Genomic DNA, 249,948 nt, shown 5'->3' on the forward strand with positions numbered 1-249,948 from the left:
TTTAAGGACTGGTTGTCTTTGTATCAGAATCTTTTCAGAGAACTTTTTCTCACAACTCAGTTAAATTATGAATTTTGCTTCCACAAGATGTAGAAGACAAATTCATTAATGGATATGAGCCACAATTGCTATGCTCTACCTCCACTGTCAGAGGCAATACACTGTATACCAGTTGCTATGATTCCTAAGTGGGGAAGAGAGCTGTTGCTCTAAAGTTGCATGTTGCCCATAGGTATCTGACTAGTCAATTTGAGAAGAGGATGCTCAACAAGATAGACCTTTGGTCTGATCAAGCAGAGCTCTTATGTTTATTTTAGTCTCGCCTATGTTTTATTATGCTTAAGGTTAAAGGGTTTTAGTGGCAGTTAATGCTGCTGCTACTGATGCCTTTACTAGCTTTGGTTGTTGATCTTATGATGTTTTTATAATGTTGAGTTGTGCCCAAAATGATGGCATATAAAATGGTTGTTATAAATAAAAATATACAGAGGTTGATTTGTGCACCATCTTCACACATCACAGCAACTTTGGCCTGCTCTGTGTAATGACAGGCGTGCTAAACATCTGAAAGACATGCACTCCTAGTAAACTAGATTGCCCCATAAGCTGTTCGGGTGGGTGGGGGGAGCAAGACTAAAGCTTTGGAGTCCGCACATCAGTTTAGCATTAGACGTTAATTTTCTTCACCTTTTCCCTGTATCCGTGATGAATCAATGAAAAACAGTGATGAAATACGAACATAATATACGCTGGATAAGTGTCCAATAAAAGAGCCAGAAGCTGAAGGATTGTTGCATAAGGAATTAAAGAACCTTCCTCGGCAAATAAAAAATCCACAAGACCAAAGAAAAATGCCCCCCAAACCTAGCATGCATGCCTGAGCATGGTAGGTTCAAAGGCTGTGCTTCATCCTCAGCTTGTTGGTCAGAGGACAAATTCCTAGTAGTCAAGGTATCCTATGTACAGTAGGATGTACAATGTCACATAGATTTGTTTCAAGATACTCTAGCATAGTTTGGAAGTAAAAATATGATAAAGCACAATGCACAAATATTTACGGAAGTACTCACATTATTTCTTTACTTTAAATCATCAGACTTATGATTAGATGGGGAATTTGTCTTTTGACTGCATTTTTTCCCTTCCTTGGTTAAAACCAGGAAATGAAACAACAAACAAAACAGCGAAACCAGGAAGACTAGTGCCATGGAACAACTACTATCTCATCTTACAGCAAAACTTACAAGCTTGACTTTTGTTATGTCAACATGATGAATTACTCACTCTCTCTCTCCCTCTCCCCTTTATACAACATGCACATACATAAAAAATGTAGTTAATAAGAGAAAGAACCTGGTAAATTTTCTTGTATGGGTGATATTGTTCCCACACCTGTGCTGCTAGAGTTGCAAAGTTCCATATTAGCAGTTGCTTTAAAGCTGAAAGTAAGCTTGTCCTATGAATGTATGGGGCCACACAACCACAAGGATTTTTGTTTTCTTTTTTGTTTGCAGCATACCTACTTTTAAAACTGATTAAAGGAGTTGCTGGTGTTTGTTTGTTTGTTTCAGTACAAGTGGTTGTTATTTAAGGAACTAAAATCCAAAGCCCCTTTGGCTTGCAGAACCAGTTGGGTCCTTTTGTGGGTTAGTTAATTACATTAAAAGGAAACAGACCTATAGGATAAAGACAGTTTTTCAAAATTATTGTTATTTGACTTAAGAAATTACAATTAGGGGGACTATTTTTTAAAAATAATAATTGTGGGGCTTAGGTAAGTCCTTAGGCACACTACAATGCCGCTGCTGATATTGCAGATGGCCAAGGCATATTAAGCCACAAAGCACACTCCTACAGAGGCAGTTTTAGGATAGTGTGACTGGTTTGGCCGCACTGGCAAATTGTGATTTGCAAGTTTCAGTTGACAATGTAACACCAGGTTTTAACCAAATAAATCAGCTGCCACGCTAAGCAATTCTCACAAACAATACATACATACATACAAATATGAGCCACTGATCCTCTACTCTTATCCCACTGATATACTTCAGTATTCTTTTATTAGATAAGTGGTCCAAAGTTTCTATTCAAAGACATGTTACAGTGAAATATTTTACGTTGTCATGTTAAGAAAGGAAATACAGCAGTGCTGATTTCTTGCTTGTAGATTTAAGATTCTGGTACAAATAATAAATAGTATTTTTAATCAGCACAAAGTCTAAAATGATTTTAAATCCTGGGTTTTTTCCGGCCAAAATTTATCATAATACCTAGGTGTGCAAGTTACATGACAAGTTATTTTTCAGTCACTGTGAGGTTTGAAATCAGGCCCTATCAGAGGTGCCAACCCTTCATTCAATCAGTCATAGAAATGTGGTTTACTAGAAAATAATAATAATGAAAAACTGTAATTCTAAAGGCACAAAATCGCATAGCTGCTCTAACAGGAATTTGTAAACAGAGAATTGGCTGAATTTAAAAATTCATACCGAAGAGAATTTTAAAAAGGCATCTGAAGCAGGCTTTTATCTAACCAACTTCCTTAAAGACCCAAAAGGTTTTGAGGTCTACAGCATATTATGCACTAAAATACCGTATTTCAAAAAAGCAGTAAGGCAAATAGTATAATCATTATTTCAAAAACATTACAATGGTAGTGTAGGCATTTCGAGTATAACTTAGTTACAATGTGTAGTACTCCACTATATAGGCATAATTATGTCCTCCTTAGGCAATTTTAGGTTCAGTTGGACTCCAGAACAGATTACAAAATCATCCTTGTACACCATCCCAAAAGGTGTCAAGAGATACTTGAGAGTGGAGTTTGTATCTGTTGTTCATTCCATCCACAAGCTTAAAAAAATCCTTTATTTAAAGTCCAAGAATTAAGCATATTAAACACTGTCATACTTGTGAAGAGCTTCTTCTAACTTCTGTGTCACTTTTTGGAAAAAAAGTATTTGCTGTTGTAAGAAATGCTGCATTTGTGATTTGAAGTCTCTCACTCGAATTTTGTGAAAATGGTGAATTTCTGCCAGGGTGGCAAAAGAAATAATGTTACAACGATCCTGAATGCCATCGGCTTTCTGAACCTCCATCTTCCCTTCTTCTACATGCCGCTTACTTTCCTTCACTTTGGTAAGGGCTCCTGCATAATGAACAAAAAAGATATACTGGAATTAAAAGATGACTGGAACAAGTCTAATTAAAAGCTATACCATTAATTACGCTTGCTGTTCACAGTCTAAAGAATTCTGAAATCGTTCCTATATTCTATGAGATAGTAAAACCTTTGCTTAAGAGATATTCTCTCTGCAATACATCATAGTATATCCAGTGTGCGTTCTGCATATAGCACCAAAGTGCTTACCATACCTAGACATGGTTTTGAAATCTTTTTTTTTTAAAGATCAATTGTAAGCTGCCTTGGGCTGAAATATTTACCTCACCCTACAAGTCAGCTTACAATTGTTTGCTGTAAGCAAACTCCACCTAGAATATGCATTTCAGATCACCAGTGCTATGTACCATACTTACATCACTTTGCTGCAAAATACAAGAGATGACTGAACTCAAGGGTGATCATAGCTTTTCTTCTGCATGATTGCAGGTTAATAGTTGATGACATTATCCTAAGGTAACACCTTTAACATATATATTACATTTTCACATTCAAGGGTAAACCAGAAGTGAAAAGTGAAGAAGAGCTCCTGATTCAGCTCTGTTCATTTCATGAAAAGTAATAATATAAACAAGTTTAATGAAGATATGTGAATTCTGGAGTGCTCAGTGTGGCCACAGAAAGTGAGCAAGGAAGTGAGACTACTATTCCCGCAATTCTGTGTTCCTGTAAGACTTTCAGCCCAACAAGCCTGAATTTATAGCCACTGCTCAACTAAATAAGACAGATCCAATTCTACAAACTTCTAGATTCCAGTTGTAATTTCACAGCAATCTAAGTAATTAAAAGGCAAAAACAGACTTTAGAATTGTCCCCATAACTTACATACAACCCTCTTGTAAAACTTTCAGATAAAAAAGGCATAAAAGAGGTTAAATGTTCAACACATTGTAAACATATTTTTGTTTGTTGCAACGGAATTTGTACATTTCCAAATGGTGTACACTTCACAAAGTTCTGCCCAGGTGTGGCTCAAGTTTTCTTTTCAACACCGTGGGTGGGAAAAGACACAGCCAACCTCATATCAACAGTGTCCCAGAAGGTTGTATATCCTCACAGAGAACTGTGAAGAATGCTGACAGCATCAGATATGCTGAGGTCAGGGGGAGAAACCATTGTGGCAAATACCCCTTGAAATGGGGACCCTTAAGCAACTATCTACCTCTGTGGTCAAGTAAGTCCCATGCTAAAACTTTTGTTTTCTTTTTGTAAAGTAAGTAGCTACAGTAGGATTTTAACTGGCAGCTCTATACAAGGGTGATTTGGCCAGCTTGGTTCAAAAAGGATGCAGCTGCCACCAGATTGGCCTAAGCCACTTCCTGAAAACATGTGAGAACCACATGCACGCCAAATCCAGTTTTAGAGCACTTATTTTAAAGCTTTTAGAATCCTTTCCGCACCAATTTATCTGCTGAAGACCTCTTCCAAATTGCAAGGGATTCTAGAGCATGTTCTATGCACAGCGAGTTCAAAGTACATTGACAATTCTCAAGAGTGCATTTGGAAACACACTCAATACTCCCCTAGGGGTATACATAAAAGGGGGAAAACAATTATGGTGGAAAGTTGCTTTCCAGGGAACTTTGCCATTATTGATTTTCTCACTGAGAAGCCTAAACTTGGAAGGAACCCCAGGGTCCTGAGGTACCAGAACAGCCTGAAAACTACTGCCTTACTGGAATGATAGGACCAAAACATAAATATAACAAATGAATGAATGAACAAATGAAATAATGAACTGGCTAGGTCTGGCAAACAAAGAAGAGTCCTAAATCTGTAAGGTATATTCAAAAAAAAGCAAACAGACAATGGATGAATGGGTTAGATATCACTTGCATATTTTCCATTACCACTTCTGAGTCACACTGAGTCACAGAGAACTCACAGGATCTTTAGCGAGACATTACTGAGAGATGTATAATTTCAAGTCACTTGACTGCTTTAGTTGCACATTTTCAAAACAATTGTGGACCAGAACTTCAAAATCCGATTAACACAAAAGGTGAGCCATCTCCCTGAATAAAAATGTTTGTTTAACTAGTAAAACAGATTTAGGCTAAGTTTGACGTACATACAACATCTGGTTGTTGTCAGACAAAGAGTAAGCCTTGTTTGTTTTGAACCTTTTTCATTTTAAGTAGTAGACATGCCTTTCCAATTGTTTATGCACAATATGTACAAGTAATGAGAGAATATTTCAGCTAGGATAAACAATGCAAGCTTATGGCCATACGTACCCTGCACTGGCACACAAAATGAATAAAACTTAGCAACTCAAACGATGAGGATTTTATCAGAATTCTACCAACTAACTTAAGCCTGCAATAGCATTCCATCATGGATCATGGACCACCTGCTTGCAAAAAGTGAGGCTACATGATGTATACACAGCCAAGACTCAGCTATATGATCATAGTAGAGCAGCATAGGCTACAATGAAGCTTCTACATGCACAAGAAGAAATGATGCAATTGGCTAAAAATGCCTTCTCTTGGCCTCATGACATTCCCGTTTCCCCTTGGCTGTTGCAAGCAGTGTTCTGTTTTAAGTATTTCAAGATGTATTATTCTTAACAGCAGTTCTCTTTTTAAATAAATAAAAACTAACATCTTTTCTTGTTTTCTGGCTTACTTGATCCTGTAAATAATACTTCTAATATTTTTCAGACCTGGATAAGGCTTGGCTGTATTGCTGTAGGAGCTAAAAATGTTTTGGCTGGCTTTTCATCAGAAACGTAAAAACAAAAGTCCTAATAAATATACTGTAGCAGTGCCATGCCAACTGACAATGGATCTGAAGGAGGAACTGACAGAATCATTCAATGAGCTTCTGAACTTGCAAATAAAATTGCTACATTTTAAAAATACATAAATCAAGAATGTTAGTATATTGCCTGTAGGCTGGTTGAGGTGACATAACCTGGTTACCAGCACTTACAGGCTGGAGAGTACTACTTCTGTGTACTATAAACTCTCTACCAATCCCAGCAAAAACTTTCTTATGGCAGTCAAGAGTAGAAACAAGTATAAGTTCTGGCCCCAAAATGATCTGTTTCATAAATCTGATTTTAACATCACTAGATGCAAATCACAAGCTGCAGTACTCTTAATGGATTACAGAGTAGGACACTTGCCTCAAGGAACAATTTGAAGAGGACTCTGTGCAATTCTGTTTGTTCTCCATCAGGCATGGAAGTCACTGAATGTTAAAAAATATATAGTAAAGAGCTTCTCTTCCTGAATTCTAAATCAAACTATGTAAAAGCAAAATGCAGGTGCATGTGTAGGCACACCAGCTGAAGATATGTACTAATCTTACCTCAAGTTATGAATACTTACTTATTAAATTTTTTAAAACAATAATTATTTGATGGAGAACCCCCACTAGTAAGAATCTCTAATCTATATAGTGGAATAGGCTAGATACAACAGGTTATGATTTGGACCAAACAGTGTTAGGCAACCTGTGCCCCTCCAAATGTTGGATTTCATCTCCCATTTGCCCTAGTAGGCATGACTAAGGATCAAGGATGATGGGAGCTGTAGTCCAGCAACATCTGGAAAGCCACAGGTTCCTCTTCCCTGCTGTGCAGCAATTTTATATGACAAACTTTAAAATCCTAGGTCAAAGCAGGCAAAATTAGCCACCTTCATTTAGAATCTTTAAACATTCCTTTAAACCAAAGGAAGAACATTTATGGCTCTAGATTAAAAACATTGAATACTGCTATACAAATCACACACTTAATGCAGAAATACAGTTAACACAATTGGAAATGGAATCAAAGCTGTGAAGTCAAATTTTCATTTACTTAACATTAAAGGGGTTAAGATCAAAGACCAAATCACTTTGAAATCACACTTCCAGTTAGCCACTACACTGTGAAAAAAATATGCTAAAAGTGACAGTCTCTAATGGTCTACCACAGCCTTTCCCAACCTGGTCCCCTCTAGTTGTTGGGAGTACAACTTTTGTCATCTGTGACAATTTGACATTCCAGCTGGTGCTGATGGAGGTTAGAATCCAACAACATCTAGAAGGCCCATTCACCCTCACAACAATTCAGATGCTGCACTTAGTATTATTGAATAGAAAATTCTGGTGCTTCTGCAGTATCCTAGCAGCTGAATCATAAAGAGCAATAGTCCTATTGTGTTCACTGAGACTATCCATGCCAACTTACAGAACACTATGACTCATACAGGTTTTGTGGCAAGATGGTTACCTTAACTCAAAACAAGTAGGCTTATAAAAATGAAGTTGCAACTCAACATTAGCTTTTTCCTTCCTTCCATCCATCCATCCATCCATCCATCCATCCATCCTTTTTTTTTTAAAGGAATGGGAATTGGGAAGTTTCAAAAGGATATCATTAATGACAATGGGTGACACCCAACTGTGCCGGACCACTTGTGAAGCAGATTTGCTTGCACAACAGGAGTTCCCCTTCCCCACCCACTAAGTGATCTAGGTTTGGGGGACCCTGTAGAAGGGATATAGGTGGGGATGGGAGCAGCTGGGAAGGGAAGAGAGGAGTGTTAAGTCATGCTGAATCTACTCATACAATGTACTTTATCATCCTAACTTTACAGCATTTTTAGAGTCACTCATTCATAGAAGTTGAAATGGAAGTGAAAAGTCACAGAATAGTTATCAACCTCTATTTGCGACAATGTTATTTTTTCTTAGAGATTTTTATCTCCCCCCCCCCTTTAAAACACAAATACCCTTCTTTCTTATTCAGCAAATTTTAAAATATAAAAAACTCATTGCAAATACTACTATAGTGGACAGTTTAGACTGCCATGGGCATATGCAGCAGTGTAAGGGAGCTAGTTTAAAAACCCCTGTGTTTCTATTTTAACTTTTGGAACAAACACCATCCTAAATTTTTTATCCTGTCAATGCAAGTTTTTAAATGTACAAGCTTGAGAATGGAAAGCTAAAATCAGTGGAGGGTGCAGCTATTTGGGGTATCCACCAAGTTGCTTTTATTGTAGCACTTCTACTTCAAAACCCTTTCATCACAGAATTCAGAAAGTACTCCTTAAAACCCATGAGAGTTCAAAGATCAGTGTGCATATTCTGTATTTATTAAAGAATGTAGTCTGGATTGAGAATAATTTGACCAATAGTGTACACACACCAGTGGGAGTTTTTCTTTACCTCCCCCAGTACCAAATCCCCCAAAGGGCATTGTCACTGGTGTGCCTGTATACACTATCCCCACCCTTGCCCCAAGATCCCTTTTAAACTGCTCTTGTGCAATCCCCAACTGCTTTCTGAGCTTTTACAGTGCAGTTATGACATCAGTTTCTGTGTGTGCTCACTCCTCTAGATACTGGCCACCAACCTGAGCTTTCAGGCTGCAAAGAAAATAATGGTCTTTGATGTTACAAAGTAGAGGCCAGATTACTTGCTCCTTAAAGAAAGCCATTCAGTATAAGTGCTTTTGTAGTTTGTTTTGCCTCCTGGTGATTGAAATTAGTGTGGGACACATTATCTGCATAAATCTGAAGGCAGATGTAGAACAACAGCCTTGCATTAAACAAAACTCGAGTTTGCAGTCAGGTTCTGTGGATGAAAATTCAGATCAGAGGTTTCCACTTTTGTGCTGAAACCTGATCTATGAAATTCATTATCTTTCAACTCTGGCAAAATGTCACACTGGTTGAACTTTTTAAATTATCAGTTGCTTCAACATATGTTCCAGCTTTAGTAACAGACAGTTAAGAATTTGGCTGACAGGTTGTTTTTTTTTTAAACAGACATGCACTAGGAATTGTAAATGTATTTCCCAATAAAGTTGTAGGTGGTGGTTTCTGGCTGAAATAAGGAAACACTTTCATGTTACCACCTATGAAGAAACCCCTTTCCTTTACTGCAATACCATCACACATCCTAGCCCACTACTTACAAAACTACACTCCAGGCAAGAACAGGTACAAATGCTTAAGGAACCTGACTCGTAGTTACGTAGAAAGAAACAATGCCTGTGGGAAACAATCATTAGGAACTTCAGCTATTTCAAAATTGACACACAAGGCTTTCGTAGGCCCAGTAGCAGAAATGTACTTATTCAACTGGACTTGCAGCTTGTTTCACCCCAGTGAATTGTGATGGGCAACCTGTTAATCCTTTTGTGCTTTTATGCTTTCCATGTGTGGCGGTGCAAACTGAATTTACAGCCTCTCTAGTTGGCAAAGCAGAGCTGGGAAAAATTTCTGCCTAAATCCCTAGAGAGCCAGTTTGAAACCAAACACCAGTCGAAGTTAGCAGTGCTTAGTGCGAATTGATTGAAATCATTATCAAGGTACTCATCATGTTTAGATTTCCATGTTTTTCAATGTTCAAACTACTGCAATTGACTTACAAGGTGAAAACTCTAACGATTTCCCTCAATGCAAATTATTTTGGTACATAATAAAAACTCACAAAAATGAACATTTCAGGAGTTCATGTCTGCTTTAATTGACAATATGTGAGCTGCTCTGGAAGCCTTTTTGGCTCAAGAGCGAGGAATAAATGCTCTAAATAAATAATTTATTATTATTATTTATTGAATTTATATACCTCCCCACACCTGGGGGTCTCAGGGCGGTTCATTATGAGTAACTTAGGTGACAATCCAGTATTTATCATGAGAGTAACTTCACTTAACTTACTTCTGAGTACACATGCATAGTATTGTGCAGTTGAGAAGCTTACCAGACTTGGGGAAAGTGTTTCACTCCAATGCATCAAATGTTAATGGATACTTTCTTGTGAAATGTTAGAACAGTATTTTTTTTCGGCTTTTTCACTACACACAAAAGGACCAATGCATCATTCTCAAAAGTTTGTAAATTTTAGTTTAGCTTTCTAGCCAGCCATGATATATGCTTGTCAATGACCCCTGTGCTTATGTCAGAGAACAGGAGCTATGGCACAAAATCAATGAGAGCCATATTTGTGTGCCTTTTGCCTGCTACTAAATAGATGAGAGATCCATCTTCCACTCCCCACCCTCCCCTAGTTGGTAAAGAGAAGAGTAGGAGGGTCCACACATGTGGCACTGCGGATGGGAATTCATCCTTGCTGTGTGGGTATAAGGAAGGCTGCTCACTTCCATTAATAACATTGCAGGGGTGGGGTGGGGTGAGGAGTGGAATGAAAAGGAAGTTCTCAGAAATATTTTCACACAGGCAATGCATCACTTTTGGCAAGCTAAAACCCTGAGAGAATGTTTCATTGGTCTAAACTACATTACAGTGCTAAGCATGGGCTTTAAATCAACTTTAGTCTTTAATGGAGTTTGTATCTATAAGAATGGGCTACCAGGATAACTGGAAGAAAAAGTAGCACATTATCTATTGTCAGGGTTTCTGGGAGAGAGGAGGAGATGACAGAGGAGACGGAGAGCGAGTGGGAGGAGGGGCAGAAGGATGAGGAAGAAGATGACGGAATTCTGAGGGAATCCACGAGTCTGAGCAGCGAGTCAGAGGATTCTCAAAAGGGGGTTACCTTAATCAAGCAAAAGGGAGGAGAAGGGAGAAGCGGAGAGGAGCCCAGTGGAAGACAGACGCAGCAAGAGGCGTCTCAGCCGGAACGGAGTAAAGGGGGTGGAGTCGTCAGCCTCTCGGAGGGAGCAGGATTAGGAGAGAACAGAGAAAGGGGGTTGGAGCAAGGTGTTCAGCCGGAAAGGGTGGAGAGCAGAACAAGGGGTGGTGTAGCGGTCGAAAGAAAGGTCAGCAGCAACGTACGCGCGCCAAGTTCAAACGTAGAGGCGCGCGGAAGTGGAGAGAGCTCAGGGGAGGAGCCCGGCCCTAAAGCCAGAAGGAGGGGGGAAGAGGCGGCAGAGGATTCAGCCTCAGGCGAGTCACGGAGAGAGGGAACCCAGGGGGGCAGGAAGACCCTGCGGAAAAGAAAGGAGAGGAAGAGGTGGTCTAGAGCCAGGCTATTAAGTTGGTGTGGAAGAGGGGAGGAGTCAGAGGGGACTTCAGCGGTCTAACGTGACAGACGTACGGCCACGATGCTGAACTGTACGAGAAGCAGAAATCTTCAATAAACTTTTCCTGTAAATAAACTGCAACGGAGTGAGGTCTCTTGTGAGCTGGGACCCGTCCTGGGTGGCCGTGACAGTAAGTCCCCTCTCAGAAAGCAAAAAATTTTTTTTTGCGAAGCTCACGAACGGGAGCAGCCATGAGCGCTGAGGAGCAGCTGGTTGCACTGCGGGATCAGGTTACCGCTCTCACATCGGCAGTCATTGCTTCGCAGAAGAAGAATGACGACTTGGAGAGGACGTGCCAGGATTTGCAGGCAAGGTGGGAACACGCGGACAGGGCGGGGGCCCCAGGTTCCAGAGCGGAGGGCATTGCGCTTGGACGGAGGGGGGGTGCCCTGGTTCCGCATTTTAATGGCAACTTGCAAGACTATCCCAATTTCAGAGCGGACGTCGTATATGCACTGCATTTACTCCGTCACGATTTTAAAGATGAGGAGGAGAAAGTGGGGTTCATTGTTTCGCACCTGCATGGGGAGGCCAGGGCTTGGCTACGCAATCTGTGGCGCGAAGATGGACCGGCCCGTCGCAATTCAACTGCGTTCATCAAAGCGATGGATTCTTGTTTTCAATCCTCTGTGGATGTGGACATTGCGCGCCGTCAAATGCACGGGCTGAGGCAGGGGAAAGCGACTGTGCGCCAATACCACTCTAAATTTTTTGCATTGCTCACCGCCTTAGATTGGCCAAAGGACAGTAAGCCGGTCAGAGATCTTTTTTGGGAGGGATTGAGCCCCCCCATCAAGGATGAGATCGCTAGGGGGGACAGACCCCAAACCCTAGAAGACGTGGTGCAACGGGCTTTAGCTATTGGAATTCGACATGAGGGACGTCCGTGGCACGAGGAGGACGGGCCCCAAGCGCGTGCGCAAGCGAGGACTCTCCCTTTTGTGCACAGGGATTTCAGCCGTGCGCACCCCTCGCCAATGGGGAAGGACAGCGAGGAGCCAATGGAGATTGGTGGTGCTAGGGCTCAGAAGCCATCCCAGAGCCCTGTCCCTGGTGCAGCCAAAGCGAAGCCTCCTAGAGGAACCAGGAAGTGTTACATCTGTGACAGTGCGCACCATATGGCGAAAGAGTGCCCCCAGAGGCTCCAGAAGCACACTGCAGCACTGGCAACTGTAACAGCAGAGGTGCAACCAGGGGAGCAGCTTCAGGGAAACGACGGTGCCTGGCTGGAAGCAGAGCTACTGGGGCTCAGCCAGGCGGATCTGTAGACAAGCCCCCAGCATCACTGCAGAGCGTGGACCCTTTGCCTCCCAGACCGGCAGTTCTGCTCACAGCAACACTCCAGTTGCCTGATGGGAGACTCCTCGAGGTTCCAATAACGATCGATTCGGGAAGCAACGCCGACTTCGTGGGACTGCAGTTCGTTAAGCAGCACAACATGGCGCTCCTGCCTGCAACGACGCCTCTGAACGTGGTCACGGTAGACGGCAGGAAGTTGCTGGGGGGGCAAGTGGTGCAGCAAACCCCTCCCATGATGATGCAGATTGGCAACCATCGAGAACTTATTAGTTTCAATGTCACCCACTTATCGGACACACCCATCGTGTTAGGCATGAGTTGGCTGGAGAGGCACAGTCCCGCGGTTGCGTGGTACCAGCGGCAGATCACCTTTTGTTCATCGTATTGTGCTCAGCATTGCTTTCAGACCGATCAGGGAGGAGAAGCCGAGCAGCAGTTGCATCTGGGTATGGTGCAAACAGTGCCTCACAAGTACCAGGACTTCTTGGAGGTTTTCTGTGAGAAGGAAGCTGACAAGTTGCCGCCTCACAGACCTTACGACTGCGCGATTGATTTAGTGCCAGGGGCGCAACTGCCTGCTGCCAAGCTGTACTCCATGTCGGAAGACGAGATGCAAGAGCTTCGGGAGTTCATAGACCATAACCTCAAGCGAGGTTTCATCCAGGAATCTAAAGCAGCGGGTGGCAGCCCTGTGTTCTTTGTGAAGAAGAAAAACACGCCCCAAAAAAGGCTTATAGTGGATTACAGGTTCATAAACAGCTTGACTAAGCCCAAAGCTTTCCCCATGCCCAAGATTGACGACCTTTTAGCGACCGTCAGGAGGGGCAAGATTTTCACCAAGCTGGACCTACGTGGAGCTTACAATCTCATCCGCATCCGGAAAGGAGATGAGTGGAAGACCGCCATGTTCACCCCTCTGGGCACATACGAATACAGAGTCATGCCTTTCGGTCTCCAAAATGGCAGCCACGTTTTTCAAGCATTTATGCACCACGTGCTAGCAGGTCTCCTCTACAAGAAGTGTGTCTGCTTTCTCGACGATATCCTGATTTTCTCGGAATCGCCGGAGGATCACGATAAGGACGTGAGGGAGGTCCTGCAGAGGCTGAAGGACCACAGGCTGTACGCCAAGTTGGAAAAATGCCAGTTTGATGTCAGAGAGGTTGATTTCCTTGGCTACAAGTTGTCCGACGAGGGACTGGCCATGGACAGGGCTAAGGTTCAAGCGCTGTTGGACTGGAAAAGCCCTCGAAATCGGAAAGAGGTCCAGAGGTTCATCGGCTTTGCCAATTTTTACCGCAAGTTTATTAAAGGTTTTGCGAACGCGACGGCGGCTATCACTGACACCCTCAGTTCCAAGAAGAAGAAGTTCGTCTGGACCGAACAAGCGGAGCGGTCCTTCCGGACGCTTAAAGGTCTTTTCGCCTCCGAAGAGCAGCTGCTCCACGTGAATCCCGGCAGACCCATGCGGGTAGAGACCGATGCGTCAGACAGAGCGGTTGGGGCCGTTCTTTTGCAAGAGGATTCACAAGGCAACTGGAGACCGGGTGCGTTCTACTCCCGGAAGCTCAGCAAGACGGAGCGCAATTATACCATATGGGACAGGGAGTTGTTGGCCATTCATGCAGCTTTCAAAGCGTGGCGACACTTCTTAATAGGAGCCAAGCACACGGTGCAAGTCCGCACGGATCACAAGAACTTAGAGTATTGGCGGACGGCTAAGTTACAGACCCAGCGACACATGCGCTGGGCGGAGTTCTTTGCGGATTTCGACTTCAAAATAGAATACATCCCAGGAGACTCCAATGTTATTGCAGACGCGCTGTCCCGAAAGCCGCAATACTTGGAGGAAGCAGCTCCAATCGCAGCAAAGCACATTTTCGCACCGCAGGCGTGGACGTGCGCTACCATCGCAGTCGACCTGGACGCGGTGCGACGCGCGTTGCAAAGGGATCAGTTTGCACAGTCCAAGATGGAGGAGCTACGCGGAGGGTCGCGAGACAACGATGAGTTCCAATTGCAAGATGGACTTTTGACTCGTAAGGGTGCCCTTTACGTGCCCACCGACGATCTTCGAGCCAAGGTTCTGCAACAATTGCATGACGCCCCTAGTGCAGGCCATTTCGGCAAAGAGAAGACGATGGAGTTGGTGGCTAGAGACTTTTGGTGGCCCCAGATGAGAGGAGAGGTGGCGGACTACGTCGCCAGGTGTGATATCTGCCAGAGGTCCAAACCAGTGCACCAGAAGCAGGCGGGATTGCTAGAACCGCTGGAGACACCGCAGCAACCGTGGGAGAGGGTAGCGTTGGACTTTGTTACGGACCTGCCCAGCTCCAGAGGTAAGACGGCGGTGTTAGTGGTGGTGGACTTGTTCACCAAGATGGCGCATTTCATCCCTTGTGCCAAGGTGGCGACGGCAGAACAGACCGCAAAGCTCTTCATCGATCACGTCTTCAGAGTGCATGGACTTCCGCAGTCCGTCTTGTCCGACAGGGGGCGCCAGTTTGTTTCCACTTTCTGGCGAAAGCTTCTGGGCATCTTGCACGTCAAAATCAACCTGACATCGGCGAGACATCCACAAACCAACGGTCAAGCGGAGAGGGTCAACGCGATCATGCAGCAGTACCTGCGGTGCTACGCCAACCAGCGACCTGCGGCGTGGGTGGACTATCTGCCGATGGCTGAATTCGCCTACAACAACACGAAACACGCATCCACCGGGGTGACGCCTTTCTTCGCGAACAATGGCCGTCATCCCAGAACCTTCCCGAGATTTGCGGCACCAGGAGGGGGGGGGCCTCAAGATGCCGACCAGTTTGCAGCGGAGTTGCAAGAGGTGCACGAGGAGCTGCGGAGACATTTGGAGCTGGCAAAACAGGCGTATAAGGTGCAGGCCGATAAGCACAGGAGGGCGGGAGAGGACATCCAGATTGGGGACTGGGTGTGGTTAGCAGCCCACGCGATGCCGGCCAGGTCATTGGCCAAGAAGAAGTTAGGACACAGGCAGCTAGGGCCATATCAAGTTGAGGCTAAGATCAATCCGGTGGCTTTTCGTCTAGCCCTTCCGGAGGGTTCCAGGGTGCACCCGGTCTTTCATAGGTCGGTGCTCACTCCCTACAAAACCCCACACAGGTTTCAAGAGTCAGGAGCACTCCCAGAGCCACGTAGGAGGGCGCCTGAGGGGGGGGAATCGCCAAGACCAGAACCTCTTAACGAGGTCACAGAGATACTGGACTCGAGATGGGGGGAGGAGGGAGTTGAATATTTTCTAGCCAGGGAAGGCACTCCGGCCTCTGCCAATAGCTGGGTGCCGGGTTACGCGTTGGACGAACCCCTGTTGAAGGAGGAGTTCCATGCACTTTTTCCGCACAAGCCCATGCCCGAGGAGTATTTTGATGATTGGCTTTTCACGCCCACTTTGTCAGACAGCACGTTCGAGGGTTTCTCCTCACCCGAGGGCCATACGCCCGAAACAAGCCCGACCAGGGATCCGAGACTGGGGGGGGAGGAGACAGGCCCTTGTTGGTGGGTGGATCAGCCAAGGGAGGCATGGAGTCAGAGATGGATGGTAGGTCCTTGGCAGGCAGCGCCAGGAGAAGCAGTGATGGAGGAAGAGACTGTGAGGTCTGTGGGTGGGGAACCCGAGTTCGAACACACATATACGGAGATGACAGAGGAGAACGTTGAAGTGGACAACTTGTATCCTGAACCGACCCCGGAAGAACCACGTTTTCCTCAACCTGCACCCGGCGAGCGGGAGGGGGGAAGGGGGGGCTTCGAGGGGGGGATGGATGTCAGGGTTTCTGGGAGAGAGGAGGAGATGACAGAGGAGACGGAGAGCGAGTGGGAGGAGGGGCAGAAGGATGAGGAAGAAGATGACGGAATTCTGAGGGAATCCACGAGTCTGAGCAGCGAGTCAGAGGATTCTCAAAAGGGGGTTACCTTAATCAAGCAAAAGGGAGGAGAAGGGAGAAGCGGAGAGGAGCCCAGTGGAAGACAGACGCAGCAAGAGGCGTCTCAGCCGGAACGGAGTAAAGGGGGTGGAGTCGTCAGCCTCTCGGAGGGAGCAGGATTAGGAGAGAACAGAGAAAGGGGGTTGGAGCAAGGTGTTCAGCCGGAAAGGGTGGAGAGCAGAACAAGGGGTGGTGTAGCGGTCGAAAGAAAGGTCAGCAGCAACGTACGCGCGCCAAGTTCAAACGTAGAGGCGCGCGGAAGTGGAGAGAGCTCAGGGGAGGAGCCCGGCCCTAAAGCCAGAAGGAGGGGGGAAGAGGCGGCAGAGGATTCAGCCTCAGGCGAGTCACGGAGAGAGGGAACCCAGGGGGGCAGGAAGACCCTGCGGAAAAGAAAGGAGAGGAAGAGGTGGTCTAGAGCCAGGCTATTAAGTTGGTGTGGAAGAGGGGAGGAGTCAGAGGGGACTTCAGCGGTCTAACGTGACAGACGTACGGCCACGATGCTGAACTGTACGAGAAGCAGAAATCTTCAATAAACTTTTCCTGTAAATAAACTGCAACGGAGTGAGGTCTCTTGTGAGCTGGGACCCGTCCTGGGTGGCCGTGACATCTATTAACCTTTAAGATGCCTCCTATTGTGCTGTAGTCTAGTGAGCAAGCATGGCTTGCTTCTCAATTCTATACAAAATTTCATCAATGATTTGATAAACTACGCTAACTTAAAATAGATTATTATCATATTCCATTTTCAGCAACCACATAAACACTTTCACCCACACCACAGCTGGCATTTAAAAATTCATTTAAAACTTTTTACTTGCTTAACTAGCTATACTGATACACCCTGTGACCAGTCACATCTATTGCAGACATAAGTGAGGGTTGTAAATGAAGCTCCTGGACACTTGGTGTCATTTCCTTTAACCCTCACAACTTGCACAAAAAAGGTCTAGCTGTCATATCCCCTAAACTATGGACAGAGATGCTCACAGCAGCGTCTTAATGCACAGATACATATGGAGAAGGGTGATCCTTCAACCCTGCTCCTAAGTGTAAAAGGTTTCACAGGTCAAAACTTGTACAGTACTTTGAATTGCACTAGAAACAGACTGGAGTATAGCTGGCGTAGCACTGGCCTAAAATGCTCATAATGCCCAAACCGTTAGTGAGCTACCAGCCACTTTTGTACAGGCAGCAACCATTTTGCACGTGTTCAATTGGCACGCGACCACTGATGAGTGGGTCATTTTGGACTTGGAAAATGGTGTAACGGGAGTGGGGCATAACTGGGGGGGGGGGTTTATGCATGCTCTGCAGACATGCGCAAGGGCCAGGAACTCTACCCCGGTTGCCTGTACTAAGTGCAGGTTCTGTATTGTCTTCAAAGGCAGCTCCACATATGAGTAGTGCATTAGAGTAGTGCAACTTGGAGGTCACTAGAGCATGGATAACTGAGGCCAGGCTATCTCTGGACAAAGAGGGTTGCAGCTGGCATACCAGCCTAAGTTGGTAAAACTTAAAAGCAACTTGCACTTCTAATGACAAATCTGGATCAAGCAGCACCTGTAAGTGACAAACCTGTCCTTGCAGGAGACATGGGACCACATATAGCACAGGGTGAACACTGCTCCCCTATGTGGTGACTGACTCAATTCAATTGTGATGTCCTAGCCATGGTAAAAAGGTAAAGGTAAAGGTACCCCTGCCCGTACGGGCCAGTCTTGCCAGACTCTGGGGTTGTGCGCCCATCTCACTCAAGAGACCAGGGGCCAGCGCCGTCCGAAGACACTTCCGGGTCACGTGGCCAGCGTGACATCGCTGCTCTGGCGAGCCAGAGCTGCACACGGAAACGCCGTTTACCTTCCCGTTAGAAAGCGGTCCCTATTTATCTACTTGCACCCGAGGGTGCTTTCGAACTGCTAGGTTGGCAGGCGCTGGGACCGAGCAGCAGGAGCGCACCCCGCCGCGGGGATTCGAACCGCCGACCTTTCGATCGGCAAGCCCTAGGCACTGAGGCTTTAACCCACAGCGCCACCCGCGTCCCCCCTAGCCATGGTAGATGCCAGCAATTTTATCCTTCATTTGTTTTTTTTTAGGTTGTGCTAAATTTGCAAACACATCACAGTGGACCTCCAAGAGTTTAGTATCGTCAGATGGGCAGAATGCCCCACACCATCCCAAAAAACTCCAACGGACAGTAATGTGAGGATATATAACAGTGTTAGAAAATAACAGCTTCTTTGCTGTCATCACAGACACCGAGTAGACTTAATAATGAGCTCTAACACTGTAGATTCACTTCAAGTCTTCTACCATTTACACTCTAGCCATCTTCCTACTTGTTTCACTGCTCCCAGGAATACCAAGGAGCTTACTGAGTTCTGCCCAACATAAGTACTATTGCTAATAATAGTAATTATGTGGTCATGAAAGGCTCTACTGATTTTATTACAGGTTGTATTTATTTTATATTTACACACTACCCTTCTTTTAGAAGGGCACAGGGCAGTGCATATAGGTTTAATCCATTTTATCCTCACAACAACCCTGCAAGGCAGAGAGATAATGGGAGTTACTCAAAGTCAATAAGTAAACTCAAATCTGAGCAGAGACTCTCAGCCTCTCATCTCCAACTCCAGAGCATTATCCACTATATACACTCCATTTTGATAAACAGCATATGGCTTATATACTTAGCAAATGAAAGAAATATTTTTGAGAAATTGTTTAAGCTGTAGCATGCTATGTAAGGATTTGAGTGAAACACTGTAAAATGCGGACAAATTATTGAGGAAGTGGGTCAGACATGCATCATCTGTGACTCAGCAAGCCAAATGTAGGTCGCCAGTCATGTATACTAGCCTAGCAAGATCTCAGTTAACCTCCTGTTGGTTGGGAATCAAGCAGGGCCTTGTCAAACACCTGGCAGGTCACTAAGCATGGCCAGTAGGTTGTGCTTAGTTTGAAGGGGCACAAGTTATGCTGGCATAATCTAAGGTACTGCATCTTGAGATAATGTCAGCAGAAAACTCTGCAGTGGGTTTACATCTAGGCTGATTTAGGGTATTTAGGCACACAAGTAATACATGTAAGGTGGCCAAGTAACAGCTTGATAATATCTGCACTACAACTACTTCCATTTTTAACTGACTTAGTGCCTGCCAACACGAATCCATGGCACACATTAATTCTACTCAAATGGGCTGACTTACAAGCCAATCTTTTCAAGAGCTGGCAGGTATCCATTATTGCTTTTTCCTTCATAAGACAAACCCTCAGCCCTATCCATGTAAAATAACTTGCATTTAAATCAATAATCCAGCTACAAATACCGCCCCAAGCAAAAGCACTTAAATGACAGTGAAAATGTTAGTATGTTTTCATATTTTAAATGTTTTCTGAATCATGATGATCATGTGAATGAATAGCATCCACCAAGTCCTTTCTTGTAGCACGATTGTAAAGGCACACAGCAATCACATTGTCCCTGAAGGTGCAGACAGCATTTCAAATGAGTTTGAAGAATGGCACTGTAATGCAATACATAGCCTATAACCTGATGGAAGCAGGTATTCCTTCAAATGGCAATTTTGGAAAAGTTGTCTATATAAAGATTAAGAATCATTAGGAATCATGAAGCACTTGCATGTTAATGGTCCAACTTGCATTTTGCTGCAACTACTGTGAGAAATTAGTGTTCAAATGTGAAACGTAGGTTAATAGTATTCTCAGAGTGTCATTATCTTTTAGAAGTCACAATTTATCATCCATCATTTACACAATTGGAAAACCTCATACTATAATCCATTGACAAAAAAAGTCAACCTCTATTAAGGTCAACAGCATTGATTACAATGTATTTGGCATTAATATATAAATGCAACCATGAGAGCATTTATCAATACACTAACATCAAATGCTGAATAGGTTTATTAGCAATGTATTTATAGGCTCCTAGCATGTAATACTCAAGTTACAGTTGATTTCAAGAATAATTGTATATTCCTGGAAGACCTACCTCAACAGATTTGAATGTCATGTGAAAATTCCCACCTCTCTTTTCACTGTGTTTTGTTATATTAAGTTTTTCTATCTGGATGAAAATAGTCCTGACTGGAGTGATAACCACAAAGGTTGACATTTTTATCCTTGGCCCTTGATATGTGGAACACATTAACTGATTAGAGCTGCACAGAGAAATTAGACACCTAGGTGATGAACACACTGTCAAGAATGGGTACTAACTTCACAGCTGTATCTGTACAGAGGATGTCAAACCTCATCACATAGCTCTGAATTGTATTAGATTGTATTGTATTAGGTTTCATTTATGTAAACTGGCCTAAAATCTAAAATAGAGAAACATTAGATCAGTAGAAAACCAGGTGCAAGGAAACAAAGAGAATCCTACATGCCTCTGAAGAAAATCCACCTTGGAAATGTTAACTACTTATGTACTAGATAGCTGTACATCTATGACCAAATCTTACAAAGTGGTTATGGGATCAAAGCCCAAGCATCCAAATCTTACAGGGACTGAGAACCTGCAGCCCTGCAGCTGGTTGTTCAACTCCCAATTCGCATCAGCTGTACTCAGCAGGGCCAATGGTTAGGAGTGGTGCAAGTTGCAGTTGGGCAGTGTTTGGAAGGTCACAGGCTCCCCATCCCTAATGTGAACCTTAAATCCAGACAGAGCAGAGAGTGTATTTGTTTTTCTAAAAAGCTCCTTTGTGATACATTAATGTTCGTTTAATTAATGATCCAAACAAATCATATTGGCTTGAAATTAATTAAAGTGTTCTGTGGCTGACTTCGCCTTGTTAAAAAACCCTGAAGCTACTCACAAGGTAAACAGTAAGCAATGGTCTCTCTGACACAATTAAACAAGTATACTCTTTTAAAATACTGCTCAGTACTTCACTACACTCCTGTTTTACAAACAAACACAAATCCTGAGTATGATAGGCAGGTATAGTTTCCTGCTTGGGGGAGCAGGGTAGGGTAATAACATACCATTAAGGGTTCAAAACAAGCATCCTTAAATTCAGCACTTCCTTAATAACTTGAGTCCATAAATCCTATCAGAAGAGGCTAACTTCTGCGGCAGAATTGTCTCCAGTGTTTTACCAAAAATAAGCATATTGTGCCACCTTAAAGACTAACAATTTTATGCTGCCATAGTCTTTAATAACTTTATAGCCCAATCCTATAATGCTTACTCAGAAGTACTGCAACCAGTGAAGTTTATGCCCAGTAGGTGTGCAAAGGACTGTGGCCTAAAATCAAATCTAGAACCAAATTTGACATGAGGTTATCTTCAATAACTTGGTCCATTATATATGCATATTGGTATAAAGGGGAGAAAAAGGCAAACATTGGGGGGCAAAAGGCAATGTAATCCTGGTGGCAGAACTTATGACATTTCCATACAAAAGTCAAGTACAAGATTAGCACAGTGGCCATTCATTATTCGTCTTTGAGGTGCTACAGGACTGTTTAGTTTTGATGCAACAAACACGGATACTATACTCCTCTGGAACATTTTACTACAATAACTCAGAAGTCTAACTTCTATTATACAAATTTAATTGGGCGATAGAGGTAAGCTGATATAGTTAAAACTACATTACCTTTCTGGACATGGATTATGTCTGGGAAATTGGCCAGATGTCCTTGATACAGAGCTAACAAATCCATCACTGGATCGAGGTCCTGTCTGGGTTGCTCCGCAAAGAGTTCACCAATAGCATCATAAGCTTCCCCAGTGAAGGCAATGGCTTGATTGAGGCCAACTGAAAAAGCCTGCTGGTCCATCTCAAAGGCTTGGCTGAGGCCCTTGAAGGAATGTCCCACTTTCTGGTACTCCTTCTTGAAGCCAGTAACCTGCTTGCGAGCAAACTCATTGACTGTCTGGTTCAGCTGAATGGTGCTGTCATCCATCTTCTTGGTGAAGCTCTTGAAGCCATCGACTTTACTTTCCACCTCTTGCAGGTCCAGAGCAGCAGGACCACCAGCAGGCACGCTAATTGTGAGGAAGAAGTTAGCGCCCACCATCTCGTCCTTCTCAGCCTTCCGCTTGCCCTGCTTCCAGGCCTTCTCATCGGTGCTCGGGCAGGTGAGGAAATGCTGGAAGGCATCACACTGCGCAAGCACCGGATGGCTACACATATGGTCCATCCACCAGGCCAGGCCTTTGCGGCGTTTGGAGATGAAGTCCTCCTCAAAGCGCCCCGTGGCCTGCTTCTCCGGCAGATGCGGCACCGAGATGACCGGAAACTTCTCCACCAGGCGCCCGTAGAGCCAGTCAAAGTGCTTGTAGCGCCGGTGCACCTGCTGCCCAGTGTGGCTCGGCACCAGCTTGTAGGCGATGTAGCTCTTCATGCCCTTGAATTTGGTCTGCTTGGTGGGGTCTTCGATGGAGCACTGGAAAGGGTATGGGTTCTCCTGCCACTCGGGCCCGTAGGTGCCCAGCACCACACACAGCTTGTCACCATCCTTCACGAAACCAGATGCCTCTCCAAGCACGAAGGCCTCGCCGCCGGATTTCACAAAAGTGGAGAAGCGGTTCAAGTTGCGGCTCACCGTGGCCGAGCTCTTGGCGCCAGCGGCGGCCGGGTGGTGCAGGTGAGCACCGGGCTGGCTGCCCCGGGAGCTCAGCGACAGGTCGGAGCGGGTAGAGAGGCGGTACCTGCCAGAGGAGCCACCTGGGCCTCCAACCCCCATCCCTGAATTTTCGTAGTCTGGGTATGAGCTGCCCAGGACGCCCGGCTCGTCCGCCACCGTTGAGCTGTCGTCCCAGTCATCGTCCCAGTCGTCGTCGCTGCCTTGGCTGGTCTGATAGGAGGACCCTCCATAGGAGGGAGGCACAGCTTGGAAGGAAGAGAAGCCCGACGTGGCCGGTGGAGGAGGCAGCAGCTGGAAGGGCTCTGCCGGCGGAGGGAGCTGCTGGTGTTGCTGCTGCTGGTGGTGATGGTGGTGCTGCTGCTGCTGGGCCGGCGGAGGGTTGCTGAAGGCTGTGGCGGGCGACGTCGCCGCCACCACCGCCGCCAGGGGCTCGAAGCCTCCGCCGGGGACATTGGCGTAGCGGGCCGGGGCCGGCACGGGCAGAGGCGCGGGGGGCTCGGCCACGGGCGCTCGGATGACCTGCACGTAGGAGGCCGGGAAGAGGCCCCGGTCTCCGCGGCTGTTGACCCCCTCGAACCAGCCCTCGATCTCTTGGTCGCTGCACAGGCTCAGCACCTCGTGCTCCCGCAGGGAGATCTCGCCCGGGTTCTCCGACTTGAAGTCGTACAGCGCGCGGGCCCGCAGCAGCGCCATGGTCCCGCCGCCGCCGCCGCCGCCCAGCTGGGGATGGGGGACGCGGGCGGGCCGCCCCACAGCGCCGCCAACCAAACGCAGCTCACGCCCCCCGGCCCGCAGGTCCTGCCCGCCCACTCGGCTGGCGGCGCTGCTCCCTTCGCCTGGAGGCAGCAGCGTCTCCTCCGCCTCGCCCGCCGGGCCCCTTTTATTCTCCTCACGATTCGCCCCTGCGAGTTCTCTGCCTCTCTCTCCGGGACGCGGCGGGAGCGCCTCCCTTTCTTTCGCAGGCCGTGTCGGCTGCTGCCCTCCCTCAGCGACTGAAGGAGGGACGAGGCAGCCCCGTCACTGGTATCGCCAGCAGCTGGAGTCCCCGCTTCACCTCGTCCGAGTCGGCTGGCTGGGCGGAGGGGTGTGCGCGAGAAAGGCAGAGGGAGGGAGGGAGGGAGGGAGGGAGAGGAGTGCGCGCGCGCGCCCGCGTGTTTGTGTGAGTGCGTGTGTGTGTGTGTGTGTAGAAGGGGCCGGGCCCGGGGTGATTGTCCCACGTCGCCAGTTTTGCTAATCCAGAGCCGAGAGGCAAGTCCTGGGGAGCCGAGCGCAGAGCTGCCGCCCCCATCGATTGGGCCGGGGGCGAAGAGGGAGGGGGCGGGCTGCCGTTTGGGGGTTGTGCTTCCCGTGGCCCCCGCCTGCCCTCTGGCGTTTGCCTTGGGAGAAGCCGCTGCATTCGAAAGGCTTGAGGGAAAGAGAGCGCGCGAGAGAGAGGGAAGAAGGCGGGAAACTGAGGAGATATTTACTTCAGGAAAAGTGCCGAGAGACCCAAATTAGGCGGGTAGAAGAACAAAAACAACTCACCAACGTGAGCTGCGACCCTGACTAGGGAATGGCACACACGTACCCCCCCCCCCCAATCCTCCACAACATAGTTCAATTTACTTACGGGTAAATTTAGGGTTGGGTTATTTGGCTGAAATTCAGAGTTGCGCAGTCCCACTGAGCATAGTAGCAATCCCTCTACAGTAAACACTCGCAGGATTGGTTTGCAACTATTATTATTACGTATTAATATATGCAGCGTTACATTCAAACCCACATGCTTACAGTTTCACGTTGCTTTATAGAAAATTAGGACAGAAATGATTTATTTAACTAGTTACTGGAGTTATGGCAAGCTACAATTTTTGAAATAATGTTTAAAAACAAACAATTTTAATCTCCAAAACAGCAGAACCTTTACTGAGGGAGGATAATATATTACCGTAGGTTGGTCCTATAAGCTTAGTCCCCCCCCCCAGCTGCCTTCTTACTTATACGGTAACCATCTTCGTGGGTCGCCCTGTCGGATAGTTTCCTTCTCCTTGTCTCAGGTTGCCTTTCTGAAACTCAGTAGTGAGAAGAATAGGTAAAGGGACCCCTGACCATTAGGTCCAGTCGTGGCCGACTCTGGCGTTGCAGCACTCATCTTGCTTTATTGGCCGAGGGAGCCGGCGTACAGCTTCCGGGTCATATGGCCAGCATGACTAAGCCGCTTCTGGCGAACCAGAGCAGCGCACGGAAATGCCATTTACCTTCCCGCTGGAGCGGTACCTATTTATCTACTTGCAGTTTGACGTGCTTTCGAACTGCTAGGTTGGCAGGAGCAGGGACCGAGCAACGGGAGCTCACCCCGTCGCAGGGATTAGAACCGCCAACCTTCTGATCGGCAAGTCCTAGGCTCAGTGGTTTAGCCCACAGCGCCACCCGCGTCCCCTAGTGAGAAGGATAGACAGAGACAAAACTAGAATTGGCTGTGCCTTTCATGGCATCTAGCCCCACCTTCCACTGGTTTCTGTGCTTTCCATCCTCCTAGACCCAAAAGGCAGCAGCCACCACTGTGAGTAGTGGGGCATTCTGCTACAAAAAATGCCTTGACTTTCATGGCTACTGGCTACACTTCAGATGATGGGGGAAATATGCTCAAGATGAAAAGATCTGGGACGAGACAGCCCATTAGGAGACTGCAGCTCCTTTAGAGCGGTAAAGATCAAAACCAGCACTTGAACTGGGCTGAAAAACCCACTAGGAGCCAATGAAACTGACACAACGCAGTCGCGGTATGCTTGAAGTAGTAAGCTTCTGTTAATATTCTTGGTGCTGCATTCAGAACTAGTTTAGCTTGTGAATGCTTTTCAAAGGCAGTCCCCCACAGAGCACATTGAAATAGTCTGAATTGGACGTTATTAAAATGTGAGTGAAAATGCGCATATCATTGCTAACCAAGAAAAGTTTCAGCTATCATCACAGACCTAAACTGGGAAAAGACACCAGATGACCCTGTCAGTTGAATATTCACAGACAGCATTAGCGCCAAGACTACCTTCAATCTATGAACCCAAGCAGGCTGTAACCTACTCCTAGATCAGGTGATTCCCCAATCATAAACACCTCTCTTACCTATTTAAGTTTCACTCTATTTGCCACCATCCCTAAATCACTGATCACAACCTTAGTTCAAGTTACAGGTAGGTAGCAGACCAACACAACCTTAGGCTCAAGACACTAAGTGCAACCCAAGGTGTGATGGCCAGGTGTGGAACCAAGTGTAGATGACACTTTACTCCAAATTTCCTAGGTGACTTCTTAGTGGTTTCATATAGCTGCTAAACAGCATGGGGACACAATGGATATGCCCAGAATTGGGACCCACCTTTAGCCCAAACATGAGTACAGTGGTACCTCAGGTTACATAGGCTTCAGGTTACATATGCTTCAGGTTACAGACTCCGCTAACCCAGAAATAGTACCTCGGGTTAAGAACTTTGCTTCAGGATGAGAACAGAAATCGTGCTCCAGTGGCGCAGTGGCAGCAGGAGTCCCCATTAGCGAAAGTGATGCTTCAGGTTAAGAACAGTTTCAGGTTAAGAATGGACCTCCGGAACAAATTAAGTACTTAACCCGAGGTACCATTGTATGCAGTTCTTAATTGTTTACAATATATGTGTATAGTGGTAGCTGCAGAACGTTTTTGTAGTCTAAAGGCTCTGAGGCTGCCTAACCTTCAAGTACTCAGGGGGTTGTGTATCCTGACTGCTTGTTCTGTCTAGGTAAAGGTAAAGGTAAAGGTACCCCTGCCCATACGGGCCAGTCTTGACAGACTCTGGGGTTGTGCGCCCATCTCACTTAAGAGGCCAGGGGCCAGCGCTGTCCGGAGACACTTCCGGGTCACATGGCCAGCGTGACAAAGCTGCATCTGGCGAGCCAGAGCCGCACACGGAAACGCCGTTTACCTTCCCGCTGGTAAGCGGTCCCTATTTATCTACTTGCACCTGGAGGTGCTTTCGAACTGCTAGGTTGGCAGGCGCTGGGACCGAGCAGCAGGAGCGCACCCCGCCGCAGGGATTCGAACCGCTGACCTTTCGATCGGCAAGTCCTAGGCGCTGAGGCTTTAACCCACAGTGCCACCTGCGTCCCCTAGACCCTGCCTAAAGCTAAATCACCAGTTATGATATAAATTGAATACAAAAAAATCTGAAATTGTGACAAAGAAGATAGAAATTCAGACCATCAAGACTAGGAGTGGGATCTGGGGAAAATTCCAACCACATAAACCGTAATAATGGAAAAAAACTTATTTTTCCACATCTAGGCTTGTACATGGGCAAGCATAAAGCCACACTGAGCCTCCTTTCTGCATCCTACAAATGACTGAATAGGAGGGATTTCCTTCGTTGTCTTGCAAGCATGTGCTTCCCATAGGCCAACATAGGACATAACCAGGATTTCTCATGCACTTTCCCCCACTCTCCAGGCAAAACATGAACTCCCACTTCCAGGTAGGAATTCTTTTCTGTTACTTACTGAGGCTCTTCCAAAGTACAGGCAGCAACCATTTTGTGCACATACAATTGATGTTTGACCGCCAATGTGTGGGTTTTTTTAGACCAGCAAGAGGGCTGGATGGGTAGAAAATGTTTGCAGAATAGCTGAAGAATCATGTTAAAGAGATTAAAATGTCAGCAGGGCTGGAGTAAATTCAGTGGTTTAAAGTATATAAAGATATAATGAAGAGGAAGGAGAATAAAACATATGGCATAACCAGAATATGCAGTTGTAATGGGTAAAGATATAGAGCCATAGAAAGGGGGGGGGGAGTAGATGATTATGATTGTATGAGTAAATTGAATGGAATGTGAAAAAAATGAAAAAATGTGGGGGGTGGGGGTGTCAGTAACGAAACTCATGCAAAATTGTCGCTGCCTGTAGTTTTAATAGCAAAAGCTATTAATTATTTACTCTCATCACAGAAGTTAGGACACTTCTAAGTTGGAAGGCTATTTATATATGTTTCATTATTTTTCTTCAGTTATCATTGCACGGCACATTTTTTCCAGGGGTGGGGGAATTGCTTTATAGGAAAATTGTGGGGTCTGTATTATACTGCATTATACTGTATTATATGATGTTCGGGTTCATTAAAATTTCCATATGGCAGTACATTGTTCCCCACTTCAGTCCTTGAATTTTCAAGGGTTGGGAATGTGAATTGCTGGTGTTTTGCATTGTATAACACTATGTTGCCTTTAACTGACAGTTTCAGTAGCTGATTATTGGGCTTGTCTGACTCAGCAAGGATTAGGATTCATGCGCCATTATTAGTTGCATGGAATGCTGCTATCAAGAGATACTTTTTTACTGCAACATTACACTGCAACATTACAATGATGAGAAAAGCAATACATACAGAACTTTAATGTTTTTAAACTAGGGATGTGGGGTTTGAATATGAGAACTTTCTGCATCTCTAGTTTAGTGCTGTACCATTAAATCTGAAGCATAGTTGGGAGCATGCCATCATGACACTGACCTTGGTGGCATACAATATGCCACCTATATGTATTTATTTGGTTTGTATCACTCTGTTCTTCCTCCACAGGAGGTCAGGACATCTTATAAGTGCCAGCTGCTTTCAAACTACACTCTGGACTGTACTGTTACCTCTAATTACAAAATAAAAGAAAAAGGAACTAGAAAAAGTTCAGTTTCAGTTCTCTAGTGGCTTGTGGTGTTCAGGTGTTCTAAAGGATGTCTTGATTCATTCTATTTTAGTAAATCTACTGGATTGCATTCTTTAATTTCATTTTATAGATACGTTGTCTGAATAAAGCCCGCAGGTTAAGATTTTTGTACAATGGACGCTCGGGTTGCGAACGTGATCTGTGCGGGATTCACGTTCGCAACCCGCAGCATCTGCAACCCGCAGCGGTGCGTCTTCACACACGCGGGTTGCGACTCGGCACTTCTGTGCATGTGCGATCGCCAAAACCCAGAAGTAACCTGTTCAGGTACTTCTGGGTTTCGGCAGTCTGCAACCTGAAGAAACGCAACCTGAAGCATCTGTAACCCGAGGTATGAATATATTTGTTCTTTGTTTTTTTGAATGTTGAAATGTGTATATCTTTATTGTTTTAAAATAGATACATTTATGCCAGGAAAGCAAACAAACCAACATACAATCAAATAAACAAACTATAAATTGACAAACAGACAGTCGCAATATATGAAACAACACAATTCTTATAACTAACATCCTTTGTACTCCCAATGCTGTGAACGAGTGTAAAACTTGTAAAACAAGAATTTAAAAATGACTTCCAGTTAGTCTCGCTGTACTTTATCTGTTGATTATCTTATACCACACAGTTACATATTTCTTATATAGAGATTTTTGTATTTGTTTACAATTTATTTTTGTTATGCAAAAATAATTTTGACACTGTAATTAGTATAAGACATTTAATTTGTATTGTATTTTGGAATTTTTATTTTGTTCATCCTCAAAACTCTGGTCTCATATACTCTTCCATTTTTGTAGTAAGTATAACATTGGTCACTGTTTCCATATGGCAATGCGGTATGTCCAACTTCAGTCCTTGACTAAAAGGTGGGGATCAGAATGTATGCATAACCAGGATAAAAAAGGGGACAGAATGTATACATAACGAAAAACAGTAGTAGAAATTATAGAAATTTTAATTGGTTGTGGAGCACAGGAGAATATGTCTGTATTTGAGGTTGGTTACTGGCAGTAAGGCAGAAGCAACCGCTTGGTTTTACTATCAAGTCTAAGACTCTGCGGTGGGAGAGTGCTTTCTGATTTTGTGCACTTGTACGGTTCCAAGGGTGCCAATGTGGCGGTAACTCTCCTGATTTAGTCTGGATGTACACACTTATAGAGTCAGTGCAGTGAAGAGGTTAGTGATGGGTTTAGACTAGGTTCAAATCCCATATCAGCCACAAATCATGTTGAGTTACGTGAGCTAGCTACCACCTCTCATCCTAATCCACCGCAGAAGATTGTTGTGAGGATGAAATGGAGGGGACGTTGTATGCCACCCTACTTCATTAATATTGTGTTGTACTGTGTAACGGTACAACATAACAGTTTCAGAATAGAACTCTGTATGCAATAGAACTGGCTGCGTGTAGATACATAGTTATACTCTGGTTTTTCCCCCACCAATGTACCGTATTTTCCGCTCTATAAGACGCACCAGACCACAAGACGCACCTAGTTTTTGGAGGAGGAAAACAAGAAAAAAAATATTCTGAATCCCAGAAGCCAGAACAGCAAGAGGGATCGCTGCACAGCAAAAGCAGCGATCCCTCTTGTTCTGGCTTCTGGGATAGCTGCGCAGCCTGCATTCGCTCCATAAGACGCACACACATTTCCCCATACTTTTTAGGAGGGAAAAAGTGAGTCTTATAGAGCAAAAAATACAGTAAATATTGACCACCTTAGAAAAATGTTAGAGGGTTAAGCTGCAGAAATAACTTTGTGGATTGGAAGGATTGGGTTGGAAGGATACTGAAAATGGGCTTTGAGTTTGCACTCTGTCCATGATATAAATAGGCTTCACTGATATGTTAAAAAGCAACCTATTTTATTTATTTTATATACATTTTATATTGGAAAACCTCAGTAACACCAGTGATATAAACTTGATTGGTCATGTGTTTTATATGACCTTATCATGGGTATTTGCTGTTGTTGTCAGAGCACTCTCATGAGTTTTTTGTTCCAGGGGAAAAATAATTAATGGGCTGCCTGGAAACATATAAGCAAGTAGCAGGCTGAACAGGGGAACGCTTGTTAATTTTGGGAATTTTGTTCTGTGTTCAGCAGTGCTCTGAAAGTTGTGTGAGTCTCAGCAAGATATTTGGTGCAGGGAGAGCTTTAAAATTATGGAATACATACAAAATGTTTCTATGGAAGGTCTCCAGTACAGTACAGTACAGTACAGTACACCACACCACACATAAAGTTCAAAGTGTTAAAATCAACACAATATATTCCTTCTTTTTGAAATAAAAATCTTTAAGCTGCAGCTCTAAGCCTTCATACTTCGAACTATGGCATTGAAATCAGTGGAATGTAGTTCTGATAAATACTTAACATATTGCTAGGTGATTTGCGGAGCAAAGGACATTGTCCATCCTCTGCAGAGTTCATTTTAAAACACCATGTAATGAGTAAGAGGTGATAAAAGGTAGGTGCAATAGGTGAGGGAAGGCAAAGGTCAGTGCAACAACAACAAAAAATGTACAAGTGGGACCTGCAACAAAAAGTTGCACTGTGGAGTACTTCTGTTCAGTTAACCATGCTTTTTTCTAGGCTGTTCCACTCCATTTCCCTTCCCGGTTGTTTTTCTGCCCCCCACCCACCATTCCATTGAACATGCTCATTCCAGACTGGGATGTTTTTTTGTTTTCCCTCTCCCCTAAAGTTTTGTGCATTTCTGCAAATCATGGGTTCCAGCAAGTCTGCTGATAACTCCCTCTTCTGTCTGGGTGGTAGTGTTCTGCCATTCACCCCTGAGCTTCCAAAATAGCAGGACTGTTAACAAGATGATACCATAAAATATTGATTCAATTTGCGATTAGCAGTGAGATATTTAAACCTATTTCTTTTATACAGAACACAAAAGAAATGTTTTTAATGGATGTTCCCAACGAGGTGTCAAGGCCTTTGTGAGCAGATGAAATAGACATTTAGTTTTGGTAGCCAGACTCAGGGTAAATTCGGATTGTATGTTCATTGCTCAGGGTGGAACTAAACTTTATGTTATTCACATTTTTAGTTCTTGCATAGATAATAAATAACTTGGGGGCAGCAGCTGGTGATAAACCAGCAGGGGACTATAAGGAAGGGGAATTTTAACTCATTGTTTGTTCCTTAATAAAAAATTGGAGCTCCCCTCCCACCAAAAGAAACCTGTTTATAATGAGAGGAAAACTCCCGCTGTTGCTACACAGGACCATGGCAGGGGCAAAGAGTTAAAGATCCTCTTCCGCAGGACTGGCTAAATACATTTTACTGCCTGAAGCAAGGTAGCAAATGGTACCCCACCCCCGCTTCCCACCAAATCAAGGAACAGAGCATCCAAGCCAGGCTAGTTATTTGGGAATCTGAAGCAGAAAATCCAATAAACATCTCTTCCCCTCCTTGACAGCAAAAATACAGTAATAATAACGCTCCTGAGCCAAGACAGTATGATTCATTCTTTCTCTTACAAGATGGCGCTTGGTTTGTAGCCACTAGCTACACTTGTGTGCTACAGTCTCTGCTACTACTGTTACCTTTCCCCATGTTTTCTCCACTTCACATCTAGCATGTTGCTGGGAGTGTAGGAAAAACAAGGATAAATTGTTGGCTTGAAACATCACTTTATTTACCTGCTTGGAACTGCAAGAGAAATGAACAACCCAAAAGTTGTGTGTGGCTCCCAAGTCACAGGATAGCTACTACCAATCTGCTATACCTCTGAATTAATAGAATCAAATATTTCATCAAAAATATTTCAGTTTTGTGATAGGGTAATATGTTGTTGCTGGTTAATATTCTGTGATAGGCTACTGTGATAGATGGGTTGTATGTGTGTGTGTTGGACTAGATCAGTCGGGGAAACCGTGACTCTTGCGCAACTGCCTTAATTACTCACCAGTGTCCATTTTTACGGAGCTGGAGTTCCTGCCTGACTCTTATTAGTGATCTGGACATACAATTGCGGGCTGCAGGGGCACCAGATGGGGAACCATATCAAGGTCAGAGCCAGAGCTGACTGCTGAAGATAATGAGACCATTGCATCTGAGGCTGTTGGAAAGCAGCCCCCCAAAAACCTCCCAGATCACTGGGACCCATAGGGCTAGAGCCCGCCCTGCACAGGCACCTTCCCCTGCAAAGCCAGACGTCTCCCACCATATATCACCAGTCCAGCAGTTTAGGGAGTGCACCAGGAGAAAGGCTCTGATACAGGGAGAGTGCCTGTTTTCATGCAAGAGAATTGGCCCTTAAGGCTCTGGAGTTGTCTATGGGGTGGTGGAGTCTGGAGGAAGTAGTCTGGATACAAAGGCCTCAGGCTACTTCCAACCCTTGTTGGAATGAATTGCTTACTCTGAGCTATCTGTGGTTTGGGTGCTTAGTCTTGCTGCTCACCCCCATCCTTGCTGTGTTCTCTGTGCGATTTGGCATCAAACAAGTGTAAAACAGCTCATCCCTGGACTAGATGAATTCAAAGGAAGTAGTGCTACTTAAAAAGAGCATGATTTAAAGTTCCAGGAGAAACAAAGTGTACTTTCAGTACATTATGAATAGGCTTTCTTTATTTTAAATTATTTTATTTAGCTCTAATTGTATCAGTATTTCATACAGAACTTTAGAAACTAATGTACGTAATGCCACTAGGGGGCACCAAACGTTTTAGAAAATCAAACTACTAGGCTAAAAGCAGAGAAAATATATACAGTGGTACCTCAGGTTAAGTACTTAATTTGTTCCGGAGGTCTGTACTTAACCTGAAACTGTTCTTAACTTGAAGCACCACTTTAGCTAATGGGGCCTCATGCTGCTGCTGCGCCGCCAGAACACGATTTCTGTTCTCATCCTGAAGCAAAGTGCTTAACCTGAAGCACTATTTCTGGGTTAACAGAGTCTGTAACCTGAAGCGTATGTAACCTGAAGCGTATGCAACCCGAGGTACCACTGTACAGTACTGTGCCCTAATACGTGGTCTTTCAGCAATCAGTGCAAATGAATGCTGAAATATATTTGATCACCAGTAAATTTTTATCTTATATACATTTGAATAGAACTTGGATTTTGGGGTTCAGCTGAACATAAAAGTCTTGATTTTGAGAAATAGCTATAGTTATCCTTGTAACTTTTAACTTTCAGTTCTTGTGAAATTTATTCTTTGTGTAAAGAAATGGCTCTATCCTGGTGATACTGCATGTATTGGATATAGAGGCAGGGAACTCAAAACCTCGCATGCTCCTCCGCACTACTGCTATTTCTTTTTGCTTCTGCTGGCACTTGATCTTGCAGTTGTAGTGGATAGCCAGAGGAAAATGTCAATGCAGTGTGTAGCAGCTATAAAAACGGTAAATTCTATGTTAGGGATAATCAAGAAATGGATTGAAAATAAAGTTGCCAGAATTATAATGCCATTATACAGATCTGTGGTGCAACCATACTTTGAATACTGTATTCAATTCTGGTTGCAACTGGAGATGTGAAGGAGCAGAAAAAAAGAACAGAAAAACTGGGAAATTTCCCCCAATTTTTCAATTTCTTTTCCTGAGCCTTCACATGTCTAGCCACCACACCTCATAAAGGATATTGCAAGTCTTGAAAAGGTCAGCCAAAATGATCATGTGATGGGAACAACTTCCCCATAAGAAAAGGTTACAATATTTGGAGGTCTTGAGCTTAGAAAAATGGTGACTAAAATGGAACTTGATAGAGGTTTATAAAATTACTGATGGTGTGGAGAAAGTAGATCAATAGACTTTTCTCCCTCTAATAATACTAGAACAGGGGACATCTAATAAATTTGAATGTTGGAAGATTCAGACAAAAGCAAGCATTTCTTCACACAGCACATATTTAAACTATGAAATTCCCTCTTACAAGATGTAGTGATGAACACCAACTTGGATGCCAGGGAAGAGGAGTAGCACCAATCTCTCAAAACACATTTACTGTCATCAGTCCTCCTTCCTCTATTATTGAGGCAAGGACAATTCTCAAGGCTGTGAGTGACTGATTTTAATTATGGGGATGAGGGATCATCCAGCCCACTCCTGTCTGTCCCTGCAGAAGCAGGGCACCTTGCTTTCCATGGTGACATCCCACTGATACACACATGTAACATGAAGTCTAATAGTCAAGGCATGTGAGGAAGTATCGCTTTGAGATTGTTGCAAACAACTCCAACAGCCAATTTTAAGAGATTTTATTAAAAGGGTTAAGAAGGCAAAAGGGAATGGATGTATGCAGGGACGGCATGTTCCCATTTTGCCACATGAGGCCCTGCTCCCCCACTGCTGAAGCATTCCTTACCTAGGTTGTGCAGTGGTGGCATGAAGTGGTGATGATGCTGGCAGATTCTGGTGAGATCTCATGAGATCTTGCCTGAAATCAGTGCTGCTGCCAGCAGCTGTGGGCACCCCTAGCTGGGGACCCACAAGGGTGCTGCCTTGGGGGTTTCTGCTGCCCAAGGCAGCTGCTTCACCCCACCTCATGGGTGGGCTGGCACTGGGTGTATGAAAGTAAACAAACATTTCAATGCTACCTATCCTAATATTACTACTTACATACAGGGTTTCTTCATGGGCAATATAGTATCTTCGGTGGTCAAATAGAGGTTGAGGGACAAGGAAGCTCCCATTGATGCCAATGGAAATGCATCTCTAAGTTTCTTGAACCTTTTAAAAAATGCAAATAGCAGCTGCTGGGCAGGGTAGGGGCAGTCGGGCTCAGGATTACAGGGAGAGGCTCAACACTTTCCTCCTTGTTGTGGTCCCTTTGAAAAGCATTGCCCCAAAGCAATGGGAGGAGGGAAAGATGCAGTTTGCATCAGGTGCTATTTGGCCCTGAAAACCCTTGTGAGCCAGACTCATCTTTGAGGTGTCAGAAATGAAGTTATGAAACTATTCAATAAAATACATTTTTACTTCATTTCTATGGATTATAAGCCACCTTGAGTACTGTAATATGAAAAGGCAGTTTACCAGTGAAAAGCAAAGTACTATTTTGCAGACTTAGTGCTGACACACACAGAGATCATTCCTGAGTTCATTATAAATAATAACTCAAAGTATAGTTTTCACTGTATTTTATGAAAGGTGATTTGCTTTGCTCTAACCATATGCTTTAGAATTTTGAAAGAGTAACAACAGAACATTTCCCTGGAAACCAGAGTTACCGGTTCTGCAGATATTTTGAACTTGGAAAAGTAATTTCTGTTGAGAGTTGATACCATGTGTGGTTTTGAGATGAGAAGGGTTTAAAAAAGTGGGAGTACATCAGCATTTCTCATCGTACAGTTCTTCTAAGACAGAAAAGGTGAGTTGTCCGGTTATCCAGATGAAATACAGATTCTAATGTGATGTAAGAAAGAGGGTAATTTATTTGACTGAATATGAAAGTAGTCAGGGCTTATTTTCAGCTGGAACTCAGTTCTGGCACCTCTCAGGTGGGTGCCATTGCCATTATAAGAGAACAAGAGAGACGTTCATGGTGAGTTCCAGCATCTATTTTTCTTAAAAATAAAAAAGCACTGAAAGTAGTAATACAGTTAACTTTCTAGTTTAGAAATCTAAGTGAAAAGGAACTTTGTCATGGACTGGTTCGATGCAGAGGAATGATGGGAGAAACCAGCTGGGGAACCAAGAAGCAAAGAAGGCTCAGAGCTTGGCAGTGGTGGAGGAAGCCGTTTGGGTGCCTGGGGCAGCATGAGCTACCCATAGGGGCAGGGTGCACCACGGGGCCTCCAGAGTCTGCCTGCCTCCTCCCACTCAGCCGCCCTACAGCTGGGGGGGGGGAGGAAGGCAGCGGGCGGACCATTTGGGCTGTGTGGAGCCTGCGCATGCCCAAGCCACCGTGTCTCTCCCAGGACAATGGTGGTGAAACAATGATGAGTGATCATAGGGAGAAGCAGTAGAGGAGACTGGGTAGAGGAGGTGTCAGAAAGTGAAGAGGTAACAGCGCTTATAGACCTGGGAGAGTCTGTGGCAGAATCAGTCCAGAATCAGAGGCAGAAACTGAGGCAAGGAAGGAAGAAGGCCAAGAAGCAGAGATGGGTCAGACTGGTGAAGAAATATGGTTCATTTACACGTATTTACACCTGAGTTGAAGGACGGAGTACATCTATCTTGTTTTTGCCCTCATAGCTTCAGCAAGCTTGGGCCCAGAGCAGAAGACTGCCATACTCCCCAGTCTGTGTGTACAGCCTTTTCCCAGCCAGCCCCACATGGAGTTCTGTCTGCCCCCCTTTCCAAAACTCTTTTTTTAAAGGCCAGTTTTCTTACAGCCTACACCACCACCCACTGCCCACATGGAACTCTCCCTCCCAGGTTACATAATCAAACACTGAAAACCTAAACATGCCCTTTGTCTCTGCTCATCATCCCCTCATGGGAGGAGGGGCTCACACTCCTCTGCTGCCCAGCACAGGGTAACTGTTTGTGTCAATTCCCCATTACCTTCCTTGTACTACATGATGGTTTTTCTCCCCAGGCAATTCCAGGCCAGGAAACTGATTCAATCTGAATTTTTACACTGCTAAGTTGTCTTACATCTGGGTGAAGACTTCAAGTATTTAGTAATCTTATACATTTACTTAGTCTAGAAATTAAGGGGGGAGGAATCTGGTACCCAGGACTTCTAGGGGAATCTGCCCCCCAACTCACAACAATATGTTATTAAGTGCATTTCTGCACACAATGAAGTGTTATATGTGATTACATTAAAGCTAACAGTAATTTTGTGTGTTTGTGTGGGGGGAAAGTCCACCACTAATCTATAGTTTTGTTATAAACAAACCTCTGTTGGTACATCAGTTATTCCCACTAGTATTCCTTTAATATTTCTTCCTGATAAAATACAGTGGGAGAACATAGTAGTACATGTCAGAAAGGAATGGTACTATAAGGGAGGTAACACATTGTACGTATTAAATTTTTTGCTACCGCTGTTTCTAAATTGCTTCATTTGTACTGTTGCTATTAAGCAAATTCTTCTTACCACATTCTAAGATTTAAGTTGCATCAATCAATTTCTCTGGGGAACTGAGAGCAGCTGAACTTTCTTAAATGTGAACAAGGTACTGTTTAAAGCTTCTTTTTTAAAATAATGATTGTATAGCTGTGAAATATGTCAGCTGATTTACTTTCATTATCTAAGAACTACAAGCCAAAATGACTTATGAAATACATTTAAAGTCACTTCCTTTTCCATGCTAATCAGATTAATACGTGAATTTTGCAGATAACACTAACTTCAGTTCTAAGAATCAGAACTGTGAAAAGGCTTGATTTACTAAAAAAATCTGTTGTGAAGTATCTTTCAGTTCAAAGTGCTAAACTCATTGATTGAAATACTTAAGTCTTGTGTGCAAATAATTTTGTTTGATTTCTATGAATAGATGTCTACTTAAGTTAGTGGAAGATGGAGAAACAAAATGAAAAACATCTTTTTCTAAGTTATCCACCTTTAGGTTTTTATTCTACCAATGTGTCTGAGATTTTGGTGTCAGGTTCTCTTTGCCACTCTGCCCCCACTTTCTCCAAGCCAAAAAAGGCCTTCCCTTGGGGGGTAACAGATGATAGGAGGCAAGGCTCTCAACAGTTGTGAATAAAATGTGAAACTTTAATAAGGTTAGGTACACAATGTATGTCTTTTAATTTGAAGGGAAACCTCATGTGATCTACTTCATGCTGAACTAAAAATAGAAGTGCCTTGTAAACATTTTGTTCACTGGGTGGTTTTGACTATCTAATCTTGCTGTTCATAAGGTTTGAAGGACGATACTTTTGGAATGGGGAGCATTATTGTTCATTGGCCTTAAGAACTTTAAAAGAAAATATTTTCAAATTGCTTAGTATAACATGCAGAAACAATATACTGTCAGGAACAGTTTTTGTGATTGCTTATAAATATAAGCTGCTTAGGAAGTTTAATATGGCTTGATGACATCTGCTTTGCAATTTATACAATGGCATCCATCAGCCCAGGCACTTGAAGAAAGCAAACACATACTTTCAAAAGACTATCACTGTGTCAGACTGTGCCTTAAACTATGTATGTCATGCAGTGATATGGAACTCATAAAATGTCACAGTGCTGCTTATGAGCAATAGTGGTGCTTTTTACAGACCTCTCATAACTGTGTCTCATCAGATTAGAAAGTGTCACATGTACACTTATGTACAGGGACATCCAACTCTCAAGAGACTGTGATCTACTCCCAGTATTTAAAAAAAACTGGCAGTGATCTACCCATTGTCATTGGAGGGAGGAGGAGTGTGCGTGGGGTGGGTGGATTGCCCAGAGTTGTTGAGCTTTTTTCAGGAGAGGATTAAAAAAGGTAAAGGGACCCCTGACCATTAGGTCCAGTCGTGGACGACTCTGGGGTTGCGGCGCTCATCTCGCTTTATTGGCCGAGGGAGCCAGCGTCCAACTTCCGGGTCATGTGGCCAGCATGACTAGGCCGCTTCTGGCGAACCAGAGCAGCGCATGAAAATGCCGTTTAGCTTCCCGCCGGAGCGGTAATAGTAATAATAATAATTAATTATTTATACCCCGCCCATATGCCTGAGTTTCCCCAGCCACTCTGGGCGGCTCCCAATCAAATGTTAAAAACAGTACATCATTAAATATTAAAAACTTCCCTGAACAGGGCTATCTTCAGATGTCTTTTAAAGATAGGATAGCTGCTTATTTCCTTCACATCTGAAGGGAGGGTGCCTATTTATCTACTTGCATTTTGACGTGGATTGCACAGGGTTTTTTTAGCTCCCCCCCGGTAACTATTTGTACACGATAAGGATCCCATGATCTACCATGATCAGCCGGGGATCTACTGGTAGATCGTGATCTGCTGGTTGGACATTCCTGCTGTAATATATCAACCCTTGGAAATCCAGTTGCAGATATTTCATAAAATGTTTTGAGATTATCATTTAATATTGGTCCCCCCACAATGTAATGACTTATGGAAATACATAAAGAGAAACAAAGAGGGATCAAAAATGCCCACCTTGATTTAATTCAGATTTTTCCTTTCTGGAGAAGATCAAAAAGGTTTTTTTAAAGTTTGCTCCCAACAGCCCATTTGTGATCTCTCCACAACCTGTTTGCAGATTAAGCCCCTGCTTGGAAGCACTATAGTATTCTCTACTGTTTCTTGTTGTTACTCTTAAGTTACTCAGTTGCTTTCCCCATTTTGTATGGTTGCAGATACATGTTTGCCTTCATAAATTCTGAGCAATTTGCAGATCTTAAACTTAAAATTAACCTGATCCAGCTAATGATACACAAAGAAAGAGGTGTTTATATATGCATCATCCTGCTGGGAGTGTAAAAGGCTGCTGAGGTGGAGACAGAATAGAATTTCAAGGCAGCAATCAGTTTGCAACTGTGGTTCATTCCAAGCATGCTTCCAAATCAGTGACAATACTGATCACCTCATAGATATGGGGATGTAGTCTTGGGGCTGGTTTAGGCAGTCCTTTCTCCTTCCCATCCCCCCAATTAAGTCCTCCAACAGTGCATGTAGCTGATGGCAAGAGCTGATTTGGCATTCTTTTGCATCAACAGTCTTAGTCCAGGTAATGTAATGAAATTAAAAAGCATCTAGATAAATTGCAACAATATTTTATCTTTTAATGTTTCCAAATGACAGGTGCCCATAACGAGAGCCTGTATTTAGCTTGGCTCTTTCTCCTTTGAATTCCTTTACTATTCATAGCTCAGCAGTCATACTTATTTTAACTACACTTGAAAGGAACAGACTTACTTACACAGCTGCTGTTCTCCCAAAAGCAGAATGTTGAAGTATTTAGAAGAGCATATATAACAAATCTTTGCTGGAGAAAAAAAACACTTTGAAGATCAATTGTTCAATACAGTATATTAATATATCTGGGACTGAGAAGTTAATGTTCGGTTTAGAAATTGATTTACCTCTTCAGGAGTAGGAGTTGTTATAGTTGCTATAGGGCAAACTTTAAAGAGAGGTCCACCTGTCTGGTTGGTTTACTTATACACAAATTACTTCTTTGGATCATGGCCACAGTGCTAATAATGCAGCAGTTTCCAGCATGAAAATCCTATTTCAATAAAAAGTATGCTCTAGGCTTAAATCTTTTGCCTCTTGAATACAAGTGCCTTCAGATTCCAAATGCAGCTTCCTGTTTCTGCTCTTCTTTAGTAAAACCTTCCCTTTACACATTCTTTTGCATTCATCTTGTACATCTTTTCAAGCCTTCATGCTGTTCTGTCAGATAGCCTTGTTATGAATGTCCGTACATCAGCAGCTGTTGGGAGCAAATACTGTCTTTCACATCAAACAATCAAACTGGGTAAAATATGCAAAGGCTTGTCTTTATCTTCATTGTAAATGCAGTTCTGCATGCAGAGCACCACAGTACATAATTGCTTAAGCTATAGTAGGAACAATATTGTCTCACCAGTAACAAAAAGTCTATAATTCATTTCTTGCTCAGGGTCTTAGTTTCAATAACCAAAATGCCATCATGACAGAAAAGAGCATTCAGATCTTTTGTTTCAACTCTGTCTGGCAATTTGTATTGTCTAGTAAAGCTTCTGGCTATAAAGCCATGTTCATCCATCCTGGGTCCATGCTGAGCTTTGATCAGGAGCCAGCCTTCAAAGGTTTGAATGATAACATCTTCAGGACGGAACTGCACAACATCTAGTAAGACTTGAAATTTAGGCTTTTCTTCATCTGTATGGTTCTGCTCTTTTTCAGCAGTACTCTTGACTGTATGTATATTCTTTGTCTGAGTGGCTGAGGCTGGGCCTGGCAAGGCATACAGAGAGTGGTTTAGTTTGCACGCATCCAAATCTTCATCAGCAAAATGCTCCTGATAACGTATTGGCGTTTCCACCCAATGCCGTATAACTACTCCTTCCATTGCTGAAACAATGTTGATAAAGCCGCTGCTTTGTTTTGTTCAACTGGAACAGAACAGTCTTGAACAGAGTAGTGTACCCTTTCCAGTTGTACACTCACTTACAGACTAGTTTATCAGTTGAGATAGTGTATTATTTTTAGCTCCGGCAGAGCTTATTGCTTCACTGGGTGTGACTCAAATCCAGAGGCATGCTGCATCTTTTGACAAGCTGACAATTGACCCCTATTTATAGGACTTGTGCTTGAGCTGCTTTGAAGGTTGTCGTTTTCATTAGTTGGCATTTATATGGCATTATTCTACACTTTCTTTTTTGTTATGATTCAGGGTACATCAGTATACTGTATTGTGGTATATGCCCCCCCAATTTATTCTTATTTCTTTAAAAACTATACGGTTGCAGTGAATTCAAGTTATTTATGCTGTTGCATCATGAGCAAGAAGTTGATTTCTCTGGATGTTTTCTTCAAGTACAAAGCTTGAATCTGTTTATTGAATGGATGTATAACATTGCCACTGGAGGTTCAAGTGACCTTGATGATGTGGAGTGCCTCTTTCCAGCTCCATCTGGTTTGCCAGCTACACCCTCTTTTGGATAGAGGTTTCCTGGTCACTGTAATTTATCTTGTAACTTTCAGCTGGGGTATTATAACATGCTTTACATGGGGCTGCCCTTGAAGATGACTTGGAAACTTCAACTGGTCCAAAATTCAGCAGTCAGGTTATTGAGTTTCCATTTAAAACTTGCAATTCAGCAGTCAGGTTATTGAGTTTCCATTTAAAACTTGCAATTCAGCAGTCAGGTTATTGAGTTTCCATTTAAAACTTGCATAATCCCTGTTTTTTAAAAAACGATATACCAGTTGCTCTTTGCTTCTGGGCCCAATTAGTGTTATAGATAAAAAGCTAAAGGACCTCTGGATGGTTAAGTCCTATCAAAGGTTACTATGGGGTGCGGCACTCATCTTGCTTTTCCAGCTGAGGGAGCCGGCGTTTATCCACAGACAGCTTTCCAGGTCATGTGGCCAGCATGACTAAACTGGTACTGGTGCACGGAGGATCATGTTATAATCCTAAATAAAATAGGACCCAAATATCTGAAATATTGTTTCCTTCAATGCAGAATTTCGCATGTGTTAGAATTGGAAGTGGAGGCTCTCTTAGTAATTCCACCACCCTCAGAAATCTGGGGGCAGCCTGGGAGAGGAGGTTCTCTATGGCAGCCCCTAAGTTGTAGAATTTTCTCCGCACAGAGGTGCACTTGGCACCTTTGTTATATAGTTTTCATCGTATGCTTTACCCTGGCCTTTGGCAGCTGAGATATATATATTAAGATCCATATTACTTTCTTGACTGTAATTCAGTTTAACTGTTTTAACGTTCTATTTATAAATTGTTATAACCCATCAGTCCATTGGTATCAGCAGGGAAACTGGTGAGTTCTTTTAGCCCTAGGAGGTGAAGAGAAGAATCTGTAGATCCACTGAGGCTACCTGGGTCTCAAGCACTGCAGGGGAAGCCAGGGTTCCAATAATTTGGAGGTGGATAGGTTTTCACTAAATGCAAGACTAGAAATACAAAGATAATTTATTTTGCTTCTTATGGTCATTAGGCTGATGAAGAACCTGAAATCCTCCTCTTGTCCTTTTCCAGTCTTCCAGAGCCTTCTTCCTGGCTTCTGAGATTTTGCCAGGTATTTCTACTACATTGGGGGGGGGGGGGGAGAGAATAAAATAAAAAACCAAACGAAACAAACATGCTTGCTAGATTGTATCCTTGCTATCCTTACATTAAAGAACCATGCAATTTATAAAGCTGTGTTCAGGAGATAATCAGGAGATAACAGTGTGTTAATTGCATAGAGGCTTTACTCCAGCTCCTTTGCTCTCAGTACATAGATAGTTTGAACTTAAAAGGCCTGGTGAACCAAAGGAATTTTTACATTCTTATAAAGAAATGGAAAATATTTTCTGTTAACCATTATTTGTTAAATTACCCTGGAGAAGATTTTTGCCCCGTCAGTTACCTGGGCTATCAAATGTCACAATCTTATAAAAAGAAGTCCTTTTTGAAAATTTGTGTTAACATTATTACTTACATTAGCTCAGTTAACCATAGCTTCACAAAAACTGAGAGGTGCCTTTATAAACAAACTGTCTGGGAGACTGGTTTGATTCTACAGATACACTGAAATGCATGATATGATTGCTGAGTCATATCAGCAATGTATTAAATCTTATTTTACTTATTGTAGCGGCCATTTGATTAAGCAATAAATCATGTGAACTGCAATCATGAAAACCAAGATTTTCAAGGTTTGCAGGCTATAGGTTGGCTGGGCTCAGTCCATACACATAAACCATCCCACCAACAATATTGATTTGCCCCATCTAGTACTTAAAAACAAAATAAAACCAGACTTCTACATTTGTAATATATTCATTTAAAGAATAGCTTGTTTTAGAATACAAAAATTTCTGGGTTTTAAACATCAGTGGTTGCAACCACCTTCCAAAAGTGGTACTGCTCCAACTTCTCTCAACTGACTCAGGGTTGCCCACCTAAGATTTCCCCCTAACTAAGGGTATATTTTTTCAATATCACTTGGGGGGAAGAGGTCATAATTTAAGGAATATGTTAATTGTAAGTAGATAAAAGCTCTTGAACTTAAAATAAGTATTCTTTTTCAACTTAATGTTTCTAATGCACTCTTACAGTGTAACCATGTCCTTATTTTTCAAAGGTTAAGTCCCAGTGCGTTCACTGGGGCTTACTCCCTTCTAAGAGCATTTTGGAGTTCATCCCAAGAAACAATAATATATATAAATACTTAGAATTGTATCCAATATTAGTCATATTCAGAGTGACCTATTGAATAAATGGATATGACTGATTTCTGAATAAAACTCACTTGGATACAACCCTTTGGGTTTGGTGACAGGGTTATAGGTATTTTGGTGTGAGGAAAACACATGTTGTTGTTTTTTTACTCCATCCAACTGAAAATGTGACACCCCTTCCAGTGACATAGGCAATCTGCAGCTCTACTTGGCTGCTTTTTTCACTTCTTATATTTGTTGTTGAGGCAGAGACACCTTTGAAGTACAGGACAGAACTGGAACTTAACATCTGATAACAAACAGAATATGCTGCATGCTCATAGAAAACTGTAAAAATAACTCTCTCTACTTTTGGCAGTCAGCTTGCTATTTCAAATGTTTTAAAGAAAAACTGCCAACATCAGCACCATCTAGTATGTCCCACAGGCTGTCCCATTATAGGGCTTAATGGCATCTTGAATGTTTTGTCCAAATTATTTTAGCTTGAATATGACAGTGATTGCTCTAATGAACTCAAGTAGCATATCGTCTTGCTGCTCAGAAATCCTTGAGAGCAGATAGCACTCTGGAAATTATTAACGGGCAGGTCTGTGCAGGCCACAGTAAAGCAGTGAATCTGGAAGGAAAAGTATCCAGGTGCCAAATCTGTTTTGTGTGAGACATATTTCCACAAGCCAGTCATGCAAAGTATTGCAGATTTCAGAGTCTGATCATGAGTTTATGTGCCCTAAAGGATGATGTGACGTAAGTTTCAAAACAAGTTACTGGTATATTCATAGTAACAATACTTTGTACTTAAAACGTTTTATGTGCTTTGCATACATTTCAGTAATCCTTGCATAAATGCCATACTACAGTACTATTATAGCCCTATGCTGTGTGTTGTGAGAGACAGAGAAATATACAGAAGCTTAAGGCCACCTAGTAAGATATGGAAAAGTTTTAAGTTGGGACTTCTAGTTCATAGCTAGTCTCTCAACCACCATTCTCAGAAACATGAATCCTTAAATATATGAATAATGGCAGAACAATTGTGTGAATGAAGTAGCTTCATTTTACACAGCAACAAACTTGCGTTTGCTTCGGAAAATGCTGAGAGATGCAGGCCAGTCTTGATCCCTGCAATTTGTGTCCACAACAAATACTTGGAACAATGCACATATTTCAATATATCCATGTCAACTACGTGATAGGTGGTGATACACATTAAAATGTAATGCATAAAGTATATGGGTATTTCAGCTCCTTTAAAAGCTTTAAAGTCAAGTAGGTTGTTTTGAAAAGTTCTTTTGCTTGGGTCTAGCAAATTCAGTTGTTGCACTTCTAAGTCTTGCAGAAAGTAAACTGACCTCATCTGCTTTACTAATTAAGGGCTGAAGCACATACAATAACTATAGATAGGTTGCTGTAAACACCCTTCCTTCTCTTTTTTGGTGATCATTTGTTGCCAAGTAACATGGTTTTCCATGAATATGATCTTAACAGTGTGTCCGTAAGTGACTGTGGAGGCCAGTTCTGGGTCCACACATCCTTATAATAATAATAATTTATAATAATAATTTCTTATTTATACCCCACCCATCTGATTGGGTTTCTCCTTCCACATTGGGGACATAAGTTTTTGGGTGGGAGTTGATCACGGTGAGGATTTGCCAAATGTACCTTCTTCTTAGCTTGTTTCTCCCTTTTGTCCTGAGTTTATGCTTCTTCAAAGTCGATGACTCTGAATAGCTTTCGTATAAGTTATTCTTAAACTGGAGCACTTGCAGGCCAGTGTTTCCCAATTATCTGTGCTTTTATTGCATTTTAAAATATTTCTATTGAGAGCCTTTTAAACTTCTTTTGTTGTCCACTGGCATTTTGCTTCCCATTCTTAAGCTGGGAATAGAGTAGTTGCTTTGAAAGATGATAATCAGGTATCCAAACAACATGACCAGCCCAATGGAGTTGATGTTGAAGAATCATTGCTTCACTAGTGGTGATCTTTGCTTCTTCTAGTACACTGGCATTAGTTCGCCTGTTTTCCCAAGTGATATTTAAACTTTTTGGAGACACTGTTGATGGAATCATTTGAGGAGTTGGAGATGGCGTTTATAAGTGGTCCATGTTTCACAAGCGTACAGTAAAGTTGGTAATACAGTAGCTTTGTAAACAAGCATTTTGGTTTCCCTGCAAATGTCCCAGTCCTCAAACACTCTGCATTTCATTTGGGAGAAAGCTCAGGCGATGCTGGAAAGATAACTGCCCAGGTAGGAAAAGTGATCAACACTTTAAAATGTTATGCCATTAAGTTGGATTTGTGGTGCAGAGGGGTTCTTTTGTGCTTCTTGGTTCAGCACTTTGATTTTTTGGATATTAAGCACTAGGCCACTCTTCCTATGGTGAGTGAACTCCACATTAGATCTACTTGTGCTCATTAGTAGCTGCCAGGATTGTGGAGTAATTGATATGGAGATGTTCATAATGGCAGCGAGTCATGGGATAAATTGTTATGGCTGGAGCAGAGATCGTTCAGTAGAGAGGCCACTTCCATTTAGCTGAATTCCTGTCACAACCAGAAATGCCAAACTAGACATGACAGTTGCTGAATCTAGGATCTCTGATACTCAAGTTGTAAGAACAGGTGGCGTCCAAATTAAGGAGCAAAATGAGTGCACTAAAACCTTATCCCTTCCATAGCTTACCTCCTTGTAGTTCATTGCCTGAACTCCTTCTCCTCCCTCACAGGCTTCAGGACTGGAAGTGAGCCCTTGGAGAGAAAAACATCAAAGATGATAGGCTATGGAGAAATATGTTGTGGCAGGTCAGGGTTCATTTTCCCTCACCCATCCACTCATTCCTTCTGCTGTTAAGTTCTCATCCTATCCCACAACACATAACTCAGCATACCTGAGTTTTAAGCACATGAGTCTGCAGCCTTCTTATCTAGCATTAAAAGAAGATTTATGTATTCATGATTGATAAGTCCATCAGTTGCTATTGGTTGTAATGGTTATATGGTGGTTATATGGCACTTCTATGTCTCAGAATCCCAGTTGCTGGACAGCAATAGGAGGAGAAGCTATTGTCTTCATGTCCTATTCGTGGACTACCATGAAGCATCACCTTGCTTGCTTGCTGTGGGACGTAAGTGCTGGACTTAATAGAGCTCTGGTCTGACCTAGCAGGACCCTTTATGTTTTATGGATTGCAGTTTAGATGGCTAATCTGGCCCTAATATAAAGCTGAACCGATAGCTCAGATCCAATATATTGCAAAGGGATTTTCAAGGCAGTTTAAAATTAAGAATTAAGAATTTTAAACTGAGACAACAGCAATGAAATATCAATAAAACCATACTAAAAAGCGCCACCTCAAAAAGAGCAATGTAGGTGTGGTGGTCAATAGAGGCCCTTAAAGGCCAAGGAGCTTTCTAAACATAAAGGTTTTAAGTCTATATAGGGCAAAGTTGATCTCTCTGGGGAGAGAGTTCCAAAGTCTGACTGCTACACATTTCCTTAACTGAGGTTTTAAAATGTTCGCTGATATATAAGTGAATTATTTACTTATACTTTCTTGAAACATGTATCCATAGCACAAATGATCAAGCACATGCCAGAGTTTACTTTCAGTTTCAGTTGATTTCTTGTATTAGGAAGTTGCCTAAGGTATGAGGGAAGGTCAGTTAACAGTTATCCTCCTTAATAATGTGGCACCTAAGTCAGGGTGGTGAGTGCTGCAGGAATAAATAGGACATATATTTCTAAATACCACTCCAATTCTAATAATGTTTACTTAAAAGTGATTTTCATGCAATTTGGGAAAGTAAATGTGCTGAAGATTGTAACTGAATTGCGTTAAGGTTTGGGATGTAAAGAAAAATATGGTTACAAGAGAAGCACAATTTATTTGGAGAGTAGAACAGACGGACTCAATGATCCGCTGCCCCAAAATAGCTATACTAGACATAACTGGTGCTGTTTGTACCAGCTGCCTCAGGTCCCATGGGCCAAAATGTTTCTTGTCTGTCCTTATGAGTGGGATGAAATGGCCCTTGTATGGCTGTGCCATGCAGAGACTAGGGGGAAATACCAGCACACTAGACGTGTTGTAAGTTATCTCTTTATGCATTTTCCAAGAAAGTGTATTTTTGGCCTGACAACTGGTGTTATGACACACACTTATGATATACAACAGAGATGGTAAATATTTGCTTCATGGGCCAAATCTAGCCCGTCAATCCAGCCTATGGCACTCTCCCTAGGCCATATTACTTCCTCCTCACTGAAGGCTGCATTCTGCCCCCTTCACAATTGTATTAGCAAGTGAAGCTTGTATATGTATATGTGTGAATAGATCAATGAATGGATGGTTCAATGTTTATGCTTTGACCCCACCATCACTGATACACGACCCCAGTCACTTCTCTCTGAGAAAGTCTGGTCCATAAATGCAAGAAGGTTCCCCACTTCTAGTGTAGCATTAGATGAGAGACATTTACCATGTTTTCCTTGGTATAAGATGATGGTTTTTGCTAAAAAATATTATTAAAAAAATTAGGGTCTTATACATGGATGGTGAATGCACAGGGGTTCGGGATTGGGCAGGAAGTCTGGGCTCAGATTTGGGCTCAGGCTCTTGAAATATTGTAACCCTAACTTTGGGTGACCTCTGCAAAAAAAGCTCAAAGTTGTTCTGTTTGGTGTTAAAAATATTGATTTTCTAATTTTGGGTTCTAAAAAATAGCGGTTGTCTTATACATGGGAGCATCTTAAACACGGGAAAAAAACAGTAAGTGGAACTTACCCTATGAAACTAAATAATAGAATCAGACTGTTAGAAACATCTTCTCTGACCAATATTTGCTGCCTTTGATTGTTTACTGTTCTTTTGTGCCAATGGATTGTAAGTACATCACATTTTGAAAATAAAAACAAGAGGATTTAAGGCTTAAATGAGAACTGTAGTAGGGCTAGAACTGGGGACAGCAGGGAATTTGAGATAGATACACTAAAACAGATTGACATCAAATGACCTCTGTGCTTGTGTATCTCTTGGTATGTAAGCAGTATATAAATAAGTAAATAAATAAATATTACTAACAATTCTCGTCTAGTGATGTCATTCTTAAAAGGAATGTATTTTGTTCCTTTACTAAAAATAAATAAATAAATAAATAAATAATAATAATAGGCAATGCAGATTACAGTTTGGCTACTCAGCTAAATGCAGCCACAGTTCTGCTGCATTAGTGCAAGAAACCAATAGAAAAAAGACAGTCACGGAACTGAGAAATTGTACAAAACAAATGAAATACTGTGAAAATCCCTGAAACGAGAAGTAATCGACTAGAAATATTATCTTGTGGAAATCAACTAAATAATAAAAATCAAAAAGCTTAAGGAAAAAAATTAGAAAAGCCTAAGATAGAACAAAGCCTTAACAGGATGCCGGCTACAAACCTCGTTTCACTGAATTATTCAATTTCCTCAGAAGGAAATAGAAAAATCATAAACTTTAAATGACCAAAATTCAAACAAGGGTAGAACCCCAAAAATTCTGACGTATTATAATCCTAGGTCGACCTAGGTAAAGCAAAGCGCAGTAATAAAGGATTGAAGACTCAAAAGTACAGTTTCTAATACTGAATTTACTAAAAAGGTTTGAAAACCTAAATAGCAAGCATTAAACAAAGCCAAACGTGAAGAAGGCAAAGCACAATAATAAGGGGTTGAAGACTGAACTGTGAAAATTCTAGTGCTGCTTTTACAAAAAGGATTAAAAACCTAAATGGCACAAATTCAAAGAAAGGAATACAATATAAAGCTGTTTTGGGTTTTGAACAAACTCGTGAACAGGGCTGAAACGCTCCCATGGTCTAGATGTTACTGCTGATGATCCAGCACAGATTCAGTTCCTGGAATAGCCAGCCTAGCTTCCTGGTGAAGTAATGACCTAAGTATGGGTCATTGAGGTAACAAAGGAAGTGACTCTGTGCCAGAGAGCAAATGGGTGGGCCCTCTCCCTCAATTGTCTGGTACTTGGAAAGACAAAAGCCAGTGTTAAGATTTGAGCTATGTCAGCTGGAGGCTGGGCAGCTGGGAGACACAGCTATATCTGATTTCTGTTGGGAAGGCTGTGGCTATGGGAGAAGCAAGGCGCTTTTGGTGTTTCAATGCTGTGAACCCATCCATTGTAGGCTCAGGTTGTATATATGTGTAACTAAACCATATATCATAAATACACCACAGTCTCTGCTGTGCCTTATTCTGAGGAAACCAAACCCAGGGTAAGCGCCTGGAACCCTGGAATCTTGCACCACTCTGAGATTGGGATGTGTGCAGCAATATGTTGCAGTGCTCAGACATTCTTAAGATAGTAATATGCATGTCTTACTGATGTTACCCGTCAACTTAGAACAATACTACCAAGATTCCTGGATTCCAGTATATTGAAAACTTGCAGATGCAGTACTGTACTTGAAATGTAGTACAAGTTCTAAAGGGCATGTTAGGATATTTAAAAGACCTTTATAAGAAAGGATCTGTGGCATACAGAAGAGGCATGGCCTGCAAAAGGTAATAGAGTCTATTTTTACCTCTAGAGTCTGTTAATGAGTCTGTGTTGTTAAATTTTATAGCATTACATTGCTCTGCAGCCTTACTCCTTAAAAAATCAAAACAAAACTGTAAGCATAGACAATACAAGTTGAATGGCACCCTCAGATATAGAAGTTTCTTGAACATTCAGTCTGGAGAACAATTCTGTATTATTTGAAAGTTCACTCTTCGTTTTAATGTTAGTTGGCCTTTATAGAATGTAATCCCAATTTGGTATTTTGATACTGTGGGACCTGTACAGTTACCAAAAATTTGACCTGTAAATTCTAAACACATCCCCAGGAAAATGTATTATACTGACACCTTGTGGTTTGGAAAAAATACCACAGGAATACTTTAGGTTTTCAACCTTTTCGAGTCTATGGCTCCATTGACCGACTACATTCTTTCTGCAGCATCCTCCCTTGTGGAGTGTTCCCTCAACCTCCTCTCCTCTTTTTGAGAGTCCTCTGAGCAGCTGCTGCTGCTGCTGCTGTTGCTGATTCTCTGAACAGCATTGCTCCCCTGCCCCAAAGAGAGATGCCCCTTACTTACACTGCCCCACATGGGCCTGGGACTTGTCTGTCCATTCCCAGCAACAAGGGCTGGCAGACTAGCTGGCTGGGCTCCCTCTCCCACTTGCTTGCTTGCTTGCTTACTTTGATGCCACATCAGCTCCAGGCAACCAGCATCTGCTGGCCGGTTCCAGAGGCACAATTTACCTGGGGAGCTTGTAGCCAGGGCTACTGCAACAAATAGCTCTGCAAGCCTTTGGGAGGCAGAGGCACGAGAGGGCATCAGAGAAGGGAGGGAGGGAAGGGAAGAGGGACAGAGGCCAGTGTTGCCTGTGGCACCCCTGGCCATCATTCAAGACACCCCAGGGTGCCATGGCACACTGCACTTAGCTGTATCTATTAAATTTGTTTTGTATTTTGAGTTATGCACAAGGAGACACATTTTCCTGTAATAAGATTTCAGTATGGTGTAATTAGGCTGTAGAATAGTGACTTTGGGCAATTTATCTTTAAAAGACTGCTGTGGAGAACGAGGCTAGCAATATCTTGCCATTTTTGTGTGAGTTGTTGCAGCTGCTAGTCAATAATATTGCGGCAAGCCTACAGATACAATTTCATTCTTGCAATTCATTCCCCAAAGGGGGGCAGGGTCTGACAAGCACAGAATTAATTTTGCCTAATATGAGAATGGTATTGTGAAATCACAATAGCTTTGCAAAGACAACGTTTAGTTGTAGCTGACCTGCCGGTAGGCATGGAAAACTGATTAGCTTTGCCCACAGGCTTTAAAATTCCTAGTAGGTTGCAGTTAGCTTGTGGCCCCCCGTCAGATGTTAGATTCCATCAGCCCCAACCAGCATGGCTGATGATCAGGGCTGATAGGAGTTACAGCTCAGCAACATCTGTAGGAACACAGGTTCCCTACCCCTACAGTAGAGGACACAATGTTGCTACTCTTAAGCTAATTTGACGGTCTTCTTAAAATGCGGTGCTTAGAACTGGACACAGTACTTTAGATTCTGCCTGACCAGCACAGAACTGAGGGCAACTGTTACTGCTGATCTGCAATGTATGCTTCTGTTCATGCAGCCTAAGAGTGTCTGAGATTTTTTAAAAGATAGATAAAGTATAAGTAAAACAAATGCATAAAATAAACTTCATTGGGTTGGATCCTGAAAAGGTTAGCCACACCTAGGGCAGATCCATACCATATATTTAAACACATGCTACACACTTCAAAGCACGTGACTTCTCCCAAAGAATCCTGGGAACTGTACTTTGTTAAAGAGTGATGTGAATTGTAGCTGCAAGGAGGAAACTTGAGTTCCCAAGACTTTTGGGGAAAAGTCAGGTGCTTTAAATGTATGCTGTAGATCTGCCCTTAGTATGCAATCATATTCAGCAATTTTCATTTCTGCAACAAGTATAGAACTTAAACAAGTCATGAGTACAGTTGTACCTCGGAAGTTGACTTCTGAAACGTTTGACTTCCAAAGCGCAGCTTCTGATTGGCTGCAGGAAGTTCCATTATTGAATCCATTATGTTTTTTGGGTTTTTAAAGATAAATTTAGATTTATATACCACTTTCTTACAGCTAAAGATTTCCCCACTCTTTACTGCTTATGGGTTACCCTTTTCTCTCTTACTTTCTCAGACTATCACTTGGGATCCTTCCATTTCACCACTCTAGAATAGCCACACTTTTTCACTCACAGTTTGTATTCTAAGAGCGGATTGGGGTAGGACTAATATATGCCATTCCTGAGGCAAGCTTACTCTCTTGACTCCTAAATTTACCACTGTTTTCTCATTAATTTGCATCAGTCTGATTTTTGATCTGTTCATTCATTCAGAATTGCTCTTGCCCAGTTCCCAATTTATCTACTCTGTGCTAAGTCTCTTTCTCCCCCTGTTTTTCACTTCTTGAGATCTCTCTTCTGCTTTTAATTACCATGGATCATGCTCTTTTTCACCAATTGTTTGAGTTTCTGTTAATGGTTCTATGTTTCTCTTTTCTACTTTTTGTTGGTGTTCCCCAAGGTTCCATTTAAGTTCACTTCACCCTCTTGGCTTTAATACGTTTCCAACACTGAAAATCTTCAGCTCTTAATGTTCTTTGCCTGATCTCATTCCTTCCTTAACTAAAGTGTGTTATGCTTTTTCTGGAGAATAAATCAGAAATCTAATTTGTATATGACAGGTAAAAAATGGTTATGGTTAATGACATTTATACTATGATATATATTTATTTAAATTTATTATTGGCCATGGTTAAAGTCTTATATGATATATTACTGATTTTATAACTTTTGTTTCAGTTAGGAGGTTGTTCTATTCCAAATGTGGGTAAATCCAGAGTAAAAATACCTTTTCATAGAGAAAAGGAAAAATACACCAAGATGCTGAGGTCACAGTCCTGCAGCTGTAGTCCATGTTTGGAAGTGAGCTTTGCATGCACAAACATGTAATGCCCTCAGGGGCTTACTGTAATATAGGAAGGAAGACACAACATGCACACAAATTGAGAACTGCTGCGTGCATGCATACATTTTCCATAAAGAGAAAAGAAAATTCCTGAATGAGAGGGGCTCTAGTTGAGCTGTTAAACTAAATTAATATCCAGACATGACTCTTCAGAGTATTAAATTAATGAGATAATTTTCTCAATGTAGCCTTTGCTTCTGCCACAGTAGAAAGTAGTAACTTACAAAATATTGTCCCACAATTAAAAACTCCTGTTACCTTCAGAGTAGAGGAACAAACCATACTTCCTAGTTTGTTGCCTATAATTGAATGTGCTGTGCCTCGTTAACACCCAGAATTCACCTAGATGCCACAGTTATCTGCTGTTCTTGTTTTGCCTAGGGCTGTATTCTGCTTGTTGCTTTCAGAAAACACCATGAATTAAAAGGCAACAAAAATTTAAAATGTTACAGTAGTCCTTTTATCAACTAGTTTTCAAGGATTCCTTTTGTCCTTCCCCCTGACACCGACACTTAAAGTACTATAAGCTAGGAGAAAATAATTGCCCAAATGATGGGTTCTAGTGAGTGAGGTGTCACAACTGGAATGCTGACAATTTCAACTTGGTATCATGATATAGCCGATGTGTCCCAATTTCTCTTCAGTTTTTACTACTGTGTGTGTGTGTTTTGAGACCATGCCTTCCCTTCCCCTCAGCTTTTCTATTCAATTCAATAATATCTTGTGATTGAGATTAATAACAGTTAGGTACAAGTTTACTTGCATTCTAGGTTCCAGTGCTGGTGGTGGGTCGCTTTGGGGTAAGGTGAATTTGAAACCTATAAGAATACTAGGCTGGATAAATGGGACTCCACTAACTGGATGCTCCGGCAGGAATAGTCCCATACCCCCCCACCCAAATCTGCTCTGGAGGTTTGTTGGATCATCTGAGAAAGTGTGGAAGTTGGTACAGAGTACAGCAGAGGGAAGTGGGGTATTGCTGAAAATTGCTTCCTCTTCCTTCCTACTAGTGAGTCCAATAAGCAGTCTGAGAGGCTCTGCTGGATTGGAGTTTTATTTACACATGGAAAATGCCCTTCATTGACAGAGGGAGAAATATGAATACAACCCATTATCTTTGCCACAGAATTTTGACTAATGGAACAAATGTTGGCTAAAGTACTCTGATTTTACTTAATTGATATCAACTGAAGCAATATAACTCAGATAAGCAGCAATGCAAATGAGAATATTTAGACTGCAAAGTAGTGTTCCTGGAAAGGAACGATACAAAGCTAGGCTAAACAATGGAAGCTCTGTAGACTCTTGTTCCGGCTGTGTTTTAATTTAGAGTTGCTACTTAGCCTGAGAATGGATGCTGGAATTATTATATTATGTTAGAATGTTGGACTAGTTCAAATCCATCTTCAGCCCTTGTTCTCACTGTGACCATGACTGTGACCATAAGTATATCTCAGCCTGAGCAACCTTGACAGGATTGTCGTGAAGACAAAATCAGAGTGGGTAGATAAGGCAAAGGGGAGAACAAGGTATACTATCCTGAACATTCTTGGGGGAAGGGTAGAATGAACATGTTATTCATAAATAAAATAATGCAGACATTAAATATGTTAATAGCATATTCATACATTTCCGAAGCATCAATGAGGACAGAGATGAAGGTGGGAAATTGAGGAAATGGTGTTTGTGTTACTAACTGGGGAAAAAGATGCTTGGCACTATCCAGCATGGTTAAACAAATTTAAAACCCTTGAAATAAATAGGTTTAAATGTGCCTAACATGTATGCACAACAATTCAAAGAGGGCATGGATTCTGATTTCATTAATGCAATCAGTTGTGAAGAACACATTCCACACTGACCTTCTAATTTCTTCTTTTTTAAACCCTGCTTATGTGAATTGGCCATTAGGGAGGTGTCCTAAGGAACATCTACTGCAAATGAAATCTCCTTACAACACAGACATTATGAATATATCATATGCATCCAGTGTCATAGATGAGAGGAAGTTGAACAACTTGACTTGCAGCATTCTTAGCTTGACGTACAGTTGCTTAATCTGTTTTCTTTTTTTACAACATGTTGAAAATGTGTATAGGAGGCAAACTTGATGCATAAATAAATACTTTCAAATACTTTCATCAAGTGATTTGAATTTATACACTTCGTTAGGCATTTAACTACTGGAAGCAGATTTTTTGTCTCATTGTTGTTGTCTCAGATTTGCTCTCAGAGAAAACCCAGATGCCTAGATCAGGTTCAGTGTCCTGACTCCAAGGAACATTCTACAAATATTGTGCTGGCATCCATCCACCAGGGGTGAAGTGAAACCACTGGATAATCACAGCACCTGTTGTGACTGAAAAGTTTAGTAACTCATAACTGCTGTCTCCTGAATTGTTTTTGTTGCATTAGCAGCACCAAAGAGACCTTTCTGGGATGCAAGCCTGGGTAGTATGTACAGAGGTCCTGGGCTGCCCAGATGACAAGACCTCAATGATGTGGCACCAGCTAGGCTGCAGGAGTTGCCAGAAGGAAGTGTATAAGACAATATTCAACCATCTTAGGACTTCACTCTGGATTTTACTGGTATTCACTGTTGAATAGTGGGTAGACATAGCAGACGACACAGAGATTCTTCAAAACATCTCTTTATTTGTAAGCTGGAACAGAACTGAACCACAAACAGCTCAGCCGGCCTGCTTTTGTAGGCAGCCGGCTGTCAACATTGTAGCAACAACAACCCAGGGTTTCCCGTCTAAAATAACTGACGTGGACCTGAGTGAAAACTACATACACAATACTCCTGGTGGCCAGGGTGAGAACTTCAATACATAACACTCACCATGAAGTTGTTACAGTAAGTGCCACACTTTTTAATCAAAAAAGAGAGAGGTGCTGGGACTGTGTACTTTTGAGTACTCCCTGGAAAAAAGTACTAGGTTTATTCCTTAGCCTTTTCCTTTCCTGAAGATGTCCTGCAAGACAGCAGGTACAGATTTTTCTTCTGTGTTTACTCTCAAAGCCTTTCTCACAAATGAATATAGCCGCAAGGTAGTGAGGTTTAGGAACAGAATTTCTAATGTCCTGCATTTCTAATGTTTCTTCATAATATTGTTACATGCCACCCCAATCTCCATGAGGATCACAGCTGTATCTGCATTTCCAATTTCTCAGTTGAAATGGTAAACTTAAGGGTCACCAATCAAATGACCTGCTAATGATGAAGCCTGAACCAACAATTTAGAAATTCAAGGGACTAAAACTTTCCCCCAGTTTGTTGAGCAATAACAGAGTTTGATTAACTTGGCCGAGTGTGCAGACCGACTGCCCCTGGTAACTACAGCAAACAATGCAGTAATACTAGCAACTTGCACTTACTCTCTCTTAAAACACCGAGGTTCATTTGTATGAGCTGTTCTTCAATGCTAGAATTAATAATTATTCACTTGCTATGGCAGAGTATAAAATCTGAGCCTCTCATATATTTTGGCCTCTATTTATTGAACCCTGTTTTGTTTTTTACATTTCCTGCTGTTATTCTGTTATTAAAGCCAAACAATCACTCCAGGAAATGTGGACAGGGAGGAGGGTAGTTTGAAATGAAAATGCTTTCCAGCTTCCTTTTTTCCACTTTTCTGTTCCTTCCGCCATACCCTCCCTCAGATAAAAGGGGGGTGTACAAAGCCAGGAAAGTTATGTGGAGATCCTTGTGTGGATGGGATCTGTTTGATTTAGTTTGAGGCAGCATCACCAGAGCTTATCTCCCAAACATGTATTTTAAGACTAATGCTCAGCCCTGGAACATGATGATGATATGAGGCATGTATAAAATACTAATAGGTACTCCAAACCTGCCCCACACATGAAATTAAAGAGTTTCTAAAGCAGTTAAGTGATTTTAGTGCCAATTTTGGCTCTAGTACCTTTCAGAAACTGAGCATTAATTCTGAGGAGAAAAGGAGAGGTTAAGGCAGAGGGCCTTCTTGGTAGTGGCGTCCTCCCTGTGGAACGTCCTCCCTTCAGATGTCAAGGAGTTAAAAGAATTGCACAACTTTTAGAAGACATCTGAAGGCAGCCCTGTATTGGGAGGGTTTCTAATGCTTGATGTTTTTATGATATTTTTAGATATGCTGTAAATCTGTCCAGAGCGGCTGGGGAAACCCAGCCAGATGAGTGGAGTACAGTGGTACCTCAGTTTACGAACTTAATCTGTTCTGGAAGTCCGTTCTTAAACCAAATCCGTTCTTAAACCGAGGCACCCTAATGAGGCCTCCCGCTGCCGGTGCCCTTCCACCGTTCGGCTTCCGTTCATAGACCAAGGTAAAGTTTGCAAACCGGGACACTACTTCCAGTTTTGCGGAGTTTGTAAACCGAATAGTTCGTTAACAGGACTGTTCGTAAAGCGAGGTACCACTGTATACATAATAATAATGTTGTTGTTATCTTCCTGTATTTCCCCTGGTACCATGACATATTCCATTTTATGGAAATTCTTCCTTTACTATTCTTGCCTGTTAGAACACATTAAAACACACGTGTAAAGCTTTCTTTAATACTTTGCTGCTCTCAAGTATCCTAACTAATTGCTGTGGCAAGCCTGTCCAAGTTACTTCTGTAAACAACAGCTGTGGTTCAAGTGCAGTACTATGTCTTCTTGGTAGCCACACCACACCTAATATTGTGGGACTGTCTGAAGAAGGGCCTCAGCTGTAGTTCTTAGCGTATGGGCAGGCACATCTGAAGACAGTCAGTCCTCAAATTATACTACAGTACATAATTTTACACTTCTGATAATTGTTTGTTTCTTTGTGCATACACAGATTTGTAGTTGATACATGCCTTGGATGTATAAGGTTCCAGGTGTATTCTCTGGCACCTTTAGTTAAGGAGCCTGGCCAGCAGGACTGGGAAAGATCCCCACTGGAAACCCTGGAAAATGAACAATACTTGATTTTATGGACAAGTTAACAATATAAGGCAGTCTCATCTATATGAAGGGAGCCCTTCCCTGCACTTTTACAGGCCAAGTGCACATTTTAAAAAGGCAATAATGTAGAATTGCTTAACTCTGGGTGTGTGTTTTAAACAATTATGTACTTTTTGTGCTGCTATTCATGTACATTGCTGCTTTAAAAACATTGCACACTGAATAGCACTTAAAAAACAACAACAACCCACCACCACCAAGCATAATACTGACTATGCAGCAAAGGGCCAACCATGTATTCTTCCACATACCACTAAATGCAGTGTTAAAATACTCAAATTAGCAGCTGCAAATTAAGGACCTACAGAACTTGAGGCAAGCAATTAACGTCTGTGCCTATCTAATTGCTGCTGATCTTAGCAAGAGAGACCCTACTTATGCATTATGTAATTGATGGTGGAAAGTATTGTCTCCAGCCTACTTAGCAAGACTTCACTGAGAAGATGATTAAGCAGGCAGAGGGTTGCCTATTGTGACCTTGGGGCTTCTTCAGTGCCACCAGCCCTGGGCTTCTGCAAGGAGTGCTCCCCACATGAATTGTAATCCATAGCCCAGCCTTCATTTTTCAAAGAGTAACCTTCTAATGTTAGTAGAACTTGTGACATGAGACAAAATGCAGGTACTATGCAATAAATAATACAATTTTTCTTAAGGCTTTTTTTTTTTGGCGAGAAACTTTCAGAGTTTAGGAAAAGCAGATCTCACCAATTAGACCAATGAGAAGGCAAGAGTGAAACATCCAATGTGTTTTGTTTTTAAGCCTTTTCTGCTGGTCTTCCCTGGTGGAGAAGTAGAGAACAAGGTTACAATATCAATACCAGTTGCTGGGAATTGCAGATGGGCAGAGTGTTGTTGCGCTTAGGTTCACCTGGTTGGCCACTGTGAGAACAAGATGGGATTTGCTGCCAAGGAGTGTGGTGGAGTCTCCTTCTTTGGAGGTCTTTAAGCAGAGGCTTGACAACCATATGTCAGGAGTGCTCTGATGGTGTTTCCTGCTTGGCAGGAAGTTGGACTCGATGGCCCTTGTGGTCTCTTCCAACTCTATGATTCTATGACTAAATGGGCTATCCAGATCATATTCACATGTACGGAGAATAGGTAAGGTTCCATTCGCAGAGAGAGCAATACTTTATACAAAATGTATTGGTGTAAAAAAGTTACAAGAAAGACAGTTTGGATCTGCTGCAGGGATCTGCTGCCACAAGCAGGGGATTGATGACGAAAGAGTGATGAGTGCTTTTGATAGGTAATGTAATTTTGGGAGGACCCCAACAGCAGCACAGCAGGAGATTTGAGATGCAGCTTTCAGTTTTCTTGTATGTAACCCAACTGCCTTGCTTCCAATTCATCACTGTGTCGCTGTCTTTCAGCAGCTCTGGTTCCTGCCCCACCCCAAGCTGCTAAATCCCTGCGCATCTTGTGGTGGGGTGGAGAGAAGTGACAAGAAGTCAGTCTATATCACCCTCCAATGTAGTCTCTTTCAAAACAGACAAAGAAAAAAAGGGGAGAAAATACTGCTTATGATGCCGGTTAACTAGCGCAGGAATAGGATGCAGAATGTAAAACGGGTCTTCCACTTGCTATTTACTCTCCTGGTCCTCCATGCAGTGCACTGCCTAAGCATATATATATATATATATATATATATATATAGCCGTATCCCATGCACGTTCATTTCAGTGGAGCGTATTTTGGAGTAAACATGCATACGACTGGCCTCCCTCCCTCCTGTAGTCTATCATGCCTTCCTTTTCGACCAGCTTATCTCACAGCATCTTCCATCCCTTTCTAAGTTCCTCTTCCATGCCCCTCTTCCTGTTCTAAACTACTCGTGGTGTTGCAAAGTCTGTGCCAGGGATCAGGAACCTGTGGACCTCGAGATGCTGCTGGACTACAATTCCCATCAACCCTGACCACTTGCCATGTTGGCTGGGACTGATGACATCTGGGTCACAGGTTCCCCATTCCTGGTCTGTACCGGCCCAGCTTTGAAAGCTGCATCCTCCCCGACCCACTTTCCTCGCCGCTCCTATTGCATTTCAGCCCTCCCATTCATTCCTCCCCTCTGCCCTCCTGCCGCTTTTCTCGTGCCTTCCTCCCGTCGACTCCCCTTCGTCCTTTGATGCACAGCTTGCCCCCTTCGACCGCCTCCCTCCCTCCCTTGCTCCCGCCTCCCGATCTCCCCCTTCAAGTTCCCCCGCTTCTGCTATCTGCCTTGAGTTCCCCCACGCCCCAACCAAGTAGGGAGCCTGGGAAAGCATGTGTGTCCCTTTAAGAGCCTTCTTTCTTCGTCTCACGTGTATGATCAGCTGACAGTGACGCTACAGGGGGAAACTCTCCCTGTTCCTGAAACATCGGGCGCTGCAGCGGGTTGCACGGGCGCCTGGTTGGGCTGGGCTCGTGTTTTGCTTCTCAGGCGTCTGCTGGGTCTGGCTGCAAAAGCAGCGCTGCTACCGTTGCCGAGTGCTTGCTCGCTGAGACTGAGCGAAGAGGGAAGCGTGCCGGGTTCTCGCGGGCAGAGACGGTGCAGGGCGAGCAGCGGTGCATTGGCAGCCTCGGAGATCCAGTCCTTGCCCGTCCAGTTACTGAGACCGCTGACCGAGATCTCCCTGATTCCCGCCCCCCGGGAAGCTTCCTCACAGCGACGGCAACTCCATACCGTAGTCCCTGAGATTTTTCCTTCCTTAGGAGCCGCTGAGACGACAGCCACTTCTTATCAGTCTCCAGACGTTTTCACCCACCTTGAGACTGCTTGATAAGAAGCAGGCTACTCTGTGACCTATTAAACGCCTAATCCCAGTTGTTACCCTGGTTCATGGATTATCTGGTAGGTACTTGACTTAAACTGAATGAAATCGCCCTTCCCAATACATTTCTAGTTTGTTTCCAATTCTGCACGTTCCTACGTCTTGATATCTGTATGCTTTTTCATTTTAAATAATAGTTCATGGTGACAGCACATGATAAAAGGTCTCTTGGATTTAACAGAGAATTGTTTGTGCTTTTTGAATAAGTGAAACTTAGTTGTTCTGTGAAGGTCCTTTTAGCATCAGTTTCACAAACAAACCTGAGTTTCTCTCTCTATTGTTGACAGGGTAGGGTGATGGGAAGAGGCTTTCCCTATTGTGTCTTGTGAGCTCTCGATTAGGAAATTGCATTCCTCATGCTCCAGGGTTTTTTATCAGACTTAAAACTATTAAAGGCCAGTGAGCAAGAGTGGTTTTCCTAAAGAGGACTATAATCCCACTCATTTGGTTATTAGACTTCTAAACGCCTGACCTTGGTCACTAGTTTTCCTCCTAAATGTATAAACAGAGGGAACGCTTGAATGCATCAAACTGAAAATGGGCATTTGTAGTTCTTTACCTGACTAGTTTGGTATTCAGCAGTAACACTTAGCAGTCTTTAATGACTGTTGCCCTTATTTGTACAAAAAGAGATTTTATCTTGGGTGTTTGCTCCAAGGTTGAATGACTTTTCAGGTTCATGAAAACACTGGCAACTACAAATCCGAATTGCGGTTACATATGAAATAAGAACTTTACAGTAACGTGTTTGCTTGGATGATTTTTCAAATCTAAAGTAAAACAAAACAAAGTTTAGCTAACTGGTAGTAAACAAACACACATGGTTTGGTGTGCTTATGTGTTGATATACTTTCTGTTGCTGGATATATGACTGGAGTATAAAGAAGCAGTGATGTTTTTCTGTGCTTTTCAAACAACTCACTTTGCATTTCAGAATACATCTTGCCACTTAATGGTTAACACTTGCTTGCAAGTAATTGAAGTAAATTATAAGCTATTTAGTCATAAAGTGTTAGTGTTCTGATATGCTGCTGCATGGAAGAGGTGTGAGTTGCTATATCTCCTTGGTTTCAGATTCTTATAAAGTAGTTGAGAAGTAAAGGAATATATGAAGAGATGCCAACTTATGTGACCAACATCTGTGCAGACTGCACCTGTGAAACTTATAGTATAGTTTCTTGAAATTTCACTGCTTGAGTTCTCAAATTATCAAAACCTCATAGGAAAGGCCTGTGTGAATAAATTGGCCCATAAATTCTATGTGTAAGATTGGTTTAATTATCCTAACAGGAGTTAGAATTTTTTTTTACTTTTTGATATTTTGAGGTGGAATGTGCTTCCGTTTGTGAGACCAAATTTTTTTTTTGGGGTGGGTGGGGGCCTGCTTTAAATAAGAGTTACCTTTTAAGGCTAACAAATTTAGTATGGCGTAAGCTTTTGTGGACAACAGTCCATTTCACCAGAAGTGTTACGCTGAGTTACAGGTATATAGTAACATATTTGAGAGGAGGGGCAGAATTGTAATTGTGAGCTCAGAAGGAAATGAGATGTAGAAAGTGCAGATACAGCGATAATTATGTAATTAACAAAACTGTATTTGGTGAATAATATCCTGGTATTTGTATACCAATTAACACATGTAGTATGCTAATAAAAGTACAACTACTTTGTCCCAATTCAATTCACAGGAGATGGAATCCACCCAAGAGTTTGCAAAGAACTTAAATGTGAAATTGACCTTCTCACAAAAATATGTAACTTGTCTCTTACATCAGCCTCCATACCTGAGGATCAGAAAACAGCCAATGCAACACCAATTTTTTTTGAAAGGGAACCAGGGAGGTTCCTGGAAATTACAGGCCAGTTAACATCTGTCCCATTAAAACTGGTGGAAAGTATTTATAAAGATAAAATAACCAAGCATATAGAAGAGTTAAGCCTTACTGAAGCAGAACTAGCATTGCTTCTGCAAGGGAAAATCCTATCTCATGAACCTATTCAAGTTCTTTGACAGTGTCAAGAAGCATTTAGATAGAGGTTGACATAGTGTATTTTCAAAAAGCTTTCATCTTGTTCATAAACAATCTAGAGTTAGAAGTGAGCAGTGAAATTGTTCAGAGTAGTTAAAACAAAAGGAGACCACAAAGATTTCCAAAAGGACCTCTCCAAACTGAGTAGTGAAGGACTAGAAATGAGACCAGGGGTCCTTCACTGCCAGTTCAGACCCCGGCATAAGCAGATAGGTGAAATTAATGGCCCCTCCTCCCACGTGCATCTCTTTACACTTGTTTACATTGAACTGCATTTGCCATTCAGGACAGATAGACGAAAGTACTTCTTCATACAACACATAAACTATGGTGCTTGTTCCTACAGAAGCCAGTGATGATCCCCAACCTAGATAGCTTTAAAAGAGGATTAGGCAAATTCATGGAGGAGAGGGTTGTCAAAGGTTACTAGCCATGAGCTGTTAGCAGTAATGATTCTGAATACCAGTTGCTGAAAATCACATGAAGGGAGTGCCGTTTTGCTCAAATCTTCCTTGTAAGTTTCCCACGTGCATCTGGTTGATCACTGTGAGAACAGGATGCTGGGCTAGATGTGCTATCAGCCTGATCCAGGATCCTCCTCTTACGTACTTATTGTAATTTGGCACTTTCATGATCTCCTTGAAGTTTTTTGTTATGATGTTCTGTATTGTTACTAATCTACAACACATACTGGGCAATGGCAGTAACCTCTTGTAGGGCTTGCTTCCAGAGAGCTCACCAACCTAAAACAGTTATTCAGTAGTAATGGCAGTTGACAAAACAGAAATACAAACAAAGAAATTAGTCTCTATTTATTGGACAGGGTTGCCAACTGTGGCAACACTATTACAGGACATAACAATGTCATTTTACAACATTAGGGATTCATTAACCTGCTCGTCTTGCAGTATGAGGTATGCCACCCTCTGCCAGCAATGCTCTTCTTGGCAAACAAACCAGTCTCTGTACAAAGGAATAAACAGACAGAAATTTGTCATCAGAAAGACAATGTTAAGAAACCAGGGTGGGTCGGGGGTGGGGGAGACTTCGGCATCTGGAATACTCTGTAACTGACCTTAGAAGTACCAATCTTTGAACAAAGAAACTTCAAAGAGAAACTGGAATGTGAAACAGCTCATTCACAGTTCACCAGGAGTTTCAGTTCTATCAATTCTGGACTGAGCTTCTCAAAGGTGTGTGTTTTTTAAAAATTAATACTACATACTACATTTGTTGATTGGCTTACCAGTCATTGATCACCAATGACTGTTTTGTGAATGATCACAAAATTATCACTTTCAGTACTATCCCACATTTCATTTACCTCTAACCTCTCCTTCCTTCCTTCCTTCCTTCCTTCCTTCCTTCCTTCCTTCCTTCCTTCCTTCCTTCCTTTCTTTCTCACTCACACACTAAGACACACCAACCACACCTGTAACTTAGGATCTTAGTTCATGAAGTGAACTGTAGTCTGTGAAAGCTTATGTCATAATAAATTGGTTTGTGTTTAAGGTTCGGCAAGACTCTCTGTTGTTTAAAATGGGAGCAGTATTTGACCGAAATAGATTTCTATAGCTCTTTGGTTAGCCTACCTTACTGCATCTCCCTAAAATGAAAACAAAAACGAACAGTTTACTGCTGGAAAAAAAATAAAATGGTGAGGTCCGAGAGAGTTTGCAAATTATATTTATGTGTAAAGGATTCATTTGTCTCCAAAACATTTGTTGAACAGATTGTGTTCAGTCTTTATGCTGGGAAAGAAGATGTTTAACGAGATGGTATGTTTCTTTTTAAGAGCTTAGTTAATGGACCACTAGTAATGAACTTGAATGTTCCAAGAGCAAGCATGCTGCAGCTCCCTGGCAACCTGGAAATTTCTCAAGTGGTTTTCTGGAAACTTGTATCTAGATAAATCTGTCTCTCATATGTTTTTGAAGGAAACATTGAAATGCATGACTTCTGCAGAACTCTGTTGAACACTTAGTATATTTAATTGATTTTGAAATAGGCTCATGTATGTGGGAAATTTACAAAATGCTCTTAGCTGAGCTCAGACTGACCTATTTCTCAGCTTCTTGCCCTTCCCTTCTGCTGTCTTACTGCATGCAGCCTCACTGTTTGCTAATGGTGTGCGTTGTGAAAATATGACATACTTGCTTTTCTTTCTTTTAAAATGTTTTCAGCACCTGCTCTTGCTGTTCTTAAAATGTACCTGCATCAGTTATTTTTCTGCCATAACTCACACAAAGGATGGTACCCTATTATATTTATGATACCTTTTATGAAATGTGAGACTAGAATTTCAAATCCCTACTTTTTGACATGTCTAGTTGTTAGACTGCTTGATTTGCTATGTATGCAAGGAAAGACAGAATAATAGAGTTTGGAACTTTAATATGATTTCTTTTCCCACTTCTTGCCAAAAAAACAAACAAACCCTGACCTCTTAAACAAAACTAAAAACAGAACAATAATCATAACTGGTGCATGTACATATTTTTCTTAATGATACAGGTTTGCCATCTTTTTCAAAATGGCAGATTCAGCCCATTGCATGTTCAGCAGGCCGTGGCTTTGGTGGACCTAACTCCATAGAATCAGATTGCAATAATGCTAATGTTGGACGTATCTAGTGATGGATGACCAACACTTTTTAAATGTTGGTTGCCTAGGCCATGTAAATTGCCTCATTTTTGTTTTAAAAAGCTGTCTAGAAAGCTTCATGGATAAATCTGTGCTAGTAGTTGGGCTTCAAAATCAAGAAACTTATAATTGCATGAACGATTTACAGCTTCCAATATAAGTTTGTCTATAAAACTGTTTTTAGCCATGTTTGTATCTAGAATAATTTAGAGAAGTGGCTTTCAAATGGTCTCCGAAGGGAATCCGAGGTTCCCTTGGAAGCTGATCAAGTATTCTTCAGTAGGAATAACAGTAGTTGGTAACAGCAGCCAAGTATCCCTGAAACATTCCTTGCCTACTGCTGCCAATTTCTCCCTAAAATACTCAGTATTTGGGAAGTGTTGGATATGTTATAGCATATAATCTCAGCTGGCAGATGATGGTGAGGGCCAGTGTGTCACCCTGTGTGTCACAGGGTCCATCTACTTGTGATGGCAATGAAGTGATTTCTTCCCCAAATATTGCAGTTAGCTTTTGAAAGAAAACTCATATTGGGGTGTGTGTGTGTGGGGGGGGGATTTCACAAAGATTGTGACTGTAGAGCAGAGCTTTCCAAAGTGTGTGTCGTGATGTTAGTGTGTGGGCTGCAGTGTGTAGGTGTGTCATGCAAACGCTCCCCACACTCCTCCCTGGGCTGGAAAGGGGTTAGTCTAACCTCCAGTTTGCTAGTAAAACTGAATTACTGTGTCACAAAATGATGCATGTCTAAAAAGTGTGTCACCAACATGAAAAGTTTGGAAAGCTCTGCTGCAGAGGGTGAACTTTAGCATTCGTCTCCTGGATGCTGCAACCCAGATACTCCCCCACCACTGGACCTGGCTTTTAGTTGTTAAAAAGGACATGTTGTAAATGCTAATCATATTGTTAACACCAATTGGTAATTAGACCCTACAGTCGATCACTGTTTTGAGGTGGAGCACAAGGAGGAGAGTGATGCCTGAGTTCATGGCTAGTCTTGTATCCTTGTTGTGGGGGCAGATGACAGGGCAAGTGTTGATTTTGTTCCCCTGGCTATGATGGATCACTCATCGTTGTGCCTGAGGTGAGTGCAGAGCAGCCCTGGACACCAGCTCTGTCACCATGGTGATGGTGACATCTACCTCATACTGCCATCAGTTATGTTGATTTCATGGAAGAGGAAGCAAACAGCAAGATTAGAGTCATGGAGGAGAATCCCCAGAGCTCTAAAAGGCTTGTAGTTTTGGGAAGGGAAAAGGATGCTGATTGAGAAGCCCCCATCCCTACACTCACTAATGTAAATTTGATTCCTAGTCAACCCTCAATAATGCAAGAACAAAAATATATCTCTAATAAAGCCATGAAACAGAGAAAAGTGGCAAATAAAAACCAGGCTTATGACTTGCTTTAGGCCAGGGGTCAGCAAACTTTTTCAGCAGGGGTCCAGACCACTGTCCCTCAGACCTGGGGTGGGGGGCAGACTGTATTTTGGAAAAAAAATATGAACGAATTCCCAGGCCCCACAAATAACCCAAAGATGTATTTTAAATAAAAGGACACATTATACTCATGTAAAAACACACTGATTCCCAGACCATCCGCAGGCTGGATTTAGAAGGCAATTGGGCCGAATCTGGCCCCCGGGCCTTAGTTTGCCTACCCATGCTTTAGGCAGTTGGCCCTGAATCTGTTGATTTTTGTTTCTTTCTTAAATAGATCCTTCAAGGCTGAAATATTTGCTCTAGGATAGCCTTCACCTTTGTAAGCTGGTTAACATGGAAATGGTTCCATGAAAGTAGAAAGATTGAAAATAGTAAGGGATATTGATTAAATAACAGAAACTTTCTATCAAAATAACTCCTGAGAATAGGAAGAGTGGGAATTCCCTACAACAATGTAATTTTCAAATACTTCTCACACATGGCATACACTGTGCAAAGATTCTGTTAATATGGCAGAATGAATATATTCAGTGTTGATCTTAGGTTGGTATTATAGAGTGATTTAACCACAATTCAACATTGTTGACAAAGTAAGATGAAGAGCATTTTTAAGCTGCAAGTTGTGCTGATAAATGGTGTGTGATAGGTCTGGAATGTTTTACGTGCCCATACTAATGTACTACTCTTGTGATTATATAATATGCCAACAGGATACACTCCTGATAAAAGCTTCCCAGCTATCAAGTTTGGTCTTCTTGCAGGGCTCCTATGTATTTTAAAGCTTCAAAATAAATCTGCAGGCAAAGCTTTCGCCATCCTTGTTCAAATTCTTTAAAAGTACTGGTGATCTGCCTTGGGAGTGGTGGAGGGGTTGCAGCAAGCTTGCTACATGTTTGTACAGTAGTTAGGAAAATTGGACAACTGCAGATACACTTTTGATAGAGGGCTTTTCTGAAGAGTCAGTTGGCAAAACACAAGGGCAGGAGATGGGAAAATGAGAGTAGCATAGCTTGGAGGTACTCCTGGATCCATCACTGTTGCTTGAGGCTCAGGTTGCCTTGGTGGCATGGAGTGCTTTCCATCAGCTTTGGCTGGTGGCCCAGCTGCACGCTTATCTGGACAAAGATAGCCTAACTATTGTTGTCTGTGGTCTGGTAACCTTTAGGTTAGATTAACTTAACACACTATATATGTGAGGCTGCCTCCGATGACAGTTTAGAAATTTCAGCTGGTGCAGAATTTGGTGGGCAGTTTGCTTACCAGGGCCAGATGGTTTGGGCATACATCACTGTTTCTGGCCCAACTGCAATGGCTGCTGATCAGTTTCCAGGCCTAATTCAAAGTGCAGGATTTGACCTATAAAGCCTTAAATGGCTCAGGACAGCAATACCTCAAGGGCCGCCCTTCTCCATAAGAACCAAGCTAGACCCTGCAATCCCTGGAAAAGACCCTGATGTTGGGAAAGATGGAGGGCACAAGGAGAAGGGGACGACAGAGGACGAGATGGTTGGACAGTGTTCTCGAAGCTACAAACATGAGTCTGACCAAACTGCGGGAGGCAGTGGAACACAGGAGTGCCTGGCGTACTCTGGTCCATGGGGTCACGAAGAGTCGGACACGACTAAACGACTAAACAACAACAGACCCTGCAATCATAAACTGAGACCTTTCTTTGTGTGCCTCCTCCATAAGAGGTTCGGAGGGTGGTAACACAAGAACAGGCCTTTTCTGTGGTGCCCCCGCATTTGTGGAATGCTCTCCCCAAGGAGGTTTGTCTGGTGCCTTCATTGCATACCTTTAGGTAGCAGGTAAAAACATTTCTCAATTACCAGGCCTTTGACTGATTAAATAATCAATGTCCTTTTAAATATGTTTGTGGGAGGAGGGTTATTTGGTGTTTGTTGTTTTGGTTATGTATTTTGTGTGTTCCTTTTGTAGTTCTGTGTTGTGAACTATCTTGTGATCTTCAGATGAAGGGTGGCATACCAGTTTAATAAAGAAAATAATCATAATCATAAAACAGTATTGGATCATTATAATTTTTGTACAATGAGAACAAGAAAGTCCTGATTTGTAGACTGAGAGCACACCTCTTGAATATAAGACCCAGATGCATGTTTTGAAATACATCAAATCAGGAGACAATTTGACATGTGAAAGGGTAGAGCAGCTCTTCTTAATTCTGACAAACCTTCATTTTTTATAAGTCCTTGATAAACATGACAAATATGAAGAAGCAGACTCAGCAACAGCTCAGAAAATAAGATTAAATAAATTTCATGTAGTATTCATTGAGTTTCTTTGCCCCCCCCTCTTTTTCCTCAGCTCTTTTTATAGAAATGATTGGTTATGTCTGCTTCACACTGTGGAGGCTGGAAGAGACATAATAATTTTCAGAGTATCATAAATAATTTTCTTTTTATGATAACGTTGATTGATTATCCTGTTTTGGATGTCAAGGAAGAGTTCCCTGGGAAGAGATATTGATGGTTAAACAAGTCTGAGAATTGTAGGTCTGTGAACTACAGTTCAGACATTTTTTTGGGGGGTGGGGTGGGAGCCATGACTGTTTAAAGTAGTTTGATAATGCTTTAAATTTATAGTGCAGATGAGGCTTGAAAGTGTGCTGCCTTGCCAAAGGACACCCGGTGAGCTCTCAACTGGGGACCTCAGAGTCTCATTTATGTTCATTTGTTCAATATACTACTATACCAATTAACAGCTGGATTAGTTTACAGAGGATAATCAGGGTTCATTTGAAGCAGGTTGTATGTATGTTCAGTGCACCTTGGCAGTTGTCACTCTTGGTAACTCAAGCTTCTTCACATCTGTTGTTGACATGGATTATTGAGAGATCACCTGAACTGTGCAGTTTTCGTGCTTTCAGCATGGAGTTAAATGATACCTAATTTGTTTCCAACACTTAGCAGTCCTTGGTCTCTATGCTCTCACACATTTGGCTTCTGTGCCTATGCAGAGCAATGTTCAGAAACTTGTACAATTAAACCAGTAAGATATTTTTGGTGTAGAGGTCTGCCACAGAAGCTAGTGTGCATGCCTGTTAGGGCATGGCCAACATTTTTCTGAGTTTTTGGTCATTTCTGTGTATCTGTGGTGTGTATTACAACACTTTAATCATATATACTATACAGTGGTACCTCGGGTTACATATGCTTCAGGTTAAATACGCTTCAGGTTACAGACTCCGCTAACCCAGAAATAGTACCTCGGGTTAAGAACTTTGCTTCAGGATGATAACAGAAATTGTGCTCCGGCGGTGCAGCGGCAGCGGGAGGCCCCATTAGCTAAAGTGGTGCTTCAGGTTAAGAACAGTTTCAGGTTAAGAGCGGACCTCTAGAACGAATTAAGTACGTAACCAGAGGTACCACTGTAAAATGTTTTTGAGACCTGTCTGTTTTTTGTTTGTTTTTGGCTATAGCCTGCATTCAGACTCTTCTATGTCTTGCTGGAGGGAAGGTAGTAAAAGAGGATCATACTTCCACCTTTGTATTTCTTCTCATGCCTATGGCCATTTTAAGAAATGCTAAGGGTATGGGAGCAAATTCCCCTTGATGGCCAGACACAATTGATGCCTGTTTTCCCAGTGAAGAACTCTTGCCCACATTGCCAAAGTCAAATGCATACTGATACGAAAATACTGCTGCTACTTTATTACTGATATACCCCTGTGGCTGTTCTTAAATCAGTGCACACCTGTGTGATTAGGAATTGCAACAAAAAATCTTTATCTTTTATGCAAGTAAAATTAAATCAAAAGCTTATAGAGATATGTATGTATTGTATTTTTTTTTTGTTTCTGTTTTTTAAAGTGCAGCTATTTTATAATGGGATACGTTGCAAGAGGAATCTTCAGGTTGGACTTTGGAACTTAAGTAACATTATAGAACAGTAATATTTATCTACTGTTGAATCAAGCATCGGCTTCAGTTCTGTGGAGTGATAACTTAGGTTTTATGTTTGCAGGGGAAACAGTCTCTCACTGGCTCCCTGTGGATACACATTGCTTATTTATTCCTGCATGATTTCTGAGAGCATTCCTTGGTGTGGATAGTTACAATATAGCATCATGACTTAGTTCCCTGTTGCTTGTTCCAAGGCTTTGATTAAGCATCAAATGAAGGTGCCTGGCAGTCTTGAATGTTTAACTTGAAACAACTTGTGAGTGCAAATGTTTTGTTTTCTCTTTCATGCTCACCATGTAAACTCCTTGCAGAAAACTGCAGTAAACTGTAAGTAAATGAAACTTAAAAATGGCCCACCATTGAAAACTTTGGCTGGTTATTGAACCTTTTCTTAAGAAATCCTAACTTACACACAGCACAATATTCCATTTCAAAGCCTGTCTTTTTGTTTTAAGTTTAGAGCATGAAAGTCCTAAAATAAAATAAAATAAAATAAAATAAAAGTAACTGTAATCAGGAAACAGGTCTCCCATTACATATTTCCACCATCCACTGAAACTCTTGTTATTTTCTGGCTCTTTTCATTCCATGTAATCCTTAATTAGTTGAACTGCTGCTATACACAGCCCCCCACCCAGGTAACTTTAAAAATATCATAAAGGTCATAAACTTCGAGCATTTTCTGCTGCTTTCCCCAGCAGCATAGCAAGCCTGGGGCAGACCAGAGTTGTTGAACTTTTTTTTTAGCTTAGGGTGGCCAGCTATGTTTTGCCACTCCTCCCCCTTTTTATAGTTTCTTATCATCACAAGAAATTTAGGCTCTCCAGAGTAGGACACACGGCCACACTTTGTTGACTTTGTTCACATCATGGCAAGCCATGGTTAAGCAGATTGCTCCCACTTTGCTCCTCTTGTACAGCAAGTGGGAACAACAAAACACAATCCTTGGCTTAACATTATTACACCCCAAACTGGACTTTTGGTTTGTTTTTCTCCAAACAATCCACAGTTGGTGAGCCATGAGCAGACATTAGCCTTAGATTGTGGTTATTTTGGAGCCCAACAGAGTACAACACCTAGTTTGGATGTATGCCAAGGATTGTGTTTCGTTTCTTCCACCTGCTCTAGGGGAGAACTGGAGTGGGAGTAATCGGTGCATTCATGGTTAACCATTAACCATGGCTTGCCATAGCATGCAAACACACCCAATATTTTATGAATTACTATGGTTTTTCTTTGAAACCTGTTGCAACCCTTTGCTGTAGCCTGTGGCAAAGGGTTTTACTGTTTCAGGAAAACAACTTTAGAAATCTGTGTTGCATGCAAAAATACAGTATACATTTGTATGCTCCTTAATTATAATAGTGGGTAAAGGATTGCCCTGCTTACTTTTCATAACCATACATTTATCCTGCCCTTTCTCAATTTTCTCATCATAGGCTGATAGGAATTTCTTGCAATAGTTTTGATAGTCTTCACTCACTTTCTTCATAATCTGCTTAAAATACACAAACATTAAAATATAAATATCTATGGCTAAAACTGCAATTCACACCCCATTATCCACAGGAATACTTTTAGCAATAAGCATTTATTTGTATGGCTTTCAGACTACCTAAGATCTGTCCTCTGTTGGACACTGTAGATTGCTGTGGGGAATATCTCTAGAAAAGATAAGTGGCTCTTACCTAGGCTACAGTTGGAAGCTAGAGAACAGTCCATGTTGCCCTGACAGTTGGTCTGTTCTGATAGGTGAGGCCTGCCCTACATATATAGTCTGCGAAGCTGAGGTTACCATATGAGGAACATTTAAAAATATATATTTCCATAGTGTTTAATTGTTGGTACGTCTAATTGTTTCACTGATAATACCTGTGCAAATATTGCCAGCTTTCTTAATGTGTCTTTCCAAAACCGTAAGCTGCAGTGGTTCAGCATACTATTGTGAAAATTGGCCATAGCAAATCTGCCTGCTGAACAGTAAAAAAGAAATTCTTTTCTATGATAACTTCTTTTTGTTTCTTAATTAGGTTTGTGATGCGTAGTTCCCCTGCCACACACACACACACACACACACTAGCTGTTTGCTATTGCCTGTAGTTCACACTGGAAAAAAAACCCAGGGCTTTCTTATGCATTTTTACAGTATATGCATTGAGAGTGCAATCATTGAATGGATATAGTTAGATATTTCTAAGCTGTTTCAGCCACTGTGCTAATGTGTATAGCAGCCGCTTGCTGCAGATAAATTGTTAGATGGGCCTGTTCACCCATTTCATAATCTATGTAAACAGTATATCCAAAGTATTTGAAGTGGAATCTGACCCTCTGTTTCAAATCAATCTATTATTAACTGCTAAAGTAAGAGCAGATACTAAAAATACTGGTTCTTCATCAATACTTAAGAATATTACTATTATTATTTATCTTAGTAATGAATTGCTTCCTATGGGACATCTCCAGGTGATTTATAGTGCAATGTAAGGTACTTTATGTTATGCGTAGTGGTCCACTCTTCAGCTCAAAGGCTTGTTGGAGTAGATAACAATACAAATGCTTAGGACAGTAAAAACAGCATGATAAAAATGGAAAAGCAGCAAGATAAAATAGAAATGGCCCATGTCACCTGGATTAAAATTGTAGATTTAAAAAGATATCTGCTGATGTACAGTTTACCTTGGATATGTGGTTTAGACAGTGGTTTTTGCAAGTCCTACAGTTGCCAAGAGACATCTCTCCACCCCCCGCCACTACACTCAGGATTGTACCTGACATAGGACACAGGCACGCCACACTTAGCTAGTGAGCTGTGAGCTATTGAGCTATGCATGGAGAACAATGCTGTCTTGAGCAGGAAGGATTACAGATGACTGGATAGGACAGTAATGCCGCCTTAAAAGACCCCAAATGGAAGCAAAGGTGCTTGTTGACCAGAATTCAAGTGACTTTTCACTTTTGTTTTATGTTTGTCAATTATACCACTCCTCGCAGAAGTGAACATTAGTGTAGGATTCAAGTGTCTAATTGAGATGGATCAGTGTTTCCAAACTCTTTTCTCCATGGACCACTTGAAAATTGCCAAGCGTCTTGGCAGACAATGATTTTTCTGCTTGTTTTAGCAGAAAAGATAGGATAGTGACATATGTCAGATATGGAATACTTTCTATATAAGGCTGAATTCATTTCTGGAGGGGAATCACCTTTAATAATGTTTTAGCTGTGTGCCCCCCCTTTTTTTTACAAAAATGCTGCTGAAAGCAATAAACTTCTCTGGATTCAGCTATACAGCTCCAAATAAAATGTTTTAAATGTGTTGCAAAGTCCAATATACAAATGTGACACTAGATGGCGAGAGTGAGCTATGCAAAATTCAATGTACTTTTCAAAACCTGTTTTTTTTAATAAAAAAACTATTTTCATAGTGTTTTTTTATATGTGTAGATTCCACCTCAGTTTGTGTTAAGGAGTTACTATAGAGAAGCTACAGTCTTGCTTGTACTTGTTCTTTCAGCCCTCTTGTAAAACTAATTACAAACTTAACCTTTCCCTTTTGTATGTGATGGCTGAATATATTTATTACATTTTTTAGTCTTGTTATTCACAAGGTTGTACAGATACACAGTAAGTTTTATATTTAAGTTACACTCCTTTTGTATTTATATTGGTTTTGTTTGCAGCTGAAAAGCCTTATTATTGTAGCATTTGCTAAAGGTCAAAAGCAAATTAATTGTGTGCTGAATAAGAATTCAAACTGAAGTTACATAACCTTTGTTGTATGTGTTGGCTTCCCTACTAAAACAATAACTCTAAAATTCTCGTACTAATCTTCGTCATGTTGAAATTTAGCTGAAATTTCCTTGTACTGGAAAATTGAGGGCTGGGAGAAATCTCAGTATTGCATACACTTGCTACATTTTCTTTCTTAAAAGCTTGTCTAACAGAAATATGCACACCAAAAGCAAGTTGTTTTCTGTGACAGCAAACAATCCAACTAACTAAAGCAATTGCTAACAGTAGCCTTAGAACAATCTAATACAGTTACAATCTGGTTTTTTTCATTCAGAAATCAGATGCATGCTAGATACAAGTCTTTAAAGCTCAACTTTTAATTATATTTGGAAGACAGGAAAGTCATTGTCAATATACAATATAATCTAAAAGTTTGATTTTAACTTATAATTTGTAACTTTGGTTTGTTAATTATATCTTATTTAATTACACACTATCAAAGATGATGTAATAAACAAAAACGTAATTAACATCAAAATATATAGACAGAGGGAGGTAAGCTAGTATACTAGATAGGACTTTCCTGTCTTGCAAGTACTGTTTAAGTTCAGCTTTACAGTTTTGCATCTAAACCATATCTTATTCCTAAATAGAAAAAAAAACCAGAGCATAACTGTAGGTGCAACTAAGTTTTATTCAGAATGGACCAACTGAAATGGTTGAACATGACTAAGAGTCATTAATTTCAGTAGGTCTACTCTGAGTAAAGATTAGTTGCATACAACGCATTGTTCTTTAGCTAGCCAGATTGTTGTTACAGTTAACAGACAGCTTGTTTTGGTATGCATACAACTGAAAGAGATACTATTTATTGAATGATTTCAGTGCACAGGAACAGAAGAGAAGGTTAACTCCCTGCTGCAGAAGAGCTAACAATCTAAGTAGGGCTGCAACTTCAAAGGCACAAATTCGTTCTGTAATCCTCTGCTCTTGTGTACAGTACCAATATATATTTGCTCCTCCTCCTTGTCAACTGTCAGTCAGGCAAAATGGATCAAAATACTGTTCTTCCATGACCGATCCGGATAAAAAATGAACCAATCAATCAGGACCAAAAAGGAACCATTTTTGTGGCCTGCGATATCTCTCACATTTACTAAGGAAGCAATTAGTAGCACAGATCATGGACTCCCCAACACACTGTGCAGGTTTAGTGTATTGTGTGCTGTGCCACCTATCAGGCCTGCACTCATACATAAAATCTCAATGAAAGAGACAGTGGAAGAGGACTGGAAGAAATTTAAAATATATCTTTAAAATTGTTGCAAAATTGAGGAATGTTAAGATGTCAAGGGGTAAGAATTAGAGAATTACAGCTGTAACTAATAAGTCTAAGGAAATTTAATGAAAGGGAACTAATAGATAAATGGACTAAAGGGTTGCTAAAGAATTGTAAAATAAGGATACAGCGAAAGGGAGGTATGGGGAAGTCGGAGGAAAGAAGGGTTATGAAAATAAGATTATGATTCAAATGTTTTGTATGTTTTTGTCTTGTGTCTTGTTTGTTTTTTATTATGTGTTTATAAAATGAATAAAAATTATTTTTAAAAAACAAAACAAAAGGCAAAAAAAAATCTCAATGTAAAACGGTAGCTTAAACTTTCAAACTGTGAAGGAGAAAATTTTATATTTTTAAGACACCAAAGTGATTTTTATTTTTCTGCTGTCCCTGAAAATGGGACATTTCTCAAAAACAGGTCTATCTTTAAGAAATACATGGTATTGCCAAACCAGGTTATGAAAACTCGTTTATGTCTTTCTGAAATATATTGTCTCATTCATATAACCACTTGAAGCAGAGCTCTAGCAGGAGTTTGGGGGGGGGGGATGAGGCCATATAAGCAAGGAATATAGTAGCCCCTGACAGGGCTGTGCTTGAGCTTCTGATCTAAGATTCCTTTCCTTCTTCTAGGCAACTTAATGGCATATGATGTCTGCATGCGTACATATATATGTTTTTTGTTTGGGACAAACTATTCACATAACACTTCTTGGAATGAAGTGCTTTTATGAGCCTGCCTCAGTAGTGCTGTATGAAAAAATAATGTGGATAACTTATTTCTATGTCGCTTTTTCGTATTTAGGTGCTCAGGGGTTCACTGCAAAACGTAATCATATGAAAGCTAAAATATTTTTATGGGCGGTAAAAAAACCAAAACAAAGCCCTGTGATGATAAACACAGTTTTAAACTAGAATAGGCACACACACACCTTCTTTCAAAATATGGTGGTACAGTGGGAGGAATTGGAGCCTGTTATTCTGGCCAAACTTTGTGCACCATTATTAAAAAATTCCTGCAGCCTCCCAAGATTAAACTTAGGATGGGAAAAAACATGTGGCATAAACCTGTGTTTCAGAAGAAAAAAAGCACACTTTTATTTCTCATTCCGTCCCTTCCCCCAGCACTAATAATACTTGGTAATACTGTATTTCAATTTCTTTAGAGAATGTCTGGATGTATCCAGCTTTCATATGCTGTTTGTAGAGTTGGCATTTACACGGTAAGCAATATGCCATCTTTTGATGCAATGTGTGCTCGAGTCTTGCAAAGTGAATTCTAGTATTTGTGCCTTAGATCCTCTGTTGTAGCTATTCTGTATTTCCAGCCAGTGTATTGTGCTTAAATTGTGTCCTGTAGAAGTTGGCTTCATGTGGTGAAGTGTTTGGCTTTATACATTTACACAAGTTCCTTAAGGTGTTGTTGTTGTTATTATTCCATCATTACTCATGTATATTCCCTTTTTGAGGATACAAATACTTCCAAGGCAATTCACAACATTTTGACTTAAAGCTAGAAATATAAATTACACAGCTATAGTAGAGCATATCTATAAAGGTAAAGGATAAAGGGACCCCTGACCATTAGGTCCAGTCGTGACCGACTCTGGGGTTGCGGCGCTCATCTCGCTTTACTGGCCGAGGGAGCCTGTGTACAGCTTCCGGGTCATGTGGCCAGCATGACTAAGCCACTTCTGGCAAACCAGAGCAGCGCATGGAAACACCATTTACCTTCCCACCGGAGCAGTACCTATTTATCTACTTGCACTTTCTTTCGAACTGCTAGGTTGGCAGGAGCAGGGACTGAGCAACGGGAACTCACCCTGTCGCGGGGATTCGAACCGCTGACCTTCTGATCAGCAAGTCCTAGGCTCTGTGGTTTAACCCACAGCGCCACCCGCGTCCCATATACCTATAAATCATAGCAATTATATCACACCCTACAGGCATTGAGCAAAAGGCAAACTAGTGCTGCCCCAGTTATAACCCAAGACATGTCCAAACACATCACAATATTTAAGGCTCTGCCAAAAGCACTGATTGAACAGATCTTGCATGTGATTGATATGGGGGGGGGGAATTATCTGTTGAGGGGCCCAAATAGGGTTGCACTGCTTGTAGCAAGCATCCTCGCTTCTGATGACTACACCTGCAATAGGGCATTGTTAACTGAACTGAAAGCGCTGGGATGGAAATAGTGTTCCTAAGGTTTTATAGAGTCCTGGTTTTTTAAAGGTGCAAAGCAGCACTTTGAATCGATCCTGGAAAGCTAGGTGGTTACCAGTAGAGCTCTTGTAATATTATTGAATTGTATTAGCACTGGATAAAAGCTATACTACCTCAGTCTAAAGCAACTGCAGTTTTGGACTGTCTTCCAGAGCCGGTCTATGTAAAGTGCCTTACCGTAGTGAAATCGGGCATTTAAAACAGTACCAATGTCCTTATTTTCTGGATGGGGTACATTTTGGCATAGCACTTTCTATCAGAATCAAGCATCATCAACTATCTGCCACCACCATCAGCACCTGTATTTCTGGATTTCAGAAATACCTCCAAGCTGTGAACTTGTTGCTTTGGGGCAGTGTGTCTTCATTCAGGATAGAAATATCTACATCTCCAATCACCATAAGCATCTCTGTCTTCTGTGTATTCAATATCAACTGGCTCACCAACTATAGACAGACAACTGAATACTGATTCTTATATTACTGTGCAGCATGGTTGTTGCTTTCACATGAGAGTTCATGCATTTAAAATGGGGAGACCCAATGGCATGGGTATATCATACAATTACTTTCTATGCCAACATTGCCAGCTTCCTGGAAGGTGAAGCACTGCTGTAGGAAGGAACTGTTCTTGGCCCATCCCACATTCTCTCCCTATTCCATATGTTATCCATTTAGTTTGGGACCCGTCACACATAAGCAGTCAGCTTTGAGACACTGCTGTGCATTGCCTTCACCAGGAGCACTCGTCCCAATTGTGGATGTGGATATTGCCTACACATGATGGTATGCACAAATGTAGTTTGGAAGCAATGTCCACATACTCCTTGTGATTGTTCAGTTTACCTTGGCAGTATTTAGTGCTTATGACCACAGTGCACATATATAATAAAGGAACATTACAGGAAGGAGGCAGCTTATAATAATAATAAATAATAATAAATTTTTATTTATACCCTGCCCTCCCTGGCCAGAACTGGGCTCAGGGCGGCTAACACCAGTAAAATTACAATAAAAACATAATGGGGGGGACCAATTTAACATATGGGTTAAAATACAATTTAAAATGCTGCTTCATTTTAATAGTAGCCCATAGATCAAAACCATAAGGGGAGGGAAACATAAGGATCAGACTGAGTCCAAACCAAAGGCCAGGTGGAACAGCTCTGTCTTGCAAGCCCTGCAGAAAGATGTCAAATCCCGCAGGGCCCTAGTCTCTTGTGACAGAGCGTTCCACCAGGTCGGGGCCAGTACTGAAAAGGCCCTGGCCCTAGTTGAGACCAATCTAACCACCTTGCGACTTGGACCTCCAAAGTGTTGTCATTTGTGGACCTTAAGTTCCTATGTGGGGCATACCAGGAGAGGCAGTCCTGTAGGTACATGGGTCCTAGGCCGCATTGGGCTAATTTATTATTTATAATAATTATTATTATTTATACCCCGCCCATCTGGCTTGGTTTCCCCAGCCACTCTGGGCAGCTCCCAACAGAGATAATGCGTCATAAACGGTGCAGACTCATATTCTGAGGAGGAAGAGTGTAATCCTAGATTGGGCAGATGTCCAGCAATTGTGTAGGCACAGACACATTAAAGGATTACTCTAGATATTGCTGCATCTCAAATTGAGACATTGTACCTTTGTATAATAATTTTCAATGTAGATTCTCCTCCTTCCTTGAATTGTAGGCCTAAGAAGGTCAGCTTCCAACACAACTGGACATTTTGGATGTGAGCTGCTGTTGCAGGCTTATCTAATTTGGAAACCTTTAGAATTAATTTGAAAAAGATACTGCAGCTATTGACTTAAAGAACAGTTGTGGGTCCTTAATTGCACTCCAGAATCTGTCTGGTTCTATGGCTGTTTGGCAGAGGAATGCCATATCCTGTCCTCTTTATTGACTTGTCAGTTCATTTTGCTGCAGCTTTCAAACTTCTTTGGAAGTCTCCCTGCTAAATGCTAATCTAATTGGGCTGTGTTTGTCATCTAAGAATTGACAGGATTACAGCAGGGAGTTTTAAAGCCATAAGGGCAGAGCAAGCCACCTGTGTGTGTTCTCTGCCAAAGGCTGGCCCAGTAACTGTCATGGGGAAATTGATGAGGGAACATATGAGCAAAGAACTAATGGATGCTTAGGTGAAAGTGTGAATATGTGCAGCCCTTTGTCTTGGAGGAGGGTGGTGTTTGTGCTGATTAAACAGCTGGCATCTAGCATTGGAAGGAAGGGACTAGAAATATATAATATGCACTATTAAGCCAATGACTGTCATTTTAGTATTGGTACTCTGTCCAAAAATTATATTAACTCCCCTCCCCCCTGTTGCAAACATGGGATATGGCCTGGTTTTATTTAACTCTTTTTGGTTTCTATTTTAAAATGTGCATTGGAAATGAAGAAATACATTTTTAAATCCTGTTTAGTACTGTTCATGGAAAATGCAGAGTACAGAATCTTTTTTTTTTTTTTACTGAAAGGGGCTACAGTGGCACCTTATAGACTTTGCACATTGAAGAAAAAAATACAGTACATGAGCAAACAGATATTCACCAGAAATACATTATAGCCAAGATTTTAAAAAACCCAGTATATTATTGCAGGAAAGCAGAACTATTTATTTTCAGCTTGCTATTAAGTATGGTCAGTTCCGGATTTATGTATAAGCTAAAGAAACAATAGGTTAGGGCCCCACTCTCTTGCCCGCCCCCCAAAAAAATTAAAGGGAAAAAACCCGGATGTACATTTCCAAAATATAAGATAAAAAACAAATAAGATAAAACTTACATACAGCACAGTGTTTTATGTTGTGTAGGCTCCTATGATGTAAGTAATGGGCCCTGCCTGCTAGCCTGCTCCCTAAAATATCACTGGTTTGCTCATTTCTATATCCAGCCACTCCCACCTGAGGTAGAGCTGGAATTGTTGTGTAAATGTATGAGGTTCTGACTGTAGGAGGGGGGAGGGAGAACAAGAAAGTGCTATATGCTTGCATGTCTCGTGAGTGTGGTATGTGTGTACGCCTTGTATATGTATAGTGTGCCTATGCACACTAGCCATGCCAGCCACTGGCAAGTGGCCATCACAGGGGTGGCATCTACTTTAGCATCCTGTTCTCACAGGATGGCCAACCACATGCCTGTGAGATGCCTGCAAGTGGGGCATGAATGCCACAGCACTGTCCACCTGCAGTTCGCAGCCTCTGGTCGGTGATAGAATTATAATGCTTTCCTTCTAGATTCTGAGAACAGTGACAATCTACTGTAACCAACCTTGTGGATTTATTTCCCCACAACCAGTGTTTCTGTGTACTGTCACACACTGTGATGAACACAAAGACTACCCTTCTATTATAAGTAACTTGAATTTTTATTATGAAAGGGTACTTGGTTGGTGAAATTATTCACTCATTATAAGCATTCAGCTTATAACAATATATACATATTTATGTAATCAAACAGACTAATATAAAAGTGGCACTAGCACAAAATTAGCAAAAGTCAGCTTAAAAGCCATACAAAGCAGTATAAAATCAATAAAGGCACTGAAACAGCTACCACTATAAAGAGAATAGTTCTAAATGTAGTGTCAATCTTTTAAAGCCCATATAATGAAATGCTTTTGGAGTGAACTCATACAGTATGGAAAAGTCTGCATTTTGCTATTTTCCATTGCTTCCCATTGTGGGGGGAAAAGGAAAATAAAATTACAATTTATCGTAGCTTTTAGGCTATATCCTGTGCACTCCTCCCTTTCCTATTGTGTGATGGACACAAGCAGGAAAAACCCCCCCAAATGTATAATAACAGAGGAAAATCACCCCCCCATACACTTTCATATTGCATTCCACCATCCATCTGTTCGGTCGTAGTTAGCCTTGGCGTACAATGATTTGGCTGGCGATAATAGGATTTTCTCCTGCACCCTAAATTCCTGTGGTTTAACCAATGCATTAAAATTACCTATGAGAGGTAGTAAATCTCAATGGATACAGTGAGAAACTTGATAAAATCCTGTTTCTGTGTAACTGATGTGTATGCTCAATAGCAATCATTTTGCCTGTCCTTGCCAGATAATAACCCACTTCCTCATTCACAGCATTGTGTATACTGTATATGCTGGAGGCAAGGTAACATTGCAGATTCATTTTAGACCAGGAGTGCGTAACTGAAGGCCACACTTCTGGGCAACTCTCTGAGGACCACACACCAAAGGCAAATGTGCACCCACTTTAAAATGTAAAATAAATGTTACCTTTTAACAGTAGGTGAGCTTTTATAACTCTCTTGCACAGCTCTCTCTGCCCTCCATCCAGGCATGCAGGAAGTGTTGCCAGAGGACATATTCCAGCTAGATAAAAACATTGAGGAGGGTGTGAAGCAGGGCCAGTGAGGGTTGTGGCCTGGGGAGGGTTGTTTTTTTTTTTGCTTGGTAGAGTTAGCCAGATAAAGAGGTCTGGGGGACAACATTTGTTCCCAGCCCCTGTTTTAGACTCTTGTTTGAGGCTGAGGAAAAACCTTTTCTAAAAGTTATCTGAGGAACATATGGATGGACAAGAATTTGTAAATAGGTCTTTGGGTCTAAGTGCAACTGATTGTCAACTTGATCATGAAGAACAGTGGTTGAACTCTTGTGTTCCCATAAAATCTTAGCAGAAGCTCCTGGGTGTTTTAAAGGCACATTCTCCAATGAATGAAACTTCTGCTTCAGTGATCTTCATCTGGTCTCAACTTAGCATACTCAGCCAAAGAGCTCTTTCGTTTTTCTCCTTCTACCTGGCAGTAGCAACTGCAGCATTAAGTGACAAGGAGAAATGCGGTGGCTCTTCATTTTGCTGTTGCTCAGTAGTCATAGTAATGGATGAATTGCCATTGCTCTGGTAAGTGAGTGAGGTGATAACAAGGTTTTATTTTAAGTTTCTCTCTGATAAGCATAGGGGATGTAAGAGACTGATTAAAAAGGGCAGGCTAGGTTCTTCTTTCCTTTTCTTTGATGGAATCTCTATTTCATGCTTAGTTTTTATGGTAACACTGTTTGCATTTCTAATTAAAAGCTAAAAGTTTGCTTTCAGCAGGCTGAAGTCTGTTTAAGCTCTGGGTGTGGTGCTATAAACACCTGCTGTATGTATAATACAGGATTTTGATGTTGTTTTAATCCTTTCTAGGAACTTCAGGTGAAAGGCAAGTAAGAATTTATAAATAAAAGAAAACCATGGGCCAACATAGCCATCTGTGTTTGGATTCTTTTTGGGTATGGTTAGACTTTCCTTGAAGGTGTGTCTGTGGGAGTTGCCAAGATGGGTTCTTATCCTTTAGAATTGTGTAAAAATGGGGGCCTGCTGCTGTCATATGTAGTTTGGGTCTAAAATGATTTCTTGTGTATGAAAACTATGAGGAAACTATGGTTATTAATGCTTCAGTGTCTGCTTTTATTCTAACCACTAAAGTTGTATAAAAGGAGCAGACATTTGTTTTAAAAGTTTATGCATTCAAAAGACAATCTGTTTCTTGCTTGGGGTGGAAATCCGCTTTGTGGGGTGTGAATGACAGGAAGCAAGTGCTGACTGGAGGCCTCCATCAGTAAGAAATAACTCTAGTAAAGAATATACAAAAATGGCTTAAACAGGACTGGAGTCATTCTCTAAACAGGATGCAGATATAAATAATCCAATGCAAACTGAAATTGTAGGAACTTTCTCACGCACACCATAAATGTTCAAAGCATAATCCACGCATCTTCCAGCTACAGTGGCTTCTCAATGCATGATAAGGAGCACTTACTAAGCGTGTCAATTCATTGACTACATTACTGTAACCTAGTGTTTTCTTGCGTGTATTATGAAATATGAAGACTTCAAGTGCTTCAAAACTGCTTGTAATGAGGTAACATTAGTGCAAACATTGCATGGTTCTTCGGTATAGTTCTTCATGGTTTTAACATACTAGTTTCATGGTAAATGTTAACATGGAAGCAAAAGTCTCCTAGGATATGCATCTATGTGCAGCAGTTATGTATGTTTCCAGTGTATATCAGGCCCGGTCCAAATCCCATTATCATCAGGGGCAGAGCCTCTGGTTTTAGGGTAACTGAAATGAACTCCAGGCTTCTGTCAATTGAATAGAATTATTTAATGGTAATTTTGGTTTCATTGAAAGCACTTGGGTTTAGCCATATTTGTCAACACAATGTAATTCTGTAATTGAAACAAACTGAAAAATTACACCAATCAATCATACGGCATATAAGCACTTAAATTACTCCATTAAAAAGTTTGTGGAATGTGAGGAAAAATAGACTGTTAATTGGTGAAAGGAGAGAAAGTAAAGTTATATTAATTTCAAGATAAATTTACAGGACAAAAATTTGAAAAGAGGGAAAGGATTTGCTGAAATGGATAATTGACTTAGAATACAAAAAAGGGAGGTGCGAGGAGGTCAGGGAAATAAGTTAATGAAAGATCATTAATGGGAAGATTTGTTGTATTTTTTATGGATTTTTTCTTTTTTGCTTAATGGATTTCAATTCTCTGTTTTATGTTCTTTTTGATTTTTCTTTTTTTTCCTTTTTTGTATTTCATCTTTTCGTGTTTTTTTTAACTTTTCTTGTTGTATTTCCAAAAACTTTAATAAATATTTTATATATATAAAAAAAGTTTGTGGAATTTGCTTATCTTATGGTTTGCATTATAAAATCGCTTATAAAAAGCCATGCACTCAAAGGATTTTTGACATTTGTGTTTTAATTTTTTATAAAGCAGTTATCTATGTTTGTTTTTTATTAGGACAGAACATTCTTTTTAGATCTTGAGTCACTTCATGCACTTTTTTTTTACAGCATTGTTTCTTCAGCAGGGATTTTCAGCCTCTTCATATGCTAAGCCCTCTAGAGCTCCAGGAGTCCAAACTTGTTTGTTTGTACCGTGATAGGTATTTTGTCATGTTGATGCCAGCGGATCTAGTCACCAAGCCAGAAACAGGAACACCGAGTTTCTTTTTGTAAATGTAAAACAGTTATTATCATAGAAGAATTATGATTCTAGTGTCTTGCGTCCGCTTTAGTTTCTTCCAGATAGTTACAATCTTGTGCTGCTGGTGATTGCTATACACATACAACTCTCATCCCTCTTGCTATATTACTCATATCAAGAGAAAATTAACTGTGATTGAAAGGGCTTGTTTATTCATCCCATTTTTTTAGGTTTACTCAAACCAATATTGAATTGGTAAGGAAGAATATGCAGTAAAGGTAAAGGGCCCCCTGACCATTAGGTCCAGTCGTGGCCGACTCTGGGGTTGCGGCGCTCATCTCGCTTTATTGGTCGATGGAGCCAGCTTACAGCTTCTGCGTCATGTGGCCAGCGTGACTAAGCCGCTTCTGGCAAACCAGAGCAGCACACGGAAACACCATTTACCTTCCCGCAGGAGCGGTACCTATTTATGTACTTGCACTTTGATGTGCTTTCGAACTGCTAGGTTAGCAGGAGCAGGGACCGAGCAACGGACCCCGATTACTCAAACCAATATTGAATTGGTAAGGAAGAATATGCAGTACCTACATTCTAATAAAGAAAGAGAATGATGTATCTGCCTATTTTATAGGTGTCAAAAGCTTTTTACTTTGTGTATGTAATAGCAGTGGATCGAATAGTGCAGGGATGTCCAGCAGGTCGATCGGGATCGACTGACTGATCCCCAGGAGGTTCCAGTCGATCACTGTTGATCGAGCTTATTTTCCTTTGCTTTTGCCTAAGAGCATCTGGCTCCACCCCCTCGCCTGACCCTCCATTTTTGCATGATCGCTGGAACAGAAGACTGAGTTTTCGCTGTGAGGCAGATGGTTTTCATAGTGTTCTTTTGGTGAGCGACTAATCCCCTTTCCCCTTTCCTTGTGCCAGAACACTCCCAAAACGGAACTTCCCTCCCTAAAAAAAAACCTCAGCAACTTTCACCTGAACCACCCCAAAAAGGGGTAGATCACTGCCATTTTTTTTCTGTGAGTAGATCGTAGTCTCTTGGGAGTTGGACGTCCCTGGTATAGTGAAACAATGTACTTGAAATTAATTTAAAGCAGAAGTTAATGGTAAGTAATGTGTTCAAGAACTGAATAATCTTAGGTGACTCAGTGCAGACATCATGGAGCCAATTCTCACTCAATGGCTGGATGTTTCAGAGTGTCTCCATGGTTGTCTTACCCCACTCTTCCATGGTTTGGGATAGCCATAGTTTGCTATGATATGGGAATATTGTGTCTGAATTGGGCATAGCTGCCTACAAGCCAGGTACTGAAACCACACTTGGAAGTTTCCTGGTTGGTTTGGATTAAACTGTGGTGAGTAGCAAACACAGTTTGTTGTGATATCTTGATTGTGTATCTATGATTATTTCAGACTGTGAAAGAAAGGAAAGGATTGCATGAACCAGAGGAGCAGCTGTAGTCAGGGATGCTGTAGTCATGGCTTTCGTGAATTTACAGGGGTTGGAGTGAATGCTCTTTGATGCCATTTTCCGAATAATAGTTGGGAGGGGGGGTTGGCTCTGTGTTATCTGATTTCCTTTACAAAAAATAATTACTGTGCTTTGGACACACTCCATAGGTGTTTATGGGGAAGGGGAACTCATTTTGTGAATAACTTCAGAACAGTTCAGATTGTAAAAAGGAAAAGGGACCCCATACCATTTGGTCCAGTCGTGACAGACTCTGGGGTTGCGGTGCTCATCTCGCTTTATTGGCCAAGGGAGCCGGCGTACAGCTTCCGGGTCACGTGGCCAGCATGACTAAGCCGCTTCTGGCGAACCAGAGCAGCACACTGAAACGCCGTTTACCTTCCCGCCGGAGCGGTATCTATTTATCTACTTGCACTTTAACATGCTTTCAAACTGCTAGCTGGGCAGGATTCAGATTGTACACCACTACAATTCATTCTGCTGCAGTGTCCCTCCTGCCCAATGACTCGGCCATCGAGGTTTGCATTTCTCATTTAAAATTTTCAGGGAAAAGAAGAAAGAGAACAATCTCCAGGAAGCAGCAAACAAAGCTGCAATTCTTCCTGTTTTAGAACAGCAGGAAGGGCAATCTTCAAATAAACCTATTTTGAGAGCTGGGAGGTAGGCAAACCTCTCAGCATATCCTGGTTTTAATGGTCAAGTGACCTGCTTCCCAAGAGATCAAGCCTTGTAACTTCCCAGCATTCACCAAGATAGCAAATGGTTTGATTGTACATGATTATCCAATCAGAAGCCCTGCAGCTGCAGGTTGTAAGTTTAATATTTAATGCTACATTGTCTAATCAATGTGACCAAAGTTATAGTGAAGAATGAGTGAGTGAGTAAAAAGGGCATTATCAGGAAGAAGCAAGCAAGCAAGGAAGGAAATAGATACAGTACTAGTTTTCCTGGCTGTTGCTCTTTTTCTTTCCAGTAATTTGTAATGCTTTACATTTTTCAGGTGTTAAAAAGGGCAGCACACATTTGTATATTATGTACTTTGTGCTTATTTTGTTGACCTTTGTCTTTGTTATATTCAAACTGCGGTGGCCTGATGTAGTTGTCTCTCTGGGCTGTGTCTCTTCTGCATAAGCTGCTTGGGCCTATGTGCACATTTTTGCTGCTTTAGGTAAGACCAGTTGAGATCTTGATTAGAATAGCGGTGTGGAGGGAATGAAGCCAAAACAAAGGTGACAGCATAACGTATTTTTGCAGACCAGTGCTGGAGTGTGCCAGAGTTCTGCTGACAGTTGCTCACTTTCTCCCCATTTCAGCTAGATTATAGCAATTCATAGTCTACGTCTTATGTGGGCACACCAACATGAGTAGTAAAGTTAGCAGGAATTTAATGGAAAGGTCCAGCTCCTGATCCCATTACTGATCTATATATAAGGAATACTTGGTTCCTTGGAGCAGGGGTTGTAAAGTTCTCCTCCTTTCTTGCTACCTGCTATCTGCCTTGCTCAAGATGAAGACTACAAGGCCTGTCCTACTGCTCTTAATTGGTAACACTGAATTTTATTGATCTCATATGTTAGGGAACTTAGAATTGTTTCACAACTAGATGGGCTGGAGCAGGCTTCTTCATCAAACTCGGCCCTCCAGATGTTTTGAGACTACAATTCCCATCATCCCTGACCACTGGTCTTGCTAGCTAGGGATCATGGGAGTTGTAGGCCAAAAACATTTGGAAGGCCGAGTCTGCGGAAGCCTGGGCTGAAGAGAGTTAGGGGATTATATTATTTACACTGGTTGATTGTTTTGTGATTCCTACATATTATATCCAATTGCTTTGTTGCTTTAAATTCAATTCTTTGTAGATTGTTTTATTCTAAAATATTTTATCTTAAAAGTATTTTATCTTTTCTTCTATTTCTATACATTTTATTTTCTGTGTAAGTTCTATAAACATTCATAATTCCATTTCATATCATTTTCATAACATTTAATAATACTGTTTAACTTTCTATATCAATAAATTGAGTGATTTGTTGCGGTTACAATCAGGAGTCTGTGGTTTTTTTTTGCTGTGTAAACTGTGCTTCATATTCCACTGGGTTGCTACTTAGCAAAATTCAAACCTTGGTTGGAATCCAGTGCATTGGCTAGGATTTGTTATGGTGTGCACTGATATTGATTGTATATCCACATTAATACAGGCATACAGCTCTGAGCTCCAAGGATTAAGAAAAGGTATAGATGTAACAAACTAAATTGAATTTATACAAATTCCAAGGTATTCTTTAATGATGAAAAATTGTAAAAAAAGAGAGATCTAACCTCTGTCTCTAGATGTTGTGTGATTACATGGAAATAAGTCTGATTGAACTGAATCAAACTTTTATCCAAGTAAACATATTCAGGACATCAGCCTTATTTTCCGCTTACTGGGTGTGTTACAAATAAATATGTAATACATCACAATGCTGAGGAGTACTTTTTTCAAACTGCAGGAAAGAATGAACAAAGAAAGCAAAAACCTTAGGAATTATTTCCTTTGAAACGCTAACCGGAATCATGTAGACTCTAACTTTTAAAATTCAAGATGCAGTTTATTTTGAAATGTCTATCCAACAGTATTGAGTTACCTTTTAGATTTGGTTCTCTCCTAACTCCATCTGAGGTGCCTTTTACTTGGTAAGGGATTAACAACCTGAATTTCTATCAGCAAGAGAGCACCTAAAATCTTGAAACAAGGCTAGTTGCACAGCTACTTACATTTTTCAAAGTATGCATTGTACCACTAGAGGGTGCAATTTAATCTTTAATGAACTCAATGGCATGTGAATAACTTCTTGCCCAAACTGCAGTATAGTTGTTAGTTAATTGGTGTAAACAGCTCATAATACTTTGACATTATGTGAAACATAGAAGTTAGAGTATGTTCACCTGGAAAGTCCCTGATCTTCCTAAACATTACATGGATTACATGGATTGATATAGCATTGTAGGTTGCAATTGCATTCTATTTTTTCCCTTTTCTTTAAATTATCCTTTAAAAACTGCAAGTGAAATAAAATAAACAATTATGTAGCAGATACAAGATACTATAGGCTATGTGTACCCAACAAGCCTTTTAAGTAGAGATATATTATCAGATTCTGTCTCTATTGACTAGAAATTATTATTAATTTGATTTCTTGCCTGCCTTCACTGCAAGCTCCCACATTGGGTTACAATAATTAAATTTTTGTGTGTGTATATTTTAAATATTTTTATTTTTAAATTGCTTTGGGGTGTTTTATAGGAAGCTAAAATAAAATAAAATAAGACAGAATGCATGTACCGTATTTTTTGCCCTATAGGACGCACCGGCCCATAGGACGCACCTAGATTTTTTTTGGGGGGGGGAAATAAAGGGGAAAAAAATTATTCCCCCCCCCCGGCACGGGGCTGGGGCGGGGGAAGCCCGAGCTTCCCCAGACGCCAGCCCCCAGAATGGGAACCAGAGCCATGCCGAAGCTGTGTGCAGCTTTGGCATCGCTCTGGGAGCTTGCGGGGCTGGGGGAAGGGGAAGCCCTCCGCCAGCCTCCAAACCAGGTCGGTTTGGCACGCTGCGCCCCCCCGCTGTCCCCCAAGTTTGCGGGGCTGGCGACGGGGAGGAGCAGGCTTCTCCCCCCCGCCAGCCTTCTAACCAAGTCGGGGGACAGCGGGATGGCGGCGTTCCGCCTCCCTGCTGTCCCCCAAGCTTGGGCTGGCGGTGGGGCTCTCCTGAAGCCTGGAGAGCGAGAGGGGTCGGTGCGCACCGACCCCTCTCGCTCTCCAGGCTTCAGCGAAAGCCTGTATTCGCCCCATAGGACGCACACACATTTCCCCTTCATTTTTGGAGGGGAAAAAGTGCGTCCTATAGGGAGAAAAATACGGTATATATAAATAGTTAGCCAGAGCCGGGAGAGGCATGAATGTAAATCTATGGCGAGTGTCACCTGCAGTTTTTTAAAACCCTCAAAAAAATCTGCTTGCTGTTTTATCAAGCTTACTAAATGGCGTCCCTGTTTTTTTATGCAAAATGCAGATAACTATGATGGATACATTTTTTCCTGTTCATCTGATGTAAAACATAGAAAGGAAAAAAGGGGGGGACTTTTTATCATTTATGGTGGGAATGAGAACAAGCTGAGAAGTATTGAATTAAAATAATGACTTAATGAACAGTTTTGGGAAACAAGTTCCCACTAGATCCACTATTTTTTAAAAAACAAAAAACTATGGATGGCTCAGTCTATGGATGTCAGGGACAGGCAGGAGTCCAAAAGGTGGGCAGAGGAGGCAGAGGGCAGGAAGATGATCCAGTGGAAGGGGCCAGTGATTTGTCAGGATCTGTACCGCCTATGAGGCAGGGGGAAGAGGAAGAGTCTGGGCAGTCAGAGATGGGGAGAGAGGGGAAGAAGTTGCAGGAAGGCACAGAGGTGGATGAGACAGCCGCAGAGGGAGAGACAGTCCCAGAGAGAGTTGGGCCACCACCTGCACCAGTGTCTCTAGGGACAAGGAGGGTCTTAAAGCGACAGGAGCAGCTGGAGCTGCCACTCAGGAAAGTCACCAGTTGCTTGTACGCACTACGGCAGAATAGGGGGTTTAAATGTGTTGGAGGAGTGGTTGTGCTGTTGTACCAACTGTTTGGGTTAGAGCACAAGTCTGAAGAAGGAGATTCCTAGCCAGCAATTTAGCATGAGCAGTGCATGTGATTCTTGCAGTTTAGGAGCTGCTGTAATCTAGTGCTTTGTCCAGGGGTCAGCAAACTTTTTCAGCAGGGGGCTGGTCCACTGTCCCTCAGACCTTGTGGGGGGCCAGCCTCTATTTTGAAAAAAATAATAATGAATGAATTCCTATGCCCCACAAATAACCCAGAGATGCATTTTAAATAAAAAGCACACATTCTACTCATGTAAAAACACACTGATTCCCAGACCATCTGCAGGCCGAATATAGAAGGCGATTGGGTCGGATCCGGTCCCTGGGCCTTAGTTTGCTTACCCATGGCTTTGCCTTTAAAGAACTAAACTTCCAATTGCATGCCCTCACTGAGGGCTGGGTGTGCTCGGGACAATTAAGAGCTCAGATAATTAACTTCCTTTATAGTCACTATGATGTTGTTCTATGTTCCATGTTCTACCTTCAATAAAAGAATGATTAGACAGGCAAGAGGGTGTTATTAATAATTTGAATCTTTTTATTTATAAAATAATTTACTATATTCAGATATGTCATTATGATTTTCAGCATTTTGAACAAAGTTTTAATTTAGACCCATGCATTAAATGATATCATTTAACTTGAGAAACAAGTAAAGTGAAATGGACACAGATGAAATTTGATATTGTTGTTCTTTCAATGAATTTGGTAAACTGATTATAAATATTATGCTAGATAAGTCCTTTGTAATTGTATCTGAATCTAAAAAATGTAAAATAGCAAAATGCAGACTGTAGCTAGAGAAAATAAGGCGTCTCAGGTTGCTTACAGTGTTGATTTTGTCTTAATCTAACACTACTGTTACATCCCAGTAGTGATATATGGAAGTGAGAGGTGGACTATAAAGAAGGCTGATCGCCGAAGAATTGATGCTTTTGAATTATGGTGCTGGAGGAGACTCTTGAGAGTCCCATGGGCTGCAAGAAGATCAAACGCATCCATTCTTAAGGAAATTAGCCCTGAGTGCTCACTGAAAGGACAGATCGTGAAGCTGAGGCTCCAATACTTTGGCCGCCTCATGAGAAGAGAAGACTCCCTGGAAAAGACCCTGATGTGGGCAAGATTGAGGGCACAAGGAGAAAGGGGATGAGAGAGGACGAGATGGTTGGACAGTGTTCTCGAAGCTACAAACATGAGTCTGACCAAACTGCGGGAGGCAGTGGAAGACAAAAGTGCCTGGCGTGCTCTGGTCCATGGGGTCATGAAGAGTTGGACACGACTAAACGACAACAACAACTGTGTGTTTTGCTAAGTTTGCAGTAATATGTTACAAATGTGCAATGTTGCCAGGCCAGTAACTTTCTAAGGAATAAGTCTGAACATGAAAAAAGCCTCAGAGTAAACATAGAGATGGTTGTATAGATGTATGGAAGAAGGGGGAAAGGGGTTACTAATTCTTTTCCTGTGATTTACCTGAACTAGAAAGAGAAAGAGTGTGCAGAATGCGGATGGCGAGTATATGTTTTCTATCTAAGCAAGTAGATGATCGGGGATGCGGGTGGCGCTGTGGGTTAAACCACAGAGCCTAGGGCTTGCCGATCAGAAGGTCAGCGGTTCGAATCCCCATGACGGGGTGAGCTCCCGTTGCTTGGTCTCTGCTCCTGTCAACCTAGCAGTTCGAAAGCACAAAAGTGCAAGTGGATAAATAGGTACCGCTCCGGCGGGAAGGTAAATGGCGTTTCCGTGCGCTGCTCTGGTTTGCCAGAAGCGGCTTAGTCATGCTGGCTACATGACCCAGAAGCTGTACGCCGTCTCCCTCGGCCAATAAAGCGAGATGAGCGCCGCAACCCCAGAGTTGGCCACGACTGGACCTAATGGTAGGGGTCCCTTTACCTTAAGTAGATGATCATATCCAGTTAATTTCACATGTCCCCAACCTTGAGCCAGTTACACTCCTTTTCAGTTTAATCACTTCACAGCGTGGTCATGAGAATAAAACGAGGGTGATTGAGAACTGTGAACACTACCTTGAAAAGTTTAAAGAAAGTACAGTAGAAACATGCAGAATCGTAGCATCGTAGAATTCAGAACGGACCACAAGGGTCATTTAGTCCAACTCCTTGCCTGCAGTGCAGGAATCCTTTGCCCAATGTGAGGCCCATGCACTCTGAGATTAAGAATCTCATGCTGTACCGAGTACTAAATTAAAGAAATAATATGTTGGGATGGTGATCAAGGAGCCTTTTCTAATAATTCCACATGACCGCTGTCCTCAAACTACATACCTGGCAAGCCCATTTTTAAGCCAAATATTTGCAGCAGGGGACAACTATGTATTTTTTCCCCCAAACCATTCACACTGGTAGATTCCCTGCGGGCCTCCACTGTGGAAAGGCAGCTAACAATCACATTGTGGTGAAGAAGATGCTTCCATTGTCTGGCAGCAATTCAAGCATACATTTCATGGGAGAAATGCACTATGTGAACTTGTTTCACTAGACCAGGTGGAGGCTGGATTCCTGAACTGTTTTCTTTTCTTTTGGCTGATGCCTGATGGTAGACATTTTATTGTCCAAGTCATTTGAGCATCATTTGCTAAAAGTGGGAACCCAAATATATTCTTTGGAAGCAGCATATGCTGGTATATTAAAATGGTCATGCTGAAAAATGGTTCCATCTTTCCAACATCCCACCACATCTGGACGTTGGTTTTCTAAAAAGGAGGCAATTTCCTTAAGACTTACTGGAGATTAGGATCCATAAAAGAGAAATAGGGCCAAAAAGAGTTGAGATCATAATAGAAAACAAAACCTGAAGCCCTTTGTCTGCAATACGCCTGCTTATTCTAGCCTAAAGAACCTGCAGAGAAGGTTTGGTCTATTTGCATGAATGCCTTTTATCTAGCCATCAGTTTTCTTGTGAATAATGGGCTACAGCCAGGGTTGCCAAGTTGAATAAAATATTAGGGGGCCCCAGGTAAGCCCTGCTCTACATGGCATAGCACACCCACCCACCATATGAATAGCAATGCCTATAAACTTGGGGGACACTGTGCCCCTCAAATATTTTATTGGGAATGAAGGAACCTCGGCCCCTAGGAGCTTGCCTAAAATCGATGATGGTCTGGCTATGGCAGGCAGCTTTGCAAATGTTAGATGGAACAATAGGGGAAGTGTTGTACAAGGACTGGGTGTGGCTGTTTTTTTGTGGTGGTGAGGATGGAGATACCCAGGTAATGGAAAACAAAAATGGATTTCTGAGTAGAAAGGTAGTATGGGAGAACATAGCAGATAGTCCTTTCAGAAAAGCTCACACACCAAAGTAGATAGCTGATAGGGCTAGTAAAACAGGATAACGTCTTGGGAATTTGATTTCCATTCTTCACATTATTGACACAGGGAGGGGAAAAGCTACAGGCCGCCATTAGGTCACCATTTATTTTGGAGACACCCATTACCTTGAGGGGACTATTGTTTGATTAATAATGAGATTCTTGAGGTGTCTGGGGACTGAATTTGTGCTCTCTATGATTTATGGAAAATGAGTGTAACAAAGACACTACATGTGGTGTTTCTTGGCTTTGTTTATTGTTGTTTAAATTTTCAAAATTTTCAAAGAATTACAAAGGCAGTCACCCAACTCTGTGCTTCAGATGCCCCACCCTAATACTGTGAGAGGGAGAAAGGTCTCTATTATCTGTTAAAGTAATAAATATTTTTGTTGCATCCTGATGTTTCCAAGGAATGACAAATATTTGACCAATGTGCACGCACACACGCATAGACTCAGATGGAGTGGAAGGAAGCATAGTCGCTTATATTACATTATCTTATGAGTAGATAATTTCAAGATGGCTGCACTTCATGTCAACTGAATGGATTTGCTTTGGCATTGTTGTCTGCACAATTACCTTTGTCAAACATCAATAGTTGTTTTTAATGGCATTTTGAGATTTCATGGCCTCAGTGATATAGAATAACCAACCACCAAACTAATTGGGTGGCCTTAAAAAAAGCCCTGGTCTCTGGACATGGTTCATCCTGATGAGACAATAGCATTGTGTCACAGCCAGCTGGGAAGACTTGGATTTCTAGAATTGTCTTTCAGAGTCAGGCCACAATCCAGAGAGTTGCACAACCAATTCTGCACATCCAGTGGGATCTTCATGTTTTCTTTCTCTTCTTATCAGCTCTTCTCTTTCACATCTCAAGCTGTTTTGTTTTTTTTAAACTCCTGGGAACTTAAGAAGCAGTTTACAGTGAACTGCAAGGAAATTCCAGTTAGAATGAAAGCCCCACTTGGAAAAAACCTTCCATCTGTCAGGAGTAACCAATATTTCTGAGGTGAGGTGTGTGGCATCCAGAGAGAGTGAGTGCCTGGTATTGGTAGTCTTGAGAAACTCCCCACCTCCGCACCCCCCGGAGGGAATCACCTGGTGCACCTACTTTGTTATCTTCTTGGCACCAGAAGAAGACTTTTTTCTTTCCCCAGGATTTCAAAGTTTCAAGTTCTGCCTTTGAACTTACTTTTGGCTGAAGTCAAAATGTCCCAAATAAATATATATGCTGCCCATTCCAACCAGTCTGGCTACCTCTTGCAAAAAAATAGAAGTCCACAATACCTTCCTATCCTTTTCTTTCACAATCTAGTGTCAGTTGTGTTTCTCTGTACTGTATTAAGAAGCAAAATATTTTCTAGCTTCCTGCCAGTGCTCTATGCACAATAAACACATATCGCTTACCTGCTAACAATTGCTATCAGGAGCCAAAGATGGATCTTATATAAAGACCCTTGACCCTTTCATTTCTGTTGGTTGTGGGAAATAAAGAAGTACATACAGTAGGACAGCAATTAACACGGGGGGTGTTAATTGCACATAAATGCAAACCCATGCAAAATCAGAATGGTCCCCAGAACCACCTCCACTCTCGGAGGTCTTCCTGTGACAGTTTCTTCCATCCCCACCCCATCCTTGCTGACACCATAAGACCCATGAAAAGTTTGGCCTTAAGTAAAGTGCTGCAAAACGATGTCTGCTACAAATGACAATTTGGAAGAGATCAACAATTTCAATTCTTCCAAATTTCAGGAAAGGACACCTGTAATTAACTTTTATAGATGCAGTCTCCCCCTGCCCCACGATTATTTCTAATTTATTCTCTGCAGAAAGTACCTAAATCTGTCTACTTATACTATGTTTTGGTGCAATGCTACCTAGTTTAGATAACCCATGTGTATGTCACTACTCACTAAGATAACCAGACAAAGCCCTACTCCTCATACCAGCTTTTCGTGATTTAAAATCTAGTTGATTTTTTTAAAGCATGGCAGTTTTCCCCATGGTGTCCACAGAATTATGGAACTTTAACATCAGCTCCTGTTCTTCACAAAATTTTAGGAAGACTTGCTATTTAGGTTGATGCCAACTGAATAGAGACTTATAAAAGTATGTTTGATATAGAAGCTGTGTGCAATTTATTTAATAGCAAATGGCATTGATATCATTTGGAGAAAAGCAGAAATAAAGGCTGAAGGTGCAGGATACAGAATGTCCCTCTGAATTATAAACCATTTTGCAAACCTTGTGTGAATATTTCCACACATACCCGCAGAATTATGGGAGGTCAAAAGCCTTACTGAGAAATTTAGAATGTGCAGTGCAATGCAGAAAGCAAAGAGCCCACTTTTTCAGGCAAATGTGGACTGGTACTGCTGTAATTATGAATGGAGGCTATTTGGGCATGATTCAAATGTTACCAGAATGGCATTGGAGCCTCTTCTTTGACTTCTGGTCCTACACTGTTCCATTAGCATCTGTAGAAAGGAACCGTATTGGTAAGCAAAATGATTCTTCTCCATGCCAGTGTTTCCAGTAATGTATGAATCTTGCCCCAGTGTCCTTGGTTCTGTGCTATTGGCGAACTAGCAACCAGCAGTCTCTACAGGGCTCACTGGGAGTTCTTAATCCACCATTTTGGAATTGCTTGGTGTAGGAAGCTACAAAAGCTGTTGATTGTTTTGCTGTTTGCATTTGTTGTTTATGCAAGATTTATGTGCTAAGAGGAGCTGGGATTGTTTTAAGAAATGTCCAGCGGGAGCAAGGAAACACTTCTCACTAATCTGTTCCAATGCTGCATGCTAGTGGTTTCTCAACGGCAATGTTTCTCTGTAATAAGAGCTCTGCTGGGGAAAGGGAATATGTGTTTCAGTAAACCTGGTCTTATTTTTATTTGACATCTTCGTAACTATCCTCCATTTGGAGCCCACTGTCTTAAAGATGAACGTCCCATAGTGCTTTGTCTGGAACAAAATCAGTTGGACTGTAGTCTGTAAAATCCACATACGCGTTTGCCAATGTAAGATTGTAGACACTTTGTTTTTAAAGAACAAGTTGAGCAAAGTTTATTATATGGGTCAGCAATTAATGATGCCTGGGCCAAATTTTCCTCCCTCCAGTTGCAAACTCAGATGTCAAAGACTGGTTTAGACAAGCCGTGGCCTTGGCAACTGAACTTGCCAGCAGGACATGCTGAAAGGTAGCTGTTTCTGCATAGATTCTGCAACCATGTTCAACTCTATATACACTATTTGCAGATGCAATGTGCCTTCTGGGATAGCACTTGTCTACATTACAACTAGAGCATGGGTAGGCAAACTAGGCCCAGGGGCCGGATCCGGCCCAATCACCTTCTAAATCTGGGCCGTGGACGGTCCGGGAATCAGCGTGTTTTTACATGAGTAGAATGTGTCCTTTTATTTAAAATGCATCTCTGGGTTATTTATGGGGCATAGGAATTTGTTCATTATCCCCCCCCCCAAAAAAAAATATAGTCCCGCTCATCACAAGGTCTGAGGGACAGTGGATCGGCCCTCTGCTGAAAAAGTTTGCTGACCCCCGAAACTAGAGAATTATTGTTAATGTTCAAACTCTTTCAGCAGGATTCTTTTCAACTGTCTCATTAATATCTAATGAATGGGATACATAACAGAAATTCATAAAGTTATTAATGATGAAAGAAGTGGGAAGATCATTCTTCTCCCCTTCCTTCTTCACAGTACCATAATCTGGTGTCACCCAAATTAGTTTTTGAACAAAGTATTTCACACAATGCATCGTTGACTTAAGGAATGCAATGTTGCAAGATGCCTTGATGGCTCCCCGTTTAGAGGCCTTTAAAAGGGGGGAGGTAGGCCAATCTATGAAATACAGTCTGATGAGTGGCAAAATGGAAACTTCATGTGGAATGTTTCTTTGAATACCATACGCTGCCATCAGCAAGAAGGGGTAGCCGCTTTTGTGCTTTTCTGGTGGTCTTCACAAAGGCATCTCACTGGCCACTGTCAGAAACAGGATGCTGGACTTGATCCAACTGTTCTCCATGTTCTCATCATCAGAGCATTCTGTACTTGTTGACAACCTCATGTGAATAAAGAGGTCTGGAGATTACAGTGGTACCTCGGGTTAAGTACTTAATTCGGTCCGGAGGTCTGTTCTTAACCTGAAACTATTCTTAACCTGAAGCACCACTTTAGCTAATGGGGCCTCCTGCTGCCGCCGCGCTGCCAGAGCACGATTTCTGTTCTCATCCTGAAGCAAAGTTCTTAACCCGAGGTACTATTTCTGGGTTAGCGGAGTCTGTAACCTGAAGCGTCTGTAACCTGAAGTGTATGTAACCCGAGGTACCACTGTACATTCCTTTAGATTGGGGTTAGGTACACTTCAGACCTGGACACTCCATTCCTACCCCCCTTTTAACCAGAGCCCTGAGGCTCACTGGCTGGAATAAGTCACAAAATAGCCAGTTAAGGAAAGTAGAGTCCTTTGGTCAGGGCCTTTAGGAAAGGTTCATTATTGTATAAGCTTTCCATTTTTCATCCACCAGTCACTTCTATCCCTGTATTAAAGCACTGAGGTTCTGCTGTGGACTCACTGATTTGCAGGTAGTACTAGTCTCCCTCTGAAAACAGATCACCCAAGAGAGGGAGAGGACACAGACTATAGGAAGTTTCAATATTTGCAATAAATGTGGTCAAGATCAAACATATAAGAAAACCTTCAAGACAGAAATCATGTACCCATTTTGCAGGTGGGGTGTTCTGGGAGAGAACTTGACCCACCATCCTAGTGAATCCATGGCAAGAGACTCAAGCATAACCCACCCCAAAAGCTGGGCATAAGCAAAGAGCATAAGGGGCAGAAGACATGCATGAACATCTTAAAGGTAGGGCAAGAAAGTTCTGGAGGAACTGCCTGCCACTGAACTTAAGGGTCTGAGACTGAGCAGCTGCTGTTGCTTCTCTTACCTTTCCCATCAGCTTAGCTTAGTATTTTTCTTCAATCAGGGTTAGCTAAGGGGAGAATCACAAGCTCACACCATGCCATAATGTGCCAGTGAGCATATCAACATTGTGAATTCTGGGGTAGCCACAAGTTTCTGGGCCGCCTCCTTCAGTCTTTTGCTTCATGCCAGTGCATCGTGATCAGTTCCTAATGAAAAACAGTTGTTGTTGTTTAGTCGTTTAGTCGTGTCCGACTCTTCATGACCCCATGGACTAGAGCACGGCAGGCACTTCTGTCTTCCACTGCCTCCCGCAGTTTGGTCAGACTCATGTTTGTGGCTTCGAGAACACTGTCCAACCATCTCGTCTTCTGTCGCCCCCTTCTCCTTGTGCCCTCCATCTTTCTCAGTATCAGGGTCTTTTCCAGGAGTCTTCTCTTCTCATGAGGTAACCAAAGTATTGGAGCCTCAGCTTCAGGATCTCTCCTTCCAGTGAGCACTCAGGGCTGATTTCCTTAAGAATGGAGAGGTCTGATCTTCTTGCAGTCCATGGGACTCTCAAGAGTCTCCTCCAGCACCAGAATTCAAAAGCATCAATTCTTCGGCGATCAGCCTTCTTGATGGTCCAGCTCTCACTTCCATACATCACTACTGGGAAAACCATAGCTTTTACTATACAGACCTTTGTTGGCAAGGTGATGTCTCTACTTTTTAAGATGCTGTCTAGGTTTGTCATTGCTTTTCTCCCAAGAAGCAGGCGGCTTTTAATTTCGTGGCTGCTGTCACTATCTGCAGTGATCATGGAGCCCAAGGAGGTAAAATCTCTCACTGCCTCCATTTCTTCCCCTTCTATTTGCCAGGAGGTGATGGGCCCAGTGGCCATGATCTTCATTTTTTTGATGTTGAGCTTCAGACCATAGAGTGCCTACCTAATGCTGGCCTGAAAATGCTGCTAAGCAGCTTCTTCTGCCTTGGACATTACCAGAAGTTGAGAGACCAAAGAACAAAGGCCAGCAGGCTTCTCATTGCCCAATTCAAATACTGTGTGCCGCTGCTCAACCCAGCGCATCAGTAAAGCAGTAAGGGCTACAATGGTGCACAGTGAACACTAGTCCTTGTTTCTCATCACTTTGACTGTCCTCGTCAGAGCTGGGTGCAGCCCAGACTGCTGTAGCCAGCCTGACACAGATTGTGTCAGCCAATCGTGATCAATCTTCTGCCTCTCTACTTTAATTCTGTCTGTATAGCAAAGTTCCATTTGAATTGGGATGTATGTCATTAACTCTAGGTCTGAGCAAAAAACACATGGAAATTTTAATTATTCCCTGCTCTTTTGAGGGTTTTAATTGCAGAACCAGTGCTGCTGACACAATATGAACTAGTGCAAATGTATTACAGTGGTACCTTGGTTCTCAAACTTAATCCGTTCTGAAAGTCCGTTCCAAAACCAAAGCATTCCAATACCAAGGTGCGCTTTCCCATAGAAAGTAATGCAAAATGGATTAATCTGTTCCAGACTTTAAAAAATAATCCCCAAACAGCAATTTAATATGAATTTTACTATCTAATGAGACCATTGATCCATAAAATAAAAGTAATAAACAATGCATTGCAGTCAATCAATCAGTAGCTGAACTGGGTTCTGCGCAGTCACAAAAACAAAACCCCCGCAGAAACAAAAACGCAACATAAATAGCAAAAACAGACAGACCTCAGTGTAACACTCAAAACGGAGCATGTTCGGCTTCTGAAAAAAGTTCACAAACCAGAACATTTCTGGGTTTGCAGTGTTTGGGTTCCAAGTTGTTTGTACCAAGGCGTTTGAGAACCAAGGTACCATTGTATATTATTACACTGTTTGAATTGGTTGGAATTTTGCATATGGATAAGATCATAATCAAAGCACAGTATTTAAGAAGGTGCAGTGAACTTTTCTTACATTTTTAATCTGTAGTTGGTGATTGGCATATATTAAATTGGAGTTATTCAGCATTGGCATATATTAAATGGGAGTTTTTGAGCATTGACACCGCACTGACCCCAGCAAAAATATTTATTTGTTTGAAGTATCTCAGGTTGCTCTTTGAGGAAAGGGAGCCCTCCTAAGGCAGCTTCTAAATAGAAAACTACAATATATCATTTCAACAAAACAATAACTTAAAGGAGCATTTTAAGTATTTCACAATTCAGTCTTAGAAATTTATATTACTTGAACCATTCAAGAAATAGTTAGAACCAGCAATGGTATAGCTATTACAGAGTAACAAAATTGGACATTTCCCTCAAACATGTCTCTGTTAAAAGCAGCTTCGAAACAAGGCCTGTTTAAAAGCCATACAATATGAAGCAAAGGAAATACCTGTTGGCAGATAGTTCCACAGACAGGAGGCAACCACTAAGAAGCCCCTGCTGCTTGTGCTCATTATTTAAAAGACATTTCTGTACTGTTTCAGCTAGCAAACACAGTAAGAGCAATTTTGTGGCTGTATACATCCAGCTTTGAAGATATTAAGAACTAGTGTGATCCAATGATTAGATACTGAATATATACCAAAAGGACCTGGTTTCAGATCTTTCCTCTACAGTACTACTATACTTTTCTTGAGTAGCTTTGGCTAGCTTTCACCACTAAGAAAGAAGATCTCTTAATCACACAATAACATTTGTGTGTGTGTGTTTTAACCCTCAGTTTCTCACTTTTAAAGAGCTTGATTTGCATAAGTTGTGAGAATAAAACAAGTTGCAAACTTTACAGAACTGTGAACTTTTAAACAAACTTTTGCACCATTGCTTGCAATATCCCACAAAATATTAGGAACCTAGAGGTACACAGGCTCTTATTCACTTGTGATTCCTGCTTGTCCTGGGTAACTGGCATACTGCTGGAATGTAGTAGCAACAACAGTGTGTTAACTTCTTTAAATTTGTCAACATTTCCCTAGTTCAGTAACTTGAGGAACACACTACAGTACGATGATTCTCCAGTTAGGTTTATCTCAGGCGTGACTTTAAAGGTAATGATACTGAGCAGTAGATGGCGATGTTGTTCTGCTGTGCTGAAAATTCTGTAAAGTTCAGCCCTGACTTTAAACCCCACATCCTATTCTTTGCTTCTACTTAGACATAGTTGGGGTTTTATTGAGATCCAAGACCTGGTTATTCAGGAACTGACTTTACGCCACATTTTATTTCAATATGCTGTGCCATACCTGCATTTGAGACTTTTGACTCATAACCTGCATGCAGGACTAAAGTTTAGGTCTTTGTAAACTATGCTGTTTATTAAATTTCATGAATCAAAATGGGTTTCTTTCCGCTGTTTTCTTCCCACTCCCCTTGATGGGCGTATCTTTCTATGCTTAATGTCAGTTGATAGCAGCACATGGGGAATTTAAAGAGAAGTTGTTTACAATATGGTTAGAATATGTGTAGGAGAAAATACTAAAACAACTTGTTTGCACAAGTTCTGACTGGTTATGAATTATGATTTCAAACATATTTTTCTAATAGCTTGAACAAACATGGGTATTACAGTCGGTGTACTTGCATTTGGAAACAGAAAACAAGGAAACTAAAATCCTAGCAATACCCAGTAGCTTTACTATTTTATTGGATTGCAAGAATAGTTTTTCAGATGATGAAATTATAGTGCATTAAACTTCAGCTGGCTTAGAACAGTGGTTCCCACTTTCTCCCCAGCAGACCTTTTAAAAATTGCCAAGGGTCTTTGTGGACCAGTTAATGATTATTCTGCCTGTTGTTGCAATTGTAATGTACTGTGCTAATGCTGCATAGTTTTTAATTGTATTTTTTATAAACACACAGTGGACCACCTAAATTAAGCTTATATCTCACTGGTGGTTCATGGATCACAGTTTGGAAACCCCAGGTTTAGAAATAACTGTATATAGGGGAGGATATTTTACTGTTGATTTAGAATAGTCAAGACATTTTAAAAGCTTCTTGGACTGATTCACTGTGTGGAATATTACAGTAATGAAATCTTACTTCTGCATAGTATCATGAAAGTAATAGCTAAATATTAACCTTAACACAAGTTTGATACAACATATAGAATGAAACAATTCAATTGAGACATTTCTGGCATAAAACACCATATTCATCCCTTTACTTTAATAAATAACCAGTGTAACTACCCTTGTATGATGCACTGTACATGTTAAATGGTACTCATGAGTTTTGGGACTAAGGTCTACTGCAAACTGAACTACACTCCTGTAGTGACAAATTATGATAATTCTGGCCACATGCTTTCTTTGCTGTATTAAATTGCAATATACTTTGCTTTATGTTTGAAGTTGAAATTGGTATTGACAATACTGGTGGCTCAGGCCAGAATCCAAAGAATTTAGAATTTGTTTGTTGAATCCAGTGGATCTTGAGGCCTTTGCCACATGGCAAACCAGGAGAAATTTCAAAAGCTGTATGTGATATGTAAGAGATTCAGAAATGCACAGAAAACAATGCCAAATTCCTCTAGCCTACCACAATATGCTGCTTTTTTTTTTTAAAAAAAGGAAAATTCTACATTGTTCATTAGATCTTCCCCACAGCATTTGAACAGTATTACTGCCACACTTGCACATCATTTGCTAGCTCCCAAAGAAGCTTTTTATCTCACATCCTTGAACTATGTGTGTCTTCACTGAACAAGCATAATTTGTCTGTTCCTCTTGAAACTCTTCTCTGAGATTAAATATGTAAAATCAGCATAGTGGGGAACAACCGTCTGGAGGAAAGGCCATCTCATCCTAGAAATTACCTGTTAGAATCTTGTTGATGAACTGAAATAGTCAGGGCAAGGGTCTTCCGGAAAGTATGGTCCGAATATGTCTTGCAGTAATACAGACACACCATTCAAGTTGGAGGGAAGATTTTATTTTATTTTGGGGTAGGGGGTGGGAAAGAAATTGCCTCTGCAGCCAGACTTGCTCTTTACATTTGTAATACTTAAACAAGTTCAATAGGGGGCCCTTGATGCTTTGATCTAATGCCACAGTACACTTTTTAATGAGAGAAGTTTGGAATATTGTTGTAATACAGAGCAATCTAACAGCTTATTGTAATAAACAGAAGAGTTACACCTAGGAGACCCTTCTTCTCTTTCTGTGTGCTTGGTCTGAAACAGGTAATTACGAAAGGCCTCGGATCAGTTTTGTAAAGGCGGCTCCCTGATGGGTGCCATGACTGAAGTGTGACATGAGCCTTTTCCAATACAATGGGTGGCCTAACATTCCTTTAGAAGGCCAAGCTCATTAAATATTCTGTTCTCTCTCTCTCTCTTTTCCACCCCCGCCTTTCCCTCTTCATGCACTTAGCTTGAGTCTGAGCGAAGTCTGAGGTTTCTCTGCTGAGGACTTAGCAAAATTGCTTAGAGTTCTCAGATTGAATTTTTTATGTGTATGACTTCATGATGGCATTAGCATGCGCTTTGATCCATGTGTGAATGGCACTGGGTCGGCTCTTATTGCCATATCCAGATGGTGTTACGGGGAACAAACAGTTGTGTTTTAGGATTTCTCAATAGACTGTCTAGACTGGCTTTGTAGCAGACAGATACAGCCACCCATCAAATTAGCGTTTGTCAGATTTATGGTAATGGTTCACCAAAGCCTTCCTGTCACTGACATTAAGATTTACGCCGCCAAGTTATTTTGTTTTCTACAAGATATAGGGAGCCTAATTTATTTACAGAGCCCCCACCCCTTCCCAAACTCGGATTCAATAGGAACCACTTTCAGATGGATGGTTCGTGTTTTAGAAATTATTAAAAATCAGTGACTTGCAGCTGGATGGACTGAGGAAACCTTTTATTTCCCCTTTCAGATAAGACGGATGTGTGTTCTTTTAGTCAGTGTGTCCCATATGCTGCTTTTAGAAAGAAAAACATGTATGTGGATTACTGCGGCTAGAGTTTGAACTTTCATGTTACACTGAAGTAACATGAGCTGCTCCCTGTACACAGTGGGAATAACCTTTTGACAGGCACTATGTCCATTCTCAGTGGAAATGTTTTTCCAAGTCTGGCCAGAGTGCCTTTGATCATACCACCTCAAATGTAGGGGTCATAGCTACTATGCAAGGCAAGAACCATTAGCTGTTGACCAGAGCAAAAGATAAATTGGAGAGTAGGGAGCCTTTGGGCGGGGGGGGGGGGAGAGGTTGATGTGTGTGGGGAGAGAGATTTAAATGGAAACAAAACTCTCTGGGACTATCATTCCTTCCTGCTAGAAAATCAGGAGTAGATAAGTGTGTGTGTGTTTTTTAATGGCTTGTATGACTGTTTGAGAATTCTGTTCACACCAACACTGCAGGCTACTTTTATTTTTCCAGGTGACAAAGAAAGGGACTGGCTGTTGTTTTAATCCAAATATGTAATAGTAGATGGTGGATGTATCACTCTTCTCACTTTTTAAAGCACATTTAGCTTTTTTTTTAATGGAGACTACAATTTTGAAAGTATCTTTTCCTAGTTTCTCCAGTCACTGCAGTGTAAAACAGTGGGATTATTTTTTGTATTTTTCTCCCACGTAGCAATATGAAACAGAAAAGTATAGTTTATACAGAAAAGTATTGGTTTATACATGGTGTTCGGGGTTTATGAAATTAAGTGAAAGGTAACAAAGGCGTTTCCCCCTATTCTCCCATGTAGTGGATACATTTTAAATGTGACTTCTGATCCCAGGACACAGTATTCAGATGCTGATGAAACATACTCCCAATCTATACCTTGTGGAGAGAGAAGAAAAGCGTGGAAACTCAGATTTTGTCACTGGCAACAAGGTTTCACTTGCCTTATGAACCTGCTTCCTACAGTGGATTCTAGTACACCAAACCTGGTCAATGAGATCTCTCATGTTTCTTGTGCAGCCAGTGGCAAAACAAGCTAAATAAATAGTTCTCCAGAACCTGCAAGCAGATATGGACACCACCATGTTTCCATGTGGTAGTCATGTTTTTTGCACTGTTCAGTTGCAGTACCATATAGAACAAAACAGTGAGGATAAGGAGTGCTGGAGACCACCAGGAGCTACAAAGAGTCGGTGGAAAAAGGAAGGCTGGGTAATACAAGCAGTAATACAAATTGTGTAAAAGGATTCAGGTAGTACACCTGAAATGCTACACTACTTCCATAATTTATTTTCCGTTTGTTACAATAATAAACAACTATGCGGTCACTGAGCATGAGATTGGTTCAATTTGACTTTACGGTAAGGAGGAGAAAGGAGAACAAATTTGGAGGCCTGCTTGCTTTCAAAAATGTGCACAAATGGCTTTTTTAAAAAAGAAAGCTGATGAGAAAATGGGGAGAACTGAACTTTTAAGATTTCAAAATTGAGAAACCATAATTGACAACTTCAGTTATGGTTCCATGTTAAAGAATAGATAAAGTTAAGGAAACGGGTTTGAACCAAGAAATGGGTTGATAATGTGCTGTGTTCTTTGTAGGAAAAAAACGACTTGCAGAAGTAGAAACAAGAACTACTAATAAAATACAGTTAGCAGAATGGCAGTTGCCTTGCCCTTTCAACACAATTGGAAATAGTATTACTATAGTAATTAGGAGATTGGAAACATCATGGTGTTAAGCCTTACAAGAGATTGCATGAAGTCCAGAGCTAGTTAAAGATGTGGCGCTGTGGGTTAAACCACAGAGCCTAGGACTTGCCGATCAGAAGGTCGGCAGTTCGAATCCCTGCGACAGTGTGAGCTCCCGTTGTTCGGTCCCTGCTCCTGCCAACCTAACAGTTCGAAAGCACATCAAAGTGCAAGTAGATAAATAGGTACCGCTCCGGCGGGAAGGTAAACGATGTTTCCGTGCGCTGCTCTGGTTCACCAGAAGCGGCTTAGTCATGCTGGCCACATAAAGTGTACGCTGGCCCCCTTGGCCAATAAAGTGAGATGAGCACCGCAACCCCAGAGTCGGCCACGACTGGACCTAATGGTCAGGGGTCTCTTTACCTTTACATCTGTTTATATCTGTAAGTTGAGTGCTTATGGTCCATTGATTTCAGGGAAATTTAGGCTTCTCTGACTTTTCCGTTGCTGGTACCCACTATGTTCTTGTAAACAGAACAGATAACACAAAAAGGCTGGAGTGAAAAAGGTACTTGAAGAACATTCTTAAAATGACTTTAATTTATTGCCTTTCTTTCAATCATCTCCTAAAAACCATTTCCTTGTTTTGCACCTGCTTCTGATTATTGTAATATTTTGGACCCTGCTTCTGGCACTATTCATAGGTCTGAAGCACAAGTATAAGCAAGAGGTAGGTAAAAAGGTAGCATCTAGACATGAAAAAACACATATACAGATATCCTCATCAGAAAGCTGGTATTGTACACTTGGTGTCAAACCAGAGTGAGTTGTTGCAAAATGTGTGCAGCAACCCTGAATGAATGAATGAATGAATAAATAAATAAATAAAATTTTCTGAATATCATGATCTTCAGAGGCCATGCTTTGGGTGCACCTCCCTGCTTTTGGAGGGGTACACAATTAGAGATGGGAAAACGAGGCTTTGTTTTGGTATTCCAAATTTGGAATGCTGTCCCTAGGAAATGGCATTTTGAAACCAGGTGAATACTTTTAAAAATAATTCTCTCAGGCCTTTTAAATAGTTTTGCTTTTTAATTTTTGTTTTTTACTCCTTTGGTCTGGTGAGATTCCATTTTTGTGCTGCTGCTTTTAACTGATTGTATTGTTTTGTTCTTAAATATTTGCAAATTGTCCTGGAAGTCTTCAGACTGAAGGATGGGATATAAAGTGCAGTGAGTAAATAAATAAATAGCCTTGGTCTGTACAAGGAAGTTGTACAACTTCAAATGAAAGCTTTTGGGAGGCTGTTTATTTAAAATGAACTGACCAACGGCTTATCTAAACTCTGCTTGCAAATATAATAGTACATTGCATACCGAATTCGCAGCACTGAAGCCTCATTCTTGCATTTTAATAGTTTTAAACTATCATCAGGATGTCTCTTCACCCTAATCTGGACATGTCAGGTTAAGTAAAACATTGGTTTTATGACTGCCTATAATTTAATTTGGCAGGGCATAATATCTATTTTGCTCATTAGCACCCCCAAACCAATAATATAAAGCTAAATAAAAATAAAAAGGGTAGAATAAACTTTGTGCATCTGTTTCTTTGTATTTTTATAGTCCTGCATTGAACAAGATGTCTAGTCTTCTTTAGCCGCATATGATGTGGTACTTGTCTGGCTTTTAGATAACAAACGAAAGAACAGTGCCCTTTAGAAAACGACAACGTCCTGTTCCTTTCATTTACTTGTCCTAGACGTATTGGAGCTCTTGCTCTATTGCAGAGGGCACCGTGATCTGTTTTCTAAAGCCCATGCCTTTGGCAAATTGTTGTTTTTCTGCAGTCAACATACAATAGTAATCTTAATGCGCAGCACTGTGTGTGAATAAGCAAATATAAAAAACCCCAGGCTCAAGACTGTAAAAATATTGTGTGTTTTTCTAAAGACCAAGACAACAGAAAGGGCTAGTCACTGAAGTGGATAGTGGCTGTAATAGAGCGGAAAACTGGGGTCTCCTCAAAGAAGGAAGTGCTAGGATACACATGCTTTGTAACAACATTGTCTGGCTCAGTTTCTCATAAGGGTTTTTTTATTATTAACAATCTGCCCTATTGTGGACAATAGTTGTGAAACAGTCTTCTGAAATTTCAGCTCTTTCCTAATTAAGGAGAGGAATATTACAGGCACAGGTAACCTTTATTCCACCTGCAAAATTCTTGTTGGAAGACACTGGTGCAGTTAAGCAATTTTAGATTGTGCACTTCCTGGTGATATGCTGCCCACCCTTTAAATGGGGATGTGTATCACTTCACTGCTGTGTTTGGGAGCCCTCCTGCTCATTTTGTAGACTGGGACCCTAAACCTGTGCCCCAGGATCCTGTACATCACGGTACATCACTGTTTGAAGGTGATGTACCGTGATGTACAGGATACATCACTGTTTGAAGAACAGATTTAGACTTGGGTTTAGGGCTACTGTTGAAACTCCTTAATTTATATCCTAAAGAAATATCTTTAAACCAACCTATTATTCAGGTAGCTTCATGCATTAGACATTTCTAGCTTTACATCAAACCTGGTTGTATATATTATTGGCTAGAGTTTGCCACGTACATTTAAGAAAAAAGCCATTTCCTTCCAATTCTTGTGCAATAAAAACTTTGGAATAGCAGCATATAATATACGATGGAAAAGTCAAAAGATAACTCATCACCAACCTGGATATAGTTTATTTGTAGTCTTTAAAAACTGTTAATGTCGTGTGGAATCTCTCTCTTGTTTGGCTTTAGGAATATCACTTGTGACTCAAAATTTACAGGACGAAAATACAGCATTATGCTGTACAGATTGATGAATTGGATTAGAACTGAGTTCACATCACACATTCAGAGTTGGCATGGTATTTTCAGGGTTCCGTGTTCCTGCAGAAAGATTTGTGTGTTTCTCTACCTACTTTGAAAAAGTCAACTTATCCCAGTTTTAGGCTCCCCCCCAAATATATGTCTCATATCTGTGGAAGTTGTGCCTATAAAACTGGCACAAATGAAAAGATGTATAGTTTATGTACTGAGCAGTCAACATGTAGCAGTCAATAGACATTTTGCATGTGTTAGAGACAAATACAACTGAAGAATCTTGAAACTAGATCTCGCCAACTAGTCAATGCAGTGTCATCTCTGCAATCATTTCAGAGTTGTATTTACAGACACTTGGTAGAACTAATAAGAGGTTCTGGTCTTATTCTAATTCATTTTAGAAATCTTTTCTCTATGGCCTTCTTTTACACTTGCTTTTTTCTTTGCCATATCCTCATTGGAGACTGGGTCTTAATTATGTCTCCTGACATGGGTGTCAATAACAAAATACAAAAATGTATGTGCTCTACCATTTATGAAGGGCACATATATTAACAACAACAATAGTAATAGTAATAATAACTGCTACTTTCCCCTTCAAGACATGCAAACAGAGACCTAATCCTTCCTCATTGTCTGTTCACATGTGTTTTAGACATGTGCATTGTACTGGAGTATCTGCAGTTCTCAAGCTCTTCGCAGCTGCAAAGGGAAAAAGAGGGAGGGTGTGCCTGTGGCACTGGCGTCCCTTGCCTTAGGTGGTGCAGACTCTTGTGCTGTCCCTGCAAATGATGAAATATTATCATTATTCCAGAAAACAGTATCCTGATAGGCAACTAGTTATGTTTGAGAAGTACTGTGGCAAAGCACCTGGGGGTGAAAGGAAGAACCCCACTTCTTGCCCTCTCCTGTCTCAGTGAGATGCCTCTCATTCACATCCTCTCTTTGTCTTCTAGATTGATACATTTAATTCTAGATTAATACATTTAATAAGTCAGTAGTGTGGTGTAGTGGTTAAGAGCGGTGGACTCGTAATCTGGTGAACTGAGTTCGCTTCCCCACTCCTCCACATGCAGCTGTTGGGTGACCTTGGGCCAGTCACACTTCTCTGAAGTCTCTCAGCCTCACTCACCTCACAGAGTGTTTGTTGTGGGGGAGGAAGGGAAAGGAGATTGTGAGCTACTTTGAGACTCCTTAGGGTAGTGATAAAGTGGGATATCAAATCCAAACGCCGCCTCCTCTTCTTCTAAATTAATAATTTTTTTCTTCTAGATTAATAACAATCTTGCAGGGGACTATACCTTAAATAATGTAGCAAATATCCCCTTTTTCTAAACTGATACCAGTTCTTGGCAATTGAGGTGCCCCGGCAGGTGTTTGGTGATTACAGGACAAACATTGTTGGGGTAGATTAAGGAATTAAATAGCATTGACACTCAGGCTCTTCCTTAATCCATACTGAAAGAATGCCACCATTTCTTAGGCTGATTCTCACATGATAGTGGCTACATGAAATGTTTGTGTGAGTATGAAATTGGTGCTTGGCTCCTGTGTTGGCTGTGCTCACAAGAAAGGGTTTGAGTGAAATGGAATTTCACAGGCTTGGTGTATAACTGATCCTTTTACAAACAAGGTGGGATGGCAGAGGTGTCTAAATTAGTTTTAAAATACAATTAGTAGCCCTTTAAATGTTATTCAAATGCTTGGTTCTATGGTCCTATGGTTGGTTGGCATGCTTCTGTCTCGGGAGACAATGGAAGAGTGAGTGTTCAAATTAATGCTTGTTTGTAGTTGGCAGTTGTAGAATATTTATCAATACATCTATGGTACTCACAAAACAGGGCTCAGTTAGCCAAGCTTGTAGCATACTTTATTCATGAATTATATTGAAGAAGCTTTTCTAGCTTACTTGAAGATCTGTAAAAGGATGGCTTTTAGCACAGCTTTGTGCTCCAGGCTATTGTTGAATAATCTGCGCCCATCTTTCATTTTAACAGGAAATGACAAGGGGAGCTGTTTCCTCAGCTTCTCCATATTTATATTCCTCATTGGTTTCTTGTGTTTTTCCATCAGTGGTTTGTTTTCTCTCTCTTCAGTCTAAGTAATGTTGTCTCTAATGTTGCTAGTTTTGCTCGCTTCTATCTTCTCCTGAGTTTTCATTACAAGAGCTTTTGAGAATCTGTAATTGGTAATCTGGGATTTAGGGAGTATTGTAGTTTGTGTGGGATGAGGTAGCATTTAATGGTTTGTGCAACTTTCCCAGGATTCATTGCCCAATTTCTTAATACTTCAGAAAAAAAGAGGCATCAACCAGCCCAGCCCATGTACCTACTTACTGAAACCATTTTCTATAACAGGTAGGGAATGTGGGAACAGACCACATCCAGCTCTAGGAATGACATTCCTGATTTAATGAGCTATCAAAGGATGAAGCACAGCATCCACTTACAAATCTAGTGGACCCTTCTTCATCTGTTAATTTGAAATCCTAACCTTCCTTCTCTACGATTGGCTTGTGCGGAGGCAAACACTTGGAATAAGATGGTTCAGAGAGAGCCTATTAGATTGTAGAAATATGAAAACATTGAGCAACAAAATAATAATAGATGGAGACAGAACTCTAGGTAGGAACTGTCTTCTCTATGTTCTATATTAGGCAGTTTTTTCCTACACCCTTCCCTATTGTCTTTCACATTCTTTTGCTCACTTCATTTTGTACTGAAATGATGTTTGAATCCCAAAGTGATCCAGCTGACTCAGATCCTTAGCTAAATCAAAGCCTCTGCCTTACAATAATATAAATCATCCACGGCAAGCTTCCTCTGGCTACATATAGGAAGAATGGGAATAAAATTTGCTAAAATGTGTAACATTTTGTGTATCATACAACAGTGCAGATTTTGTTTGGTACTTGGGAATATTGCATGTTAACATGTACTTTGCTAAAGCAAGTGCTGAAGTATAGGGGCTTAATCACCCAAACCTTTTGCAAAGCCACATACCGTACTTTTCCATGTATTAGGCGAGGGTTTTTTTACTCCAAAATAAAGTAAAAAATGGGGGGTCATCTTATACGTGGGTAGTGCAGAGGGGGGACGAGCGATTGGTTGCATCCGTGAGTAGGATCTAGCAGTTGGGTGGGTGAATGGTGTCTGCTGCAAGGGCTGTTTTGGATTGGCTGGTGCTTTGTCAATTGTGTGTGTTATTTGTGGATGCGTAAAGGGCTGCTTTGGATTGGCAGCCGCCTCTGCAGTTTGGCTTGTTAGCGTTTGCCAGTTGGGTGAGTGATCTTCGTCGTTCCCCACCAATAATTGCTTAACAACCCCCCCAAAAAAGCTCAACAACTGGTCAATTCTCCCCCAAAAGACCTCAATACCTTTGGGCCATCTCCTCCCATTTTCTTACACGGAAAAGTGAGATGCCATTTAATATAATGATGATAAGTATAATCCTGCCACATACCTTGCAGCATGGGCTTGAGCCCACTGTACGCTACCTATCACACACTCTTTTAATAAATGTTTTGGGGGATGAAATGTAAAAATAAATAATAAATGTTTCATTGTACAGACTAATTATTAATATAAAGAAAGGAGAACCATAGAAAGAGCCTTGCTGGACCAGGCCAAGAACCCATCTAATCTAGCATTCTGTTTAGTAAGTAGCGAACTAGATGCTTATGGGAGGTCCGCAATAGCCCTCTTCTACTTATGTTAATTTCAGTCGATTGACTCTGAGCTGAACTTAGTTGGATTCAACCCATGATCTGTAACGTGGGAAGTAATCTTCAGCTTTGTTCACCAGCTGACAGGTTATATGAAGCTCTGTTCTAATGGCAAGGCCCTCTCTATATAATGAATCTAGGTAACAAGTTGAGGCGTTTAAAAAAAATGCAGTTTATTGTCCCGTAGCTATATTTACTGTCTGGTTCTAACTACAATAACAAATCAGCTGTAGTGATTAAGCTAAGAAATACTGTGTTGTATAAACACAGGTGCAGATCTGTTAAGTATGAAGGTACAACCTTTATATAACTGCATGTTTAATGTTCAGAATCTTTTCTCTAAAGCACTATAAACTCCAGCAGCAGGTTCTTGAGGTATTCTTACCACCTTTGGCTCCTGATGTGTTGAGAATTTATTTGCCTTTTGAAATCTATTAAAAAAAATTGACGTAGTCTTAGAAGGCAAAATAATAAGTCCCATAGGAAAAATGAGGTTTTGTTTTTCAGATGACCAATGACTTTTAAGATATTGCAAAGGAATAATACACACAAGTACATTGCTATTAATATAGTAATCTTTTTTTAAAAATAGTTTTTTTATTGAAAAGTGGGAAATGATATAATTTTTAAAGAAATAAAACTATATACTGAAACAACTGAAGCCTGGTAGGGAGAATACCACATCAGTACATCAACTGGAATGGTGCTGAATTATATTAAAAAACAACAACCATGCCATAAATATATCTGACCACATCTATCTATCTATCTATCTATCTATCTATCTATCTATCATCTATCATCTCAGGAAACTTTTAACCAATGGCTGATTATCAGAAATGAATAGAATGCCAGTCATCTATAAATGAGTCTGAGTCACCTTGCCCATTATAGGCACAAATTTGTTTTGTTAATGTGGCCATTAGAGTAAGGGATCATATTTTTCTATATTACTGTTCTGCTGTGGGAGAGTCTTCGCTCTTGCATTGGTGTTCTTGTTCTATTCTTGCTACCAGCAAAGTTAGGGCTCTGAACTTCGTCTCACAATATTTAATATCACTGATTTAGCTGTAGGTACAAAATTATGCATAAATGTAACTTAAGCAAAGATTTGCCTCTAGGACCTGGTGATAGTATGGAATGAACCTTCAAATAGTCCCCTTAAGTTTCAACACAGTTGTTGTTAAATGCATAAATGTAACTTAAGCAAAGATTTGCCTCTAGGACCTGGTGATAGTATGGAATGAACCTTCAAATAGTCCCCTTAAGTTTTAACACAGTTGTTGTTGTTGTTTAGTCGTTTAGTTGTGTCCGACTCTTCGTGACCCCATGGACCAGAGCACGCCAGGCACTTCCTGTCTTTCACTGCCTCCCACAGTTTGGTCAAACTCATGTTAGTAGCTTTGAGAACACTGTCCAACCATCTTGTCCTTGTCGTCCCCTTCTCCTTGTGCCCTCAATCTTTCCCAACATCAGGGTCTTTTCCAGGGAGTCTTCTCTTCTCATGAGATGGCCAAAGTATTGGAGCCTCAGCTTCAGAATATGTCCTTCCAGTGAGCACTCAGGGCTGATTTCCTCAAGAATGGATAGGTTTGATCTTCTTGCAGTCCATGGGACTCTCAGGAGTCTCCTCCAGCACTATAATTCAAAAGCATCAATTCTTCGGCGATCAGCCTTCTTTATGGTCCAGCTCTCACTTCCATACATCACTACTGGGGAAACCATAGCTTTAACTACACGGACATTTGTTGGCAAGGTGATGTCTCTGCTTTTTAATATATCAACTGGCGATTGTATCTTTACAGCAACTTTTATGCTTTCATTGTTTCTTTGAATGATGTAACGTATATCTGAGGTTTAGTGTCTTGAATTTAGCATCTTGCCTTTAATTTCTGTATAAATGGGAAATATGAAGATGGTTGATAGTTATTCTCACTTGAGACAACCATAACAAAAGATTAAAATAGGAGGGAACTAGGTCATTCAAGCCTGTTGTGTGATTTGGCATACTTGAGGAAGGAATTCAGAAGAGGCAGGAAGGGTTTCCTTCATTAAGTTGTTGGCTCTGTGAAAGGACATACAGTATAATTTATCAAATGGAGTAGTGCATTTTATGATTAGCTAGTTATGTGATATTGATTAAGTAAATGGATTACTTGTTTTCCTAGTCTAAGAAGAAATATGTTGGCTGGGCAACAAGCAATAATCCGAGTCCTCTTTAAAGAGAGTGACATATTTAAGAATGCAGTCTTATGTGTGTAGTGAAATGTAGTTGCTAAAACCCTTTTGAGAAACATACTGAAATGTACCTGGAACAATTCTTTGAATGCAATGATATGGCAAAAACAGGGTGTGCTTTAGGCCCAATTCATCTGTAGTAATCTTGATTCAACATAGTAATCCCATTGACTTTTACCAAAATTCTGTTTGTCTTCATTCTTGGACATTTTTTTTTTAAATATTAATATTAAAATTGTGTGATATTAAATATGAAATCCTCTTCTTTATGCTTTCCTCAACAGTGTTTTCGAGCACTTTGCTGCAAAGGGCCTCCACCACCACGACCAGAGTATGACTTGGTTTGCATAGGTCTCACTGGCTCTGGCAAGACTAGTCTACTGTCTCAGCTCTGCAGTGAAAACAGAGATAATATAGTATCGACAACAGGTAAACTAATGCTTTATGTAACTTCTTAAACTAGATATATCTTTCAAAATTGTGGCAAAACTATTTGGCTTATTTCAAACCAAATTAAAGTGTGTGTTTAAAGAATGCTTAACATCTTCCATTTGGGTAAATATCTGAATTGTAATTCTGTGCAAATAATATGAAAGTTGCCCATTTGAGTATTTAGTGTCTATCCATTTAGCTGCAGCTTGTTGTGTCCTTTAATAAATAATATTTCGGATGTGAAGCTGTAGTGATCAAATATATAGGCAGGGCATATTTACTGTATACCAGGAGGCCAGATCTTGTTAGACTACAACTGCCGTTATCCCAAATTATTGGCTGTGCTGGGAGTCCAGCATTTGGCTTCCTATGCTGCTTATTTTGCATTTCTCAGCATGCCCCTTAAATAACAACTCAAGGATATTATCTCCCTATTATATTTGAACTTGCTCTTCGGTGAAACATCTCTATTTCTTTGCATTAAACCTAAAATATGGATGGCCAAACTACACATCATGTGGAATTCAACATCATGCTATTACAAATGTTTCATCTGCACAAGCATATCAGCTTGCCAAGTGACTCAATCCCTGTTCGCCTCCCCCCTTGCACTGTTCTGGGGATTCTTTCTTGAAAGCTGATTTCAAGGTTCGCTGGAGGTGTACAGGTGGAGATGGGAGGAAAGCCCCATTTCACAAGCAAAAATCTTTGTGCAGGGCTTTCGTTGATGGGGTTCATTAGGTGTTTTAAATGTGAAAACAGCTGTTTGTTTTGGGGCAATAGTACAAGAGGAGAAGCTCAAATCCTTTATCTCTCTTCTTTGGTCCCAATTAAATCCTCTCCATTCCAGGTTGTGATAAGCTGTGAAGGGGGAAACCTGAGAACTTTAAGCTTTTAAGCCTTTTAATTTCCCTTCTGGAGTATATAGTTTCTTGGGGGGGTTACTTGGACTTAGCTCTGCTGTGGTCCTGATCCAGCCATGCACAAGACACTGCTGGTTTTTCAGAACGAAAGAAAGACATGGAGCTCCAACATCATGTGTAGTTTGACCCCAAGACAGATTTCATACTAAAGAAGCCCTTCAGTTAATTAGTAGCTGCTGTAGGAATTTTGGTATGTTTTCATATTGTGCTTTAAGAATGCTTATCACTGAAGAAGGTTGATGACACCCTTCTGTCTATATGATCCAGTACAAATGCAGGGGCTGCAGACTGAGTATTGTATATTTTAACCAAGCATTTAATATAGGGAGCTTACTTTACACACAGTAGGGTTTGTTTATTCACATTTGCAGAAATTGACTGGGATGGACAACTAAGATGAAACCACTGCTCATCTATGGAGGGGCTGCAAAATGGATACATAATATGTGTAATATGTTCAGTGTCCTACATATGTACAGTACAGAAAAGTATTGTGCTTATCAGAACATCTTAGACAGTGTTAGAAACTGAGATATGAAAGCTAGGAGCTGAATGGCACCTTAAACCTGGGTTCTGGCTGCCACAACGGAATGTCTACGCACACATTTTTATAAGAAGAATACAAAGCTGAAAATGAACAAACTGCAGCTAAAATCTTATATTAATTTTTCACATGGTCTAGTCCTCCTCTGAAAACTGCAAAAAACAAAGCCACACTTCCCCTGCCTGCCCCCTAATATTCTTAAGAGGGTCTCTTATGCAGTCCTAAGAGCTGGAAGTGAGGAGGCAGAAAAAGGTCTACTGCTGTTCCAGCAGTGGCAGTTTTAATCTGAAATCTTAGGCACAGTACTGCTCCCAGAGCTCAGAAACTGCTTGCATTAATGAAATCCCCTTTCGCAAAATGTGCCTAAAACAATGGGAGTTTTGAACACTGGAGCTTATGTGTACTGACATATAAATTCTGTCTTTGTTTATTTTGATTTACTTTATTAATGTTGAAAAATCAATATAAATGTTTTGGAGAAGAAGAAAATAGCCTAGGCAGGATTTGAGTCTAACCTCTGCATTCTTACCGTTTACTGTGTGAAATGTGCACTGTGGCAGTGAGGAAAAAAAATACAGTTGGTAAGTAATTGATTATGTTGCCTTGTATACTCCTACCCAGGAGAAGATGCAACTTTGGGTGCATTTGCAAACTAAAGAGATTCACTCAAAACAATTGAAATAAGTAACCAAAGCTGCTTAATTTTAATGATTTCTGGAGGGTTAGGTATGGAAGCACCAGGAGTGGGTCAAATCTATCCCATAGAATCATAGAGTTGGAAGGGACCCCAAGAGTCATCTAGTGTTACTCAGAGCCAGCAGTGAGGTCCCCTACACATCGCTGACTGCTCTCTCTTCCCATATGGGTAGTAAACTTGTCCTAAAGAAAAACTTGACTACTACAGAGGCCTGTACATGTAGTCTGCACTGCAGCTAATGGGGTGCAGGGAAACTGGGAAAGCATCGCTGTAGACGATCATTTGGCCCTGATCCTAGGTACTGGGTGGCAGGTGAATGGACTAAAGGAATGTGAGGAAGCAGTGTTTACTGGATTGTCCTCCTGCAGATACCTTTTTTAGAGAAGTCCAGCTGCTCCAGTTTAAGGAGCTGTTCCTACCTCGCCTGGAGCAGCTGTTTCTAGATTGGCACCTTTCCATCCTTTGTCTTCTGCCACACCCTTAACCCACTCACTGCTTCAGGTCTACTGAAATGTATATCCGGTTCTAATCCTAAAAAAAAACCGTTGTGCCCCAGGTGTCGCTGAAAATATGTAATGATAAATTATTTTTGAGTTTGGGAGGCTCTGAATTTTGCATTTAGATATCAGTTTGTACAATTTCTCATTACAGAGAGATTAATCTGATTTCACAGAGTGGTATGAATTGAAAGAATGTAGAGAGATAAACAGAATTGGAAAGCAACTGATAATCTTCCATCAGCCTTTTGAATCCACTGCTGTTGTACCTATTATCTGGATGGAATAAGGATAAACTTTACAATCAGCTAAAATAGAATATGGAAAACAGAATTTGGAAGCGTGTGTCTCCTCTGCTTCCTTTCCAAAAAATAAAAATATGCCCCTAATTCTGTCAAAATTATGCAAAATACTGTTACACTGTTTTATTTTATATAACTATCCTGCTTCTATGATTCATGTTTTGAAGTAATTCTACATATTTTTGGCAGCAAAATGATTCTTGGAGGAATGGAGGAAAGGGAAGGGCCTGGGATTAGGGAAGGGATTAGGGAGAAGATAACTTTTGAAACCTTGCCCAGGCACTTAAAGATCACAAGAGGTTGAAGGCTCAAAGCAGAGAGGAGTACTACTACTATTAACAAGCATACTGCTTTGGATAGTCTCTGCACTGCAAAAATTACTAACTTTTTTTGTTCTGATTTCAGGTTTTAGCATAAAAGCAGTGCCATTCCAGAATGCCATCTTGAATGTAAAAGAGCTTGGAGGTATAACACTATTAATCAACTGAATATCTGACTGGTAGTTTTCCATTTCTTGGTCTCTCTCTCTTAATGATAATAAATAATACTTTATTTAATACTTAACAAGCACCTGTGACCGCTAGATGCTAAGCATAAGCTTAAAGGAGTACAATCTAGAGCGGACATGATGCAGGATGAAAGCAAGGGAAATTCAGAATAGCAGCTGAGGTGCAGAGCTTACATTTCTACTTTGCAGTGCACAACTCCCATAATTTATGTATCTACTTAAAGGGAGGAATTCAACATAGCATTATGGCAGTTCTGTCAGTGCAAGCATTTCAGCTTGCCAGATGGAACGACCCTCTCCCTCCGCCCCCAGCATGCTATTCTGAGGGTTCTCCTAGTCAAAGCGGGGAGGAGGGGGGGATTCATGTTGTGCTAGCAGAAGACTTTCTGCTGGCTTCTGCTAGTGGGACTCATTAGTTGAACATGGCCTGCAATAGTGATCTGGCTTTTACTCCTGTCTTATGTCATGTATTGTGCAGAGATGGATTATTGCACCACTGACACTGGTTCAGAAGTAGGACTAGTAAAGCATTAAAAATAATATCCATGGGAATGTGGTATCTTGAAAGAGTGTGCACCCAGTGTAAGGAATGAGAATTTTTGAAACTTTAGCCAAGACAGATCTCTGACTAGCAAAAAACCTGAGAACCTCCTAATTCATATGAATGGTATTATCAGTTTAGGCTGCTGTATTGAAGTACACTTTGAAGAGATAGTTATTTTACTTCATTTAACAAAACACATGTACTGCTTGAGTGTAGTAAAACCTATAAGAATTAAAATGATCAATTAAAAACAATAAAAAACAATAAAAAACACTTAAACATAATTTAAAATAACAGTAAAAAAGATTAAAACATGTCAACACATATGAGTCTGGATAGGCTTACCTAAACAAAAACGTTTTAAGCACTCCAAAAGTGGTACAGTGAAGATGCCTGCCTGATGCCAATAGACAGAGAGTTCCCAAGTGTAGGTGCTACCACACGAAAACTGCAATTTGTTACAGCTGCAATTACTTACATCTACTAAGCAGATTCTAGCCAAGATACTAATCCACAGTTATTAAATCTCCATACCCTGGTACCTCAGTTGTTGAATATAATCCATTCCGGAAGACCGTTCGACTTCCGAAATGTTCGACAACTGAGGCGCAAAGGAAGGAAAGGAAGGTTTGCAAAGTCAATGGAGAAAAAAGAAAAAAAACACAGCGGAAGCTGTTCAACTTCCAAGGCGCGTTCAAAAATGGAAGCAATTACTTCTGGGTTTTTGGCATTTGGGTTCCGAAATGTTAGGCTTCTGAGACTCTTGAAAACCGAGGTACCACTGTATCCTTTTTTTTTTTTACAGAAAACAATTCTGTATGGTGATGCCTCTTTAATGGAAGTATTGCTCTTAAAAGTAGCTAATGATGAAATTCTTCCCATTTGGCGATATTGCTCAAGTGGCCAATGGCCCAGCATATTGTCTCTGACAGTGGTGGTAGAACATAATAATCATGGCCGCCAGTTGCCTCAGATAAAGGAGGAAGCTATCCAAGGCTGCTGTCTAAGTATTTATTTATTTATTTCATCCATATACTCATGGAACAACTCAAGAAAGCTTATTGGGAACCAAAGGGAAAAAAACAACGAGCTGTTTAGTTCGCCAGTAGTATCTGCCTATTCCTGAACTGAGAATCTTCTATGAACTGTGTCTGAAGTATTGGATGTGATACTGGTTCGAAATCTGGTAATTTTCCCAAGAGTTGCTTATGAATGGAAATCTGAAAGGAAACTCTAAATAGGAAGGGAGAGGCGAGTAGAATCTTGTATATTGATAGAAATCAGGACATATTACGTCTCTGGCAAAATATGTTTGCTGTATTCAATTCCAAAGCAACTTTAGTTCTGTGGCTATTACAAAAAGCAAATCTTTAAAATTTTAAACTTATTTAATATATTAAATATATTAACCTATATATTTACCTATATGAAAGTCTAGCATGTTGGTTTCTGACCACCCTATTGATCAACATGTTAATGATCTCTTTTATGTATTGAGTGTGGCTCTAGAAAATAAAAAAAACCTTTATTTTCAATTTTACATTTTGAGGAGACTCACTTCATGGGATTAAATTGGGCAGCTGCTAATCTATCTGTTAAATGCTGACATAAATTGCAGATGAAAAAGATTGCTTGAGAAACATGATTCTTCTCTTTTATCCTTTGAAGAAAAAGTTACTGTTTTATTTAAACAGAACTCTCATTTATGTAAGGCTTGCAGTCTGCTTTTATTTTTGCCGGACGCTGACAGCCTTCTATGAGGACATTGGGTTAGTGCCCAATATGGTGCTTAGCAGTTGCATAAGGGCAAAATTTCTGACTTGGAACAGACAAATTGTCCTGTCAGTTCATTATCTGAGTAACAGACAGCTGGAGATGTTTCAGGGGAAAGTAAAAATGAATGGAAAAACAAAAGGCAAATTCACTTACCCTTTTTAGTCCTAGGGTTGATAAAGTGCTATTGGATGATGATGATTTGCAAGTTCTATTCTCTCTAGACCAGCTGAAGTTCTTGCAGTCCGGATAAAAAGGGGCTCTGCAGAATAAGTAGCCTTTAAAGAAGCTGTACGAAGGGTTAAATGCCATTTGAAAAAAATATATTTCTTAAGTGGTAGGTGGCATTGGATCTGTGAAGACCTCTGGCAGGAATTAAGAGAATAGTAGTGGAGTGTCTGGTAAGGAAGTCAGGGACCACTCCAAAAGAGAGTTAAAAGCGTTAAAAAACCAATAATATTTGTAAATTGGGAAGTGAAGCCATTAAATAGAGCAGAGAGGTATTAGGATGAGTGTCCTACAGAGGAGATGAAGGTATTGTGGTGAAAGTAAAGAATTATTATTATTTACATATTTTTATCCAACTTTTAAAAAATTCGCAAACCAGGTAACAATTAAAATGGCAAAAGTAAAGCCAGAAAGCAGTAGCCATTTTGGTATTAGGAACAGAGAAGATTGGCCATGTTTTAAAGACCAAAATATGTCCCATTAAGTTGATAACACTTTACTGAGAGTGTAAAAGGTTAAAATATGAACATGAGTAGGAGCAGAGATTGACTTCGCTTATTTTTATATACAAGCTATGGAATTAGTTATTAATTATTAAATTTGCATACCACCCTTTATCTGAAGATCTCAGGGCAGTTCACAGCACAAAATAGTTAATTATTTAAATGAGTACTTAATCTTATTGTTCTTTTTGGTCTGACAACATTTCTGTTTTTGTTTTGTTTTTACTTATCATTAAAGGAGCTGACAATATTAGGAAGTACTGGAGTCGTTACTACCAAGGATCCCAAGGAGTAATATTTGTATTAGACAGTGCCTCTTCAGAAGATGATTTAGAAATTGCTAGAAATGAACTGCACTCTGCGCTTCAGCATCCACAGTTATGCACTTTGCCATTTTTAATATTGGCCAATCATCAGGACAAGCCAGCAGCTCGTTCAGTACAAGAGGTATGTTTAACACAGCAAGGTCTTACATGCTCCTAGTCATTTGCTGTGATGGGAAGTGTGTGTGTGTGTGTGTGTGTGTGTGTGTGAGAGAGAGAGAGAGAGAGAGAGAGAGAGAGAGAGAGAGTGCACACAGACACACACTCTGCACATGGACCTTTTGTGTGATGTGCAGGACCTGTAAGCGTTTGATGAATTCTCCTTTCAACGCATCTTGCTTAAGGGGAAAATGATGCTTTTAACTGACTTTACCAAAAGCTATTGAAAGTGCCTGCCTGCCTGCCTGCCTGCATTGTTTATTTGTTTGTTTTTTAATCTGGGATTTTTTTTGCTGTTAGTTTAATCTTGTTTTCATTTTTTGAACAGCCTTAGCACTCTCTGTCCTCCAATGCGTGAAGCTCCCAGCAATATACACACTTCTGTATAAAAGCTTTTCATGTTTACTCTCATGCTAATGGTTAGCGGTTAAGTTGCAGTTCCTGCTCCTAACATTTTAAAAATTTAGCACAGATTTCCAACTCCAGGAGCGTGAGGGTTAATCTTGTTTATAATATGGTTACTGTGAGGAATGGGTAAAACTGTGCATTTGTAAGTATGGTTCCATAATTTGGATCTACACTGAACGTTTGATCGTGGCCATCAGCCTGATAAATGGTAGGATTTTCAACAGGTGTTCGTTCCCAAATTGCAATGGAAGGAATATAAGTGAACCAGCTCTCTCAAGTACCCTGGAGTTAGACCTGTTTAAGGGCTTTAAAGGTGAGCTCTAGGACCTTGAATTTAGCCTGGAAACAAATGCGCAAGCAGCAAGGCTCATATAATACTTGTTTTATGCACTTCCTGCAGGTAACACCAAACATTAACCTAGCTGTCAAATTCTGGGCCAATTGAAATTTCCAAAACAAGGAACAAACTATCACAGATTAAACCTGCTCTATCATATGTGTAGCTTCATACAACTGATGAAGTGGTACTGCAGTCCATGAGAAGTTAATCTGCAACAATAAACCTGTTAGTGTTTGTACTTCCCCATTTCTTTCTTTCTTTTTTTTGTATCCTACACTAACATGGAAAGTTCACAAAAGTAAGTACATGTGTCGGTGTCATAGCTCAGTGGAAGAGCATATGCTTTGCATGCAGAAAGCCCGGAGTTAATTCTCTTACATCTCCATGTAGGGCTGGAAAAGACACTTGTCTGAATCCCTGGAGAGATACTGCCAGTTCGATGGACTAATGGTCTAACTCAATGTAAGGCACCTTCTTAGATCTCAGATTAGCTTTTTTAAAGAGTTGACTCACTGTAGACTTAATCCTTTCACAGAAGAAGAAAGACAAAAAGCTAACTCAAACAAGAGTTCTAGTAAAGAGACAAATGAAGCCTAGGTGTTCATTAGTTTCTAGCAGTAGGAAAATCAATTTTCTGTGCTTAATGCAAAACGATGCTCAGTAAATTATGCATTTATTGAAAGAGGGATTTAGTGCTGTCTTGTCAAAATATGTGGTCTTTCTTTTTGACATTTCTGATGTGTGGTGGTGGTGTTGAAGCTAGGAGAGTGCAGCTGTTGGTGGGGATATGTGAATTCAGAAGTCCCTACCTTTGCATGCACCTGAATGGGATCCTTTGGCATGCAATGCTGATTTCATTATTTAGGTAGATTCCTATTGATGAAGCAGTTCTTAAAGTATCCAGGTCCTAGGCTGATTAGGAATTTAAAGGTCAACATTATATCCTCTCTTTACTATACAGTGGTACCTCGGGTTAAGTACTTAATTCGTTCCGGAGGTCCGTTCTTAACCTGAAACTGTTCTTAACCTGAAGCACCACTTTAGCTAATGGGGCCTCCTGCTGCCGAAGCGCCGCCGGAGCACGATTTCTGTTCTCATCCTGAAGCAGAGATCTTAACCAGAAGTACTATTTCTGGGTTAGCGGAGTCTGTAACCTGAAGCGTATGTAAGCTGAAGCGTATGTAATCTGAGGTACAACTGTACAGTGGTGCCCCGCAAGACGAACGCCTCGCAAGACGAAAAACCCGCTAGACGAAAGGGTTTTCCGTTTTGGAGGCGCTTCGTAAAACGAATTCCCCTATGGGGTTGCTTCGCAAGACGAAAAAAATCTTGCATCCCCCCGCGGGTTTTTTCCGCTTTTTTCTTCCTTTTTTTAAGCTGCTAAGCCACTTATCAGCTGTTCCGCTGATAAGCCGCTTAACAGCTGATCGCTGGAAGCCGCTTGACAGCTGTAGCGCTAATCCGCTAAGCTGTCAATGGGCTTGCTTCGCAAGACGAAAAAACCGCTATATGAAGAGCCTCACGGAACGGATTAATTTCGTCTTGCGAGGCACCACTGTATATGCATGGGGTGGCCTATTTCTCAGATATGGTTACCTATCTTTAATATGGTGATAATAGTGACAGTGGTACCTTGAAGGGCAATCTTGAAGACCACAGAGCATTTTTCAATCTGAAATGTTGTATGAATGCTGATTAGTAGTTCCAAAACCCTTTTGACTAAAACTATGCAAGAGCCAAGAAGATTCTGCAACAGCTGTTAGTGATATTGACTTGTGGGAGGTATACTGTACGTTTTCCAAATTTGAAGCTTTTTAAGCAAATATTTTTCTTTATGTATGGCATTTTTAAAAATAGCATTGTACAGATTATTTATCCAACCCATTAAGAAGAAAAACACATGTAACTTAATTTGCAAACCAAGGAATCAGATCCATAATTTTTGGTAATATTACTTGCTTGTGTGAAAAGTAATGTACATGTATCCATACCCTTATAATTGTTATATATGCTTTATATATATTATAAAATGAAATAATAATGATAAACTTTACCCCCCCCCAAAAAAGGGAAGCCATAGAATGGAGAAGCTATAAAAATTCTCAAGTTTTTAACATACTTTATGTTAAAAACTTGAGAATTTTTATAGCTTCTCCATTCTATGGCTTCCCTTTTTTGGGGGGGGGGTAAAGTTTATCATTATTATTTCATTTTATAATATATATAAAGCATATATAACAATTATAACTACAGACATAAATTAAAAGATGAAAAACAAAGCTATAAAATAGGCATGTAGAACAAGTAGTTGCATATGAGTTAGAATAACAAAGTCTATGTAAAGACTGTCAACTTTATTGAATCATCAAGTATAGTTCCAATTTTGCCAGGCTTGTGAAGAAAGTTGTCTTGAAAATGATGGTCAGCTGCTTATGTCATAAAGAAATGCAAAAACATTTAAAAAGTCTCTGGAGGTTCTAGTCCTTGTCAAAATTTCAAATTAGGTGTGATTTTTTAAATTATAGGTATATTCCAGAGTGGGTGGTACCAAATGCCCAGTGTAAGATTGTGGCTTTTTTCCATTGGTTTGCATGCTGCCAAGATGATATAGAATTCCAATTCTTTTGACAGTATATTTACATTGATGACTTCCTGTTTTAACATTGAACATTATGCTTTCTTATTTGATCATCTTAACAAATTAAGTTAATGTTTAGAAATGTGCTGCTGCTTCTAAACATATGATTTATACAGTAGGCAAATCACAGAGAAAAACTCCTTTAGGGATCATATTTAATATTCAGCGAGCCAGTTTAGAGACTGAGGAAGTGGGGATTTAAAGAAGCATGACTTGCTCACTGTTTGTTACCTGTAGTTGTAATGTAATATCCTAAGCTGGAATTTCCTTGCTTATCCAGAATGATCTGCATGTTCAAAATCTCTGGAACATGATGAACTTCCTGCATTGAGAAGTCCTTCCTTCAGAGGTTAATATTAGAAACAGGACTTCAGAGATATGCTTCCAAATATGCTCTGTCCTTTGGGCCTACAAGTAAACTTTGCAAAATTTGAGGCTATGTGCTTCAACACTCCCATTCCAAAAAGAATTCACCAGCATCACAAAGAAAAAACTCTGCCGTATCCAGTAGATAGCTAGGGTACAAATAACCAGAAACCTCAACAAACTATACCACCCACAATTATAAACTCTATGGTGACAAATTCACAAAGACCTGAAGAAATGGAGTAATCCTAACTTCACTCTCTCAGCTCAAATAGCCATGATCAAAATAATCAACCTTCCAAAATTAACCTACTTATTTCAAACCCTTCCAATCTGGATTCTACCAACCCAATGCCGCAAGTGGCAGAAAAAACTACACTTGTTTATCTTCTCACACAAAAAGCCAAGAATAAGCCCCAAGCACCTGCACCTCCTCACCTCAGAAGGAGGATGGGGAATCCCCAACACTGAACTATATTACATTGCCAACCAAGTGTGCCACATAATCCCATACATTCTAGAAGATGAGACAAAATAATAGGTACACGTGGAGAGAGACATAATCGAAAACACTCCCACAACAACATACCCTTTCCTCTAAAACATCCAGAATTGGCCCTATTGAACATCTTCCAAGATAACAATGCACACTCACACTATAAAGATATCATAACCCACCTACTCTCAGCAGCCAGTAACATCATAGCCAGACACTGGAGGGACCTGTCAGAAATAAACATGGAACACTGGTATCAAGTAGTATGGGAAACAGCCTTACTAGAAAAGCTAACCAATAGACTGAAACTGAAATGGGGAGAAAGAGAAGAGGACGCCTTCACTCCAGTATGGCTCCTCTTTATCACATACACAGCCCAACAAGACAGCAACACGAACCCAACAACAGCATACAATTCAATATGGCTAACTTGACCCAACAACCCGCACCCCCCACGCACACAAACAAATCCCACTGCAGCCAACCAAAGACAATCAGCCACCCCCTAGGCCACCCCAACCTCTCTCACCAAGAAAGAAACATAAGAAGTAAATAGAAAGAGAACCTACCCAAGTGACACTGACACAAAACCCCCACGCATACACTAAGTAAAAGAACATCAGCTTTACCACCCCACTCCTCTCTCCCATCCCCACTCTTTTCTTCCCAACCGTATACTGTATATAACACCAATGTCTCACAACAAATCCAAAGATCTGCAGAAAATGCAACCTGAAGAAAGAGACAGTGCATAGGCTTCAGTAAGCGAGGAAAATCTTTAAGAAAAAAAATATTGAAAAAAGAATGTGTTCTGTCCCCATTTGTCCCAGTGTGGCTTTTCATATATGGATGTCTCCACTCTGTTGTTAGAACCCAGATGGGAGCAGCGTAAAGCCATTTTAATAATCAAGAAAGCCTTTATTTACACAAAACCCTGCTGTTCATCAGTGTATGTTGTATCTTCTCTTCAGTACATTAGGTTCCGGCTCTCAATCCTGATACATTATTGAACAAGCTGTTTTTTAAATAGATTGAGAAACCCCAGTGCTTCTTAAGGGTGACTGAGAAGCAGCAGCCTCTTGGGTCAAATCAGTTTGGCTTTGGTTTATTAATTTGGGATAAAAGAGAAAATCTTTCCAGTCTTAGCGGCAAGCCTTACCTATTTTCTTGGCATCCAAATAGATCAGCTGATGGGGCTGTATGATGAGCAAAGTGTAGGCTCTTTCCCAGTTAATTAAGCATTCTATTTTCTGCTAATTACTATAATGCTGCCTTTGTTTTGAATGGCGTCCAGGAACCTTTGTCTGAATGGTTCTATAATGCTGTCTAGGAAGCTCTTATAGATACCCATTGAAAATGTACTCCATTGAAAACCCATCTGGGCCTTGTGCTTCCCCTCTTTTTAATTGCCTGTTCAGACTTTTTTTCCTTGTCGACTCACAGTTTTGTGTGTGTGGCAAGCTTGTCCATTCTGTGGAGTTTGATTTTTATCTAGGTGTTCTCTCATGGGTTTTGTGATGGGTTTTTTTGCCTACAGAGGCTTGTTGGTTGTTGAACCTGATGATATGATTTGCTAGAGTTTGACACACACTTTTGTTAACCATTTGCCTTCTTTGTTACCCATGCATTTACCTTTTGCACATATTTGAGGATTTTCATGTGATAATAATGCAAACTAAGTCTGTTTTAGTCAACCTCTTAGTTGCATTTTGGTGTAAATAAATGTGAAGCACCATGCCTTTCCTCCATCCCAGACAACTATGTAGTGAAGAGTACAGTGGTGCCCCGCAAGACGGAAAACTTGCTAGACGAAAGAGTTTTCCGTTTTGGAGGTGCTTCGCAAAACGAATTTCCTATGGGCTTGCTTCGCAAGACGAAAATGTCTTGCGAGTTCCTGCGGTTTCCCCCCCTTCCCCCTTTTTCTAAGCCGCTAAGCCGCTTATCCGCTAAACCAATAAGCCGCTAAAAGCCGCTAATAGCGCTAATCCGATAAGCCGTCAATGGGCTTGCTTCGCAAGACGAAAAAACCGCTAGACGAAGAGACTCGCAGAACGGATTCTTTTCCTCTTGCGAGGCACCACTGTATCAGAGTAGGAAGTCAGTTACAACCCTGGTATCATCATCCTAACTCAACAGGAGTCTTAAGCCCAGTGGCAAGACTTTGAATTCCCTAGGCCAAGATAAACTACTTAGCAATTCCCTTCATTCATATTCCTTATGCAGCCCTGACTACACCCAAATGCTACACCCTTGATGTCTTGCTGGATCAGCTTACTGTGCCATGTGAGGCTTCTGGAAATCAGCAACCTTCTGTTTTAAACAAGTTGTTGGACTACTATTACAGACATTTGAATATAATACGAATTTTGGGCAGGGTGCTTCTGAAACTGTTGGTTTTAAGAGGTCATCTGTACTTACACAGTATAATATACCTTAGCAAGCTAATTTTATATCCCTTATAAAGCAAACTTAAAAACAATAAAAAGTTGGCAAAAACGATCAATTTAAGGGGGGAAATGGCAGTAATTAAAATGCATTATTTATCAAGAAGGCTATATCTTTTCCAGGGATTTCCAATTTTTATTTCCAATAGAACATTACACTATTGCCCAAAATTAATTGAAGGTTAAATATTTCAACAATGGGTGAGGGGAGATAATGAATTTTTAAAAATCATTTATAAAAGTCAAAAGGTGAAAGGGGTTAGGTTATCCCCAGTGCTATTTTTTTAGAAGGAGAGGTGCCAGAACTCATCATGAATGCCTTCTCTTATAATGGCAATGGCTCCCACTTGAGAGGTGCCGGAACTGAGTTTCAATGAGTTCCAGCTCATTGAAAAGTCCTGATTATCCCCAATATTTGTTTGTTACAAGACAGATCAGTTAACAAATACCATTAGTAAAGAAATAAAATGTTTAAAGCATGGATCAGTATAGAAAATGATAGTCAAGTTGGAATCCTTGTAGCAGCAACTTGTTGTCTTAATAAAAATCTTAAGGACCTACAAAGTCCATTCTTAAGAACTATTACAATATTCAAACCTAGATGGAAGCAACCAATTCCTATCCGGTTTTCATTTTCTTGCTTTTTATCATCCACTTTTCTATAGCTAGAATAGTGGGTTTTTTTAAAGAATTATATTGGATTAGGGATTTTTACAATAATGGCCAGCCTGAAACAGAACCTGAAATCTGAAGAATTTTAATGAAAAAGAGCATACGTTTAGGTAGATAAGTCCCTTTATTTAGTAAAGGATATTATTAAATGGTAAGTAAATGTTGGTGCTTCCAGAAAATATAAAGGTACATTTATTGTGAGAGACTTCTTCAGTGTCAGCCTTTTGGGAGATGGTGCTGCTAGAAAATGACTCAATAACTAAACAAGAATAGCATTAGCATTACTGTGGATACTGGATGAGGCAAATGAGGTTGATTTGGTTAAATAATTGATTATATCTTCCTGCTTACGCTACCTACATACCAGCATGTTTTTTTATAAGAAAATGGATATATTTAGAGGGGTTAAATAAGAATTTATTGTACAGTCAAATCTTGTCCCTAGCAATTGCCAAAAGATTAACTTAAAAATTAAGATATGCTATAGGGCAAACAAACAAAAGCTACATTTCCAACTACACGGCAAAAATCTGTTTTATATATAAATGATGCTAACAGTGTTTGGATGCATCCTGTGGCGTATGCTACTATTCGGAATTCTTAGCAACTTTTCAGCTTCAAGTGAAAAATATCATAAGACCTCGAGGACAACAACTTGATATTTATAAACAGAGCAAATCTTTAGAAAAGAAGAAAAAATGACATGTTGCCACCCCCAATATCAATAGTAAAGGTTATTTGCCCAAGGGATCCTTCTGCTTTTGTGTGTATGTTTAGTTTTAATTTTAATGCTTTTGTATTGTTTTCTCCTTATTTTAATACAGAAAGGGGGGGGAGAGAGATAGGGTATTCTTGAACACCATGGGTGACTTTGCCACACTGGAGAAGCCACTCGTGGTGAGAAGATAGCATGTTCAGCACTGCATTTTGCGATCCATTGAGACCTGAATGCAGCTGTGGCAGTTCTTCTTGCAGGCCATTTCCTCACCCTTCTCCTGTTCAGAGGGCATTTTAAAAACCGACCAGCTTTTTCTGTTAAGCAGGTTTAGCTTTTGCTGAAACAAGTTGTTTTGCATGCCTGTATTTTGGCTACAGCCATTCTATCTGAAGGCCCCCCGTGACATGGGATTCATCAGGGTGTACACAAATTCAAGAGGTATTGACGTGATCATGCAAATTCAGCATTTATGAAGTAAGGAAATAAAATTTAAAAAGCTGTTACTGCAGTCCCAGAAGGATCAAGTGCATATGTATGGGAAATATGTGGAAATTAGTTACGGAAGATTGAGGTTCAGCAATGAAATGAAATATTGCAAGAGTTCTGGCCAGGACCTGTCCTAAGGCTGTCATCCTGGCAACTTTACAAATATAGTGCATTCCACTTACACTGGAAGTGTATGTGATATAATGCTGATGCTTATCTGGGTACATTGACCATAACCTAACTGGCCATTTGTAATGAATAACAATTATTAAAGCTGATGTATTTGTGCCATTCTCCCAGCATGGTCAGCTAGGTTATATAGTGTGTTCTAGCATAATAAGAGTTTACTATATTATGTTTAAATCTAATGTAAAAAAGATACTGGTGTTGCATCTACTACTAGCTTTTAACTTGTAGAAAGAATATGTTATAATTTGTAAATGTTACTGCCAAGTGGGATGTATTGAATTTTTGAATTAAAGATAATGCTAAGGGCAATGTCTGTTCCATTATTTGTTCTGAAATGTAGTCTGTCTAGTGTATAATGGCACTTTGTTAGAGAAATAGGAAATCATTCTCCCCTCTCATTTCTACAGCAAACAATGATTCAGCAGCAGACAAGCATACACCCTCAGAGAAACGTGACATACCAGCTATCCAGAATCTAGAAACAATCTTTATACAGCTAGAAGCAGAGTAATTAATATAATTAAGTTCTTGTAATGATTATTTTGCCAGAACTGTATTCTATCATTGGTCGTCATTGAATCTGAGGACATAACTGTTTTGTTCAAACATGTTATTGGAAGTCTGTTATGTAATATAGCAATACAGTTTTATTCAGGGGAATAAGATCTGAAATACTACAGTTTTATTCAGGGGAATAAGATCTGGAATACTATTTTAGAACAAAGCAAAACTGATTTTAGCTAACTATTAAGCTTTGATATTTAATTATTTTCTGAAAGGTGTTAGAAATGTGGTAGAACATGCCTTCGACTGTGTAGTCTTCACTAGTAGCCTGGACAATGGCTGCATGGAAGCTTTGCTCTGGTATCTGGCTTCAAGCCCTGTACCTGTGACTGTGCTATATAAATACATTATTTGTCAGGTTTCCAGTTCGCCATAAATATCAAGCTTAGATCCAGACATTCAGCACTTAAAGAAGACCCATTTGAATCAGTATAGCGCTGTCCTATATCTATATTTTGAAATACTGGAAAAAGCTCTAAGTTCCAAACTAGCTTTGTAAAGCTGCATTGCATGAAAGCTGGAATACATTTGATGTTCCCAAGAGCAAGGCATTGGAAGTGGGGAATTTAAGGTGACCTTCTTGACGTTCAATCACCAGCAGTTATTAACAGAGCAATTAAAAGAAATAAAGTGATAACCACTTCAGCAGTTTTAGTTGGAAGTCATGTTCTGGTACTCTTAATTCTTCAGTCAGTGTGAGCAATGAGAAATACTGTGGAAAATACTAACTGTATACCATAGCCATCCTTTTCTTGGTCTTGGTGAAAACAAAGCCAGACCGCTCCTTTTTGCTGAATATAGTAAATATAATGAATATAGTAAAACAACAACAACAATTTTATCATTCAAAAACACAAATGTGAGATTCCAATGCAAGAATACAGGTGGCAACTGTATTTGTGTGTGTTAATTTTGTGCATGGGACACTTTGGACCCGGAAGAGTGCAGAACAGGGGGCGTAATGGGGCGGGCTTATGCGCGTTCCACAAACGCACATGGGGAGGCATGAACGCAACCCCTGTGCGAATTGGGGGTTGCCTGTAGTAGAAAACCTGCAACGAACACGCGTGTGTTTGTATTAAAGGATAATAACAGAATACAAAGACTGGGTACATGTGCATGGAAACTGAACCATTCTGTAATTTGTTCTGAAGCTTATTTGACTGCCAAAGAAACAAAACTGCTGCTTTCATTTTTAATACAGTGGTACCTTGGTTCTCTAATGGCTTAGTTGTTGGAACAAATCAGCTCCCTAATGCCATAAACCCGGAAGTAAGTATTCTGGTTTGTGAATGTTTTTTGGAAGTCAAACATTCAATGCAGCTTTTGCTTGAGTGCAGGAAGCTCCTGCAGCCAATCAGAAGCCACACCTTGGTTTTTGAATGGTTTTGGGAGCCGAACGGACTTCCAGAATGGATTGAAGTTCGAGAACCAAGGTACCACTGTAGAAGCTTGTGTCTTTTGCAGTGGGAAGTGCTGAGACAACAAATGCAGGAAATTAATCTGTGGTTCTGCATAGTTTTCTCTAGTATGTGTCTGTCTAATATGGATTCTGGACTATGTTCCTACACCTTTTATAGGGCAGTCAGATAGCATGCTGTTTGCTATTAGCTTCGCCCCCATTGTTCATAAGAATTAGTTTGTGGTTTAGCTGTTCTGCCAAGTATGTAGAAAAACACAACTTGCTTACTGTTTTCTTTGGGCAACCTCTTACTATCAAAGATTATTAAAAGCATTTCAAATGTAGAGCTGGCTGTCAATTCCATTTCTCGTGGTTACTTTTGAAGTTGCTTCCAGAATGTTAGATTACTTTTCCCCCTTTGCATAGGTGTTAAATAAGGCCACTTTAAATGTTTCTCCACAAAGTTGATTTTTTAAAGAAAAACTTTGACATTAGTTACTGGAAATCATACATTGTTTCAAAATGCTGGCTGGTCTTCATTACCTTGGCTGCCATTCAGAAAGCTATGATACAATGGCATAATAGTACTTTTCACTTAAGAAGCTGTATCTTGGAATGGAGAAATGGATGAAACCTAAATGTTAATTACTAAATAATTATGCATTATTATTTGGGTCCAAGAAATGGCATTAAAGTGTTCCATGGTGTAGTTCCATGGTTGGCAGTAAGTAGATCCAAGTTCAGCCAGTACCTTGAAAGAGACTGAGATTCTATGGGCACAGTTCTTCGGTTTCTGAAGAAAGGCCAATAGACAGATATAATAAATAATCCTTAAAGAAATGGAAAACTGGGAATGCTAAAAAAAGGAAATTGACTTTCCACATTTTGAAAGGGTGAAAAAACTTCAAATGGTTGCATATCAAAATGAATAAAAAGAGGGGAAGGTTGTGTGATTGTATTCTGATTTATGACACAGAATTTTTTGGGGGGGACTTTCCTCATCCTTTGGTCTCTTTTGATCATTGATCTGGGTGACCCCATGCTCAGTCTTTCTTTCCTTCATTTGGCATGGATGTTTTTTTGGGTTTTTTAAGAGTCACTATCATTTGGGAACTCCAGGCAGTTCCACTCCACTAATCTATGATCTAATGAGCAATAATGTAGGGTTACAGTGAACATTTTGTTTGCTCTGATGGGAGGATGGCTAGACAGAGAGTGGGAGAGAAGTAGTATCTGTGGAGAAGAGATGCAGTGTGATTGAACAGTGTGAAAAAGGCTTGTTAGACCAGAGTAGTAAGCCTGGTTTATTTCATGACAGGTCAGGGAACAGCAAAGCAAATCTACGATTCGTGTACAAGGTTTAAAACTTTTCTGCCCAAAAGAATTCTTATTTCTGATACTTATAAAAGTGATGATTGTTTGGGAATTTTTGCACAAGCACATGGTTGGCATCATAGTTCCTAAAGGTTTGGAATGTTAGCTTTATTCAATCATTTTGCTTTAAATGTAAGTATAAACAACCATGCTAATGGCTGACGGTTTTGTGTTGGTAAATAATAATTTAAGCACTAATGCTTTCATATATTAAAAAGAATATTGATAATGGTGTGCCTTTTATGACCACTTTTATTAAATTTTATTTTTTGCCTTGAAACTACATTGAAAGTAGTGTTGAACACTTGGGTGTTAAGAGAACTGAAGTGATGTGTGCATATACTTTTAAGCTGTTGCACTGATAGTCGTTGATGTGTAGCAAACATTATTTCTGGCCCAGCTGTCATTTACAAAAATGAAAGTGCAGTCTTCCAAGCTATGTTATTGTTCATTGAGGCGTTAGGAAGCCAAACAAATGGATGCTCTTAAACAGTAAGGCACACTTTGTTTTTGTATTCTCCTATAAGTTTAGATAACTAAGTCTTATGCCCACTGGATCACAAAACCAGCTCTGTGCATACTTTAGATAAGGGTTCTGAAAGTAGGATCCATGAGCTTCATTCAGGTAGTCCATGGCATGTCTGTAAAAATGCAATTAAAAATCATTTTGCATCTAGCACAGCTCATTACAATTGCTACAATGGGTAGAAAAAACATTAAGTGGTCCACCAAAACCCATAGCAATTTTCAAATTGTTCATGGGGAATTGTGCCATGGACCACCTGAATAAAGCTTGTGGATGAAAGGGTGCTAGGAACAAACCTCCTCTTTCTATGTGCAGGGGAGTTTTGAGACAGTTTTTTTCAGGAACCCCAAACCCCATCCAAACTGATGGAAGACATCTTCTCTATCAGTTTACGTAGGGGTTAATTTGAAGGGCTGCTGGGAAAAGTAAAAGTTCAGTACCCACAGGGAAGACCCTTGCCCCAAACATCCCCTGTGGGAAGGAATGTGAACTTTCAGTCCTCAACAGCACTTTTCCTACTTGCAGGCCTTGTAAAAACCAATGAAGAAGTCCTTGCCATTGAGGCATGCTGAAATACTACGCACATGGCAGGGAGATTAAGAGCTGCACCCACCTCAGTTTTTTCAACCGTTTGAGCAGGGATGTTCACCTGATTAGAACACCCCTGCTTCAAACTTTCACCCCATCCTTAAAATTTAAATCACATAAAAATGTGCAAACTGGTCTCCTTGTATTTACCAAACAGATCGTACATATTTGCTCCATTGGATTGAATGGTAAGAACGGTTCTACATTGGAACCATTTAATGGAGTGAAGGGTCTCCCACTGGAAAGCTTCAAGAGATGGCTGGACTGCCTGCTCTTGTGGATGCTTTGACACTGGGTTTGCTGCACTGATGCCTCTTTCGATTCTGTGATCTACAGTTTTCGCAATACAATATGACTGAAGGCTTTCAAATTTCATAAAAATGTTGTTGGAAAGCTGCCCCTCTCCCCAGAGCATAAATACCATACTTTTGCAGAAACATGAATGCTACCAATGACTTGGAATACCAAAGGATCACGCACGGCAGTATTTTGCAATATTTATTTGTGTACCCAATCATTGTGTTGCTGCCTACACTGCTCTTACTTGTAGTACTTCATGGAACATTTCCTACCTGGTAGCATTTAGCTGGCTATATAGGCTACTTCCAACCCACACCCATTCTCTTGGAGCTTACTATAGGCACCTGCACCATTTGCATGCTGTTGTAAGTCACTGGAAACTATCCAGTGAAAGTATGAAAGTTTAATTACAATGTTGGCCAGACATCACAGAACTGGGTGTAAGAACAGGAGGTCTATGTTCCTAGCTTCTCTGGAAAGGGGATCAATTTTTTTCCATAAGCTACCCCATATACTCCGGTAATGCCAAATTAGGATTTTATTTGTCATTTTAATTCTTAGTGAGTATGATATTTAGTTGAGATATTAATACTTTCTCTACCCACTCCTTACAGACAAAGGGTCAAAGTATTTGCATATATACACTTTGTATATCTTAATATAATAGTTTTACATTATCTCACTCTTGTGGTTTAATTAAGTGCCCGTATCTTCAGTGGTGCTTACTCGCTAGTAAGTGTGTTTAGAATTGCATCCATAGTCAAACTATCTTGTACAAAAGTTGTGTCCTTTTTAATCTAATTCTTATTAAAGACTGTGTAATGTTTGAGCAACTGAGATGTTTAATGATATTTATAGGTATTTTTAAATAGTTCACATTAGAGGCTAAATTTTGGTGAGGGAATTGACCAACCAATGGGGATTTTGAGAACTACTGAATAACAAGAATTATCTGCATGTAATCGCCTGCCAACTGGGACACAGGTGGCGCTGTGGGTTAAAGCCTCAGCGCCTAGGACTTGCTGATCGAAAGGTCGGCGGTTCGAATCCCTGCTGCGGGGTGCGCTCCCGCTGCTCGGTCCCAGCGCCTGCCAACCTAGCAGTTCGAAAGCACCTCCGGGTGCAAGTAGATAAATAGGGACCGCTTACCAGCGGGAAGGTAAACGGCGTTTCCGTGTGCAGCTCTGGCTCGCCAGAGCAGCGATGTCACACTGGCCATGTGACCCAGAAGTGTCTCCGGACAGCGCTGGCCCCTGGCCTCTTAAGTGAGATGGGCGCACAACTCCAGAGTCTGTCAAGACTGGCCCGTACGGGCAGGGGTACCTTTACCTTTACCTTTAATCGCCTGCCAAAAATAGGTAGGATGTCTGGAAATTGGCTATAGGCAAATTGGCCCATATGTGAGATTTTCTAGATAGAAATGGTTAGGCGGATGATTTCTGAGGTCAGAGGGTCTGAGAACTAATACTGAGTTCCTTAATGTGTTGTAGTCACGTTGAATTTTACTTACGCAGCTGTTTTCAGCTAGAAAATTTTTTTAGGAAGCAGCAGATGCATCTTCTTGAGGTTATCTGCCCTTCCACCATTTGCTTCACAACTGTCTGACTTTCACACTAGTTCACAATCGGAGATCTGACTTTCAAATTAGTGATACTGTGGCCCATCTCCTTAAGGCTATATTGGGCTCGTTGTAGTCATTCATGGAAATCTTAGGGTTGTATCCAATTCTGCACAAGCAGAGTTCCACTCATCCTCTCCTCTCCTCTCCCCTCCTCTCTCTGAACACCCCACCCATCTGCTTTCGAAGGTTCCCCAACCCTCCAGAGCACATTTTGAGAGTGTGTGATAGGCTGCAGAGGAGAATAGAAAGAAACTCCATTGCACAAGTGGAACAGAGGTATTTGGTGCCATCCTGTACTCTCCTACTCAGAAGTTATTCCTTCTGAGTGTTTATAGAACTGTGCCTTCTAATTCTGTTGCTAATTAAATGTAAACAGTACATTTGGCCTTAGAAAAATAAGCCTATTCCCTTGGAAAGCTCCACTTTTTACGCTTCAGGAGCCTACTGTGTTATAACAATACCTCTCTCCTTCTGAAATATTTATATGCCAAGTCTTCATGAGATATTTCAAAAGCCTCTTAGGGTAAAAAAGAACTGCTCGGAGGAGGAGCTGGCAGAACTTGTGTTCCAAGTTGGAATCTATATACTGTTTTATGTACTGTATATGCTTTTTTTGTCTTGTGCTTTTTTTGTTCTTTTGTGTTAAAGTCATTAGACATGTCTACCAGCTCACCAGTTTTATTGCTCCATAAAAGAGTGTTTAAAAAGCAATTAATGGCATAGACACATCTCGTACAACACAAGATGTAAGGTTAGCACTGGTTCCCTCAAATAATAGAAGGTTTTGTTCAGCATGTATCATAGTTACTACTTTTAAAAAGACAATGTGAAGACCACCATAGCAGCAAATTAAAGCCCCTGGGAGCAAGCTGCGTGTTACTGAAAGCTTTAGCAGAGATGTCCTTCAAACCTTGAAGCCTTGCAAAATAAGATGTGATTTACTGTAGAAGTCTGCTTTCCTGCTGTAATTTATATTGGGACACTGGCTGGAGAAAATAAACTTATTTTCCATCAGAAAAAGTTATGCTGACAATACCTAGATATATCAAATGTAAGGCACACAACATACAAGGTATGATAAGGATTACAGCTAATTATACAAATAGCTCAAATGTAGTAGTACAAAAAGTATGTTTAACTTTTAAGCTAGTAATTAATTGCTGTTCTTGTTTTAATTGTGTATGTGTGTGTCTGTGTGTTTCTGTGTACATATAGACTGTGAGCATATTTCTGGCACGTTATCAGATTAAAATTACAGAATGTTCCTGAGTGTAATCAGATGAGACATTAGTTTAAAAGTTACATTTTGCTAAGTTATCAGCAGTGCCAAGAAAATTCTACCTTGCTACTACAATGTTGTGTCACATTAAAATATATATTACTTGCTACATATTGGTATTGGGAGTGCAGGAAGCTGCTACTGAGTCGGGGCCATTGATCCATCAAGCTCAGTCTACACTGACAAAGCAGGGACTCACTCCCCAGGCTTTCTGACAGAGGACATTCCCAGCCATAACTGGAAATGCTATGAATTGAACCTGGGTTCTTATACATGCAGAGCAGGTACAGTACTCTGCTCCTGAGCTATGACACCCCCCTTATAAATTTTCCTGTGCAGACAGTTGATCCAGTGCACAGTAGGGGATTACATTGGCCGATCCTGTCTCCCTTCTAATTTTACAACTCCCAGTCCCCTCTGATGGTTGGATGTATAGGGGCATGCTTCTACATAGTGTCCAAAGAACACGGATGCTAGAGAGGTAGACCTAGCAGGCATGAATCTTGTTACTCATGGTATGTTTGATCAAATGGCTATGTAAAGTAAAGGAAGATGTTCTGTCCCATATTAGGGCAAAACCAAAGTGTGCAAGCTTTTTAGTTCTCCAGAACTCTCCATAGTAAACATAGCAAACAGAGGGTGGAAAGCAACATTGTGTTAAGAGTATTGCCCTGTTAGGCAAGTAGAATGCTTGTGCTGATGGAACAATCTCCCTTCTCCTGTCTGCTATTGGAGTTCTTCTGACCCCACAGAGCCAATTTGTGGAGGTCATGATGGGGGGAGGAGAGGGGGGGGGAACCCCATTGTGCTAGCGGCACTCATTGTGCTGACTCCCAATAGCACAACTTTTTGATTGAAACTGGCCCAGAGAAATTTGGGGGCGGGGGGGAGAGAATGAGAGGAAAAATATTTTAGCTGATATTAAACCAATGGAGTCTGCATATGGTATTAGTTTTAAGGTGAAATGGGGGAGGACATAGCTGACATTCAAATAAGGCTGCAACTAGGCTTCCTGGGAGGGTGAATCATAACAATGACTGGCTCTCCATCTCTGAAAACACAAGAACTGACTCTTACCCAGGCCTTCTTCGTCTTTAGGCAAAAGGCATAGGTTTCATGGTAGGTGGAAAATGGGAATTAACAAATAGTCTTCACCATAAAAAAGAAGACCTTTAGGGTCTCTAGTCTGTTAGAACTCAGCTGTAGATTTGCAGCAGTATATGGAAATGGCATAGCTCCTGGGGTGTAGTAGGTAGTTGGCTCTGCCTCCTGAACTACCAGTTAGTATTTGGTTCTGTCACACACACATGAACCCTGCATATAGCTACTGTTTTGTATCTGGCTCCGGTTGGTGCATTGTGGAGATTTAATAACACAAAGTAATTATTACTAAAATGCTGTCATTTGTTAATGAGGGTTTCAATATTTTCCTATCTGTTACTGAGTATTTGTTGACATTTAAATTAAAATTGGCACTTAAGATCCACAGTGTATTTATAATCAAAGCTCTAATATTTAATTTTTGAAAGCAATTTACACTTTTCATGATATACTTATGATATATGAATGCATTTCCTCAACTCTGCATTGGTTTCTAATGTTTGCTGAAGATTTGTTTGCAGGCAGTCATTTATATTATTTTTGAGTGATTGACCTTAGAAGAATTTAACTGTCTGCTAAGATATGTTTGTACATGTGCCTGGCAAGAAAATTCGTCTAGCAGTAGACCTTTAGATCTTTGCACTGCTTTCAAATTTCAACAAATGTGTTTTGCTGTAGCAGAGAGTGAGTTTGTTGCATGGGCTGAACGAACTGTGGGGATTACCTAAAGGAACATAGTAATAAAAACAAAACTTGAAATATCGCATTACATTCTTTTGAAATAATAAAAGGGGTGTTAACAAGATTGATGCAAGCTGTAGCTGACAAAAGTTATCCATGGATTCCCTTACAAGTTATTAGCTGTATTCCCATAGCAAAGGTTTTTCTGCTATAGCTTATCATAACATTAGCTTACATTGTACACTTTTTACCTGTCTACAGTCTAGTTTCACAAAAGTTCAGTTGTAGGGAACTTATTAAAATCTTTATGAAGGAAACAAGTATTACAAATCATTCCGATTTGGATTAAATTATTTACTTCAGTATCATTAAAAATTATATATAATATCAAATTCAGTCTGCCTCTGTGTTCATTGCTTTTGGACTACAGAGAACTAATGAGAAGTATTAAGAGATCTGTAGAGATATTTATGGCATAGTCTGGAAGGTAGTGGCTTGGTGTAGTGGTTGATGTTAGTCTAGGACATGGGTAGGCAAACGATGGCCTGGGGGCTGGATTTGGCCCAATCGCCTTCTAAATCTGGCCCACGGATGTGTTTTTACACGAGTAGAATGTGCCCTTTTATTTATTTATTTAAAATGCATCTCTGGGTTATTTGTGGGGCCTCCACAAGGTCTGAGGGACAGTGGACCGGCCCCCTGCTGAAAAAGTTTGCTGAGAGGACCTGAGAGATCAGGCTTCAAATTCCTGGTCAGCCATGAAGCTCACTGTGTGACCTTAGGCCAGTCACCAACTCTGTACCTAGCATACCTCATAGGACTGTTGGGGACACAGATAACCATGCATTTGAGCTCCTTGGAGGAAAGGTTGAACATCTATACAGTTATAAATGAGAGAAAGAAAGAGCCAAAACTGCAAAAGCGATATGGAAGGATTTTTTTACAAAAATGTAATTTGGGTTATTACAGCTTGCTTCAGAATGTAACCAACATGTCTGCAGTAAATTATAGCTACTGTGCAAAATAGGTTGCATTTGTGATACAGGCACTTTGTCAGGATCATTGTTGTGTTTTCTGCTGCTGTTGCTAGACAATTTTACTGGACTAGTTCTCTGAGGGGCCAAGCAGGAAGGCCAAGCTGGTGTTTGGCATGAATTTCCAACATTGTGCCATAATCCCCTTCTACCACTACTTCAGTGCAGCGTGGATCATTTTGGGTGCTCCCTAGACTCCCAGCCTTCAACATGGTCTGGTGGGCTTTTCCTTGTTGCTGCTTTTTTTTGCAGAGCTGGGAATGATTTTTTTGTTTCCTGAGGGTCAGGATTGCCTTGATGATGTGATGTCAGGTTGTTTGCTGTTTTCACTTTGCCTTTTTCACCCCCATTTTCATACAAGTTTCGTTCTGCTATTTTGTTTATCATGCTGGTTTGTTGTTTGTCATGGCTTGTAGCTGAAGCACAGTGCTGGCTGGGTTACTGGCACTTGAATTTACATTTAGAAGCAGGGTGGGTGGGTCTGTTTCCCTGAAGGAATTAAATGGTTCATACATTCTTTCCAACTCCTGGATATGTTTTATACGTAATGATTCTCTATTTTAGAGTAGGGGCAATACACTGTTGTCTTCAAACACCCACACCATTTTTAGGTTGGACAGGGAATCACAGGCTTGTTCTCCATTTTTAACATGTTTTTAAAGCCATCTGGAGAACCCGGGCTGAATGTATATTAGCAGCCTATTTATATTACTTTTTTAAAAGACCTTCAGCTGATAAAGTTTGTCATTGGCTTAGTTTGGTGTATACTTCAATGGTTGCTTTGGAATTGTCCATTCTTCTGTTTTTAGTTTTATGTTAATATTTTTATTTTTTGACTGGCTTTAGATTGTGGGCTTTTTTCTGTTTTATATTCTGTTATTTCATTTGTTAGCCACTTTGAGTTTCTCTAGGAAATTAGACAGAATAGAAATTTTAAAAAAGAATAAGACTATTGCCTTATTAGCAATTGGAGATCTCTGTGTCCTGAAGCAAGGCAGAAACAAGGAAGCCCAATCAGGGCAGCTGGTGCTCTCGGTGTCAGTCTGAAAATATTTTGTAGCATTTGTTTGTGTTGATATTTTAAATTGTAATCCATTTTGTGTGTTTGGGGAGAAAAGCAGTACGTATATAAAAACAATAAATACATAAAATAATTACATTGCAATCCTAACCCTACTTAGCGGCGAGTAAGCCCCATTGAATTCAGTAAGACTTATTTCTGCAGTCTTGCATGGTAATCCACATTTGCCCAGATTTAAATTTTTGCTGTACCCCCAAAAAGAGCAGCTTAATTTACAAATCATTTTGTTTTGTTTTCTGTTCAGCTCTGCCCTGCAAAATAACAAATATGCTCTTTTTACCATGTGCTTCTGTTGTATTTTACTCTATAATAATAATAATTGTTGGCAGACGATATATTTTACTAGAGATACCATTGCTCAGGACCAAACAGACTTTCCAGTTACTGTGCGGATTACCCCTGTTAGTTGTAAAATGTTTTGATCCTAGATTTCAACATACATCAATGAGGGAATAGAATTCCTTTAAATTATGGATGTTGTTGTGTCTGTTGCAAGAGATTTGAAATTCTTCCTGTTTATACAGCCATGGGCAATTTTAGCAATATGTTTTGTCACCTGTTTGTTCTCTTAAGATGATCTGGAAAGTTGATGAAGATTTTTTTCTTTAAAAAAATCACTTTGAGGCCTTAACATCTTCAAAATAAATGTACATATTGTTAGTGACAGATTGCTAAATTTGGCTGTAGACACTTAACTGTATTTCGTGCCAAAAGTAATCCAGATGTGCATAATTTATCCTGCTGCCATATGTGCACTGACATGTTTTTCTATAATTAACTGTCTGTTTTAGTATTGCTAAACAGTTAAATGTTTATCAAAAATCCTTTGGAGTAGTATTTTATTTAATGCCATGCAAAGTCTTGTATTCTAAATTGGATGGGGAAATATATCCACGTGAGAGTTTCCAGGAGACAGTTAAGAAAATGCTGAGCAAGCCCAGCAATAATGCCTGGTTGCTGCTTATCAACTTCAGTTTTTGTTTCTGTAGTCATCACCTTGTCCAACAAATTTTATCTCTAATTGTAATTTCTTAGCAGAAAGGTCATACTGTTCAACCAGAACAAGCATGATATAAAACACACCTATTTGCTCGCAGACCTCATTACTTTTGAAGAACTAAATATTTCAAGCTACTACAGTTTGAATTAAGCAGCAAAAGGAGGCTTGTATAACTCTGAAATCTGTTTGCATGGGAGGAATTGTTTTATCTTGCATAGTTAGCTGTACACCTGGTGCTTGCTCTCTCGCTGCCTTGATCATTTTATTTTCTTCCAGATCATCACAGCAATTAAGCAAAAGTCTGCCAGTTTGAAGAGCTGAAGCTTTGCCAGACATGTGTTAAAAGAAATCAGGCAGCAAATGAGAGGGGAGGGTGCAATCCTGAATAGATATTCCAAGCACGGTCTGTACTTGGACTTAAGTGCAGAACTGCAGGGTGCCACTAGAGTTCCATCTGCAAAACAAAGGTGGAGGATCCTAACCTTAAAGATGCAAAGAGCGGTTTATTAGTTTACTGTGCTTCTTGGGAAAGGTACTTTCTCTTTTGCCACCACTAACTGATGGCAAAATATAGGTGCATACCTGTATTAGCAGTAGACCAATGGATCAGTTGCAGAGTAATGCATCAGCAGATCTCTGGAGCACTTGCTCCTCCCAGACTGTGAAATTAACTTTGTCTCCCATTAATGATGATAGCTGGTGTGCACCAGTGTTGGCTTTCTTTGTTGTGCTTGCATCTGTCTGTGCTCGCGCAGTCACAGGGGAGCTGTGGATTTAAGGGACACGCTTGGAATGTCAGCTGGGCTGGGCACCAGGCTAACAGGTGCTGGGCACAGAGCATTGACATACTCAGAAGTATCAACCAAAACATGTTAGATGAGAATCAGAGATACAGGAAATACATTACACATCCAGTGTGAATACAAGGTGGGTTACACTTTTGGGTTATGCTTGTATCCAGTGCTGTGCTAAGTAACCATGCTGTGCTAAGTAACCATCTCATCATTGCAACGATTTACATTTGTATAACGGGATTAAAACCCCCCCCCCAGCTTAGTCATGTGTGCCCTAAATGTGCTTGCCCAGATAGATATCTAGTTATTTATTTCCCATCCTTCACCCTAAGGTCCAAAGGCAGACTACAGCATTAAAAACATTATTAAAAACAACTTTTCTTTAAAAAAGGTGAATCGTAAAAGCATAGCAACCTTCCACAATTTCATACCTTCAAGATGTTGCAGACCAATGATCAGGGCTGATGGGAGCTGTAGTCTGCAGGTTTGGGGCAGCACCTGGAAAGGGGAAGGCTAGTTTATAGATTAGGATCCTAGTTTTTATTTTCCAAAACAGATGATGATGAGATGAGCCTGTGGCCATTTTATGGGATACAACGAATCCATCACACACATTTTATTTCATTGCCCATTCAATATATAAAAAGATATGACAAATATTCGGCCCCCTTATTGAAGGAGGGGTCACACTATCATACTGACTCTTCCAGGGTGACCTATCTGTTGAGTAATTGTAGGGATGATGTTGTGGAGAATGTGGCAAGACTTTTGAGTGACACCATGTAATTATGTCACCATAGGTCCTAAGAGCTACCTTTATATCTTAGGATGTCTGGAAAACTTTATCCAAAAGTACCTCCTACTGTGTTTTGTTACCTGTGTTGTGTTTCAATCCATGTATACAACATACTCTTACTATGTTAATAAAGGAGATTGATTGATGTGATACAAGCAAGTAGGGTATTGCATGTTATTATAGGATCTGGCACCAGGGTCTTAATCAGTGGCCCTAAATCAGGTACAAGTTATTCTCACCTCCCCCCATTCAACTGTGATAGAGCTTCTCCAACCAACTGTGGACAACCTCAGCCAAATAGAAGAGATGGAGGAAGGCATACAACTTGGGGTTCAGCCTTAAGAGAATGGGTTATTGTAGTACTGTTGAAGCCAATCCATAAGATAGGGTGTAGCTGCTTTTTAAATTAACAGATAAGTATGTATATTAATCCTAGGGAATGCAAAAATTCACTCAAACCTGTCCTAGCTGGGCTTGCATCCTAACAGCATTATGAAGAAAGAAATATGGAATAGGCTAAATGCATTAATCCTAAAATGCTCATATAGTTGCCTTAGAAAATCTCAGTGCATCCTTTAGGAGCCATAACTCATGACTTGTACTTAACTGCAATGTTTATATTGCTAGCAGTCTGTGGATAAGATTTTGCAAAAATTTGACTTAGAGAACAAATGTTCACTTGGCTTTTTTTCATTGTAGCATTTTTCTGCCATGGCAGTAAAAACCTGAATGAAACAACATCTTGAGCTGGTTTGCATGACATGGTGTCAGGGACTGGCTGGATGATGAGGTGTGGTGGGAGACACCAGCCGGGAAACCCCCAGAGGAGAAAGGCTCAAAGCCTGGGGATTGGTGGTGGGACACCGAGGAGAGATCAGAGGGAGACGTGTGGGATGAAGGGGCAACAGGATTTAGTGAGCAGGGAGAGCCTGCGACAGGAAGCAGTTCAGACTCAGAGGCTGAAGCAGGAGGCTCCAGAAGCAAACAGGGAACCTGCCTCTCCTACTGTGACAAGCTCCCCTCCCACTTGTCTCCAAGGACATGGCTGAATGGTGCTTAGGGCAGAATAAAAGAGATGCCCAGACACAGTTTGAGATTGCTTGGAAAACATCCGGCAGAAGAGTCTTAGAGGGGGTGGAAAGCAGGGACCGCCAGTCCTGGCAGCTGCTCCATAGGGCAATACCTACAGAGAGTGTTTCTGATCATACGTTCATTGCTTTGAATAGAAAGTTAACTTCACTGACAACTGGCTCTGCTTCTTCGGCTGACCTGCATCTGACTCCAGCCCTGACATATGATAAGCCAAACTCTGGGTTACGAAGGCTGGATGAAGATGTGTGCTCACAGCCAGTTTGCTTCTTCACTGTCCAGTTTATTCTTGTCCCAAGCTAAGCTAGGCTTGGGTTTGGCTTAGCATGTTGTGTGATTCAGGACTCAAGGTTAAGCTTTCTTCTCACTAACTGTTATGTTCTCGACTTCGAGTATATTTCACTAACCAGGAGCTGTAGGCTAACCAGAGACAAACTGCAAGTCCTGGTTCAAACGACATGCTAAGCAAAACTTGAGGAAGGCACATAGCTCAATGGTAGAGCATATGCTTTGATGCAGAAGGTTCCAAATTCAATCCCTGACATCTCCAGGTAGAGGTCTATGCCCCAAACCCTGGAAAACAGCTGCAAAGTCAAAATAGACAGTACTAAACTCGATGGACTAATTTGTATTTGCTCACACATAGGCCTCTTTAACCCTATTTCTTCATTAAGCTGCAATTTTTGCTAATCTGCACAAACATTTTCATTTAAATCTGAACTTCAATAGGGGGAAAGCAGGCAGCGAACAAAGTTCCAATCTGGGGATATGAATCAGTTTGTATGGGGATTCACAGAAATAAATTCCTCAAACCTTTTTAAAGATATTGTAATTTGTCATTGTTATTTAATATCTGAAAGTAGGATAAACTTATTCTAATGTTTGTGAAAACAGTTTAGATGATAAGATCGCTAGTTTTCATGCAACCTGCTGTTTCAAGATGTCATTTTGTCATGAGAAATGCAGTAATTTGGTTGAATATATTGTTTCTGTGAGGCTATCTTGACTGGAAAAGGGTAGTCTATGTTGCCTCTTTGTGTCAATGTCCCTAACAAATTCTGCAAAAAGTGCCTTTTTTTTTAATTCATCAGCCTCAAAATAAGCAAAAACCTATAACATATGTGTAATGGTTCTAGGGGTTGCTCGTGCGTAAGCCGGTGCAAACACCTGGCTGGGTTGCCTGAGTTAACCTTTTTTGTCCGGACAGCCACTCACCCGTGGCTGTCTCAATCGCTGGCAGAATCTGTCAGTGGGCGTTTCTTAAACTTCTTCCAGCAAAGAAGCTCTTTGACGCCTAGTCTCCTCCTACTCTCTCTGCGCGAAAGCCTTCTGCGCAAGGAGGGCGTAGGCAGCGGAGGACCCCTACTCTCCCCACTGGTCCCTGGCAAGGGGTCATGGGACCGCCTCGCCGCTCCCCCCATCTGCCCCCCTTCTCCACTGGTGCTACGCTGATTCTCTTCCCCAGAAGATGGGCTGCCTCTCCCAATCCCGGGACGCTCTCTGGAATCCCTCTGGATTTTGCTCTCTCCCTCCGGCACTGATGGCAGTTCCCTGACAATATGTTATAGTAAGTCATACATATAAATAAAATAGTGCTTCCATAATGGAAGAAGGGAAAGGTGTTAAGGTTCTTTTTGTCTCCTTACATGCTGAATAAATAAAGAGCTGATATATTAAATTAACAATTATAACGCCATTTCTATAGGATAGCTCTTGAAACTGCTTTATGTAGCTATTAATGCTGACTAAAGTGTTTAGAAAACAGGATCTCAGTTCTTCATATTTTGTGCAGATTGTTTTATAGCTGCATTAACATGGCAGTTTATTCCATTTTCATGACTTTTCCTTAACTGTTAAGTTCTGTATTATATTTGAGCTTTCACACAATATAAAAGCCACTTCTGTAGCTCATATCTGTGTTATTTGCCTCCAGAAAAAAAAATCAATTTGCCAATAATGTGCTATATTCCACAATAGTTCTGGAAATGCCTTTTACACCGTGCGAAATCTCAACTGTAATGTGGAAATTAACAGTTAAGGAAACCTTGTGAAAATGGAATAAACAGCCACGTGAATGCAGCCAAAGATTTTGCTGGATAGTTTGAGCATTTCATGAACCAGTTTTTATTGTTACTCTCATAATTGGCCAATAACTTCCTATTTCATGATGTATTGATGTTAAGGTGGGAAGATTCATTAATGTTATTCATCTAGTGTTTCTTCATGGAGCATTCTTATGAATGTAGATAATGTGCAAAAAAGCTAGTGGATGCTGAATTCTGCTAATCAGTGCATGTCAGTCTCAGAAGGAAGCTTTGAAGAAGTCACCTTCAATAGATGTAACTGAGCATTTACTTAGTGTCTAAGTCTTGATATTAATGACTTAGTCCTGTGACCCAAAGCAGGAGAGTTCATCAATGAGTCGATCCTAGAAGAGGCAGCAATTAAAAAAACAACATCTCTAATCATTCTTCCAGCCATATAGTTGATAACAGATATACAGATGTACTACGAAACAAATATCAGTCACTGGGACCTCGGTGCTTAATTATGGATTGTACAAGCAAGTTTACCAATTGCAGTAGGGTTTTGGCATGCCTAACTTTCTGTTTGTTGCACAATCTCTTAACCTGCATTGTAATTATATTGCTCCAGTCCATTGTAGTCTTCATAATTTGCCCTGTGAAAATCTTTCAAGCAAAGCTTGTATTTGCATATGTAAGTTATTGTTAGCAGTACTCCCTTTGATTTTGTGTCGATTCATTTGCAGCATTTTAATGTTGCTTCAAGAAGAAGTATCAAATGCTTCCCTTGAAAGGGAGATTACCTCTTGAAATGAGTAGCAGTGCTAGACTTGTAAGGCAGAGTTCAGGAGGTCATTCCCAGGTGACAGAACAAATCCATAAATCACATTATAGCATCTGTCTTTAAAATGCTTTAAATCTATCTAATTAGTAAGCATAACAAGCTACACCCTTTTGGAATGATCATCATACCAATAGGCAATTGCTAAATTCACAGAACAAGTGTAGGTTAACCTGCAATGTCTGACGTGCCCAATTAAGTCATTCCTTTCTATCAAAATCCCACTTTCTTCTCATCAACATGCCAGTATTAAGAGTTTTAAGCTTTAGAAACACCATGTCCATCTTTCAGGAGTTTGATGACCACCATTTAAGTCCTATTTAATAAGGCACAGGAAGAAATTTCTGCTTCAATCCCCTGGGTACATATGATGCTTCTCATCAGGTGCCTTACGCAATTGTTTCTCAAACTTGTGGGCATAAACACTGCAGCCCAGGTCATGCAGAAACTTTTTGGCTAAACCAACTATAGTAGCAGTAGCCCCCAAAGTAGTAATAATAGTGGGAATGGAGGGGAAGGCTAACAAAACCGGAAGAAATAGTGAATGTGGAAGGAGCAGGTAGGATGAAAGAAGCTGGCAACTTGGGATACAAGTTAAGTGTGACAGGAGATGAAGCGATAGGAGATGAGTGAAAAGTCCTTTGAAAGGCTTATGGAGCAGAAGAGGGCCCCATTAAACATCAGAACCCTCCCAAGGAAAGTTAACCATTATATGTATGGGAGATGGGCTTACAAGGCCATATTAGCTGTACAATTATTCTCTAAACTGAATGAGTGTCATCTGCCAGATACATTTGAGTTCCTTTCTATGTAAGCGAAGAAGCAATTCAAATATTGATAACACTGTGCCTACTGAAGATATCATCTGCACCTGATTTTTTTTCCTAGTAAGTAGCAAGCCTGCTTTGACCTATTAGCTAGGTTTGATACTCCTTGGGAGGGTGGGACTGAGCCAGGGCAGGGTGAAGTAGAAAGGAGCAACACGCTGGAAAATTGCTGTGCTGGTTCCCATTCTTGGCTGCATTTGTATACCTACTTCCCTGGGAGAAATCTTCATTGAACTCAATGGGACTCACATATAGAATTGTTCACTTAACCTCACACCCCACAAGCACATATTCAGTCAGGCAGACACACATATTTAGACATTCGTGTTTAATTCACATTGCGACACTGGGCCACTGGACAGGAGAGGCTGTTCTCCTATCCCAGCACTGCTTTAGGGAGGTTTTTTTCCCTTTCTTCCAATCACAGTTTTGGGCTAGGAGGAGTTGAACCGTTTCTTCTAAGCAATTACTATGATGGTGAGAAACCCTATGCTTGCCTTAGGAAAGTGCCTCTTTTCCCTCTGTTATTGCAAGACGGTCTTCGTGCTCATGTTTGCTTTCCTGAGCTTCTAAGACCAGTATTTGAAACTCCCATTCTTTTAGGGGCATTTTGCAACAGAGAATTCCATTAGCACGAGCAGTTACTGAGCTGTGGCCGCAGTGCTGTGCCTAAGATTTAAAGGAAAGGAGGACCTTTTTCTGCCTCCTCACTTTCAGCTACTCTCTGAAGACTGGAGAAGAGACCCTCTTAATAATATTTGTGGGGTCGACAGGGGAGGGACTAGACCATGAGAAAAATGAACATAATGTAATGCTGTTCATTCATTTTCAGCTCTGTATTTTTGTTATAAAAAAGCGCACCTAGACATTCCGTTCTTGTGCCCATAGCCTAGGTTTAAGGTACCATTTCACTCCTAGCTCTCATTTCTCAGTTTCTAACACTGTCTTAAGATGTTCTAGGAATGGCAGCATGCCAGAGGGAAGAGAGATACTTTCCCGAGGTAAGAGGCTGCTGGTGGGCTATTAGATGTTGGGCAAGATCCAGGCTATGAGCAACAGTCCCCCCCCCCCACTGCTGTATAGGTAACAAAGGAAATAATGCATAATGTGTACAGTGTGACAGAATAATGCAAGAATGAGACAACATTGAAAGCAGAATTCTATTTAGCTTTAAATTAACATAGTTTAATAGTCAGATGAGCACTGCTGTTTAAGATACATATGAAGAAGCATCAGTGGGTAACTTTATTTAAATTGACATTTTTCTTGCTGATTTCAATAACTGATTTCAATCAATCCATTCTGTCATCTGTTATGGTGTTCTGCTGGGAGTTAAGCCAGGACTTAGGAACCACATGCACTTGAAGCGTGGGTTTGAGAATGGTGAGAAAACATCTGAGGCACTCAAATTCTTCCCCTTCAACATTCCAGTAACTGATGGAACTAGCTTCTTTTCAAAAACCTCTAATAAGCACAACAGTATTTTGGTGGAATACTGTTCTCTAGGAAAAACAACATCCCTCTCCAGAGTTTTGAGTGAATGTGTGTGTGTTTGGAAGGATCAGTAGTTTTGGGGTTTTTAAAAAATGCACAATAATGAGTAAAGTAAGATGAGAGTCTCTTCTCTCAGCACCTCACCATGCAAACATGCCCTGACATCTAATATAGTGTTGGTGTTCTGAGCCACTTGGGCCCAAAGTGTAACATAAATAACTTCAGTTGAATTTGAAGTGGCATTTTATTGCTCATCACTACCTATTAGTTGATCAGACGTTGTATTCTTTATTGCTCCCACTCTCCTTCAGAAAAGATTAACTTCCTGAATTCTCCCTGGTGAGTGTAATTGTGTATGCATCTGTGCATCCGCATATGTATTTGTATGTGTGGCTAGTTTTTGTGGGAGGTAGGTTACCACTTTTACTCAGATGCAAGTCACATTATCTACACCTACACAAACTACTTCGTGTTTATATCTTATATTTTAAGTTTAAGCAAAAAAGGGGCCACCATAGATATGTGCAGCGATGAGGGATAAAAATGTATGGCAAAGAAGAACCATGGTGAGATTGGCCTGGGATAGCCAGCAAAGGTGTAAGTATTTTTTTTAAATGCAGTGGTTCCTCAAAGAGGAAAAAATCTGAAGAACTTATATATATGTAGTCATAACTGAAATAATTGTTTTAGGTCATCTATATTGCTCATATGAACTTAAATGATTAGTTATTCACACCTGTATTCTGTATGGACTGGCAATAGTGAGTGCTTCTGCTAATTTTAATATGAACATAGTGTTCAAATTCACCAATCTATCTTCAGATGCATATCAGGAAGAGTTAAGCCTTTTTGATATTAACGTAGCACCAGTTGGAAATAAACAGACTATGATTTCAGTGCTAGACACTGCCTTAAGGCAAAAGAAATTACACTGTCATGCGGAGGATATGTAGCTGCTGCTATTTTGGTGTTTCATTTCTTTGTTGTCACATAGTTGAAACTGATCCAGATGAGGAAGAAGTGGAAACTAACAAAAGATGATTACCTGCATGTGACTGGCTATAGGATTTTTTAGGGTGGGGGTTGGGTGAGAGAGAAAGCAGTCCTGGAAGTTTGTTCTAAACACTTTCTCTTTCCCTTGTACATTCTTTGGGGGCATAAGCTCTGAAGAAACAACACATATTTCAGAATATGACACACACATATCAAGTTGTTAAAAAAGTTTTTGTTCTGTCCTGCCTTCTCTCAGAAGTTTTGGCCAGGTGAAATGGTTAAGGTAAAGTATAATGAACAGGTCATAGTGTGCACAGTGAATTGTCCCCAGACGTTGGTACATATTTACTGTGCCATGTACCTCACTTTAGGATTTACATTTTTATATGCTAAGCTTGAAGCCTCAGAACTATCTCTGAAGTCAAGAGCACAACATGACAGTAATCATATCTTGAGGTTACAAAGGCTTGGAAGCCAGGTCTTGAAAAAGTAAGTCTTGCCAAATGTAACTGATAAAAAACACACCTGCTCCATGCCACCACAATCCAACATCTAGTCTTTGCAATGTAGAGTTTCTGGGAATGCCCCAAGATACAGAATAGACACTGAACGAAGGATAATTACTGGCAATGTTAGAGCTAACATTACCAAGTACATGGAAGTAGTCAGAGACTAAATTATATTTATCTTTAAAATTTATGATTTTATTGCATTCATCTTGCCAAGAAATAGTGTCATTGTTGCTAATAAGGATAGTATTCCAAATGGCAAAGCTAATTGACAAATTTCCCCATTTGTTTGGCTGTTTACTCTTTAAAAGATAATATTGCTCCAACAGATGTTTTTGTTGGCTGACTTGTGGTAGAAGGAAATAAATCACACAATGTATTTTTGCTGTTAATTAGGAAGTAGGGCCATAATGATTACATAAATTTGTATGATCGTTGGATCAGAATGGGGTGCACAAGATCATTACTTTGTTTACTCTGGCTCCTCTATACTTGGAACAGCGCAGAATAGTTCACATAATCCAGAACATGGTGTCCCCCATCCTATATTTGTGCTTCTGGTTCTTCTTGCCTAAGTGCAGAACCTTACATTTGTCCCTATTGAAATTCATTTTATTAGTTCATTTTGAATTCTGAATCTGTCTTCTGCGGCATTAGCTAGCCCTCCCAGTTTGTTGTCATCTCTTCCTTCATCCAAGTCATTTATAAAGATGTTGAACAACAATGGGCAGGACAGAACCCTGTGGCACCCCACTTGTCACTTTTTTCCAGGATGACAAGGAACCATTAATGAGTACTCTTTGGGTTCGGTCAATCAACTTACTACAAATCCCCTTAACAGTTACCTCGTTCAACCCAGGTCCTGGAGATTTGAATTCATTTAAAGTAGCTAGGTGTTCCCTTACTACCTCTTTTCTTATTTGGGCTGCAGTTCCCTTCTTACATCATTCTGTTATAACCAGGTGGGGCATCACTTTCCTTTTGGGTGAAGACAGAGACAAAGTAGGTGTTGAGCAATTCCACTTTTTCTCTGTCACCCAACAGCATTTCTTCGTCTTTCGCACGCAGAGGACCTACCACTTGCTTGTTCTTCCTCTTACTTCAGACATAGCCAAAGAAACTTTTTAATATTATTTTTAACCTATTTTGCAAGCCTGAGCTCATTCTGAGCTTAAGCCAGCCTGACTTCCCCCCTGCAACTGTTGACTACTCGTGTATATTCCTCTTGTATATATGTTTTTTAAATCACAAAATGACTGCAGCAATGGTATCTACAAAGATCAGAGCTAGTTGTTTGATGCTTTTGCATACATAGTCCATTGAGGAATAATTCCCATCAGTGAGCTGGGGTAGATGGTCACATAGTGGCAACCACTAAGAAGGGAATCTTCCTGTTGTACTGGTGGGTATCAATTGCAGTACCATGCAGAAATGACTTCCTATACCCATAGCAAGATCTGCCAACACTGTTTAATATGGGAGATCTGTTTTTGCTAGAATACTGCGATTTTAAGCATGGTATTGTTAATTAAATGAGTAGGTGTGTGATAATCTTTAATGGGGTTATTTTAGCAGTTTTCCTTTAGTGTTTGAAACTCTTGCTAGCACATAATGGAAGACAAACAAAACTTCAAAAGCTTTATTAACTAAAAACACAGCTGACCTCTATGTATGGTTTGATGCTTCATCGGTAAGAATGTGTACATTTACACAGCAGTTATTATTTACAGCTTTTACCTGTGGCTGTCTAAAGCTAAGTAATTTTAAATCTGCTAAAGTGGAGATCTGCATAGATGGTAGACACTTATTAACACTGATATTTATGTATTTTTTCAGGATGAAATAGATGGTATAGCTATAGCACTTGCTCCAATTAGGCACTTAGAATGATCTTCTGTGTGCTATGAGAAGCTGTGGTATATGTGTATATATGTGGATTTCATTATATAGGGTAAAAAGGATAAAAATGAGAGATCTTTTCTTTACTCACACCTGTCAATGCTGGACTCTAATGTGTGGTGGAAAATTGAAAGGTATATTTCATGGGTCCAGGGAATTCACTCAGCCAACCTTCTCAAACCTTACGCTTCTGAGATGTTTTGACTAGAAGTGCCATTAGCTTTAGCCAGTATGGCCAATAGTCAGGGATGATGCAGGGTTGTGACTCAAAACATCTTGGGTGCACCTTCTTGGGAAAGTCCTCACTAGGCTGTGCATGGTCATGCTCATGCTAATTTGACCTTGAGTGATCTTTCAAGGGCAGGTGTGATGAGCACACTCTTTTCATCTGTGTCTCGGTGCAGAGAGATTTCTATGTCTTCATGTTTGGTTTTTCTCCAGTTCTGTTGTAATTTCAGGTAATTGATTCTTGTTCTTGAGCATTTTTGTTTTGCACCCTAATAATGAAAAGTACTAAACTCTGTTTCAAATGATAAAGATAGGAATAGATGCAAACATGCTAGTTATTTGTTTGATTGCAATTGTTGATGTCATTGCACCAGGGTACATTAGCTGTACCCTGTTAGTTAGCCTATTTTAAAGTGTTGTGGTGCCACACAGGCATCAATAGAGTTGCTATGATAGTATTTCAGTTGCTGTTTTGATGTTTATTTATAGAGCTGAGATGCTTTTATATGTTGATGGAAGAATTTTAGCATGCTTTAAAGTTATGCCATTAAAATACTGTGAAATATTATGGAAGTGTACCCAGAGTTTCCTCATCAGAGGTTACAAGGAAAATATTTTTCCTCCTTGGTCAATTATATATTTATTTTTACTTGGCCTAAATAATAAGGGTGGAGTAACTTAAAACCAGGCATTGGGAAGTTAGTAACTTGAGAGCTTTTAGGATGCAGGCAGAAACGTTTTTATAGTTGTTGCTTTCAACAGATATTTGTACTTAATTTTTACAACTTCTATTAAATTATATTTATATACTGTATTTTAAATGCTGTGTTAATTGAAAAAAATGTAAATCTTAATACTGATTTTTTTTATCTTACGAAGTAATGCATTATTTAAGAGCTGCAGTTTAGTTTAAAGATCAGTGTGTGTTTGTGTTCAGTGAAGTTGAGTGACAAAGGCAGTGCATGTGTATAGAGATGGAATTAGAGAAAGAAAACAACACTGCCTGAAATGCATAAGGGGCTTCTTGGGTGAGCCATTTGGAGCTCTAGTTTTCTTTTGTCATGATTTGCTGTTGCAAGAATATCCTTGGAGGTTTCTTTGTCCTGGTATACTATCCATATTTGTGCCAGGTAGGGTGATGAGTTGTACCAGGAGAGTATTTAGGTCTTTCTTGCTTAAGGTTCTTTCATTTCATATTTGCTCAGACACTGATCAAACTAAATGCAAATTCAGTACTTCTTCTGAACAATTAAAGCCAGGGCTTTTTTTCCCTAAAGAAATGTTTAGGGGTTCTCTCATTTTGACTCAAGAAAATCACCATTTTATAGTTCTAATTGGGAAAAATAAATATAGTAAAAGTACAAAGATTCACAAAGTGTTTAGGGGTATGCGTACCCCTGCACCCCCCCCCCCAGAAAAAAACACTGATTAAAGCCTTTCCATTGCAATTCATCTCGGAGTGGGTTACAGACCCCTTTTTTGAAAAAAAGAAGAGTAAACTGGTTAAAGAAGAAGAAGAGGAGTTTGGATTTGATATCCCGCTTTATCTCTACCCGAAGGAGTCTCAAAGCGGCTAACATTCTCCTTTCCCTTCCTCCCCCACAACAAACACTCTGTGAGGTGAGTGAGGCTGAGAGACTTCAGAGAAGTGTGACTGGCCCAAGGTCACCCAGCAGCTGCATGTGGAGGAGCGGGGAAGCGAACCCGGTTCCCCAGATTACGTGTCTACCACTCTTAACCACTATACCACACTGGCTCTCAAAGGATACTAGAACAAAATTAAGATATAACAAATTGAGGTGTGGTTGTGGGTGTTTTCTTTTAGCCTAAAACTATCTCTGGATTGATGGCAGATATAATGGCATAGAATCTGTGCTATATTTCTAGAAGAATAGCATATCTCTAACTAAATTGTCCTAGAGTGAAAAAATGCCCAAGTCAATCAGTTTGTCTCTGCCTAGAGTTATGGGTAACTTGTATTAATTTCCCAACTATTTCATATTTGAATAGCCTATGACTGTGCGATGATTTGAAGGAAGAGCCTGAAACCAAAGAATGTGGAAGTTCTGTCTTGTCCTAATATAACCCACTAATGTGATGGGTGTGGTTGGAAAAATGTGAGCAATCAGTTGTAAGTTGAATCAGTGCCCATCCTAGCTGGTGAAAATCAGCCAGGAGGATCTGAGACTGTTATCCAGTATGTTAACACATTTGTTCAAAGTTGCATTTGTCAAGCCTTTCCTCAAAAAACAACAAAACCCCCGATTTTTGTATAGCTTTTCTGAACAGTTGAAAACCACCCTGTCTTCTCCAGTCTTCTGTAATGTGAGAAAAGGCACTCATCTTGTAGCGTGACTCAGCTGATGCCATGCTAGCTATAGACCTCTGTATGGTGCTGAGATGTCACTTATATCATTGGCTGACTAAGCCTTTTAGAATCATAGAATTGTAGAGTTGGAAGGGATCCCAAGGGTCATCTAGTCCAGTGTTTCCCAACCTTGTGCCTCCAGCTGTTTTTGGAATACAATTCCCATCATCCCTTGCGACTGGTCTTGCTAGTCAGGGATGATGGGAGTTGTAGTTCAAAAACAGCTGGAGGCACAAGGTTGGGAAACACTGATCTAGTCCAACCCCCTGCAATGCAGGAATCTCAACTAAAGCATCCATGACAGATGGCCATCCATCCTCTGCTTAAAAGTCTTCAATTATGGAGAGCCCACCACCTTACAAGGAAGACCGTTCAACTGTTGAACAGCACTAACTGTTAGAAAATTATTTCTGATGTTTAGTCGGAATCTCCTTTCTTGTAACTTGAACCCATTGGTTTGGGTCCTATCCTTCGGAGTAGGAGAAAACAAGGTTGCTCCCTCTTCCATGTGACAGTCCTTTAGATATTTGAAGGTGGCTATATGTTGTTTGTTTCCAACACCACTGCCCCAAACTGAGACATCAGAGCAGCAAACTTCCTTTTAAAGCTCTACTGATGATTTTGATATGATGATGATTGAATGCCATAATTATCAGTTTGAGCTGAATTTTTGGCATGGCTACACTCTGTGTTCAGCACATACATTAACTGTTCTAGAGTGTCTTGGCTATAGAAATAGGTATGAGCTGAGTTGCAGACTGACTACATACTAAACCAAGTGCACAGACACATATTGGACTCTGCTTCAGGCTCTGTATACAGTTCAATCGTCACCTGCTGGGAATATTTCTGTTTCACCAAGTATCTTTATAGCATTGATTGAATACAGTGTTGGCCACTTATTGTGTCTTTTATAATTTTATAATGCTTCTGATGTTTTAATAATTTTATTGCCCACCACCATGCTATAGTTTACAGTTTACTTATAAATATACAGGACTTGCCATCAGTCAGAATCTGAGAGTGCTAAGTAGGGTGAAACATTGCCCTGACTTCATTAAAGGCAAAATTCCTCTTGAACATTTCTTATAAGTTGTTTAGTTGAACCTTTTAGTCACCATGTTTTAGTCACTACGTGAGCTACAATATTGTTACAGACATATAGTCAATAAGTTCAAGAACAATTCCATATAATAAGGGAGAATTGGATGACCTGAAACACTTGAGTACTGACAATAGGATAATGACCACAACTGTTACGCAGATCTAGTTTGGAAGCATGTCAGTGCCTATTAGAGCTATCACAAGCACAGTCTTGGTGTTATCTATTTGTCTCAACAGAATGACAGACTAAATAGTAGAAAAGAAATGTGCCAACTCTAGGGCATGTATTCTCATGATTCATTTCAAAGCATACCTTTAATTCCTAAAATCTGATAATTTCATACCAGAGTTGATTTAATATATACGGTATATCTGCTTTCAATAACAAATAAATGCATTTGGACCTCTCAGAATATCTCAGAAAATGTTAATCTGACCGGAGAGGTTTGGACCAAAAATAATGTAAGGATATGCCTATGGGGGACGTGGGTGGCGCTGTGGGTTAAACCACAGAGCCTAGGACTTGCCATTCACAAGGTTAGAGGTTCAAATCCCTGCGACAGGGTGAGCTCCCAGTTGCTCGGTCCCAGCTCCTGCCAACCTAGCAGTTCGAAAGCACGTCAAAGTGCAAGTAGATAAATAGGTACCACTCCGGCGGGAAGGTAAACGTCGTTTTCGTGCACTGCTCTGGTTCTCCAGAAGCGGCTTAGTCATGCTGGCCACATGACCCGGAAGCTGGATGCCGGCTCCCTCAGCCAATAAAGCGAGATGAGCACCGCAACCCCAGAGTCGGCCACGACTGAACCTAGTAGCCATTCATAGCCATGAAGTTGTCTAATCCTCTTTTAAAGCCATCCAAGTTGGTGACCATCACTGCCTCTTGTAGGAGTGGATTGCTTAGTTTAACTGTCCGCTTTTGTCTGTCCTGAATATTCAACATTCAGCTTCACTGGTTGTTCCTGAGTTCTACTGTTAGGTGGAATGGAGAAAAGCTTTTCCTTCTCCACTTTCTCCACACAATGCATAATTTCATACACCTTTCTCATAATTTTATAGACCTCAATAATTGGTATTATGTGTGATATAATTATGCAAGATGCTGTTAATGACATTAAAGTCTTCAAAAACCTAATAGGAAACTGGTTTTTTCTCCACGACAATGTAGATCATGTTGCTTTCAAGATTTAATTCTTTGTTTATCATGTAGTGATACAATGATTGTACACTGAATGGTACTCTTAATAGACCAAGCTAAACATAATTAATTCCCCCTTGGCAAATACCATGTTCTATAGTTGAGCTAAGTGCATACTGTTTATAGAGCCTCAGGGATTTCACCTGAATTTCATTGGGGAAGTTTAAGTAATATACAGATGAATCTGCTCTTCAGAAGGGCATCAAGACAAGATGGATGCAGAAGGTTTTTTCCCCTCTCCTGTGTGTGTTTGAACCATATTCTTCACAGTTTTTCAATATAGTATTAACTTGTTTGTAAATAGCCAACACTAAAAAAATTAGAATAAAACAAAGTATGAAATGTGCCAAAAACTGTGTGGATTTAAAAACTTTAAAAAAGAAAGATGCATAGTAAAGATTAAATCAGTGGTTTAATTATCTTTTAATTTACATATCTTAATAATTCGTCATGGTCTCTTTGAACTCCCACACAGGATTCTGCACCCATAGAATTCCCTGATTGGAAATAATTGTCAGGGAGAATGGGATTTTCAATTTTTATGGCTCCTGATTCCATTTGGGAGGCAAAGGACCTGATATATCCTGTGTTCCCTAGTAGGAAACGATGCTCCTACTCATGCTCAAAAGTGTTTTAGTTAAAAAGAACATTCCTGTTTTCCTCCCTCCATCCCTTATTCTTCTCACAAAATATGAAATGAAATGAAATTCCCTTGTGTTTTCCTTTCAATATATTTGTAATAGTAGTTAATATTTTATTTAGAGGTGTTTTTTTCATTTTTTACTGACCCATTCTTGGTCAGCACAGGGTCTTTTTTCCTGTGATGCATTCAAGCACCTTGGGACTGAAGGGGTGACAGGTCCTACAGTACACACTGAGTGAGAACAGCATCTTCCTGACAGAAGTGTTTTCATCAGTCCTTCTCCCTGTTTTCTCAGCTGATCCTTTGTACTTTGGGGGGGAAGACTCAGTGACATGCTGTAGTCTTTTTGATGGGTCCCACAACACCTATTAAATGGAACCATCATTTCCATTTAGGCTGCACTCCTTCCTCCTGGCCTCCATTGTTAATTGCTGTTAGTTTTTTTCTTCACCCTATTTGGGTACAGGATCAGAAGGTCGGCGGTTCGAATCCACACAGTGGGGTGAGCTCCCGTTGCTCTATCCCAGCTGCTGCCAACTTAGCAGTTCGAAAGCATACCAGCGCGAGTAGATAAATAGGTGTCGCTGTGATGGGAAAGCAAATGGCGTTTCTGTGCAAATGGCGTCTTCCATCACGGTGTTCTGTTGAGCCAGAAGTGGTTTAGTCATGCTGGCCACATAACTTGGAAAGCTGTCTTTGGACAAATGCCAGCTCCCTTGGTTTGAAGTGAGACGAGTGCTGCACCACTATAGTTGCCTTTGACTGGACTTTACTGTTTAGGGATCCTTTACCTTTTTTTTATTTTACCTTAGGTGGCTATTTAGATGCTAGCAGCTGCAGTGGCTGTCTTATTTTTGATGGGAATTGCCATTTTTTGGCCCTCTTTTTGTTAGCATCTTCATCTGAGATGTTCAGAATTCACTTTCTCCTTACTGTGAATCCATATGGCCAAAATGTGCTTTTTACTTTCCTGTCAAAGAGTTGCTGTCTTATTAGTGACTTCAACTTGATGAACTATTTCTTGCAGCAGCATCTTAAAGTGCATGTATTTGTTAAGCCAGCTGTCAAAGCTTCTTTCTAGTCCTATTCCAGCTAACATGTAAACTGTTTGAACCTTAGGCTTCTTGTGACTTGCATCTCCTTTCCTCAGGAAAGTCTTTCTGGTTGCTATTGCTATTGCATGGCATGCAGGTGAACTCTGTGACACCCTCCATCACATCACTCTCAGGATCTCTCTGCAGAAACTGCCACCATAGATTGGGTTACGCTGCCTTTGCACTGATCTTTAGGCAATTAACAAGTTAAAATATGAAACCAGGAAATATGTACTTAGCTCCTCCCCCTCCTTACTGGAACCAGTTTTTTTTTAAAATTTTGCCTATATTCAAAATGGCCATGTGAAACTCCTGATTTCTTTGTCTTAGTTGTTTCAGGTTCATGCATTAATTCCGTACTTAGCAGTTCCTGTTTCAATCTTCTTTTACTTATTTGTCAAAACTGCTCCAGTTGGTTCCCATTCACACACATCTAACATTCATCCCAAAAGTGCTATCTCATTTTCACTGCCAGCAGGAACTGATTCTCCCTTCCTTATGCCCTTCTGTTGTTCTTCCGTGGGGCAAGGTGTGGTACTCTCTGGATGTTTGTAGAGAACTGAAGAGCTACATTCTATGGAAAAAATACATGTTGAGCAAGAACAAAATACCATGAATGTGAACTCTTCTAAAATGTTAAAAGGGAAGAGAGGTGCATATAGGATTATCACCAGCACACAACCCCACAAGTTTATGGTGAATTTTCTGGTCAGCATATGACGTGATGATAAAATGGAAAGAGGAGATCCATGTACGCCAGCTTGAGCTCTTTAGAGGAAAGGTGGGATATAAACGTAATAATAAATTCAGGGCTTTTCTTAAAGAGTAGAATTTTAAATGGTTGCAATATTACTCTGGATCTTGATTGATACGGGAAAACCCCGTGTGTGAATTATATATTCATATCCCCAGCCTTCAAAGCGCAGTAAGCCACAAGCATTGAACATCTTTTTGTTCAATTATATACACTACATACACCTTGCTTCTTGTCCCCCTTGGGAGCCAAGAACAAGTATTCCCTATATTTCCATTCTGTTCATGTTAACCCAAAAGTCAAATGACGACCAAAACATAAAACATGGAAAGATAGTATTTTGTTCCACAGAGCTTTTGGGTTGTTTATGGTCCAAATCTACAACAGCTCACAGTAAAATTTCCCGCTGAGAAACCCTGCCAGCTCTTCAGCTACCATTTTCTCCATATCACTACAACTATGAAAAAGGGAGATGGGCTATCACAATGAATTTTGCTGCTCATTCTAATAATATCTTAAATGATGTCCCACTCTGTTATACTGTTGTATGCTTGCTGGCCTTTATCTAAACATTAAAAAATTGGATATGAGAAAAGTAGGTTGAAGTGCTTTGTGGAGAAAGTGTTGAGATTGCTATTCAGTGGAAAGCTGCTACAGTGAACCGTGTAACGATATTGTTGTTGACATTGTCTCAAGAGACAATGGAGTACCCCTCTGGGGGTGAAGTCAAATGTTAGCAGCACCAAAGTGACGTCTCTGGGATACAAACCACGTGTATGGAGGTCCTGAGCTGCCTAGACAACAAGACCCTCTCTTGGTATTGATGATGTGGTCCAAAAGAAAGCAGAGCAATATGTTTGGCACCAACATGGCTGCAGGAGTTGCCAGGAAGAGGCATACAAAATTCTATCCAACCATCTCAGAGGCTCCAGATTTGTATAGGATCTACTCTTTAGCCTTTTCTTCTTCCAAAGGTGTCCCACAAGGCAGACGGTATGGATTTTTCCTTGGGGTTTACTCCCAAACCCTTTCTTATGATTTAGTATAGCCAGAAGGCAGCAGAGGTTTAGGATCTGCATTTTCCTTCCCTTAGATGGGCTACCTTCCTAGGTTGATGAGTTTCTTCTGCCCTGCCACGTTCTTGATTAATCTGTGGTTCTTTAGAACTTTACTTGGAGTGTTGCAATCTTCTATAACCCCTAATTAAGACATACTTTGAAATATCTTTGTTGTCAGTACAACATATATTTTTCAACTCCTACTATTTGAGGAAGCTGCATTTAACAGTATGTTTTAGTGATAAGACACAAGTGGCTAATAGTGACCAAAGCTTTTAAAGAACAAAGAGTTCAATAAAGCCAAAATAGGCAAGAAACTGATCTCCTTCCTCAGCTAGTTTAGTCTACGTGTAGTATTGGAGTGTGTGCCGTTTATAGTCAAAACAGTACATGAAGCTATAATGACTTTAATACCTCTTTGGTTCCCCTCTCCCCCCCTTTTTTTTTTGAGGAACCTTTTGCTTAACTGTGTTGGTTACATATAGCTTCAGGAACATGGAGTTAGACTTTACGGTTTGTTTAGCTATGAAGGGATGACAGACTTGTGCGGGGGATGGGATGGTAAAGGGAGCTTACTTTTGGAATGTAAATACATGTAGAGCTCGTCTTCTTTTGTTTAGCATCTCTTTAAACTAAGACAAAAAAGATCAGTGCATGAATGAATAGCAGCATGGTGAAATACCTAAATGTTTGAGTTAAAATTTTTGGATGTTTGAAATCCTATTTGGATCCTTTTCCCAGATCGTAGTGCATTCATATGCACTCAGCAGGAAACTTCATGGAGATACACATTTGAGCAGAAGGTCTTTGGCGGTGTCTTTTTCTTAACTTGTGTCTTTTCTTCTTTTGAAGAAAGTAATGGCTTAAGTCTGACTGAAGAACAATCTTTTTTTGTTGTTGTTGTACATTCCTTATAAGGATTTACTTATGGTTCACAGATTTTTTATCCACCATCTATGTCTGCAGTCCTTTGGATTTTAAATAGTATATAGCCTACTGCAAACAAGAGGAAATGCCAAATTAAAGATTTAGTGGCATATTGCTCACTGATAAAAGGTGACAAATTATATAGCAGCCAGTTAATTAAAGCTGGTCAAACACAATTTAAAAATTTATCAGGATTTGTTGTGCACATGGAAAATGGGGGAAGGGGGAATTGGTGAAGCTGCCAAATTTTGAAATTAATCTAAGCATTAGGCTGATAAATAAATGAATATTTGTTGATAGATGTTCTTAGGCATCATACATTCCAGGGTTCAGATAAGCTGAAAAATTTTGAAGCACATGGGTAACTTTAAAGCACTCTAATAATCTTGAATAAGTTTGGTATTGGCTTCTAGCAACAGACATATCTTTTGTTCCTGCGAAGCCAGTGGCTGGGGAAACATTAGCCTTTACAAATGATTAGGCACCAAGTCTAAAGAAAATGCAAGTCTCTTAACCTCTCTCCACTCATTTGCCTTAGTTACACATTTTTATTTTCCACTACCCAGCTTCATTTACAAGGCAGTGAGCAGATTTGTTTATTTTTTATTTTGTCATTGTATGCTTTACATTTAGGGGACATAAAAGAAAGTGGCTGAAAAGAAAAAAAGGAATATTTTTGTTCAGAGACAGATTTTTCTTCTTCATGTGTATGTCTAATATGCATGGCCCCTTATACTGAAGTAGAGGGATAGAAGGCTGAATCAAAATCAAATCAATGCTAATAATATACAATGCAGACAGTTCCTCCATTTTGCATATATGTGTGTGTGTGTTTTAAGTTCATCTTCCACATGTGTTATTTATTTACCTTTATTTAGTGGAAATATAATATTGTGCTTTTAGTATCTAGCATTATTTTAATGTTGCTAGGGGAAAAAATGGTTTACTGGCATTTTATAGAGGGTAAATTGGACGTAACCAAATGAGCCCAGGAGCCCTTCCATCAAGGAAAGGGAACCTTTGGATACAACCCTATATACATTAGGACTTAAATAATGATGGTGGTTTCACTGGGGAGGGAAATTTGGTTTCATATTTTTGTTGGAAGCACAATTGTTGATAGATCCATCTTATAATCTTTGGCTGTTATCGATATAATATAAGATGGATAACATCACTTTTCTAAGATGGGTGTTCATGATGTATTATCTTCATAGAGTGCAACAATAAGTGCATTCAAGTGCATTCAGTTTGGATGATCACAGTGGAATTATGAGTTGTTGGCTTAAAGTGTTTGTATTGTCTAGAAGAGATTGCTCAAGATAACCTGATGTCTCAAGGGAAACTTGTGTATACTATCCTAATATGCTTCTGACTTGAGAGAAGACTTGGTTACAAACAATTTCCTCCCCGTCCTCTGTAAGATTAGCTAAATTTATCATTTAAGACTCTCATATTTTGCACTCTCAAAATGATTTTACAACAGTAGTTACTGGAGAAACATGACACTTTTGAAGTATGGACAGCTTGTTAAACTTCCTGTTATCTTTAGTCCTATTCAGGTCTTGGTTTCCAAGCATGTGAAGAGGCCAGCAGGAACACATGGGGTTAACCACAGCCCTTCAAAACATACAGCTCACTACTTAATTGGCCCAGTCTGAAGCGAGTTCAACTTGCATTGGGTTTCCTCCAAGGGGTGGGGATAGTCTCACAGGTTTCAGTTGGCCTCTTCCTGTATTGGGTACCCATGGGTACTGAACCCCTAAACAGGACTGTTGTTGTTACCTAATGTGTTCTTTTAGGCCAGCATCTTCTGGTAAGTCTGCACATGATCACCTAAGGACCGTACTAAACACAATGTCTTTCACACCATTAGCAACAGTGGAAATGGCTTTTTAAAAAGTACATTGGAGGCATGGGGATGATCTGATTTAATTCTTTACTCCCTGCTGCAGTCCTGATCTGGATGAAGCCTCTTGCATTTGTTGTTTGTACTGGAAGAAAGCTCCAATGGGATCTCCTCTACCCATTGTAAATAGCAAAAGTGGGGCCTGGAGCTGAATTGGGGCCAGAGTGGGAACGAAGCCTTAAAGCCCCCCTACCTACCACGCCTGAGTCCTGATCCAGATCAGGACCTTGCACCTGCAATTTAGTTTTTAAAAGCCATTCATGCTTGCTAATTGTGCAAATAGCACCACATCTGGTTTCAGCCTTAGCTTCACAGTGCTTCATTGACTGACAAATATTTGGATTTGTGTTAAGCACTGGCAGCTGGTGCCCAGTAGACCTGCTGGGGCTGCTAGGATGTCACAGGGGCATGGCCAAGGAGGTCATGGGGTCATGGTCAAGTTCTGCTTTTCTCCCTACCAAACTCATCAAGCAGCCACACAGGTTTACTGTAGCAGCAAGTTTCACACGTTTCTCCAGTATTACATTGGGGTGGAAACTCAACCATTCACCCAGAGTAGTTTATTCAGATGTTAACACTGGAACAATGAGGTCAGTGTGAAAAAAGACTTCCACCAACTTTTTTTTAGCATGTCTGATGACACCTAAAGGCAACTTTGGGATGCCATTTAATTTTGTCTGGTATCCCAAGCATCTACAAAATGCTTCTCTGTACTTTGTGGCCAAATCTGCATGCATTTTCTACTCTATGGTAGGTCCATATGAATGCAGCAGGGGCTTCCCTGTTTTGTTTTAGGAGGAAGGGAAATTTTCTTTGCAGACATAGTAGGAATTCCCTATCAGGTATTGGACTGAAGGACAAATGTAGCCTTGGTAATGTCTTACAGAAATAGTTTAGTTGAGATTCATAAAATGGAGATCAGAGAACAAGTGCCATTAAACATTTCCCTTCTTTAATACAAACTATTTCTATATAATAGGTTGCTACAAAATTCCCAGCTGGTACTGATAGTCTGCTTAACAATTAATTTTTTAAAATAATATTTTTATTCTAAGTGAAGCTTAGAATGGGGCCTCCTGCTGCCACCGCACCGCCGGAGCACGATTTCTTTGCTCATCCTGAAGCAAAGTTCTTAACCTGAAGCACTATTTCTGGGTTAGCGGAGTCTGTAACCTGAAACATATTTAACCTGAAGTGTATGTAACCCAAGGTACCACTGTACTCATAAAAGCAATTTGAGTAGCTTAAAGAGAGTAGACAGAGCAGCCTAGACTGCTGCACAGCAATAAAACCACTCGCTCATTTGCAAAGCTAAGCAGGGTCCAGTATTGTTTCAGATTGGAAGAGGGACCGTGTTTTGAGATTCCTGCATTGCAGGGGGTAGGACTAGATGACTATCGGGATCCCTTCCAACTCTACAGTGCTGTGATTCTGTGATCTGTCTCCTGATGTTCCAGATAAGGGAGTCTCGCTGTTTCCCCAACCACACTACCACAAGGCTACTCAAAAATCATCTTGTCCCTGGAGGAGAGGAGCTAATTTTTAAAAAGTCCCCCCAGTTGCTGTTTTATTATATAGCTCAAATTTATGTTTGTTGTTTTAAATTGTTTTGCAAGGTTCGCCTGAACGGCCGTTATACAAATATCTTAAATAAATAAACAAAAAAACCCACATGGACTGAATATAATTTAAAATATAAAATTATATATACTTGAGAGCATTTCAAGACTGGCCTGTAATTATTAGGTATTTTATAGATTTCCCACCTAACTATAGTATACTATATATGCTAACGTTTTGAAAAGGTCTGTTCCTGACAGAACATCATGAAACCCTGTCACAATCTAGTTGCACTGAATCTTGCATAAGGGTGTCAACGAAACACACTTCTGCTGTATTTGGTGGTACCTGCGTGTGTTTCGGTGGGTCTTGCTTGAGTCATTCTGAATGTTCTGATGCAATGTCTTCAGTCATTGCAGCTTCCAGGCATATTACCATAGTGTCTGTCAGTGAACAGAACTGTTCAACCTAATGACACATTCTTCCATTGGTGCCTCTGATTGTGAAAGATTGTTCCCCCCCATGTAGTGTCTTCCATTCTTGCAATTCTCTTCTGTTTGTCTATTGCAGAATAGACTAGCACAGTAATCTGTAATAGAAATGGTTTTTAAAGATGCAGTGGAAAATAAATGTGTGTATATTACTCTCTCTCTCCCTGTTTAAACATATTCATCATCATAAAATCTGGCATGGGCAGAGAAGTAGATAAGAGCCTTCAGAAAACAAGTTGGTGGATATGTATATTCAGCTTCTCCCTAATTATAGATAGCAGCTCTCCTGAAAAAAATGGGCATGTTAAGTGCCATTTATCTTCCAGTTGCAACTTTTGCTTTGACCCATATCTCTAATATGAAGCATTTTGTCTTTCTTTATATCTCTTGTATAAATTCGCATTATAGGGCATCAATACAACATCTTCTGTTTATGCAAATGCAGTAGAAGGACAGGATAAAAAACAACTTACACAAAAAAAATTGTGGAGGGGGCTGCGGGGAGAAGGGCAGCCACCAAAATGGTATTCTGCCCCTATTCTGTTGACAAATTTATTTCTTTAGTAGACAGAAAGCATTGGATGCAACATTATAAAAATAAACTAATCATTGCAGTTACTACACATGTTCGAAACTATAAAGGTGTTGCATGAAACTTTTTGCTTCCTTACTACCCAAGATATAATTAGGTTCTTTTAGGAAAAAAAGCAAGGCCAATGAGATCTTCCAGAGGAGCAGTTCTATTATCCTTGAATCAAAAAGTTCTGCAGTATTTTGTTATGGAGCAGCACTTCTATGCAGATCATCTGTGGCTATGGGCAGCCATCAGTGTTAACACTTTTGAAGGTCTGGCTGTTTCTGCTGAATCTTTAACAGTTGCAGTATGGTTTTGTTTTGTTTTTGTTGACACCAAATATCAATAATTGAGGACCTCCTATATTGTGTGGGCTTCCACATGAGCAGATAGAGTGGGTTGGATTCAAGATCTGGAAAGCAGAGTTCTGCTTATGGACAGAATGCTTCTGGCACCTGCTAATGGAAAGGGCAAGCTCCCTCCAATTTCCTCCTTTTCCCTTCAGAAAACAGTGAACAGCGTGGGAGGGGATGCAGAATTGCTTTCTAACTTTAGTAGAAGTCTTCACTAGAATGAAGGCCTTTGGATTCGTGAAAGAACTCCTGCTGTGAGTTAAGGAGCCTCTTTGGATCCAGCCCACTGTTTATAGAGCAGGGTTCCTGTATTGGGGCTTTGCCACCAAAGCAAAAAAATGACAGCTTTATGGAGAAAGGCAAGAGAAAGTAGAGCAACAGTAGAATTTGCAAATGTAACATAATTGTACTGAAACATTTACTTATCCTGGTGAATTGACACTTGTTACTTTTTACCAAAGATGGTAGACTTGAGACCTGTTCAAATGCAAGTCTGTGCACCCAGAGCAAATAATCCTGTAATGAAGTATGACAATGGTCTGTCTCAACATAAGGCAACATTCTATGTTTTCTTAATGATACTGTGGATGGTTCTGACATGCTGAATGAGGACTGCTATTAAAACAAAAGATGCTTCTGCCTCTTACTGCCTTGATGGGTGGCTGCATTGAGGAGCTGCAAGTAGCACATTATTCTAGCTAATCCTTGATTTCAAATCATCTGTTGTATAGAAAACTGGCCTACTCTTGCACTGTGAGCAGGTTAACGAAAGCTAAGTAGCTATAATAATGCTCCCATTTGCAAAAAGAGCCTCTTTAATTGTAACAAAATTCCAGCACAGAAAATACTCCTATATAGGATTTACTGTACCTATTTACACATATATCTAACATGTGATCTTACAGTTAATTTACTGTAAATCGGCTGTCGGGTGCTGGAAGCTGACTTAACCCACTCTTTTATAGGATTACCATATTTATGATTTGCACTCATGTACCACTTAAATTTCCACATGGAAGTTATCCCGTGATGTAAGAATTCTGTAATCTGCTTAGCAGACCCAAAACTTTGAGTCTTTGTCAGTAAACTATATAATAGGGTATAGTCATGCTAGTAGATTATGCATATGGAAGCTTTAGGGCAGGAAACACAACTCCAGTAAGGAACCACCATGAAGAGTCAATGTTTCCAGTGCTGCAAGGAAGAACTGGTATTAGTGACAATGAGGGGAAAGTGCACGGGTCAGCAGAAAAAACAGCTGTCTGATGACAGCTGCAAACAGACAATATCATTGACCCTCTTGAAACATTGACAAAAAGTGTTGTAAATAAAGATGTCATGCTCCCAGTTGGTTTGTCAAGTAGTTGGAAAGGTCACTATCCAGTGGATACTTAGTGATCGTTGCCCGTTGTCTCTTTGTTTCATAGAAAATAAAGGTGGAAAGAGTGTTGCATTCTAGTTTCCACATTTTTTAAATTGAACCATAGAGAAAATTATAATATATGCAGCACTACAATTTATTTAATGGGTACCACACTATATTTAATAGATACAGTGGTGCCTCGCAAGACGAAATTAATCCGTTCCGTGAGGCTCTTCGTATAGCGGTTTTTTCGTCTTGCGAAGCAAGCCCATTGACAGCTTAGCGGATTAGCGCTACAGCTGTCAAGCGGCTTCCAGCGATCAGCTGTTAAGCGGCTTATCAGCGGAACAGCTGATAAGCGGCTTAGCGGCTTAAGAAAAGGGTGAAAAAAGCGAAAAAACCCCGCGGGGGGATGCAAGATTTTTTTCGTCTTGCGAAGCAACCCCATAGGGGAATTCGTTTTACGAAGCGCCTCCAAAACGGAAAACCCTTTCGTCTAGCGGGTTTTTCGTCTTGCGAGGCGTTCGTCTTGCGGGGCACCACTGTACGTTGAATATTTAGTTATAGCAGGTAACGTCTCTTTAGTTTTGAGCTACACATTATATACTTTATATTGTAGTATATGATCTAGATTAACTCAACCTATTTTCCCATTCCATTTCCATGCAGTAAACATGGAAAACAAAAACATAATTGCCTTTTCAACCAGTGATGACTCTGGTGGTTCAGTTTAAGCCTCCTCCAAACTAATGGGAACTTCTAAAACACTCATTGTTAAGAAAAGTAATGCTGTCAGTTTCTGACGGAAAACTTTTCACTCTTGGGACAATAATTTCTCTTTAAAGCAGGGTTGTTACTCATATGGATATAGATATAGATACACCCAAAAGGGGGGGAAAAAACAAAACAAAAATACAAATAAAAACAGTGATAAAGACAATATTAATTACAAATTAATTTTGCAATAAGAACTGTTGCTCTCTAGTTGTATAACTCTCCTTTTAAATATAATTTCATGGGTGGCCTATGAAAAACCTTGATTTGTTATGAACTATTACAGTTTCCACAGCTGCCTTTTAAAATAGTTTTAAAAACTAGCAAACATTTCTAAATTGCTGATCCCTGGTGTTGGGTATTATTATTTTTTGCTCATTGGCCTCCAAAAATGTTTGGTACATATGACAACAAAACAGCGTAAAAGTTTAGATAAAATAAGTGACATTCTAACATTACCACTATGAGGAAACTCTTCTTGGTCTTATATGAAAATCCACATCATGCACAAAATAGAAATATCCACACATCCTGCTGAGATATAAGTGCCCCTTTGTATCACCGTGGTTGAGTGTTTCAGCACATTTTACCTTGTTCCCACAAGACAGCACAAATATCTATGAAGCTTCTGTAATCAATGACAATTATCTTGAAGCTAACATATTGACACTTGCAGTTTGTTTGTTTGCTCTGCTTTTGATAATGCCTAGTTTGGTTTCTTAAAGCTTTACTAAAAAAAACACTTGAATGATACATAAGCTGCTCATAAAAGCACACCTTATATATCTACTTTACATGCATGTTGTGTGGAGGAGTTCAAACCTTTGTGACCTTTTTGAAAATAGTTTTTCTTAAGCTAACTGTTTGTATCACAACTAACCATTAAAACAATATGAGGAACCTGATTCACCATATGTACTCTTTGAGTTAGGAAATGGCATGTGGGTGCTAGTTCTGCTCATCTTGTGTGGATTATTTTCACATTTTTGCACCCCCTCCCCCAGAATCTTCTGGTGAAGGCTAGTTAAGAAAAGTTTTAAATAAATACAAATATACGAATTCCATTTTATCTGTAGCCCTGTTCAACATCCACTACCTAGAATGGTCCCTCATTAATTCCCAGTTAATGCCAGAGCTGTGTGCAAGTAGTTTCCAAAGTAATACTCTAATCTTGGGCTTTCTTATAGTGTTTTGACAATGTCAAGCTGTCCCAGGAGCTGGGATGAAAGAAATAGTTGTAGCCAAAAAACCTATTTATTTCTGGGATGAAGTATCCAGTAGAAACCTACTTGCCTGGACAGACATTCAATGTCTAGAGCACTAGATGACCAATGAACTTATATGGGAGTTGGGGTAGTAAAAAGACTTTTAACAGAAAGTTAAGAGCCTTTTTTTTAAAAAAAATGTTTTCCACCCTTATCTAAAAAGATACAAAAATTAATATGTATGTCATGATAGTTAATGCTACAGTTATGTCTTCATTGAAGCATATTGTTACCAAAATTTGTATACAGGGATTTTCGGAGTGGGAGGAACAAACACAATGGATTGGATATGAAATTTTGCTACCAAAATTTGTACTGTATAGAGGGATTTTCAGGGTGGGAGGAACAAACGCAATGGATTGGATATGAAACAGGTGATCAACATTATCTGGGCAGGGTTTATCATGTTATATAAATCTATCCAACAGTTCATAGTGGAGAAATCAATTGGGAATCCATCTCAAACTAAACTATATCCAGTTTGATGGTTCTGTGTGTGCAGGCTCATTATGCAGAACATAATGAGATCTTCTAAACGCATCCAGCAGAGGTTTATGGCAGCTTTGATGACTTGCATATGCAATGTAATATATAGCAGAGATTTGTGCTGAGGTTAGGAGGCATTCAGTCCATATCATTACTTAATATTGTTGGCTCATTGGTCACACCAGTTTAATTTCTTGTTACAAGAGATCAGCTTTCCAGTAATTTCAGATAAGAAGTTTAGCTAGCTGACCTTTTCATATTGTTGGTTGGGAGTTTTACAGTAAGGCTTGTACCCAGAGTAAAACACTCACTCCGATAATCAGAATATATGCAAATGCAAGTGCATTTACCCTTTTATGTATCTTGGTTCTTCAGAGTAAATGATATCCTTGCAGAAAAGATGCAGGATGCAGAAGCATGTAGGTGAGAAATAATGGTAACAACATAAGAAGAGCCCCCTGCTGGATTAGGCCAAAGGCCCATTTAGTCCAGCATCCTGCTGTCACATTGGCTAGCTATGGGAAACCCATAAGCAAGCCGTGAAGACAACACTCTTCTCATATCTGCTCACCAGCAGGCGATATGCAACCATCAGCGCTAGTAGCCATTGATAGTCTTATCTTCCATTAATTTGTCTAAAACTCTTCTAAAGCAATCCAAGTTGATGACCAATACTACATATTTGGCAACGAATTCCCTAGTTTAACAGTGCATTGTGTGAAGTAGTACTTCCTTTTGACTGTCCCAAATCCTCCAACATTCAATTTCATTGGATGGAGCTGTGTTCTGGTATTATGAGAGAGGTAGAAAAAATTATTTCTATGCACCTACTCCACACCATGTATACATAATCTTATATGCCTCTATCATGTTCTTATTGTTGTCTAGAAGTATATTGTCCAGTACACTGTTCTGAGCATGCTCTTGGACAAGTGTGTACTCACTGGAATTCTTTGTTTAATAAAACTGAACCACAGACTCAATCACAATCTGATTCTAAAATTCTGAGTTTCATAGTGGGGTTTTTTTTGGTGATGCCGCTATTCAAGAAACAAACATCAAAATTCTTCCTTGGGCATAACAAAGGATCTAATAATAATCCTCTATAAACAAAATATTTCTTTTTAAATAACGACGACAAATGCTTTTGGTTTGATGAGCTTGCTATTAGGACTCTTCGTTCTGTCCAAATGCCTTTTGTGGGGTGCGGGTGGGGGAATCAGAGCCTGAACCCTATATATGTTTACTCAAACAAGATGGTCCTTCATGCTTTGCTTGAACTCAGTTTTCAAACTTGCAACTTGAAATGACCTTTCTTTAAATGGAGTCAAAATTTCATGGTTCAGTAGATATAATGAATATGTTGGCCTTCATCTGTACTTGGTTTATAAGTTTTATGATTAAGTAAATGCTGGGCTTGGTGCTTAAATTCTTTGGACTGATTAGGAAGTCCCTTTAGGTTTCTTTGTTGGCTGCTTATTTTTGGACTCTGGATTGGAGTTATCTGTTCTGTTGTTATCTGCTTAAACTGTGATGACTTATTATTGGGCTATCAAAACAAAATTAATACCTGAACTTGTTCATCATTTAACATTAATGATTTGTAGTTCATTCCATAATTCAGTATAGCATTTGTGAAATCTAAGGTTATCTTAAAATGTATAAAATCACTCCTTGTTCACATCGGAAACTGCCCTATATTGTTTAATCTAGCACTGTATTTGTCAACTCCAACTGGAAGTGACTCTCCAAGGTCTTAGATGAGGTCTTTCTCAGTCCTTGTATGCAAGATCCTAAAGATGCCAGGAAACGATGCATTCACTACCACTGAACTATAGCTGCCTTCTGCTCTTATATATTCAGAACTGCACTACTACTACTACTACTAATTTTATTATTTATACCCCGCCCATCTGGCTGGGTTTCCCAAGCCGCTCTGGGCAGCTTACAACCCATAAAAATTGTAAAACATTAGACATAAAAAATTTCCCAATACCAGGTTGCCTTCAGATGTCTTCTAAAAGTCAAATAGTTATTTATTTCCATGACATTCCACAGGGCAGGCGCCACTACCAAGAAGCCCCCTGCCTGGTTCCCTGTAACCTTAAGTTCCCACAGTGAGGGAACCACCAGAAGGCCCTTACAGCTGGACCTCAGGTTGAACGATGGGGGTGGAAACTCTCATTCAGGTATACAGGGCCGAGGCTGTTTAGGGCTTTAAAGGTCAGCACCAACGCTTTGAATTGTGCTCAGAAATGTACTGGGAGCCAATGTAGGTCTTTCAGGATTGGTGTTATATGGTCTCAGCAGCTGCTCCCAATCACCAGTCTAGCTGCTGCATTCTGGATTTGTTACAGTTTCCAGGTCATTACTCAATTGATGTCTCTTTAAGACCTCCCAGTGATGACCATCACAATACTAGAACTCAATTTGAATTTTGCAGCCTGAAGGAATAGATTGTGGTGATTTTAAAATATGTTCTAGGACCGGGAGTAGCCCTGCAACTTTCACAGCTTTCACAGGAAAAGGGGAGTTGAAGTCCAACTTCTGGGGAGCCACAGGCTGCCTATACTTCCTTTAGGACCAGTAACTCCCATTTATTAGTTTCATTGTGATTTCATTGTGACTACATTATGACTTCCAATTCCCTGATGATCTCCCAGTGGTTTCATATAGAAGATGTTGAATAGCCTTGAATAATGTGTTAGCATGATTTACATCCAATTTGACTCTTTCTAATTCAGCATTAAAAAATGAATCCGTTGTGATCACTACAACAGATAAAATATGATTCTACTCTTAATACAGTGGTACTTTATTTTTATTTTTATTTTATTCCACATTTAAATGCTTAGATTTTAAAAATGCTTAGTTAGCAAACACTTAATTGAAAAACAGTTTTTCCACCATTTAATATAGTTAATTTTATTTTACCTTATTCCTATTGTGTTTAAACTAGCAAAAAGCTAGAGGAATAGTATCACTTTCCAGATACTGTTGTTAATTTTTTGGCTCTTGTTCTTTCTTTCTTATCCCACAGGATAATCCACAACTCTACAAAAACATGAGTCAAATGCATTATAAATTTCCCTAAGAGAATCAACATCTTTTCCAGCTGTTTGGATGGTCTGTCTAAAACCTAACCAGATATCTCATCTCCCAGTTTTGTTTGGGGCTCTTACACTTTGATTTGCTTAGTGTTATTGATGGTCTGGGCCAATAGTTTGTCTTTTAGTTTTCTTTGCAATTCTCAACTCTTATCATAGAATGTAAAATGATCTATTTGTGAAAAGATTGCACTGTGTTCAACTATTTGCATCCATTAACATAAAATCCAGTGTCAACAAAAACCTTTTAAACTTATCCCAAGCCAGTTTTGAATATTATTTATGGAATAAGACATCTCTGAAAGATTATTGCAAATAGATTTAAACTTGTTTTGATCAGATTCAGATAGCTGCACCAAACACTGTAACAGATCCGTATAAAAATCTCTGAGCGTTTCTATTTTAAATCCAATCTTGGCCAACAACAATTTTATAATTTATGAAGAAGAATGTATTTGCAATCATTCCAATTAATACTTTCTTCTATTTTCTCTGGCATGTGCATGTGTACCTAGTTGTAACAGCTTTAAGCATTGGCAAGCAATGCAGTATGCTGCCTGAAGGCTGGAACCAGGCCTCTAAAGCTTTCAATCTGAATCGGCAAAAATAAGCTTGTCTCCCTAGCTGTGCTCCCCAGAAGCATTTTATATGGCCTTTGTTAAATCTTGACTGGAGAAATAGGTCTCTGACATAATGTCTATTTGTAGAAGGTCATCCCTTAAGTGTGTCATGTTTAAGTTCTGTTCGTTAGGGAAATACGTTATTCATTTAATTATAACTCAGAACTGTGCTTGGAGGAGACATACATCTCTGTTCCACAGGGTACTGTGCTTCTACTGAAATCCCATCACTGTCATTTTATATGGATCATATTGGCCATAGATAATTTCATCAGCCAGAGGTCTGATGGAAAAGGACAGTTTTTTGCCTGGTGCCTAAAGCTTTGTAATGATGGCACTAGGTGAGCCTCTCTGGGGAGAGCATTCCACAAGTGGGAAGCCACCACTGCAAAGGCCTCCTGTAGAGGGGCACACAATGAAGGGCCTCAGGTGATGATTGCAGGGTCCAAGTCAGTTCACATAGGGAGAGGAAGTCCTTGAGGTATTGGGATCCTGATCTGCATAAAACTTTATAGGTCAAAACCAGCAGTTTTAATTAGGCCCAGAAACTAATTGGTAGTCAGTGCAGTCAGGTGAGGATTTGTGTTATTGTGTTATAACCAGTGTGGTGTAGTGGTTAAGAGCGGTGGACTCGTAATCTGGTGAACTGGGTTCGATTCCCCGCTCCTCCACATGCAGCTGCTGGGTGACCTTGGGCTAGTTGCACTTCTCTGAAGTCTCTCAGCCCCACTCACCTCACAGAGTGTTTGTTGTGGGGGAGGAAGAGAAAGGAGATTGTTAGCCACTTTGAGACTCCTTAGGGTAGTGATAAAGTGCGATATCAAATCCAAACTACTCCTCCTCCTCCTTCTATGCCCAGACTATCTTGCCGCAACGAGCAACCTGGCCACTGAAATCTGCACCAGCTGCAGTTTGTGAACTGTCTTCAAAGGAAGTGCCATATGTAATACATTATAGTAATCTAACCTAGAGGTTACCAGAGCATAGACAACAGAAGTTAAGCTTTCCCTGTGCAGATAGTGGCATAGCTGAGCCACCAGCCAAAGCAGAAGGAAGGCACTCCATGCAACCAGGGCAAGGAGCCTCAAACAACAGTGATTGATCCTGAAATACCCCCAGGCTATATACCTACTCCTTCAGAAGGAGTGTAACCACCTCAAAAACAGGCAACCTCCCATCCATCAGGTCTAGGGAACCACCCACTAACAATGAATGGCTATGATATGTTCTGTATCTGTTGCAGCTAAACAGGGTTGCTTCAGCTCATCCTTTGCCACTGTGATGTTACTGTTTGCAACTCTTTTCTACTTTGTCCTTTGTTTCCTTTTTTTTAAATGAAAACACATTCCTTTTTTCCTATGTTCCCATCTGAATTGCTGCCCCAGAGACAGATTTTGTGTATAAAATCTGAACGGAAATCTTTTGGTTGTATTCAGAACTCAAAAGCCTAATACTTGGGAGTTTCAATGCTGTTTTGTGGTTTTATTATGGCCATGGTATTTATCAAGTCACAATCTCCAGTTATTTTCCAAAGTAAGACACCTGAGCCTGCTATGGGACAGGGGGCATAAAAGGACTGTGCGTTTCAGGGCATAGATAGAAATGGTTTACAGCTGCCTTGCCCCTCCTGCACAGGGAATTTCCTCATTAATGTAGGGTAAACGGTTTCCCCCCTGTCTTTCCGTACAGGTGTTCAAATCTTTGCCTGGAGATCTGGCTCCCTTGTTGAGTACATTATGTATTATTACTACTCCAGATTTGCCAGCATGAAAGACTTGTTTGAGATTGCTGAGATATTAACTCTTCTTTTGCTAACTTTGTGCTATGTTCGGGCTATATCTGCCCCATAAATGGAAAACAAATGTATTTCAAAGAAACTTGATTTCTTTTTCAACCTCCCTCTGCTATTTTTATAGGCATGTGTCTTTCCCCCCCTTGCCACATGAGAGTGGCAGAGAACGTCTGGTATTGCATGGAAAAAAATGCTTGTAAGTTCAGGATGCATGTATGTTGATATTTTCATGTCTAATTGCCCTTACCAGAAAACTGCTTTAGGCAATGTTCCAGTCCCTATTACTGCATCATTTTGAATGGTGAGAACTATAGTTACCTACTTTCCTGGAAATACATTCTCTCCGCACCTTCCGCTTACAGATTGGGAAAGGTAGTGGGAGGCGGAAGACTTCCTTTCCTTAAGTTAAACCCCTTTAAAGGGATTAGGGTAGGGATATTTGTCCCATGAGTTATATAATCATTATATTGACAGCTGAAACTGTACTATTCCCCCCTCAGGAGCTGTCTTTACTGAACACGGGCATGTCAGTGGTTGGTGGAATAAAGTTATATTCTATTCCATCAAGTAAGCTATTTCAGATAGCAGATGAAGCTGAGTTCTTCTACCAAAGGGCAAGTTCAAACTTCAGCCCTTGTGTTCATTCTTTCATTCATTGGTTTATTAATATGCCACTTTTTGACCCAAAAGAGCACACACACACTGTGAACAGATTAATTCAAAGCAGCATATGCAACTAATCTCCTGAAGATGGGAAGGGACCCCTCCCCTCCCTGTGGCAGAGGCACTTAGTAATCTCACCACTTACTGTGCCCAGCACTTCATGCAAAGAGAGAGATATAGCTGCTGCTGCTCCTGCTCCTGCACCTAGCACTTCTGATTGCTTTTCTAGCCTGTCTTTCCTGTTCTGAATCCCCCCTTCTTTTTCTGCCAGACACACCATCACTCTTTGGAGCCCCAAACACCAGGAGCATATTTAGCACTAGTTCTGTGTTTGTTTGAAGCGCAAGTAGAGAAAATAGTGCTTAGCTCATTAGGCACTGTGGAAATGGCGTCTGTGTACATTGGAACACTTTTGTGCAAATAATTTGATTGAACGTGAGCTACTAATTCTCTAGTTCAAATCGTATATCTGGCATGAACTAATCAGTGGCCTTGGGGAACTCGCCATCTCTCCGCCTTAGGCTTTTCTCTCTCTCTCCCATCTGCAGGATGGAGATCATAAGACTGACATATCTTACAAGTTGTTTGTAAGGATTACTGAGATAATGCATGTGAAGTGCATTGGACACTCAGAAAGCACTCTGTAAATGCTAAATATTTTACTATGTTGTGCTGTTACCACCATCTTAAAGTGCTATGCATATTTTGAATCCCTGATCAATTAGTTCTGAATAGAGCCGCTTCTTTTTTTGTAAAGTTTCTCTGTTTTGTGCTATATCTTAAAGGTTGCTGTCTCCCCTGCTTTTTATTAATATGCTTGTATTAGCTGTGAGTAATTAATTTGCAATTAGTTTTGTCTATTCCGTATATATTATAAACATACCTTCTCATAAATCAGGTGAAGGCAGCTGATTTTTTAATTTTTTTTTTAATGTGCCAAACAAATTTAAATTGACTGGCAGCCATTTGGAGAAAGAAATCTAATAAAATGCCATAGTAAGGAAAGGAAGTTGATACTAGCTCTTTCACATGAAGGCTTTTAACAAAATAAATGCAAAATCCTTAAAGTATATTTTGAAAGTGACAGTGTACATTCTTGTGCAGAAATGGGGGGGGGGAGTCAGGTAGCTCTGCAGTTTGGCCCACTGTAATGAAGCCAGGACATTGCTTATACTTTGACAGTTGGATTCTATTCTGGCTCATGACTTTTCAGAATGTTTTAATCATTTTGTACTACCATTTTCTGTCATCATTGGAAGCACCATTTGAAGAATGAGGTTTCACAGCTGTGATGGGGAACATTTAATTTGCACATGTAAACTGAAGCTGTTTACTATTCATGTGCTGTTTTAGCTAATCCGGGAAGCTGAGTTGTAGTTTGGAATGAGGTAACATTTTATGTTGTATATCTTTAATGAACAACTGTTTGACAAGCTCAATTTTTCAAGCAATGTGCCACACTATCCTAGCCATTGTCTCCCCAGAAGTAAGTCATATGAAATTAAATGAGACTTTCTTCAGGTACATATATATACATACACATTCACTTGGGAATAAGCTTCATTGAACAGTGGGAATGCAGTGCGCCTGAATTATATTAAAATAAGAGGTATAACTGATGTTAAGTTGCATAAATGCCAACAGCATAGCTGCACAGTGGTTGTTTTGGGAATCATGAGACTGCATATTGCATCTGATGTTTGTAATCTACATAGCCCTGGGACTCTAGCCAATAGTAATCAGTTATCCGCCTTTAAGGGCAAATATGGGTGATACAATATTGCATCTAATATAGCATAGTGGCTAAGATATTGGGCTAGAAAACAGGAAGTCCTTGGTTCAACTATTGAATTTACCATGAACTCACTACAGTAGTTGCTTGCTACTAAGCAAGCAAGCAACACATTCTCTCGACCCCTCCTCTTGCAATATGGTCATAATAATACTGAACTACCTTACAGGGTTGTTGAAAGAATGACAAAATATGTAAATGAAGTACTTTGAACACTCAAAGGCACTATATATATGCTAAATATTACAGTCTTCCTGATTGTAGAGATTATAGTAATACATAGGGATGTAGGGAACAGGGACGCGGGTGGTGCTGTGGGTCAAACCTCACCGCCTAGGACTTGCCGATCGCTTGGTCGGCAGTTCAAATCCCTGCGGCGGGGTGCGCTCCCGTCGTTCGGTCCCAGCGCCTGCCAACCTAGCAGTTCGAAAGCACCCTCGGGTGCAAGTAGATAAATAGGGACTGCTTACCAGCGGTAAGGTAAACGGCATTCCGTGTGCTGCGCTGGCTCGCCAGATGCAGCTTGTCACGCTGGCCACGTGACCCAGAAGTGTCTGCAGACAGCGCCAGCTCCCGGCCTATAGAGTGAGATGAGCGCACAACCCTAGAGTCTGGCAAGACTGGCCCGTACGGGCAGGGGTACCTTTACCTTTTTAGGGATGTAGGGAATCTCTAAGTCAAGAATCGATCAAGCATTTCGTTTTCCAACTACTGCTTTTAGTTACTTCTTGGCTACATCCCTGATTTGTATTTGTTTTATTTGTCACATTTGTCTCTAGCCCTCTTTCCAAAGTGGTGTAGGCCAGTGCAAGTCAGTATCTTATCTCATTTGAATGTAGCCACACCAAGAGTTCTCATTCTCAGTCATGTGTTGGCTAGGAAATCTGATTTCACAATACAGTAGATAGTCCTGTAAAATCTTTATCCAAGATGGTATCTGTTTGGGATTTGGTTTGATGCATGTGCTGCTGTTGATTTAAATTGTTATATTTATAGTTGCTTTTTCTAATTGTTTTTATATATGCAATTGTTTTTAAAAATGTAACTTTTATATATGTCATTGTAAATTGCTTTAGGTGGCCTCATGGGAAGTGACTCATAAATGTAGTAGTAGTAGTAGTAGTAGTAAAGGTAAAGGTACCCCTGCCCGTATGGGCCAGTCGTGTCCGACTCTGGGGTTGTGCGCCCATCTCACTTAAGAGGCCAGGGGCCAGCGCTGTCCGAAGACACTTCCGGGTCACGTGGCCAGCGTGACAAGCTGCATCTGGCGAGCCAGCGCAGCACACGGAACGCCGTTTACCTTCCCGCTGGTAAGCGGTCCCTATTTATCTACTTGCAGCCGGAGGTGCTTTCGAACTGCTAGGTTGGCAGGTGCTGGGACCGAACGATGGGAGCGCACCCCGCCGCGGGGATTCGAACCGCCGACCATGCGATCGGCAAGTCCTAGGCGCTGAGGTTTTACCCACAGCGCCACCCGCGTCCCTTTTAGTAGTAGTAGTAGTTGTAGTAGTTGTAAGCAAAACAAGCCATGATCCTCAGTTCAGACATAATGCTAAGCTAGAGATCATGGTTTCATAGAATCATAGAATTGTAGAGTTTGAAGAAACCCCAAGGGTCATCTAACACAACTCCCTGCAATGCAGAAATCTCAGCTAAAGCATCGATGACAGGTGACCATCCAACCTCCTGTGCATACTCATTGCAAATAGGATCCTCCTAATTGAGGGTCCTGGTTGCGCACGGGCACTCAGGGCACACCAAGGGTTAATTTAGTTGGAGGGGTGTAACCCAAGCCCTAGCCATAGCCCTGGGATCACGCCAGGCTGTCTGGGCCAATCGCCTGGGGGTGGCGTGATCCCAAGGGCTGTTAAGAACGGCAGCGCGATGTAATTGGGGGCACTTGCTTCTCGCTGCTGAACACCTGCCCCCCTCCTTTGTGTTAGGCAGTGTTGCTTTGGCCTTGCTTTGGTTTGGGTCTCCTGTTTTGGAACAGGAGCTGGGTAGGAATTTTTCCATTTGGCAGGTTGGCTATAGCCACTTGGTTTTCGCCTACCCCCTCAGCAATCGTCACAACTTGTAAGGTGGTGGTTAGGCATTGGCTCATTGAAATGTGGGGGAGGGGAGGTGCAACCATCACCTGCCACTCTAGGAACAGGGTATTCCAGTAAAGGAATCGGGGGGTCCTGGATCTCGTCCGAAGTCCGCTGGAGGGGCTAGGGCCATGCCAGGACCACAGGAACCCCGGGGTGAGCTTCGGTTGGTCTTCATCAATGTTGCTCCCTCGTGTGGTTTACCCTTTTAGACTACCAATCGGAAAGGTGGAGTCAGTTATAGTTTGGAGCCAATACTGCTCACATGGTTGTATTAAATAAATTGTGGCCAAAATCTGCCCCAAAATTAAACTAAAATAAGTGTCAGGGTGAAGTTATTTCAAGGGGGGTGGGATCCTGGGGGCCTCGAAGTGCAAACCATTAACTATGGTTTATTGTGAAGTATACGCAAGACCAGTATAGACAAATTTACATGGCTGGATTCAAACTTTGGCTTTTATATCATACTACTTCTGAGTGCCAACCCTCCTGAACTTTCACAATAAATAAACAAAGATGATTGGCTTCAATGTTTTCTGTGGATAAAACACAACAGTTCTACTGTCATGTAAGAAATCTGACCTTGTTTTTCATTCAGTAAGAATTGGGCATCTTGATATCAAGATCTTCCATTAGTAACTATCCAAGCATACTGTCAGGGAACTGTCATCCGAGGAAAAAGTGGTGGACAGGCTCCAGCAGAATAGGAGAGACTCTGCAGCAGCGGAGGGAACCAGCAGGGGGAGTGCCAGAGTCACTGCGGAGGAAGGGCTCTGGGACACTTCCAGTGGAAACAGTGAAGAGGTTACTAGACCTCCCTTAGGAACTCCATCCCTTCGCCGGAAACTGTCACGCAGAGAGTCACGAAGGCGCATGTCTGTCAAACAACTTTTATGTTGGCGTAAGTTCCGTAGCCGCCCACTGTCAGATTCTACCAGCGACTAGCGGAGTCATGCTTTGGGGGAGCTCCGTTAGTGCCTGGGTTTGGATGACCAGCCAAACCCCAGCGGGATCCAGCTTTTACGCGCAAGCAGCTCATCATCCCATCATAGCAATCTGACAGTCTCCGAAAGCAGCTTGTGCAAGCAGAGGGCATCATGAGCGAACCAGCCGGAGCAGGAGGAGGAGCGGGAGCAGGTCCAAGCCTGGAAGAAAGGTATAGGGCGTTGGAGGTCCAGCTCGCACTGCAAACGGCGAGGCTAGAGGAGAGGAGGGCTCAAGATGCAGATAAGGGGAAAACCACCCCACTTGCCAGAAGGGTGCCTGGATTGGTGCAGAAATTTGGGGGGGATCCCAGGAACTATCAAGCCTTTAGGACAGAGATGCAATATGCTCTCAATCTACTGTTTGATGACTTCCCCGATGAGAACTCTAGAGTGGCGTACGTGATTGGCCATCTAGAGGGAGGGGCGAGGGACTGGGTTCGGCCCCTGATGGCAGCCAATAACGAAATCTTAAAGGACACAATGAAGTTTTTTCGCGCCATGGACTTGATGTTTTCCAGCGAGATTGAGCAGGGGGTGGTGCGCAGGAAGTTAATGGCATGTAAACAAGGGAGCCGATCTGTACGTGAGTACTGGACTGAGTTCACCATGCTGATTCACAGACTGGGGTGGGACCTTGCTAGTGAACCTATTCAGATGATGTTTGAAGAAGGTCTGTCTCCGTCAGTGAAGGATGAACTTTCCCGGGCACCTAGGGCGGAGTCTATGGATCAGCTGACTAAAGCAGCGCTGTCCATAGGATCACGCCAGGAAGCTAGAGCTATGGAAAAGCGGGAAGAAAAGGGGGAACGTTGGAAGGATTTCCGCATTCCAGAGATTCCGGAGCAGCCTTTCCCGCCAGCAGAGCCGATGGAACTGGGAACAGCGCGCGTGCGCGCAGTTTCAAACACCAGGGAAGAGCGGAAGAAGGAGGGAAAGAGCGGCAAGAGATGCTATCTCTGCCAACAGCCAGGTCACTTTGCCAGAGTCTGTCCGCAAAGGAAGGAATGGCAAGGGATGGCAGGAACTGTTGGGGGGAAGGAGGAGGGAGAAATGAAGGAACAAGTAAAAGCCAACGCCTGGTTGCCAACATCAGGGCACAGCAGCCAGGCCAGGGAGTAGTGAACGTGCCCACGCCGGAACCTCCAAGACCAGCGCTTGTGATAGAGGTGTTGCTGGAACTGGCAAACGGACACCCACTAAAGATAAAAGCGCTATTGGACTCAGGTAGCTCATGTAATTTCATGAGTAAGGAGTTTGCAGCGGAACATCAGATACAGACTATCCCATTAAGTAAGCCTTTGCAGGTTACCACAATTGATGGGAGGGAGCTGTTGGGAGGAGAAGTGAGCCAACAGACTGTACCTATGATAATGAGGGTGGCACGGCACACAGAACTGATTGCGTTTAACGTAGCCACCTTGGGAGGAGCCCCTATTATCTTGGGAATGAGCTGGCTGGCACTACACGATCCGCTAGTAGGCTGGCATCAGAGAGTGGTTTCCTTTGGATCAGCACATTGCCTAGAACACTGCAAGGAGGGAGAGGCGCAGGCAGGTGCCAGGGCCACTCTAGCAGGGGTGGAAGTGATGGACAAGGGGAAGGTGCCACCGCAATACGCTGATTTAATTGACGTATTCAGCGAAAAAGAAGCAGATAAACTGCCCCCGCACAGACCCTTTGACTGTCAAATCACCTTACTCCCAGGAGCACAATTGCCAGTGGGCAAGCTGTATGCAATGTCAGACAGTGAGATGCAGGAGTTAAGGGAGTTCATTGACAAGAATCTTAAGCGAGGTTTCATCAGAGAGTCACGAGCGGTGGGGGGCAGTCCAGTGTTCTTTGTGGACAAGAAACACACGGGCAAGCCCAGACTTGTGTGTGATTTCAGGTCCCTGAATGCAGTGTCAGAACCAGTGACTTTCCCTATGCCTAGAATTGATGACATTCTGACACAGGTGAGAAAAGGGAAAATTTTTACCAAGCTGGACCTTAGGGGGGCATATAACTTGATACGTGTGAGGAAGGGGGATGAGTGGAAGACCACTATGTTCACCCCCTTGGGGGCCTTTGAGTACCTCGTTATGCCCTTCGGATTACAAGGAGGCTCCGCCTGTTTTCAATCATTCATGAATCACGTCCTGGGGCCATTGCTCTACAAGAACTGCGTAGCGTTCTTAGATGACGTCCTGGTGTACTCAGAGAATGAGGAGCAGCATGTGCGAGATGTAAGAGAGGTACTGAGCAAACTTCGAGAAAACCGGCTGTGGGTGAAACTGGAGAAGTGTCAGTTTCATACCAGGGAGGTGGAATTCCTGGGGTACCGGTTGTCTGACAAGGGATTGGCCATGGATCCCAGCAAGGTTCAAGCGGTACTGGAATGGAAAACACCAAAGACCAAGAAGGACGTGCAAAGGTTCCTGGGCTTCGGAAACTTCTATAGGAAGTTCATCAAAAACTTTGCCCATTTGACTGCGCCCATCACGGATTGTCTTAGTAGCAAAAAAAAATTTGTTTGGACGGAAGAAGCGCAGCAGGCGTTCGAACGCCTAAAGCAGGCGTTTGCGTCGGAAGAGCAGCTTCTGCACGTGGATCTACAAAAACCAATGAGAGTGGAGACTGATGCGTCAGACCGAGTGGTGGGGGCCGTGCTTCTCCAGCCGGGAAAGGATACGTCTGAATGGAGACCGTGTGCATTCTTTTCGCGAAAATTGAACAAATCCGAGAGGAACTACACGGTGTACGACAGAGAACTGCTCGCCATTCATGAAGCATTCCGGAAATGGCGGCACTTGCTGATTGGGGCGCAACACAAGGTTCAAGTCCGAACTGACCACAAAAACCTGGAATATTGGAGAACAGCTCGAGTGCTGAACCAGAGACAAGTGCGATGGGCTCAGGAGTTCTCCAAGTTCCACTTTGAGATTCGTTACGTGCCAGGCTCAGAGAACGTGAGAGCGGATGCCCTTTCCAGGAAACCTGAGTACTTAGAGGGGGAGGGAGCGCCTGAGGCAAGGCATGTAATATCTGAAGACCGCTGGGTGTGTGGGGCGGCATTGGTGGGGCAAAGGGAACTGATGGAAGGGACGGAGAACGATGCATACGCCCAAGAGAAACTCAGAGAACTCAGGAGGACAGAAGAGAACACAGGGGGGTTTGAAGAAAAGAACGGGGCGTTATATTACAAAGGGGCACTGTACATACCAGATGGGGAGCTGAGGGGGAGAGTACTCAAGCAGTTGCATGACAGCCCCACAGCGGGGCATTTTGGACAGCACAAAACCATGTGGTTGGTTACCAGGGAGTTTTGGTGGCCCAAGGTGAGGGAGGACGTGCGGGAATATGTCAGGGGTTGCGACAGGTGCCAGCGAGCAAAAGGAGAGAGGGTGGCGCCAGCGGGGCTATTACAACCCTTACCCACGCCAGAGAGGCCATGGGAGGCAGTATCCATAGATTTTATGACGGATCTGCCAAAATCCAAAGGCAAAACAGCTGTCATGGTGGTGGTAGATCTATTAACCAAAATGTGTCATTTTATAGCATGTTCACATGCGGTTACAGCGGAAGAGACCGCCAAGTTGTTTGTAGAGCATATTTTCAGGTTGCATGGCGCCCCCTTGAGGGTGGTCAGTGACAGAGGCAAACAATTTACTTCCAGGTTCTGGAGGAAACTTATGAGCTTACTGCAAGTAGAACTCAATTTCTCCACTGCCCGACACCCAGAAACTAATGGGCAAGCGGAAAGGGCAAACGGGATTTTACAACAATACCTGAGGTGTTATATAAAGGACAGAGAAAATGATTGGGTAGATAAGCTACCGCTGGCCGAATTTGCCTACAACAACGCGGAGAATGTGTCCACAGGAATGAGTCCTTTCCTGGCAAACTATGGGTGCCATCCCCGGGCATTCCCAGGAGAGGGAGGGGAGAGGTGGAGCGTGCCGGCGGCGGAAATGTTTTTTGAAGAGATGGAAGCGATTCACCGTCAGCTCCAACTTAACTTAGAGAGAGCCAAGGAGGAATATAAGAAACAAGCAGACAGAAATAGGAGGGAAGGTGAAACCATAAGGGTGGGAGACCGGGTGTGGTTGTCAACCCAAGGTCTACCGTTCAAAGGGGGGAGTAAGAAGTTGAGACCCAAAAGATTGGGACCCTTTGAGGTCATACAGCAGGTCAATCCAGTAGCATTCAAACTCAGACTGCCCAGTCACATGAAATTACATCCAGTATTTCACAGGTCATTACTGTCGCCGTACCGAGAGGGACGGGAGTGGGGGGAGCGTGAGAGAGAGGCCACCCAAGCGCCCGTGATAGAAGAGAGAGAACGCGACATGAACGTGGCAGGAATCATTGATTCCAGGTGGAAGGGGAATCAGGTGGAATATCTGGTAGAATGGGAGGGGGAAGTAGAGTCGGAAAACACTTGGGTACCAGCAGAGGTAGTCAAGGACGAGGTTTTAATAGAAACATTTCACCAGCGTTTTCCAAAAAAACCGCAACCCGTGGCACGATTTAGAAGGGAACACTTTGGGACCACCGATGAGGAAGGAGAGTTTGAAGGGTTCCCAGAGTCAGGGGTGGGTGAGGAAGCCGACTCCGACGAAGAAGAGGAAGACGGGGAGAGAGACGGTACGCCTTGGTTAGAAGTGTTTGAATCCTCGGATGACGAGGAGAGCTCCTTCAGGGGCTTTCCGCCCTCACCGCCAGTGGGAGAGGAGGTGGGGGGGTGTGAAGGGGGCCCTGGGGGGGAGGTGGATGTCAGGGAACTGTCATCCGAGGAAAAAGTGGTGGACAGGCTCCAGCAGAATAGGAGAGACTCTGCAGCAGCGGAGGGAACCAGCAGGGGGAGTGCCAGAGTCACTGCGGAGGAAGGGCTCTGGGACACTTCCAGTGGAAACAGTGAAGAGGTTACTAGACCTCCCTTAGGAACTCCATCCCTTCGCCGGAAACTGTCACGCAGAGAGTCACGAAGGCGCATGTCTGTCAAACAACTTTTATGTTGGCGTAAGTTCCGTAGCCGCCCACTGTCAGATTCTACCAGCGACTAGCGGAGTCATGCTTTGGGGGAGCTCCGTTAGTGCCTGGGTTTGGATGACCAGCCAAACCCCAGCGGGATCCAGCTTTTACGCGCAAGCAGCTCATCATCCCATCATACATACATAATAACTTTCCCTAGAAAACATGTGCATGCATACAGAGTTTTTCAAGACCAGTCACAATTATGGGGTAGGGTGATAATGTATTATAGACTTGCTGCTAACAAACTTGCAGATTCTGTGAAAGGGAAACAATATAATCACATTCCACTAAGTACTTTAAATATCTAGGCCAGTAAGTAGAAATACATTCTTTATGTAAAGTGAGTTTGAAAGATGTACTTTCTTTTGTAACATAGCTATGAGGTGTGGTCATGTTAAACCTAAAGGGCATAGGCTTGTTTATGGTGGTTAATCAGCTTGGCAGACAAATACAATGTTCTGCTTCTACTCTTGGCAATAAATTGTTTAAATCAACTTGTTACTACTTATATTCTTTATGAGCAGGTATCTAAGTGACAAGCAGACATTGCTCCCGGGTAAGATTGAAAATAATTCATTTCTTCAGTATGTAGAGACATTTCAGATTCTAGTATAACACCAGAAACAAGTTTTGCATTTCTTAAGTTAGAGGTCAGTTACAAAATAGAGTTGTGCTTATTGGGCTAAAAGCTTCATTTGATTCATCCTGCTATTGCTGTAACGTTGTGAGATTGCACACATTCCTCTGTGTACAGATTATTCTATGCAAAGTGTTACTGTACTAGTACTATGGAGGCGTTCAGGTGTGGTTAGTTCACATCTCCCTGCCCCTTGAAGGAGATTTTGTATGTAGCAAAGGGTGATTTCCCACACATACTTTCCCCTCCTCACGAGAAGGTGATTTCCCCACCCCTCTACCCCCTGCATGTTTTTTCCTCTTGTGGAGGTGGAGAACAGCTGCTTGCTCTAAGGGGCATATCAGTAAGAGAGATGGTTCCTTTCACTTAGAATGAAGTTTATGAGATTTCTTGATCCCTGTGGTTACATAATCTTGGACCAGCTACAAGAAAAGATTTGTATTCTTTGCAGGCAGACTTTACCTATGATGTAGCTATCTGTTCTTGAGTAGGCCACCCATGAAACACACCAAGCTCACCAAGTCTGGTTAAGCTGCCCAGATCTGTTCCTTCTCTCCTCTACCCTGCTGATCATTGCTTCCAGATAGTTGTAGTGTACGCTACAATAATGTCTATTTCTTACAATAATGAATTGTAGCTTACACAGACATACTCATTTTGGAAGCTGCCCCGTACTATGTCAGGTTATTGGCTACACATAGCGGAAGGTATTTTCACTTGCAAATATACTGGAGACCAAGCATTGAAATAAGAACATGAGAAGACTCTGCTGGGTCAGGCCAATGGTCCACATAATCCAACATCCTAATCTCATAGTGGCCAACCAGACGCCTGTGGCAAGCCTTCAGGTAGGACCTGAGCATCCTTCAGTTGGGCCAGTTCTTCTGTGGTCGGTTCCTTTTGACTTCTGGAGGTGCAGTTGCAGGAAGGGGCATTCTCTCTGTGAACAAATCTTCAGGAGAAAAAAGAAAACGCATTGCATGTTTCTAATTGTGTACGATAATACAGAAGTGAGCCATTTGACATAGTTTTGCTGATAGGCAGCCAGGAATAGCTAGTGGCAGTCTGTTAATTAGGCTCTGAACCATGTCGAACAGTCTAGTGTTGTTATGCACACTGCTCTTTGTGTGCTGAAATGGGGAAAGAACGGTTTGTTGGCATCCTGTGTGTTAATGTTGGTTGAGGTTATGTTGTCACTTTTACGTTGATTCTGTGATACAATATCAAATAGTTTGCTAGATTTGGTATGACCTTTGGACTTAAACAACAAAAAAAGTCTTCTAGACATAGCACTGATTAATGTACTAGCTGACACTGTGTAGAGTTTTAAGATACTTTTGCTTCATTTTTAACATGTATTGCCTTTTATTTGCACACTTTACCTATAACAAAGAAAGTTGCTACAAATAGCTTCATTTTTAGCTTATTTCTGCCCAAGATGCCCTGCTTGCAGAACTGGTATCCCTAATCAGGTAGGACATAGGAACTATGCATTATCTCTCCCTCCCCCTTAAATCTAACTATCCTTGTAAACTTGTAGAACTAATGCATGTATGTGTTCTGTCCATTAGTTTGGCAACCCACTTCTACCTATGTGGTCCTCTTAAGTAACAGGGTACTAAAGCCATTGGAGATGTCAGGGTCTGATGTAATCCCACCTTTGGGTATCTGGCATCTGGTCTTGGGCAGCTTGAACAGGGTATATCTGTCCATTTGCCCTAAGAAAAAGCAAAAAGCTCCATATTTCCACATTCCTCACACCTTCTCCTCCTCTTCTGCTGTCTCCTTGCTATCTGTCTCTTCTTGCATTGTCACTGCAAAAAAAAATCAGAATTCAGCGTCAAGTCAAATACAGACAAGTGCCAGTCTTGCATGGCTAAACTCTCTGACTCTAACAGCCAAAGCAAGTGCCTCTTCTATCTGAGTGAATTCCATTTCTGGAAACTTTCCAACACTGTCTACAGTGAAATTAACTTCATCTGCCTAAGAGAAAGTGGATAATTGGGGAAGAAGGTAACACTCACACATTGTTTGCTTTATGATTTTATATTTAATAAAAGAAAATGCTTATCTCTATGTACATTTCCCACATATAGTGGACATCAAGCAGCTCTTTGGAGCAATAGTGCCCCAATTTCATTAGCTGTGTGAGGGACCACAGTGGTGTTTGAAATTTGGCTTTGGCTGTGGCTGGTAACTTTCAGTAAGCCTCTTTGGTTTAGTGGGTATGTGTAAAACACGATAATGCCCATTTCAGCTATAATAATTCCACCAGGCATTAAGTTGGAGGATTTTAAAATTATTTTTTTAAAAAACCTATCCCAAATCTAGGATATCTTAATTTAAATACAACTGTGTATGCTGTTTATATACTGAAATAAATTTTATAGATGTCTACATGTGGTAGTACTTTTAATGCGGCTTATGCTTGTTGCATGGACAGTAGTCGGTAAACAAATTTCCAAAACCTGAATGCTGTCCATTTTGGTTTATTTCTTTAGAGAATTGGAACATGAATCTCAAGGTTTTTGTTATAAAATTTTATGGTGTTCTATCAAGTCACCTTGGAGGAATTAATAGAGATGCAGTTGAAAAAATACATTGTCTCTGTGTCTGGGAAAGCATTCATTTGGTCCTGGCATCATTGGGGGATAGAGGGCTCATTCTAAGAAGAAAATAGTATCAGGACAAGCCGTGGTGATTACTTACTATGTTGGCTGGCCACCCTTATGTGAATTACCACTGAAAGAAAAATAAGCTAATTACTAAAATAAATCAGCTCCTATAGGTAATAATACTGATTACAAAAGATGGTAACCAGTATTAGCCCTGCTCAGAGTAAGCCTATTGTAGTTAGTGGACCTGGCTAATTTAGGTTCATTCGTTTCAGTAAGTCTACTTTGAGTAGGACCAGAATTGGAAACAACTCCAAGTTAAGATCTCAAATCAATTTGGTAGACTAATTCCCAGGCATGCAATTTAAAGGTGTTAAAAGTTTCTGTTTGTGGGTAGGGAGATGAAGAGGTTACCAATAGAGAAGGATCTGTTTTAATGCAAAGAGATGAATGGTTCATTTTTCATAGAGTCTGCTTTGGCTTTCCTGCCACTTCAGACCGTGGCATTAGCCCCTTCACGTTGCTTCTGAGAGTGCTAAACTAGAAGCAGTATTGTAAACAAAGGGAACAGGGAAATGATATATGCAACTGAAGCAGTGCATTACTCAGTTCCTTTCCATTTTAGACAGCTGAACAGCTCCAGCATGTTGCATACTGCCATTTAAACCCACCCGCTGAAAGCAAAAGCATCCAGGAGGACTGTGAATGGTGGTTTCCCCCCCATAAGAATAGTTATGTTTCGACCTCCTGGAACTTCTTTTAGGTTTTTGGTTTTTTTTAAAGCAGCCACCAGAAGATTGGTTTATAATAGAAGAGTTAAGGGCATGGCAACTTTCCAAATTCCCATAGTCGGTAAACCCAGATGTTACCTGTCAAGTTGCTCATAGCTTTAACAGATCTGTCACAAGGTCAGACAAATACAATTTCCCCATTACTTTCCTTGGCTCCTTTTCTTAAGTCTTCAGTTAAGATCAGTGGAAGAGTTGAATCACAGTCATTGACCTCATGTATTTAGTTACGTTGCTTTACTCTGATGTTTTAAAAAATTCAGACATATATTGGGCTTTAAAACACAAAGAGCAATATAACATAAACCATTTTGTGGGCTTGTACCACATGCTTTAGTCTATTTCTGCAATTGGCATATGATAAGAGCCCGGCTCCCTTTAATGTGTTTATGTGTTATAAAATGCAGCTTCAAACATTGTTATGGACATATATTGATTGATAATTCCCAATGCATTTTTTTGAAATATCAGAATTGTAACTAAGAGAGGAAGTGGAAAATACATGTATATATGTTATAGGAACTGTTGTTGCTTGTCTGTCCATCTCTTGCATAATGTTCAACATCAATATTGGAATATGTATACAAAACACAACTGGCATGATCTAGCCAACATGAGGTGCTCTTAGTATTTCAGTGTAATTGATCCACAGATGTACTTTAACTTCCTTTGAAATAGATGGAAATTAAAAGGGTTTCCTTCTGAATGGATTAGGATATTTCTAGTATCCAAGATTTGATGTGAAACTGTTCTAGAATTTGCACTTAAGCATATTGAGCGTATTGTTTTACATTATTTTACATACGTTCTGTTTTCAGTTGGTTAGATTAATGTACCCTGATATCGGGTACTGACTACACTCACACATAACGCTAAGCCAAACCATGGCTGGCACAAACACGCTGGCTCCCAAGGAGGAAATTAAAGCTGCTTTTCTCCTCCCTAGACCTTCTAGCTCAGTGCAGGGCAGCAGCTAAGCTAACATTTGACTTAGCTTGTCACCCAGCCTAGGATCATGCTTTAGCAAATTGTTTCTTCTTGGCTACAGATCATGGTAAAGAAAGAAGGGACCTTAGCTACTATCCTAGGTTCAGATAACATGATAAGCTAAACTTTAGCTTAGCTGCCCTCCTAAAAGGACTCCAAATGCTTCATGACCTTTGGCATTGATTAACGTGTGCATTTATAAATTGCCTTTATAAAACTAGCTGTCATTGTGTTGTATATTTGAGTAGTGAAATGATTTGTTTCATAAAGGCCTATCATCTAGTCATGGATTTGTCATGACAGTTTGAAATATTCACATACAGTGAAAACTCCTTGTTGTGACTTATTCTCACCCATAATTATATGGTTTTGAGTAGCCTTTCGATTCTTCTAGGATTTCCAAGCACAGGTATAAATGGAAGACATAAAGGAAAATATCTTGATGCCAAGTCTAGTCAAATTCATTTTCATTTGCTATAAATATTGGGCTGTCTGGAGTCATCTTCACTATCATGTAGCTGAACTTCCCGTTTGCTGCACACATTTTAATTTGTCTATTACTAGTCTGCTGCCAGGCAGTAATAAAAATATATTAACTTTCTGATCAAATGTTATGATCTCTCTCATTTTCTTTCTAGATGGTTTATTGTTCCACATTATTCTTTAATTTGTTCATTGTTAATAGGTTTTAGTATCTTATCACATTGATTTGGTGCCAAACAGAAGCCCCAGCTATCTTTTGAACATCTGTTCAGGCTATTAATAGTCTACACTTTGATTTTTGCAGACAGTTGTAAATGTGAAGCAAAGGCACAAACCTGGCTCATTACTTTTCAGTCCTTATTTCTTTTTTATGTTTAATTTTTATTGAGTATAGATTGTACATATACATATATTCTTGAGTTATTTACAACATAAATCCTTAAATTAATACATTATACAGTACATCTACCAATACAAATCTTTTCCCACCCGTGACTTCCCACCACCTCACTGCAGCTTACTTTTCAGTCCTTATTATTCAGTATGTATGCACTTCTCTTAGCTCTTTTATGTGCAGGTCCTTCTACAAAGAAGCCTGAAGCTTAGGGAACATTTTTGTTTGACTGGCTGAAAGTGGGTGGAATTAAACTGATATCGTGGGGACAGGCTTGCAGTATCCGTTATGTGATTTGGGAGAGGCATCATAGAGCCTATTTAAATATAGCTATTGAGATGCATTTACTGTATGTGTTGTAAAGGTAAAGGGACCCCTGACCATTAGGTCCAGTCGTGACCGACTCTGGGGTTGCAGTGCTCATCTCGCTTTATTGGCCGAGGGAGCCGGCGTACAGCTTCCGGGTCATGTGGCCAGCATGACTAAGCTGCTGGCGAACCAGAGCAGCGCACGGAAACGCCATTTACCTTCCCGCCGGAGTGGTACCTATTTATCTACTTGTACTGGCGTGCTTTCGAACTGCTAGGTGGGCAGGAGCTGGGACCGAACAACGGGAGCACACCCCGTCGCGGGGATTCAAACCTCTGACCTTCTGATTGGCAAGCCCACAGTGACATCAAACAGAATGAACGTGGATTTGTGTCATTTACATAACTAGTTGTCACTTGTTACCTTTGCCATTATCTTTGTCAACTGGACCCCCTTTTCCTTTTCTCCTCCACTATTTAAACCGAGGGTGTAAATACTTTGTGATGGGAACCTGGATCCTATGTATGCCTTGGCGCACTTTCTTGACTGCTTATACTGTCTGTGCACTCCTGACAACTTTCCAAAGTTCAGAATCACAAGATTCACTTGCTTCCCTTGGAACCTCCATCACAACTGAGATCTTCATAGGAAGCCCTCCTTGTGCTCCCATCTGCAGATATTGGCAGGGGCAGGTGGGACCTTTTCCATGGTTGCTCATGGACTGTACAGCTTTTCCCCCAAGGAGATCTTCCTGACATCTTGCAATTTGTTTGATGTAATTTAGCTAGGCACAGTCAGTGGCTTAAATTATTTTTGTTTTCCTTCCGACTCTGGTAATATATTACATTTTATGGCTCTGCTCTTCCTTCTGTCATGATTTCATATGGCTGGTATTAACAATATTGTAATTGGTTGTATTAGTGTATTATAATGTATCTTATAGTATCTTAAACTGCCTTGAGTGCAATTTGTAGAATGGGGGCATATATATATATTTAAGATAAATGATACAAACAGCCCTAATCACCTGGCCTACCAACTTTCCCCTATATAAGCTAGTCTTCCCTTCCAATTGAAGAAACATTCAGCCTCACACAATTATAATTGCATGAGGCAAGGGAATGGGGCTAGGCACATCTACAGTGAAGCGGCCTCCTGAACATAGGCTTGCAGCTGATGAACACAACCAGCATCTCTTTGGCTGTGGGGTGCAGGGGCTTATGCAGGATGGACAAGTGGACCCACTCACCTGCCTTGCATGGTTGTAGTCACATGAGGCAAAATGCCCAAATAAGGCCAGTGAAGAGCACTTATAAGAAACAAACAAATAGTCAGAAGCAAGAGCTTGGTACTTGATAGGCAACTTGTTACAGTGGTACCCCGCAAGACGAACGCCTCGCGAGACGAAAAACTCGCAAAACGAAAGGTTTTTTCGTTTTCGAGTTGTCTCGCAAGACGAATTTCCCTATGGGCTTGCTTCGCAAAACGAAGCTTGCCCCGGGGACAGCGGGTCTTCTCTTTTGAAGCAAGGGGCGGCGGGGAGATCGCTTCTCCCCACCGCTCCTTGCTTCAAAAGAGGTCCGGGGGCAGCTCTTCCCGCTGCCCCCGGACCTCTTTTGAAGCAAGCGGCTGCGGGGAGATCGCGTCTCTTCGCAGCCGCTTGCTTCAAAAGAGATCCCGGACCTCTTTTGAAGCAAGCGGCTGCGGGGAGATCGCGTCTCTCCGCAGCCGCTTGCTTCAAAAGAGATCCCGGACCTCTTTTGAAGCAAGCGGCTGCGGGGAGATCGCTTCTCTCCGCAGCCGCTTGCTTCAAAAGAGATCCCGGACCTCTTTTGAAGCAAGCGGCTGCGGGGAGATCGCGTCTCTCCGCAGCCGCTTGCTTCAAAAGAGATCCCGGACCTCTTTTGAAGCAAGCGGCTGCGGGGAGATCGCGTCTCTCCGCAGCCGCTTGCTTCAAAAGAGATCCCGGACCTCTTTTGAAGCAAGCGGCTGCGGGGAGATCGCTTCTCTCCGCAGCCGCTTGCTTCAAAAGAGATCCCGGACCTCTTTTGAAGCAAGCGGCTGCGGGGAGATCGCGTCTCTCCGCAGCCGCTTGCTTCAAAAGAGATCCCGGACACCTGCCCCAGCCGCTGGGCTTCGTAGCGCTGCTGCGAAGCCGGGCGGGGGGGCGGGAACACCTGCCCCAGCCACCCCGCTTCGGAACGCTGCTCCGAAGCGGGGTGGGGGGGCGGGAACACCTGCCCCAGCCGCCGGGCTTCGTAGCGCTGCTGCGAAGCCGGGCGGGGGGGCGGGAACACCTGCCCCAGCCACCCCGCTTCGGAACGCTGCTCCGAAGCGGGGTGGGGGGGCGGGAACACCTGCCCCAGCCGCCGGGCTTCGTAGCGCTGCTGCGAAGCCGGGCGGGGGGGCGGGAACACCTGTCCCAGCCACCCCGCTTCGGAACGCTGCTCCGAAGCGGGGTGGGGGGGCGGGAACACCTGCCCCAGCCGCCGGGCTTCGTAGCGCTGCTGCGAAGCCGGGCGGGGGGGCGGGAACACCTGCCCCAGCCACCCCGCTTCGGAACGCTGCTCCGAAGCGGGGTGGGGGGGCGGGAACACCTGCCCCAGCCGCCGGGCTTCGTAGCGCTGCTGCGAAGCCCGCGCCCCCCAGCCTTCAGAAGAGGTCCGGGGACAGACTGTCCCCGGACCTGGTCTGAAGGCGGTTTCCCTAGGAACGCATTAATTGATTTTCAATGCATTCCTATGGGAAACCGTGCATCGCAAGACGAAAAAACCGCAAGACGAAGAGACTTGCGGAGCGAATTAATTTCGTCTTGCGAGGCACCACTGTATAGTTACCAGTCAGACTTTCCTCACATCCTGCTCCACAGAGCAAAAGAATGTCCCACCATGCAAAGTCAGACTACATAACATGTGAAGTGGCCTCTACTATTGGTATTGTCCACATATTCATGATCCGACTTTCTGTAAACGTGCAAGTGCCTTGCTCTCCATACGGTTATCAAAAGAAAAATGTGATGTTTCTACTATGCTCATTCAAATAGTGCTCAGTTACACCAATAGCTGCTCACACGAGCAATTCAGCATTTGAGTAGTGTACTGCATCTCCTCTTCCTGTAAACAAGAAGTCACAGCTAGTGAACTAACTTGCTGTGCTCCCTTATTAAAGGATATCACTCAAAAAATTTACACTTGAAATGGGTTACTGTATTCTTGAAATGGCTCTTGAGTTCACCTGGCTCTATTGCACAGATTTTCCTTGGCTTCGGACACTGAATCTTCCATCGTATTCCGCCTTTGTAATTTAATCCACTTCACCTCTGTTTAACCTTACAACAACTTAATCTAGATGCATCCCAATACTAACATATATTAAAATGACTTTGTTCAATCCCTCAACAAGTGTTCACCAGCTGTACTACTAAAATAGATAGGGCAACATCAGTATTGACCATATTACTTCAAAAATGCAGATGCCAAGTTTATTCAAATCTGCTTTGCTTTGATGTTATCTGCATCAAAAATAATTCTGAAAATAATTTAATGAAGATACAGAATTCAGAAAAATGAAGTTGATAGCTAAGCAAGAGGGCACTGTGTCATTTCATGTATAGTGATAAAGTAGCAGAGGGGAGACCAACTAACACAATTACAGTAGGAAAAATAATTTAACATTTTAGCAGACTGTCTCTTCAGCATGTATGGTGTTAATATTTAAAACTCATTGAATCATGGCACTTTTTGGCAGAAATTAATGATACATCTCTGTTCTGTTAGCATATGTATATTTGTGTTTCGTCCCCAGCAGTTCTTCCAGGAATGACTTGGCAGCCTCATAGCTACTATGTTAGTGAAGTTAATTGTCACGGCAAAATGATAATATTATGAAGCTAATACTTCCAGGATGTAATGGAGACTTTGCAGTCTCCAATAGAATCAAATGTTACAGACAGTCTGGGTTTTTAGGGTGCATTAATTTTGCCGAGTTGCTTGTCTGCCTTGCATTGACACAAGCTGCAGATAGGATGGCAGATGATCCATGTAAAATAAACCTCCCATTATTCATCTTGGCTGGGATGAACTGAGAAATATTTTTGAACCTCTTTGAAAATGACTCTGATATGGGAATTGCAATTCTTGCTGTGTGTGTTCAAAACATACGCAAGTATTAATTGTCCTAACTGTTGAACAGTTTCTGGTTCCTTGCCTCTCCCTCAAATTCATATTCTGTACTGCACATCTTTTGCAATTTTTGGCAATCATATACTGCACATTTGTTTAGTCCTTCCAGCTTGGCTACATCATTTCTGATCTGGGCACTCCTCACAGCCCACTCGTTTCTTGTTATATTTTGTTTTTGTTTTATTCCAGCCTTCAAAACCAGACAGGATGCTTCATGTATTTTCTGATGCTGAAACAAACTTCCACCTTAGGAAATCTGTGTAGCCTCTCATGTAAACATACTACAATATACAAAAAACATACTGCTTTTCTATGACTAATTTATATACTCCAATAAATACAAATGCCTACAATCAAACAATCAAAGCATAGCAAAATCGTAGTAAAACAGCAAAAAACAAAAACGCAATTGCACTGAAAACATATTGGGAACATCTGCAAATAAGCAGAAGAAACACCAATCAAACCAGCCCTGTCTCTCAACTAAAATGTACACATTCTCCTCCCCATCCTCACTTCGGAAGACGTGATCTACCAATCGGCTGCAGCTCTGGAGCAGAAACCGCCTCTCTGTCACTGCAACCAACAGACAAGATATTCACTAATCTTTTCCAAAATGGTTACTCTTTTACTTTAATTTTATTTAACTGTCTAAGAAGCATATGGTTCTTCTTCAGTGCTTTTGACACAGTTGTTCGTCATTTTCCTTCTTTCTTGCTCTAGTTTTAGCACTTTGTGAAATTTTTCTTCTCAGACAGTATTTCTACCATAGTTACCATGCTTTCCGCCATCAAGAATACATTCTCCCTTTCCTTTCTTCTGTCTATCAGGGCTCCTCAATGGTCAGGTGATTTGCTTCTTTATTATCTATCCTTTAGATCAGGGGTGGCCCACTGGCTGGATCAGGTCCTCCAAGCCATTTGAAGTGGCTCACCTGGATAGCTCAGTCAGTAAAACATCAGACTCTTAGTCTCAGGGCTGTGGGTTCAGCCTCACGTTGGGCAAAAGGTTCCTGCACTTCAGGGGGTTGGACTAAATGACCCTTGTGGTCCCTCCTAACTCTATAATTCTTTGTCCAGTCACCCATGCACAGGCGTCCACTGACACAACTCATTAGGTAAATCCCCACCCATAGATCTCTCATGGTGCTTTTGCATAGCAAAACACCATTTTATGCTACGGTCACCAAGTGGTGAACATTCACTTGTGTGAATCATCCCTCAGTAGCTAAAGGTATTTTAAAATTAAGTGTTGCCAGTGTTGATGTGCTCAAGAAGGCTTATAGATGTCTGTCCTAGATAGACTTGGCGTCCCAATAGTCAGAGAATTTGCAGCCAAACCAAATTCTGGGCATCTTTTTTGGTAGCGCCAAACCATAGGAAAGCACAGGCAAAGTTTTCTGATAGAGCCTAAAGCTATGTGAAAATTAACTTACTAATAGAGTACACATTCACAGACAGACAAACCTTTGGGGCCCTGGAAGTGTGGAAATACTAATTACTACCACAATTTGTTTTGCTGGGTGCTGCTTTGTATAAATAAATGTAACAGGGTTATTATGACATTTGGTACAACTGAAGAGATGTTTGGTGTGGTTTACCAGGCAGTTTTTAAAAATACAATAAATAATTAAAACAATAAGTTTATAACAGCAGAACTTTTAAAAATAACATTGGAAAATAAAGTAGCAAGTCAGCGATCCTTAAAGCCTGGGCAAATGAAAAGGTCTTCATATGGTGCCAAACAAGAAAAAAAAAATCACTAAGCACCAGGCAGGTTTCCCTGGAGAGAAAATTCCAGAGCCAGGGCGCCACATAGCAACACAATACCATATAGCACCAGAATGCAACATGGAGCTCCTTCATGTACTATGATCCTAACAACTGTATGATTCAAACTCCTTGTTGTGTATCTCTAAAACCGTAATTCTGATTTTCTGCAACTTTGTATGTGCTGTTTTTGTGTGTGTTTGTGTGATTCACTGTTGCTTTAAGGCAACAGGTTTCCGCAGTTCCTGACCTGTATAATTGTTGAACAAATCTCTCCCCCCCCCTTAGTGTAAGCCCAGGCAAATTTGCTCTTCTGTATTACCTGTACAGTACCTTGATCAATCCTCATACAAGTTTTTGAAGAATATAAACGTACTTACCAGTCGGGATATAAAAGAAAGTAAATAGTTGTGCACACTGAACAGAGTTTGGGGCATGAATTTCTCATGCAACAATACCACCACCTTCCAGTGTTGCATGATAAAACCAAAGCCACTAAGACAAACACATACTTTGAATCCTGACCATATAAATCACAGTTCATTATAAACTATGATGCTGTGGCCTCCTCATTCTCCTTCATCTCCTCTGAGTCTGAAATCATAAGAACCATACTCTAGGCATGTACTGGCATTGGGGAATCACTCTGCAGCTGCATTTGCCAATTTTGATTTGAATTTTCTATCTTCAGTGTGGTGGACTAGGCACACTCTGAAACAAGGCATTTTTATTACCTCTGTGTAACCTGAAGCTTCATTTCTTGTTGTTCTCCTGACACTTATGCCTGTTTCCTCTTTCAGATTCCAATGTGGCACATTGCCTGTGGTGTGAAAGACAAGATGAAGAGAGATTCATTCCATGAATCTGTCTGCAGCTGGTCTTATTTTAAAAACAAAACAGTGTGGCTGGCACTCTTTGGTGGGTGCTAATCATCCGGTGGCACAACACAGACTAGCCTTTCGGGGTTTGAAATTTGAATCTACTCCAAAGCTTGAACTTTTCCAGTTGGCAGAACAGTTTGCTGTTACATTATCTCCCAGTGCTAGTGTATAAACATTTTTGTAGCACATATTTATTTATTCTTCACTGATACTCCCATTACCCTCTTTTCAACTTGGCATCTTGCATTTCCAGGGGAAAATGCCTTATTTTGGAGTACAAATAGAATAATAAAAGCAATAATTTTAGTTCAGTTGACTTTCTAAGGGTGCAAATTGCTCATTTTGGAGCTCTATGAACTTAACAGTGAATGTGCTCTGAATGAGTGACAGTTTTGCGGCATCACTTCCAGAGGGTCAGTCCTGCTGCTAATGGCATATAAGGGATTTCTTACAAACAAACCTTAGTTCATAAATACTACATCAGGAACTAGCGGATATGTTTTTTTCCCAGGCAATCATCTTTATAAGAATGTTAAATGCACTGTGTGACTCGTTTGCTGTGAAGGATCCTAGAGATCTCTCTTGAAGGAAGTGGGAATCATCTCTCTTTTGGGTTATGGAAATATCATATTCTCTCAACCCTAAAACCACAATCTCTCATAGGGAAGATACAATCTCCCTCCAGCCCAGCTAGCACATCAGTTCTAATTTAGTGATGCTTAGAAAAAGAATGTCAGAAGAGCCCTGATGGATGGAGCTGAAGATCCGTCTAGTCCCACATCCTGTTCTCACAGTTGTTGTAGTTGTTGTTATTAATTTTATTAAATTTATATACCATCCTTCTTCCAAGGATCACAGGGCAGTTTACAGTATAAAAACATAAAAACACAGTTACTGATCCATAAGAAGACCTCTCCTCTTATTCCATGACTTTTAAGTTTAAGTTTGGTGAGATGCTTTATCAAAAACTTTTTGAAATTCTAAGCAGACAGTGCTGACTGGATCACCTCTATCTATATGTTTGTAGGCACTATCAAATACCCTTAAAGGGCTAAAGAGACAAGACTTACCCTCACAAATGCCGTGGTGGTTCTGCTTCAACCAGACTTATTCTTCTCTATATTTGCTTGGTAATTTGTTGTATAGGTATCATGGATAGCTGATAAATTATGTATATGCGACTTAACTAATGGTGATTAAGTTCTGTTTCATAGCCACACTCACACATGTCATTTTGTTCCTTTTTGTCTTATTTTTTAAAGAGATGTTTAGAGATAAAGTGCTACCATATTATAACACTTTAAGGTCCCTTGTTGTACTCAGAAGCACTGTTGTCCATGATTTTACCACCGTACAGTATCTCGCTTTTGGTGCTTGACTGTGGCCAGGATTTAAGCTGCAAACTGTCAGCCATCCACAGAAATCACATAAACTGTGTCATATTCAATATACTAGTATTTACAAGCTGGTCCTACATTTAAAAGATTTGGGGGGGGGCGGGTGTTTTCCTCCCAGTTCCTTATCTTATTTTTCAAATACATTATATTGTATGTCTTTGTGATGTTTTAGAGGGAAGCTGTGTGGTGAAGTAACACTAGACCTTACAGTCCTTGACATGGAAATTGCAGCATAATCTACTGGTATGCAGCCTCTTTGGTTCCTGCATGGGACATTGCTATAGTTGATGAGTTTCTCATTCAACTAACCCTCGACCTCATAAAATTGGACCCGTACTTGAAGCCCACCCTTTATAATGCCAGGTTTTTTTCTCATTTTCAGCCCATGCAGTTAACTTGTATCTAGTTTAAAAATAGTCTTTTAAAAGAATCAATTTCATGGTGAATGCATCTAGTCAAACAAGCCATTTAAACAACATATTACTCGTGTGTAGCAGACCATTTTACAAGTACCTGATAGTTTTACAAGCCTGTGTTTCAGACAGGGTAATTGGTTGTCTCTGATATTCGAGTTTGGGACTTAGACTCATTAACTTATTTCAGTGAACAGAATATTATCCACTTTTGTTGTATACCAGGTGCCATTCTTAGTGCCACTCATATTTTTTTATATAATACAAATAGGATGCAAGAGTAGAGGCTTAACTTTGGGATACAAATAAGCTAATTAAATGCTATCACCCTTCAGGCTTTTCACTAGGTGTGAGATAGCTCACAATATATCTAATTATGATCTCTGTACTGTTTAAGTAAAATTGTCATCATCTCTTACTCTATATGTGTATTTGGCTTTGTAATGCAGGTATTGGCTTGGATCCAAAAACGCCTTGCGCAAACAGAAAGGAACTTCCGCAAGGGATCCCTGCCAAATTCTTCTGATTTCCTCCTCCTGCTCCCTGTGTCTCAGCCCTCCTCCCATATCAGAGGGTTCCTTGATCCCCAGGAGTGTTTGAGCAAGTTCAGGGGCTATAGCCAGGAAACCCCCATCGCTTGAGAAGAGTTCCACTCATTCTTCTTTGGATCCAACTCGTTGTGTATATGTGTGGTTTTGTGGCTTTAAAAAATGTACTGCGCATAGTAAGATTGCTTTGGGTAAAGGAATTCCAGTATCCATAGTTATCCTACATTTGTGGGTATCTCCACTCACTGCAACTGACGAGTAATTGCCAAGTGCACAGTTTGTCCCCTCCATGCAGTAAATGTGGCATGCTCTGGATCAAGACAGTGGAATAAACAATTACAATCCAGTTGGGAGCAAATGTTTCCAATGCATGTGCTATTTGTCATTATCTATTAGGTAACATTTTAAAATGGCAACTAGCAAACAGAGCAGGGCAATTTTAGAAACATTGGCAGAGTTAGTCAAACTGGGGTGGTAGTGTACATGTAGTTAAAATGAGAGCTGTTTTACACACACACACACACACACACACACACACACACACACACACCAGGAATCAGCTTCCATTGATCTTGCATGCTGATAGCAGTAGCTATACCTAAAGCACTGGCACCAGTGGCGGACTTTGGGCTCTCACATTTCAGCAGCACCCTGTGCAATACCAACATTGGGCGCACCCTCCCCACCTCTTGCCTTCCATTCTAAGTCATTGTTGTGGTGCCCCCCTCTCAGCTCAGTGGCCAGTGCAGGCAAACTGGTCGCACTCCTCGAAATCCGCCTCTGCTGGCACCCCTTGACCAGATTGTTGTTACCACACATTTCTAAGATGATTTGCCGTCTCTAATGATTTCCTTTTATTATTTGCAATAAATGACTTTCCTTCTCAGAAGTCTTTATCATTCAGTACTGAAAGGAGGAAGTGAGCCATTCATTTGGGGTTTTTATTTAGAATATTCAGTTATGCTGACTAATGGGGACATAGTTGTATGTGCTAGGTCCTGTGGCTGCAAAACAAGTCCAGATAATCACCTCTCCATCACTGTGCTTGGCAGTTGGTATGAGGTGATTGTGCTCTTACGCTGTGTTTGGTTTTTGCTAAACCTGGTGCTGTGCAAACATCTCCACTTTGGTCTCATCTGTCCAGAGGACATTCTTCCAGAAGTCTTGTGGTTTGTTCAGATGCAACTTTGCAAACCAAAGCCATGCTGCCATGTTCTTTTTAGAGAGATGAGACTTTCTCCTGGAAACCATTCCAAACAAACCATACTTGTTCAGGCTTTTTCTAATTGTACTGTCATGAACTTTAACATTTAACACGCTGAGGCCTGTAGAGCCTGAGATGTAACTTGGGGTTTTTGCAATTTCTCTGAGCATTGCACGGTCTGACCTTCCTTGTTGTGAATTTGCTGGGATGTCCACTCCTTAGAAGATTGGCAACTGTCTTGAATATTTTCCTCTTTTGAATAATCTTTCTCACTGTAGAATGATGGACTTTACATTGGTTGGAGATAGCCTTAGATCCTTTTCCTGTTTCATGGGCAGCAGCACTTGGTTCTCTAAGAGCATTGTGCCATCTTTCCTCCTTGGCATTGTGTTAAAACACACCTGAACGCTCCAGTCCAGCAAACTGCTAAAACTTTGGCTTTTATAGAGGTGGGCACACTTGCTGATGATCAATTAAGCAAGGGCATGTGATTAGCAGTCTCTTAATTCCTATGGCAGCAGAAAGGGTGTCCTTAGTTTTTCACACATCATTTCTCCATCTTTATTTCTGTTAAATAAATTATATCATGGTGTAATATGTCATGTGTCAATCATCTGTGGTTGTATTTACCTAATTTTAAGACCTGCTAAGGAACAAATGATTGCTATTATGCCCTGATATGTAAAACCACAGAATTCAAAGAAAGTGCACTTTCTTTTTCCCATGACTATACCTCCAATGTCGAGTGAAGTTGGAGAATCTTTTAACTGCTTTATTGGAGACTTATATGTACTACCAATTCTCTTTATCGCTGTGGCCAAAAAGAAACTAACTCTCTCTCTCTCTCTCTCTCTCTCTCTCTCTCTCTCTCTCTCTCTCTCTCTCTCGTGTGTGTGTACAGGGTAAAAAAAATGTTCACAAGAGCAGGGGGTAATATTACTAGAGTTTGGAACATCAAAGAATGTCATGAAATTATTAATTTCCTCTTGTTGCAGCAAATACCATGAGTTAGGCTGTCAACATGGGTACTGTTGTCAGATTAATAAAAGCAAAAATTTGGGCTCTGGTTGATTATTTATGTTACTGAGTAATGAGGATGAATGGTGATTGTCTAAAATGTTTTCTTTTAGTCATTGCTCTCTGTAAAAGAACAAACAAATTAATATTTAGTATTTTCAAATAATGTGTTTGAAAATTCTTAATTCCATCAGGTAGTCATACTACCTTGGTAAATACAGGCCCCTGTATAATTAGTGAGGCAAAGAACGCTGCTCTTCCAGGAGGGGTGTGTGTGTGTGTGTGTGTGTGTGTGTGTGTGCTAAGCATTCTTTACATTAGAGGTTTGTGAAAATCTCAGGTTACTCAGCCATTTTTGTCAGCTTAGCACCAGCTGGCTTTGTTATCAAGTGGCTGCGCTAGATCCGTGGTTTGTTATGCTTTGTACAGCTTTTGCTTCCTCTCTGAATATAGCTGTCAGATTGCGTTTGCTGAAACAAGCCACAGTGGTCATTCGTTTTGCTTCAGAATATGCGGTTAATGTACTATCATCCATGCAAAACCTTCATTTTCAGCTAGCCAAAATCATAGCATGCATTCCTATAATTATAGTTCAATTCAGCTTCTTAGTAGTGTATGTATGAACAGCATTATGGAATTTATTACCTAAGTGGGTTACATTTTTAATGATATACTATTATACTTTGCCTTAACTATGATAGGATTTTAAATTTTGAGAGCGAGACAGAGAAGGATCCAAATCCCATTGTCTAACTGTTGTTGCTAATTTGGCCACAATAAAACTGACGTAAAAGGGATAATTTGGTAAGATATCATAAGTGTATAGATAGGAGAAAGGGAGCATATTATTGTGTGTCTCTTCTAACATTGCATTTTTTCAAGCTGCTTCTAAATTAATATTCCTTAATAACCCAAGGAAGTGGTTTAGATGAATGTTGTTGTTGCCATTTGTTTCATTAGTGTTCAAATTATGTTTATCATAAAAAATCTAAATTTAAATAAAAGTCTTTCTCCTGCCTTTCTAAATGGTAATGTCAAGGATTTCATCTGAAGTATGTCTTTAAAGGAAGAATTGAATTCATACTTTAGCTAACAAAATTAATCTTCTCCATTTTAAATCACTTTACAAGTAAATAAATATCGCATATAGATTGTATCTTGGTTATATATTACTTTTAGGTATATTAGATTTTTATAGATACATAGGTCTGCCATGGGTCTGGATTTTTCCCGACATTACAGGGATTTCAAACGCAGAATGGACACCCAGGGGGGAATTTCGTGGATTTTAGGCAATTCAATCGAAATTTCATTTTTTTTTTTGGCATTTTTGTAAAAAGAACAACTACTACTAATACTACTACTACTTTGGGTGAGTCCTGATTTTTACTTTTTGAAATATGGCAATCCTAAAATATAGTACTATATATATATATATTTACATTTTAGTCCTTCCCCCCTCGCATACACTCAGTGCCTTATACAAATATTTGAGAAATGCCTGCCAAGGCATTATTCTCCTAAATGGCCTTAATCACTATCCAAAGAGCTTGAAATAATGAAATGGGTTCCTATTGTTTTGAACAAGATGCAAAAAAGATTTTTGGTATCTGCTATTACAAGTGAGGCTAATGAAATCCATTGATATGTTGACTATTGGTCTGAGAATAATAGAATCATAGAATATTGTAGAGTTGGAAGGGACCACCAGGGTCATCTAGTCCAACCCCCTGCAATGTAGGAATCTTTTGCCCAAGTGGGGCTTCAACGCATGACCCTGAGATTAAGAGTCTCATGCTCTACTGACTGAGCCACAAGTCATTCATAAGATACTTTGCTCATTCACATGCAAACTTGTTAGAAATATAATGAACTCTTTTTATTCATTATAGAGTTACAAATACAGATGTTGTCACTACTGTCGTTCATTTTATCTTTAGCTGCTATTTTGTGTAAAATTAAAAGGTGGGTCGGGGGCTTAAAAGTTGCAAGTCCAGAGGAATAATTGAAGGGTCTTATTCAGCTTTTACTTATGATGCTATGACGATCATCCACACGAAACATCTGATTACATAGGATCAATACCTCCAATGATGTTGTCAAGGAAATGGGTGCACTGCAAGTTACCATGATAAATATATTTTCTCTTGTTCAATATATTTTTGCAAAATATGTTTCTCTTGTTGATAAGTATTTTGCATTTTGCAACAACAGTACTGCAGGTTAGAAGTTAAGTTCTAATTCTGAAGATGAAATAACGTGTTTCATAATCAGGGGTGGCCTGTATCATAAATTAAATCTAATTCTTTGAAAGATCTTCCTGTGCTTCTGAATGTATTGTTAGAATGGTGTTTTCCAGCAGATCATTCACCCCCAACAAAAACACCAGCATATAACCTATTTCAAGAACAGCTGTAAAGTAATTCTAAAAACGAGCGTTCAAGATTCTTCCAACACCTTCTGTCTTGAAAAGAAAAGTAAGCCAAAAAGTATATACAACAACTGATTTTTCGTGTTGCTTTTTTTACAAAATAGATCAAAAAGTATTTGGAACTTGAACCACTTGCACGAGGAAAACGCTGGATACTTAAGCCTTGCTCCTTGGATGATATGGAAGCAGTAAAAGACAGCTTTGGCCTGCTGATAAATTTACTAGAAGACAGAGACCTTGAGCCTTCAAGAATGTGAAGAAAACTCGGATGGTTCTCAGACAGCATTGTTCCTGTTTGTCTCACCTTCAGCTGAATTATGGTTTGGTATGCAGAAGACTGTGTTAGAGCTTGCAATAAATATATTTTTGCATTTAGCCTGGAAAGCCTGTTTATAAGTTCTGTGAATCAGGTTTGTGATTCTTTTCAGTAATGTTGTCTATGCTGAAATGGAGAGAACCTTTAGTTTACCAACAATTCTGTGTACTATATGCCATTTTTATGCATTGTTGTTAGAAGAACCTTAATTTTGCTGCATATACAAAATTTAAAAGAATCTGTAACTGGATACTAAAATATCTAGTGATGTTCCTGAAAAGAAAATATGTTTTGCAGGTCTCTGGCCATTACTTGTGTAATTATGCGGGATGAGCACACAAGCTATCTGGAAATTATAGTTGCTGAGAACCACAGTAGATTCTGAAGCCAAGGAACACATTTTTAATGCAAAGACTAGTCAGAAGCCTTATTGAATGCAAACACCTACCTTTTAACATTTACAGTTTTAATTCTTTTTAGAGACGAACCATTGATTTAGCAGAAGGTGAGGCAATGACAATAGGCATATCAGTATTTTGTTATCCATCAATTTGGAAGCATCTCAAGTGCTCACAAAATAGCCTTTGTAAATTGTAGATGTCAGTTAAGCTGATGATTGTGTAAAATTGTGGTGAAATCGGGGCTAACTTCTAGTACAGATAACGGAGCATGAACAATAAGCAGGTTTAAATAATCACTGGATGTATTCTATATAACTAGTATTATGCTAGAAGTCCTAGAGGCCATGGAATTATTATTTTTATTATTTTTATTTCTAAAAGTCAGTGTCTTGGAACTATACTCAAAAGTCTGTGTTTCTTAAATACCCCTATTTTCAGGGGATCCAAGCTGTACCAGACTGAATGTTGGTAGAAAGCTTTTCACCCAGAGCATAGTATGTTTTTGTTGTTGTTTTTGTTATATGTGACAGCACTCCATTTAGTTCCAGGAATGTATACCTTTCTCTCTCCAGGTTTACCTAGTCTTGAAGCCCACAGACTGCTTCAGAGCTCAATACTGCCTTGGTTGTAGCAGTCGATGGTGCAGCACTATGAAACTGGGCTCTCGGCAGTGGCATTGCTTGTGTGTACCAGGATGGGGGAAGGACAAGGCATCAGCCAGTTTGGAACAGTGCAGGTGCACAGTGGAAGCATCAGATTGGGCCTTCATCACTGTGACCTCACTGCCATCATGCCTCACCCACATTCCATCCCAGTAGGTGTGTTCATATGTGTTGAAAGCCACCCAGAGTGGCCGGGACAACCCAGCCAGATGGGCAGGGTATAAATAATAAAATTATCATTATCATCATCATCAGTAAGTGGCAGTGGCACCGCTGTCAAGAGGCTATCCACCCCACCAACCACTCCTGCATAATACAGCAGTGGATAGCTTTTCATAAGTTGTGTTTGAATGTTGAATATTATATTCTTCTACCAAGTACAGAGTGGAATAGATCTTGGTAAAATATTGCAGCATTGGTGGTTTTGTAGCATTTGGGCATCTTTCTGTATTTTTAGCTTTGTTTTGTTTTAATTTCCAAAGTTAAATGCAGAATATCTTCGACTTGTAATTTTTGTATAATTTACTCTAAGATACTATTGAAAAGTGAAGGGTGTCAAACAATTTCTCAATATATAATGCACTTTGATCTGTGAACCTACTTTTTTTTATTTTTTAATAAACACCATTGGATTTTTTTGGGTAACATCTGTCATAAGCTGTGAGTTGCTTGTGAAGAATGCCACATGGTACATTATTTAGTAGTCGGGTGACTGCTAAATAGGATTTGGAGCAAAGTGGAGAAAGAGAGCTGAGAGCGATCGGAGGGCCAGAAATTCTGACAACTAAAGGTATGTATTCATTTTGCCATCATATTGTACCCATTTCAAACCTGAAATGCACCTTTTATAGAGACTGGAGCTTCAAATATTTTAAAAAAGTGTTATGATTTATCTCTGATCAATAGCTGCCTAATTTATTTGAAAGAAATCAGCGGCATGTGAGGTGGGCTAAGGTTCCTTGCATTGACCCAGGTGGTTCCTGATATGTTATTTTTGACACAGTTGAGGCCTATGTGTGCATTTTAAAATGTGCAAATAAGAGGGGATGTGCAGACAAAGAGGGAACAATATTCTCACTTGCTTTTTACCCCTTAACTGATCCCAATTTCTATTAGTTCAAAGGAGTGTCTTCACCAATAGATGTGCCTCAAACTGTTAAAAGAAGTTTGCCTTCTAGTTTTACGAGGACTATCCACTACTATTAAGGGCTTCAAAACTTTGACAAAAGAAGAGCTGAACTAGCAAAACAGAAAATAAAGCTTTAGCCGCATTGTAATGTAAATATAGGATTGGAATCCCATGCTCACTTTCTTGAAAGCCCCATTGAACCCACTGGGAGATTCTTATGGTTAAAGTGCATAGGGATGGGTTGCAGAACCTTCATGACAATACCTAATGACAGGGCCAGCCCAAGACATTTTGGCACCTGAAGCAAACCATAAAATGGCACCGCTCCCAACCAGGGAAGAAGGGGTGAGTGAAGATCTACATCAGGAACAAGGGAGGAAATCAAGGTCTACATTGCGGCCCCTGTGGATCCTGCCACCTGACTTGCCTCATCTTGCCCCTGCCTAGTACACAGGGAAATATCACTTATCAAACATTTCTGATGAAAATTCTTAGATAACTCTATGTTGCATTTCATACTGCAGGGTGAAACAATACCTCATATCTGTTAAAGGGTGGCAGAGAAGCCCTTTCTTTTTAATTGTTCTTTGGTGGTTCTATGTGGTAGCTGAATTTAAACATCAGTAGAACTTGGATGCATTTAAACACTTCATTAAAAGAACACAGTTCATGAACTAATGCCATGTTTCTATCTAAACTGATCTTGAATGTACATTAAGCTACAAACAGCAACACAGTTCTTCGTGCTCTTCAGTGGCCTTCATCATACAGGTGAAATGAACTCCATTCCTAAGAATCTGTGGAAATTCATTAAAAAATGAACATTGTCTCTTTTTTTTATTTACGAAAGATGTTGTGGTGTAAGATCCTTATAGACATCTGTCACACTGATGTATGTGTGTGCATGAGTGTGTGTGTGCGTGCCTGCACTGGGTTTTTCCTCAGACCTATGACTGTCTATACTAGTTTGACAGTAATAATATAAACATGATCAATCTGTATCCAAGAGGAGCTGTTTTGACAGGCTTCTGACAGACATCAAATTCTTTATAACTGTCAGTGACTCCTTTTGTCTATCAGTTCTAAGATTCTCATTGTGTGTTTCCATGTTTATATCCTGTGCTAATATTTCTGGAAGTGCTAGCCTTTTTGAACATCTTTAATGTGTTCAGTATTCTTTATCCTCCTCTGTATAATGTGTCATGTGTCTCAGCTTACATATGCAAATACTGTAAAAGAGAAATACGTGTTGTAATACTGAGCTTCTTGCATTTTATAAGTTATAGATGTTAGCAGATTTTTGTACTTAACAGAGTTGCTTTTTATAATGCCAAATAATTTATATTACCCAGGTTTGTATATTAGTTAATAGCAATGGTTGACACAGCTAACCCACCATATATCTGATTTTATACTAAAAGTACACCATTGATACTTACCACATTCATGCAGGCAACTTTGATGCAGAAAGAACTGTTTGTGATTTATATAACTTACGCTAACCATAATGGAAATAAATGCTCTGTGGAACACGTTAATATGAATGTTTCCATCAATATTAACATTTAGAAGTGTGTTTCGTTTGTAAAAAGTTCATTGATCTCGTAAGTTCAGGGCTGTTTCTTGCAGAAGTGCCGTTGAAATGCACAAGAGCCCAGCCACTCATTTTATTGTAGAGGATATAGTGAGATTGCACTACAGGCAACACCCTGTTTAAGCAGGGGTTGCATTCCTGGCCCTCACATGCATCAGTGGAATCCACATAAGTCCATGCGACCCTGTTATGCCCCCTTTCCCAACCACTTTCAGGTCCATGGCAATGTGTGCACATTCATGTGTCAATGAGATGCACATAAAATGGTCACTGCCTGTAGTTATTTACACGGTCATTATCTCAATAAAAGTAGTATTAAATGATGAAAAGTTTAATCATGAAAAAATCTGTACAAAGAACATTTATGCAGGAATAATAGTTCCAGTAGATCTTGCAAAAAGATAAGACAACCAAGCAGGAATCTGGTCTTTAGCTGAGGAGCTTTCCTGAAAAATCAATCAATCAGAATCAATGGATTCTGAATTTTGACATGCATAAAATCTGTCAATTTCAGTTTCTTCGAGTTTCTCATTTCTCCCATCACTGTTCTTCCCATTTCCACATTAGTTTATGATTGCTTTTTAAATGTCCGCATGAAAATGCGTACATATTTTTATGTGCATTTCATCTACTATACACAGTTTTGTATGCAATCTTGCCTAGTGTAATGGACACTAATATAAGCATTGTTTTGGTTGGAGCAAAACGTGCAGAAAAGCAAAGTTTTAACTGATTGCTTTTTTCTGTTTGTGTATTCATTTGGGAAATGCAAATGAAGTAGCTTGACATTAAAATGCAAACAGAGTGGATGTTCTGTATGACCCCAAGGAGGCCACTAACATCAGATTCACATCTATCATACGGGGAGGGAGAATCTATTAGATAACCCACCTTAACAGTTAGTGTTTCCTTTCTAATATAGTACTACCTTACAATATATCAATAAAACTGTGTGTACATATATAGGTCCCCTATGCTTTGGCTTTCCAGGCAGTGTCTCCTGGGTGTCAAGGGGCATTTTTTTGCCTTTCATGTTTTATGTGCATTGCTGCCTTCACACAACAGCTGGTATAGCACACCCCCCACCCCAAGTTGATTGCATATACCTAGCTCATATAAATCACTCCTTAAAAGAAATATCAGTTAAAAATAGACAGTATCAGCTGTTGTGTGAAGGCAGCAATGCACATAAAGTGTGAAAGTCCGCAGTCCACGTATCCACATGTCCAAGTCCTCCAGAACATCCAAGCTGAGGTCCATCAACATGGGCCATAGCTGTCAACTTTACCCTTTTTTAAGGGAAATTCCCTTATTCTGAATAGGATTCCTCACAAGAAAAGTTGACATCTATGACATGGGCAGTTGAGCAGACACAGCACCTCAGCTTTGCTGCCCTTTTATACTTTGCATGCTGATTGCAGCATCTGGGCTTGATGAGGCATATGGCCTTCACCTGTTCCAAGCCTACTCCAGCTGAGGAATCACACACTTCCTCCTGGAGCTTGCAAGCCCCACCTAGCCAGCTAATGACTAGGCTGTGGGGCCCTTGCCTGCCTTGGCCTCTTGGTGCTCCCCACCCACTGCCCCCTACACCCCAGAGCCTACTGTGTTCAGGAAATGGGGTCCTCTCTGGGTCTGGTGATGAGTTCTGCTGCTCTGGTTCCTGTGCACTGACCCCATCTCCTCCATCACCCTGTGAGTACTTCCTACACCAACCTCTCCTTCCCCACCCCCAGTTTGCCCCAGTCTGTCTCAGTCCTGGCTGCACCCCTCACCAGAATCTTCCTCCTCCTCGCTGTTGTCCTGCCAGTTCATGAGACAGTGCTGTGATAGTGGTAGGCCCTTCAGCTTCATCCCAACAATCAGGGTAACATTTCTGATACGGTATTAAAGCCTTCCTTTTTTTTTTACATCTCTACTTCTCCCCATTGTTTTGAGATATTTGTTGTTGCCTACTTATCTTGCTTAAAATGTGAAAATAATAATTAGCAGCAATAGTATTGCTTAGTGTTTAATGTGGGGTTGTCACCACTCCCACTCCATTGTGTTGTTTAAAACGGATTTTTGTTGGTATATGTAAATCGCTCGCAGATTTCTGTTGAAATATAAAGCGGTGCACAATAATGTAATTAATTAGCGTGTGGTCCTATGCATGTCTTTCAAAAGTAAGTCCTGTTGAGTTCAGTAAGACTTAGATAAGTATGGATAGAACTGCAGCTTTAATTTATCAAATAAACTTAAATATTGGCAGATGTAATTTTAAAAGTCGTTTTGAATTTAAGAAGGCACAGGCTGTGAACTATTAAGCCTTTAGTTCTCATTGACTTTTCATTAGCCTCTCTTCGTCAGTGGAATCCTAACAGCTAAAAGTTTGCCTGTCGAATTTGCACCCTGCAAATGTGTTCACTTACTTGCTGCTCTACCTTTAAAGTAATGAGCATGACCTTAGTGTGACAGTAAATAAGGTAACATACAGCTGCTAAAATAATGACATACATTAATGGTATAAGGAATGTTTACCCTGCATTCCTCTCTATTAGTGTCCACAATTAACCTGCTCCACAGCTGAGAAAATAATTCTAGCCAGCAGTGATAAATTGACAACACTTCTCCCCATGGAAGTGGCAACAATATTTATAGAAGTTACTACAAACAAATGCATATCAAGATATAGTACCATGTTTCACTAATTTTAGTCCTTGGGATGTGCCAAAGATACAATATGTATATGCTATTATAGTTAAATATAACTCAGTTCCTCCCCTGCTTTTATTATTAAAACAAGGTTCACTTGCTGAGTATTTTCGCTTCTTTACTCTCATTATGTGTGTTTTTCGTCCTGAAGTATCCGAGTGCCTAAAATTCACAGGGGCTAGGGTAGAGCGAAGAATAATCCCGAGTCTCCTGGCTCCCAGGCATCAGCCAAAACCACAAGATTATTCCTCCTTCCTTGCAGCGTACTCTGTGCACCTGGAGATGTGAAAGTACCCTTGCCAACCGTCTTGTTTTGCATGATGAGGATCTGAATTCACACACAGTTCAGAATAGGCCTGAGGTTTTGGTTCAGGCCCATCTCCAGTGAACAGTGACAGGGCCATGGGAGCCTAGTCTAACAGATTGTAAATAAGCTCCCTCTGTTCACTTAATACTTGATCTAACCTCACAAATGCCATGTGATCCTTTTGGTATGTTGATGCATTATTGTTGAATTTTTTTGACCTGGCCATTAGAAGAATCACGTACTGTGGTTTGAAAACCAAGAATTCCTGTCTGTTTTCACTTCTTTTATAACGAGGTAAAAGAAATATCTAGCAGGGACTGTCTTGGGATGCAGCCGGGCTGCTAATAGTATGCTATGTAGTTGCCATCTGGATTTTCTGAATCCTGATTGGTTGGTTGTCAAAAAACACACAAACAAAACGCCAACAAAATTCAACAGCCTCTACATTTGTAATTAAGCTTGAACCAATATTAAGTCAGACGAACTTGACAATGTGTAACTTATATGTAAATTAATTATGTGATGAAGTTGCTGCATATCGTAGCAAAGCTCATCTATAAAATTCATTAGGTGCTGTCCACAAACCCCAAAGTCCATGGCTCTTTTGTGATTGATAGAAACAAAAGATATGGTCATAAATTGAATTTGTGGTAGTGGTGGAGGGAAACAATGACATTTCGCACTGCCTGTTTGACAGTAATGGAAAAGTGATACGATCACGGGGTTGTCTACTTGCCAGCTGCAATTATTAAAGCTCATCTGAAGCAAACCACGGGGAAGGGCCATAGCTCTGTAGTGCAGCATTTTCATTGCATGGAGAAGGTCCCAGGTTCTGTCCCCAGCATATCGAGGTTGGGCTGGGAATGTCCCTAGTCTGAAACCCTGGGCAGCTGCTGCCTCTCAATGCCTCTCAATGCTACTAAACTAGATGGGCCAGTAGTCTAACCTGGTATAAGAGAGCTTCTTATGTTGATTGGTTGGTTGGCATCCATCTGTCTCGGAAGATAATGGAGGAGTGCACCTTTGAGGGCGAGGTCAAACTGCTAGAAGGTTGCAGCGCCTGCTGTGGATGTAGAGACCAATGCAGGAGAGGCATGCTTTGTTGCAGCTGGGCGGAGGAAGGTGTCCAGTTGTGCTTCTGCAGAAGCACCGTGGTGTTTGTTCTTGCATAAAGGTGACAGCTTATAAAGTTGCCTTCATTAAACCAAAATCAACGGCAAGTGGGAAGACAGAGTGGTTAAACGGTTGGACTAGGACTGGGGAGACCCAGATGCAGATCCCCCCTCACTGGATAACCGTGAGGCAATCCCTATCTCTCAGCCCAAACTTTTGTCGTAAGTTTTTTTTGCTGTGAGGATAAAAGAACCATGTATGTTGCCACAAGTTCCCTGGAGAAATGACAGATTATAAACATAATAAAATAAATACTTTTGGAAGGTCATAAATTCTAGCCTCGCACATACTGAACATAGTCTCTAGCACAAAATAATACATGAAGGGAGCTTACTCAACTTGGGTAATGTCTTCTGGGAAGCCAGTGTTTAAAAAGGAGTTTATGACTTTATAGTGCTGGGACAAGTAACATTGACAAAGGCTGAAGTTGACAACAAGAAACCTGATTTCCTTGATGTTGTTTGATACTGTCTGTCTTGTTTTATTATGTCTACTATATGCTGCTTTGCCTTTGGATATTTTATTGGAAAGGTGTGATATAAATCTTAGTGATAAATAATAATAAACATAACTCCACAGAAACCATCCTCAGCTCTAGTGCAGCATTAAATGAGAACTTTGCGCCTACGCCATAACATGCTCTCCTCCTTTTAGTGTCCTGCTAGATGCAAGGCTGCCAGCTTGGAAGGCTTTAAAAGAGGATTGAGCAAATATCAGTGGCTACGAGTTACGACGGTTCTGGTCTACCTACTCTGTATGATGTTTCTGTATACCAGTGGCTGGCAATTGCAATTGGGAAGAGTTGTTGCACTCTGTTCAGCCACCGTGAAGGCAGGCTACTGGGCTAGATAGACCTTTGACCAGAACCAAAAGGGCTTTTTGTGTGTTTGTGACGGTAGGGACAAGCCTCAAACCTGAGTTATGGGACTGTACACATGCAATATTTCTTTTCTACAGCAGCCTTCACTAGGCTGGAAATAAGCCAAGTTCAGGGTTTTGTTGTTGACGTTTGCAGCCTAAATAACGTGGGACCAGGAGATCTAGCAAACTGCCTCCCCTAGTACATACCAATCTAATCTTTTAAGATCTTCGGATGAGACCTTGTTGATTGTTCCAAAACCAGCAAATTGTTCTTAGGGCAGAATTCAACTAAGTTGTTGCATGCACAGAATGAGGTCTTCTCACACAATGGGACTTTGCCTTCCCATCTCTCAGCTCTAAGGGATTGGATGAACACCCAGAAAAGGTTTATGGAGCAACTGGGCAAGGAAAGGGAGGCATGCACACCCCACTTAGCGCTATGTTCAACTCCACCCTCAGTGATGCCATGGAAGTGGGGCTTCCTGGTGGTAACACGCTCCCTCTGGAATGCCCTGTAATGCGTGAGGCAGAGGGAGTGATGACCTTTAAGCAGCTCTCAAAGACTTAGGGCTACCCAGGCTTGGGGGGGGGGGGCTGCCTTTATTTTTATTTTATTTATTACATATGCTGTTCCTGTTTCATTTATAAGATACGTCTCACTTTTATCTAGTTTTTGGTAATTTGAATGCATTCTTTATTATGTTTATGAAAATGGCTTAGAGACTGTTATCATTTGAAGTGGTATACAGTGGTACCTCTGGTTACGAATGGGATCCGTTCTGGAGGCCCCGCCGCATCCCGAAAACTTTGTAACTGGAGGACCCTTCTGTGCATGCATGCAGCGCGATTGAGTGCTTCTCCGCTTGCGTGTGTGGCAAAACACGGAAGTATACACTTCTGGGTTTGCCGCGTTCGCAACCCGAAGTTTACGTATCCAGAGGGATATGTAAGCAGAGGTACGACTGTATATATTTTTAACTAAATAAATATGAACAGTCTGTCATTTAGCACTACATGGACAAGCCTGAATGAGTGTGAGCAGAGCTTTGAGTTCACACGCCTCCCTCCTGCATGGCTGGGCAAAGCTCTTTGGCAGGATTTTGTTTCCGTGTTAAAGAATCCCAGCTGGGTTGTTAAACCAACCGGAGCTTGTTTTGTACTAGGATCCCTGGTTTGAGTGTAATGTTAAGCCAGGATTCTTTAAAAAATAAAACTAAACTCTACCAAAGCTGTCCACACAACTGTGCAAGATATGGACTGTGTGAGTCTGATGGCTAAAACCATGGTTTTGTGTTACATATCAGCCTTTTCAGTGTCTTGCCTCTGCTCCCACCCCGGAGTAGTCCCAAGGCTGCTTCAATGAGTTAAACTTGCATTTCTTCTGTAACAAACGCTGCAATAGGCTTCATGTCCATTTTGGTTTACATCAATTCTGGTCTGCAAGTCAGATGACCTTGATTCTTTGATTAAAGAATATGAAGATTAACAGTTGAGTTTATTTGACCTCTCATTTTCATGCTGCCTGAAAAGCTGTGTCTCTAGAGAATCTCTAAAAAATTGGTTAAAGGTGTGGAAAGAAATCAAAGTTGTAGTGATGTTGCATATAACTTAAGATTGCTTTGGGCTTACTCTTATCCTGAAAGGAATCCTATATCCCCACAGTATTATCCCTTCTAGTTGCTATTTTACATAATATGCTTGGTTTAGTGCCAGTTGCACTGGTTGAGTTTGCAATTCATCCCAGGGGAAAGGGGAAGTACCGTAATGCGAGCAGAAGAATATTGCCAGCACACTTAATCTATGGACATTTATTCTTAGGGACATATCAGCACTGACTGCCGATTCACACAATACTTCCCTCCCCCCTTGCAAGCAGCTGGTATAATTGTTGCTGGAATAATACAAAACTGATGCCAGCCATATCCATAATAGACTGGTTCATATACACATGTCCTTTTCTATGCATGCGTAGTTACTTGCATACATTTAAAAGAGTATTCTGTGATCCTGCCATTAGGTGTGTGTGTATCCTCCAAAAAGCTCAGCTGTAAATAACACGTCTCTTTAAATTTCGTAAATTATTTGCTAATTTTTAAAATCCAAAAAAATAAGCTGATCGGCTGTTTGAAGAGTGTTCATAGGAAAGCGTTTGATTCAGAAGTCTAAAGAGTTCACATGTTCAAAATACAAAAAGCCAAATGTTATTTCAGTTACAGGACAGTTGTTCTTGGGGATAAAGGCAAGAGAACAATTTCATCATAGTTTGCAAATTCTGGTTTTTGTCACTGATCTGTCATTCTGTTTTTAAAGGGGTGGTGTGATTATAAGCCACTGAACATAACTTGATTTTCAGGGTGGGGTTATAAATATTGTTAGTGTCATCTTACAGTACAGTGTAGTAAATAACATGTAAATATGATATTAAGGGTTTTTCCAAAGGGGGGGGGGACTACGCTGCAAAATAAAACCACTCTTTGTGTATCTCTGCTCCTCCTTTTCCTAATTAATTAATTCATTGAGTCAATAGGACTTCTTTCCATTAAATTCAATCCAGTTGGCTACCAAGTATTTTATGTAAGTAATAGAAATAGAGCTTTATCGTTTATTGACAACTTCTTTTTTTAAGAGGTCTAATGTGTTAGCTGGAAGTCAAGCATTAATCCACTCTAAAGTGCCTGTGAGGCAGCCGATGACTCACTGAACAGACTTGAAAGTGTCAACAAAAAAGGGGGCCCCCCTCCAGCTGATTCTTGTCTTAAGTCAAGAGCCAGCTTACCTATGGTCTAGCCAAACCCTGCAGCCATGCTGACTAATAAGACCTCCTCCCATAAATGTAGCTACCCATTTCCAGTCAACGCGACACGATTTTTTGATTTCTTTTCTTCACTTTCTGGGATTGTGCTGTAGAATTTTATTGGTTTCTTTCACACAAAAGGGGGGGGGAGTGTGCCTCCCTCCCCGACATTTTTGCGTTTTTCCTTTATTCGTTTTCATCTGCTTTACTGGAAAATACTTGGCATCGCCACCTCTTTTCTTCCAGTTTGGATCTCAGGTTGCCTTTGGACAGCCTGCACTCTCCAGAAGATATGTTGCTTATGTACTTCCAGAGAAACAGATTCGTCTTCAACAGCTTCCCATTCCCCAATACATCTGTGAAATATCTAGCGAGCACATGGTGCCAAGACGAATTTGAACTCTTTGGTCCTGGCAGCCTTACCTTGTCAACACTACAGAGCTTTCGACCAAGGTGTACCTCTCTTGAATGTGCTGGCTCAAGCCCAGGCCACTGTGAGCCTAGTGCGGTTGGATGTTTGAAAATCATTTTCTCTTGGTAGCAAAACAGCTTGGAACGAGATGAACAGTATATAGATCATCGCTTGTTTGCTACAACAACAAACGGTAATGGTACAAATCTTATTTTTGGAAAGGCCTGCTGTCTGGCAGACACTTCCCCCCTTAAGGTGCTTGTCTGAGTTTCACTGTTGAATGACTGGAACGAAAGTTGTAGGATGGCTGTTGTAATTAACAAAAATGTGTGTACAAGTTGTAAAGTGCTGTCTGAATCCCAAAGGGGGTAGGCTGGTGATGCACGGCACTTACTTAAAAGCCATATTGGCCCCAACCCACATGTTCCTGCATGTAAAAACATGCTGGATAGCAGGCTGGTTGATCACCTGTTCGGGAAAATGGAGCACATAGAGAAAGTTGGATTGAGTCCCCACTTACTGCTTCTAACAGCTGGTTGGTGCTGCGGAAGCTGGGCCAACTATTTGAGTGGGGGCTTGCATGGAATTGACCCAAGACGTCTCTCTGTGCCCGACACAGAGTAGGGCCCAATACATTCAGGGCATCTGCATATGTATGGCTCATTCCTGCTGGATAATGGGTTTTCAAAATACCTTCCAGAAAATATGGTCAGATTGCTCACCAGTCTTTTCCTCTTGCTTAAAAATAGTAAACATAGAGATATATTATACATATCCATTTCTAATTCAGTATCCTTCCGGTGATGGCATCTGACTGATTTCTGAAATTTCTTTGGGGGGTGGGGTTCTGAGAGAATGGAAGAACTTTAAGAACTACAAATCAAGAAAGAGAAAACAGTGCCATTTCCGAATATATTTAGAAAATTATGAAAACCACAAAAAAAGTGTAGAGTTCCTGCTTCTGGCTTTGAAAACAGAATGTTGAGAATCAAGGGAAAATGTGAAGACAGACTGTTCTTGGGTTAGCCATTACTTATGAGCAAGAGAGTCAAGATTCTGTGCCAAAAATCCCAAAATTCTACAGGAAGCAATCCCAGGGCGTGTGCCAAGAAAACTCAAATTCACAACTTAGAATAAATAATGCTGCAATGCGTTCATTTCCCCCCTCTTTTTTTCAAGTCTATATGCTTCATATTTTTACATGGGTTTTTTCCTGAATCAAGTATTTGAATTGTTGTAGAATGTTGAACTGTTTTTTTCTAAGTAATGGCGGGAAGAGAAGTAGTGCATGTCACTGATTGCCTGTGGGGTCAAAGGATAGGAGAAAAACTGGGGGGGAGGGGGTTAATGGCAAAAGATGTGTTGGAAAGAGGATAGGAAGTGCCCAGGGCAGCCTTCCTCAACTTGATGTCCTCAAGATGTTTTGGGCTACAACTTGCATCATTGCTAACCATTGGCTATGTTGTCTGATGGGAGTTGTATTTCAAAATACCTGGAGGACACCAACTTCAGGAAGGCCTGTTTAAACAACCCAAAGAAGAAGAAGAGTTTGGATTTGATACCCGCTTTATCACTACCCGAAGGAGTCTCAAAGCGGCTAACATTCTCCTTTCCCTTCCTCCCCCATAACAAACACTCTGTGAGGTGAGTGGGGCTGAGAGACTTCAGAGAAGTGTGACTGGCCCAAGGTCACCCAGCAGTTGCATGTGGAGGAGCGGAGACGCGAACCCGGTTCCCCAGATTACGAGTCTATCGCTCTTAACCACTACGCCACACTGGCTCTCCCAAAGCTCCTTACTTTACCCAAAAACTCCAGTAATCATAAATCCCTTCCTCTTGTCTCACCTACTTATAGTAGTAATCAGTGGCAGGTGGTCATTGGGGCTGGTGGGGCAGTGGGCAAGTCAGAAAATGGCTAAAAGGCAGTAGTGTAAATGCCACAAACAAACACTTTTTTTATTGGTCCCACTCCTTTATCTTTAACAGGAGCCTCACACAGAAATTACATACAGGAAGCTTTCGATGGCATGGCTGTATTAACAGTGGCTTTCAGGCTGAACTTCTATAGATACGCTGAGAAGTAAGGCTCCCTGTAATCAAGGAGTTCTAAACTTCCTTTAAGTTCCTGGAACCATGTACAATCCAATGTTGCTAGCACAAATTGTATACTTGAGCTCCAAGGTACAAAATGATCTCCAAAGATTTTTTCCAGAGATTCCTGATTACAAAGAAACGTGGAAATTTTATGCAGCAATGTGCACAATTTCACATTGGCATGCCCTGTTATAATCAAGTTAGGTTGCAATCCTCTATCTGCTTATCAGGTAGTAAGCCTTTTTTAACTCAGTGGGACAAACTTCTGAGTAGGTATGTGCAGGATGCTGCTGTAAATGTATCTGTGAACATGAGAAAAAAGAAAACTCACACCCACTCCATACACCATAGAGGATGCCTTCAAATGGATGTCTTCTGACAGCCCTCCAGAACAGAGAGTTGCACTTGTAAAGTCGGGCATAGGACCACCTTTCTCTTTTAGCAGAAAGAGAAGTTGCATACAGTCAAAGCACACAAAAAAAGGAAATTGTTTCATCCCCTTGATCATTTTGGCTGCCCTTTCTGAACATTCCCCAACTCCACATTATCTTTTCTTCTTTCTTCTTTTTTTGAGATGAGGTGGGCAGAACCGTACACAGTATTCCAAATGCAGTGACACCAAAGATTCGTATAACAGCCTTATGAGATCAGCAGTTTTATTTTTGTCTCCTTTCCTAACAATCCCTAGCATGGAATTTGCCTTTTTCACCGCTGCTGCACACTGAGTGTGGCAAATGTTGACCACATGCCTTAGCCTGATGCCTTCAGGTCCAGTGGAAGATTCTAGTCCAAGCCAGGCCAGTTGGTGTTTGTGCATGGAATGGGAGGCGCCATCTTGTCCTTTGCCTCAGGCAGCAAAATGCCTTGTGTCATCTCTGGCAATGATATAAAAATATAATGAGAGGATATATGGTGCAGACATAACTCAGCCTAGTCTGGAGTGTTAATTTAAATATGGGGATGGAAAGTACTAGGTCAGGGAGCTATTTTGACTGAAGAGAAGCACAGTACAAGAAATAAAAATAATAATCCAAGGGCTTTGAATGAATAAGTTAGAACTAGAAAGAAAGAAAGGATGGTTGTGAAATGTTTGTTACAAGCTGGCTGCTATATGATCTTGCTGGCTCTTGCCAGGCTTACTGGAAGCAAATTTTGCTTCGCAGACTAGTTATCTTGCTGGAATCACACTTGCTGGTTTTTTAAAAAAATGCAGCTGGCCTCTAAGGCGTCCGATCTCTGAGGAAGTGTTTCCATATGAATACAGCGCCACAGTTTGGTGTTGAGGAGGGAAGGGAGCATTTGGTCGTAGCTGGGAAATGGCAAGTACATAAACCAGTGGAGCTGGGGCTCCAACACAGATGCACACAGTAGCATAAAAGCCACTTCTGTGACCTCACAGCATGTGTGTATGTGTGAAACAAGCAATCACCTGGGCTTATTGGATCCCCCCACAACCAATAGATGCCCTGGCAAGCCCTCCTGCTTTGGCCCACTTAACATAATGCTCTACATGTGCTTGTACATGTTGCCAGAACAAAAGTTACCTTGCCAGTGCTTAGTAGTTGTCCCTGTGCATTCGTTCATCTGCGATGTGTGTGTTTCTGTGCTATGGTCTGTTTTAATTTGAGATGGGTCAGGAAGAAAAGTGGAAGGTAAGATCGGTGAATGGATGGGCAGAATAATATCTGCCTCAGGCCAGGAGACAAAAAAGCTGCTTAAAGGATGGGGTGTTATTCTTCCAAGGTATGCAGAGTTCTTGGAAGGGGGACAGGTCCTCACCAGAAAATGCATCACTAAAAAATCTTGGCACATTTTAGGGAGCACCTGTTCAGAACAGCAGGAGAGGCCCTGCTTAAAAGTCCCCTTCCCACGCAATATGAAGTTAGTGAAAATGTGGAGCGAGTTCTTCTCACTTGTCATTCCATGCTCAAAGAGATTCCCAGCTTCCAGACATCCATAAATCATTGTAGAAGGCAGAGAGCATTTGTCCCGTTTTCGTAAAACCTGACAATATATTTCAATTCTTATCCATGTCTGCAGCTGCTTGATGGTTCTGTCAATGGACATTTGATGGGACACACTTTCGCATGCAATGCGTTACGTTACATGGTGCCATTGTTTATTGTACTTTTTGTTCAAGGTGACATACATGATTACCCGTACTCCATGTTATCTAAAGGCCAGGCAAGAAATGTGCCAAATAAATACATAAAATAACAGTTACCTGCCCAAGGTCACTCTGTGAACTTCATGCCTGAATGGGAATTTGACCCTGAGTGTCTGCATCCCTGGTCTGGCAGTCTAACCGCTGTACAACAATGTCCTTCATGCTACATCTTTTGCTGTACGTAATTGGATTATGGGCCACTTTCCTCAATTTTGAGGGAACTGGGTTTAAGACTTAGTAGACTAAATCCATCAAACATGCTGTTTGTCCCACTTAAGGACTAGGATGTATGAAGTAGTATATTAATATGATGAAGTTCACAAACATACTATATGCAGTAGAGTTTGCCTTCCCAGACTGGTTTCTTGAGAATGTTCCAATGCACATCTAGGCCACCGCTCTACAGATCCCAGAAGCCCTTTCAGAGTGACTTAAACAAGTTGAGTCATGACATTAAGATCAATTCACTAAGCCAGGGAGAAGCAATTGCTCAAGGGTAGAGCATATGTTTCATGTGCATCAGTTTCCAGGTTCAGTGGAAGATAGCCCTGACCAAAATGGGCCAGTGGTCTGAGAGGCCCTTCTCTCAGTCCCGTCACAGGGACATTTGGTGGAGACGCAGGACAGGGCCTTTTCAGTGGCTGCCCCCAGACTTTGGAACTCCCTTCCTAGATACACTTCCTCGTTGTTCTTCTTCAACCAGCAGGTAAAGACCATTTTATTCCAACAGGTTTGGGGGAACTCTTTTTAAGGAAAGGGCTTTTAATAGTGCTGTGCTGTTTTTACTATGTGTATTTTAATAGGGTTGTTTTTTGTATTGTTTTGATTCTATTGTAGTTCAAATACTTTTAAACTGTTATCTTTTAAACTATAGATTTCTACCTTTCTGGGTTTTATCCCTGTTTTAATTTTTGGAAACCTCCTTGAATACTGATTCTGGGGAAGAGGTGGGATAAAATATTATTATTATTATTTATTTAGATTCATATATTCATATATTCTGTGACTGTAAATACACTTGCTGGAAGATAAGCTGTGGGGTTTACTTGTGAGTAAAACAGTGTACAGTGGTACCTCAGGTTACATACACTTCAGGTTACATACGCTTCAGGTTACAGACTCCACTAACCCAGAAATATTACCTCGGGTTAAGTACTTTGCTTCAGGATGAGAATAGAAATTGTACTCTGGCGGCAGGAGGCCCCATTAGCTAAAGTGGTGCTTCAGGTTAAGAACAGTTTCAGGTTAAGTACGGACCTCAGGAACGAATTAAGTACTTAACCTGAGGTACCACTGTATCACAATACAAGTCTGCTGGGGGGAAAATCAGCTTGGGACAACTTCTTTGCTATTTAAATATAGTTGTGCGAATTATCTGATGAAGCGGAGCAGCTTTGTCAGAAACTTGAAGAAGTCTGTAAAAAAATATATATGCCTGAGGTGTTCCACTTTTTGACTAGATGGATTGGTTGGGCAGAGGAGAGGGCGGCCAGAGACTAGGTTGGCAAAAAAGAGCGAGGAGGGAGTGAAAGTCTATGCAATATGAGCAGTTTGGAAAGATCTTAAGCTTTTAACAAACATAATAAATTAGGAGAGCTTCTGGGGAACTTCAGCTATCTCCTGATTATAAAACGAAAACTGGCCATTTATCATGAGAAACACATGGCGAAGAGGTAGAGGACTGCAGGGGAGGGAAAGATTTCTTGGCATGCGCAGCCAACAGGACCAGATTAAACCTCCAGACTTGTTAACCGTCTCTTAAACCGTATATAATCTGCTATGCTAGAACCCAGAGTCAGGAGCCAGACCAAAGTCTTTAAGCAGACATTTCCTTCGACACAGGCTTTGTTTTGAGAGTCTGGCCTCGGGTGATAATGACGTCACCAAAGGCTTGTTTTTCTGTATGGAAAGCCAAACATTTGCCACTCCTTACACCTGGGAATCCTCTGAAACGGGAAAGGGAGGGGTGGCATTGGCGGGGGAATGGCAGGGAGAAAGAGGCTCAACCTGGGTGGAGAAAGGGGAAAACACGAGAGAGGTGAGCTTTGAATGAGAAGAGAGTAGCAAAGCACACTTGCAAGGTTCGGCAAATAATTGGTTAAATTAATTGTTTCGAAAGCTTTTTAGTTGCCTAAAAAGTGCTCCTGATTACTTGGACAGCAGATTTTTATTTTTTTTTAAATACCATGTTTGATACGAGTGCATCTTAAAGCTACAGATGGCAAGCACTACAGTATCTTAAAGAGGCAGGTCCCTGTCATTCTCACATACTTGGGAGAGGATGTCTACTGTTTCACATGCATGTACTATCTAGAAACAAACGAAAGAAAAAACAGCATACATTTTGCTTTAAAAACCAACCTTCTTGCTTATAGAACTATTGTTTTTAATCCATGTGCAAATTTAATTTTTGATTAATGAACGATTGACTGCAGTTTATTTAATCTGGTGGCAAGTCCACAGCAAAGCAAACTGGTGTGGAAGACTGTATTTGCAGTTAAAATTAAATCTGGATCCAAGCCAGCAATATCACGATAGTAGAAACCAAAGTGGGTGAATTTATTTATTTAATGGATTTATCATTCAAGTATATTTTCCACCAAGCAGTTTACAAACGTATATACTGTATATGCTGGAGCCAACCCGAATATAAAACAAGGCACCTAATTTTACCACAAAAAACTGTGAAAACTTATTGACTCAAGTATAAGCTGGTTCACCACACCACAAACCTGGTGGTGGCTGCAGCGGTAGAGAAAGAACAAGCAACTAAAAATGGCCTCCTTTCGGGCCGCTCGTTCCTCTGCTACCCACCTCACTCGAGTATAAGCCAAGGGGGGGGGGCTTTTCAGCATTAAAAATGTGCTGAAAAAGTCGGCTTATACTCAAGTATATACGGTTAATACCATTCAATAATAATAATAATAATAATAATAATAATAATACCCCGCCCACTCTGGGCGGCTTCCAACAAAATATTAAAATACAATAGCCCATCAAACATCAAAAGCTTCCCTAAACAGGGCTGCCTTCAGATGTCTTCTAAAAGTCCGGTAGTTGTTTTTCTCTTTGACATCTGGTGGGAGGGTGTTCCACAGGGTGGGTGCCACTACCGAGAAGGCCCTCTGCCTGGTTCCCTGTAACTTCACTTCTCGCATTGAGGGGGCTGCCAGAAGGCCCTTGGCGCTGGATCTCAGTGTCCGGGCTGAATGATGGGGGTGGAGACGCTCCTTCAGGTATACAGGACCAAGGCCATTTAGGGCTTTAAAGGTCAGCACCAACACTTTGAATTGTGCCCGGAAATGTACTGGGAGCCAATGTAGGTCATTCAAGACTGGTGTTATGTGGTCTTAGCAGCTGCTCCCAGTCACCAGTCTAGCTGCCACATTCTGGATTAGTTTTAGTTTACGGGTCACCTTCAAATGTAGCCCCACGTAGAGCACATTGCAGTAGTCCAAGCGGGAGATAACCAGAGCATGTACCACTCTGGCAAGACAGTCCATGGGCAGGTAGGGTCTCACCCTGCATACCAGATGGAGCTGGTAAACAGCTGCCCTGGACACAGAATTGACCTGTGCCTCCATGTATATATACTGTATAAAACCCTTTGAAATATCCACTTCATAACAATATTAATATCTGAACCAGTGCAAAAAAATAATACACGCAGGTGGATGGACCTCAGCATAAAAACCACATTTTTTAATATCTCCAGTTCACTGCAGCCAGTGATAGGAAGCAGTTCTGAGGAAAACCAGCTGAGAACTGAGAAACGTAAGGCAGAAGACATTCTGAGCTCAGTTGTAATAAGATGGTTATTCAGCTGCCAGGTCTGAGGCTCCCCTCACCCTGGTCTATAACCATTTCATAGCCTGGGAGATACAAGACACAGGGAAGACATCCACCCAATTGCTCCCCCTCACATGCAAGAAAAGGAGCTTGCTGTATATACTGACCAAACTGTATAGAAAATCTTCACAGCAAAACCACAATTCTGAGTTTTGTACACAGATGGGCTGATTCGTGTGTAGTGTATGAAGCCTTGGTAGGCCAAGGCAGTGAGTACTTTGGATGAAAAGAAGAAAACCCCCAGAATATTTTGCAGCTTATTCCATTTTTAATCTCTTTCTCCTAATGAAGCGTGTTGGAATATGTTAGAATCCAGGATAAAGTCTGTCATGTTTGTAACTTATGATTACAGCATCCAGACATTCCAATTAGAAGGGTCAAGGGCATTTGTAGTTTGTTTTTTAATTGCCTTCAGGTATGAAATGTCAAAAGAGTGCAGTGTGCCTATATTTGCAAATATTAAAATTGTAAAATGCAAATGAGTTGCCGGTGGGGATGGGGGGGTGGTCTTTCCTGCAGATTTAAAATTAGATTGCACCACCCACAGAAGTCCCGTATGCAAGAACAGAGGAAATAAGAAATGAAATCTTCCCTGTTTGTTTATTTGCTGTTTTTCAGTGCTAAACTGATCATTTTTCATAACTGCCTAAGTTGAATGAGGGAGCACCTTTTACATGAATTACTGCCAGTACTTCTAACGCCATTGCCTAACTTGAAAATATGAATTATATTGGAACCTGGCATTTTTTTTAAAATCTCTGAAAAGCCAGTCAGAAAATATTTTAACTGGTTTTGAGTCCAAATTAAAACATTTACACGTGCAGTTAAAATACCTTATTTCTTGGTGCAGCAGACATAATGCTTGCTCCTTGCATGCCATGGTTTGGAACTTGCACCCATGCCATTCTCAGCAGGAAATTCCCTTTCCCTTCAGTTACACCTTGTTTTGTGTGACGCCAGCAAAAATAGGCTAACCACATTTAAGGCTGACAAGTTCTGCCCTCATCCCCACAATCTGAATTTGGTTTGCAAATCCAGCCTTCTTTCTAATCACAGAATTGTAAAGCTGGAAGGGATCCTGAGAGTAATCTAGTCCAACCTTTTGCCCTATGTGGGGCTCGAACTCACAGCCTTAAGTTTAAGAGTCTCATGCTCTACCGACTGAGCTATCACTGGAGAGCTGTGCTTGGTGGCACAGCTACATTTCTAGGTGGAGCATTGAAGGGGGAGGCACATAGCACCAGCCACAATCCTGGCCCTCAGTTCACTGGTGGAGAGGATGTGAACTGGAAAGCCAATGGAAGGGAGAGGCCATGAACTTCACCTTCCAGAATGGGCTATATAAAGGTCATGTTCATTTTTTAAAAAGGGACTTCAAGGCTACAGTGAACAAGGGGTTACCAAAAGCTATAAAACAAACAAAATGTTCTGTGCTATTACTAAGATACAGTGGTACCTTGGGTTACAGACACTTCAGGTTACAGACCCAGAAATAGTACCTTGGGTTAAGAACTTTGCTTCAGGATGAGAACAGAAAGCACGCGGCGGCAGCAGCAGGCGGCCTCGTTAGCTAAAGTGGTGCCTCTGGTTAAGAACAGTTTCAGGTTAAGAACGGACCTCCAGAATGAATTAAGTTCTTAACCAGAGGTACCACTGTATTAAAAACTAGTGTGGAGCTTCTTTGCTCAAAAAAACTATGCTAATCTTGTATTACAACAGCAGCAATACAGAAAGTGGGGGATGGTTTAGAAAAAGAGCCAGTGCACATTATAATGCAACCATAGTCAAGTCTTTAGGGAGAGCAGAGAACAGTATGCATAAAAAACAAACTTGTCCACAGTTTTAGGAAAGGGCAGAGGGTGTTTTCTTTCTAAACTCCTCCTTGAGGGTCCTTCTTTCTAGTCTTGCTACTTACCTTTAGATTTTCCCTTCCTGTCGGACAGTCAAAGGAAAACTTTTCAGCTGGTTGCTCTATAAAAGACTAACTAATAGGAAACTGATTGTGGAAAAATAACTGGGATTTCTTTTTCTGGTTGCTAGGTTGATTTTTCTGCCCAGAAACCATGAAAAGGCCTCATGCTGAGCTTGCACACATGAGAAAAATCAGAAATTAAGCCTGAGCTACAGCCTAGGTGGCCAGTCAGCCAGGCTAACTGTAGTGTGTACAGCAGTGTATGTAAAAAAAAAAAAATCATTCCAGTAGCACCTTAAAGACCAACTAAGTTAGTTCTTGGTATGAGCTTTCGTGTGCATGCACACTTCTTCAGATACACTGTGTATCTGAAGAAGTGTGCATGCACACGAAAGCTCATACCAAGAACTAACTTAGTTGGTCTTTAAGGTACTACTGGAAGGAATTTTTTGTTTTGTTTTGTTTTGACTATGGCAGACCAACACGGCTACCTATCTGTAACTAGCAGTGTATGTATTCCTCTAGGGCTGTTCCCATCCTTTGACATCAAGTACTAGAGAAAAGGTAGAAAAATAGCCTCTGATTGTGAGTATAGTGAGTGTAATGTTACCCAAACTGTTCAAGACAATGTTGACCTGCTTCTTGGGTGCTGTAGGGCAATCAGATTCTCATTGTTGGTTGGCAGAATGATAGAGATGGCCGGCTTAGCAAGTAGTTGTGTGTATTCCATAGAATGTTACAAAAAGGTTACCAGACGTCCCCGTTTCCCGGGGACAGTCCCCGGATTTACAGATCAGTCCCCACACAAAATCCAATGAAGTTGAAAAGTGTCCCCGGATTCATTGGGAAAAAAATCTGGTAACCTTATGTTACATCACAGTAAAATGTCTGTGTTCACTGGAAGGCAAAGGCTCTTGGACACATTGTGAAGTGGAGAAACCTGTTGTGGGCACCACACAACACACACACACATCACAATCAAGCATGCACCACAGCTTATTCTATTGTCCTCAATATAATGCTTCTTTCAGTCCTGACTTCAGTACAGTGGAACCTGGGTTCTCAAACTTAATCTGTTTCGGGTGTCCATTCGACTTCCAAAACAGTTTGAAAAAAATGTTCAAAAACTGGAACACTTCTGGGCTTTCGGCGTTTGGGAGCCAAAATGTCCTAGTACCAAGGCGTTCGAGAACCAAGGTACAACTGTATAGGAAGGAGGCACTATGGGTAACAGGGGAGGGCCCCTGTGGGTATGTGTGCCCCCGTGGGTGCCACATCGATGACTCCTGCCCTAAGAGGAAAATGTAGTGGGAAAGATTTGCATACAATCATGTAGCACTTTAAAAATTCCTACTTATCACAGCAGCACACAAAATACGGAAACGTTTGCGTTTCAGATGTTTCCTGGGCTTCTGCTGTTAGATAAAACAGATCCCAAAATTCCAGGGTCTTTGAAGTTGCCCGCTCACCATGTATTCAAAAACATCAGGGGTTGACCGCAGCTTTGTTTTAAAGGGACACAATTAGCTAGGAGAACAGCTGGTTGTTTAAAAATAGGAGGATGTCTGGGAATACCTCTTTTGGAAGAGAGAAAAGAAGGAATCAGGTCTATAATGCTAACATGCTGGTGATCCATCATTGAATTGACAACTGTTCTCTTCACTACCAGAACTATCCTGATAAGAATATAAACATGGAAGTGGCAGGTGCATATCTCCAACAGATCTTTTTTTAAAAATAAACTTAACTGTAGAAACAACAAAACTCAAAGTTTGATCTTTTTTCAAGGGCACAACCCAGCTCCTTTTTGCTTTATAGGTAAGCATCACCATAGAACTGGAGCCCTACAGAGGCACTTTCCACTTCCCTTGTGACCTAAGAGGCTCTCCATTGTGAAATAAATAAATCGCATATACTCAATCTCTTCTTAGCAGTGGTTACTGCCACCACCCTTCCTTGCAATATTATCCTAGATTGGTTTTGAGTACTCTTAAGCATTATAACAGAGTAGTCTGGGTCAAGGGAAAGGTGCCATAGGAGAGAGCTGTAGGGGAGGAATCTCCATTAAGAAGGCACACCATGGGCTTCACTAAATTCCTCAAAATTGAGATTATTTTATTTATAGGTCAGGGTGCTTACTTTATTTGTAGGACAAAGGGAGGGGGTTCACAGGTGGAAAACAAGGGTTAACTCAAGACAGACATACCCTAAACATGTTACAACCTTTACTGCAGGGGTCACCAACCATTTTGAGCCCCTGGACACATTTGTAAACCAGAAAAACTATCATGGGCACCAGATACCCTGCAATGGACTGCTTCTTTCAAACCGCATTTCGGTTGTACAGGGGATTGGCTGTTAGTAAGGAGGCAGGTACGTGTGGGCTGGCTGAGGGCAGGCTGGCCTCGGTGGGGAAATAACCTTTTCATCCTAAGAGATCAGTCTCTTAGTGCATAATAACAACAATAATAGCCACAGGAAGGTAGGAATTTGCTATATTCTAGGTCAGGCTGTTTGTTCATCTAGTTCAGCAGTGTGTGATTTGTCTGCTGTTGGCTCTCAAGGTTCTCAGTCACAAAGCTTTCCCATCATGTTGAGGTCAGATGGCCATCTGCCATAGATACTTTAGTTGAGATTCCTGCATTGCGGGAGGTTGGACCAGGTGAACCTTGCGGTGCCTTCCACCTCTACCATTCTATGATTCTAAGTCTTGCCTGCTCTTTTTCAAAACAATCACTAGCAATAGCAGGGATTGAGCCTGGGACTTCCTTTGCACTATCTCATGCTGAACAGTGTTCCCTGGCCATAAATGCTGGAAGTCTCTTAAAGGGATGCGAGTAAAAAACATTACATGCTCTAAATCCCTGTAAGAGCCTGCAGACCAGTTTAGATTTGGGCACCTGACAATGTTCTGTTTTGGGGACAAGCAAGGATGGTAGCAGCTGAGACCAGAGAGTTATTTCCAGTGGTTAAATTAGCAGAAGGCAGCTCAATCCATCCATTTTTATTTTCACTCCTTCCCCTCTCACTGCAGCAAGAGTCCCCCATCAGTTCTGAATTATTCCTCCCTTGCGCTGTAGTTCTGTATGCACTGCTCAGCAGACCATGGTGCAGGGGAATGATTGTAGGGGAAGACTGCAGGGAAGGTAAAGGTAAAGGACCCCTGGATGGTCAAGTCCAGTCAAAGGTGATCATGGGGTGTGGCGCTCATCTCGCTTTCAGGCGAGGGAGGCGGCGTTTGTCCACAGGCAGCTTTCAGGGTCATGTGGCCAGCATGACTAAACTGCTTCTGGCACAACGGAACACCGTGATGGAAACCAGAGTGCATGGGAACACCATTTACCTTCCTACCGCAGCACTGGCAGGCTTTCAAACTGCTAGGTTGGCAGGCGCTGGGACAGAGCAATGAGAGCTCACCCTGTCACAGGGATTAGAACCGGCAGCCTTCTGATTGGCAGGCCCAAGAGGCTCAGTGGTTTAGACCACAGCGCCACCCGCGTCCCAACTGCAGGGAAGACTGCAGAGTGGAAGAGAAAGACCAATTGTGTGGGCTGCTTCTGCTTGCACAACCTCTGGATGCGACCCAAAACCTTTACTATAGTAGCCTCTAAACTCTATAACTTTCTGCTTGAGGGACACTAAAATCTACACCGCTGTTGGAATTTAGAAGAAGTTGTAAAATTTGTGTTCCCCTCCCCCCCAGCATGTTGTTTGCTTGATTTTGTTCTGTTCTGTTTCTTCTTTGTATTATGCCACCAGCTTTTTATTTCCACTGTATTTATTCCTCTTTACAGTGGTTTTTATAGTCCATATACCACTTTGAACTTTGGAAAAGCAGTTGATAAATACCTAAAAAAGATAAATGTAACTAGGGACTCCCAAAGGAATTTTGCTTTATCTCTTCCAAAAGCTGTGCTTCTATAAATTTAAACAGTACACAATTGTTGTAGGTGATAGTGGGTGATTAAAGAAAAAGAAAACGTTTGTCCATTACCAAAATATTATCAGACAGCCCAAGTTTGTCAAGCTGTCACCTGGCATGCACCCCTTTCTCTCTAATATGTCATATAAAAAGTAAAACACCACCCGGACACATGTAAGATGAGCTTTGATTTATTTTTTTACAAAATCAGTGCTCTGGTGCTGTTTTGTAAGGCAGTCAATTCTGCAGGTCTTTGTGTCATAATAGTTTGTAAATCTTTCCACCTACAACCTTCCAGAGACTTGTACGTGAGGATTCCTCCCCCAGCCCCCTGAAAACAGCAAGGAGATATTTTTTGGGATGCAGCACAAATTTTTGAAAGCTGTTGTAAGAAGGATAATAAACAGGGAATCCTTCTCTTTGGGAAGCATCCTGAGTGTGATAGTTTCATTGGTTGGGGCAACTAATTATTTTGTTGTCAGAAATTGCTCTATAAAAGGCATAAGAGAGCGATTCAAGGCAGTTTCCTTTTATCTGCCTCACCAATTGATGTCTATACAGAGCAAGCAGGGCTCCCCAAACACGTCAGTCTTTTTCAGATACACAAGATTAAGTAGCAAGTGACATTCAAGACCAATCGGCCCACCCAGAAGAAGTGAAACCAGCGGAAAAGCTGTCAGATTCCCCCTTTTCTCCATTAATCTTGAAGCTTTTCAATGCTGCCAGGTCGCATCTCCATCAAACAAGCTGGGGAGAGTGTCCGGCTATTTTCTTTCCGCTAAGTCTCTCCTCCTATCATGCCCCCCTCTCGTAACCCCTTTTGTGCTGGGCCCCAAATTACCTTTACCAAGGGTGGAAGGAACACTCGCCAGTGCAGTCTGCAGACCTTGACAAGACAAATGCAGATGTTCTCTGTGTCCCACGAGTGGCACAAAAATATGTGTAAACGTGAATGGAAGGAGATGAGGGCTATTTACACCAAGTGCTGTAACTCCGTGTTTCATAGTTTGTTTATACTTGTGCCACTACTTCCCTTCCTCTCTCCTGCCATGGCATGCAAGGCTTCCAATATGCTTCACGTTTCCCAAGGGTCATCAGTAAGTTGAAGATAACTTATGATACGTGATTTGTTTGGAGAGGGTACATGCATCAGGGCCGTTTCCTCCTGTGTGAGAGTGAAGAGGAAAAGCCATTTTTTAAATAAAGTGCCTGACATCTGCATTTTAAAAAAAAGTATTTATATTAAGAATAAGCATTCATGGGTGAAACCCCAAGTAGCATACAGCTAACCTAAAAATAATCGGCACATTTTTTAAATGTGTGTCTCAGATTGTACATCTTTCGAAAGGGACAAATGTTTGATTCATAAATTGACGATGTTCCAGCTCGTATTTGTCTGATTTTACTTGGTTACCTTAAAGGGTTATTGCTGTGGATGAGTAAATCTGTATGTTTTGATTTATCTCAGCTTTTCCAGTCTTATGTTTAGTTCTCCATATTTTCACATCAATCTGTTTATTTTTATTTTTTTAAAGATGTCCCCATGAAATGTTTTCAGCATTTAAGTGTGCATTTCTCCAAATGTATGTATTTTTGTATGCCATTTTGCATAGTACACACATTTTTGCAAGCAGTTTTCGCTAGTATAATGCACTTCAACACATTATTTTCAATAACATGTGCATTTTATACACACTTCCAATAGTCACAGCTTTGTACACGCTGTATCACAAAATTCAGAGAAGTGCTACTGTGGAAGGATACATGCATTCCAGTTCACAAATAGTTTCGGGAAGTACAAATTAGGTTCACATTAAAATGTTAATTCCTTCCGTATCCCCAGGTATTGCAATACCGAGCTAGTTAATGTCTGAGAAATAGAGTGAGCACTTTAGAAAAAGTAATATATGAGCTCAAAGCTTCAGTGCTATGCATAAATTATCCAGAGTAAATTATTTTAAAATGTTATTTCAATGTTGTAATGTTTTTATAAAATATATATTTTAATGGTTTTATTGCTATTTAAAACATTAGAATTTTAGCATTGCATTATACTGAATTGCTGTAACAACTTCAGAGAGTATAATACACCTAAAAGGCAAGCTAGATATCTATTAAAATAAACTTAAAATAGATCCCATTGCAATTTCCTTGCAAGTACACAAGTCATAGGGTTTAAGGTGTACATTGGAGACAGGAAATGATAAAGGTCACAAACCAAAAAGGGACAGGGAAAGAAACTAATTAGAAAGATCTATGAAATTGTAAAGACAGTTCCATGTATTGAAACTGGGCCCAGATCATCTTCACTGGAGGGGGTGGGTGGGTCTTACAAGAAGATTACTGCCTTGATCTGAATTTATTGAATTCCTGCGTCACAGACTCACATGATATCTTGGTGGGTGGAGCTGGGAGCAAACCAGTGGGAGGATGAAGAAGAAGCAATGGGGAGAGGAGGTGAAGAAAGAGGGGATGGAACAGTAAAAACAAGTTGTGAAATGACAGAGAGATCTTATAAGAAAGGGAGGGAGGGAGGGAGAGTGTCCCTGGTATTGAGCGGGGAAAGTATTCTATGGAGACAATGTGAGAGAAAAGTTTCTGTCGCATTTCTCCATTTGTTTTCAAAGGCAGGGGGTACTCAGTTCCTTTAATTGCCAGGCGCTTGCTGTCGTTTGCCGGTATGACATAATGAGAATAAGATCAAATTATGTGTCAGGTGTCATTTCATTTCTCTTTGCATATTTCATAAGTTTGGTTATTACTATTATTATTTAAGAGCACGTGCTTTTGATCGACTCGCAGTCCACTTCATCAGATTGTGAAATGTTTCAAACAACAGCAGCAAGTGTGCCATAGTAGGTTTAAAGAAATGAAAATAAATTGCTTTTGTTTTAAAAATTGTTTTTCTTTGCATTTTTAAGGGAAACTTGAGGGCAGAATCTTTGTCTTACTAGCGGCATGCCTTGATTTTGTCTATTAAAATGTGGGGAAGCAGAAAAGGGTAAACGATGTTTGAATGAACGGTGGCGTGTTTTATCTTCCTTTCTTGAAACAGAGATCCCAAAATATAAGTAGCCCCATTAGTGATTCTGCCAGAACTGTGCAGACAATGCCTCTAATTGGCTCTCGTTAGATTTTATGTGCCATGGGCAATGAATGATGTGTGACTCTGCTGCCTGACACGCTGTTGTGTAGAAAGCTCCTTTTGAAAGGGAAAGGACTGCTCTGTGTTTGAAATGCATGGAAGGAGGCCTGTCACTGTGGTCATTTTGCCCGGCAGTGAAGAACAGAAGAGCAGCTTCAGACCAAAAGGCCCACCTTGCCTCAGACTGCATTCTTTGGGTAGCCACTTGCAGACAAACTGTTTAAATAGTACAGGGTACCAACAGAGCCTCTATTATGGCATCATCAGTCTAGGGGACACATACGGGGAGCACCAGAATTAGGGATCCAGTATTCTGCTTCAGTGTTCCTCGTCCATGTTGTTGTTGGAGAAGGAAAGGGGATGGGGGATTTGGTGGTTTACTGCCAGAAGACAACCCCATGAGCAAAAGGCGAAGCAAGTCATCAGTGTGATGCACAAACTGGCTCGTAAATTCAGTCTGCATGAATAGATTGTCGCTTCCCAAGTCACAGGAAGTCAGTCATTCCACTATATTTCTGGTGTTTAGGTCCAGTTCTGGATTCTGCACATTAATTGAAAGAGTTCACAGGAGGACAATACAGATGCAAAGGTATGTGAGATAAGTTCTGCTATGAGGAAAGGGTGAAGGATCTGGGCACGTTCAGCCGAGAGAAGAGAAGACTTCTTTGCTGTCGCGGAAAACAGAACTAGCGTGGTGTAGTGGTTAAGAGGGGTGGACTTGTAATCTGGTGAACTGGGTTCGTGTTCCCACTCCTCCACATGCAACTGCTGGGTGACCTTGGGCTAGTCATACTTCTCTGAAGTCTCTCAGCCTCATTCACCTCACAAAGTGTTTGTTGTGGAGGAGGAAGGGAAAGGAGAATGTTAGCCGCTTTGAGACTCCTTAGGGTAGTGATTAAGCAGGATATCAAATCCAAACTCTTCTTAATTGACTTACATTGCAAGAGGGTGGGTTGAACATTTAAAACAAAAATGGTATCAGCAGCTCAACTACAGTATTGATTATCTAAGTTGGGAGGTTTTCTTTTTTCTTTTTGTATAACTTTTATTAAAGGTTTAAACAAAGCATATTATTCAAAAACATGTAATCCTTATCCCCCCCCCATTTTCCTCCCTCCCCCCACCCTCCCACACAAAACCCACCCACCCACACCCCCAACTTCCCTCAGTTCCAGTCTTTGGTTTCTCGTGAATGCGGTTCTCTGCATGTTACAAAGTTGTATAAATCCTTAAATTATTTAACTAATTATTGTCAATAAAAAGTTTGTGAATGTTTATTCAAAACCTGCCAAGGAGTCCAGCTCACTTTGTTGCCTCTTCAAATACTTTGTAAAGGGTTCCCATTCATCTTTAAAGTCACAGTTATCCTTGTCCCATAGCTTATGTGTCAATTTTGCCAGTTCTGCATAGTCCACCAGTTTTTCTTGCCATGATTCTTCAGTTGGAATTTCTTCAGTCTTCCATCCTTGTGCTATTAGGACTCATACATGAAGATGTTTTTCAGCTTTTTGGGCAGATCTTTCCCTACAATCCCTAACAAAAATGCTTCAGGTTTTTTTTAAAGTTGGGAGGTCTTCAAGCCATGGAGGTAACCTAACTCCAATCCTGCTTGCACTATACATTCAAAGCTGTATCATACCATTTTAGTCAGTCAGCTACCCCCAAAGAATCCCAGGAACTGTGGTTGGTAAATGATGTTGAGAGCTGGTAGGAGACCCCCTACTCTCCAGCAGAACTACAGTCCCAGAGTTCCCTGGGAAGAGGGATTGATTGCTAAACCACTCTGAGAATTGTGGTTCTGTGAGGGGAATAGGAGCTCTAAAAACTCTCAGCACCTTTAACAAACTAAGGCACTAGAGGCCGAAGGGGTTTTCGTCCTCCCCTAAAACATTTGAGGGGGCTGCTCCCCCCCCCCCAGGTTGATGAGCATTGCCATACGGTTTGCATGCACTGTCATGTGATCGATTAAGTGGGGTGGGCAACCCTGAACTATGGCATCCAGAATTATATCAAACCGCGGACATTTTTACTAAAGCACTTCCAAAGGTTACACATGAAAGACATGTACAAAATATGCTTTACGTTTTTGTTCCACAATAATGAACCGCAGGGGAAATGTTGAATGGTCTCTTTAAATTTGAAGCTGTGTATTTCTTTAAGGGCCAGAGCAAATAACGTGACCTAGTTTTACACCTGTGAAGCAGTATAGCAGGTGCTGTTAAGGTGTGGTAATTAAGCTGTTGGGTATTGTATATAAAGAGCAGCACCTAGCTCTCTCAGTACCCTGGTGGATGGGTCATGCTTACTGATATATTATAATTAATGTAAAAGGAGTTTTTGCTTTTGTTATTAAAACCTAGCTAAAGTTATTTTGCGGTCCCAGCAAACTCTCTGCAGCACAACTAATCTGCAAATAGCCAACAGGTTTGCATGCACTGTCATGTGATTATGTTGGGTGGGCACCCCTGAACTATGGAACCCAGAATTATTTGGGGGAATCCATGATTGGTTATAGTGATACAATACTGCTTTAAATGTGTGGTGCTGATGTATTTCCTGCACCGAACAGGGAATTGATCTGCTTAGAAGCTCTCCTTTCTATGTGACATGCCCTGAAAGAATTAGCTGAGTCTTCAGCATGAATCTGAAGAACCTGTGCTTGGAGCTCCAGGTGTTTCTCATCTGAATTACACTTGATTGCAACTGTTGGCTGGCCTGCCCCCTCTTTTGCTTTCTTCCTGGGAGTCTTTACTCCAGATATCCTTGCATTTGCAACATGGGCCTCTGTGGAGCCATCTGGGAGAAGTGCTCTGGGATTTCAGTCTGAATAGGCAGCCTGCCCCAAGTCTATAATTCTGCTTGAAATCCAAAAGTCTCCTTGGGATGCTTCACAAATAACTGGTATTGGACCTATGGAAGCTAGCATAGAACTGAACCACACAACAGCCGTAATCTACAAACTGAGTAAGTAACACTGCAATCCTATATATGTTTGTTCAGAAGAGAGTATACAGAAGAAAGCATTACACTTTGCAACATACAACATGGGCACAATGGCTATGTTCTACCTCAGTGGTCAAAGGTATTGTGCCTCTGAATACCAGTTGCTGGTGATCCCAGGTGGGCAGAGAGCTGTTGTGCTTATGTCCAGCTTGCAGGTTTCCCACAGGTATCTGGTGAGCACAGGATACTGAACTAAACGGACCACTGGCCTGATCCAGTAAGTTCATCTTATGTCTTCTACATAAGAACCCAATTTATGAGAGTGTGAAGCTACCAAGTGGGCCTACTCTGCTGATATTTACTGCCAAGATGGTCTACAGGGAAGGAGGTGGTCTTTCATATACTTAAAGATGTAAATTACTTAGGCTCCAATACTTATGTGAGCTCCTTGAATTGAGCCGAGAATCTGGCAATCAGTGTAGCTGTTTTAAAATGGGGATTACATTGCTTCTAATTGGTGATCTGACTGCTTCATCTCAGGCCTGTTGCAATTTCCAAGTTGCCTTCAAGGGCTGCCCCACGTAGAACACATTCCAGCCATCCAATCTGAGCGCTAGCAGGGTATGGAATCAAACTGGAGAGTTGAAAGGAAAAACCAAGGATTGTCTAGTCCAGGGTTTCCTAAACTTGGGTCTCCAGATGTTTTTGGACTACCAATCCCATCACCCCTGACCTCTGGTCCTGAGAGCTTGGTTTCCACACCCTTGATGATCTTGATCGCCCTTCTCCACACATGTTCCGTCTTGTCAACATCCTTCTTAAATTGTGTGGCCTGACCAGAGCAGAATAGAGCAGCACTATTACTTTCCTTGATTTGGACACTATACTTCTACTGATGCTGCTTAGAATTGCATTCACTTTTTTATTGCTGCATCTCACTGTTGATTCATGTTAAGTTTGTGGTCTACCAAGACCCCTAAATCCTTTTCACATGTACTGCTAGTAAACCAGGTGCCCCTCATATTTGTGCCTTTGATGATTTCTGCCTAAGTGCAGAACCTTACATTTGTCCTTCTTGAAATTCATTTTGTTAGTTTGAGTAGGTAAAGGGATTATCCTCCTTTTCAATGTATGCTTTTTCTTGAAGTGGGTATTCATAGTATAGGCAGCTGCCTTGTACCTAGATCATTGGTCCATCATGCTGGCAATTGTCTACACCGGCTAGCAGGAGCTCTCCAGGGTTTCAAGTAGGGTAGAGTTGCCATATTTTGAAGAGCAAAAAAGAGGACGCTATGATGACCCTTATTTTAAATACTCCTACTATACGTGGGCTATAAAAGCTGTGAGGGGCAGGAGAAGAGATGAAGAATGGGAATGTCTGGTGGGAAATGAATTGCAGGAGAACAGAAACAGCGCTGAACAAAGGCAGGTCAGAACAGAAATTAGAATGGAAACTGCTGCCTCCTCACATCCCTGGTCTTACGCAGGGCCTTACACAACCTCTTACACAGGAAAAGTGCTGTAGAGTTAAAGCACTGTATATATGCTTAAGAGTGCCTGTAGCAAACTGCCATTTTCTGAGCTAGACCATTGTTCCATCTAGCTTAGTATTGTCTACACTGACTGGCAGCAGCTCTGCAGGGTTTCAGATGGGGGACATTTCCAGCCCTACCTGGACGTGCTGGCGACTGAAGATGGGGCCTTTTGCCACTGTTCCGTGGCTCGTACCCCATTCTAATTGTTCAGTTGAGCGATTGTGAACATAAAAAAAGAGCAGAGGTAGTTGTTGTACAGTGGTACCTCGGGTTACAGACGCTTCAGGTTACAGACTCCGCTAACCCAGTAATAGTACTTCGGGTTAAGAACTTTGCTTCAGGATGAGAACAGAAATCGCATAGCAGCGGCACGGCAGCAGTGGGAGGCCCCATTAGCTAAAGTGGTGCTTCAGGTTAAGAACAGTTTCAGGTTAAGAACGGACCTTCGGAACGAATTAAGTACTTAACCTGAGGAACCACTGTATATAGATTAATATGGAGCACAAGCACTGTGGTTTTATTTATTTATTGTCTTGCTCTGCTTCCTAATGGCAGGAGACACTGGCACATTTGGTTAGTTTTGTATGCTGACAGCACAGCGTATTGCAGATGGGTTGTAAACACATATTTTATTGGTTGTGCGCAATTAAACTGTTGAGTCAGAGTTGGGCCACAGCTGCTCAGTCGGTCTTCGAGGAAAAGCCATTTAAAAATAGTTCGTAGGAATTGCTTATTCTTAATGCCAGGGCACAATATGTTACAACCAGAAAGATCCATGCTCAGTGTGTTCCTCGAAATGTTTAGCTGTTTCCTTATGCTTCAGCTGTGTTTCTCCTGACTCTGTCTGGCTGAAGCAAATGTAGCTCTCTTGCATTTATTGGGCACTTGCTATTTCAAAGCTTTGCAGTACATGCAAAAAGCTGCATTGGCCACAATGGTTTTCTTCCTTCCCTTTGGCTGAAGGCACACCACTCTGTACATCAGCACAAAGGGATGCATAGCTGTAGCTGCCCTGCCCTGCTTCCCATTTGCTTGCTTGCTTGTTTATTATATTTATATCCCACCTATCTCCCATACTGGGATGCAGGTGGCGCTGTGAGTTAAACCACAGAGCTTGGGCTTGTAGATCAGAAGGTCGGTGGTTCAAAATACCTGTGATGGGGTGAGCTCCCATTGTTTGGTCCCTGCTCCTGCCAACCTAGCAGTTCTAAAGCACATCAAAGTGCAAGCAGATAAATAGGTACCGCTCCGGCGGGAAGGTAAACAGCATTTCCGTGCGCTGCTCTGGTTCGCCAGAAGCGGCTTAGTCATGCTGGTCACATGACCCGGAAGCTGTACGCCGGCTCCCTCGGCCAATAAAGCGAGATGAGTGCCGCAACCCCAGAGTTGGTCACGACTGGACCTAATGGTCAGGGGTCCCTTTACCTTTACCTTTATCTCCCAAACTGGAATTGCAACATTTAAAAACAACTTTAGAAAACACAAAAGCAAACAATGTCACCACCAGCTGTGCTTCTGCTATAGATGGGGCTAAGAAGATGCTCACCCAAGGATGTTAGCACCTGGGCAGGTTTGCAGAGGGAGCCTGGACCCAAGCCATGTGAATTAATTAATTCTGCATCTCGGCTTTCCTCCAAAGAGCCTAGGGTGGCTTACATAGTTTGTCTCCCCATTTTATCCTCACAAAACCCCAGTGAGCACTGACCCAAGATCACCTATCGTGCTTCATGGCTGGGTGTGAATTTGAACCCGGGCCTCTCAGGTCATATAGCCCAGCACGCAAACCACTGTGCCACACTGGCTCTAAGTGATGGGGGAAACTTGCATGTACACAAGTCCTGTGTGAACATTGGCATTTACCTCGAGCTCAGTGTTGTATCATCCAGCCTGTCCCACACTCATTTGGCAAGCTCACATTTCAGAGAGGTTAATGTAGATTTTAAAAGGAAATTATGAAACCTATGTATTGGGAGGGCGGGGAAAAACCTGGCGCATTGACAGATTGCATACTTTACCTGCAGAGAGCTCCAAGTTCATTTGACTGGAAGGAATCTCCAGCAGAAATGTCACAAAGATTTAAGGGCAAACAGCTCCCCCCCCCTTTCAAACCTTGTGAGCAGAATTGGATGAGTAGCCTGCTGAGAATAAGGCTCTGCAAACACCTATTCCACACACACCCCTACTAAGGTGAGGAAATTACATTGGGGTACAGGGAGGCAGCTGCAGGGTTGGCTCTAGGTACTCACAGGCGAGCATCCTGACCTCTCTGGGAACTAGGGCCACATTTACACCATAAACACTAACATACCACTGTAAATAGTCATGGCATCTCCTAAAAGGATAATGGGAGCTGTGATTTGCTAAGAGTTGGGCTCCAAAGCAATGCAACCCATTTCTGGAAAACCATCTTCCAGGTCTGAAAAAGTGCTTTTTGAGGCTCATTGACCCCAAACACATGTTTTGGGGCACTGCACAAGACCAATCCCCCTTTTTTCAGGGCGAAAGCACTTCAGAGCAAGGAACCCCATATGGCCATTGTACTCTTGCAGGAAAAAACAGGATGTCCTGTGTTTCTGGGGCAGTTGACAGGTATGCCCTCCCAGAGCTGCACTTCATGGAGTGGCTTAGTAGTCTGTCTCTGTACCCAGGGAATGGTATATCTGGGAGGGGAATAGGTAAAGGTAAAGGGCTGTGAGGGGACCATTAGGTCCAGCCATGACCGACTCTGGGGTTGCGGTGCTCCTCTCGCTTTATTGGTCAAGGGAGCCGGCATACAGCTTCCGGGTCATGTGGCCAGCATGACTAAGCTACTTCTGGCGAACCAGAGCAGCACACGGAAATGCCATTTACCTTGCCGCCGGAGCGGTACCTTTTTATCTACTTGCACTTTGACGTGCTTTTGAACTGCTAGGTTGGCAGGAGCTGGGACCGAGAAACGGGAGCTCACCCTGTCGCGGGGACTCGAACCGCCAACCTTCTGATCGGCAAGTCCTAAGCTCTGTGATTTAACCCACAGTGCCACCCGCATCCCGGGAGGGCAATAGAGGTCTCCTAAAACATCTCAGCACCTTTCACAATTTACAGCTCCCAGTATCCTTTGGAGGGAAGTCATGACTGTTCAAAGTGGTATCATAGTACTTTAAATGTATTGTGTGAATGTGGCATGGGACGACCAGTCCTATAACCTTTGACAAGATGTTGCAGGTCATGTTCCCACCAAGGCAAAGATGGTGCAGGTTGTGTTCCCAAGTTCCCCTGGATTCTTTGACAGGGGTGTGCGTGTGCGTGCATGCTGCACTTTAAATATATGTTGCTCTACACAGCCTTTGTTTTTCTGTTTTGGGTTCAGTGCTGAAAACAGAGTTGTAGGCGATTCCTAGTGCCAGGTCCCCTCATTCTACAGGTTGTATTTGTAGAAGGTACCTTCTGAGTGTTTTGGACTACAATTCCCATCAGCCCCAAAGAGCCCAGCAGTGGTGGCTGAGGAGAGCTGTAATCCGAAACACTTGGAAGACGCCAGGTTGGGATGCCTGAACTAGGGCTTCAGGCTGATCAATGAAAGGGAGAAGGAGATGATAATATGCTACTGGGACAGGAAAACAGAAAAGGGTGATCATATATCACAACTTGGAAGTTTGAGCTGGTAGAGCCCAGAAACATTGAGATTCTCCTAGAAACCCTTTTGTCTGAATTGGGTTGAGGTGTCCCTGATGGAAGGCGATCACATCAGACATTTGAATGTGTGACCTTAGTCATGTGACTTTTGCTCACAACTATATCCTTACATCACTACTAATGTTCATTAATCCTCGATGTCAACTCCAAAGAAAATATTTCTCCAGTGCTCAATTTGTCTTTTAAGCAAATACTTTTTTTTTTTTGCCTTTGACTCAACTGAACAAGACTCAACAAAGGAAATTTTTGCAGCTTGCATACCCTCCTCACTTTACAACTGGCGTAATTACAATTATGTGAAGATTAGAATTGCCCACGGGGCTACAACAGTCTATGTGCGGAACAGCAAGTTTACTAGTCCCCGAGAGAGAGTTTAACAATGGTGGCAGACTTCATTACCGAGGTGTTTGTGTGGTTGGCAGAGAACAGATCTTTAAGAATGCTCCCGTCTTTGTTAGTTTTAATACAACGTGCTTCATTAGCATTATTCATGATGCTATCGCACACATTCAAATGTTTCCTGACTCCGCAATTGGAAATAATTTTATCTAGCTCTGAAGCAGTGCTCCTTTCCCCCCCTGGAAAGTCTAATAGGTGTGTTTGTATATGTATGTATATATAAAGTTTTAGTCTCAATGATAATATAATGTCTAAGTAATATAAATAATCTCAGTTACAGATAGGTAGCCGTGTTGGTCTGCCATAGTCAAAACAAAAAAAATTCCTTCCAGTAGCACCTTAAAGACCAACTAAGTTAGTTCTTGGTATGAGCTTTCGTGTGCATGCACACTGTCTATCTGAAGAAGTGTGCATGCACATGAAAGCTCATACCAAGAACTAACTTAGTTGGTCTTTAAGGTGCTACTGGAAGGAATTTTTTTTGTTATAAATAATCTCAGTCTCTGTATTGGCTCCAGGCTTTGCTGGCGCTTTTTTCAGACTGGATATGGAAGAGGGCAGAAGCAGTGCTGGTTCACCATTTAACTAGAAGCACTATCATTTAGGACAGGGGGACAGACCTGTGGCACTACAGACATCAGCACTCATCCATCTCAGATGGCTTGGTTCATGTCCTGGGATAATTACAGT

The 249,948-nt window shown here is 41.2% G+C and overlaps 2 protein-coding genes across 7 annotated transcripts; one reads left to right on the forward strand and one right to left on the reverse strand.

Annotated features, from left to right (window-relative positions):
- Positions 1-2,027: 2,027 nt before the first annotated feature.
- Positions 2,028-24,578, reverse strand: SNX18 (sorting nexin 18). Its single transcript, XM_081929762.1, has 2 exons — positions 22,051-24,578; positions 2,028-3,148 (listed from the first exon to the last, which is right to left on the reverse strand). Exons 1-2 carry the CDS (start codon positions 23,735-23,737, stop codon positions 2,895-2,897), a joined length of 1,941 nt encoding a protein of 646 aa, XP_081785888.1. The 5' UTR covers positions 23,738-24,578; the 3' UTR covers positions 2,028-2,894.
- Positions 24,579-27,212: 2,634 nt separating this feature from the next.
- ARL15 (ARF like GTPase 15) lies at positions 27,213-211,649 on the forward strand. Of its 6 annotated transcripts, none has more exons than XM_081930008.1 (6): positions 61,446-61,922; positions 78,172-78,228; positions 117,286-117,430; positions 120,802-120,861; positions 124,191-124,399; positions 211,379-211,649. In XM_081930008.1, the coding sequence occupies exons 1-6, from the start codon at positions 61,911-61,913 to the stop codon at positions 211,529-211,531; spliced, it is 636 nt and encodes a 211-aa protein (XP_081786134.1). In that variant the 5' UTR covers positions 61,446-61,910; the 3' UTR covers positions 211,532-211,649. The 6 variants fall into 6 exon arrangements, with proteins under 6 accessions (XP_081786135.1, XP_081786134.1, XP_081786136.1 ...); XM_081930010.1 differs by lacking the exon at positions 78,172-78,228 and adding an exon at positions 107,291-107,477 and having other exon boundaries at positions 61,447-61,922; XM_081930009.1 differs by lacking the exons at positions 61,446-61,922; positions 78,172-78,228 and adding an exon at positions 27,213-27,525.
- The last annotated feature ends 38,299 nt before the right edge of the window (positions 211,650-249,948 follow it).

This window comes from Podarcis melisellensis, assembly GCF_964234715.1.
Source record: "Podarcis melisellensis genome assembly, chromosome: 11".
In the NCBI taxonomy this organism is placed as follows: Eukaryota; Metazoa; Chordata; class Lepidosauria; order Squamata; family Lacertidae; genus Podarcis; species Podarcis melisellensis.

Bases quoted from the DNA above. Each gene is read 5' to 3' on its own strand.
- SNX18 (XM_081929762.1), bottom strand. From the start codon at position 23,737: ATGGCGCTGCTGCGGGCCCGCGCGCTGTACGACTTCAAGTCGGAGAAC. The intron at 3,149-22,050 runs GTAATGTAGTTT...TTCATTATGCAG, and splicing joins CATAATCCATGTCCAGAAAG to GAGCCCTTACCAAAGTGAAG.
- ARL15 (XM_081930007.1), top strand. From the start codon at position 116,445: ATGGTCCAGCTCTCACTTCCATACATCACTACTGGGGAAACCATAGCT. The intron at 116,520-117,285 runs GTGATGTCTCTG...TTTCCTCAACAG, and splicing joins CACGGACATTTGTTGGCAAG to TGTTTTCGAGCACTTTGCTG. The intron at 124,400-211,378 runs GTATGTTTAACA...TTTACAAAATAG, and splicing joins CAGCTCGTTCAGTACAAGAG to ATCAAAAAGTATTTGGAACT.